The sequence below is a fragment of the Colius striatus genome, chromosome 13 (genome assembly GCF_028858725.1).
Source record: "Colius striatus isolate bColStr4 chromosome 13, bColStr4.1.hap1, whole genome shotgun sequence".
Classification (NCBI taxonomy): Eukaryota; Metazoa; Chordata; class Aves; order Coliiformes; family Coliidae; genus Colius; species Colius striatus.
The window spans coordinates 6906036-7184949 of NC_084771.1; the positions used below are offsets into that span (position 1 = coordinate 6906036).

Genomic DNA, 278914 nt, shown 5'->3' on the forward strand with positions numbered 1-278914 from the left:
TGAGTTACCTTTAAACTTGATGGCTTGGGGGCTAAAAGAGAGAAAACTCTTTGTGCATAAATGTGCTCCGCTCCTCTTCCAGTAGGAATAAAAAGGAGAAGGAAAAACAACCCAGTTGTTTTTTCAGAGATGTTTGATTAATTTCTGAATGGGGTTATATGAAAAATATTAAGAACTACAGCAAATGACTTGTGATATCTCTTGTGCCCTCTCTTCCTGGGAATTTGTACTACCAGGCTGTGCTTTTATTCTGGACTGGAAAGCCTTGAAGCAAGGACTGTCCACTTTTAAAAGGCATAAAATAATTGAGCTTCCCCAGGTCTACAAAACACCAATGTTTCTGGAGTTTCTGTTCTGTTACATACCCTGATGGGAAGAAGTGGGGTATCTGTGGGAATGGAAGCATGAGTATTTGTCTCTGCTGCTGATGTTGTGAGAGTTTTCACTTGTGTTTCTGCTTTCATCAAGAAAAAACAAACGTGCAGATATGATCCCTTCTAAGATCACCATGGCCATTGAGTCAGAAGAATTCAGTAGTCCCTCATTATCATCATCTTCCACCCTTGCAGCATTGCAAAAATATCCACCTTGTGCAAAAGCTGACAAGAATTGTAAATGGGAAGGAAATAGCTGGGGGTGCATGGAGGGGAATATGCTAGTTCTTGCTTTCAGATAGCCACGCGACCCTCTGATGTTCTCTGACATCACAGTGCATTCACAGCCAGAAGTCAGATGATATATTTTTATCTTTTAATGTGGAGAGAGGAAACAGAGGAATAGACTGGGCATGCAGATAGCATGCAGGTGGAGTTGTGTGCTTGTGTGTCTGGGGGGAGAGATGTGGTCCATTCTGATAGAAGAAGAAATTCTCGCTGCCTGAGAATGGGGAATGCTGTCTTCAGTACAAGTGATTTAGGGATCAGCTGCTGATCAGCTGTTGAGATAAGAGGACCAAAGACCAGATAGTGTCCTCCAAAAGCAGGGAACAGTGGAACTACAGAATCAGCAACACAAAGCCTGTCAGATCTGCACCCACAAAGACAGTATTATAGAAGCAAACACAGACTAGAAGGCAAAGACATGCAAGTGCAATGCAAGTCCTTTAAGGGAAGAATGAAAGGAGAAGGTAACTCCCTTCTTTCTTTCCATGTCACCTCACCCCATCCCCCAGCTACACATATCTTTGTGAAGTTTTCAGTTCATTTCCCATGCATTTGTTGCTTCTCATTCAAGACTGAACTGGTGGATATATTGTGTAGGTAGCAAAGCTGGCAGTGGATGTAGTTGGGTGGATTAGCCCTGGACACAAGCACATCTGTTAGAGGATAACTTTGAGTGCAACAATGCCAGGGAAACATGGGTAGGACAGCACTGGAGCTGTGGAAATCCTGTAGTGTGTGTAACATGCAACCGTTAAGATTGGTTTGGTACTAAGCTGCAGCTCACATCTTTGTACCAGGTGCAGTGCAGTGCAGAATTTGCCTGAAGCAGATGAAACTCATATCTCAGAAATACATCGCTGGAGAGAATCCTGGAAAGAACAGCCTGTACCATTAATTATGCCTAGTAGAGGCCTAAGAAGATGTAAGGGCTGAAAACTCAAGTTAGGAAAATGCAATTCAGGAACATGACATGGATGTTTAATAGTGGTGTAGGCAGCCATTGGAACAGGCTATCAAGGGACAGGTTGTTAATTTTTCAGCACTTCAGATAAGGAAATTGGGACTGGAAGTTTTTATAAAAGATGTCTAGTTCCATGAGCAGTTATGGAGCTTGAGGAGAGTTTATTGGCACAGCAAGGCAGATGATATCCTAATATACTTCATTGCAGGCGTCACTGGGCAGAGTTGCTACAGCTTGTGTTTCAGAGATCAAGTTAGATAATCACAGCAGCCTCCTTTAGCCTTGAAGAGTACAGGAAGGGTATGGGAGAGGCAAAATGCAAAGGTATACTTTTTGTGCAATGACCATTCTCCTACAACAGGCAGATTTTCACCACCATTACAGGACATTATTAGGGAATATGATCACTGTAGCTAGTACAGCTGTCTGAATAAATGAAGTCAGTTAACATATGCCCATGAAATGTTCACAATAGATTTTGGTTCCTGTGAAAAAAACATTAATGACTGTGTTAATTGTGCAGCACAGAAGCAGCTTACAGTGACATAGGAAGTTAGGATGGCTAGGTATTGAAATATTCCTTACCACAATGCTTGTTGTAAAAATTCCATCAATCTGATGAAATTTACCTTGGGTTTTGCTGTTTACTAAGGAGATTGACTATGGTGAGTCTCTGAGGAGCCTCAGAGGACCGTGATGACCCAGGTGACTCACATTTCTTTCTTGCTGTGTTAGAAGAAAAGAAATTGTACAACAAAACCTCTCCTTTGCGTGGTCAGGCATGGTTGGTCAGTCAACCACATACACAGGTCATTAGTGCATAGATAGAGATTGGGTATTACAGACCTCACAGTCTTAAGCTAAGAGCCTAGGGAAGAACAGAAGTCCCCCTTATCATGTGTATTAATTTGTATTTTCATGTTTTGGAGACAGTGGAAAGAGCATAATAGTTATCCTCAAAAACAATCTGATGGAAGTAGACCAGAAGTCTTTCCCAGTATTGCACTGTCTAGATCACTGCAATCATGTTTAGCCATGGTTAGAATCCATTTTTCAGTGATTTTGAAAAACTACTGCCTTGATGCATTTCCTACTTTGTTGTACTTGGAGTATGGGCAAGCTTAGGCAGAGACAGAAGCAGAATGAGAGTATTTGGAAATACAAAGAACCCATGGAGTCATCCATTCAACCATCTGTCTGTCCACAGAGAACATTATGATGTTTGCTTCTGAAGGGCTGCTGGATGGATTTTTGAACCACTTTCAGGAAGAGATTTTTTAACATGTCTTAAAAACACATTGCTGTGAAGTTTCCACATATTCAGTCTTGACAGTCTTCTCTAGAAGAAACAAAATGCACCTTCTATTCACTGTGCAAATTCAGGGCACAGTGGTTAGAAAAAGAAATCTGCCTGAGCTCTTATCCTGAGAGCCATGGAAGCAGCCCTCCGAGAGCCCTCAGGAGAGCTGTGAAGAAGTGTCAGAGAATTACAAACATGGTCCACTTTCTATGTTAGTTAGTGGGCTGAAGAATCCTTATTTCATCCCACTTCGCAGCATTTAAGTGGTAATTTAGGGAAGGTTGAAAACTGATGGATTTTCATACTGCATGTTTTTTTTAACGGTGCCAGCACATTTCCTTGAAGCCATTTGTCTAATCTGTGTGGATGTACAGCGGAGGAAGTTTTGTTTATATTTAGACTTGTTCCAGCCATGAAATTACTAAAATAAATAAAGATAGAAGCAGAAAGATTAGAGAGATTTTAATTTGGTACAGGCATCATTAATGTTTTATTTGCTTTTTGATCTTGGAACTTGTGCCATCTCTTAATAAATAAAAATGCTTCATAGCAGCTGCAAAGAACAACGGGGAGATGAAGAGAGAGCCAAAAGCAGCACAAACTAAGTAGCCTGGAACAGGTATTAAAAAAGCAATGGGCCATGTCAACATGATGTTGTTTTTGACTGATGTAGATGAGAAGTTGCAGATCATACAGAAAGGAAGTCAGCCATGAGAAGTATCAGGAGGCTGTCTGTCATTGTTTTGTCTGTTATTACCATAGTAAAATGGAATTAAACAGTGCCATGTAGTTGGTAACAGCTTCCTGAAGATGAGTGAGAAAGCACTTCCTCAAGCGTGGCAGAGGTTAAGGCAGAGTGAATTAAACATCTCTAAATGTATATATCATTGCCATGGCCTTCCCTGAGACTGAGAAGTGTTTTCATTTGCAGAAGGCCAGGTCAGTTAACCTGGGGCTGCTCCTGGGCATTCCTCCCTGAGCACAGGCTCTCAGCCTCTGCTGTTGTCAGGGGAAGCTCCAGCACCACTCTCACTGAAGGCACAGCGTTGCAGTCTGTAGCATAGCTGCAGTCACCACAGCACCTGCTGGCTTTATTTCTCAGGGACATAGGTTGAGTTAAACACAAAGTGTTACCTTTCATAACACTTGGTGATACTCATTTGTGCATTGCATCGTAACACAGGCAGAAAGCATCGTAACACTGGCAAGAATCCAGTTGTTATCTGTCATCCTTGGAGTATTTGCTGGCTACACACAGAAATGGTGTGATTCTGTGTCTTGCTCTTCTCGACCACCATAGGTGTGTCTTCTTTATCAGGTCAGAATGCATCTTTGGTCTTCTTTGGCCTTGATTCAGAACAAATGAATATTTGCAGCTTCCATTGTTGGGATAGAGGGAGCGATCCTTAGACGTTTTCACTGCTCACAGAATACACAAATATTCCCCTTTCTTGCCTCTTTCCCCGTGTGTTTCCCACAATTCACGTATGGCTTAAGCAGAGCATTAATGCAGCACTGGGGTTTTAAAAATAATCCAGGTTCATAGCACTGTGCAGTGTGTCAGTGAACCACGTGGAAGTTTTGCTCACAAGTTCTCATGTCAGTGCTTACATGTCTTTTCTAAACAGTGGTGCTGTCCTGAATGAGGCATTTTACTAAGGAAAAAATAAAAATGGTTTATCAGGATAGTCAGTGTTTGCAAATGCCTGCAGCAGATGAGAACACTGACTCACAGCTGCTTTACCTCAGTTCTGTGCCAACATATGAATGGGAAAGAGAGCAGGCTTTTCCTACCTTTGCCAGTGAATCACTCCTTCACCTCTGTTGGAGTGCCCAGGCTTTCCAAGTCGATTATCTCCATTCAAAGAGATATGTTTCCTCAAATTATCCCAAGGATGTTTGGCCAGTTTGAGCCTGTGAAGTACTTTGACATTCTTGTTGGAAAATCTGTGTAAGTGTTGATGCCATTCCTAATTGTTTTCAGCTTCATACTATGTCAACTCATGTGACTTTTGGGGTTTTTTTCCCTGTATTTACTTCTGTATTTATTGATCATATCCATCAGGCTTCACTTTAATATCATTACAACCCTGATTGCGAGCAGTTATGTTTTCCTGGTGGTTCATTGTATTATCCTTTGCACATATTGGAAGGAAATACCAATTCACTTCTAGCTTTAGAACACGTTGTGCTTTTGTTTTCAGTCAAATTAGTGTTTTCTCCCTTTTAACGTTATCTTTTCCAAGTCTCAAGATGAAATCGCTCAAGTCAGTTGTCCGGGCTTCTTTACACCCTCTAAGGAATTTCAGTAAGCTCTCCTGCAATACCTTGGGCTGCTGCAGGTGGGGGTTGTTTTCTTTCAGAAATGAAAATCTTTTCTGGCTTGACTATATGAAGGATTCTCAGAGCACAGCTTTGACTACTTGTGAAAACATATTGTCAGGTAGGAAGAGATGACTGGAAACCAGCCTAAGGCCCAGTACCTTGAGAACTGCTGTCATGTGGAATAATTGTGACACTTCCATCCATGTGTTTCAGAGTCATTGAGTAAATATTACCCCTGATTTACAGTTAGACTAAGAAACTTGACCAAGGATTGCTGTGAAGAAACTGGACTAAAAGTTTTAACTCTGGTAAGTGCTTGGAAAATAATTGCAGAGTATGCTGGGATCTTGCAGTTCCTTGCCATTTTGATTTGTGATCCATGTGAAGACATGCCCAATACTTAGTGAGCAGCACCAAAAGAAATCATGCCTTGATCTTTGAGGTCTTTGCCAGAAAAAAAAAACCCAAAAGAATCCTCTTCAGTGCTTGACAGCTGTCTGCCAAATGGATAATGTTCTCTCCATTCTTCACGGATACCCTAGAACAGTCTCAAGCTGATGATGTGGCAATGTGTAAGGTCTGAAGTTTACTTGGGCAGTTGGAGTTCTCTGCAGGTTTCAGTGGGTACCTAGAGAGTGGATATCTAGATCCTCTTCAAGGGAGCAGTTTGTCATCAGTATTTCTCCAGACAGATCACAGTTATTTTCTGATTGGTGCTTACAATCTAGAGAATAAGTATAGCTTAATATTGTGTAACAGGGTTCATTAACTTCAAAGCACAAGTTGGATGAAGCAATGCTGCACAGAATAACTCTTTCTTAATACTCAAAAGCTCTATCTATCAACATCATATGACTGAGCCCCATCCATGGAAAGCAGTACAACTGACACGCTCAGTCCAAGAGAACTCACCATTGCAGTGAATTAGCCAGGAATCTGTCATTCCAGAGGTTCAAGGAGAAGATTAATTATTGAGCCCTGCACACTTCCCTGAAGAAGAGAAACATTGTCACGTGGCCAGCTGAGGCCTGAGAACTGCTGGGGTAATGGAGTGTCTGTAGGCATGCACAGAGCTTCGATACCCACTACTAATCATGGTATTCTACTTTCAGAATTGTGAGTTTGAGAATCTGTCACGAGCACAAATGTAAAGTACAAAATGGCAAATAGGAAGAATGTGTCAATGCGTGTTATTTACCAGTAAAAGTCCCCAAACAATGGTGAGAGCTCATTATCTTTCATTATCTTTTGGGTCATATGCTCAGAGCAAGGCTTGCTGGGCTTCTTTACATTTCTGCAGAAGAGATTTCATTATTTCTCCTTCAGTCTAATTTTTGACAACTGTAACAAAAGCCATGAAGCAAGTTGTACATTGTGCCACTCACCTGACTTCCTGAAAGGCATGACTTTCAAACAGAGATACTGAAATGCCTCCAAACTCAAACAAAAAATCTAAACACACATTTATAGGAAAGGACTTTTTTTGGAAATGCATTCTTGTAGTGCCTGTGCCTGGGGGTCTGAGCAGACCAGAATGGTCCAGGAACCAGGCAGGTGACATTTCACTATCACTTTGCCCATGAACATCTATCCTGACTTGCTCTACCAGTCTGAATCTAGTCACAGACTCATAGAAATCCTCCCTTTATACCTGAAGAATATTTGAGCTTCCATATTCTAAAATACACTTAATAATAATAGTTTGTGATACTAATACTAGGTAGCTGGGTATACAAAGTTGTCAAGAGCTCTCCCATCTGTTTGCTTCCTAAGTCAGTGTGTAATGGACCCATGTCCCTGAAATTGTTCTAACACTGCCCTACTTACCTTCATGGAGATGGAAAGTCTGGAGTGTGTTTTGGATCTGTTGGTATAAATGCAGATGACATCATCTCATGCACAAGTTCATTAATGATTCAGATAGCTAGAAGCCAAGTAATTTGAACTTTTCTACTAGCTTCCATCCAAAAACCACAACATAATTCAAACAAAAAGTCCTGTAAGTAAAGACTCTCCAACACTACCAGAGCAAATGACTAAGTAATGGCTACTTGCAGATTAGAGAACAGCACATCAAAGCAATGGCATGCAGCAGTTTTTGTTTTTCACAAGTGAAGGCATACCAAAGAATCACAGAATGGTTGAGGTTTGAAGGGAACCCCTGGAGATTATCTAGGCCAAACCCCTGGCTGAAAACAGGATCAGCTAGAGCAGGATGCCCAGGACTATGTCCAGTCAGGTGTTGAGTATCTCCAAGAATGGAGACTCCACAGCTTCCCAGGGCAACTTGTTCCAGTGTTTAATATCCTTACAGTAAAAAACAATAAAAATTAAAATAATCTAGGTTTAAAGGTGTTTTAGTTTGTGTCACAAATCTGTATCAGATACAAGCACATGCCTTCATGTTCACTTGTGGAAGATAGGATGGAGACAAGTAAACAGCACATTTCCCTGACTCCTTGTCTTTTGGGCCCGGCATCAAACATCTTGTGTTTCTTATTTAACTGTCATAGAATCATAGAATGGTTTGAGTTGGAAGCAACATTAATGATCATCAAGTTCCAATTTCAGTTCCATGGGCAGGGTCACCTTCCACTAGACCAGGTTGCTCCAAGCTCCATCCAACCTGCCTTTGAACGCTTTCAGGGATGGGGCAGCCACAGCCTCTCTGGGCAACCTGTACCAGGGGCTCACCACCCTCACAGTGAAGAACTTCTTCCTAATATCTAATCTAAATCTCCACTCTTTCAATTTGAAGCTGTCACCCCTTGTCCTTTCACTAGATGCCCTTGTAAAATGTCCCTCTCCAGCTTTCTTGTAGACTCCCTTTATGTACTGGAAGAGTGTTATAAGGTGTCCCTGGAGCTTTCTCTGCTCCAGGCTGAACAATCACAACTCTTTCAACCTGTCTTCATAGGAGAGAGTCTCCACATCTTTGATCATCTTCATGACTTCCTCTGGACTCACTCTAACAGGTCCATGTCCTCATTGCTACCAATATTAGAGACAAGCTATTAGCAGACATTTCATAATACATCTTCTGAGGCAGAATGCAAGCTGAGAAATAACCAAAGTTCTCAAGTCTCTGAAATTAAGACATACAGAGGCTATATGTTGGACAATTAAAAAAGAAACAAGGGAGAGACAAATACAAAAAGAGGCATGGGCTTGCCACAGTGCTGAGACCATTTCAACAGCATTATTTATTACTAGCGTTTTGGAAGGAAGGACAAAAGCCTGAGCCAGAGGATGATTAAAGAGTGAGCTGGGGAATTTAGACTCCTTCAGAATAAATCTGACTAACGGACAGCATTTATTATGTCTGTTTAAAGGCAAAGTAATAAGGACAAAGGGAAAAACTATGCTAACAATTAACTATGAGTTCTGGTTTCTGTTTGTGACTGTGCCACCCAGCTACATCCACCTAAGATTTCTATACTTGCCTGCCAGAACAAGTGCTTTCCAAGACCACGATTTCTGCTCAAGGCAGGGGGTAGATATACCCATTAGCCATCGTCCACAGCTGTAGACAATCAATATGCAGCAGACTTGCAAACACAGATAGTTTTTCCCAAGAAAACTTACTCCAAGCTGAATTCCTTACTCTGCTGTGTTCTGCCAGCATCAAGTCTCCCAAATGCTCACCTCAACTGCCCCTCTGTCTACCTGGAAATTCAGCTGGCTGTTTATAAGCCACTGTTGTGCATTTAACCTGTTTTTCCTTGTGAACTGCAAGCCCAGACTGGGCTTAGCAGATACAGACTGGTTCCTTCTAGTCACAGTAGCCCCAGTAGCCACCATGCCTCACCATTTATAATGAGCATTCCGAACTGGGCATGTCCAGGTCAGAATGTAGTGTGGAGAGTCTCGAACATTGCTCTCCTGAAAGGCAAGGGACACAAACTAGAGGTGTGATGCTGCTCAAGATGCGTCCTTGCTATGTGGAGTACAAGCACTTGTCAATATCAAAGTAACAACCTCAACCTACTTCAATTTCCCCACTAGCTTTTTCACTAAGAGGAAAAGCTTCATGTTACGATATGTGGCCTATGGCAATAAAGCAAGCTTCCAGGTAAATATTTTTGTCATGAGATTAATGATCAGTACTGGATATACTCTGCCATTCAGAGAGATACCATGCCTGGGGGCTTGCAAAGCTACCTTAATCTGATTGCTTTTGGACAAATGCTGTCATTCACCACAGAAGTTAGTATTTTTGGTCTTAAAAACCAAAAATAAATGACATTGAGGTGCAAACTCCTCTCCAGAGCAGTCATAGCTCACTAGGTAACACACAGTAATTAACAAGGTTTCTGTAACATGCTGCTTACCTGACAGAAGTTTTCAAGATCAAACCACTTGCATCTGGCTCCAGCCATTCTGTCAGATGAAGAGGAACATCACTCGTGTCTCTGTAACGCTACACGGCTTCTTCCAGGCCCCAGTGCTGGTTAAGCTCTTGAACGAAAAACTTCAGTTCACAACGTTTTAACATCTGTGTGTAATTACCGAGCCGTGTCAGCGTTCATCAGATAATGAAGCTAACTTCAGAACAGCCTAAAGGTTGTGTTTTGTTAGAGAGCGGTCAGAGCAACCAACTCTGCAACAGAACTTCTTCAGAGTTCAAGTCAAGTGCCTACTTGGTACTTAACCCTGGTGCAGATCTGCGCGTTACACTGCGTTCAGAGGTATCCAGAACTCAGGTTTCCATTTGAGTTTCTCTCAAGCTGTTTGTCTGCAAAAAATGTCATACACAATCCTCTCCATGTGATTTATTGTACATGCTTAAGCAGAAACAAGTATTTCCCTGTTTGAATTACTGGAGTTGTTTTCCCAGTTCAGACTTTCATCCACTTTTTGACTGTGACCAGATGTTTTCTTTCTTCTCCCTGTTTTCCTCTGACTTGCACTATTACCTATTCAGTTTATGGTGATGTTGGTCAGGAGCTTCAGGAGCTATACATGGCTCCCAACCTCTAAGTACTCGGATGAATTGCTCCTCTTTCCAAGATGATACCTGTTGCCAGTGTTTCAAAATACCAACCAAACTGTAAAGTTTTACTTACCTTGTTGAATTTAGTAGTCATCTTGTAATGACTGCAACCCAGATAAATTACATTATGTGCTTATTTATTTGCTGGTACTCATCCCTGAGCTTGGGCTGGGTATTTTGCTGTTCCTTTCAGAAGTTTAACTGGGAATCCAATACCAAATTAGAAACTGGATTCCATTTACATTGTTTCCCTGAAGACAGCAGTATTTCTCATCTAAGAACAACAGCCACAAAACCCCTCTGACCAAAGGAAGAAAATGCTTCTGTCTCCCTCTGTAATTGCATATACCACACAGTGCCCACGGGATCATATTTGGAATCATGATAGGACACCATGAAGTATGTGACCTTGCTACCTTGCTTTTCTGGTCAGCATTTTAATACCAGTGCTGGGTCAGATATCTAAGGGTGGAAAACCCTTGAGAGTTCTGTCTTCAGAGCATCTCTGTAATACAAAAAAATGATGACATGCTGGGGGAGGGAAGAGAGAGGCTGTTTGATCTGCAGTGCATTGTCAATTGTGTTGTTGCTATTGTCAGCTTGTCACATGTGGGCTCTGTGAGAAGTCAAGAGCATGTCACCAACACTAAGGTCAACAAAGCTGTTGTACAGCAAACTGTTTTAGAAATGCTGTAAAGTTGAGAGAGTGTTGCAATATATGTTACACCCTCTGCAAAGGAACATACCCTTAACGAGTTATTCAAGTCATTTCATAATCAAAAAGACAGCAGAGGAAGAAGGAAAAAAAAATGGAGACACTTCTTTGTGTAGCATATGTGACCCATTGCTGCCTGGTCTAGTGGGAGAAGAGACAATGGCTGGAAGTCACTCCAAAGGCAGGGAGGCTTAAATAAGAAAAAGGGCATCATTCTAACAACAAAGGGATTAAACCCTGGAACAGACAACTTCAACAAAACCCCAAATTTTCGTTCTTGATGCCACATTCTCACTAGGTTTTTTTCTGGAGGACGGTTGAGCTTACTAAGATACGGCCTTTCAGCAAACATGAGTTGCCGAACTCAGCAGAATGGGATATACAGAATATCCCTTCTGATCTTGAAGATTAGGAATGAATGGTTTATCATTATGAGAACAGAACAGTCTGAGTTCTGGATATTTTACATCGCTGTTTCTGTCCGAATTTTTTAACAGGAGTTCCACAACAAATTAATGAAAAAAAAGTAAGGAGGATTCTTAAAACACATCTCAACCTGAGACCTTGTTTTTTAGGAAGTTATGGAGAGCCTTCTTATGCCTTCACCCAGAGGAAAAACAAGCACTTTCCTGTTTCTTTGAGGCGGACAACCAAATTTGCAGCAGCCTAGGCATAGATGAAGCAGCATGCAAGTCTGTGGAACAGGCTGGAGGCTGTTCAGATGTTTGATAAGCATTACCAAACAAAGGGTGGCAATTCTTAAAGAGCTTTGCCTGCCTGCAGGGGCTGCTGGGGCCTGCGTGAGATCCTTGTCCCTTGTTGCCCCACTTACACTGTTCTTCCCTTTATGTAGGCAGGAGAAACGATGTTTCTGGAGATGAAAGAGCATCCAGATACCATTCTGATAAACTTTTGTGTCTACTTCTGTTGCTGTCAGCCCTTGTGGTGTGCAAAAGTAGTTGCTCAGCTATTAACTTGTTTATTTCCTGTTTCTGCTGAGGGTATCTCCTGACAATCCTGTTTTCAGAAGGAACTATCATCAGTTTCACAGAAATAACTTACAGTTGACTTGAGCCATAGTAATATTGGATCTAAGGACTACATTGATCTAGGGACAGCATTAAACAAAAAAGACATTTTTGCATGAGGGTTCTGCTTTCCAAGGTACTGACTCAGAGAAGGAAATGAATCTGGATCTGTGTGTAGCCACAGGGCTGGATCCAGAAGAAGCCTTGTGTTTCAAACTATCTTACTTTATTATCCTGTGCAGAATTCTCATTGTGACTGAAAGAAGCCACCATACTAAGCTATACCTGTGGCAAATCTCTGTCTGAAACAAGGTGCTCACCTTCTACACTTTGAGTTTCATGAAGCTGAAATCCAGTTTCTTTTGAATTCATGAAGGCATGCACAATTCTGAAGGGAAATTCATTTCCTATAAGAAAATGAACATAAATAGTCTGCTGTATGTAGCAGCATTACATATGTGCAGCGTTATGTATGCAGTATGTATATAGATACTTGTGTTCCCTTCCTTCAGTTTACATCAGCTCTTTAGAACTGAAGTAGGTATTTGAGAAGGGTGTAAAGACCACTGTGTGAACCCCCCTGCTCTGGAGAGGAGCCTGGCTAGGAATAAACATCGTTGGAGTGTCTCCTTCAGACAGGGAAACAAGGCTCTTCCCCATGGCAGTGCCACACTTCTCACTACTGGGCTGCATTTTCTCTCTTGTTTGTTTCAACAAGAACGTCTTGCTTGGTGTTCCTGCTGCACGGCCTTGCTGTGACCGCACGCTGCCTTGACAGGAATCACTAGCTGGAACAATGTGCTTTGCCAAGGTTGTCTTTATTTAGACAAGGTTTCTGCTTTCTGAATTCTCTTGTAGGAATGGAGGGACCATAAATTAACTGTGCTGCACCTCAAATTGCAGAGGCTCTGTGTGTGCTCAGGGCAAAGGGCCTTTGACACTCCTGGCTTGTTTAGTTTCTTCTTTCACTTTTTTTATAGAAAAACAGGAACTTCTGAATAATTTAGCAGTGTAACGGACAATAAGGATTTTTTTTTTTTGCTTTGAATATAAGTCTGAATTGTGGACAATCATTCTTGCTACTAAGAGAGGTGGTCAGGACAGTAGTCTGAGCCCAGACTTCCTCCAGACGCTCCTTTCTGGAGGAGAGGCAAATCAGCTGTGGCATGATTCTCCCTCCCTTCACTGTATACCAGAACATGGCAGCCTGCCATACAAAGAGTGGATATGTTAAGCACACAGGCTGTAACTGTTAGTGTCCCAAGACAATCTAGAGTGTAGTACAGATCAGCCTCTTTGAGGCACTGTACCTGTGGATAGCATTTATGCTGAAGAGTTTGCCTGCAGAGACAAGAAAGTTTACAAAGTGGAGATAAAAAGAGCAACAGAAAATAGATTTTCCCAGGCCAGTGACAAAGCCAGGATAAGAGTTTTGGTTACTGTTAATCTAACAGCCTTTCCAGAATATATACATTTAGAATGTATTGTTACAGCTATAGCTCAAATGGGCTTACTAGATTGACTTGGGTTTAACATAATCCAATTCTGTACATATTGGTAGCATTTTCTGGTTAGGTGTCAATCCTAAACTAAAGAGCTGAGACATGAGACAAAATATGTATGAAAGAACTTAATTTTTTTAAACTGGGAACAGAATTCTGAGTTGTGAGCCTGATCCTCAGTGTGGGCTGTGAATGCTGATGGATCTGTGCAGAACCAACAGGGGAGGGCCTGAGCACAGCTGTGGGTTTCGTGTCCCCACACAGAGGATTTGGGATGAATATTAAATCAGTTCAGAAAGGTCTAGAGAAATATGCATGACAAAAGGTGACGGTTAGTTTGAAAGAGGTTAACATTTATTTGGAATAAATACATGTTTAATGAAAAATATTTCATGGGGCTTTCAGCCAGGTACCTTCAGGCATCTTTCCTCATTTCTCTCCTGTGAAACAGCCCACTATTGCTCACTCAGTCTTCTCTTTCACGCTGGGAAACGGAGGCCTCAGACAAAACAGATGATGTTTGGTGAGATAAGGATTTAAACTGGCCAGACAATGTTGCTGATAATGCTGCCTATTTAGGGTTTTCATATGCTGAAGAGAGATATTTTGCAGCAGACAAGTAATTCCTGCCTCTGGAGCAGAATCTGAATAATGGGACAGAATTGCTCTCTTACTGATTTCAGCCTCCTGGTGAAGTCTGCAGGCATTTGCCTGTTGGTGGAACATGTAAATGCACCTTGCAGATATAACCTTCCTGCTGTGCTTATGTGTTTATGTGACATAAATTCATACCAGGCAAGCCATAAACACCAGTGTATAGTCATCGTGGAGTGACAATGTTACAGTCACAATAAATCATAAAGCTGGGATTCCCTTAAGGATGTAATTTTCTCAGCTGCATACAAAATTCAAGGTACAAACGTTATCTTTACCCTTAGCTTTGCTGTAACTAAATGTCTGCACTGATTGTGTACATTTTGCTTTTGCATACTCCAGCGTGGAGGTTTATGACACACTGGGTCAAATATTCCCTAAGGGCTAACTAGACTTAGGGACATGACTCAGTGTCTCCTTCACTCTTATTCCACCCTAGAACTAGTCCCACTGAGTGTAACTGCCCGTGACCTTGCTTACAAACATGAAATGCTTGAATTTATAAACAATCAAACCACTCTGGTACTTGAATTCTGTAACGTAGATGCCACTGGAACATCTGTTGAAAAGCTGAAGTTTGCATTTGATGCCCTGATTTATGTGACCCTGAGGGATCATCTACATCTTATCAGATCAGCAGAGTGATTCATTCCCCCAGACTCAGGAGCAGTGGTGGCCGCTCTCCTCTAATGTGTGTGATATGGTTGAGCTTCCTAATGAGTTTGAAAGAGCTGGTGCTCTCTAAGTGAAGCACATTAAGGCAAGGACAGGAACTCTAACTGAAACTTTCCTTTCCTATGTTTAGCAAATGTGTAATACATTTCTCTTACGTGGCTTCTTCAGTATCTAAAGGGGACTGAGGTCACATTACAACTTTTCACCTCCAACGAGTTTTTAGCAGGTTCCCCAGCTGTTACAAATAGACTTTTCACTAAACTGTTAGGATTGAACTTCATGGTCCCCCTGGGAATAGTCCTTCTCTATGAAAAAAAATAGTGGAGGCAGTGAAAAAATCTCCACACTTGCACGTCTAAGGACATACACAGATGGACAGCATGACAGCAGTAACTTAATTTCCTTAGGAAAACAGACTGAAAAAGAGAAGGAAAAGGAAATACCATTTGAGCTTCCCAAGTCAGTGATTTATGAAACTAACAAACATGTATTTAATTTGTTTTGTACTCCACTACAAAACCAGAATGAAATCTATGTAGGAGTTTAGATTGAAACAGACTGAAAGCAAATGGCAAAAAACTACCCAGAAGGAGCCTTGGCTGTTTTGTAATATTCCCCAGGAGAGCAGGTTCCCCACCCAGCTGTGCTGTGCCCGGGCTCAGATGTGAGGGCTCACATAAACAAGAGAGTTTCCAAACTACTATCTCTGCTCTGCTCCTTTTCTCTGTGAGAAAAGTTGGAGTTGGGGCCAGCTGCCCTGATGCTATGCTGACAGAATGAAAACCTGAAGCAGAAAACAGGCAAGAAGCTGGCCTGCTAGGAAGCGGGAGAAGAGAGCTAACGAGATGCAGCTGATACATTTCTCAGACTCTAAATATGAAGTACACGTCATGGCTGTATCCCCCTGCTGCAATTTTCATGTGCTATTTATTCTCCTCAGCAGACATTTCAGCTGACAGGACACACATTTCCTGACACTGGTGTGTTTTGCTTTAGCTCTTTGTCTTTTAGCCTACAGACAATTTCAAACCAAAGGTGCGCGGACACTCTACATTTGTGCTACAGCCTGCCCAGCCATACCTGGACTCTAGCAGGGACATCCTTACCCATCCTTTCCTCTCCTCACCTCCAGCAGTACCACAGCACAATGTTATGGGGTGAATGCTGTTGTCTCCATCCATACCCATGTGCATCAACTCTGCCAAACCTGGATCATGTGCCAGATAGTTGAACAGGTCAGAAATGCACTAGGCAGCTCTCCTTGCCCTGAGCCACTGGTGCAGAGAAGAACCTTATGAAGGGTCACTCCAAAACCTAACAGATATCTAGGGGTCATTCAGCCTGCTGCTGAGCAGAGGGTGCTAGGCTGTGTTGGAGCTGGTACCAGTTGGTGTTACCAGTGGTGCCTTTAGGTCTGACCTTGGCTGCAGAGACACCACAAACAGGGCAGCTCTGCTGCTGCACACCTCCTGCCACCATTTCACCCAGCCAGCCAGGCAGTGCCAGTGAACTCACACTTCCTATCAGCACTCCAGAATAACCTTTTATTTGCCACTGTATTTCTTCACAAGCAACCTGGCAGCTGTTCTTCCCTGAATGCTCCTTGACACCTAAGCTCTATAGCATGACTGGTGCTTGCCAGGAAGCCTTTCTGAAAAGTCTATGTGTCATCAGTTAGTCTGAGACAGATGAGCCTGGCCCTGGTCCACCCAGCTGCCAGCCTCAGCATCAAACCTGCACCAGTCTGTGACAAAAGATTTTTCTTATTTTTGCTTCTTTTAGAGCTTATTTAAATCTTCTTGCTTTCCAGTGTAAATTGAACATCCAAACCTCTCTGGACAGCCAAATGCACAAGACACTCAGGGTTGCTGCATTTTTTTCCCCATGAAGAGCTCTTTCTGTTATTTGCAGTTTTGTACCACAGATTTTTACTTTCTGTGATATTTTCAAAGGAATTTGAATTTCAAACAAAGCTTAAGCTTGTGCCATGGAAGTAATAAATATTCTCATTAGAAAGTCTCGAAAGGCTTCTGGGATGATCAAGTACATAAAACAAAACCCCTTGCATCCAGAAATTAGTGCACACGCTGAACAGAGTGTGTGCAGGGGAAGGCACTGCAGGAACCATAGCTGCAGGCCCTGCCTCTTGCAGAAGCACTTACTGCATCACATTGGGTTGTCAGTTCTCTGTTGTAACAGCACAGCATTACAGCTAGTGACTGGTGTGTCCCTTGGTTCCAAAGGCAGATGTTTGGTGTTGATGTCGCAAAAATTTCCCGAACAAATTTGTTAGCAAAGTCCTGCAAATGCTGTGCAGATAGAGGCAGCAGGAAAAGCCTGCACAGCTGTGAGCCTCTGAGCACAGGAGAGAGGAACACCCAGTGTCCAGGCAGGGTGGTTTGAGAACATTCCTTGCTAATGAGAAGTGCCGCAAAACCCAGGAGTGGCACAGGCTTTGCAAACTCAAACTGCTTCAGCTGACTAAAAAGAAAGATGAAGGAAGAGGGAATCACAGGAGCACTCCCAGGGGTACCCTTTGTGTTTGGTGAAGGGCTCCTTTAGCCATAGGCCAAGGCAAGAGCAGCAGTGTTTGGAGCTGGAAAGGAGCTGAAGCACATTGAACATGTAATGAGACTGGGCAGGGCCAGAGCTGCAGCCAGCCCAGCACATGCTGACAGAGACTGGAGCTGACCAAGGCACTGAGGGGAGGGCTGGGATGAGCCTAAGCCTGTCTGATGAGGACACAGAGCTGACACAGCCTTTAATAAGAAATATTTTGCCTTGATGCTAGAAATACCTGGCAAAGATGTCCCATCCACCAATGACAGACCAAGAAGACCCTGATCTCAGTATAGTAAGCACTGGGGTCAGTGTGGAGCACCAGTATATGATGATTTGCTGAGACAAAAAGTCTCTGTAGAAAGTCCAGGCCTTGCAGAGGAACTTTCAAAATGCATAAAAGCTCAATATGCTGAAAATCCAACGTAGTAATTGCTAAGCACCCTCAGTTGTTACCCTCCCTTCATACAAACATGTTTCCTCTATTAAACTGGATTCTTGAGCAGGATTTCCATTGCATCTGTTCAGTTTTTTAAGCACAAAGAAATAGTTGTGAATTTTTTGTAAGTATCTGAATGGATTGTTATCTCTTACACACACACACACACACACACATACAGACCATTCCTGTATTCATACCAAAAAGAAACTAGAAGCCAGTCCAGAGAAAGGAGCTGGAATAATAACAGCTAATCTTCATGGCTAATCTTCATGTTGTCTGCTGGATGACAACTAAAAAGCCCAAAGCAGCTCATCAGACTTATCAAGTTATGAAGGGGACCTTCTGTAGCTGCATTTGGGAAGCTGAGCACACCTGAGTTCTCTCCTTGCTCTGCCTCTGACCCCATCAGTGCACCTCAGTCACTCTAAGCCCAAACAAAATACTGGCAGGCCTTGGGCACTTATTACAGATACTGCAGTGTAAGGGGAAGGGAGGGAAAGTTCCACTTCTCTCATCATCCCTCTGACTAGGAAGATGCCTCGTTAGACCTAGAAGTCTCTTTGGACATGTGTGAATCTGGCTGTGGGCAAGACAAACTGACCCAGCCCACGAAGCCTGAGCACTGAAGAATTACAAATTACATGGCATCTGTGAAGCGCTAACAAGTGGTGTTGGTTCTGCTGGCTAATGTATCACCTTAGTGAAAACACTTGTTCCAGACAGGGCAGCTATTATGCTTGCCTTATCCCACTGTTATTACCTTTGTTACTGTTATTGTAATTATTTCCTGACCTGGGGGCATCCAAACCTGTAAGAGAGGACCACATCCACACTGCTTACAGGCTAACCTTGCTAGTTACATGCAGAAAGGAACAGCTTCCACCATTCCTGTTGATTCCTCTTCTTTTCCTAGAAACGAAAGCAAGATTTGCAGAGAAAACAAAATGTGTTGATAGTCGCAAGGACAGGAAGATAACTGAGTACGTGGAGCCCTGAATTTGGCCTCAGTTCCACTGCTGCTTAGGAATTCCCCGAACTAACAACTGAATAGAGCCCAGGCTGCTCCTGTGCAGTTTGCTGCTGTTTGGGTCTACACCTGCAAAACGGTGCCATTCTCTTCCAAAGTTTTGTTGTATGCCTTTTGTTATTTTACTTTGCAACAGTTACGATCGGGGTTCTGAGCACGGAGGTGCTCTGGGAGTTGCTCACATCAGATCACAATCAGGCTCAGCGACAGCTGTCTGTCCCTGTGAACACGTGTGTCTGTGTGTTGGCTGCTGAATTCGCTTTGCTCTTCGTGTTTTGGGTACAAAAGTGTACATTTTGGGTTTCTTTTGGTGTCTTTGCTTTTTTAAATTGCTTGAAGAGCTGTAGAGTTCTAGATTGTCCATTAACTTCACAAACGTTTTTTCTAAAGAACTGCCTGAGGTATTAAAGAGAAAAACAGAAGAGCACTCTCCGTGTTTTTCCCTGAGTGGGAATGAGTCATCTGCAAAACATCAGCCACTGCACAGCACAAGAGCCCGTCTCTGAAAAGTTTCTGAAAGAATCTGAAATTTGGACAAGGATTTTCAGTGCAACAGCACTGAAATCTGAATCTCTTACTGCTAAAGGAGAGAAGGAGAAGGAAGGAAGAAAACCTACTGGAGCAACAAATTCTGTGTTTGTATTTTTGATGGCTTTCAGGCTGGTCTGGAGCTGAGGGTCAGGTGATGGCAGTGCCTGTTTGTATCCCAGCCCACAGGGCCGTGCGTGGGCAGTGCAGCCTGCTCCCGGCACCTGCCCTAAACACCAGCTCCACTGAAGAGCAGTTGCACATGGGCAGCCTGACTTTGGGATAGCTTCTGAACTGCACTTGCCTTTGAGATAAGACCACCTCTTGAAAGCCCCTTAAAATATCAGCTGTTTGCAAATTCACCTCAGTTCACCCAATTTCCTGACTTCTAGGTAGCACAATAAGACTTTAATTGGCCTCCAAAAAGTAACAGATCCAATTTAGCCTGCTCTCAGGGAAGCATCCTTGACTCGAAGTGGTGAGCAGATGAGGCAGAAATGCTGAGCTCACTGCAGCGCAGTTGTAAGCTGACTCCAGGCACTGCAGGAGCCAGAGCAGGACCACAGGGCACAGCTCTACTAGCAGAGGGATTTATGAGAGCAAAGTGATAGCTCTGTTTTAACTACAGCTGAGCATCATTCTTTACTTAAGTGTCAAATATTAGAAGTGCTCTAAAATCCTCGTGTTGACTTGGGCTGCCTTGAATCTTCTGTGCTCCTTCCGGGTGTGATGTCAGACCATGGCTCAGATACGGGTCATTTACAAGAGTTCACATGATTCAAACCCCTTAAAACAAGCTGTACCTCATCACCTCCTTCAGAGAACCCCCACGTTGCTAGGGTCTAACTCAGTATCTAATCTTCAAAAAAAACACCTGATGCAAGAAGGGAGGAACAGGAACTGAGCTCTGGAGAACAGAGGGGCCAGACAGCCCTTGGAGGGCACTGGAAGAGTCAAAGTGTCTACAGAGGGGGGTTAGAAGACAGCAGAAATGCTCCAGCAAAAGGGGAGGAGGAGGAGATTCACTTCCCTAGGGCAGATAGATACGTAGGGGCTGATGAGCAATGAGCTCACGAGAAGATAGTTACATTGGGAACTGCCAGACACCTGCTAGTGCTCAGCCATTGGACTGTGCTTGCTGTAGTGACTGGGAAGGACAGAGCACAGAGGGAGAGAGCAGTGAAAAAGCTTGTTGAGAACATGTGCTGGTGGCACAGTCTGAAATTACTCTGTTCTGGGGTTGCGTGTTCTGGTAAAGGTCTCCAGCCTTGATGGAAATGGAGAGGGAGGAGGACTACAGGGTGGGGAGAGGTAAATGAGCTGCAGAAAAAAACAGTAAGACAACTGAGGCTTCCAAGTTTGGACTGAAAGACCTAAAAAGAGCTGGAGAAGGTAGAAGGGTGGGTCTGGACATAACGCTGGGCAAGAAAGCCTGTGAAGTTTCTGCATGAGAGGCCAGCTGTCAGCAGGTGTGAGGGTCTGCTCACTCCTCTCAGGGGCCCTGCAACACTCCCAGCATTCAGCTCTTGAGTGTGGAAACTGCTGGCTCGGGCCCAGGTCCAGATGCCAAAAGACAAGCAATCATCCACTTTACCACCCTTCCTACTAACAGCTCCTCCTCAGAGTCAAAGGGAGCACCATGAGCATTTGAGGAGCCACATGCTCACTCCAGAAAATTTCCCAGTGATCTAGTCAGTGCTGCCCTGTCAGGAGATGATGCCATCAACACCTCGCCTATGCCCATGCTGAGAGCTGCCACTGGAAGAGCTCCCAGGCTCAGATCTCTCTGTTTCATCATTACATATGCGTAACCTTTTATTAAGCACAGCAGTTTTCTCCACTCTTGAGTAGGTGTTTTTGCACACAGCCAGCGCACAGCCCATCCTAGGACTCTGGGTTACCTTTATCTTCACAGCAACAGCCAGGCAGCTACTTTTGTAAAACTGAGTGAAGCATGGGAGTGCCTGTTAGAAGGAGAAACAAAATCAAGGACAAGCTGTAAAATCCTGGCCTGGACAAGAAACACACAAAGGCTTCCATGTGTTTTTTGTTTTGTTTCTTCCAGGGCAGATAAATATCTGTGACCTACACGGGATCCTGTTCATCAGCAAGTACAGCCACAGAGCCAGCACCTGGTCTTGCTGATAATTAATCCTTCGTGTAAGAAGCGTGTTCCTCCGACAATAGCTCACACACAATTGTCACTTTCTCTGTGGCAGCTTTGCAGGGCAGAGCATGCTCCTCAGATATTCCCTATGGCACTGCTATTGATCTCCATCCAAACAGTCCCAGAAGAATGAACGTAGTCACCATGATGGAATTACAGTGCAGTGCCCCAAAGCAGAGCAGTGGCAGCTTAACAGACCTGCAGTTAGTGAACAGCAAGCCACAAACAAGATCCTTTGGGAACTATACAGATGGGATTAAGTAATAACAACCAGGATTCCTGTAGTGCCAACAGCCTTCTGTCATTTCAGTTAAAAATGTTGCCATGGCCCAACTTAAGTAAATTCCCCCCGGCATATTAAACTCTTTGTTTACAGGAAGAGTAATTCTACTATCTCCCCAAAAGCAAGCGTTAGTGTTGCAGATAAGTGAGACAGGATCTTAGGGCAGAGGACTGTGATGTTTTGCTTGCTGCTGTGCTGAGGATTGGAAATGCACAGCTGTAGCTCACTGTGCCCTTCTTGCTTCATTAAATGACACACTTGGGGTGCCCAGAAGGGGAGGACTTTTGACAAGCTGTACACCCCTATCTTGTTATGAGGCATAATTGATGCAATACATACTTAAACATATAAATATGATTCTGTCAGTTGTGACCATTGCTGAAGTGACTGTGATGATTGCTTTTCTTCTGACTGAAATCTGTCATGCAAAGGAAAGTAGCTTTTATTAAGAAATGAGGAGAAAATACTCAGCTGTTGAAAAATATCTCGTTTTTCATCCCCATTGTAATCAGTACTGGCCCAGAGCTAAAAATCCCCCCAGTCCTTATTGCTTTTGGTTAACAAGTTGGTGATATAAATTCTCTTTTATATCAAACCCTGGAAGCACCTTGACATTGTTTGAAATTTTTTCTACTGGGCTGTAAATGAATTCAGTCATTATTATTTGTTAAGTGCCAGAACTACATGATGCTATTAATAGTTCTTGAGCTTGTATCCCTAGAGCCTGGAAGCCACTAACCTCAGAGAATTTCCTCTTTGTAATCACAGTCTAAACTGATTTCTCAAGACATTAGGAGCCCCATCTTGCTGCACTGTGTAAGCTGTCGTTTTCTGTTTTGCCATTAGAAGCTGGTAATCTTCAGCTGCTTGAAGTCTCTCCAGGAATTGTCTCTCCGATAGAGCAAGGAACCCTTCAGCTAGGTTATACAAACCCTTCCTGGAATTTTTCTGAAACCAGAAGTTGCTCAGATCCTGTTTAGCCTAAGCTGTGTACTTGATCCTGGATTGAGATCACAGGGTGGAGGAAATAGGGAAGTCCCGTTCTTGTCCCTTTCCAACCCACATCACACTTCAATTTCTTTTGTCCAACAATGGAGGTTGATTATGGTGGGTTGCAGCGTGCTGGCGAGTGCAGACACCCACAGACACCCTGTGGGTTGGTAGGGATGTGTCGTCATGACAGAGCTGAATGTGGCATGGCAGAGTCGTGTCCACCACACCCCCCACCTCTCACCTACGACTTGTCATTGTGTCAACACACAAGAGGGAATCAGAGACCATTTTGGTTTGCTTTGGGAGTTCTCTTTGACCTGCATGCCTTTAAAGGCATGCATTAACACCCAGCTCCTTAATTATGATTATATTTAATAAGCACTTTTGTCTTTCCCACAGAGTTGTGGCAATAGCAGACCTTTCCTCTGGAAGGCTTTATGAGATCAGTTCAAATGTGACTTTTCAACAGTTCTCTTTCAAGGAACCCAAATGGACAGGCTTTTATTGAACACAAGCTACAAAAACAGATTTCCCGATTATTTCTTCACCAAGGCTGCACACTGACTGTTGAACTGCTCCCACACGTTGTGCCTGTGAGGTGGACTCGATACCAGGCTCCAGAGATTTTGGTAACAGACCGAACGAGGAACACTGTGTAATGTTTTCCAGCTGCACCAGCAGCAGAAACAAAAGCATCTGGATGTGTAAAAGACAGCATAAACAAAAATATAAAGCAGTAGTGAACACAACTGAGACTTTGAAACACATGCACATTCTGGGCATAAGACCTCAGCACAAGGCTAAATTAAAATGAAGATTCAAGTGTAATGTGTCCATACCAGGGCTGGGGACTGTCCTGAGCCCTGGGCTGGGAACGGCAGCTCCATCACCCGGGCAGAGCTGGGGATGGACATCTGGGAAGGAGACACAGACAGGCTCTGGACACGAAGCTCTAGCAGCCACCATAATCACAGCTCAGCATTGCCTGCTTATTCCTTGGTGTAATCAGCCTACCCAGGCTGTCAGTTTATGAGGGAGTTAAAAGTCTTCCTATGTGTCCATCCTAAAATCATCATTATTTCCTGCTCTAGAGCTGTGTTCCACGTATTCATAACGTATCTTTAAACAACAGTCATGCAGAATCAACTCTGTATATATAGACTTTGAATAGTGTCAGAGAGAACTGACTTTAGATCAATGGATTTACCTGAGACAAACACCATTTCTGGTCTTTCTTTTTAAAAACTAAAAAAATCAGATTATGATGAATTCTTCCATCAGCTCTAGGCCAATAATTTCACTCGATTGGAAGTAAACTGATTTCAGGGCACATTTCATTTAAGTTCTGCAAATGTTAACGAACTCTTGTTTGTTTCATGACAAACTGCTTCTTTAGAACACTGTAATTCTGAAAATCTCAGGGAAAACAGGTCGTTATTTCCAGTACCGGGCATGCCTGGAGCCAGATGCCTAAATACACATCACAGCAGTGGCTAGAAATTTGGATAAATGGAGAAACCTCCCCTGCAGCATGTGTAGCTGCAGATCCCACACTCAGCTGCTGAAATGGAAAGAATCTCTACATCCAGGTTTCTCTGTCTGTGCCCCCCAAGTGCTTTACACAAAAGAGTGGGACAGCCCTAGGTGCTAAGATCTTATCTGGCTGTTTACCTGTCTATTTACCTGCCTACAAGCTACCTGTCTACCTGGGTGTTGGCTGGCTGCCTGTCAAAGTTTTGTATGGTTTTTAGTTAATTTATAACTACTGTTTCCACATTCTTTTAGTGAAAGTCTTAGTAGCCTCATTGGCCACCACAACATTTGAAGAAGAGCTAGTGATGGGAATCACAGGAGATGAGCCATTAGCAATCTGAAAGGTCCAAATGAACAGCAAATGAAGGAAATAGTCACAGAGACCAGATTTTTACCCTTTTTCTTCCTTCACCTTCTTAGATGCAAGCAAATACCAGTAGCACTGCCAGGACCTTTTGTAGCTGTAAAGGAAGTAAAGGAGTTGTTTCTGTCAAGAGAGGAAAGTCAGGCATCTTGGTACTGCACAAACAGTGAGTACTATTATGGACTGTCCATCTGGTGCATCACTGATGGACAATGTAGAGTGGAGTGTGCAAAATGTCAATGTTCAAACCAGAAAACTATTAATTAGATAGCCAAGACTATGGACATAAAGAGTGACTCTAGGTGGTCCTGTTCTGGCAGGGGGGTTGGACTGGATGATCTTTTGAGGTCCCTTCCAACCCTTAAGATTCTTTGATTCTGTGACTCTGGTTTTGGGGATAATTTTAGCACGTCCTTGGACTGTTGTGTTTTACATAGCAAGTGGAAGTGGGCCAGGACATGGTGCTTGGCTGTAGAAAGTGCTTGTGTCTTCCAGCTTGATGGTCGACAGAGTCTGGTTCCAGGGGAAGAGCTGTTGGCAGAGGCAGAGGGACTGGCCTTTGCAGAAGGATGGGGAAACTTTACAGAGGGAATTCTGACCTTTATGCCAGTGGCCTTGCACAGAGAAAGTGGGATTTTCTTTCTACTTGAAGACAGCTTTGTCAAGACAGCAAGATCCTAACCATTCTAAGGAAGGGCAGAACTGACATCTAAGGTCTCTCTTCTTTGGGTGCTTGTGGTTATTTCAGTACCTTTTTTTTTTTTTCTTTACTATGATATTGTTGGTCCCCCACTTTCCTCTCAAATTTTACAATTTAATCCAAAATCAATAGGGCCCCACCCTTAAAAATGACTGGAAGACTTCCCTGAAACAGATGCATGCAAAATGTTCTTGAGTGGCTAAGAAGACAGGGCTGGCTAAAGAATTGTACTTCACTTTGCCAAATTAGCCAACACAATGAAAGCAGCCGTAAGTCAGTAGTCAGTAAACAGGAGGTAGAACCTGGCACCTTATTGCAGATAGATGGATAGATAAGCAGGGTGGAGGCAACATCCCATATTACACAACAGGCAGCTAATGTGGTTTTGCAGGGTTGTTACAAGAGCAGATAGCTTGTTGAAGAGACTTTCTTTGCAGAGAGAAAGATGAGTTGGAAATACTGCATTGGCCCACTCAGTACCTTTTAGACATGCTGGGATTGTTCAATGAGACTTTAAATATTTGTTCTCACACTGATGAAAACAACTGATTCCTTTCAGATCATTGTTTTTCTGAGCCTTATAACTTTTTTTCCCCCAAGAAAATCACTGATAAGACTTCAGCCTTATCTGCAGCACTGTTACTCTCATTCCCCCTTCTTTGAATCAGATCTTTGATTCTTCAGGCTTAGTTAGACTCCAGCAGAAAGTACAGATGTCCAAAACCAAACTTCAGAATCCAAAAGATTGTGGATGCTCAAACATGTGCAGAAATCTCATGCTCAGAGTTTCTGCCTGGCCTTTGTTGCCTCTTTGTGTATCGATTACACTGGAGAGAAAAACCACCCAATTCCAATTTCCTCGTTTGTCGTGCAGCTCATTTGTCTAGTACTAGATGTATTTGTGTTTCCAGATATGACAGAATGATTTAAACATAAATCAGCCTCATTCTTAGTTGTTCAGATCAGTTTCTCATTGTACTTGAGTCCAGTTTTATGACAACTAAGGTTTAGAGCTGAAGAATCTTCCAAGCTCCATTGGATAAACATCAAGATGATGACACTTCTGTGCCCGTGAGATGAAAGCATCTGACAGATCTGAGCACAGTGCAGGGTACAAGGGCAGCAGCTGGGCTGCTTGCACCTCTGGAACTACACACAACTCTCTTGTCTTACAAAGAGCACAATGCTCCAAAGGCATTGGGGCCACTGGGGGATTGCAGTCATCTTGCAGTGCAGCAGGGAGTTAAAAGCAGGGAAAGAAAGGGCTAATCACTGCTAAGAGAAACAGAGGGAGAGCAGCTTGCTAGTTTATTGCTCAGTTCTTTGGCTGCCAAAAATTGTCCAGCCATTTACCTTTCTCTTTTGCCATGGTAAAACTATGGACATCAAGGGGGAAGATCATCTACTTGTCTTTACTGTGGCTTTTGGGACATCCACTCTGTGTTTCTTCTAAATTGGTTTCTTTTGGGCTGAAAAATATGAAAACATCTTGGGTGGCTTAGGTTTGGTTTTATCTTTTTGCTGCCATATGAAGACCAACTCTGTTGAGGTCATGTTGAGCCGACAGTACAGATTTAAGGTACTCCAAAAGGTCACTTGTGAGGCAGGACCTAAGAGTGGTGATGAGTTGGAAACAGACTATTTTATTAGCTTCTGCTTTACTAAGTTTTGTTAACATCAAACAGGATTTTGTCCAATAGAGCAGAAAAGCAGGTGCCTGTGATGAGTTGATGTGAGCAGCACTAGTATAGAAGGAAGCACTAGATAATTGGTTGAAACTCTTGGCTTCCCAGAAAATAGCATAAACCAGGTTGTCAGACCAGAGACAGATTGTGACGCAAGGGAATTCCATTTTCCTTCTAAGCAGTTTTCTGTAACATGGATGTTTTGCCTTCTGCTGCACATTTACAAACACGGGATTCATCCTCCAGCAAGACGGCTCTCTGAAATCCATGTAACTGGCTCCACATTTGTAACACCTCCAAAAGCCTCTGCTTTCAACACAACTGATGGACTCTGCAGACTATGTGCTTCAAGGGATCACAGAATGTACCAGCTTGAAAGAAATGTCGAGTGTATGTTGATATGCTGGACCAGCTTTGTTATGTGTCTGGGCTGAACTGCTGCAAGGAAAATCGTGTAACAAGGGTTTTATATTCTCTGTGGCTCAGTGACAGTTGCCTGTTTGGCACAAATAAGACCAGAAAGTTGGCACTTGAGGCTGTTTCTGTGTAGTTAGAACATGACACTGCATCAGTTTGTTTTGAAAGGTTACGGCTGTGTCTAGATGGAATAACAAAATTCATCCAAATAAGCAAAGTGTAGCTCTGTAGGAGCTAACAGAGCTGCAAAGGCAAGGCTTACCCAGCATCCATCTTCCAGCTGGCTGTGGCCAATATGGTCCCAGGCTCCAGGGAAGGAGAGGAGACCAGACACAAGGAATGGAAGCTGGTGCTTGGATTCCAGATACAAAGGAATCATAGAATCATAGAATGGTAGGGGTTGGAAGGGACCTTTAGAGATCATCTGGTCCAACCCCCCTGCAGAGGCAGGTTCACCTAGATCAGGTCACATAGAAACACGTCCAGGTGGGTCTTGAAGGCCTCCAAGGAAGGAGCCTCCACACTCTCCCTGGGCAGCCTGTGCCAGGGCTCCCTCACTCTCACCATGAAATAGTTTTTTCTTATGTTTAAGTGGAGTTTTTGTGTTGCAGCTTCATCCCATCACCCCTTGTCCTGTTGCTAGATACAATAGAAAAAAGGGATGTGCCAGCCTCCTGACACTCACCCTTTAGATATTTGTAAACGTCAATAAGATCACCCCTCAGTCTCCTCTTCTCCAGACTAAACAACCCCAGTTCCCACAGCCTTTCCTCCTATGAAAGATGTTCCAGTCCCCTGATCATCTTTATGGCCCTGTACTGGACTCTCTAATAGGAAACAGTGCATCAGGTCTCTGTTCAGTCAGTAAAAGGACAGCAGCTAGCTGCATCTACAGCAGAGAGGGATTGCAAACCAGCAGCTGGCTGGTCACATGGATGGAAGAACGCATCTGAGGATGACCTGGGGAGGGATGGGCACTGGGCTGGCAAAGTCAGCAGGGAGGGTGGGTCAGCATCTCAAACCCTAACTGGACAGGGGAGGCCTTTCTAGTCTTTGCTTTCAAAACAGAGTTTGATACCAAAAGGATGTATTCCTCCGGGGCAAAACCGAAAAACAGACAACAATGTATGCAACTGAAGACTTTTCTTGTTGAGAGCTACAGTAACAACAACAAAGTCCTTTCTCTTTTTTTTATTAGTAAAGCTGCCAGTTTCTTGATGTTTCAGAAAAAATGAGACATCTGCCAATGATTTACAAACACAAAAAGGCTCCCCAAATGAACTTGCAATGACAGCTTATGAAAGTACCTGGAACATCACAGGACGAACTATAATCAGCACTAAAAATGAGGCTTTGGACGATACAGTTCCAGATACTGTTATGTAAAGTTTAGAAGTGAATAAATGTCAGTTACTGGTTGAGCAAGACATAGCACAAACTGCTCTGCAGCATTTCTGTTCTCTGCTCAGCCCACCAAAGGGTAAGGGCAGGGCTGTAACTGTTAACAGCTTTCCTCACCTCCATTCCCAGTGTGGGACAAGGCTGAGGCCGTTCAAGTGCAAAGCTGGCACAGAAGACTTGAGTTTGGAAAGGTTGCTTCTGACTGTTAAAGCCTTTCCCAAGATTTCGCAGCATTTTAAAGCCTAGTAAGAGATTTCTAAACCCTGTATCAGAGCAAGCACTGATTGCACAGTCCTTCTAATTGTCTAGGTCTGCTCTGCCTGTTGCTGTGTGTTGGTGAGCTCTGCAGCACCTGGCATTGCAGCTTTGCTCTTGTTCAGGGCAGGAGCCTGGCAGGGATGGGACAGGGATCCTGCCTGGCTCCTGTGCCCAAGCTGCTTTTCCAGGGTAAAAAGACACTGGCAGTAACACACTGCACACATCAGCCTTGTCCTGCCGTGAGGGTCAGACATTGCTAATCTGGGCAGCTAGACCCAAGAGAAGCTGAGACCCCAAATTTAGGCATGTTCTGTACAGCCAGTGTGAGATTTACTGATAAATAGAAACCTGAAAACAAAGAGCCTTGGCTGACCCAGCTGTTTCCTGTAATGCATATGCATGCAGACACCTTCATCTTCTGTGGCTTGTCATTCACAGGGGGGCTGAAAGAACTCCACTGTGTGCTTGTGTGTCTGTGTGTGCGTGCCCATGTGCACCTATGTGTGCTGTTGGGCTGGAACTAGAGCAGCAAAGATAAAGCCTAAGAAATAAACACAACATAGTGCTCCCTGTGGGAGCAGTGCTCCAGAAATCCTGCTCAGGATGCAGAAAGCCTAGAAGTCTCTGTTGCCTCCTTATGAGGAGATTTACTGCCCTGTAACAATGTCACTCACATTTTTTTGTACTATAAGCCAAAAGTTTTCAGTAGTAACCAAAAAGCAGAAGGAGGCAATCTACATCTGTTCTAGTCACTTCAGACTCCTGCACCAGAAGACTTCTTCATTTCGATTCACAAGAGGCACTTTGGAAACACTCTGCTCCCCATTAAGTGATTTGAAGTCAGTAGTGTACTATTGGTAGTGGCACAAAATCTATCCCATCTTTTTATGGCCATCTGTCCATTCTTGCGCCTGAACCCACTGGGCTTTGTTGTCCTTAAAGTTCTTCTTTCTGTGCTGTATCACCTCAGGATACCTGTGTTGCAGACTGCACAATCTTCTGTGCAGCACGAGAAGGATTCAGCTATAGTCTCCAAGCTGTGTACCCTCAGTCCCTGAGAGCCCTGAGAATGGGTCTGTCGGCATTGCTGCCTTGGACCAGATGTCACATTGGCACTTAGATGTCACAACCCTGTGTGTTACCTCCCCAGCTCCTGAAGGAACTTCAGATTCTCCCAAAAGGTAGTTGTGTAAGACATGATAAATGGTACCAATCTGTGTTTCATTGGGAATTAAGTTTCTTAAAGTTCTCAGCACCATCAAACGGACCAAGCATTTCAGTCAGGCTGTTCTGAAATCTGTCTCCAGTTTCTAAGAGAAGGACGACATGTTAGTGTTTCTTTGAAGGTGAGAAGGATGAATTTGGGCTAAGGGAAGATTGTCATTTCAGATGATTGTAACTGTTCCAGAATTATTACCCAAGATATCTGCTAGTCCAGTATTTAAAGGAAGATTTGTTTCCAAATATGTGAAGACAGGCATTTGAAAGCCACTACTGCTGCCTTCTGTGCCAGGATGCTGCTGGTTGCTGAGCAACCTGGTGCTGGCCTGGGGCTGCTCCCAGGCAGGGATTGGCTGGTGGAGCCTGCCGCATGCCAGGGACTGATCAAACTCACCTTCTCCTGAGGGTTCTCTTCTTGAGAGGTAATGATGCTCAATCAATGACCCCCACGTTGCTGGGACAAGCCATGCAGAGCGTCTGATGGACAGAGCAGGATAGGATCCTCTCACTAATCTGTGCCTTAAGCTTGATCAAAACTCGCTGAAGGCAGTGGCAAGGGAGTCAGGGAATTCCTCTCCCAGAAGCACATGAGGTTGGGCTTTCTTGGGTAAAAGCAGTGTGAGTGCTGGACTGTGGTCCTAAATCAGAAGAATGTGACACATGGAGCACCTAGAGATGCATGATGTTCTTACCCTTCAGAATTAAAGAAGATGAAAGTAAAAACATTTTCTGCACCCATCTGCAGAGGCAATGTTTAAAGCCTCTTAACCCACCCACATGAACTCACACATCTATCTGACAAGATGAGGCAAATTCAGCAGGCCAGGACTGATATCAAAATATTTAACAGTTGAAGAGATGTGCCACTTCTGTGTAGCACCAGGCAAGGGACGAATGACTCAATCAAATACTGAGGGAGATCTGGGGGTGGTGGCAGTAATGAAGCTGGGTTTCCTACAGACTGCTGCCTTGTTAGTGGCCACGGGTGCTGGCTGGCGGGAGCTGCCGGGGCTGCCCCAGCTCACAGGAGCCTCAGAGCACATCAGCTCTTGTTGTGGCTCCCTCAGTGACCACACGCACAAGGGCTACAAAGGTCTTGCTTGCTGACTCAGGTGTCTCTTTCTCCCAAACTACAAGACATCCACTGCAGCTGAATCCTTGCTGCTCTGGCCTAATTCAGTGACAGTAACAAGTTCAAATCCAGCCACACAGCAGCACCCACACCCTGTGCTATCCGAGCTGCCCCTGCCCTGGCAGGACAGGAGGGTGTCCTTTGTGCTCCAGTCTTTTCCAATATTTGCCTTTATTCTAAACATACTGCAGGAGCAATTCTTCATTTTGCCACACAGGTTGCTCTAGTTGGAAAGGGCTTCATTGTTTCACCACTTAACAGGATTTTAATAAGGCAGGGCTTCTGCAGCTGTATCATAAACAGGTTAATCACTTCACAGCTGGGCTAGCACAAAAGCAGCAGCACCAGCAGGGTAATGCTGTGAGCAACTGGCCAGCAGGTTGTGCCTCAACTGGTCTCAAATGAGCGAATGCAAAGCTGTTGAACTATGTGCTATCAGCCTTTACTAGAGGTTAATGGCAAGAGGTGATGGATTCTGCTCCTGACAAGCTCCACAGGAGAACTCTCAATGGCTGTAGGATGTGCTCTTAAACAGCACCTAGTGCTGGGGTTTTGTTGGGAAACATCACAAACTAAGAGCTGTTAATTTTGGGACTGGAGAGAAAATTGTAAATGGACTGTTCCCATGTCTCTGAAAAATGTCTTTGCTGCAGTTACAAGCAGCCAGAGAGGATATTCTGAGCCAAAGGATTTTATCAGAAAAAGGATTTTCTTGGTGTCTGATGTATTTGACAGCACTTCATAAATAATCCTTTTGGTACTGATCCAGCAAAGCACTTAAGTGAATACTTAACGTTAAGCACAGAAGTTGTTCCTAGACTTCAGTGGGACTATTTATATAGTCATAAAGATGAAAATACACTGAAGTGTTTTGCTGGTTCAGATCTCTTCAGCATCTCCCCCTGCCCCTAATCCCATCTCATTCTGTCTGTGATGAAGTCAGACAAAATGTCTGTTCAGTAATGTAGGATCAAGTCCATCATCTTTTAGTTTTTCTCTTTGTGCATTTCAGTTTACTTTCTCTGACCTGAAAAACAAAACATCACCAGATGACATCACCTGATCAAACCTCTGCCTCTGGTGAAGGTCCCTTGTAAGTATCTGTAGGAGGCTTTAAAATTCATCCTTTAAAAAATATTTACAGATACAAGTCACCTTAATACATACTGCTGAGAGAATGGGAAAAGAAAATGCAAAGCCTTATCAGATGCAGGTTGAGAGTAGGTTATCTCTGAAACGTTGTGTGGTGCCTAAAGCAGGAAAAGGGCCAGGAGGGGAACAAGTTTGTTTTCATACTGTTCTCTTGGGGTATCTTGTTTGCCTTCTCTGCCAGGCAGCCCAGGTTTCTCCTCTGCCTTCTGGCCAACGCAGCTAGAGAAGGGCAGGCTTCTGAACTCAGCTTGCCTTCGCTCTCAGTGAGGGTGGGGAATAAGGGAGAAGAGAGAGCTGGAATGTTTTTTATCCCTCTTTGACCTGGCAGTCAGAAGAAACCTGCTTTGTTTATCAAGTAAGCTGCCTCTGGGGCTGACTGAGGGAGAGTGACTATGAAATACCCAGGTAGATGATCACTTTTCTAACTGTGACTGATCTGTAATAAGCCACATGTGGAAAAAGCTTGGAGTGAGAGCACAAGAAAGAGAAAAATCTGTGAGTGCTCTTCCCAGCCCTGTTCTCTTCTTCCTGTTCTGGGAAGTCAACACCTCCTTGATCTCCCTAGGGCAGAGAGGTTGTATAATGGCTCTGGAGATCATTTTCACCTGTTACAAAACTCTGGATCTAGTTCAGCTGCTTGCCAGGGAAAGCCTTGAAGAACTACCTCCTCTGACTTTCAAGAGGAGGTGTATGTTCCACAGGAATAAAATCAAGTATCTGCAGAGGTATTTTTGCTGTCCCACTAAAACAGAAGTGGCAGGTAAGGGCGCCCAACTGGTTTTTGTCTCCTTAGGGTGAGAAACCATGTGTCTGCTCACCTTGCTACTGGTGATTTCCCTCCACCGTCCTCTCACCCTCTTCCCCAGAGAATGACCACGAGGGGTGGGAGAGCAGCCAAAGCATTTCAAGTTAATGAGCAAAAAGCAGCATTTCAGGAACGGAATATTTTGGTAAGGATTTGGAAAGCTAAATACTAATGAGGACTGGAAGAGTCAAGCTTTTAACTTTGTGAGCCTGTAGGTATTACTGAAAGCAATGCCAGCAGTCCCTCTGGTATCAGTAATGCAGAAACAAGCTACAAAGAGGATGTAGAAAATGTCTCTGTAACTCTGTAGTGGTGTGAGCAACACAGTGATGGGGTTTGTCCTGCTGTCCATAACATGTTTTTTCTGGCCAAAACCTTACAATTTCCTTTTAAAGCCTTTTCCATGGGCAGGTGAGGTCAGTCATCAAGATGGGAGTTCGAATCTAAAGGGCAGTGCTGTGCAGTGCTTGCAGCAGTATCGTCACACTTTTGGATTTCACACAGTTTTTGAAGTTCTGTCTTCTGGAGTTTGGTGGCACTAAGTAAGAGTATGAAAACGGAAAAAGTTGTTTGTTTACTTCTTTTTCAGGAGAGAGAGGGTGCTGGGAGGAAGGGGAGTGAAGGAGGCCCTTGCTTGGGGTGGCAGGAGGGTGGAGGACACGGGGAGTGCTGGGGTGTGTTCTCAGCAGAAAGGGAGAGACCAGCAAATCTGAGTTTCAGAACAAGCCCAGTGGCTGCCCTGACTCTGCCTAGGGGCTCTGGTGTGCCCAAGGCCAATGGGCTCATATGGCACCCAGTGTTAGGAACCACCAGCACGCTGGGAGATGCAGGGGTGGCTTGGATAAAGCATCCGTAAATCTCGGAATTAAAGTAGCTATTTGATCCCTTCTGTTTGTGTCTTTATGCACAAGCAGCTCTGTGGGGAAGGAAGGCACCAGCCTCCAGGGGCTGGTGTGTGGCTGTGTCAGCCTCCTGGCAGCACCACGGCCCAGGCCGTGCCCTCGCCCTCTCCTCAGGAAGGACCAGCCTGAAGGAGATGGTGAACAAAACCCCATTGCTTCACAGATGGATGTTTTGTTCTTGCAGGACCTGTCCTTTCACCAACTGACTCCTAAGCAGGGGAGGTATCCACCGCTGGAAACCAGAGGCATCGGTGCACAGGCAGAAAGCGCAACCCCACGGCAAAGAGGCAGCAGCATCAGCGGGAAAGGTAAGACAATGAGCTAAAAACAATCCCTAAAAGCCTGGAGGGGCTTGGGTAGGGAAAATGGAGCCCTATGGTCAAATGGTAACTAAAATCTCTCATCTTGCTTTTTGGTTATTCTGAGTGATTAATAAACAATGTAGTTTCTGATAAATTACAACATTATTTGGGCTTCTGTGATGGTCATTAGAAAGCCAAGATTGACATTTTTATCGGTACACAAACTCGTGTAAGTGCCGAACCAGAAGGTACAGGAATCCAACATAGCTAACATGGGGGTAGTTTGAGAGTCCCACAGCTTTTTGTGTCAAATCTCCATGTGTTCTATTTGGGCAACTTTCTGTTGATCTGACACCAGTAACATGTAATCAATGATGTGAAATCCTTTCCAGTTTAGTACTGTAGGGGTTGTACTGCCTTGCAGCCAAGGAAACTCCAGTTATGTTCTTGGTCTCTATGGGGCAAGGTTAACAAGGTTAACAAATCCAGCAGTATGGTAACATGAAGTCAATAAAGTAACAGTTTGCTTCCATTTTCTTGGATGTCCCTAAGATGGGATTAACTGCAAAGCAAGAGGAATGCTTCTATTTAAATATTTTAATGGAGATGCTGCTGGCAAGATCCATATAGCTGAAATGAGAAAATACACACAGGCTGATGTTTTAAATACACACTGAAAAATACCTTTGAGGTTTTCTAAGTGGGTTCCTTTGTTAAGCGTCGGGTTTGCGTTGCAACTCATGCAAGTGTGGGTAGTGCATAAGCACATGGTTACCTCAGCTCGTTGCTTTTTATCTTCTATTCAGTCCACATTTGGCTCACTGGTTATCTCAATCACTTGTGTTCTGCTGCACAGGGCAGGCCAGGAGAAGGTAAATCAATACCAAAAGTTTTAACTCTCTATTCAGGTAAGAGAAACCACCCACAAACTCTGAACTGGATCTTGTTCAGCAATATTTTTTCTGGGTTTTTTAACACTTATGACATTAAAAACCAGCAAATGAAGTATTTATTGGCTACAGTGCGATTGTTCCTTCTGTGTGTGCTGCATCAAGCTGTAGTTAAAATCAGTTACAGCGTACATGCAGGATTTTAAGATCATTGTTCTAGTTAAAGAAAATGCTCTGAAACTCTGAGCAGGCAAAAGCTTTACTATGGAAATGTTCAAAAAAGTATTGCACTACATAACTGAGTGCTATCCACATGTAATGCATCGAGTACACATGATCCCTGTCCCCTTCCTGATGTTAGAGGCAGCAGATCTCTATTCACACCCTGTTTTGCCCACAGGATAGAAACAGGAGGGTTTTCCTGATGTTCCCAGCTCTGGGTGCAGGGTTACAGAGTTGCACGAACTACAGTGAGAAGGTCCCTCTGACCCTTAATAAGACTTTTGGTTTAACTTTCCCATAAACTTTACCTTTAGGTGCTACTTGGGTAGTGACTTCCATCAGGAAAATGACAAAAATTTCTTTATGATCCTTGGAGCAAATCCAGAGAAAAGTCTGATGATTTTGGGTTCCCAGGGACCCCTCACGCTGGGCCCCGTGGGCACACGGCCCCTTGCTGCCCAGCTGCCCCACACACCCCATGGGGCTGCCCGGCCCCAGGATGCTGGGAGGAACGGGCTTTGGCTCTGCCTTCCTCCTGGTCCTTTCCCCTCTCCTCCCAGCAGGAAGCTGCAGTAACCTGAAGGAACATACACTAGCCAATGTTCAGATAAGCCCACCATGCTGAGCTTTCCTTTCAGTCATTATTTTATAATAAAAGCCACACGCAGCTCAGAATGAAACTGCTCTGTGAAAAAATACTTGTTTTCACTGGCAGCCAGTTCTGCATGTAAACCATGTGTTACCCAGTCAGAACCAGTGGCCATGGGAAGATGGCAGAGAGGAGCCAGACCCCATGCCAGCAGCACCCAGGAGCTGCAGACAGAGCACTCAAAATGCACTCAAAATGCGTGAATGCCCGAGTCTCAACCACTGACAGCCACCCCTGAGGTCCAAGCAAGCAATCCAGGACAGCCAGTACATCAGCCTCGCTCTACAGGAAAGTTCAGACTCGTTTAAAAATGAGAAAGGCACTTTCTAACACATGTGCACACTCATGCTGCTGCTCTGTTTGCACTGGATTCATAAATAAAACTACAGCATAGCTTACATACAGAAAAAATACATATTTGTGCAGGTTTTGCCTGGCCTTTCCATAAATGCTGCTTATTTAACTGTGCTCAAATACAGCACTCAGAATTTCAGCTGGAGACCGAGATTGTGGCCGACTTCTGAACTGCAGAAAGTGACTTTATGGGAAGGATTTAACTTGCCTCTAATGCAACTTTGAAACACTGAAGAAAGTTATGTTTTAATATTTGTGAGACACAACTGCAAGTAAAACACTCTCTGTCCATTAACAGTACAGACTTTTTTCATCAACCAGATATAAAGATTAAAGTACACGAAGCCTTTAAGAAGCCACGTGTGTGGCCACACCCCCCCCCCCAGACAGTCCAGTAGGGTTAGTAAGTTTTAAGAGAAACATGTGAATGCCAGGAAAACAAACCCTCACAGGATGCCTTTGTGGGAAATCAGCTTTTTAAAAAGAGGAAAGAAAAGTGACCAGCTTTTTCCAGTTTATGTGAAGATCTAATCACAAACTTGCTTCTAAAATAACACATCATAACCACACAGATGATCGATCAAAACTCAGGTATCGGCTCTGTAAACTGAGAAAAACATGACCCCATTTGCAGACTGTCTGTGCATCCGCAGTGATTAGCATCTCACAGACCCTGCAGCCAGCTCCAGAGGGTGGGAAGATCATGGACCTGCAGCTGTTGAAGCCAGAGGAGAGGCCAGGAGAAGGCTGAGTGCAGTGGGACAGACACTGATTCAAGGGACAGGGACCCAGCTGCAGGCAGCAAAGGCCACTTGAACATCAAACACCAAACTTGTGCCGAGGTCCTCAGAGCTCGGGATGTTCTCAGTGCATGTGGAGTGAGGCCGTGTCTCCCTTGGTGGGAATGGTGATGGCAAAGCTCTTATTTGGCTTGTGTATGGACATATATATATACATGTGTGAATAACCCACGTCTGTTTCAAACACAAAGCCCCGCTTCTTAAGCGATACTGCCCTGCGTCTCCAGTCCTCAGAGTTTCAATACATTTCTTGATGCTAATCATGAGAATCCTCCCTTTGATGTTTTCCAGAGCCCATCTATTTGACTCCAGAGGCCTGACAACTATAGGAGCCCAAAAGAGCAAAGACAGTGGAATCTGCATCAGCTTGGCAGGTACCTGCAGCGATTAGTGACAAGTTAATTTTCATGGAGGTGGTTCAGCATTCGGAGGGGTTACCATAAGCTTCAGTTATGAATCCTGGGTTTGTGCTTCTAGGTTTTTGTCATGGCTCCTGAAGTGCAGAGCAGCTTTGCAGCATATCTTTGCTATTACTGTGCAGCTGGTAGAAGCAGTGAGTTCGTACACTTACCTGTGCTGGAGAAGGAAAAAAAATGAGGTTCCTGGAACTAATATCTTTCAGAAAATCTAGTTAAGGCTTTATATTCAAAAGCAACACCCACAACCTTACTTCTGCGGGAGAGCCTTCTCTCACAAGCCTGCCTCCTGAAAAGGTATCCTACCTACAGGGTTTTCCCCCCTGTGTGTAAATGAAGAACAGTTTGTAACGTGGTTAATGCTGGGCCATACAAACACCCTTCTTGTCCCCACGTCTTTCTTTGCAGCCCTTCAAAACACTTCTCTGCTCTTGTCCTGTCCTGTTCCCTGCCCTCACACCCGAGCTGCAGTTCATTGTCATTAAACACCACCTTGGTATTTCATCCATGCTGAAAGCCTACTGGGTCTCTCTGTAAATGCTGTTTGCCAGCAGCGGCCAGGCCCCCAGTCAGACAGACAGTCGTGGCCCCTTCACCCCCCGAGCTGCTCTGCTGGCCGGGGTTGGATCCCTGGGCAGTACAGAGGACACTGCCAGATTGTGTTTGGCTGTACTTAGTTTTTTTATCTACGGCTTGTAAAAATGCTTTTTAAAAGGCTGGACGTGATTCTTCGTGTTCCCGATTGACTCCACTTGTGCATTTGCAACAGATGATTACTTTCCCCGTCTCCAAAGGGCTTGAAATTAATGGGCTTATTCTAACCTGTCTCATCTGAGTACGATTCCATTACCCGGTTGCCTGGTAGTGGAGCCAGAAGTTACTTTTAGGACTGTTGTTACAGGACCGGTGAGCTCAAGCGTAGGGTAGGTCCTGCACTAATGAGTCTGCTACCTGGGTCTGTTTCAACCTTGTGCATGAGTGCGGCGGCTGTTCGGTACCACGGACAGTTTCTTGCTGCAAGTCGCGGGGCTGCACAGACCGCAGCGAACCCTCCTGCTCGGCACAGAGAAACAGGCTGGTCCGGGGCACGCGGGGGGAAGGGGGCGGGTGCCGGGGTGGGCGGCCCCCCCGCCGGGCGCAGACCTGGGCAGCGCTTAAGCGAGAAGGCGGATTTCGTGCCGAGTCGCGCTCAGCAGCGTGCGCTCCGCCGGCTGGCGGCGAGGGCGTCCGCACAGCGCTGCCCCGCTCCGCCCGGCCAGGGCGCAGGGAGGCGGCTCGGGCGCTCACCCAGAGGCCGCGGTGCCGGGCGGTGTCCCCGGGCGGGCCCGCCCGTCCCGTCCCGTCCCGCTCCGCCCGCGGGGGCCGGCGCCGGTAAGGCGCCGAGCCCAGAAATTGCGGCGAAAGCCGGCGGCGGCGCTGCGGCTCCGCGGGCCGCGCAGCTCCGGGGCCGCCCCCGCCGGGAAGCCGAGCCGCGGGCAGGCTGGTCGTCGCCGCTTCTCTCCGCAGCGGGTCACCGGATTAATTCTTGCAGAACTCCCGGGCCGCGCCTCCCTCCCCCGCAGCCGGTCTCCTGCTCGCCCCGCGCCGCCTCCCGCACGCAGACACAGGCGCCCGCACCTGCCCGCACGCAGCCCAGGCTCCAACTTTTGCTGCCTGTTGCGCACACCGGGAATCCCGCCCGCCCCGCGCCGCCGCTCCGGCGGGGATGGGCGCCGCGGGGCAGCGCCGCTGGTAGCCAACACGGCGAGCGGCCGGCCGGCTGGGGGGAGTCTGCCGGGGCTCGCCGCCCCCGCCTCGCCCGCCACCGCTGTTTCTGCCGCCCCGCGCTCAGCTGGCATGGAGGTGCAGCTGGGAGTCGGCCGCATGTACCCGCGGGCGGGGGGCAGGACCTTCCGCGGGGCGTTTCAGACCTTCTTCCAGAGCGTCTGCGAAGACTTCCAGGCGCGGCGTGAGAAGCCGGGCAGCAGCCCGCAGCCGCCTCCGTGCGCGCCCTGGCCGCCAAGCTCCCGGCCGCCGCCGGGCTCGCCCGCCCGCCTGCCGCTCCAGGAGCCCCGCGCCGCCGGGAAACCGCTGCCGGCGAGCGGCCCCGCCATGGGCTCGCCCTTCCCCTGCGCCGGCGAGCTGCGGGAGCTGCTGTGCGAGGCGGGCGCGCTGCCGCTGCTGCCGCCGCCCGAGGCCGAGCCCGCGCCTGAGGCAGACCCGCTGGGCGAGAGCGCCAAGCAGCTCTGCAGAGCCGTGTCTGCCTCCATGGGCCTGGCCCTGGAGGGGCTGGAGGCGCCGGGCGAGCCGCTGCCCCGCGATGACTGCATGTTCGGGCCGCCCCGCGTCCCGCGCCCGCCCGCCGCCGACCCGCCGGAACCGCCGCCCGCCCCGGCCGCCTTCGCGGGCGCCGAGGCCGCCCTGGCCGTCGAGGCTCCCGCCGGGCCGGGGCTCTACCGCGACTCGCCGTGCCCCGCCGCGCCGCAGCCCCCCGGCTTCGGCCCGCTGCCGCCGTCCGCCCGCATCAAGCTGGAGAGCCCGCCGGGGCCGGCGGCGGGGGACGGCTGGGGCACCGCGGGCATCCCCTGCCGCTACGGCGCCGAGATGGCTCCGCCGGGCTCCGCGCCCCCTTGGCCCGCCTTCTTCGCCGAGGAAGGGCAGCTGTACGGGCCCTGCGCCGAGCTGCCCGCCGGGCCCTTCCTCTGCGGGCGCGGGCCGCCCGCCGAGACCGCCGACTTTCCCGCCGACGCCTGGTACCCGGCGGGGCGGGCGCCCTTCGCCGCCCCCGCCGCCTGCATCAAGACCGAGCTGGGACCCTGGGTCGAGGGCTACGCCGGCGCCTACGGCGACGTCCGGTGAGTACCCGAGCCCCGTCGGCACCGGCGCCCCGCTCTCCGCATCCCTCCGGCGCCCTGCGCACCCCGGCTGCCTCCTGCCGCTGCCCCGGCAGACGCCGGGGGTCCAGCCCGCCGCTGTCCTCGCAGCTCCCGGCTTGCTTCACCTTTCTGATGCCGGAGCCTTCTCTTTTACCGAGCCACTGTCAGTTGTGACTGACTAGGCACGGTTATGCCAGAACTGCACCTAACACCCGGTGTTCCCCACTGTCCCCTCAGGGCTTCCATTTACGCGTTTCTCGCACCTCTTCCCTCGGCCACTGTCAGTGCAGGGGAATCGGGACACTCTGCTTGAACCACAGACTGATCTTGATCGAGTTAAAATCCTCCCCGTGCCCTACTCTGGCGTGGTCTGGAGATGAGCAGGGAATGAGCAGAGCAAGACTAAGCTGCAGTGTGTATAGGCAGAGAAATGCTGTGTATGCTCTGGAGCTGTGTTTTAAAGTAGAACTAGAAGAGTATTTAGGAATACAGTAGAGGAGGAAAGTTTTGTTTGAGAAGGATTCGATCAACAGTAATTTTTCCTGCTTCATTAACATAAAAAAGAGATTATCTGTGGCAGTAAAATAGGGATGCGCCAGCAAAAGCAATGGGCATGCTGCATCGTCGGCTCCTGTCGTGGCAATGCGTGTCACTGCCCGGGAGAATCCCTGCAGCTGATAGAAATGGGAGTGAGAATGTGCTTGCAAGGGAGGTTTTGTGCTGGCTCGGAGGCAGCCCCAGCCACAGGTAGTTGGTGTGGACTCAGCTTGGGTTTGCATCATTGGATTGTCACATCCAAATGCTCACCCTGTGACACTCTGTGTGGTGGGAGTAAAGATTAAAATCCACAGTTACTTTGAAGTAGCACAGGGCAGCTGCTTGTGCTTCTGTGCTTTTCTTTAAAATGCTCACAGCTTTATGTGGGCAGTGTAATAATTATCATCCACACAATCATTGACTTGGGAATTTTACAAGGAAGTTGAGAACTTGGCAAGAAAAGAGGTAAAAGCAAGGAAAGGTTAAAACGCTGGGTGTCATAGCGGTGGCAGGAGTTGTGTGTCCTCCCCAGTATCTTCCTCTGGAACCAGTGCAGGGCGAGCAGGGATGAGCAGTGTTGGCCACGTTCAGCTGCCCAAATGTTGTCAATGGGTGATGCAGGTTTTTGCTGGCAGAGGGCTCAGCCTCCTGATGGTCGTTTACCTGCAGAGCCCCTGACAGAGGTGCGAGCAGACAGGAATACTGCGTTGGGGAAAAGGTTTGGGCTGATGGGATGGTCAGCAGGCAGTCGTGTGGGCTGGGCCTGGGCAGCAGGTGAATTTTACCTGAGACTTGCCTTAGAGCTAAGGGAAGTCTCCCTTATTCCTGTGGGAAATGCTGTGTCCTCTTCTTCCTTACGGCTCCGTTCAGTGTGCTGCATCCCTGTCCCCGTGTCCCCTGCACAGTGGCTCTGAGGAATCCTGGGCTCTGCTGGCAGACCTCTGCAGGGTCCAGTGGAGTCAGAGCTAGTGCTAATAAGTGCCATTATCTTGTCCTCCAAGCTCCATGCTCGTACAGCCTTACCTTGCTGCAGCAAAGGTGTGGTGGACTGACAGTATTTGTACCCCTCTCTGTGTTTGGATGCAACTTTAAAATGCTGTAAAGAAACTTCAAAGAGTCCTTCACGGTCTGGGTAAAGCTGTGTGGGTTAATAACTGCCAGGTTTGTATTTCATTCTAGCAAAGTCTCCGTTACCTTAACAATGTCCTGCCCATTGTTTGTCTCTGGATTTCCTCCTGGATATGCAACAGTGCTTAGTGTGGTGAGCAGCCTCTGCTGCAACTGGAGCTGATGGCAGTGGATCCTGCACCAGCTCCCCTGACAGAGGTCCGGGGGCTAAAGTACTTTATTGTAAAGTTCCCTTTCGGAAGGATGATCTGCTTTGGACCTGCATCCCCCTGTCAGCTTCTAGTGGTGGGTTTCAGTCCCTGCCCTATGTGGTGTAGCACAGAAAGCTTTACCCCCTATGCCTTGGGAGATGTGGCCATGGCATTTTCTTTGCAAGTGGTGGAGGGTACTTCTGTGGGCTCCCTGCAGCCGTGGTGGCTGAGGGAGAGCTGTGCCTCAGGTCCCTGTGCTGTCACAGTGAGGGAAGTGGCAGCTACAGACACAGCACAGTCTTGTTTGAGGAAGAGTAATGAGCATTGTAAGGTGCATTGCTCCTAGTTCTTTCCCTGTTTGGATGGCCCCGCTTTGCACTAGCAGGATCACATCTCTTCCCTCCAAGGTGGATCTCTTCAGATCTCCCACTCTGAATGGGTGTGCTCTGGAGCAGGTATAAGCAGGCATCTCTTAAGTTAGAGTTACACAACGTGTCCCCCACACAGACACATCTGTGACAATAAAGTGTGAACAGTTTCTTAGAATGTGGGAGGAATTGTTTCCATTTTCCCTGTATATAAACTACTATCAATTTGAGGTTTGAGGATCCACCAAGCAATCCAGCCCCCCCTCTCTCAAGGCTTTAAACTCTTCTAGTAGGATCCTCAAACGGCAAATGGGGTGCTGACTTCCCTCTCAGTCTGGGATACAGCACAAACAGCTTGTGAAACAAATGCTGTCAGTTGCCTGGGCTGCCTCGAAGCCATCGGCTCCCACGGGCTGACCCCCCTCGGCAGGACCCTCCGGTGGCTGAAGACGCCCTGGGGTGCGGGGCAGGTCTGGAACCACTGCCTGCCCCTTGCTCCTGCAGAGCTGGGACTCCTCTGGGTCTGGATGCACTGAAACTGACACAGGAGACAAAGAGGCTTTAACACCGCTGGGTTTAATCTGAGGCTTTTGATACTGTGCACTTGATTGTACCAGTATTGCTTAAGTATAATTAACAAATTTGTCTGAGCTTTTGTTACACTGTGGGCTCGTAGCTGTTTATCCTTGTGCTCTGGTAATTATTGTGTTGGTTGATAATTGTTAGCAGTACTCTTTGAAGTGACTATTTAACCTATTTTAAGAGTGAGACACAGCTTTGACAGAGTAAATCCAAAATTATAGTGTCAAACTGACTTGTAAACTCACAGCACAGCAGCGGGTAAGTGGTGAAGACCTATTTAGTTAAAGTAAATTGGAATTAAAGAAGCAATGGAAACAAAGGTGGTAATTTCCAGGGGTAAATGGCTCAGAAAAATCTGCTTGTCCATGTAGCGTCAAATACCTTTTAAGCAGCATTGGCTGTTATTACTGATACCTCCTTGGCATCCCCATGGGTGCTGGTTACACCTGCCTGCAGATTCCTTTCTTTGGTTGGGTTGTCATCAGCTTGGGTGAGTGCCATGGGTTATGCATCACCTGGTGTAATGGCTCTGTAATCTTTTTTGTGGCCAGCTATGTAATTGTGATACCACTTACAGATAACACCTGTAATAATTGCTGCCTACTGAAGGAGGAGATAAGATTCTGATAAAGAGATCAAAGGCAGGTTGTTGCACTAACAGATGAGGTGAGGCAGGAGGTTGTTCACCAGGCTGCCCTGGCTCCCAGCCCACAGCCCCCTGTGCTGTCCCCATGTGCTGCTCCAGCATCCCCTTCCCCAGCACTCTGGGGGACCCTTGGGAAGGGGATAGCCCTACTGTCAGTTCTTGTCAGCATGACCCCTCTGCTCAGGTGAGGGAAGAACTCCTGAAACCTGTCCCTCTGTCTGGCTTCATGATGCATGTTCATGGCCTGCATCTGCTGGGATGGCTACGTGGATGACGAACCTTGGGTGACTGGTAAAGCCATTGATGTGCCAAAGCTTTTGATGATTCCTGATCAAAGGAGAACAGAAAGCATAAAAAAATTCTTTCTCCTCACCTTTCAGTTCCTGTCCTTACTGACAGGCAGAAGGCTGGTCTAAACACAATTGCCAGCAGCCCTGCCCCACTACTGTGTCTTGTTTATAGAGCTCAGTCCTGTACTGCTGAGGATTCAGGGCAGGAGGCTGTAAAGGATTTGCCCTCGATGGCTGTTCTCCCGCTTGTACAGCTTTAGGTTTCTCCTGCTGTTCACAGTGTTAGCTGCCAGCTGCTGTTTGTTGTGCAGATGTGGTTGCATTGCAGCACTTCTTGCAGCCAGTCTGTGGCATAGCCTGTTGGTTTCCCTGCCCTGAGAACCTCATTCCTGCCAAAGGGAGTGAGTTAAAAACCAGTGGTGATTTGGTGCTTGTGCTGAGGTCAAAAGGGCAACATATTCACAATCAGGATGTTGGAATGAGAGATAAAGCATCTGTAGGACACACAGGAACCGGTGGCTTTGGTGTTGCTGTGTCTGACAGAAAACCAGACTGGTGCACAGCTCACCTTTCCACCTATGATTCCTTCTCGGGAGACTGTGTCAGCCCTGGGGAAGGATCAGCTCCACAGGGACGGGCACCAGCCCCAGGACAGGATCAGCTCCACGGGGATAGACACCAGCCCCAGGGCAGGATCAGCGCTGCTGGCAGCATGTCTGTGGGCAGCTGGCAGTGTGGCTGTGCTGTCCTCGCTCTGTCCCCACGCTGCTGCAGCGCTGTGGGTGCCGTGGTGTGGAAGCTGTGGCCCAGGACAAGGGCCTTGTGGTGCTGAGCTCTCGAGCCCATGGAGGGTTGGTGGGAGCTCCTGTCTGCAGCTCTGGCTGCTGCCGCATGTCCCTGCAGCACAGAGACAGTGGTTCCTGGAAGTCCCTTGCTTCAAACCGAGGGAGGTGTGGGACAGTCCTGGGAAGAATTAAAGCAGATACACTGTAACAAAGAGGTGAATGCTGTGGGCTGCCTGGGCAGCCCCTCTGGACAGTGCACAACTCCCCTCATCTCAGCTCCGAGAAGTCTCCAAGGCCACGCCGAGCTCCAGGCAGGAGACAACAGTTGGCTCTGTGTCCGTGCCAGGGTGGCACCTTTCAGTTGCATCTCTCAGGAGAATGAAAGATAAAGACAGGCAGTACTTTGAGAGGAAATTTCAGATGGGCAGTTCAAGGAAAGAAATCCCAGTGAAAACCGGAGCTGATCAGAAGTCAATGTCTGTGCAGGGTAGGGGGAAAAAGCGTGCTCCTGGAGTGGGAGGAGGGCTGGAAACTGCCATTTATTGCAGGAAGAAAGTCCAGCGTGCCGTAAATCACTGGAAATTATTTTTACTCAGATGGGAACATTTTGTTTTGGTATGATGAAAGCAGTTTCATTTCACACAGTTGAAAATAATTTGTCATAGAGAGCAGCATTGTAGAATCACAGAACAATTTGGGTTGGAAGGGACCTTTAAAGATCGTCTCATCCAGGCCCCTGCAATGAGCAAGGGTGTCTTCAGCTAGTTCTTTGTATTTTTCTATTATTCATGTTAATTATGTTTCTGTCTTAGCACTGAGCTTAATTTGTATTTTATAATGTACTGATTTTAAGATGAGTGTCCTAATTGGCTGTTTCTCTATTGGCAATTGCTAATTCCAGTTGGCTTTCAGCCTGCACTTGGCATGCTTGCTGGTGGCTGTCCAGTAGGCTGTTTAGTTTGAAATGGATACTTTTGACTTGTGATTGTAGGATAAAATTACAAAGTTAAATATAAAAGAAAAAAATCTATTATTTTATCATCCCTGGAACGTTTTAAATTCATCAAATGAGCATTTACTGAGAGAAACTATTCTGTGGGAGAGTTCTTGCTCCTTCGAGTAAAAATTAGTTGTTTCCCTGAGCTGCTCTTTTCTTCCTCTGTTGCAGTTTATTTCAGTATTTTCTGCCACTGGAAGCAAATTTTCTTCTTTGGAAAGCACGGTATAGGCAGCTATAGAGTTCCAGATCTGTGCCACAGCACGTGTGTAGCAGATTCAGCATCTTCTCCGCTTCGGTATCAGCTCCATTTTGGCGGACACCACCTCTCTGAGACAAGGAGAGTGGGGGCTGAAGGCAGCAGTGCCCGTTTGCTCCTCAGATCATCTTAAGGTTTCCCACAGTGTTGCTGACAGTTTGAAGAATGTTTTCTGCAGAAGGGACATCTGCACCAGAACCTGACACAAAGCAAAGACCACAAAGTCCTCTTTGACTGACCAGCTGACTTGTGTCAGCATGGAAGGGGCTGCTCTGGCACACCATGACAAATTGGTGACATAAGGCAGGGGGCATGGGCAGCTTCCTTTGTTGTTATCGTTAGGTGAGATGTGAGCATTTGCCAGAAGTGATCTCCCCTCACCTTGGGTGAACCCTTTTCTACAACTTATAGGAATACAGCAATGGCAAAGTTTTTTTACCAGATCCTTCCCAGCTTTCTTTTCCCCAAGAGAGCCAGGGGACAGCGTGCGCAAGAGGCAAATGTCCTGTCTCCCATTTTAGTGGAGCTTTTATGCTCAGTAAATAATTGAGGCAGGTACAGGCATGTCATCTCTTCATAGCTGGCCAGCTCAGGTATGCCATCCTGTCTCTTTTGCCTGTCTTCCTCTTGTTCACCCAGCTGTTGGATTGCAAACCAAATTCCAGTATTGCAGCTTCTTGTTGCTCCCACTCTGACTTCACTGGCACAGGTCCCTGTAGGGCACAGCTACAGGGGTGGAAGATGTCTGCCAGTGCCTATTGAGGGTCTTTGCTTCAGCTGGATCTTCCTTCTGCACAGGCTGGCACGGGTACCAGCAGGGGATGCCTGGAAGATCCTCTGTGGCCACTACAGTTCTCCTGCATGGGAAGCATGCTCAGCAGCATGGACTTAAAGGGACTGGTAACGTGCTCGGAGTCATTCCTTATAGCCCAGGCTTAATGGTCTAGCAGGTGATGAGTGGGGAGGGGCCACAAGGCCACTGTCTGGATCTCATTAGTGTTCTTGGAAGAGGCTTTGAGGACAGCGGTGGATGCATTACCTTGCAGTGCCCTGGTAGGATGTGGTGGGTGCTGAGGAGTCATGCTGCTGGGTGCTGAGGATGCTGCCCCGCTGACACCAAGATCCAGCATCTACCCACGGGCAGCCCTGCCCTGCCACAGCTCAGCCCAGGTGAGAGCATTGCCATGTCTGAGTCCTGCTCCCTTGCAAGCCTGAAGGGTCAGTTGCTGGGCCGGGCACACCGCTGGCTGGGGTTTGGCCATGTGCTGCTGTACTGGTGCCGTATGGTGTGGGGCTCTGTGTGGCTCATGCACGTCCTGGTGCCACTTCGCCTCTGCAGCCCAGAACTGTGAGGGCTGTGATACCCACAGAGGCTGCACCGGGACAGACACAGGCACAAGGCATCCGCAGGGCCCAGGGTGCTCCTGAGCATTGTGTCAGCACACAAACAGGTCCTTGCAGAAGCTCATTTTTCTCTGCATAAGAGGAAACAGCCTCAAGTTGCACTAGGGGATGTTTAGATTGGAGATTAGGGAAAATGTCATCCCTGAAAGGGCTATCCAGCCCTGGCATGTCTGTGCGTGGCTGGCAGCGCTGCTCACAGCAGTGTCCTCTGACCGTGCTTCTCACAGCCTCATCTGCCAGGTTGTTCATCCTCTGCTTGCACTTCATGCAGAGGGAGCTGAGTCTGGATCTTGTGGGAGCTGAGTCTGGATCTTGTGGAAGCTGGCAGCCGGCAGTCTGGTTGGGCAGGTGAGCCTCTGCTTTGTGGCGGTGGAAAAAAGCAGTTTGGTCACTTCGGGGTTTTCGTCCTGACAGGCTGGTGGCCCTGGTGTCAGCAGCCGCTGCACACCCACACCTGGCTTTATTTTTTAACAGTAATAGTGCATGAGTGAGCTCATTAAAATAAAAAGGAACTGACCCAGTTGTCATGGCAAAGATGGAGCTTCTTCATCCATATTCCCTGTCACTGTATCCACTGCTGTCTCTAGCAGCAGCAGATATGGTGACAGTGTGTCCTCTGACAGCAGTAAAAACACTACCAGTAATAGTACTTTGTGCTTTTATGGCACTTTTCTTGTGAAGTACTTAGGAGCAGCAATTCGCTTTGCCTCCAGGAAACCACGCAGAATGGGTATTACTGCTTTCTGCAGCTGGGGCAGATGAGGACTGTCACGAGCACGGGGCTTTGGCAGGAGTCCCTCAGAACGGGCTCCTGGGGCCTGGCTGGTCTGGTGCTCAGTTTGAGCAGAATCCCGCACAAGTGCACTCGTGCGCTGGACTTTGTGCCCTGTCAATGTCACGTTTACTTTAGCAGATCTGAGCACTGTCCTTGGGGATGCCTGACCCTGCCCAGCTCCCGGGTGTCAGGATGGTGTTTTGCAGCAGAGGGGTTACGGGAGGGCAGCATCTCACCTCCGAGCACCCAGGCAGGGGCCTTGGCACTCCCCAGGTGCCTGCACAGGGCAGACGGGGTGGGCAGGGAGGGCAGGCTCTGCTCAGGCTGCTCTCTTGCTGCCGTGTTTTTCCTGTTTAATGCCATCTGAGCAGAAGCCAGAAAGAGCAAGGTCACCCATGCTCCCCTGCAGTTTGAAACTCCCCAGCCTCACCTGGGGAGGCCTTTCTCAATAATGAGAACAAAGAAAGTCACATGTTGACATGTCCCCAGAAGCAGGAAGGATGATTTGCTGAGACATGGCCCATAGGTTAAGTGCTTTTGCAGTGGCAGAAATCATCTTTAAAATATAGCCCAGCCCTACAGGTATTTTTAGCTGCTGCCCTTTGCCGAGCAGTGGGTACCCGTCCCACTGGGACAGGAATTGCATGCTACTCTGCTCCAGGGGCTCTGGTGTCTGCACAGCATGGAGGACACCCCCAGCTCTCTGCAGGTCTCCTGGTGACATTCCTATGCAATCACAGAGTGGAATGGGGCACATTGTAATAGGTAAACAGCAATCCCCAGTGAAGGACAGGGGATTAAGCTGTGTTTTTGCCAGAGGGGCTGCTTGGGTGCAGGGATGCTGAGAGGCTGTTTGATGCCATGGACTACACTGAGCTCCTTGAGATTGCAAGCAAGGTGCTCTCAAAACAGCTCTTGGAGCAAAAGATATGTCTTAAATGATGCTTAGAAAACCTGTGCAGACTCACCAATATTGGGACACAGATGGTGTTTGTATGGGGCATCCTTTGTGGTGAGGGAGCGCTGCAGGGGGCTTGTGCCTTGAGTTAGCTGGGTGCAGGATGGCGGGTGCCCTCCCCCTCTGTACCCTATGCACCTCTGTGCTCCTGCGGGGACTAAATCCCACCTCCCAGCAGCATCTTCACCTGCTGGGTGTGCCCTGGGCTTGTTGTCACCAGGAGCAGTCCCCCAAAAAAGCCAGATGGGAGGCTGCAGATGTCCTGAATATAGAGTCGCTGGGGCACGTTTGGTTCCTGCAACGAGGTGGGAATACGCTGGACTTTGCTTCCTCTCCTGCCATGTTCTCAGGGGTTGGGGAGGCCTTGGAGGGCTACTGCTTGTCTTTCCCAAGTTGATACTTCTTTTGCTGGTGTTTTCTCACCAGCCCTTCAGCAGTTTGATTGGCGTTAATGATTTTGCTGCATTAGCTTCTTTGCTGGATAGAAATGGCAGAAAGAATGCTTTGACCTTGGCCCGTGTGCAGAGAGGAACGTCTGGACATGAGTTTTGTATCAGTAGTTTCCTTGTGAAGACTCTGCCTCCTCCCTGCCCCCTCCCTCCCTGCCTGCCTGGCACAGGGTTTGGGTGGGCTGCCCTGCCCTGGCAGCACCTCTTCATCTTTCAAAGGAAAGGAGAAAAGTAATTTGTGTGCAGATCAGATTAATTGCTTTAATCACGGTGACAGTGAGGGGCACTGCATGGGAAATGAAGCACCACATGCAGATATTGCTCAGGGATGTGTTTTTCCTGGACAGAGTGTGTGTGTTTGTGGCCTGTGGCATCTCCCACCTGCAGACACAGCCCATGGGCTCGGGGTGCGTGTTCTCCTCCGTGTCAGTAGCACCTGCATCCCTTGCCCCAGCGCCTGCAGACACTGTGTGTGGAGGAGACGTGGCGGGCCAGGCAGCGCGTGGTGCTGGGTGGGAAGGAGTGTGGGTCTCTGGTGCGCTGCTGTGTGGGGATGTCGCGGGGCTGGCGTGAAACTGGCACCTCTGCTTCTTGCTGCACCGACACGAAGTTGAGGACTAACCCTCCAGGTCACTCTCTGTACCTTCTCCCTCTGCCTGTGGCTGGCAGCTCCGTTTAGCAGGGCAGGTCTGGGTGGCACGTGTCCAGCCCAGGTCTGGAGCCTGTGCCATGGGTTCTGCGGAGACCGTGTCCCCTCCTTGGCTGACTCCAGGCTCTGTAGCTGTGTGGGCTCCTACACTTCAGTGTGTGAGGTGACCCCAGTTAGCTCAGCCTGTTCACATGGATTTAGTTTTCTGGCTTTCAGATATTGGCTTGTTTTTATCTATCCCCTGAGGTTGGAAAGTCTTTCACTGGTAATACAATCTTCTTCTTGCAGAGAAATCTGTTTCTTCCTAATCTGCTCCCGAGCCCCCAGAAGCATCCTTAAACGGTTAGAAAAAGAAGTAGCACAGGGATTTTCTTTCCTTCCTTGTTAGCACAGCCTGTGCCAAATGCCAGGCCCTTGGTTTCTGGCTGTTTCGGAGGGTGACTTGGAGGAAGGAGGGCAGCAGGACAGAGCCAGGCACCAGACTGTGCTGAGGCTGGGACGGGGTGGGCTGGGGTCAGCTGAGAGGGACCTGGGGTCAGCAGCTCTCCCTTTGCACAACTCACTCTCCATTTTGCCATGTTGGTGCTTAAACCCTTGATTACAGTTGGAACAATTGCTCACGTCATTGCTGGGATGAAGTGGCACTCTAAGGTTGGCAGGGCAGTGGGCTGGTCCCTCTGTGTGCCTGTTCCCAGGTAACTGGAGGGACAGCCCATGCCTCAGGGGTTCCCTTGCTGAGAGGCTGCCTATGCCTCTGGGGATCCTCTGCTGAGGGGCACTCCCTGCTTGTTCCTGGGCTGCAGAGCAGAGCCTTGGCCTCATGGCCAGAGGAGAGGAGAGGGCTCTGCTCCTGTGCACTCTCTGGCTTTCCAAGAGCTGAGGTCATGGTGGGTGCTCAGTGGCTTCAGCAGTGTTGTCCCCAGATGACTATCTTGCTGCTGGCTTAGAAGAGAATTGAAAGAACACTCTCAAGGCTGGGAGGCCTAAAATTAGATGTGACATCTGTGTTTTGGTTTGCAGGGAGGCTTAAAAGAAAACGATTCCTGTCTGCTTTTATTCTTGTCCTGCTTGGCAGAGCAAGGCAGAGGTGAAGTGGACAGGGTGCTGGGCTCAGAAGTGATTTCAGGAGTGCCTCAATGTGTCCACAAACTTCAGTGTCTTGTGTGTGGTTACAGGCTTCCCTTAGAATCAGAATGGTAGGGGTTGGAAGGGACCTTTAGAGATCATCTGGTCCAACCCCCCTGCAGAAGCAGGTTCACCTAGATCAGGTCGCATAGGAATACGTCCAGGCGGGTCTTGAAGGCCTCCAAGGAAGGAGCCTCCACACTCTCCCTGGGCAGCCTGTGCCAGGACTCCCTCACTCTCACCGTGAAATAGTTTTTTCTTATGTTTAAGTGGAGTTTTTGTGTTGCAGCTTCATCCCATCACCCCTTGTCCTGTTGCTAGATACAATAGAAAAAAGGGATGTGCCAGCCTCCTGACACCCATCCTTTAGATATTTGTAAATGTTAATAAGATCAGCCCTCAGTCTCCTCTTCTCCAGACTAAACAGCCCCAGTTCCTGCAGCCTTTCCTCATATGAAAGATGCTCCAGTCCCCTGATCATCTTGGTGGCCCTGCGCTGGACTCTCTCCAGCACTTCCCTGTCCCTCTTGAGCTGAGGAGCCCAGAACTGGTCACAGGTCTCCAGATGAGGCCTTACCAAGGCAAAGTAGATGGGGAGAAGAACTTCCCTTGACCTGCTGGCAACACAGTTCTTGATGTCCCCAAGATGCCATTGGCCTTCTTGGCCACGAGGGCACATTGCTGGCTCATGTTTAGCTTATTATCAATCAGGACTCCCAGGTCTCTCTCTGCAGAGCTGCTCTTCAGCAGTTTGACCCCGTGTGCACACACGGATCTCTGGCAGTCAGCAGCTGTTGCTGCTGCACGGTTCTGCCCTCTCTCTTTCCCAAAAGATGCTTTCAGCCCCCTAGAAGTCCTCGTGTCAGTAGGGAGCATCACAGCATCGGGGCTCTGCTTCCCGTCTGTGCCCCGGCTCGCTGAGCGTGCTGCCAGGCTCTGCACCAGCACGGCCCAGCCCGGCCACCACAGCCGTGGGCGACTGAGCCACGGACATGCACGGCACCGGGGTGCCCACCGGGAAGGGGAGGCCAGGGAGCAGGGAGACCCACTGGGCCTGAGCCGGTGGCTGCAGATGCTGAGGAATTTGCCTCTCCGTTGCCGCTGTTGCTGAGATCAGAGCTCAGAGTGCCCAGATGACCATAAGCCTGTGGAACCTTTGTCATAGTTTGTGTGTTTACTCTGTAGGAGATGACTCCAAGCATGATCCACTCTGAGGGCATGGGGAGATGATACTATTGCATAAGTAGTGAGGTCTCCTCTAGAAAACAAGTGGTTTGCCAGCAGAGCTGAAGAGAAATTTCACAGATATGGCTTATACTTGTTTCCAGACATAATAAGGAAAAGCATTTCTATGCCTCTGCAGCTGTCTCTGCAGAGGTTTGGTCTTGGTATAAGCATGCCTAAAAATAAACCAGTTCTACTAGTGAGTCTCCTGCCTTGGCCAGCAAACCCCAGCTCAGGCTCTGGCAGCTGTGCCGGGAGTGGGGCACGGCGCAGGCCCTGGCATGGCTGCCAGCACACAGCCACAGCCCTGAGTCTGTGCACCCGGCTCCTGGGGGGCAGGTGGGGGCTGCCCCTCAGCTGGATGCTGCTGCTGCTTCCTTCCTTCCCCATCCATCCCCAAGGCTGTGCTTTGCCAGGAGAAGGGCAGTGGCATCAGCCCCCATCTCCCTCCAGCAGAGAGGCAGGACCAGCTGTTCTCCCAGGGCAGAGATGCTGCCTGTACCAGCAGGTCGCTGGGGAGCCTCCCCGGTTGGGTGCCTCTGATACAAGTGGTGTTTGTGGTCTTCTCGTTTTTCTATACTGGATCCCTCTGTTGTCTGCCATCTGCCTATTTTCAACTCCTATTTCATCCAACAGAGACGTAAAAGCGCAGAATTTGTGGCATCAGTTTCCTGGGCAGTAATTCCACTGCCAAATGGAGCAGGGGAAGTACTAATAGTTTCAAATATCTGAGTCTGGAAGAGGATGCTGACATCCCTCAGCAAACTGACTGGAGCCCTCCCCTTCTGGAGGTCGTCGAGGGCGTGTGAGGTCTGAGCGTGGCAGGGAGGGCTCTGCTCCATGGCCCCCTGCACACCGGGTGCCAGAACCAGGGAGGGGTTGTCAGTGGGGTCTCTGTGAGTTACCGTGGAACAGAGGCAGATGCTGTCTCTGGCTGCAGAGCTTCTGGGGCAGGTCCCTGTCCCGGAGTGAGAGGAATGCTGCTGAGCACGTGTTGCGAGGGGGGCAAAGGTGTGGGGCCCTGTTCCCGCTTTTTCAGCATGGCAGAGTGTGGAAGCCTGTGTATTAGAGTCTGTAAGGTCAGCACAGTGTCCTGGTTTGGACTGGATAATCTTTCAAGGTCCTTTCCAACCCTTAAGATTCTGTGATTCTGGTGGGCAGTTCACAGGTTTTGCTGGTGTCTCGGAGGAGGTCACACTCCCCGCAGCAGTCAGCACCTAGGCAGCCGGAACTGGCTGTGTTGCTAAACCAGCTCTGGGAAGTAGAGAAGATCCTATTTGTTCAGCCAGTTCCATTCAAAGGCTGGTCGTTCAAAACTGAGACCTATTCAGAGCTGAAAAAGCCAGAAAATCATAGAATCACAGAATGGTTGGGATTGGAAGGGACCCTTAAAGATCATCGATCTCCAGACCCCTGCCATGGGCAGGGACACCTTACATCAGACTGGTTTTTGTTCCAAGCTGTGTAGAGCTTGGGGCCCTTGGGGGCTGAGGGGCTCAAGGGTTGGCCACCCAGTGCCAACCGTGCCCAGGGGTCATGGGCCATGAAGTTTCCTGTTGTGTGTCAGAGCCAGGGCTGGTAGAGAGGCTGGCGGTGCTGGTCCCGCAGCCACAGGCTGCAAAGGGCCTCTCTCCCTGCCTGAGCAGCGTGCCTGCACAGGGCAGTGGCATCAGCTCCCCATCTCCCTCCAGCAGCTGCTCTTCTCCTTTTGAGACTTGAGGCACCTTGGGGACCAAACGGCCAGTTGCCATCAGGTGCTGTTGACTGTGCCCTGTGGCTGGACACAGCCCTGCTTGTGTTGGTCTCCAGGCCTCCCTTATCCCTGGATCTTGGCAGCCCAAAGAAGTGTCTCAGAGCAGGTTTTGCTCTACAAAGGCTTCATGAGCAGGGACTACTTGTCTAATTTATAAATACAGTACTGACATTAAGATCCATGTCCTATGAAAGCAAAAGGAACATTGATCTGCACACAAAGGGCATGTGGAGAGGGTAACTTTGGTCTTCTGCCCCACGCTGACCTGCGTGGTGGTCCTGGGGGAGGAGGGAGATTCCTGCAGGCAGAGCCCTTCTGCCTTGGAGCTGTTTGGGATGTGAGGAGCTGTGCTGGTGGCAGGCCCTGGCCCCCTTCCCCCAGCAAACGTAGGCTACTGAGGACTGGCCCTGGCCAGGAGAGTTGGAGCTGGTTCAGGCAAGGAGACACCATTACCTCTGGAGACTTGCACTTCAAACTGAGAGCTGTGAAAAGCCAGCAAGGAACTCGCACCATCTCTCTTTAGTGTTTAGTAACTATTGCTGTGCTTAGTTTTTGAAGAAAGCAAGCTAAATGTCTTCCTATAAAAACTGGCAGTCAGTGCATGGTGCTGCACACCTGCAGTGCCCTGCCAGGTACCACAGCAGCCAAGATGCTTCTGGGGGAGTCTGGAGCAAGGGCAGTAACTCTCTGGGGTGACAAATACATGGATCAAGGGTATCTCATTAGTCGTGATTTTCTTTATAGGCACATTTTCTTTTTGTCAGACTAGGAGCTGGATTTGAGAATGGAAGATTATAGTGTGGGTTAAACTAACTTAAAAAACATTAGTCAGAACAGACTATTTCCTTGGGAAATGAGTAGGGCTGTCTGTGCACCAAGGTCTTGTCCTTGGAGGCTGCAGGTGACTCGGCAATCACCAGGACGATGTGGTGCACAGCACTGATGACCTCGGCTGTGCTCCTCGGGGCTGAAGCCCGCTTGCCTGACTCCTGTTGTGCTTTTTGTCCCCTTCCTGCTTCATAACCAGGTAGTGATTCCCATCCTAAGTAACCTTGCAGTATGTTTATGCCATCTCCTTTTGTAGATACATTCTCTGTCTGGGGAAATCAAGTGTTTCATCTTCTCTGAGATGATTTTGGTGTGGGTGCTGTATCCAAAACGCAGGCAGCTGTGTAGTGCAGTGTGGCAGAGGCTGCAGAGTGGCTCAACCGAGGCGTTGTGTTTCAGGTGTAACCTGTCTCACTCCACCTTTTTAACCACATTTTCTGCTGCTTTCTTGGGGACGACTGGAAGGTGAGAGCTGATGATGGCCATTAAAACCAGAAGACTGCAGTGTGGTTTGGGTTGTGATGTCGCCTCACCTGTAGGTGGAGTGGCTCGGCGGGTGGGGGCTGAGGCAGCAGCCAGGGCCCTGGGCTGGGCACGGCGTGGGGAGGCAGGAGCCCAGGGCTCGCCCGGGCTGGGTGGATGGCTGTGAGGCTTCAGGTGCGGCTGGGCCACAGACCCTGAAAAATAAACTGTCAAAATGAGTAAACAGAGCTTTTGGAAACAAAAAAGATAATGTAATTTGGGACATTTGAGAATGGATTTTTACAGCTGTGCTTGCTGAAGTTCTTTGTGTGCCCTGAGCTGGGAGGCAGCCTCTGAGCTGCTGCCTGTGCGGCTGCCATCTCAGCTGGAGCTCCCCACGCTGCTGCTGGTGGGAGGACCTTCTCCTGAGGGCGTGCTGCTTCTGCCTGCTCTCACTGCCAGGGACACTGGAAAACCCGCTGTCATCTGCTAACATTCATTTAAATCCGATGGAGATCACATTCCGTGTGTGTTTATTGCGGTTTGTCCCTGTTGTTCACGCTGTGCACCACGCTCTGCTCTCAGAGATGCTGTCTGGCCTGTCTGCCTCCAGCAGTTACACATAACAGCAAGGCACGGTCAGCTTAGAAACATACCAAAGACTACTTAGAGAAGGGAAATAAATTCAGTGTACAAGATTACATGTTCATATAATGCATTTTGAAGGCATTTTGACAGTTGGGATGCTTTAAAGTTTCCGTGCAGGCCTTGTCATCTGCATCAACGTGGCTTGGTGACTGTGGGCTGGAGATTCACTTCAGCTGTGGCTGAAGGCAATGGCAGTGACATGGGAACAAGACCTGTGCCTGACATGAACAGTAGTGCTCTTGGCTACTCGTGGGTCTCGTACCTCACTGTGAGTCACAGGCCTTGTCCAAGCATGAGCCACACATCTCCACTGACAGGAGTGTCAATTGTGTTTGAGACAGTTGTGCAGAGATGATGCCATTTTAAAGGCAACATTTGCTGCTGATATCATCACGCTGTCTCTGGAAGGACAGGACTTGAAATGACCAGACAGAATTCTGTGTCATCCGAGTTTCTGTGCAAATGCTTGTTCAGTTTGTGGCTCAGCATCTTCCCAGGCACTGTGACCAGGCAGATTTTCAGATAGAGCATTGTAAAGGTGCTGAACCACTAGCCACTTTTCCCAAAGGGCAGAGGCATCTGACCAAAAGCGCTGTGCTGCGGGGCTGGCGACTGGCATGCCGGGGGCAGCTGGGAGGCTGGCAGCCGCCCTGGGGGACGAGCAGAGCTGGGGAGGTTTCTGCCAAGCCAGTCCCCGTGCTTCCAACCACCACCACACCGGGCTTTAGCAGACACACTTCTGGACAGGACAGCAAAGTCCCAGAGCAGGTTGCAAGCCCACGGGTGCAGACATGGACAGAGCAGTGCAGGCAGTGAGCTGATGCCATGGGGAGGCTGCGCCAGCCATCAGGAGCAATGCTGCAACGTTTCGCCTCGGTCTGCTGGATTGTATTGCTGCAACTGTTAGAGTAATCTTGACATGGAAAACGTAGTCAAATATAAGAGTGAAGGAGGTGGAAATTGTATTTGTTTTTCAGTTATGTCAGACTGATGGAAAAGAGGGGGAGCATAAGGAATACACACTGCATTATAGTCACATGGTGAATTGCTTAACCAATGGACCCTGCTTGAGCAGGTTGGCATGGTCTGCAGAGGCTGTGCAGATAAAGCAGCAAACATACATTTTTGTGGTCTGTCTTTGGAGTCAGCAGTTCTGGGTGCTGAGGGGGGCCGTGGTGCCTCGGATCCTTTTGGGCAGCGTGTGCCGTCTGTTGCCAAGATGGAAACTTCCTGAGAAGTGGTTGATTTTTCTTCTATCCATGATTGCCCCTGGTTTTCTGGATGTGTTGTGAAATCTGGGCTGGTGAAAGTAACTATTGAAGAAGCACTTGCATTGCAAAATTATAGTTCTTACTCTACAGAAATACTTGCATGTGTCAGGAGCTCAGTAAACTCTCCATTTCCTTACAGAATCCTTCTGAAATGGCAGTAAATTTTTTCCTGTAGCCTAAGAGAGATAGTGGGATTGTTCCCCCTGGCCCCCCACCCCGAAAAGCACCGCATTGCTTTGTGAGCAGTCCTGACCTTGGCCTTGGCGCTGTGTGCTGGGGCTGGAATCTCTGCCCGACGTCACGGCTGCAGCAGTTGTGTCTGCCCATGCCCCGCTATCTCCCTGCTTTGGGTTTCTGAGGCAGCGTGACGCTTGCCATATATTGTGCAAACCACGGTCAGGGATTCTGGAGATCTCCACAATGTGCCCAATGCTTGTTTTTGTCAGACTTCAGTATTGCTGTGGCTCTGTGAGGTGGGAGCTGTCAGCACATGCCCATAGTGTAAAACCTCTTGCTCACAGGATGGCTTTTGTGTGGCCCCATGTGAGCCAGTGCAGAGCCACCCCGTCTCCTGCCTTGGGATGGGGAGCTGCAAACGCTGCTGGTTGCTGGGACCACTGTGCAGATGGGCACCTGGGGTCTGGCCAGAAAGCTGCTGCTCCACACGCCCTGCAGCCTCCCTAAGCCATCTCTTTGGCTCTTTGCAGTGCTATTACCTACATATTTTGAGAACACCCTGAAAAGGTCTCTTGGAAAATGGGAGACAGATGATTGAGGATGCTGTTATCACAGCTCTCTCTGAGGTACCCACATTTTAAGTTACCTTTTTTTTTTTTTTTAATTTTTCCTCTAAAAAAAATAAAGCAAATTGTCATCTTCAAAATCAAGAGCACTCCTGGGCAAATGCCTCTGCTCTGTGGACAGTGGCTGCCGCTGGGAAAGGGTGAGCGAGGGGTTGTGTTGGTGCTGCAGCACTCAGCGCTGCCAAAACATCCGCCTCTGAGCAGTGGGAGCTTGGACTGGATAGAGCCTTCCCCTGGGAGGAGCCTGTCACACAGCCAGGATTAACCTTGAGTGGCTGCCAGCTCCCTCGGATTTCCATCTGTGAGCGGGGAGCTGGGACAAGACTGCCCAGCAGTGCGGGGCTGGTGGGGAGTGCCCAGCACCTCTGGGATGCTCTGCTCAGCACCCTCAGAGCTGGACACACACCTACAGCCCTACAGATGTGCAGGACACCCTGCCTGAAGGTGTGTTTGTACCTGCATTGTTTCTCTCCTGCAGAAGCAGCTATTTAAAAAGCTGTTTAAAAGGACACTCAAGTTGCAAACCTGCTTTACACCTTTAAATATTTAAGCCTCGAAAATGCTCCGGGGTCTTCTAGGGGTCCTGCTTCAGTCATTACAACAGCTGCTTCTGGAAGAGTCACTTTGCCTCATTTCCTAGCTGAAATGCATAGTAAAAAGAACAGGGAAAGCACAGGATGGAAAGCCTTACGGGAAATGTTAAATGAGCCCTTTGCAGATTTATAATTGCTTAGAGAGGAGGAAAAAAGTGAACGGTTCGTTAGAGGCAAGGTCTGGTTTTGCTGGAATCTAAAGAATTGCTGGCTAAATAAGGCATTTTTAGCAAACCTTCTATATCTGCTGCTGGTTGTTTCTCAGTAGTGTCTACTCCAGAGTAGTGGCTCAAGCAGAGTGCCAGGATTGGGGAGTGGTGGGCACTTGTGCCAACGTGGCATGAGGTGAAGCAATGCCCTGGGCCCTGCTGGGGCTGGGAGGGTGGGCAGGAGCCTGGCGGGGTTGAGACACCAAGGTGTTTGTGCATCAGGACTGAACGACAGCAGAGATGATGCAGACAACTGTACCTGCTCCATTTAATCAGTAATTCGAGAAAAGCGTTGGAAATAAAGATTGACAGGGAAGGATGAGTCACTGGTTCTGGGTGCTGCTGCTAAAAAGATTATGAACCACTCAAAATGTTTCTCGCCTTAAGAACAGAGGATAAAATTGCTGCTCCAGTTATTAACCTACAATTTAGGCAGGGTCTGCATAGCTCTTGTAGGAGGGATAGAAGGTAGCAGCGTTCTTGAAAGACTCAGCTGGCAGCAAGATCAGAGGAGAGGTGAGCCTGGGTTTTGGTCTTAGCAGCAACTGTCCCACATCACGCTCTGCTCTGAAGGTGTGAGGGCTCGGGGAAGCGGCTGTGCTGGGGCAGAGAGCAGGCAGAGCACAGCAGTGGGTAGTCTGCTCACAGGGGGGGTTTGGTTGAAACGAAGCACCTCAGTGATCTGTTCACATAACAACAGCCCCTTAAGTCTTGTCTGCACTGCAAAGTATTTTTCAGCCTGTGGTGTGATTCAAGCCAGTCAAATATTGGTTCCTCATTTGTTCTTGAGGAAACATTCTGTTTCATTTAAAACCTTTCTCTCCTCAGTTTCATATGTCTCTTGGGAAGCAGAACAAAAGGGAATGGGTATTCTGGACTAAAGAAGCTACTCTTATTACCAGAATTAAACTATCTGAGCAAAAGATTATAAGGAGGCAGCTGCCCCTGGGCCAGCACATCCTTGTCCTTGCTAGAGGTCTCATTAAGGGTGATTGCTCCTTCAGCTCTTCACACTAGAAATAGTTTTACATCCCAATGCCCCTGGTACTGTGGCTTGTGAGGGCAGGTTGCAGGATCAACCTGTGTTCTGGGAGCAGTGAAGGGCGGTGGGGGAGAGGAGCTGTGAGAGGGGCAGGGAGGGCTGGCAGAGCACGGGGCAGTGCTGCTGTGTGTTTCAGATGACCACAGGGATGGAAACCCCAGTGGAAAAGCTGGTCATGGGCACAGACAACACACTTCTCTTCCTTTAGTTAAGCCTAGATGCTGCCAACCACTCACATGGCCCCTTACCCAGAGGGGCAGAGCTGCCTGTGGAGCTCTGGGACACAGAGGGATGCTTGCCATGGGCAGCAGCTGTGGACACAGGGGCTGAGCAGCAGAACGGTGTTTCCTTGCCCAGGGGTCTGTGTTGGTGTTTGACTCCTTCTGAAAGCTGCAAGACCTTCCAGAACATTCCTGGTGTGGGTTCTGGCTGCCGTCTCTCTCCAGGGCTGGTTTCTGTCTCGGTGCCTTTGGGGTTTATTCATACAGTGGGGCTTGTCCAAGCATAAAGGTTTTTTCCAAGAAGTCCTGGCATTATCATATTTGCTCTTAATTTAATTTACTTTCTAAGAGCTCACCTACAAGTATTCAAACAATGACAGAAACTAAAAGCAGGTCTGATTTTGACCAAGAAGTTGTGGTGACCTACTGACAGAAGTTGTTTGTCTCATCTAGTGTCCTGACAAAAAGCCAGTTTTGGCAAGTAACTTCCAATGCTGTTGTTCCCCAAGAGCCATCCATGGTGCTTACTGTAGCACGTCCTCATCTCATTTACTGACCCTTTCCCTTCTGTTTCTGGGTTATGCTGCAGGTTGGAGGCTGGCCGTGAGCATGTCTTGCCCATTGACTATTATTTTCCACCTCAGAAGACTTGCTTGATCTGTGGAGACGAAGCATCTGGGTGCCACTACGGAGCCCTCACTTGTGGGAGCTGCAAAGTCTTCTTCAAACGGGCGGCTGAAGGTAATGCAGACAGAGGAGGGTAAAGCACTCTCACTCTTCACTCTCTCTGCCCCAGTAGCCTGAGAGTCAAATGCTACAGACACAAGTTCCTACACCAGCAGTCAAATGACTAACGTAGAGGTGATGGAGACGTTTGCAGCATCAGAATATGTTTTCCTCCTGGTGAAAGAGATTAAGCCTTGCTTTGGGGAGCCTGCCAAGCCAAGGGGACTGAGGGACAAAGTGTGGTGGGTTTCTAAGGTCTCTTAGACTTGTAAAGGAGAAAATTCAAGGACAGATTGACGTCTTTGTCCTACATTTGGCAGCAGAGCCTCTGTTGTGGAAGCCTCACTGCCTGGTAACGTAACGTGGCTCAGAATCACACATCTGACTTGTTTTCTGTTGTGATGAGCCAATACAAATCATCACTGTTTCTCGGTGCTAATGTGTCTGGTTTGGTGTGCCAGCACAGGGCAGTGGGTGCCACAGCCCAGGGCAGCACCACAGTTCCCAGCTGGCAGCCAGCAACAGGCATGGAAGCTTCTGCCTCTGCCTCGTCTCGCCACGACCTTCCCTTGCATCAGCCCTCTGTTGAGCAGAGGTCCTTAGCTGGTGGGTGCTCACCTGCTGCTGTCAGAGCCACACTCTCAGATTAGCTGCAGCATTATCCTGTGCGCTTTTGGAGTCGTGTTTCCCCTCATTCATCATGTATGCCAGGACAACTTGGCAGCACTGGTTGAGGGAAGAGTTGGTGCTGTGCCATAGAGGGCAACAGCAGCCTGTTGCCAGAACAGAACAGTCAAATAATATTAATAGATAATGTTTGGCCTATTTTTCCCAAGTAAATAATTTACTGATATGTGTCTCTGCTCTACACCAACTCTGTGTAAGGCCAAATGGATTGTCTTGTGCAGCCAGAGTAAATAACAGATGCTTGTTTAAATCAGTAAGTTGTTGTTGATTTATAGTAAATGGAGTTTTGGCTCCCACTGTCAGCTGAGCTGCTGCTGCAGCCCCAGGGCTGGCAGCGAGCCCTGAGCAGGGCTCCCAGGGTCCTGCCCACCCGCTGCCGACCCAGGCTGCCCGCACTGCTCTGCCTTGAGTGCCCTGCTTCTTCCCTCTCCTCATTGTGGCCTGTCATTAATTTAAATGGTATTTATGGCTCTGCTTAGCTTTTAAGCCTCAGGGTATTGCAGGGGGTTGGACCTGCCTGAGCATGAGGTTTCCTTTTATGTTACCCTGAGGGACATGGATGGACTGTGTTGGGGAGGAGGCAATAAATCAGGCTGCATTGTAAATCCTGAATGCAGGGTAGTGGTGGGTGATGATTTCTGTCTTAACTCTTGGTGATTCTCCAGCCAGACCTTTCTTTCTTGAGAAGCAAACTGAAGGCCGATATTTCAGTTTGTTCTCATGTTTTCAAGTCCACAAAATGCATCTCTGAAAACTTGACGTCAACTTTGGCGATGTTTGATGACAGATCAGCAGATCAGAAGGCTTCCCCGATGAGACAAGAAACCTTTTGTGCTGCCTCTGTTCCCTTCCTGTTCCTGGTGTAAGCCAGCAGACCCGATGGGTAGGAGTAGCAAAGGACTGGGAACTGCAGAGCAGCACAAACAGGTCACCTCAGAGGAGAGGAGAGTTACTAGATGTGTAGCTTTTGTTTTCTCACATTCTTTGGCAAATTTAATAGTTTCTTTGGCAGTAAGTTCAGACTGTATCAGAAGGTGCTACAGACACACAACTGCCTTTGGGGGGACATTGATTCCTCCTCCCTTCTGAAACAGGCTGAGGAAATTGTGAGGTTCCTAGCACAGCAGATCACTCTGGCTTTGATAAAATGTCTTAACAGATTGGAGGCTTTTGCAAACCAGTTCTTCCAGAAGGATGCTGGAAGAGTTAACTGAAAAGACATGAGTCTTTTCCTGATCTCTTTCTATCAACTCTCTCGATTTACAGACTCTCTCAAGATGTCCAGGTTATATATAGGCCAGCCCTAAAATGCAGCCTGCAGATTCTTCAGCTTTGATGTAGACTGCCTCACTTGCAAAGTGACCAGACTAATTTTTATCATCAAACTTGGCATTTCTTGCTCCCTTTCTGCCACTCTGCTCTGGTGCCCAAGTGCTGAGGCATCCAGACTGGGGCTTGCTGCCCCAGCAGCTCCTCTGCTGCCCAACGCACTTGCAGCCTGCAAAGGAGGGCTCCTCCTCCTCCTAATTCCTCTTTCTTACACAATAACAGTGATTTGGTAAACAAAAAGCGCATCCACCTCGGCACAGATTTTGTTTTCTCTCAGCACAAGTAGGAGGATGTCCCTATGCATGGCTGGGATGGGTTAAACACATTAGGTTTTTATCCTTGAGGTACCACATTTTTCCCTGAAACAGAAAAAGGCTTCAAATGTGACACACTTCTGAAACAACTGTCTCATCCCACCCAGCAAAGGGAGTAATTTTTGTGTCCCCTGCATCCATCCCTGAAGGGATCCCTCCAAGACTGCGTGAGATCCCACGGGCACCTTGGCCAGTTCAGAGCTGCCTCTGTGCAGCGCTACTGGCCACACCGGGCTGGGGTGCCTCGGGCTGGGGTGCCTCGGGCTGTGCTCCTGAGGGCTGTGCTCCTGAGGGCACTGCCTTTAAATGCAGGGAACTAAATGAGAAAAATAACACGGCGTTTAGCAAATTTCCTGGAGGGCTCAAAGCCAGACTGCTGTGCAGTCTGTTCTGATTCCCTTGCAGTCACCCTCCATATGGATGATGGTTCTGTGCTGAGGATGAGCTTTGCGCCATAGAAATGTTTCTGGGCTGGCTCAACGCCTTCTTGCCAGTTTTCCAGATGACAACAAGTTGAAGTGAACCATTTTCAAAAGCCATCACCGTGTTTTAAAATGCCTTCCTTAGCTCCTGGCTGATCTGACAGGACGCAAAAGAGTTGGGCCTGCAAAGGAGGTTGTGTGGTGCTGCAGCACCGTGCTGCTGACGCTTCAGTGGTGGGCTTCTCGCTGCCTTTTGGGCATCAGTGGCCTTAAAGACCCGTGGGAAGAGCAGAAGGTGGGATACCCAGACCTTGGGAAGCTCAGCCCCCCTGGCACAGCCTGCTGCCCACGTCCCACACTGCCTGCGGGTGGGATTGCTGTTCTCTCCCCGAGGCACCTCCAGCAGCCGCCCCCCGGCCCGGCGCAGCAGGGCTGCTCTGTGGGGCACCTGGGAGGTCAGTGCCCGCTTTGCTGGGTGCCCCAGGGCTGGCAGAGCTCTGCGTGGGGCTGCTGGTGGGGAGCTGCTGGCTGCTGCAGCCTGTGCAGAGCCGTGCCATCGGCTGAGGCGGCGGTTTGGCTGCAGACAGGCACAGGAGGTAAAACGTTATGCTTTTGTGTTGACAGAGCTGAGCAATTATAACATTTTCGCTTGCTGGATTTAAGCATCTTAAGAATAAAGCCTTTTTGGTTTGCACAGTCGCATAGTTGTTTACTTCTAGAGCTCATTGTTCTGCCTTGACTTGCTCCAGCCTTCTTGTTAGGTTGTCTCTCCCGTATGGAGCTGTGACCTGCCCATGCTGTTAGCTTGGCAACATATGTAATTTCCATGCCTGTATTTCTCTGGCCACCTAATGTGTTTGCTTGTTGGCTCCCTGGAGAGCTTCCTCCTTGCTCTCTCCCTGAGCCCGATGGCCTCCCCGGCCGTGGCAGGCGGCTGCAGTCGCTGCCCCGAGGACACGGACCGAGTGGTGCTGAGCACGTGCTGTGTCCCTGGGGCTGGATGCTTTCCTTCTGTTCTCTTCTGATAAATGCAGGTGACTATTACGGAAATGACTTTGCAAAGATAGTTTTTTTAATAGTGGCTTAGTGTTTGTTCCTGAAAGCTTCACAGCTGTGTCCTCTTAGATTATTTCTAGTGGAGGCATAAAGTGGGAACTTCCAAGTGCTCCCAGCACCAGACCCACAGGCTCAGCATTTGCCGTGGCCCAGCTGGTGATGGCCACAGGGCCAGAGGAGCACTCACTGTCACAGGTGACCCTGAGGGATTCGCTGCCTCAGAAAGCTTGGCTTCATCTCCCAGCTGTTAGAATTTGGTTTATTCCCTGAAACATGAAAAGACATTTAATGGATTTTCACATTCACGGTTGTAAATCTCACCCCAGACATTTGCACAGATTACTGTGCTTTCTGGAAGAGACAAGGATGGTAGGCACAACTCCTGGGAAACAGGCTTGTACTTAAATCCCTTCTGTGGATTGAGCAACTGATCCTTTTCCATAAATCTTTATTATGAGTTGAGACTGAGGAACTGCTCTTCCCCTCTGCTCCTGGTGTTCAGTGCAGTCCCAGGAGCAGAGCAGGAGGGCTGGGAGGTGGCAGAAGTGTGCAGCAGGCACTGGGGTGTTCCCAGCCAAGGGGCAATGGTGCAGCGGTGGATTCAGGGTGTGCAGGGAAGGAGGAAACTGCAGCAGCCTGCGAGAGCCTTGCACAGGCTGATCTCCTGGTTCCTGTGCTGGTCTGGCATAGTGAAGGGTGCCAAGTGCCCGTGACTGCACTTCTCACCTGTGCACAGGTTGGAGCTTTCCTGGGCACACATCTGCTGTGTCGGCAGCTGGGTGATTGTATCTGCAGCTGATGTCTGGACAACATCGCCACCATAGAGACAGACTGAGTGTGTGAAAATCAGGAGCAATGGGTGAAATAGGAGAGCACATTTAAAGTTTAGACCTGTACTTACAGATTTGCAAAGCAAGAGCCTGCACTTTGGAGTGGTGTGAGAAAGCTTCTCAGTTGTTACAGAGAAGAAAAATCACTTCAGTGTTAATAAAAGAACAGTGCATTTCTCTTTATTTAAAGAACAGCTGATTGTAAATGTCTCAGCTTGCTCTTAAATGAAGAGAGTAAACGATCCTTAAATTAAAAACAAGCCTGTGTGTATAGGAAGCTCCTGAAGACAGATGGAGACTGTGTCCCAGACACCTCAGTGTGCTCTGGACTTTTATAGCCAGTGGCTTCTCCTCCACGGGCTCGTGATGTGCTCAGGTGGCACAGCCATTCCTGTCCCTGTCAGGCAGATCATTCTGGCAGCTTGGAGAGAAGGGAAGGGGTGCTGGTGTGTGTCGAAGCAGAGGAGCTGCTGCTTGCTGTGGCAGCGCGTTGGTCCATGCCGGAGGTGATGAGTGTCGTGGTGCTTCAGCGCCCATGGGACGTGCACAGGGGGCTCAGGGCCTTTGGCTTTGCTGGGACAGTGATGTGGCGTGGTCCCTCTCCCACCTTGTGGGTTTGTTTCACGCACGGTACCCACAGATGGAGATAGCAGAGAGGAGGAGGCCGGGAGCTCAGGCAAGATGAGCAAGTAGCTTGTTCTCATGCTGAGCTGAAGCAGACCCATGAACAGCTATTGCATGGCCATTTATTTCCCCTTTGGTTAGCGGCTGACAGTGCCAGGCCATGCATGTGCAGTTAACAGAAAAGGGGTTCCTGTCCCATAGAGTTTGTTTTGTGAACCAGGAAGCAGGCCCTTGCTCTTTTAGCAAAGGCACTGTCCCGTGGCTGTGGGATGAGCTGTTGACTGCAAGTGAAAAGCTTGCATTCATCCCAGCCGGTTGGCCTAGGGGTGAGGCTGTCACAGACTCTCCCACGTGCCCGTGTCATGCCCAGCAGTGTGGGAGGGCGACAGGCACCGGACACCCGTCTGCTCGTGGCCGGCAGGAGATCGCGGCCTCCCATCCCACCCAGCAGTGCCCGTGGGAAACAGCGTGGCTGCCTCATGGAGCAAGGCTTGAACCCAGCTCCCCAGCCTGACTCGTGCCCCTGCTTCGCTTCCATGGGTGCCTGGGGGTCAGAGCAGTGAGGGACAGAAAGGGGCCGCGGCTGGTGCATGTTCCTCCTCTGGGCAGGGGACTTCAGACAGAGCTGTGCCTGACCCTGAGGTGTCCTTGGGGGCAGTGACTGTGCCACTTTCCCTTACTAAAGCCATTCCCAGGAGAGGCTTGACCTTTTTAAAGATTTTGAGCTATTATTGTTGCAAAAATGCTGTAGTTTAGACTAGGGAGGCAAGATAGAGCAGCAGCAGGAGCCACAGGGAGAACAGGAGGGTTGCACAGATGCTCCTGGGGCAGTGCTGCTGGCGGCAGCCCGATGGCCTCAACCAGAGACCGCGTTGGCCCTGTGGGCTGTGCTTGAGCCTTCCCAGTGGTCCCAACACAAACCATTGTGTACTGTGGCAGTCCTGACGGGCTCTAGAGCATCCCAGCATCATACATTCTCACAAGGCAGGAATCCTGCAGAGCAGCTGGAGGGAAAGGAAGGAGAGCAACTTCACCTTGCAGCTCTCCCTGCCCATGCCTGAGAAAGCAGGACAGGTGTTCTTGTTTGATGTGTGCTTGTAAAGAGGTCGAGTGGAGAGAGTGTGGCCTCAGCACTCGCTTCCCATAACACAAAAATAGCTCCAAGTAACCCAGTTTCAGCTGAAGCTGTTCATTACTCATCCTCCTCAATGAACTGTTGAAAGGGAGGCTGGTTCTTGTGTTCTCTGAGATTTGGTGTAATCACTGCCTCTGATGCTTGCCTGAGTGTCCTTAACACTCGTAATGAGCAAGGACAGTGGGGTGAGAAGAGGTGATGGTGGGGATGGCGTTAAAAGGGTTTTAGCAAGGAATCATGTGCTGCAGGTAATGCATTCTTGCCCCCTTCTGTCTCCAGACTTAACAGTTCAGGCACTGGGGGTAGTGAAATGATTAGCTAAAGCTGATGGGGTTGATTCTGGAGGCAGGAGGGTGATGGGGAAGTGACAGACAGAGACAGCGAGGTCTGTGGTAGTGGGTTGCTAAACATTTGCTGCTTTTTCTGATTGCAGTATCTTCAGAAGTTGTGGCTGTGTGTGTGGGAGGTGGGGAGTTGTTAAAGCAGTGCACCAAAATCAGAGCATCTCTTGTCATAGCTGGTGCACTAAGTGGTTAGATTCAACCTCGTCCTGTCACTGGATCTCTGATGACTCCAAAGGGCTACTGGTACAAGAATATAGAAACCAAACACTTGCAGGATGGTAAAGGTTAAGCTGGGTGCAGACTGGTTTCCCATCTAAGCTACTTACACAGAGTCTTGAGAGGTCTGTGACTGAGAATGATTTATCTTGGAAGGGTATGAAGAACATCAGATTAATCCTGATCCAGTGAGTTTAGACTTGACATGAAAACAGGCAATGAGTCAGGAAGGAAGGTTCATTCTTGGCATGTCTAGCAAATGAGGCAATGAAAATGAAGTCAGATGAAATCTGGAGCTCTCAGGGTTGCTCTCTAAACACGTGGAAAGGTGAGTCTGATACCGGTCAGTCTGACAATAAGCAGCTTCTCGATTTTCTGCTGGCCCTCCTGAGTGGTTGGACTTGATGATCTTAAAGGTCTTTTCCAACTGTAATGACTCTGACTCCACAATAAACCTGCTGCTACACAGGGTCTCCCAGGGGACGGGATGGCTGGTGCCAGCCTGGCACGAGCGGCAGGGCCAGGAGGGACAGCAGCTCCTCATGCAGTCAGCTCCTCAACCCCAGTGTCTGTAACCTGCAGACAGCAAACCCAATTAGTGTTACAGAGTGGGGTGAAAAAATAATCCAGCCCCCAAAACCCCTGTAAAGGGAGTTGTGGTTGTAGAGAGAAGGCCACGGTCTGGGGACTGTGCTCAGCAAACTGCAGGTAAGTGCCACGGCAGGAGGATCACGATGTGCTTTGAAGGCATTCTGGGAGCTCATCACAGCAGAAACCCGAGCACTAAATGTAGGACATTTGAAATGAGAACTAAACTATCCGTATTTTGCTACTTTTTAATTGCTGTCTATTGCCTACCTCTGCTGAGCTGCAGAGTGCAGAGTGATTGTTCTCCTTGGAGATCCTGGTCTGAAAGCCTCTGTGTGTGTGTGGCAGGAGGAGCAGTGCTGCCTGGCAGCGGGGAGGGCAGGCAGGGATGGTGCTGAGGTACTGTGGAACAGCACTGGCCACGTCTGTGCTTTGAGCAGCCAGCTGTCAAGCAAAGGGTGTGTGTCTGCAGTGAACCACTCCTGTGGCAGCAGAGGGGAACTGTGCTGCATTCCCAAAAGGTACCAACCTCCAACACAAACGTTCTGCTGGGGGCTGAACTGGCAAACCAGCACTGATGTGGTTCTCCTCTCCCTCTCTTCTCCTCTGCCAGTGTCAGTGACCTTGGTGATACTGAAATGAATGCATTTCTGCGCGTAAGCCTGGTCTGATCGGTACCTGCCACCCACCTGCCCTCTCCTCTGCTGTTGTAGGTAAACAGAAGTACCTCTGTGCCAGCCGCAACGACTGCACCATCGACAAGTTCAGGAGGAAAAACTGCCCGTCGTGCCGCCTGCGGAAGTGCTACGAGGCAGGGATGACCCTCGGAGGTACTGTCTGACCCTGCTCCCCGGGCCCCTGCCTGGGCTGGGGCTGCTGGGCACAGTAACAGTCAGAGACTGCCTGAATGAGGGAGCGTGGGGAGCTGTGGGCAACGTGTCAGGCTTCTAAACTAACCCAAAGGCTGCACATTTAATTGCACTTTTATTTGGGGTTTGGGAAACGTTTTTCCCCTTCATTTAAAATCTTGTTAATTTGAACAAATGTAAACAGCCACATGAGCTGAGTTCCCACTCACCCCAGGGCTGCTTTGGACAAAGCACTCCCATTGTAAGATGTTTTCCCAGGCAGAGAGGGGCATTTTTCTTTATAAAATTACAGCCCCAGTGCTTTCCTTTGCCAAGTGGAAGTTGCTCCTGCATTGCTGCTGAAGACCCTTGTCACAGTTCATCCACCTTCCAAAGCCTGGAGCTCTACCAAAACCTGACAGGCTGCCTGTATCCAAAATCTGAGCTTTTTTGCTCAAAATCTGTAAGTTACAATGTACATCACTGACTGGCTCATCTTGATAGGAGAAGGAGGAAGAAAATACCCTGTAAGTGGTGCCTCTTCACTGGCATTTGCAGCAGCACTCACAGTCTCAGCCACCTGGGCCCTGCCCCAGGTCGGATCTGGCTGGGCTGAGGGGGAGCACAGCCACAGGGGCTGGGCTGGGCTTGGGGGAGCACAGCTGCAGGAGCCTGGCCCAGTGCTGGTCCCATGGGCCTTCTGCAGAATGTCCTGATGAGAGGCAGTTCCTGGCTGCTGGTGGCCATTCATAGCTGTGGCTTCCCAGGAGGACTCCTCTGGGACCCTGCTCCTGTCCACCTGGGAGGGCTGAGGCTGGGATGCCAACACCACCCTGACCATGGGGTTGCTGGGCTCATGAGCCAGGTGGCAGGGATGATGAGCCAAACCCAGCTCTCTGGTCCACAGCCAGCAGAAGGGCTTGGCAATGCCATCCAAAACGAGCATGCTCTTGTTTTTGAGTACTTTTTTCTGGTGAGGTTTCCTTAAGTAGGAGAAGACATACATCAGCGTAACCTTCCTCTGCAGGACACGCTGACAAAAGCAATGCTAATACTGATAGCCCCCCCTTCCTTTTCTTTCCTTACACTCCTTGGGTCACCCTGACCCGTTCTGCCTGGTCTGTTTTACATTTGTTTTGAATGTCAGTTTAAAGGCAATTGTTAAAATGCTCATGCTATGGGTTTGCCCACAGTCGTTTCTCCCACAGCAGAGAGGCAGAGCATTTGAAAACCCTTCCAGCTCCAAACAGTTGTTTTAAAAAGTCTATTAATTGCCAGTCACTTGTAGGGTATAATAGAGCTGCCAGTGACCAGCAGCCCTGCAGCTCTCAGGATGCTTAATGGGAGGAGGAGGTGACACACCAAATGCCTTGTCTAGGGCTCTCTTGGCACAGAATAGCCATATGTCGAAGCACTTTGTTATTGATTGAGATCACTCTGACCTGCAAGCTGAAGTCCATTAAACAGAATCTTCTCTCCTGATCCACACTGTCAAACCAAAGGGAAAGGAGGGGGGAAAAAAAAGGGGGAAAAAAGAAAAGCTAAAGGCAGTTTTGTGTGCTCAGTTCTGCCAGTGCACTGTCGTCCCGCTCCCACGGCACCAACACCACTGCAGGCGCAGGTGCTGGAGCGCTGCAGGCCAGGGCTGGCAGCCTGCACTGCAGGGCATCCACCTTGCACCTCCAGCCTCCACCTGCATTCTGTCTTGGGGCAAAACCTCCCAAATCTGGGCACTCAGTGTGTTTCCTTGGTGGCGGGCTTGGAGAGCTGCTGCAGGAACTGCTGACAGCCTGGGAAAGCCCAAAGCATGAGTCATCCCCGTACTTAGTCCTAATTCGGATGCAGTTGCTGTGGTTAAAATAGAGCTTGGGTCTTCGCAAAGCCTTTGGTAGCAATGTCAGCATTTCCAGCAGGGGAGAATCTGACCCATTTTTGCCACTCAGTTGCAGCAGTTCATTACCTTCGGTGTTGTGATAGATGTACCTTATTTTTCATCTCTTCAGTCCTTGATTTGCAGCTGCTGCATCTTTATTTCAGCTTTGCTTTCTAGATCAGAAAGCTGACTACTTTTATTGAATAACTGTGCCTGCTGTATTTGCTGGCTGTGCCTCAACAGGGCATGTTGCTGAGTCTTTACCCTTCTCACGGCTCCTGCAGCCTCTCTCCCACAGGGAATGTCAGATCATAGAGTCAACAGCATCGGTGCTTAAAGGTGGTGGTGAGACACTCTCCAGGGCAGTGTTTTCCTGCTGCACATGGCAGAGGATCCTGTGCCAATGACCCATCCTGACAGCCCAGGCCTCTGAGGTGCGAGCTCAGGCTGCTGCAGAGGCAGCTCAGTGTTCATTGAACAGGGATCACTTTTGCAGTTGCTCAATATTTCTGCCTACAGCAAAATGTACTTTGCTTTAATAGACTGAGCTTATCAGCAGACCTTGACCAATCTATTCAGTGATCAGCCCTAAGTGTTGGTTACTGTTTTCCCATTATACCTTGTCTTACAGACATGTGTGGCAGAAGTAGTTTATTTTCTCTTTGCATTGATTATAGACATTAACTAGCAAAGGGTCCTGAACAACCCTTTATAAGAAACAAACCTGTCTGATGTTGTTTCAACACCTATAATTGCTTCTGAGGTATGTCACCTGGGTGATATAAAATCATTCAGCAGTATTGTCTGACTTTATGTCGTTGGAGGTTGTTAATTCGTGTGGGCCAGACCGACTCAGAGCTCTTAAACATGTCTGTTATACCAGTACCGTTGTAATTATCAACTAAAATTATCATGCCACACAAGAGTGATAGCTTGGCAGGATCTGGCTTTGACAAGCCACAAGTTATTGTTAATAAAAGATTTGAGGAACAGGATATAAGTCAAGTCCTGTTTCAGCTTCTCTGACACTGGCCTGCAGCCGAAGCCCGTGTGCAGTGCCTGAGGCTGGCAGGATTTCCCTGTCCTTGCTGATGCAAAAGCAATTTTCTTCCATGTGCCCAGAACTCCCCTGAGCCCAGCGCTCATGAGGAATCCGTGTGGGAGCTCAGAGGCTCCTTCACATTCCTGCAGAGCCCGAGCAGGCTCATGGCTCATAACCTGTGTCCCTGCAGTCCCCGCGCTGCTCCCACAGAGCCCTGTGCCGATGGACATCATGGTACCACAGAACCACCCCCCGGAGGTTCTGTCCTGAGCCCCCAGCAGAGCTGCAGGGGGTGACCCTGGGGCAGTGTTGGGGTTCCGAGGCAGCACTGTCCTTGCTCAGCCCGGGCTGGGCAGCTGCCTGGGCCCCATGTGCCTCCCCTTGAAGAAGCGTGTTGTACGCTTCTGCCTGGCTCAGCTCAGCCTCCAAGCAAAGGACAGCTAATGTCTTTAATTCCTATATTTTTATTTTTGCATTTGTTCCCAGTAGCTGCTGAGTAGGAGCTGCCACCAAAAAGGGGTTTTGTACACATAGCTGAATATAAGCTGCTCTTTAATTCTGGAGCTTTTCTATCTGGTCCCATGAGCATTTCATTGATCTGTGGAACAACTTCTGGAGCACAGACAAGGGCTCCTCTGAGCACAACAGTTACCATCCAGCCTCACTGCCCTCCAGCAGAGGGGGGTTTGGTTAATGGCTGGAGTCTCAGAGCCAGCGTGGTTGGTTGCTTGCTCTCTCTGACTTCACTCAATATTATTTAGTACTAGATACTTTAATTCAATTTTAAGAAAAAAGCCCCTAAACATTTAAGCCTAACCCTGTGTGTGTTTTGTACAGCATCGGTTTGGCTCCAGACCTGGTGCATGCTGATCATTGTGTCTTCAGAAGATACAGTTTGGTCTTCGTTTCTTCCGTTAAACCAAGGAGCTTTTCCTCCCCAGCAGCACTCCAGTCTCCACAGGTCCAGCGCCAAGCACGGCTCTGAGACGCAGCTTCTGCCTTGGGCTGAGTCAGCCCTGGGGCCTCCTTCTTGCATGAACACAAGGTCCTCTGAAAGCACAGGATCAGGTTCTGTGCTCCTCTCCCTCCGTGCTGCTTCCTGAGAACGCGCCTGAGTGCAGGTTCCAGGGCAGCGGGGCTGTGCCTGTCCCAGAGGCTCTCTGGGGAGGCTCAGCCTCTGGCTGCAGGTGATGGCTGAAGGTGTCAAACAGCCCTCTTTTCCCGTTACTCCCTTTATTTTTAGTTCTCTTTTCCCCTCCTTTTCCTCAGAGCAGCCTGTCTTAATTGCTCACACAGTAGATCTTCCAAACTACGTTGCTGAAAGATCAACCTTTTGAATTGATTTACAGAGCTGCACTTTCACTTGGCGTTTTTATGTCTTGCTGCTTATTTTTCTAATTACAGCTGGAAGGAAATTTGAGATAAATATCATGTAATGAAGGAGCCAAAACCCCAAGGACAATTGGTTTGATGTTATAGTCTCTGCTTGAATTAAGCAATTGGCTTTTCTTCTGTAATTAATTAGAGGGTTTGGAGTTGGTAAGGGGTGAAGGCCGTTCCCATCTGTGCAGGCTGCCAGCCTGTGTTGTGCTGAACACCAACATGCAGATACCAAACGAGGTGGCTCTGGCTTGCCGAGCAGTCTGAAGTCACCCATCTGAAGCTGCTTCCGTCTCTTGCTGGTGTCCGTGGCCACGAGCCGTGTGCCCAGGAGAGACTCTCCATGCCAGTGACACGGGCATGGCAGATGGCTGCCTGCAGTGCCAGCCCCACAGGCCCTCTCTGCTGGCATCACTCTGGAAGCTGGCTGGCAGACAAGGCCAGCACTGGCTGAGTCTTCTCCTCGCTGGTGGGCTGGCTGGGGAGACTCCAGGCAGCAGTCATGGGACTAGCTGCGAGCTTTGAAAGTGTATTTCCCATGAGGTGTTTGCAGAGCGCTGATCCAACTGGGAGAGCTTGGTTATGGGGCAGCAGGGGTTGCAGGAGCCCCAGGCAGGAAGGAGGCATTTCTCCTGATTGCAGCCCGTGTCCACTCTAGCCCTGGGATGGAACAATCCCACTTGAGCATCCGAGTGCAATGGCTTTTTCATTGCAACGTGACTGTCTACTGAGTTTATTTGCTCATGTTGCTGCACCTTTTAATTGTGTGTGAGCAGCTGTTTGAGCCGAGGCCCCTCTCCTCTCTTTGCTCCATATTCCTCTCCATTTCTAAGTGGGAGTTAAGGTGAGGTGGTCACGGTTGGGGATGTAAATGGTATGTGTTCTTTGCCATATTAGGATTAAGGAGCAAACGGATTTCCTTGTGCAGCGTGTGCTCTCTTTGGTCCTTATGTGAGGTCTGTGATCTGGGGCACTCTTTGGGTGGTGTATGCTGAGGGAGTAGCTGCTGCTGGCCATCAGTTTTCCTTTCCCCATAAACAGAGATGACCGAGCTGGAGGTTTTCTGGTTTTGAGCCTCATGCTGCAATGTGTCATTTCTGCAGCCCGCAAGCTGAAGAAGATGAGCAGCCTGAAGACACAAGATGATGAGGCAGCCAGCTCATCCAGCCCCACAGAGGAGCAAGCTCCCAAGATGGTGATGACACGCATTGATGGGTATGAGTGCCAGCCCATCTTCCTCAACGTCCTGGAAGCCATTGAGCCTGGCGTGGTGTGTGCCGGCCACGACAACAGCCAGCCGGACTCCTTCTCCAACCTGCTGACCAGCCTGAACGAGCTCGGGGAGAGGCAGCTGGTCTACGTGGTCAAATGGGCAAAGGCCCTGCCAGGTGAGGAAGAAAACTATCAGATCCTATCCCTTCCCTTTCACATCCCTAAAGCCCCTGCTCGTGTGGCCCGGGGCAGATCTGAGCCATGTCCCACCATCACACGGCGCCTCGGGCACCACCTCACAGGGCTCCTGTCCGTGTAGTATCTCCATAAAGCAGGCTGCAGCAGCATTGGGTTTGTCTCCTTTGAGTGGCTGGTTGATGGGAGAGGTGACTAGTGAGTGACAAAGTATGTAGAAACGTATGCTTTGGGGTCTGTCCCCACTGACAGTCTGTGGCACGCGGGGCTGTGGAGGCACACAGCTGTGGCTCTGCGTGGCAAGGGCTGGTGCTGGTCAGGGGTTCAAGACCTTGCTCTCTTCCCCCTCTCCCTGCTCACTTGCAGAGCTGCACCCACCAGACCTGCAGAAGCCTTCCCTAAACAAGGATTAGCCCCATCCTGTAGCCTGCACGACGTGGTGAACAGAGTCTGACCAGAATCAATTCCCCGGTGAATCGGGAATGTGACGCTCTGTGATGTGGAAGTGACCTGGGGGAAACCAGGCTGGAAGGAGCTGAGGCTTGAGAGAAGGGAAACATCCTTCCTTGCTATTTTTGTATTTCACAAGCCAATTAATTGCACAAGCAAAGGAGAGAGACAAAATCCCAAAGGGCTGCTTCTTGGCAGCCAGGTTGCTTTTGTGTGAGAGGCCGATGGAGTGTGTGTGTGATGCATCCAGAGTCGTGAGATGGGAGTGTGTCAGGGCTGGGCAACTCCAGGTGGTGATAGTTAGAGGTGCTGTAAGTGAAAACCTCCTGGTGCTGTACGTGTTCCATGAATACATCCCTTGGTTCGGAGCGTGGAGGTTGCAGTCTGTGGCATGCTGCCCAGTGCACACTGTAACCCTGCCAGCTGCATGAGTGAAACTGCAGGAGGCTGAGGCAGCTCTGGGCGCAGCAGGACCCCCTCCAGCATCCCTGAGACCAGGCTGTGTGGCTGATGCCAAGTGGCCTTCCTCACCCTGGCCCTCAGGAGATGCCACAGAAGAGAGGCATCCTGCTCTTTCTCTGTGGGGTGATAGGACCAAAGGAGAAAACTGGGGCACAATAAATTTGTCACTACTGCCCAAACCTGGTGATGACCTGTTGGTTCACTGGGTGATCACGTGGTGATCCTGAAGGTGGTGGAGCAGAGACCATGGGGTTGTGCCACGAGGGCAGAGCTGGCACCGGCGGGGAAGAGGGAAGGGGAGGAGGGCCTGGTTGTGTCCTGAGGGATGTCAGGAGGTCGATGAATCACACCCTGCTCTCTCTTCTCTGTCTGCTCCGTTGTAGAGAGATGCTTGTTCACCTCACCCAGCCCTGCCGAGCCTTCAAATGCAGCTTGTGGACATCTTTGAGCTGCTTAGGGAGAAGATTCCATTTATTACTGCTTGTTGTTGCCCTCCTTTAACACACCCTGCTGCTTGTGTTTTCCTTCATCCCCTCCCTGTGCGTGGGGACCCCCTTTCTCCCCTGCAACTGCAGAGCTGTGCCTTGCCCGTTCTGCCTGCTGACCCTGCGCTGTGGCGCTGCCCACGTGTGTGTCCCAGGCCGAGCTGAGCTGAGCTGGGCCCACCTTGTCCTAACAGGGACGCTGCAGAGAGCAGAGTTTGCACAGAAACAGGCCTGGGGGCTGCAGGAGCCTAGTGATAATTTGTAACACCCCATCTTTGTTTTTCAATAGGATTTCGCAACCTGCATGTGGATGACCAGATGTCAATAATCCAGTACTCTTGGATGGGCCTCATGGTTTTTGCCATGGGTTGGAGATCTTTCACCAATGTCAATTCCAGGATGCTTTACTTCGCTCCAGATTTGGTCTTCAATGAGTAAGTGCAAAATAATAACAATCTAATGCTGTACTTTGTCTGGGTCAGACTAGGTGAGGAATGAGAACCAGACGAGGAATTTCATCTGCTTATGAAGCGCACAGCTTGAGTAATCCTGCTCGCAGAGCTGACCAGCAAAGCAGAGCAGGGTCCTGCTGTCCCTCGCTAATGGCGCTACAGTGATCTGCAGGACCAATAAGGACAGTTGCAATTCTCTTCTGGTCTCCCTTTCCCTCAACCTTGCCTTGGGTTTGACTTCTGTCAGGGCAGTAGCAAGTGCTGATGCTGGGTATGAGGGGCTGGTCCATGTCTGCTTTCTGTTGGGTTTGAGTTCCTGATTTCAGCTTGGGTGGCCAGCTGGAGTGAGCAGAAACAGAAACAAATGTTTATTGTAAGTTGCTGATGGGTTCTCTCCAACTTACCCTCAGCTTAGAGTTGGGGGGAGTTTGTTGTCACTAAGATAGCAGAGCAAAGGGCAATAAGTAAGCACAGCAGCTAGCAAGCTCACACCTTTGAGAGCTCCGAGCTCAGCCCCATATCCCTTGTGGACAGCCACGTGTGCTGCATCACTATAGTGCTGGCACTCCCAGAGCTGTGCTGCTGCTGGCACCCCTAGAGCTGTGACTGCTGGCACCCCTAGAGCTGTGACTGCTGGCACCCCTAGAGCTGTGAATGCTGGCACCCCCAGAGCTGTGCTGCTGCTGGCACCCCCAGAGCTGTGCTGCTGCTGGCACCCCTAGAGCTGTGACTGCTGGCACCTCGAGAGCTGTGCTGCTGCCGGCACCCCCGGAGCTGTGCTGCTGCTGGCACCCCTGGAGCTGTGGCTGCTGGCACCCCCGAAGCTGTGCTGCTGGCAGCAGGCTGGCCGTGGGGCCAGGGCAGCCGTGCCGGGCAGCACACGCCAGCTGCTCGCTGGCTGACCCGCCTTGCCTCCCGCCCGCAGGTACCGGATGCACAAGTCCAGGATGTACAGCCAGTGCGTGCGCATGCGGCACCTCTCCCAGGAGTTTGGGTGGCTGCAAATCACACCCCAGGAGTTCCTCTGTATGAAGGCTCTGCTCTTCTTCAGCATTGGTATGTACTTGCGTCCGTTCCACAGCTCCCGAGTCGCTCTGTGCTGCTTCTGCTGGGCACATCTTAGGTCCTACTCGCCCTTTTGTTCTCTCCAATCTCTGGCTAGCTCTCACTGTTTCCTTCCTGTGCTCCATCTAGTTCCAGTGGATGGCCTGAAGAACCAGAAGCTCTTTGATGAACTTCGAATGAATTACATTAAGGAACTCGACCGTATCATCGCGTGCAAGAGGAAGAACCCAACCTCCTGCTCTCGGCGGTTCTACCAGCTCACCAAGGTCCTGGACTCCGTGCATCCTGTAAGAGAGGGCAGGGAAATGTCTATCTGTGCACATAAGAAATGGTATGAGAGAAACTTTTTACAGTGGGAATGACTGTTGACTGGAACAACCTCCCCAGGGTCGTGGCAGGGTCCCATTGCTGGAGGTTTTCAAGACACGATGGGGCAGGGCTCTGGATGGGCTCATCCAGGCTCCCTCAACATTTTCCAGCCTAAACAATTCAGTGGTGTGTTCCCAGATGAAGTGGCAGAGAAGACAGACACTCACTGTACTGAGGGAGTGCAGGCTGTGTCACACCCTGCAGTAACCACTCCTGTGCTTGTGTTTATGGGCCTCATTTTTCAGCAATGAAAAGCTCTTTGTAGGTGATACTTTTCCATCATCAGCCTTGCAGAACAGCTCACAATATTCCCAATGAATCTTCTCTGATTACAGCAGTGAAAACAAATTCTCCATTTGTGACTTAAAGCTGTGCTGGTGAAACATGAGCTAGACCTTTCCTGTCTGCTGGGGCTCAGCTCCATGCCTGGGCAGTTCTGTGGCTACAAGCAGAAAGTAGTTGTTAATCAGCGAAGTCAGCAGCTCCTGCACACACTCAGACAAGCTTCTGTAGGAATAAGAAGGTGCCATTTTTATAGCTCCACATTGTTGTGGGTCTCGGTGATGCCTGAGCGTGAAGGGCCGTGGCAGAGCAGTCTGTGTGCTCGGGGTCGGTGTTTGCTGTGGGGATGCAGGGCTGCTGGGGGCCGGGCAGAGCGGGTGCCGTGCCACAGGATGCAGCTGTGCCCGCTGACCTGCTCCCTCCTCCCGCCTGCTGCCCGGCGCCTGCTCCTCTGACAACCTCTCTTCCTTTCCCAGATTGCCAAGGATCTGCACCAGTTTACGTTTGACCTTTTAATTAAGGCACATATGGTGAGTGTGGACTACCCTGAAATGATGGCCGAGATCATCTCCGTGCAGGTTCCCAAGATCCTGTCTGGGAAAGTCAAGCCGATCTACTTCCACGCACAGTGACCTCCCGGAGGGGCCTCCCGGCTCTGCCACCTCCATCAGCCATCTCCTGCCCGTATTTCTGCACTACTGTACTGCAGTGCCTTGGGGGATCCCTGACACAGGCCGTGTGCCCACACACACAGCGACAAGCGGCTGCTGCCTGCTGGGATTCCCGAGATCTCTTTGTGCTGAGGTACCTCTGAGCTAGGCTGCTGCCGGTGTGGGACAGGGACCGGGCCACGGTGGCAGCGGCACCACGTCTGCGCTCTCTCCTTTGTGTGTTTTCTACAGTGACTTTTAGTGGCCCAGGGCCACGGCAGAAATGCCAGCAGCTGGTGGGCTTGGGGGTTGTTTTAGAAACAGAACAAGACAAGAAGCAGGTTGACCCTTTAAGTTTGGATGTGAGTAACTTACTGACCTCCCTCAGGACTGTGTGTTTGCATTCTGGTGCTGGGAAGCAGAGGAGGTAAAGTATTGCAGTAGAGAAACAGCGAAGCGCCGAGGGGATGAGGTGGATCGTCAGCCTGAGGAGGTCACAGGAGCTGCTGTGGCCGTGGCACAGCAAGCAGAGCACGGCCTGGGCTGAGCACGGCAGAGGGGCTGCAGGGGAGGGTGACCTTCAGAGGTGCCCTGGGGTGGGTGACAGATGGCTACTGTTTTCCACCTGGGATGTTTGTCCTACGGACAGTCAAGATGGACCTTGTTCTGCTCAGTCACGTTCCTGCTCCTGACAGCCACTGCTCCTGCCACAGCCATCCCCACCTCCGCAAGTGCCTGGTGCCCTCGGAGCTCACACTGCCCCGCTCCCATGGGCATCCAAACCCCCTGCCCAGCCCCTCACCAGCTCCGCTCCCGCGGGGTATCTGCAGGCCCTGGCTTTCCAGCTACACCAGTTGCTTTCTGTTTGTCCCAGCTGTTCTTTCTGACACCAGCAGCCGAGTGTCCCGGGAGCAGAGCCGCAGAGCCGGGGCCTGTGGGGCTCCCGGGGCCACCCCTGTGAGCCCTGTCCCGCAGGAGGTGGCCGTGGTCAACAGCTGGAGCCAGTGGCACTGCAGGGGCTGTAAGGAAACACCGAAGAGACCTTCTACCCTGGTGAGCAGCAGCACAGCTCCTGCTGCCCAGGGGGGAGGACTGCAGCCTGGCCCCAGCCCACACACACCCCTGTCCCAGCAGCCCCACGGGGCCCCGGTCCCCGCGACCGCCACACCGTCGGCATCCCCAGCTGCTGCGGCCCCAGCCGGCACAGACCACACACGTGTGGGGCAGTTTATTTGGTGGCCTCGCTTCCCCCGCTGCCCGCCGTGGCTCAGCAGCCCCTTCCCGTGCCAGAACTGCCCAGGCTGCCGGGGCCGAGTGAGCAGGGGCTCAGGGGCTCGTGCCAGTAACGGTGCTCCCGGGCTGCCCGACCTGGCCGGGATCTTGTGCTGGCGCAGGCACGCGGCGCATCCGGCCGTGCCGCGGGGTCTGGTACCGTCCCCAGCACAGAGGCGGCAGCAGTGCAAAGCACGGGCTGGCGTCTGCAGAGGTGGCCGTGGTCAGAGCTGTGGTCCCGCTGGGGGTCTGTGAGGGGGCAGGAGGGAGGCTGAGATGCAGAGGTGCCGTCACTGCAGCCGCCCTCGTGATGCATCTGGGTTCTCTGCAGACTCTCAGCAAACGTTTAGTTTTCCTGATACTTTGCAGCCACGCCGTGGGATTTTCACTGAGGGAAGGGGTGAAGGTGGGGAGAAAGCCCAAAGCTGTGGAAGGGGAGGATCTCTTGTTGCAGCTGTTTGTAGTGGGTTTTGCTCCCCTGCTGGACGTGGCTTTGATCACGCTCTTCCTCCTGGAATCCCTTCATGTAGGTGGGAACGGAACCCACCGATAACCCTCCTGAGTGCCACCAACAGGGTGGTCTCAGTTGCTGTTCCAGTTTTAGAGGGCTGCAAGCATTTGAATGTTGATATTATCTACTACTATTTGCAAAAGAACCAGCAAAAAAACCCCTCCCACTGGTGTGTTCGTCTCTGCCTGGACTTTTGTGGCTGTTGGCAGAGCACAGTGAGGAGCTGCGGGGCCAGGCCCTGGTCCCTGCCTCCCCCCAGCACGTCTGTGCAGCCCGAGAGGCTCCTGCAGAGCCTTTTGCACAAGCTCATTTCGCTGAAGGTTTCATTTGTGAGAGTGCAGGTTTCCTGCTGGCTACTTTTTCTCTGAGAGACTGGGAAGGAATGAAACCTGTTGGGGATTTGCATACACTGGTTTGGTGGTGAAAGCAGAGCGTGGGTGATGTGCCTCAGAAGGGGATCATTCCTGTGTGCCACCCTCCAGATGCCGCGGTGTGCGTGGGGACGGGAGCGAGCCCACAGCTGCTGTCTCTGGCGCCCGAGTCACCTCCAGCGGCTTATCCAGAAGTTGACTTTCCATGATTGTATTAGAGGGACAAGTGGAGGATGTGGGAACCAGGATCACTGTGTGTGTGTGCGCGTGTGTGTGCTGAGGGGAGTTCACGCTGTTCCCTTGTTTATTTTCATGGGCTGCTGCAGGAACTGGGGAAAAGAGAGGTTTCAGAAATACCAAAGCCCAGGTACTACCATATATCTTTGTACTTTGTGTTTTCTGCCACGTTTTCTTGTCTGCTTCTGCTTTAATAAAGCAAAGAGAATTTCATCCCCCTGACAGTTGTACAGAAGCGGTCCCTGAGGCTTCCCTTGGGGCGGCTGAGCCCTGGGATGGGAACCTCGGCCTCGCAGACACAGTCCCGTCACAAGCCCCGCTCTGGCTCGTCAGGAGTGAGGGGGCTTCCGTGCTGCTGCAGTCTGAGCCAGTCTTGGGCCATCAGCAGCTGAAGATGGAAGACAAGGAGGTGTTGGTGTCGGCCCAGGAGCAGTGTTCTTGCACAGAAAGGTACATTTCCAGAGATACAGGGTGTGAGAGGAGGCTGCCTTTGGCTGACATGGCACGAGCTCTGACGGGCCCTGCGAGAGGGGCAGCGTGTGCCTGGGCGGACAACCGAGATCCTGTCAGCAGCCAAAGCCCCTTCCCACAGGAGCCCCCTTGTGCTCAGCCTCAGGAGGATGGGATGAACCCACCAGCACCGCTCGGTGCCCGGCGGGTGCCTGCGGGCGCGGGGAGGGAGGGAGGGAGGCCTGATGCTGCTGCTGCAGTCTGCTGCTGCTCCCCCGGATCATCCCTCTCCCCAGATGTGCCTAGAGTGTAATACATGCCAAACGTACGTGGAAAAGCAGGCATGCCCTGGTTTATATTGCTAAAGAGACCTGTTTGATGTGATGCTCTGTGACAGTTTCTTTTTTTGATTGCGCACTGATTGCAAGTAAATATTCTTCAGGAGATGAGTCAGTATGTGCCAATGTGGATGAAAACCTCTGAGTAACGCTTTCCTGGTTAGGTACTGCCCAGCTTTCAAAGGTCCATCCCTTCATGGCATCAGTGGAGCCATATTTGCACTGTCAGAGTCTGGTGTTGGCATCAGCTTTTCCATCTTGCCTGTGGTGAATTCTGGTTGGACAGGGATGGCCTTTGCACTCGGGGGATGATGGGGATGCTCTTTAGTTCTGCCCTCTGTGACTGCACGAAGTGTCCTTGCGCTTTTGGGCAGAATCTTGGAATTCTGAAGTGCTAGCTGTCTTTTAACTGTTTAAAGCAGACTTTCACAGGCACAGAGACCCTTCCCTGCGTGGAGCAGCCCGAGTCACAGTGCCTGGGCTGCTGCAGGCACAGGCTGTGCCCCCTGCACCCAGGGGCTGCTGCTCACTCCCTTCACGACAACCAGGGTGATTCAATATCTGCACCACACATAAAACCACAGCAGATTTATGATAAGCTGCTCTCTGTGCTGGGTGTTTTGTGTTCTGTGGCAATTTAATGCTGTTTTTACTTGTTAACACGTCTCAGTAATAAAGAGAGTTCCCTATATGGAATATTTCATTTTCTCTGTAATAAACCAAAAAGCTCATTGTTGGTGCCTTTTTGCCTGGGGAGGACTCCCAGCCCACGGCCTGGGAAAGCAACATCTTGTAGTTGTGCAATGTTCCACCCAGGCTGGGGAGGGGCCGTGGAGCAAAGGGCTGGTGAAAGGCACGGAGCCGGGGCCAAGGCCAAGGTGAGGACGAAGCTTTCTGCTCTTCACTCATGAAATGGGAAGAGCCTTTGGCCTCTCACAGTGGGCCTTTGCTGCTGTGTTGGGGACCTTTGCCCTCTGCAGCCTGTGCAACGAGGATACACATGCACGTCACCATGGGTGCAACACCGCAGTCACCTTCACAACTGGCAGCCTTTTGCTCTAATTAACAGCATCTGAGGCCAAATTCTGCTTCTAGATAAGGATGTGAGCTGGATTGCTTCCACTGCCTTTTGTTTCTGTAATTGGAGCTGAATACATGGACTAAGGCAAAGGAGCCAGGTGCTGCCAGGCTACCACCAAGCCGGGCAGTGACCACCAGCACCACGAGCCCTGAGAGCAGGGCTGGGGCTGCCGGGGCTGTGGTGGAGGGTCCTGGGAGCCATTGCTGGGCAGGACACCCCTTCCCACATCCAAGCTAGGAGCCTGTCTGTTGTCTGGGGTGGAGGCCAGAGCAGCCACACTCTGTGGCAGACTCTTTGGCTGTTTCAGTGCCCATTTGGCTGCTGCCACAGGACAGAGCTTCATGCTTCGGTGTTCGGCGCTTTGTGTAACTGTAAAGCCCTGTTTCCAAGGCCTATAAAGGCAGAACCTTGTTTGCTGGAGCCCTGTTCCGTGCATGTGGCTCTTGTTGCAGTTATGTGCATGACAACCCTCATCCAGTGAGGAACATTCGCTCTGGAGATGCCAGGAATAAATGGGTCACTTTCCAGCCACGAGGCTGTGTGCCGGGTGACTCGTGGGCAGGTTGTCACGGTCAGATTTCGCTGTTACTCACGTCTGAACTGTTAATTCATTTACATATCATCTGACTAATCTTTTCATATATGCTTCTTTGGGTCTTTCCAATTGAATTTCATTTGATTAATGTATTTCTCAAAGCAAGGAGCTAATAAAGGCCAGTGTTGTCCTCATGTTGTTGTTGTCAGCATCTTTATGAGCAGTTGTAAATCCATTCTGCTGGAACTTCTTTATAACATTGACCCACGCTCTCCAAGTAATAAACAGTGCTGCTTATCAGCCTGCTTCTGGCTCAAAGGACAGATGTGAACACGGCACAGGGTCAAGATTTAGTTCACTGTGAGACAAACCAGGGAGCTCGGGGAGAATACCAGCTCATCAGCCCACAGCTGTGTAAGAGCCCGGCAGCACCAAGGTGCCAAAGCCCCACGGGCTGGAAGCTCGGTGCAGGGAGCGGTGTGAGGAGCCGAGTCCTGTATGGCCAACGGCATCCCGACAGCTCCAGGCCCAGATGGCACTGGCCTGCCATGGCTGGTGCCTCATAATGCTTCTCTGTAGAGAGAGCAGAGCAGAGCAGGACCTCCAGGGCTTTGAGCTTTCCCCAGCTCTAACACTGCCTGGGGACTGCTTAGCGAGCTGATGGGGCCCTGGGAAAGGTCCCAGCTGTGAGGAGCTGAGTGGGAGGGTGTGCCTGGGGCCACAGGGCCTGCTAGAGCAAAGTGTGTGGTATTATGTAAGTCCTTTACATTTAGTTTAGTTTCTGCAGTTTGCATAACACCAGTTTTCCCAGCTCCCTCCAGGACAGATCGTGTCCCTCTGGGCTTCACCTGCTGCCGTGGAGCCGTGGCTGCTCCCTCCCCGTGCAGTGCCCAGGCCCCTCACAGGACAGCCTACAGCTGGCATGGGAGGGGTTGGTGCAGCCTGCTCCAAACACAGGCTGCGCCTTTGCAGGTTTTGGGGTTGTTTTACATGTTAATTTTACAGCAGCTTCACAGAGAAATGCTCCTGCCAGGGAAGATGAATGGTGCTGTTGGCAGGTGTTGCTGAGCTGGGGCAAAGCCCTGGGGTCTGCCCCTGGCAGCCTCACAGAGGAGCCATCCCTGTGCCCAGCCCAGTGCCAGCAGCTCAGGGGATGTGCCCGAGCTCCAGCCTCCACTCCCTCTACCAGCTCTGTGTCGGGGCAGCTCTTGTCTGTCCCTGCAGCTCCTGCCCTGCGCTGTATGGGGAGCAGGGCAGGGAGTGGGGGAAGGAGCAGGGGAAGGAGTGGGGACGGCTTGCAGGTCCCCTTCAGGGAGTCCTGAGGGACACCTGACCCACCGGGAACCTCGTTCCTTCGCTGAGGGCTGTTGACTGTCTCCTGCGGTTGAAGCTTGTGTCCGGCACACGTGGCACCTGCGGCGTCCCACGCTGACTGCAGCTGACACGAGGGATGGCAGCCAGCTCTGGGCTTTGCTCCTCACCCCAAGCCACTGCTGCGGGCAGAGCAGAGCCCGTGTGTCCTGTGCCCGTCCCCTGGAGCAGAGCGACCGCAGGGCCCCATCAGCCCATGGCTGAGGCTCCAGGGAACTGGGACAGCAGGACACGAGCAATGGAGGGACAGCAGGAGAGAGGGGAGAAGGGGACGCTTCTCTCAGCCTCCTTGGGAATGGCAACACTTTATGTATGAGACTCTTCAGCACATGTGCCTGTGGGAGCTCTCACAGCCCACAGCGCTGCGAAAGCACCTCGTCCATCACCTCTGGAAGACGCAGTAACCAACAGCACCGCGGCCTCTGCTGGTTCAACGCATCTCTGGAGCTTTTAAGCCAACAGCAGGATTTTTTTGGTGGCCTGTCTCTTGATCTATCTCTTGGCTGCACAGGCTGAGGAACGCTGCTGACAGTTGCCAGGAAAACATCCAGTGCAGAGAGCGGGTCCTAAATCACAGCATTCAGCTGGTGAAATGTGCGGCGAGTCGGGCCAGAGAGAGTTACGGAGCTCTGAACTGAGGCTCTGGTCTTGCACAAGTCCTGTGTGGGTGGGTTCCCAAGCCCTCACAGGCCTCGGTGCAGCACAAATTAATATCAGCGCTCCACTGAGCACATTTCAATTCTAAATTTACCAGAGAGATGTGTCTACTGGAATGTGGCTTTAACCTCTCCGAGTTCTTCCTCTGGGAAGTCCCCCTGGGTCTCAGGCTGTGAAACGCCTTGTTTTGGTGTCTTTTCTCTGTACAAAAACCCACAAGATTTCACTTGTGCTGGAAAAATATTTTTTCCTTGCTCCGATGAAAACGTTTCCTGCAGAAAGGAAACCACACACCTGTGGGCTGGGCACCAGGGCTGCTGGGACAGTGCCTCGGTGCTCCTTCCAAGCTGCAGAACGAGGGCTGACAGAAAAAGGAAAGTTCCTTTCCCTGGAACGCTGCTGGTCTGCAGGCAGCCAGCCCTGCAAAAATGACAGCCCAATAGGGGACTGCAGAGAAGCGAGGAGCCAGGAAAGAAGGGAAAAAGCCCAAACCCTCTCAAGTTCCTGCTTCAACTTGGTGGCGGGACGTGTCCGGCTGGTGCCCACCTGCGATGCCGCGTGGGGCTGTGCCACCGCTGCCCACAAACACACAACCCCCCGGCAAAGCCTGGGAGGGAGCGAAGCCTGAGGCTGCGGGGCAGGGCTGGGGGTGGCTGAACCCCAGCAGCTCCTGCTGCCCACAGCTCCTGCCTCCGGGAATCCTGGCTCCAAAGCAGGTGCAAGACGCTCATTTCAGAGAGCTGTTTTCTCCTGTGACAGCTCCTCTTGCTAAATGAAGGCAAGAAGCCTGAGAAGGAAATGCCAGTGCACAACAGCACAATGTCAGAGCTGAGAGGGATGGGAAAAGAGATGTGAGGAGGGGAACAAGATACCAGAGAGAAAGCAGTCGGTGCTGTGGCTGCAGGGATCAGCAGGAACAGAAGGAGGCTGATGGTGACAGCGGCAGCTGAATGAGAACCAGGCAGCTGCAGTTACAAATGAGAACATACATAAATCCCCCACACCATCAAACAGGGCTCTCGGGAAGGAGGGGGCTTGAGCCCACCCCTGCCAACCCCCCACCCCGGCCATGCACAGGGGCCCGGCCGTGGCCCCCGCAGTGGGAGCAGCAGAGCAGAGGATGCTGCAGCCTGAGCAGCGCTGGGACAGGGCTTCCAGAGGGAAAAACACACAGCTTGACTCTTGTACTCATTGAAACTGTATAAACACTTGAAGTAACCTATGCTTTACATGACAAACCGTCTGCCGTGGGCCGTGAGGCTCCCGTGGCACCGTGCCCCACAGCCCGCGGCTGGTCCCCGCGTGCGGCCGCGCTCACAGGAGGGAAAACCAGCACAGACACACTGACAAAGGACTTGGGAAGGACACAATGAAACACGTTTCTAAGAAGCTGCTCCCCCTCGTTGTTCACAAAGATGGAATTTAAACCACACTCCCTCGGGCTTCATCCTTCCCCAGGACCCAGCTCTGGGCCGTGGGGCTGCGCTGGGCAGGGGGCTCAGCCCCGACTCTGAGGGATGGGCACTGACAATGTCATGGAACCTAAATCAACAGCCTGGAGGGATCCTCAGTGCCCAGGCCCCAGAGGCGAAGGCACCTTGGGAAGCATTGGAGCCACTGGTCTGAACTGCCTGGGACAGCCACAGAGGCGATGGCGTGGGCTCCCGGGCGCTGCGGCCGCCCTGCACCCCCTGCCTCCAGCCCCATGGCTCTGCCTGAGCTGTCCCTGGCATGGATCAAAGGCCCCTGTGCTGCCTCGGGGCCCGGCCGTGGCAGAGGGGGCTCGCTGCAGCTCTGGGGAGCCCTGAGGTGTGCAGAGCCCACTCCAGGCGTCACTGCCACTGTTCTGCTGTTTGTGGTTCAAAGGCACGTTCCCGTGTCCCTGTTCGAGCAGAAGCAGCTGCAGTGGTGCCAAAGCCCAGGGAGCAGAAGCACCAGTGACACGAGGCATGAGCCGGGGACCTGCGGGACCCCCCAGCCCAGCATGTGCTGGCAAAGCCATGGGCAGGGGCAGCCGAGGGCCGGGGCTCCTGGCAAAGCGGGACAGGGCTGTCTGGCCACTGCTTTGGGCTGCTCCCAGCAAGAGAAAATCATTCAAAACACAGAAAGCTGCCTGGTGAGAGGAAGCAGGGAAGCTGCTCGTGGCCTGTGTACAGGTAAAGGCCACAGCTCAGGAACTAAGCCCCAGTGTCAGCCGGGACCACAAAGAAGCCTCTATAGTTACAGGGTAGCAGGGGTGGCCCTGGCTAGCAGAAACCCTCCCAGGCCAAAGGGCATCATCTACTGATCCCAGGGAACGAGGCTGGACATCTCTTGGACTGGAAATTAATGCAACAAGCAAACAAGAAACTGGATGCCTCCAGCAAAACAGGGGAGTTGACCCATACTGAGCGAGTTTCAGTTCCTCACCACCGCTGCGGTGGCCACCAGAATAACTCCAGGACACAGACGTCTTGGTGGGCCTGTGGAAAGCAGATCTGGTGGGAGAATGGCTCACAAGGGAGTGGGAGGAGGAGGAGGAATGTGTGCTGCCTCCTCCCAGCTGTGCTGCCCTGGAAGCTGACCCGTGGGCTGGGGTTGGCTCTGCGCTGGCAGAGCCCCGGCACAGCCGCGGCTGCCACGCGGTTCCCCAGGCCAGGGGCACCCTGGGCCTGGGCAGGAGATGAAGGTGTCAGCAGAGCCAAGCACAGAGGTCCCCAACTCCCTCCCTGCCTGTCCCAGCAGGAATGTGTGCAGCCTCCCACAGCCAGACACACACACCAGAGCTGAGTGGGAAACATGAAGGAAGGAGCTTCTCGTGGCAAGGGGCCCAAGCCAGGCTCCGGCTGCTCTGGGGAGTCAGCCCCTGGTGCTGTCCCCAGCGTCTGCCCAAAGTCACCCTTGCCATGGCACTGACCAGAAGGTGAGCAGGTGAGTGGCTGCTCGTGTCCCCGCTGTCCCCTGCACAGCCCCACGGTGCTCACCAGCCCTGGCACGCGCCTGGCCCCTGCAGGGCCGCCCCAGCATCCTCCCTCGCCTGCAGGACAGGGAACAGGGCAGCACAAATCTCTGGACAAGCTCTTCTCTCCATCATCATCTCCCAGTCTTCTAATGTCTTGGGCCACTTAGGACAGCGTGCTGGGGAATTATGGTCCGGTAGGGAAGCTGCTCTCCAGGGCCACTGCAGCTGGGAAAGTCTCAGCTGTGACACGTCTGTCCCACGGGCACAGGAAACCTCCTGGGTCTGGCTGGGCTGAGGTGGTTACAAAGTCTGGAAGAAGAAAACAAGCAAGTCCTTTGCAGCAGGGTGAATTCACCCACGACAGCAGATCCCATCAGAGCAAGGGCAGACCTTGGCACCACGTCTGACCCCCTGCCACTGACCCCCTGCCACACCGGGCCCTGGCATCACCCACCCCTGCCACAGCTCCTCCGGGGAGCAAACCTCAACTGATGTGGCTGTTGAGCCCCCTGTTACCTCTGCTGGGCTCCCACCCCCCTGCAAATGCTGAATCTGTGTTAACATGTGCTGCTGGCTTATGATTTGTTGTTACAAACACATACCTTTAGCCTCAGCTCTCATCACCTGGGATCCTGCCTTGTGGTGATGAAGAACTGTGAATAGGGAAATAGAAGAATATAGAAAAACAAAAATGAATACAATAAAGCAGGTCCAAGGGAGCCCCCAGAGCAGACAGAGGCCAGGGCACAGCCAGGCAGGGACAGATTTTTCCACATGACAAGTGACCTGGCTGTCAGCACCAGCAGACAACGTTCTGCAGACTCACAGGCAAACCTCCTTGCCCTTCTGGCAGAGGCTGCGAGGCTGAGGCTTGTCTGAGCAGATATGACCACAAATGAGAACTGCTGCTGTGCTCTGAGCAGCCCTGCTCCTCTCTGCCCTCCCCAAAGGCTGGGCAGCGTGCACCGTGCTGGCTCAGAGCCACACCCGTGGTGCAGGGAATCCACAGGTCTGGTGATTATTTAGCTCATTTACATTTAACTGATCACGTCTGTATCTGGATTCACACGTTACACTTTGTGCTCTCTGTTTATTCCAGTCAAGCCCCAGGAAGCAGGGAAGGGGCTGGGGCTGCCCAGCTCTGCCTCAGAGGGTCACCCTGGGCAGCTGTTGTCCCGTGCCAGCTCCCCACTGCCAGGCTCACCTGCTTGTTCTCTGGGAAGCTGTCTCAAAGAACTTTGTCCTAGAGGCCACCCTGCAAAGAGAAAGAGATTGGTCACTCCAGCTACCTGATCAGGCCATTTGCTAATTGCATCTCAGCTGTGGCAGGGAACAGAGCAGTGGCATCAGCAGGCACCAATGACACCCCCTCCTAACGCCGTGTCTCGGCTCTGCTGCCCCTGCGCTGCCCAGGCAGCCCCTCAGCACTGTCACCTATTGCCTGATTGCCAGCATCTTCCCTATAACCCGATGCTGCTTTATAAACCTGCATCCAGCCCTTGTAGCTTCTCCTGCAGTATTTCTGTGCTTTGTATCTAGCTTCCAACTGTCCTCACAGGAAGAAAAGTTCTAACAAGTGATTCAGGAGAGCAAAGGCCGGGCCTGTGTGCACTCTGGCCCTCGGCTGGGCCAAGGAGTGAGCAGGCTGGACGTGCACCAGCAGCACCCAGGTCCCAGCAGCACCCAGGTCCAAGCCTCTCACCACCAGCCCTGGCTGCTGGGCTGAGAGCCCTGGGTGTTTAGTCACTATTTTTCCTTTATTAATCCCCACTGAAGACAGCAAAGTTTCTGTTTATAACCTGAATCTGAAGCTGAACTGCATCCAGTGTCCTTAAGAGAGACCCAAGCTGGATCTTGTCCCTTCCCAGGAATCACCTCATTCCAGAGGCTCACTCAGGGCCAGGCAGTGAGTAGCAGCCCAGCTTCACCAACTCAGAAACAGCAGAGAAGGTGCTGGGACAAAGCTCAGCACCAGGGCTGCACTGGGAGGGTTCAGAGCTCTGTCTTCCCTGCGTGTCCTCTCCTGTGCCGTGGCCACATTCCCCTCCCAGGCCCTGCTCAGCCTCCCCCGTGTCGCTCACACCCGCTGCCGCTGACGTACACGGACGAAGGCATCTCCTCTGCTGTTCCTGCTATCAGGTCCGGCCTCTGCTCCAGCCTGGCAGGGACAGGAGTCCTGCACGGGGGGTCCGGGGGTCGCACGGGGGGCCGCGTTATCACAGGCTTCTCCCCGTGGGCCCGGGGCTTGGGGCCGCCGTCACACTCCCCTGCAAGGTTGAGAAGTAAAAGCGCTCAGCACGAAGCTTCGCTGGAGGGACAGAGGCTGATGCACAGGTACTGAACAAGTTAACGGGCTTGGTTCTGCCTGTGCCTGCCCCAACATGCTCCTCCACAGCGGGCAGCAGCCAGACTAGAAGTGTCCCAGGGAAGGCAGCAGCCGTCCTGCCCACCCACACAGCCCTGCTGGCACTGCAGAGGGGCTGACGCTGGGCCCTGCCATCACAAACTCGGTCCAGTCGCTGACTGCAAAGATGATACTGCCTGGGAACGACAGTTCTTAAAACCTGTGCAGTGCTGCTCTTCCAAAGAGAGAGGCACAGCACAAGCTGGTGGTCCCTGCAGCCCGGGCTGCTGCCTCCAGCCCGGCACTGCCCATCCGCTCCCTCGGCTCGCTGCTCAGCTCACAGCACTCCTGCCTCAGCTGCTTTTCCTCCCCAAGACCCAGCCAAACTCCTCGCTCACTTAACCCTTGAATTGAACCAGGAAGGTGTCAGACCTCACCTGACAGCCCTGGTGACCCTCCCTCTGAGGCCCATTTCCACAGGATCCTTGGGACCTTCTCTGGCCATTGTGTGGCTCAGACCCCTCCTAAGGGCTGGGCTCCTGCCCGTCCCATTCAGACATTTCCACTGCTAGAGTCCTGTTTCTGATTAGAAATCAGTCAAGGATGTTTTTCTAGTTGGTGGGATAATTAACTGCTGCAAATATTTATCCAAGCCTTTGTCAACCCTTAGTTACTGAGCCTCCTTGTACCCTGCTGCTCCAACCCCAGCCCGTAACCAACTCATTTCCACACCTGCATTTGTAAATTCTGATCTCAGCCCTCCCCTGTGTCAGCCTGTGCAGCGTGAATTCCCCAGCTGAAGGCCTGGAGTCTGTACCTCCTCTTAGTTTCTGCAGTTTTGCAGTCTCCCCCAGGCTGTGCAGGACAGAGCACTCTGTCACTGATTTGTAACTGTCAGCACAGAGTTAATACCCTGTGATACTCATTCCTGCTCCAGCGCTGTGCTGTGCAGGGCTGAGGCTCCCCACAGGCAGCTTCCTGCAGGACACGCTGTGGGCACACTGGGGCTGAGAGGCACAGCCATAAAGCCTGGAGGCACGGAGTGCAGCTGATGATAAGCCAACTCTGACAGCTGCCTCGCTCTCCTAAAAGCACCTCTCCACCTCCCATTTATGTGATACACTCAAGTGCAGCCAGCGGCGTCAGTCAGAGGGACGTGATGTTTGCACCACGTGTTTCTCTGTGCAATCACCTTCTGTACAACGCTTCCCAGAATATAATGCATTTACATTTAATGCCAACAGATGAACTGCTGAAATAAATGGTCTCAGGCAACTCTTGGTAAGGCAGAAGCTGCCACAGGGGCCTGGCAGATGCAGTGGTCAGGAATTACAATGCCAAGGCAAATTCTGCCGTGTCCCTCGCCTCTGCTGGGGAGAGTGCTGACAATCCACAGCTTCTGGCTGGCTCGACTGGACACAAATTGCTCTGGGTTTAATGATATCAATTCATATCCCTGCTCAAGCCTGAGGTTTATGAGTCCTCCGAGCCAGGGTGAGCTCTGTGTAGGCAGAGGCTGCTCCATCCCACGCTGGGGGCACCTGCTTGGCTGGGCAGGGAGGGCAGTGCCAGCACCGGGCTCAGACCCCGCAGCTGCACCTTCAGAGCACCCATTGCCTGAAATAAACTGGCATGACTCAGGAGGCCAAGGCTGGAGCAAACCCCGGGGCCGCTCTGCTCTCCCAGGGCCTCCTGCCAGGGCTTTGAGGCGAGAGCTCAGCGCCCGCTCCCACCGCCCCAGCCCCGAGCCCACACTCACCCTCTCTGCCATGGATGCCGGGCCGGGGGGCCGGTCTCCTGGCCTGCAGCGTGGAGGTCCTGAGGGCAGGGCTGGACACCACTCCGTTGGCAGCCTTGCCGGCCGGCTTCACCCCTCCATCCTGCAGCCTGGCCACCAGCCTGCCCACATCGGCCTCGGGGCGCAGGTCGGGCCGGCCCTCGGCGGGGGGACGCCCTGGCTCGTCCCCCCCAGGCCGGGGTGCGGGCAGGCGGCTGCGCTGCAGGGGTCTGGGGGCATCCCCGCCGCTGCCGTTGGGCGTCTGGCCGTGCCGCTCGGCTGCGGAGACAGCGACAGCGCTCGTGTCAGCACAGGGACGCCTCTGCCCCAGGGCTGCACAGCTCCTGCGGCACCAGGGGGCAAACACGGGGCGTCAACACACCCTCACCCCCAGCAAAACACAGACACGAGGGGGAAACACGGACACGAGAGGGAAACATGGACACGAGAGGGAAACACGGACACGAGAGGGAAACACAGACACCAGAGGGAAACACAGACACCAGAGGGAAACACAGACACCAGAGGGAAACACAGACACAAGTGGCTCACGCAAATGCTGAAGCAATGCAGAATGTCAAAGAATATCCTTAGCAGTTTCTTTCAAGCAGCCACTACTCCTGGCCATGAGAAGCCATGCCCTGTCCCTTCCAGCCCTCCCAAAGCCCCTCGTGCCAGCCCTCTGGCTGTGCTGGAGCTGCCCTGAGACCCTGCACCCGCAGCACCGGCGCAGCTGAGGGCTAACGCTCTGCTCCCATGTCGGGGAAGCCCTGGAGGGCCAGAGCAGCTCTAACTGTGAGCAGGCTTGGGACTTTAATGAGCAATTTGCATCAAGCGTGTTCTGCCACTGCCAAAAACGTATCCTTGTAATATTAAGCCTAAAACACCATCAAAGCTCTGAAAACTGTAACAGAGACCCAGGCTTCTAATCCCTTTGGTGAGGGTGTGATGTAGGGTACAGTCTGCAGCAACAATTGGAACCAACTGGATGCAGAGAGAAACAGGATTAAATCAACATGCCCTTGGATGTGATGAAAAGGGCCTCAGCACCCCCTTACATCCAATGAATTCATCAGCAAAGTTGTACTGTGTCTGGAACACACCATCACGGGGCCATGGAAGTGTTCTCACCCTGGATGGACGACGTGGGTGGCCGAGGCACAGCCCTGCAGACCCTCTCTGACCAGACTGCAGGGGTCAGGGCTCCAGCACCCACCCGGGCTCGGCACCCTCCCTCCCGAACCTCCAGCTCTGCTCCCTGGTTCGATTCCCATCACTTCACAGTTTTGCCTCTGAACCTGCAGAACTTCCCCACTGGGCTTCTCATACACAAGAACCAGTCTTGGTGTAACTAACAGAATTCTGCAAGTAACAGAGAAAAGAAATGCCCAGAGTCTGAGCTGTGAGGGGATGCAACCCATGGGAGTGTCTTCTTGCTCTCCTTTCTCTCTGGACAACAGACCTCACTGTCTGGCGCTCTCACAGCGCACCTGGAAAGCACCATCCCACTGTTGCTGCCTCCACTGCTCCTGGAAAGGGGCTACAAGAAACAGGAGGGGCGAGAGGCAGGTAAGGCAGCAGTGAGCAGCTCCACTGACCTCCGCTGTCTTCCACAGAAGCACCAAAGAAGACGGGTCGTTCCCTCAGCGGCCGTTTGGAAATGGTGATGGGTTTGTGCCGGCGGGCAGCCACGCGCGGAGGCGGCACCGGTGGGCTCGTGGTGTCTTCTGGAGGCCCAGAGTAGATCTGTGAAGGCAGATATGTTTAAATGACTCTCCCTCCCATCTCAGCAGGTCAAACACCATCCTCAGCAGCTTGCCTCGTTAGCCTGGTGTGGTTAACGAGCACCTTGCACTGAGCATGGTGTTCAGAGGCTGAGCCATGCCAGACACACAGGTCCAGCCCTGGCACAGCACAGGGGCTGCCCCACTTCTCACTGCTCTCACAAGCAACCAGGCCTGAGGCACCTCTGATCAACCCAGGAGGGCTGAAAAGCCAGGGCTGCTCCACACAACCCTGGCAGCCGCGACCATGAGAGCCTGGCAGGGCCCTCACCAGCCCTGAGACGTGGAGAGGGACAGACGGTGTGCAGCAGCTGCCGGGCTGTGGAGGGGCTGCCAGGGCTGCAGAGGGGCTGGAGCAGGGCTGAGGCTTCAGCTGTGGCCCCAGAGATGCATCCTGCCACAGGCTTTCCTGCTCTGCACCTCACACACCCACTGCAGCCCCAACCCCCTTAACCCAGCCAAAACACAAATGTGGACAAGATGCAGAGAAGCAAACGACCCTGGAGCAGATGAAGAAGCTTTGAAGCTGACAGTTTCTGAGAAACATCCAGTTTTCCACACCAGGGAGGTGATACAATCCCCAGAAAGCATCCCAGCAAACTACCGCATTGTTTTGGACTTGAAAACCCTTCAGCTCTTGGCTTACAATGGAGTGTGTGGCTCTAATGAATGACCCTGGATGAAATACTGGCATGAGTGGGGTTTTAGAGCTGAAAAAGAATTAAGCTTCTGGGCAGTCTCTTGAAGATCTGAAACACTACATTAAGGACCAAAGCCAAAGGCTCTTGTGTTCATCTCATGGATAATAATGGCATTTGCATCCGGCCTTAAGGAGTCAGTGACAGGAGTCGCTGAGACCTGAGGGAGAACACGGGGTTTGCTGGCTGCCCAGGGAGGAGAGGGGCTGGCAGAGCCAGGGCTGAGCAGAGGCCCTGCTCCCTCCCTGCACGCTGTGTTATGGAACAGCAGTTTTACTGGGACATTTTTGAGAATCACGTTGGTGTAAATACACCAACTTTTACGATGAGGAAATGTAACATTTTGTTTGCATTAAGCACATCGTGTCTGTAATTAAAACCAAAAGCCTATCCTTGCTTTCCCCCAGGCAAAGAGCCGTTCTGGGAAACTGAGATGGGGGATAAGAGAGAAAAACAGGCCCCACTTCAGCTTTCGTGTGTGCCTGGGCTGCCCAGGCCTCTGACCACCATGAGCGCCGTGCGCGGGTGCTCGGGCCCTGCTCCTGCTCAGGCTGCCCTGCTCAGCAACAAGAGAGCAGGAACAGACCCAGACCAGCTCCAAGCCCCGACAAAGCCATTTCATCATAGAATCACAGAATGGTGGGGGCTGGAAGTGACCTTCAGAGATCAGCCAGTCCAACCCCCTGCAGAAGCAGCTCCCACCTAGGTCACACAGGAACGCATCCAGGTGGGGTTTGAAGCCCTCCAAGGAAGGAGCCTCCGCACCCTCCCTGGGCAGCCTGGGCCAGGGCTCCCTCACCTCACAGTAAAATAGTTCAGCTGCTTTTCTTTCCCTGTGTAGTGGCTGCTGCTCCTAATGCCAAGAGGGGCTCTGCCCTGGGCAGTCCCTCTGCTCCACTCCAGAACACAGATCTGGGCCCGCTCTCGTGTTCAGAGGAACCTGCTGTGACATTAACAGCCTCAATTTAAAACCAGCAGCTCCTCTATTATTAAAATAACAAAGGGTTACTTGCAGCAGGGCAATTCTGGGGACACATCCACCCTGTTCCTATATATTGACAAGAATCCAATACTGCTTTTTAAAGACAAAGAAGTGAGTTCCCCATGGATGTCTACCCAAGGGCCACAGAACACTGTTTTCCTGAGATGCTTTTCCACATCTGAAACCCATGTGAAACCCACTGCAAACTGCTCTTTTTAAGACGTGGGTGCAGCTTCTGCTTTGCTTCTGCCTCCTAAATGAAAACCCAAGTTAAACAACTTGAAGGTACAAACATATTGACAGCCTCTCATATTTAGACGGTTTGCACAGTGAAGAAGGTGTTGCCAGAGTAATCAACTCATTTAATTTAACCACGGCACTGAAATGTATGCTCTGGAAACAGTAATTATCCTCAAAGTCTTCATGAACAGTTCCTTTGTCCTCAGAGTCATTACACTGCACTAAACAAACCAAATCTCTCTCTTCCTCCAGACTCATTTCAAGTGTTTGCTCATGTGTCAGCCAAAGACACTTTCAGCTCTGATGCTGAACTTACAAGCTCAATCTAATAAGTGTTACTAACTTAACCTTATTGCTGAATAAATTAAAAGCAAGTGAAGAGACGTCTGTCTTGATTAAAGATTGAGCTGTGCTCCGAGGCAGCAGCGTAAGCGCCGGTCGCTCAGCCGGCCCCGGGCGCTGTACAGGAGGGGAGGGCAGGGCTGAGCTCTGCAGCGAGCTGTGTGAGGATCCCAACATCCAAGTGATTTGCTGGTTTGCTATGGGAACTTATCAAACGTATCCACAGAGACCTACAAAGGAACTGGCTTGTGGTTTTCATGAGCTTCTAGTGTGGGTACTCACAAGCCTCTCTGAGCTCTTTCATCCTGTTCTGGTTTCAATCCTCAGCACCACAACTGACTCCCAGCCACCCATCCTGTCCCTGCTTGGTTGCTCTGACTCCACATCCCCTTTTTTTTGCAGCTTTGGCCTTTTCTTCCATTCCAAGAGCAGAGCTTCCCTTCTGCACACACACTGCCCTGTCTGCTGGGAGCACCACCCCATCATCCCTGCAGCAAGCAACATCCCCTAAAGCCTAGCTTTAAACTTTCCCCTTCTCTAAGACATGACAGAACAGATAGTTTGGACACTGTCATGTAAAGTATTATGAAAAGCTTAAGGACCAAACTCGCTCCTTTGACCTCAGCGCTGCTATCAGGAACACACAGAATAGTGATGGTTTGTTTTTTTCAGTAAAGATTAATACAGAGTCCAGTTCTGGGCCCCTCTCTACAAGAAGGACATGGAGGTGCTGGAGAGGATCCAGAGGTGGGCTGCCTCTGGAAAGGAAAGGATTTGGAGCACGTCTCAGCTGAGGAAGTGCTGAGGGATCTGGGGCTGTTCAGCCTGGAGAAAAGAAGGCTCAGGGGAGACCTTCTCACTCTCTACAGCTACCTGAAAGGAAGCTGTAGTGAGGTGGGGTCGGTCTGTTCTACCTGGTAACCAGCAATAGAACAAGAGGAAACGGCCTCAAGTTGCACCAGGGGATGTTCAGGCTGGATGTGAGGAGGAATTTCTTTGCTGACGAGGGTTGTGAGGCATTGGAAGGGGCTGCCCAAGGAGGTGCTGGAGTCACCGTCCCTGGAGGGGTTTCAGAGCTGGGTGGATGTTGTACTGAGGGCAATGGGCTGGTGAGTGCTAGGGCTGGGACAGAGTCTGCACTCCATGAGCTTAAAGCTCTCTTCCAGCTGAAACCATCCTGTGATTCTACGCAGAGCAGCCAGAGCTCTGCACTGTTGCCACAGCAACGGTTGGCAGGAGCAGGATGGAGCAGCAGGAGCTGTGTGGAGGTGTGCCCGCGGCCGGTACCTTCCCAAAGTGCTCGATCAGGATCTCCACCACGATGTTTTGGAACTTGATGTTCATCATGGCTGCCACAGTGTCCTCCTGCGCCCGCATCAGCGTGGGCCCGAAGATCACGCCCATGTTGGACGGTGACATCAGGTTCTCCCGGCTGTGCTCACACACGCTGCGCAGAGGACGGAAACAACAATGAGGGTTTGCTCGGGTTTTTCTGAGGCAGATCTTAGGCCAAGCAATAAAAAACGATACAGTAAGAACTGGACATTCGATTTTCTTCCTTTTGTTTCAGGAGTTTGTTTCCCACCCCCCAGAGAACAGCCCGACCCTGGCCAGGGCACGTCTGGCTCACACAACTGTTTGGGACAGACGCGCTCACAGCGTTTGCATTTGGTCCCTTTCCACTTTTGCCTCCTCTTGCAACTCTAAGATCCAAGTCATCCATGCAACACACACACCAAAGGAATCATTTAGACTGGAATATCCTGTTTATCCAGAGCGGACTTTTGACTTTAATTTTCCTCTCTCTGAAGCAGGACTGAATGCAGGGAGCATCCTCTCGAGGCTTCCAGTAAATCTCTACACAGCACCTTCCTTCTGGCAGAGCCACCATTCCCAGAGAACAGAGCTCTCTGTCCAGCAGCCTCCGAGCTGTGCAGGACTGTGCAAGGCTGCAGAGCGGCACCACTGCTGACTGGAACACTGACCACACAGCTGGGCACTACCTGCTTCCAGCAGTGAGCCAGAGGACAGAGACTCTGATACCCACACGTGATGAATTCTGGGTTTGCCCTGTAGCTCTGGCATTAAAGGGGTTTCTGTCAGCATTGAAGGGAGAGGGAACAGAACTTCAGCGTAAACACTTGAAGGAATAAACACAGTGGCCACAAGTGCAGCATTAGCTTCCTCAGACTGATGCTGGACACTAACAGAAGGGTTCCTACAAACCATAGGAGTATGAGCAGGGAAGCTGGAGCTGTGGGGCAGGCAGGACCCACGCCAGCCCCCTTACCCACAGCAGGGCCATGGCACGAGGGCCAGCGCTCACCTCCCCAGGGCAGCCCTGTGTGTCTCTGAAACTGCCCAGTTTTAAAAGGGCCTCTCCAAAGGCCCTGAGCAAGCCCTGGCCCACAGAAGCAATCACTTCTATAAGCCTTGCTCCTTCCTGCCCTGCACACAAACTGCTCCCCAGCTTTTGGGAGTCAGCATGGCCACCATCACCCAGCACACAGACTGACATGCTCAGCCTGCCTGCTGCCCTAAGGGCTCACGATATTGAATCCAGAGAGTTGGACATAAAACCACAGCATGCATCATATTCAGCCCATGAGAACAGGCCCTACAGCCATTCCCAAACCACAGACCCCAACATTCCTGTCAGCTGCAGTGAGAGGTGCTAATGTATAGCTCTGCTGTCAGAGAGTATTTTCATTTTATGATGATTTCTTTTTTGTTACTTGTCAGAAAGGGGATGAAAGTGGTACTTAGAAAGAGCAGCTCCATTAATACAGTGGGGGGCAAGGAAATAGCCTCAAGTTGCACCATGGGAGGTTTAGATTGGAGATTAGGAGGAACTTTAGACTAGACGTTAGGAAGAGTTTTTTCCCTGAGAGGGTTGTCAGCCCCTGTGCCAGGCTGCCCAGGGAGCTGGAGGAGTGCCCAGCCCTGCAGGGATCCCAAAGCCGTTGGGCTGAGGTGCTGAGGGCCAGGGGTTAGTGGTGGGCTGGGCAGGGTGAGGGGAGGGCTGGGACTGCAGGAGCTCCAAGGGCTTTTCCAACTGAACCGATCCTATGATAACCATGTGCAGCCTAAACATAAATTCCTAGGGGGACTGTGGTGGGTACAATTTTGCAAACCTGCCACAAAAAGGCTAGTGCTGCTGATTCCATTACTCCCCTGAATTTGGCCTTAGAGAAAAAACGTCTCCTTACTTGACAAGGTGTTGTATGAGGAGCTCTAACATCTCTCTGTTCTTGTCAGGTAGTTTATAGACCAGGGCATGAATGGCTCCCAGCCTGTAATCCAGGTTCTCAGACTCTGGAAAGAAGTAACACAAAGAAAAGTTTGTGCCCATCACTTTACAAGTAAATACAAAAGAGAAAGATAAAGCCAAAGAAATTGTGTGGGAGTTGCAAGGCAGGGCTGGCCAAACTCAGCGATGGGAAGCAGAAGGAAAGAGAGATTACATAGCAACAGGGTAATCATTGTGAGAAACAAAGTGGGGTGGAAAGAGGGAGAAATGAGGCTTGAAAGGGAGCTCAGGGTTGTACTCTGTCTCTGAGCACAGCTGGGTACTCCCCCTGGCACCCTGGCCCAGCACACCAGCACACCTGGGCAGCACACAGCCTCTCTGCTGGGTGTCTTATCAGCCCAGATAGCTGCAACGCTGAGCAACTCAGTAAATGTCCTGCAGGGAAAAAAAATGAGTCCCTGACCCAAAGAGGTGACCCTTAGCAGCATAAATAATCAAGAAACAATAAAATACTTGTTGTAAAAAGAATAGTGTCAGATCTTGGTAGCTGGGAAGCTTAATGATGCAAGTTTCTGAGAGGGTAGGGAAGGGATTATGGTTTTGCACCTACCCAGTCATCATTGCTTTAACTAGTTCTGAGACTAATAAATCTTGGGCTTGAGCACAATCAGTAGGTGGTGCAAAAATTTCCTTTCCCAGAAAGAACAAGAGTTGTTCATTTTCCAGAGGTCCAAAGTGAGGAGAGGCACTCTTCCACCTTCCCATTCCCTTCAAGGAGGCAGGGGGTGTGGGGGATGCCTTCATCCAAAGTGGCTCAGTGCACCATGACATTCCAAATGCCAGTATGCTCACACTGAAGAAGCTGACCAGCTCCCTGTAGCCCTCTACTGTCCATGCTCCACATGCTTCGAGGATGCAGCCAGCTCATAGTTATTATGGCTCATTTGAACTGGCCATGACAAGAGAACGTGGAGCACTGGCTGGTTCAGCACAGGCCATGCCCTCTCAGCATGCCCATGGCACACGGCTAGGCCTTAACACTGGCCATGCCTCAGGCCCAGGAGCTGCACAGAGAAATGGCTTTCATGTACTGGTACACACTTTGGATTCAACGTCCCAGGACAGATTTCATGACCTAAAGGGAGCACTTATCTCTCTGTGTGGCAAGCACACATCCCATTCCCTCACAGGCTTTATCATAAATACATCCATGCTACCAAGGAACAGCTCTTCTGGGACACTCGTGCTGATTTCAGGTTAGCTGACATGCCCTGGTTCCTCAGACCCTCTGAGAGCATGAAATCAGTTTGAGGGGACAGCACTGCAGTAGCACAGTGAATAAGGAAAGAAATGCCACCACCTCCCTTGCACCACTGAACACTCAGAGAGGGGTCACTGCTCTTTCCAGAGGGGAAGCGGCCGGACACCGCGGTGCTGGGCTGGCACAGCTCCCACCAGTGCTTCTGGTGGATGCTGGGTGGGGAGGGCAGGGCAGCTCTGGGACTTACTGGCAGCCAGGACCAACTCTTTGTGGAGCTTGTAGGTCATGACGGGTTCAGACAGGTTCCTGCAACAACCAGAGAGAAAACAGCTGTGTCAGGGCAGTGTGACCCACTCGGACTGACCTTGAAGGGCAGAGCTGCCCCCAGCCCCACCAGTCCCCAGGGCCACCTCCCTGACAGACCAGGGTATTTGAAGAGCCTTCCCCAGAGGAACTGGAAGTTCTACAACAGGCTTATTCCTCAAAAGGAAAAAACCCAAACCCCACAATCCATTCCTCGTCCCAAAGCCTTTGTCACTTTGCCTTTTCCAAGTAGATGCTGACATCTGGCAGCTCACTCTGCGCTTTGGCTGGACAAGCCCTGCGCTCCTTTGCACACCCTGGGCAGGTCTGACCTGCAGCCCTACCTGAGATAAAACTTCAGTGAGCTGGTGATTGTCTTGATGTCCCAGTCGCCGCTTTGGAGATCCACATCCCCTGGACATTTCGGGTCTGGAGGAAGAACAAAATAGCTTTAAAGTAAGGTCCATTTTGAGGCTGCTAGTAAATTGCACACTCTCAGGGAGGGGATGCTCTGGACACAAACTACAGTAGTACATGGAGCAAGCTGCTGATTATCACAGCTGGGAAAAGCTGAACAGCACCAGCTAACTAGAAACAAGGGGAGAGGCAGATAGCGACATTTAAGCAGTGGAAAAAGTTGGTGAGGGCATATTCTCCACAGTTTGTGTTTTCCCAGCACAGCCAAGACTGGCAGAAACAACACATTTCAGCAGATCCAAGACAAGTCTTCTCTTATCCAAAGTGTCCAGCTCCATCCCTGTTCTGCAGCTGCTCTCCTGAAGACTGTTCTGCGAATGTTCCCTCTGGAGGGAGGAGGAGCTCAGAGGAGGCACAGCAGTGCAGAGGCACACGTGGCTCCTGCTCACCCTCACCGAGCAACCGCGTCGCTTCTGAGGTACGAGGAAGTAAAGGATGAGGTCCAAGGGGGAAGGGGCAGCTGCACTAAACAAATAAAGTGCATGACTTATTTTAAAAAAGAACTGGGACTCGAGAAAAAAATAATCAGTCTCCTCAGTGAAGCTCAGGATGAAATCCTGCAGCAGCTATTCCCGTGCCGTTGGACGTTCCATTCTGAGCTCACACACAGGGGGGTGGCAAGTGGTCAAACAGACCAATGCACATGAATAAAAGCCACTCACTGGTGGGCTTCAGAAGAGAAAACCACAGCTACTCACAGGGAGGGTGAGAATCAAGAAGCAATAAAAACTTAGGCTAAGCCATTAGTCATGAAGCCAGCGTTAACGGGAGAGCTGTCTAACGTCACGGCTCCGTGGGAACTGGGCACAGCCATCCGTCACCACACTGAGTGACACACACTGCACACAGTCCCATCGGGTGAAAGCCTTCAGCCGGGGTGATTCCTTCCCTGAACAGGCCAGTACAGCTCTCCAGGACAGCTCACCAAGGAAGGTCCCTCAAGCTCATCTGCGGGGGCTGGTTTAGGAGGCAGCCATGCTGGATCCATGGGACAAGGCATCTCCCAGCGAGCGGCACCAGCAGGAGAGTTCCCTGGCAGCAGGGCTGCAGGAGGGGCTGCAGGCAGCAGCGGGGAGGGCAAGGGCTCATCTCTCCTTGGCCAACATCCTGGGGCAGGATCATGTTCCCAGCACATGACTCCCAAATGCCGGAATACTTTTAGCACTCGAGGGGAGAAGGCTTGTCCCCACTGCTCCAGGGTCACTGCCTCCCTTTGTCTCACTGCTGCTCACTTCAAATGCAGGCTACACACAAATGCAGTGTAAGGGGAGAGGCACTGGAGCAGGCTGAAGGAAAAAAGAGCTCAGAAAAAGAGAGGAAGATGTGCCTTGGAGAGGCCAAGCGACCAAAACCCACACCAGGTATTTCCCACTGTGAAACTCAGTCCTCTCTCTGCCCCTGTTCAACAGAACAAAATCCAGACTATCTAGATTCACAGAATCATTAACTTACCGAAAAAGGCATTCAGCAACTTCTGCACCTGAATGTTGCTGCCAACCGTGCGGTACACGCCCTCGGCGGTGATCCCTGCGGGACAGGCACAGGCTGAGCGCTGGAAGAGCACAAGCCCCATCTAGCGGGACTCCTGCTCCCGGCGCTCTGCGGAGATGCCCCTGCCCGAGGAACCCCCAGCGCTGCTCCACAGCCCGGCGAGGGCCGCTGCTGCTGGCACAGGGCAGGGGGCTGCGGGCAGGAGCTGCGCTCGCCCATGGCCACCGCAGCCACCGGCCACCCCCGGGCACGGCCACTGGCACGGGCACGACGCGACCCTGCCGCCCGGGCTGTGCCACGGCCACGGCGGCCAAGGCTGGCGAGTCCCACCTGCCCTAACAGCCCATTTCTGGAGAGTGCTGCCCCAACACGGGCCTGTTTGGATGGGCACAGACGGCAAACACCCGGCAGCAGATTGCCTGAAAACACGAGGCGGCGCTGGGGAAGGCAGAGCTGCGGCGTTTGGGTCTCATTCCCTGCACTGTGGAGGGCTCAGCGGGCCTCAGGCTCCAGATGCTCTGGAAACGAAACTGCCCTCCCCTGCAGCAGCTGAGGGGCTGTTCCACAGAAACTTATCTCCATCCTACAGCCCACCCTGGTGACGTGCACTGGAACAGGCTGGGGGCAGCTGCCATCCACCAGCACTGCTCACAGCACAGGTCTGGATAACGCTGCACCCAGCTAACTCCTGCCTGTGCCCGCCACCACAGACTTCCAGGGCCCTCCTCCTCCTGCCTCGCCATGAGCTTCCTCAGAGCCAGAGGAGAAACTGGTGAATGAAAACAGCATAAAGCTGGATGTTCAGTCCTAACCCGACGGGGTGTCACAGCCCCCGGACCACGGCGATTCTTGCTCACAGCAGCACACAGCAGCCCCCGCAGCAGCCCCTCACCTTTTGTTTCCACTGCATTGATGCACTTCCGTACAAACTTGAAGCCGACCTCGTTCAGCTCCACTGTGTGGGAGGAGAGGAGCAGGGTTAGCTGTGTGAGCAGCAGCACGCCATCCCCCGAGGAGCGCCGCACGGGCTCGAGCCCAGTGCCTGCTGCTGCTGCGGCACTCGCGCGGCTCCGCACGCCCGCGCACAGGCTGTGTGCTGCCATAACCAAAGCACACGCCAGTGTCCTGACACACGTGAATTCACATCTGATCAGCAGCTGATTGTTTCCAGAAGGAGCTGATTAATTGTTTCCAGAGCACTGCCAAATCCGTCGTTAAAGCTCTCCCACACCATGGCATCGTGTAATTTCTGCTTATCTGCTGCGCTAGATTAAAAAGCACAACTGACACAGCTTGATGTGCTGAGTAGAACTGAACATGGGCTTTTGTTCCAGCCCATTAACCACAGACTACCTCGGTGCCTGACTTGCAGGTAGAAAGGACTTTTTCCTACACACAGACTTCAGCCTCTGTAGCTCTGTAACTCTGTAACTCTGCAGCACTGCTACTGCTGCTGTGACATTCCCAAGACACCTGGAAGGATTGCCCCAGTTATAACGTGAAATATCTCTCTGTTCAGTGCATTTATGTTGAATTTACCCTAAATGACCATTTGCTGTGCTCGGTTTGGAATTTTGGGGGCTTGGGTTACTGGGGGCAGGGGGGTGTTTGCTTTTTTTGCTCATCTTTTTAACGTAAAACAACATTTTACCAGAAAAACAGCCACAGGACACACCTGAACCAACCCCAGTCACTGCACAAGCCTCGGAATCCTATGGGATCCTGTGGAGTCACTGTGTGTTCAGCAAGTCATTTGGAACAATTCTCTTTTCTCTGAGCTCCAACACAGGAATGAGTAAAGACACCACTATGCACAGACCTACCTGGTACTTCGTACTGAGCAGTATAATACGACCTTTCCAGCTCTAATCTATTAGAAAGAGAGTGTGTTTACCTTTGTAGAACACTGAGTCACCTTCTTTCCAGGTGTGTAACACAAACAAACAAGAGCTTTCATGCTCATGCCACTGAAAACACCACCTCTGCGCTCATTACAGCCAGCCAATTAAAGTGCTGGTGAAAGTCAGCTCTAAGATACAAAATGCAAGCTCTCCCCCAGCTAAGGCAGCCCCAGAGCCCTACAAGGCAGCACGCTGGGGACACGGGATGGAACCTCCAGGGCACTGAATGCCACTGTTATTTTCATATTACACTCTTTGCTTAGAGATATGTCCTCAAAAGCTATCACTGATCTTTCTTCCCCTCAGTCACTTTGCAGTTTCAAGGTACAGTTTGAACTCTGTGTCCCGCTTGTCCTGGCTAAATAAGAACCCCACGCTGCAACTGGCAACTTTTATCATTTGCAACTTGCTCTTATCTGGCCTCAGTACCAAACACTGTGAAGAAAAGGAAAGAAGGGAGGGAAGAGACAGCCTATTCAGCAGAAAGGGAGGACGAGTGCATCTGCAGGGAAATGCATTGCCCAACCTCCAGACAGCTTCAACAGCTCAGAGGAACGGCAACAGAAGCAACTCACTTTCTTCCTGTTTCGTGATGGGACTGTGATAGATCTGAAAGAGAGGAGGGAGAAACAAACACATAATGGAAGTGATGTGATATTTGTTTTTGAAAGGGAATGCAGCACCCCATCAATCACCCAAAGCCCATCACCAACAGTGACCCAGCGCCCCACCGAAATGTCATTTGATAACTAAGCAAGATGCCATTATCTGTACAACAAATGAGTTTTCACTGATTTCTTACATTTCACTGGAGCACTTGTTTCTAGGAAAGAGGTCTCCCAACAACTGAACAGGACACTGTGTCCTCCAGGTGCCCTGTGAAGAGGGCAGCTGGGCAGTCTGGCACACAGGGGCTGTGGTTGTGATCTTGGTTTGTTCATTTGCTTTTAAAAATTCCGGCATCAACACATTCCTTCATCCCATACAAAAATACATTCTGTCTTTTTGTATCAATAACAAACAGTGGGTGTCACTCTCCACAGCAAATCTCAAGTCCTCTGTTTCCACTGACACGTCACGCACACGCTGTTAGCTCCAGCCCTCTCCCAAGCAACCGGCTGCCCAGCGTGAGCACGCTGACCCTCCCCACCCCCCCATGTCCTTTCCCGTTCAAGGGCACAGAAGTGTGCTGCAGAGAGTGCCCGTGTCCCATCTCCCTGCTCCCACCAGCAGCCGCAGCCCTGCGCTGCCCACCCAGGCAACAGCAGCTCCAAACGCACAGGGAGCTGCCACAAATGGGTTTTCCCACACTGCACATCACATCGTGTGTTTGCAGGAAATCTGGTCAAATGCTGCAGCCTGTGCTTTGCTCAGATTGATGGAAGAAAACACCAGCAGGCACAGAAAGGCAGGTTAAGTGGCCACGGGCCAGACTGCCCAAATACTGCTCAGTGGGGACAAATAATCCTGTCCCACAGGGTGGAGTGTGAGTCATGAGGAACAGACATATGAGCATTACAGACCCTGCAAGGCCACAGCCCTCAGGCAGCCTGGCACAAGCAGGGAACATCCCTGAGCTGCACAGAGGGAAAAGCAAAGCACCCACTGCCAGCTGTACCATCAGCAGAATGGCACGAGCCCCGTCCTGGCTGCGCAGGGCTGAGCTGGTGCCAGAGCCACAGGCAGGCACGGGTAGAGGTGACTGCTGCAGACAGGGGCTGTGGTACCCCCCATCCCTGGGACCCTGGCAGGGGACACTGCCGGAGCCCCCACAGCACCCACCGGCTCCTTCCCGTCCATGGCTTCCATCCACAGCCTGCGGTTGGCTTCCGACAGTGCCTGCAGCGTGATGGTCCCAGACCTGGCGGAGTGCACCGGGGACAGGCAGCAAGAGGCAGGAAAAGGCAGGAAAAGTTGGTTTTAACAGACAGCAAAGAGCGATTTCATCCAGGTTTACAGCGTTTATGTGCCTGGAGCCCATTTCAATACCAAGCATCTCACCTTTCGTTTGTCTCAATGTCAAAACAAAACCTTTTATCTATGGAGTCTGTCTTTCTCCTTACACAGGACTTCAGTGTCAGGTCTAAGGTGCCCTAGGAGAGAAAATGAAAGTCAAGCTTAGAGAAAAGAAACACAGCAGAAGATTTTTGTGTTCTCCTGCAGGAGCTGTGGCAGAGGAGGGTCCCACAGAGCCAGGACAGCCCAGCAGCAGGGATGGCCTCCTCTAAGGCAATGTCCCACCCTGATGATAATCTCCTGGCTGGGATGTGCTGGTTGTTTGAGGTTTTTAAGGGCACTGCCTTTAACTGTGGCATTTGAAGCTGTGAGCTGAAGGTGTAGTCTACCAGACTGCAGGAGTTCAGGAAGGGGACTAATTTGCACTTCTACAAGCCCCTACCTGCATTAACTGGCCTTACTAGACACGTTCATGACACAGATGACAACAGATCTCTCCAGTCAATAGCTTGGACCTTTCGTTGCCAAGAGCTTCCATAAAAACCCCATGTTATTGCTGCAGTGTGCAGAAGGCTGCCAATGAACAGAACATGAGATCACGGACTGGAGAGCAGCACGCCTGACTGGGAAGCCCTGGGGGATGTCACTCCATGGCAGAGGAGGGTGGGTAGGCTCAGCTGGATGTACTTGCTCTACTCTGAGCCACAGTCTGTCATCCACGTCTGCATCCTGCCCCTCCTCTGTCATGACAAGGAATTGCAGGGAACCTCCAGACACGTCACCCACTGGTGAAAACCAAAGCATCTTGTGAAACAAGCCGCTCCCCAGATTTTTGCCCTATTGCAGGGTTTTGAGCTGCAACCACTGCCCTCTCCTCCTGGCCTGACACCAGTTCTGAGAACAGAAATCAAAAGCAGGGATTCTGTAAACACGTAAAGCCAGAGAAATAATGCTTTTGGAAGTGCTCATCTCACAACTCAAGTAGCTCAAGTACTTGCAATCACTGCCAAAGGGCTATGTGCAAACTGGGCTGCAGGTTCACCTCCCATTTGCATGGACAGATATAAAAACTACCTTGTCCAGAAAGGCAGAAACTTCACACTAGATCAAACTTCTAAGTCACCACTGTCCAGATAATACCCAGGTTACATGAACCCATGTCTCTGCTGCGAGACTCTGCAGGGCTTCAGCTAATTTAGCAGAGAGGGAGCTGAAACTTCTCTTTGCAGAGGTGCTTCTTTCAGCTCCCACCGAACCAGGCAGGGAGGGCACACGAAGCCCAGCCCTCTGCCCTGTGGCCAGGAGCCCTGCCACAGACCCAGCCCGGGCCCCAGCCCACTGCTGGCATGGCAGGGCTGCCCCAGCCCCGGCCCTGGCACAGCTGTTTGATGTGAGGGGACTGACGGGGAAATCTGACGGCTGGGTCAGCGTTTGCACACATGAAACCAACTCACTTGCTTCGCTCCAGGCTTCTGGTCCATGGGTGTCATCCGCAAGGTTTTTGCCTCTTTTTCGTACTGGCAGTAATATTTCACCCAGGAGATGCCCAGAGCCCCTGCAGAGAGACACGGGAAGTTGGGCTCAGAGACAGCACCTGCACGGGGAGCTGGGAGCAGCAGGAGGAGCAGAGCAGGAGTCGAGCAGAGGGCGGGTGCTGTGTCCAGTGCCCTCCCAAAACACTGCTGGTGAAAGGGCGTTTGTGGGACTCTGGTCACAAGCCAAGCTGGTTTGCCCAAGTCCAGCCAAGCCCTACGCTGGCAGGATCCCATGTGCTGTGAATGCTTGTTTCACATAGACACCACTATTTTTTCCTGTTAATGAAAACTTGGCAGTAAAGACAACAGCATCTTTAAACCACTCTGAAGCTCCTATCTGTATCACACTAGATTTATGGTCACTTTTCTTGGTTGTTTTACCTGAACTCTTACTCCAACTGATATTTTTTCTGTAATTTTGTGTTAAGTGGCAGTGTCAGGAGGAAGAATTCCCTTCACACTGGGTTTACAGGGGAAACAGGGGCAGCAAACATCCATGGCCATGCAGGAAGATGCATTTGTTTGCAGTCTGAAATGGCCATCTATGTGTTTTCTTTTAAGAGTGGGATAAACACACACACAAATACATGTTTATGTACAATCCAACAATTCACTGCTCCTAAAGTGAGAAGTCTGCAGACTCACAGGCCCCAGCTCTGCACACAGGCTTTTGGCCCCTGGTGCTCAGCTTGTGTGGCCACGGAAAGCTACAGCGAGCCTCAGTAAAACACTGGATTTGGTTGGATTTGACTCCACACAGAATCACAGTGAGCTTTTCCCTCAGTGGCTTAACTCTCAGGAGCAATAACCACTTCAGCTGTCCTCAGATGCCCTCGGAGATGCTGTGAGAGGAAAGCTGGGCAAGACACCAGATTTGTTCTGAAAAAACACAGCCAGGGTGCAATCTGCCAGAGCTGCAGTCTCCCCAGTGCTACCCTCAAGTGACACATCTCAGCTAATCTGAGCTCAGGGAAATTAGCTGCTTGCTTACATGGCTCATGTCACCCAGAGAAAGCCCTGTGCCACTGCTGTGGAAGCTGGCAGCTAAACCTGCTGGTGTTGCCCCAGGCACTGGTGGGCAGTGACACTCCCTGCAGCACAGCATGGCACAGCGTGGCACAGCCCAGCCCAGCCCAGTTGACCGTGGCACCAGCCGGCCTGGCATAGCAGCAGTGTGGCTATGGGCACAGCAGCTGAGGTTCACATGTTCTTTAAGGCATTCAGGTGTGTATAAAAGCCATTACATTTCTCCTGAGTGTACAGATAGCCCTCGATGGTTGGCTGTCCAGGCAGCTTGCAGGTTAGGGGCGCTTCCTTCATTCTCTTCTTCAGGTCTTCCAGTTCCTCCCGTGTGCTGGAAAAATGGTTCCTTGTCTGGCGAGAGAAAACAAAAGGCAGCGTATTTGAACATGAGCAAAGAGCGAGCTTCAGGGATTCCTGGTCACATTTGAGGTGTGCTGCCAGAAATGAATCGGCCCCCAAGGCACAAAATGTGGAATCTACTCTGCAAATCCACGTGAGAACTCCAGCTGTAAGAACATCTGGGCTCTTCAAGATGATTAAGTGACACAGGTTGAACATACCATGCACAGAAACAGTGTTGAGGAGTCATGGCTGGGAGACACTTGTTCTCTCAGTAAAGAAACTTAGCACATTTAAGGCTAGGAGGAGCAGAAGGAAGCACCCAAACTTCTCTTTGCGCCACTGTTTAGGAAACAGGTGTATTCTCCTACAAAACTAAGGCGCTGATTCTCCAAAGATCACGCTACACAGCTTGGCGTGAAACTGTGTCAAAAGCCCAGGGAGTTTTAATGGAACACCACTCACACCAACTAACAAGCCAGCAGCAAATTCATCTTGGCACAGATTTATGGCTGTTGTTCCACAGGAATGAGGGCTAGCCCTGACAGACTGCGGAGCAATGAACCAAGAAACAGGTATTGTGCCCTGTGCATATCCTGAGCCAGCGCAATTTCAGTCTCGTGAAATGGTAAGAAATTATCTGGCTTGTTTATGCACCAGGTTAAAGGATAGAAATGCAACAGCCCCTTCTAGGCAGAGAAAAACACTGTAACAGCACCTGCAGGCACTTGTTCCGGAGAGGAGAAAACACCCCTGACTGGAGAAGGAAACAACTTTATCTCCACCTCCCACAATGCAAACAGGGACAAGTCTGTTTTGCACAAGTCTGTTCTGCCTTGCCACCAGAGGCGTTTAAATACAAATGAGAATGGAAGTCACATGTGAAAAATACTTTAGCTGGGCAGGAACTCACATTCTGCAGGCTGAGCTGGAGCTGCTGTTTATAAGGGAGAAAATCCTGCGTGAGCTCAACTGTCAAGTTGTTGTAAGTAAAGAGGCTGTGGAGAAAAGCCAGCACCTGTAAAGGAGGGAAAAGAGAGATTAATCTCTTGAATTTCTAATCAGAGGAGAGATAGGCAGGAAGCAAGCTTTCAAAATCACATACACACTTTTCTTCTTCCAACTTCGGAGTGATGGCAGGCTCAGCATGACCTATCCACCACAGTGTCCCTAAAGCCCTACCACCCCACACATCTGTGTAACAAAACACACCTGAAATGAGAGACCCTCCTGGGAGAAGAGCAGACCTGCAGCCTGCTTGTCCCTGAGACCAGACCTCTGCGATCCCAGGCTCGGCTGTGCCTCGCCAGGGTAGGGCCCTGCACACAGCTTGAGCTGGTGCCTCTGCAGCCTGTGCTGTGACAGGTAAGGGGACCACATAACAACTCCCTCCCTCTGAAGGCAACTAATGCCTACCAGAGAATCATTTTGGTTGAAGACCTTTAAGAATATTGAGTCCAACCACTAACTTCACACTGCCAAGCCCACCATTAAACCACATCCCTCAAACACAGGCATCCAGGATAGTTCATCACAAGCTCTCTAGCTACCCACAGCGTCCAGCCTGCTCCTCAGGATCAACTTGCAGACACGAGAAACAAGCCAGTGGCTTCATGCTGCTCCAGCAAATACCACTAAGGCTGTTAAGCTGCTGCAATCCAAGCGTGCAGGGTTAGCTCCTGCTCCACCACAAGACTCCTCAGCCTGAATCCAACCTGATAACTCATTCCTTCCTGTGACTGCCAGCAACTCAGTGTATCTGAGCATCAAAGAAGGCCTGAAAGCAAAGGAAGCTCCTACCGGTTCCACAATACTGAACTTCTTGCTCTCTTGTACTTCCTGAATCTGGTACACATACTCCAGGGAGGACTCAAAGAAATTGTGTCTCTCTTTGTCAACTTGCAGATCAGCCTGGAAAAGAGGGAGTGGTGAAAAAAGAACATTCATCACATTGAGCCCACAAGGTTTTGCCCTTACTTAAGGAACAGCCTGGCAAAGACCAATCAGTCAGATTGTTTCCCAAGCCAGGTGAAAGCGTGGCAACTCCACAGCTGTCTCAGTGCAACTGGTCACTGTCCTACACTCCAAGGGTGAGAACAAGCAATGACACTCCATAAAGTCTCTGTGACCATTCCACATACTGAGAATTACAACCTCCATTTCCCCAGCCTCATCCAGAGAATCTAGGCTTTAGGTCACTTTAATTCCTTATCAGTTTTAACTGGTTACTGAAAGGGATGATTCCCTCCACCCCCTTTTTCAAGGTCTAGAGCAGCTGGTGGTGTTGCTTCTGGACCCAGCTCTGAAGAAAACTCTATACACACCTCCTGTAACTGGGACTCCTTCTTCTTGGAAGACAGATGCAAATGACGATCCAGCATAGAATAAAACTTCTCACCATCCTTCTCAAACTTTTTCTTTCTTTCCTGTAGATACCAGAGTCAAAGCACAACCAGTTACTGGTGTTTTCCAGATAAGAACATGCACCAAGGTCAGGATCTTTTGTGCAATTCAGTGCTCCCATGGAAAAACACAAAGAGCTGTTTGCACTGGCAAACCTGAAAGGGTAAATGCCTGGAGAGTAAAAAGAGACATTTAAGAACAAAACCCAGAAGGAACTTGGGGAGGAGCTGAGGGCTGTTTGATTATGCCTTACAATGACTGTGAAACCACAGAGGACTGTAGCAATCAAGAAACAACCATGAGCAGAAGCCAGGTTAACAAATACCCAGATCCAATGGCAAGTGAGCCAGTAGTGACTGCTGAGAGGCACTGAAATTGCTAAAATAAGGAAATTCCAGCCTGGCAGCAGCCTCAATGCTGGGTCCAAGCAGCAGAAGGCTACTGTATGCATACTATGGGGCATGTATAGGATGCCCACATCTTCTGTCTAGCTTTGGAAAGGACATAAGAGCAGAGTTAGGAAATCCCAGTCTCCCGTGAAATTACCGTGTCTCTCAACTACCTCCCAAAAGCCCTCAATATTGTTCTCTTGCCCCCATTCATAAATAAGCAAATGCACATCAATTGCCACCACAAAACAGAGCAGTTGACGCTGTGAGACTGGTGGAGTTTAGGTTTTTTTCCCCATGGATTCAGTAGGAACCACAAAGGTTGAAGCTGCATTTCTTAAACAAACTCCTTTCTCTTCCTTTAGTTGGTCCACCTGCCATCAAGTTTTGCTTCCCCTTCCTCTTGCACAGACTATTCAGTCAGTCTAACTGTGTGTCCTACACAGCAGGATGCCTGGGGGTTCCCAAAACGGGGACTTGGGGTCAGCACAGTCAGCCCTCACCTCACCATCTCCTTCCTTCTCAGCCCCTGGCTCATAGCAGCTACTGCTGTATCGTCTCTGGAAGAAGACAGGTTATTTTCTGGTGGATACACACAGGGAAACAGTCACAGGCTGTTTACTGGAGTGTGTGAAGTTGACACACCTTCCCACGTCACCCATCATGGGGGGCATCTGTCAGAGAGGGCAAAGGCACTCATAGCCAACAGCTAGGTCAGATCTCCTGGTGACAGCCACCTTGGCCCTGGCTGGAGAAGCAGCTTGCCACCAGCACCCAGGCTCGTGTCACTGAACACCAGTTCCATACAGGCACCTCAGACAAAGGGCAGACAAGTGTTACTGCCATCTGCCTTCCTAGGAAAAGGATTTCACACCCCACGAATATCCTGTTTCTCTCATCCTTGCACAAAGCTATTGTGAAAGCACAATTACCATGGAAAGATGCAGAGGCACCAACCCAAATATCCCTGCTTCTATTGAACTGTCTGGAGCAGGGTTTACACCAGCAAACGCTGTTACCCCAGTAATTACACCTGCTGCCCTGTAATTACAAGGCCCCTGAAGGGAAGTGTATCTCCTGGTCTCATCCTGCGCAGTCTCAGGGATGCTGTAACCCGTGTTGGCTGTGGACGAAAAGATCTGTATCAAATCCAGAGGAGCAGAGAGTGCTCCGAGGACGAAACTGAGCTGGAGCAGGGCTGCAGCTGCGGAGCTGATGCCAGGAAGGGCTGTCAAAACAAAGCACCACCCTCGTGACTAACGCCCTGATGAGCAAACCCCAGCCCTGTGGGATCAGCAGAAGCGTCTGCGAAGCAGCAACCACCACGTCTGTAGGGTCACACTCCCGGGTCGGCCGGCTGTGCCATGGGGTGCCAGGGCTAACGCAGCCAGGAACCCACTCGCTGTGCTCTCAGCTCTGTGGTGAGGCCTTGGCGAGCCCCGAGGCCAGAGCAGTGCAGGGAAGGGCGGCTGCACGCCGAGGGCTGCTCACACGGCTGCCGCTGTGCTGGGCACGGGGCTCCCTGGGGATGGGCATGGCCATGGCCGAGGGACACGGGCGTGCGGGGCCACCGCTCGCTGCCGCGGCACGGGACGGCGGCTTTGGCCAGTGCCAGGGGCTTGCCAATCATTTCCCACTCTGCCTAATTAACATATAACTGAAAAGCAGAAGGATGAACTACAAATCTCTCCTGATTGTCAAGCCAAAGCTTCTAAGAGCTTGTTGGCTGCTGAACAGAGGAAGCCAAGACAAAGAACAACACAGAAAACCACCCAGACTGAAGCACAATCTGGAAACACGAGCACAAATTAGTTCCTCATGAATATTCAGCAAAGGACAGCATTACCTTCCCATTAAAATTTGCCAAGTCCAAGAAGCCACCCAGCTTTAATTTATTTGCTCACCAAGACAAACCGAGCTGATTTCACCTGAGTGTGGGCAGCCAGGCGGCAGGCAGGAGGGGGCTCTTCCCAACTCCCTCCTGAGCTCCAGTAGATGCTGCTTTAACCAGCAAGGATCAGGAGCTCTCAGAGCAGCAGCTGCCCAGCCCAGCAGTGTATGCGGCGGCAGCTCCGGCTGCCTCTGCCCGCACAGGCTCTGTGGCTGAACACGGGGGCAAAGGGGCAAATGGACTTGCCAAAGCTCTGCCTTAACCATTAGCCACCCTGTAACGAGGGCAAAGGACACTCGTGTTCACCATCACTCCATAACGAAGGCAGCACTGTATAAATTCAGCCCTGAATCAGTCTGGGGAAATGGTGAGCTGCTGCTGGAGAGGCACGAGATGGGCGGCAGGTTCTGCTCTGGCCTGCAGCCTCATCTGGCAAACAGCAGAGGGAAGAGAGGGGAGAAAAAAGAGAAATATGTTCATCTGGAAAAAAATGCTTCATGCCTGAGTTTAGTTTTTATGATGCATCAGCAGTTAGTACAAAAAAAGACAGTTTCTGTGAAGTAAAGTGCGGCTGAGGGGTGCAGAAAGGCCACTTCCAGAAAACCACGCTCAGTTTAACCTGTCCTTCCCTCGCCCATTGCCTTCTCTCAGCGCTCCTCAGATCCTGCTCCCACAGAGAGGAAAGCCAGTGCAAGTTACTGTCTTCTCTTTCAATTAACATTATTATTAATGAAATACTAATGACAGAACTAACAAGTGCTTTAGGAACAGGTTACCTCCCACTGGAGAACTGCTGGAAAACGTTGCATTTGTTCAGAGTCCCAGGCGTAGTAAACGTTCCTCCACAGCTTACAATGACTCCAAACAAGTTGTTCCCTTGCACTTTCTTGGTTTGCTTTGTGTTTTCACTTTTGACCAATTTTGTTAAAAAGCTGTCTGCTTCCAAGTGGAGTCAGAATGAAACTTCCTCTATTCAAACCCTCCCAAACTGAACTGCAGCAAGGCCCTGAGCCCGGCACAGAGCTGCAGGCGAGGGCTCTGCTGGGAGGCTGCGGGTGGGCAGGGAGGGCTGGGGACCCTCCAGGCACAGGGCTGCCCTGCCATCGTGCTTCAGAGCCAGCCCTATCATCCTGCTTCAGAGCCAGCCCTGCCATCCTGCTTTGCAGCCCCCTGGCAGTGAGCACATCCCTCTAATTACCCCTCCCTTCCCATGCTAATCAGGAACTCCACCACCCCATGTGCCTCTCTGGGCATGGCTTCACCAGGCATGCCTGAGACTCAGCCTCTGCCCAGAGGTGGCACATGGCACACAACCCACACAGTCTGTAGCCCACACAGACTGAGCACAGTCCACCCTCCGTGAGTATGACCCAGAATGAAATGACGGAGCAGAGCAGCCCACACGCTCTGTGTCTCATGCAACACCTGCGCTCCCTGATGCACAGCACTCATAGCAATCTCGGTGCTGCTCCCCAGATCAGGGCTGCACTTCCAGCCATGAACCCACACCATCTCCTCAGCTTTCCAGCAGAGCAAGGTGCCAGGGCTGAGCAATGGGTCACCTCAGGGGATCCCGAATCCTCCGCTGTTACTCTTGCTGTTGACATGTGCAAACATTTATCAACAAGTCCCAGAAGAGCCAGGGCCTGTGGCCAGCTGGGGAAGGTGGCTGGAGGGGTGGCTGTGGCGGGTCCCAGTGCCACCCCGGGGGCTCCCTGTGCGGGAGCAGCCTGTCTGACCAAGGAGACTCCATTCATCCCCGGGAAAATGGGTTAATGCAGACTCAGATGTCTTAGTCAGACTGACTGGCTGCTCTCCAGCCAGAGTCATCACAAAGACCCAATTCAAAGGCCCTTCCTATCTGGCTTCAGCATCTTGCAGAGAGAACAGAAAACATCTCACAGAAGGCGACTCTGCCAAAATATGGGAAATGAAGCAGAGGGCACAAATTCTCTGTGTCATGTCTCCGGTCTGCTCCACAGCCCGGCCCCGGCCTCTCTCGCCCTGGTGTGAATCAGGAAGGACCCGCTCGGGTGATGCCAACCAGCAGAGCCACAGCAGAAATGGACAGGGACCCTTTGCTGACAGAGCATCATTGTAAGGAGTCCTCATTTGTATTTCACGCCTTTGGCTGAGGGATGGGAGTGATCCGGAGGAGCTCTGCAGGCTGTGCTGAAGGAAGGCTTTGTGCCCAGAGCACAGCTCACCATGGCTCCTGTCAGGACAGCGTCAGAGGTGAGGGCAGGGTGTGCAGCAGGCTGGGGCTCCCTCTGACCCCCCCAGGGCTGCAGGGCAGTGTTGGAGCAGCATAGTGTTCCTGAGCATCCCATCAGCGCAGGAGCAGTCGCAATAGGATGCAAAGCACTGCCCCACGAGCTCCCCCGTGTCAGCACTGTGCCGAGCACTCGCTGCCCATCCCGGTGCCCCGGCACCTCTGCGGGTCATGTTCCTCATAACAAACAAAACCAAAGCCACATCACAAAGACCTCCAGGCCACTTGCAATGAATCCCTACCCTCCACCACCTCTCTGCACTGCATCCTGCCAGGGCCACTGCCTGACACCTCCATGGGGAGGACGTGGCCCCATCAGCAGGGACTGAGGAAGGGCTGTACGTGGGGAGTGAAGTTGTGTCAGTGCTCGCAGCCCTCACTGCCAGGGCCACAGCACCAACCGTGCTGAGACATGGTGCAGGAGGCCCCGCACGTGGCCCACAGGTGAGAGGTGGCACAGCTCTCGGAGAGCACTCCAGGCTGCAGACAGTGATCCTTATACACCTTAAGGGACACCCAAGGAGAGAACAGTCTGAAGGACACTTTAATACCGTCATCTTAACACTTGCAGACCAGTGCCCTCTTAAGCGTTCCATAAACACAGAGAGGGAAATGAGCTTGACCTTGTCCCTGTGAGTCCCTCCCACAGCTCTTTTGGAGGTACATGCTCATCCTGTCACGAATGCAGACAGGTCGATTGGAGGGAGTTTCCTCTCAGCCCTGGGCATGTCCATGTGCTCGTAACACAGCACCTGGCTGCAAAACCCACCAGCAAGGAGGCTCTGCCCCATGCCCGGCGGGAAGCGCTGAATGCTCCTGCTCAGCTCTTGCAGCCTCTGAGAGAGGCACCCCACACACACAGGGGCTCTGAAAGGCAGGACGGTGATCAAGTGTCGTTTCTCAAATCCCGTATTTATTAATGTCAAAGCCTCCAGATGGGCTGGGCTGAATCCAAGCCCCAAAACATCTCCATTTCTGAGCTGGTCCAGAGCCAGACCCATTTCAAGATGCCGTTGGGTAATGTGGAGCCAGGATTTGCTTTCTATGGTCTGTTTCTTTAAAAGTTTGGTCCATCTGAAAGACTCATTAGATGCTTTATTTAAATATTTCATAACAAAAGCCCTATGACTCTAATCAAGCTCTGACTGCTGGCCCCTGCTGCTCTCTCTCCCTCCCACTCTAACACATGCTTACCCAAAGGTGTTTTGCTCTCAGTAGCACTGAATGAACCAAGGGGAGAAGAGAGGAAGAAGGAAGAGTAAGTCCTGATCACGGGTCGAAACAAGTACTCCTGTCTTAGGGCAGGACAGTGCTGGAGTTAGGCCAGAGAGGACCCAGAGAATTCAGGAAAAAGTTTTGGAGCCTCCTCTGATTGAAAAATCAGACTAAAAGTCACAGCACTCTGTCATGCCAGCAGCTGCATTAAACAGGGAAGCTTCTGAAGGCACGAAGTTGAAACACAGTACAACTGTCTCCTTTTTAAACACAACAACAAGATAAAAAATGGAATTCAAATACACTAATGGAAAACAGATCTGTTCAGATTTGAAACACAGAAAGAGTGAAGCCTTACCTTGGTGAACCCTATCTGCTCCTTCCGAAAGTTCTCCAAAGGTTTGATCAGCAAATCACTGGCATTTTGTACCTACAGAGCACAGAAAGAAACGGTTCAACTACAGGACAGACATTAATTTCCTCATAAATAAAGGCTGAACGGGGCTAACAGCCAAGATCTCTTAGACTCTAATGCCCCTGAATACAAACGTTCTCTGGCTGCAGGTGAAGTCACTTAACCCCACATTTCCCCATCTGTCATACACTGAAACCCCAGCCAGGGCACGGGAGGCTCTGGGGACAGCCTGTCACTGCCAGCTGGGTCTGCCCCAGCTCCACCAGCCGGGTGCTGCTGGCTGTGCTGGGCAGGACCACCCTGTCAGAGAGGGCTCCTCCTGCCCGCCCCGCCGCGAGGGAACCGCCGGCCCCGCAGCACCAGCAGGGCTGGGGACCCGGCATGGGATGCTGGCTGCAGCGTGAGCCCTCGCGGGAGCAGCCCCAGCAGGCAAGGCTCTTTTTATCTCTCTGGGAAGCACAAACGAGAACCAAATACATTCTCAAAGCACACTGGGGACTGCTACCAGCCAGCTCAGCTGGGGCCCTGCCTGCTCCCCTGGCAGGGACAGGAGCAGAGCAGACGTGCTGCTGCAGCCACTTCCCCTCTGCTGCCGGCTCCTGTGGCCCCTCCTGCCCCCGGGCACACCACTGCACTGGCCACACAGCACCCACCCCTCTCTAAGGCAAAGCCACGATGGGAGGCAGGGACCCATCAAGTCACCAGCATCTCCTGGTGAGCGCAGCCGCAGCTCCTGACCGTGTGAGCTGCCAGCAAGTGGCTGATGCTGCCCTGCAACCAGCTCTTCTCTTCTAAACAGTCCATAAGAGCTCAGCAAGGGTGAGATGGGCAAGAGCTGCCTCTCAGAGGAGCAATGAAGGTCCCAAGCTCACGTGAGCAGTCAGCAGGGCTGGGGCAGGCTGGGCCTTGCCCTGCCTTTCTCATGGTCTGGCATTTCCCACCACAGACAGCACTGGGCCTGATGGCTCTAACAATGCAGCTCTCAAACAAATGAGGGACTTTCCTTCTCTTGAGATCCAGTCAGAAGAGGGATGACAGCAGGTTACCTGTCGCAGCCAGAGAAAAGGGAAAGCCTGCCTTTGCCTCTTCCACTCCAGTCAGATACCTGGGACATGCTCTGTGCTTCCTCTCCATGACTCCACAGGCAAACTCTCCCAGGTTTGTACCACTGGCTCCAGCTCCATCCTGGCACTGAGGCACAACCTGCTGTCTCCTCCCATCCCCACTTCTACAGTGACAGGCTCCCCCACAAGCTTCAGAGAAGGGAGAGGGAAGAGAAGGGGGATAGGACACTGCACTGCCACAGCCCCTTCAGCCCATTTAAACCTGATGAATGTCATGAGAGTATAAAACCTTCTGAGTGAGATGCTGCAAAGGACAGATCACAGAATCATAGAATGGTAGGGGTTGGAAGGGACCTGTAAAGATCACCTAGTGCAACCCCTCTGCTCAAGCAGGTCCCACCTAGATCAAGTCACACAGCTGGAGGGCAAAACTACAACAAAAAGACTTGGAAAAGGTGGACATGACAGGATAGTATCCCTAAAGGCATCCAGGATCCTGGGAATGTTCCCTTCCACTCATCTGCCCGCTGCCAAAGCAGCCACTGTCCCAGGGATGGAATGAACACACAAGTATCTCAGGGCTTTGCTCCAGCTCTGGCTGGTTTCCTCCCGCAGCCCTGCAGAGCCACCCCTGCGGCACCAGCCCAGTCGTGGTCTGGCATGAGCTCCCGGTGCTGCACGAGGCAGGGGAAGGCAGAGCCAAGCAGCACATTCCTGGCATGCTGCAAAAGCTCTCTACCAAGCCTAACCTTCGTGTTTTTCCTGGAATTAGGAGTGAGGTGGGAAGCCAATGCTGGCTCTGGAGGAGCTGTGGGGAGGAGGCAGAGGGCACAGGGAGTGCATCGCCCCGTGGGGGCTGTGCTGGAAGAGGCAGGGGCACAAAATACATCTTGCTCCTTGTTCTTTAACACTTTGTTTCACCAGAAAACCAGCCTGTTACCAGCTCAGACACACACAGTCCTGCAGAGGAACCTGCTGCAGATGGCAGGGACCTGGGGCTCTGTGACTGCCTGGCATGCAAGAGAGGCTCTGGACCCTGTGTGGACAACCTGGCCCAGCACCTCCCCTTTGCTGCTCGGGGCCCACTGTGAAGGCAGCACAGACCAGACGTGGTACAAAGTCCAACATTCCCAGTGCTCCCAGCTCCCCTCTGATGGAAGCTTCACACCAGAGCACATAGTGCCATTTGGCTGCCATTTAGCACTGAAACACTGCCACTGCAGCAGAGCTCAGATCAGCTTACCATCATGGACCTCTCCAGTTCTACCTCGTGCAGCAACTCTGCAAACTCCTTGAAGGACTCAGCTGTAACAAAAAGAAGAGGCTGGTCAGTGAAGCTGGGACATGGCATATGCTGGGGTCCCCAAATCTGGCTGCACTCCCAGCTGCCTGGCCAAGGTTCCTACCGTGCCCCCTCTCAGGCTTTCCGCTGTGGGTGACAGGCGTGGTGGCCCTGAGCTGCTGGTGATGCTCACAAGGGCTTCCTTGGTAAAACCCACAGCAGCTCTTGTGCTTGCAGCCCAGCCCCTGCACTCACTGCAAAGCACACAGGGGCACTGAGCACTGCTCAGCGAGTTCAGAACTGTCTGAGAATGAAGCAAAGAGCCTCGGGAGCTCCTGGGCTGGCACCAGGGCACTGGCAGCTGGGCTTGGAGGGAAACACCCACAGGACAGACCGTGTGGCCAGGTATGGGCAGCAATGGCTCAGCCCATGGGAAGGGCACAGCAGGCTCTGGCACTGCAAGCTGAGGGCTCTCTCCCCTCACACACAGGCGGTACCTTGGGGCAAGTATCTGTCCTCCTGACAAAAAGCAGCCATAACACTGCTGCAGGGCCAGTGAGTACGAGCTTCCAGTGCTAGAGGCCTCGCTCAGCAGTTGCTGAGACAGACGTGAAAGGGGAAAAACCACAGCCTTGTGACACAGTTCCTCAGCTGGCATCATCAAAACATAACCCTCTTGACAAACCAGTAACTTCTGAGTTCTCCTCCTGAGTGAGGGCTTCAGAGCATGGCACATGCAATGTCCTAGTGGTTAATTATGCTCGACCACAGAGCCAACATGCTGACTTCCAATGCAGTTGTTCGGGATGACGTGAAACCTGCACTGTGCACAGACACCAGGAGCTGGAGCCAGGAAAGGAATTATCATGGAGAGATGGAGAATCCAGCCCTGAACTTACAGGGAAAATGTCAGTGGCGAAAATTTTCACTAGATGTTTTCTTTCCTTGCTTTATGGGAAGAGTCCAGGCATACATTTCCTGGCTGAAGTCACAGAGCAACCCACTGAATCTGTCCTTGCACCACAAATTCGTGGCTCAGGCTACACCCTGCTGCCAGGCCAGCAGTGCCCAGAAGCCTGGGTCAATGCTTGAGAACCCCTGCCGAGTTGAGCAGGGCAGGGGGAGGCTGCCAGGCTATGCCATGGCCGGGAGCTGCCCGGCAGGGACTCAGCTGGCCATGGCCAGGAGCATGCCAGGAACATCAGCTCCTGTGCCAGGGAGGCAGGGACGTCAAATTGCATTACTCTGGACATCTCTGAGGGAGCTGCTGATTTGGTCCTGTGCACGTGCTCAGGGGAGGCACCACAGTGGTCACCAGCAACATCCCTGGGGTGAGCACTGCTCAGGGACACCACCAACCCAGCCTCTGTCCTGATGCACACCTGCAGTGTTTGAAGCCATCCCTGAGGTGCAGGCTGTCAGCCTGCTGCTGGCCCACAGGAAAAGCAAGAAGTGCACCATTAGCTGTATTTGCAGATCAAACACATTCCCCAAAGTGCTTGTGAATGTTTAGCTTTATTCCCATATCCTGCACATCAAATGAGCTGCTGAGCTCCCACACAGATCTCTGGCAACAGAGATATCAACGCCCTGCTGCTGGTTTGGGAATCAGGGAGCCTGGAAGGGCTCAGCCCCAGCAGGCCCTGCAGGCTTTGGTGTAGGAGGAACACAGCATTGGATTTTTCAGAGTGGAAACCAGAGACCTCTGCTTTAAAAACAAATATTCCCCAACAAATAACAGGAGCAGAGAAACACACTCATTTCACCACAGCTCCATCACAGCCCTGCCGCACTTCATCAGCCCAGTGCAGACTTGCTGCACCACAGCCCCAGCTCAGCCCCACCACACTGCACTGGCTCCCAGCACTAGCTCAGACTGGTGGGCTCTGCTCCCCTGCCCCCCAGGCAGAGAGGTGGTGCAGGACACTGGAGCTTCATCCCTTCCAGCCCACGGGAGCACTACTCCTTTCCTTGGATGGTCATTTGCTGCAGATCATTCTGCTCCCAGGAGGTATGTTAATAATGCAATGTTCCTCCCTCCTCTAGTCAGACACATTGGGAAGTTCAGCACCTCTCTTGCTGTTAGATTGGATGTTGACACATTTCCAGTGGGTTTCACCTAGAGACTTTGCATAAAGGAAATGGGATTTTGAAGGACAAGCTGCAGTCTGCTTTAAATTGCTTTAAATAAACTAACTTGAAGAACAGGCTTTACTTCCTTCCCCTTTCAGCAGTGGCCAAGAGACCTGACATCAGCAATGTCATACTTGCAGCCACTCTTCAACAACTTCCTGAGAAAAATTTGAGTTTTTTGCTCATTTTTCCTATGCTCAGCCCCCAGGAGCAGCCTGGCTAGCGCACTGTGCCCCCACCATGGGCAGCCTCAGGATTTTGTCCCATGGGCCAGGCTCAGACCCTTGTGGCTGGAGGCTCTCCTGTTGTCCCTCCTGCTGGCTACCACCACCCTGTCACCACTGCAGCATCTGGGACCCTGCACCAGCCACTCAACAGTGACAGATAGGCCAAACCCAGCATCCATTTGAAAAGCACTGGGTTTGGGACTTTGAGGTCATTGGGTTTAGCTCCATGGGTGCAGCTGTGTAACCTGCACAGTTGCACCGGGCTGGCAGGGACATAGAACAGTTTCAGGACTGCTCATCCCAAAGAGCTCTGTAGGGAGCGGTACAACACCAGTGCCACAGGCTGCCCTGCCATGAGGACAGAGACTGGTGATCCTCTTCCAGACTCCAAACACTCAACAATAATTTTTCCCAGCAGTTTGCAGCCCAGGTCCCTTCTTCAGGGCAGCGTGGGGCAGCCTTGTTTGTGTCAGGCATTTTCAGTGGACCAGAGGCAGCTCCAGGAGAAGCAGCCGCCTGGATCGGGAGCCATGGGCGATGCTCAGCACCATGTTGCTCCCCCTACTCCTGTGGCACAGGGCAGCAGGACGTGTTGGAAGGCCAGAGCTGGGCCACAACCCTGCCAGCATGGAGCAGGGCTGGAGACAAGGAAAATCTCTGCAAATGGTCTGTGGAATGATTGGGAATGTGACACTGTACCTGTGAGAGCTGAGCTCTGTAAAACATACCATGGAACAGCAGCTGGCGCTCGGAACTGGCTCCCAGGGCTGTCTGGAACCATCAGCACAGGCAAATTCCCAAGGGAGACACTTGCTCAGTTACCGAAAGTTTGCATAAAAAAGAAGAAAACTTACCAATGTTAATCTCATCATCTGTTAGTGTGTCACCAATAAAGTCGAACTGAAAGGACTGCAACGTCTGGGAGAACTTCTGTACTGCCGACGAGTAACCTGGAAAAGGACAGAGCAATGAGGCTGTGCCTGTTTGCAGCTGTTGTACAGAGACAGCAATCATCAATCTCAGCACTTCAGACACTGCTGCAATGTTAATAACCATCACAGGCTGCAAACACCATTTAGTTTGTTTTCTTTTCCTTTCTCAGTGTTGCTGAGAATGCTTCTGCAACACTAAGGATGCAAACAGACCATCAATAGCCTCACATCCTGCTAAGGACAGGAAGTCACCAACACATTTCCCCTGCGGAAAACACGCAGCTGCAAAGGCAGCATCCCGCAGTGCCACAGGAGCAGACACGCTGGGTGCCATGGCAGCCTCAGCACGGCCCTCGGAGCACCCAGCCCCTCCACTGGCCTCCTCACTGCTCAGAGACAGCTTGTCGTTACGTGGGACAAAAATCTGTAGGGTCAGAAACCTACAGGACTCAAACTGACTGTCCCTCTCCAGGGGTGCTGGAGGGAGTCAGGGCACTCGGGGTGTGCTCTCAGAGTGTTTGCAGATGGCCCAGGGACCTGCTCCCGGACCTCTGGCAAAGAAACGCTCAGTCTGGAAGCAAAGACACTTCCTGATGGTGGTTGGTTGCTCAGCCTGAATTATTTTTGGACTTTCCAGAGAAATTTCTAGCCAAAAAGATCCTCTGTGTCCTTGCATCCTGTGTGGCCACTTCACAGCTCTGGCAGCGGCTGCGTTGTCGCGAAGGCGGCTGCTGCCCGGCCCAACGCCACAACCACCCCCAGTGACAGCCCCGACAGCCACAGGCAACGCTTCCCACAGCAGAAACCACCTCCCTCTCCAGCATGAGGGGGAGATGTGGTGCATCTGAGAGCCTTGCATTAACCACACCTTCCTGCACTAAATCACACACTTTATTTGGGGGGAAGTTATTCTGTTTTCAACAGCAAATACCCAAGAGACAAACAGGAGGCTGAACTTCCCTGAGCTTATAGACCAGGATGTAGCCAACAAAACAACAGCAAAGGAGTCATTTTAGATTTGTATCTACCTCTCTGTTTTCCCTGATTTTGGATCCCTTTGTGGGGGTGCACACGGTGCTTTCTGAAATTCAGGGAGCTGCAAGTGTGGAAGATGTGACACAGATGTTAACATGCAGCAGCTCACACACCCCTGCTCTGCCAAACCAGGCCAAGACTGCTCCAACCAGCAACCTGGGTACTTGGCTGATTTATTTTGTCTGTTAGTTTAAAAAATAACACATGCACAATAATTTTGGCATCTGTTGTTAAAATCTGGGGGGAAATAATGGCGAGAACTGAGGTGTGAATTGCTGAGGAATTGCATCTGCTCAGTATAGGCTACTCCTTACATTTTTAGCCTGAGGAAAAGGGTGATCTGGGTGGACTTTTCTTTGTTATTTTCTATTGCAGACTCAGTGACAGAAGAACTAATCACCACAGTGGCAAACATGGGGTTTGCTGAAACACTGATACAAAAGAGAGAAAAACTCTCAACGATGCTGAATTGGGCATTGGGAAAAGAAATCAAGTGCCCAAGTGGGATCCTGGCAGGTCCCTGGGCTGCTCTGCCTCCTCCATCCCTATGCTTGGAGCACCCAGGGCTTCCCAGTCCTCCCCAAGGTCAGGGCCCTTCCTGGGGAGGAGCATGGCCCCGAAGTGCACAGTCCCCACTTTGCCTTCAAAAGCCTCGTTCAGCAGTTTCCTCTGATGGGTCAAACCCTTGCTCCTGAATGGGCAGATTCAGGCCTGAATGTCTCCTTTTAAGCACAGCTGCTGGGGGGCTGAGCGCGCGAAAGTGGCTGAGCTCCAGCACAGAATGATGTCAATGATTTGATGGAAAACCTCAGCAAATAATTCACTCTCAGTCCCTGCAGCGTTTGCTTCAGGCTGGGCCGGAGGCGCCCATTCAGCTGTTCTTCAGCAGAATCTTTGTTCACCCCCCTGCAAGCCCTCATCTTCCCAGGACACTGCCATGGCCCCTGTCCGACTACGGTTACTAGTGCATGAACTGCCAGCTCTCCATTTGAACATCCACCTCAACCCAGCAACGGGCCCGTGAGCAGCCCCCAAAAGCCAGCGGCCAGCATGTCCAGCTCCTCACATGCATCGGCTTGGGGCAAAGAGACACAACAGTAGACAGCCCGAGTGGCATGTCCCCTGAGCCAGGGGCACAGCCACACAGCCAGCCTCGTGTCCCCTGAGCCAGGGGCACAGCCACACAGCCAGCCTCGTGCCCCCCGAGCCAGGGGCATGGCCACACACCCCCAGCTGCCAAGGACACCCCGGGGGCCGGGCAGTGGCCTGGCATTGTGTTCAGACCCCATCATAACAAAAAACCAACGTGGAAGACGTGGGGTTGGGAAAGGCGAGCACAAGCTGTAGCGAGAGCCAGCACTGAGAATGCCTGGCGCAGCTCCTGAGGAGCATTTAATGGAAACCAGACTCCTAGGGCTCAGCGTGACTCGTCCTCACACACGTACAGAGCCTTGGCTGAACAGCGGCGCCTGCCACGGCCGGTGTGCACACGCAGGACGGGCTGTGGCACCGCGCTGATCGCAATGGCAGGGTGACTCTGGGACATGAGCTGCCCATGGCACTGGCTACTGAGGGAGCAGAAGAGGCTCACACTTGGGGGTTGTGTCCCTGTGGGGTCCAGCAGCCAGGACAGCACCAGGGTCCGGCACAGGGCATTGCCATGAGCTGCCTGGAGACACCCGGGGAGAAGTTTCCTCCCTTGGCAGCACCTGCACGGCGAGGCGGTGACAGCAGGGCATGGGGCAGGACAGGGGAGGCTGGGGAGAAGGGGATGAGTCTCAGCCACAGGAAAGCAGCTCAACAGCAGGAACAGGTCAAAAAACAGCTACTGATAAAACTGGGCTACCTCTCCACACTGGGAGAGACGAACCCATGTTCTCCCCAGTTTCAACAGAGATTCAGTAATCTTTCCCTCCTGACACAGGGCTGCCCAACACCCCCGCTCCGCACACCCAAAGCCCAGCAGGACGAGGGGGCTGGCGACAGGCAGTTGTGGGGCCTTCTCCATTTCCATGGCACCAGGAGCACAGGGCCACAGTGCCTCCCAGCCAGGCTGGCACTGCCAACAGCAGCCCAGGGGGACGCTGCCTGCTCTTGCAGCCCAGCCTGTTTCCATGGAAACACATCAAAATGGATTGTATTGGGAATCCCGGAGGACTCCTCCTCCCGACCGCCTGCAGTGAGCCATGCCAGCTCGCACAATTTGCGGTCACAGTAATTCACTCTTCTAGTAAACATCAAATCCTTGCTCCCTGACAGAACCAGCCCTGCCGGGCTGCACGCAGCAAGAGGGCCCGCACGGCCCTTAGTGGGCACACAACGAGCTCTCTGGCTGTTTATGCACGTAAAACACCTCCAGAGACTGCAGCTGTGCACAGATGTGCCCCACAGCCTGCTCAGCGGAGGCCTGTTGGGGATTCTCCTTCCAACCTTCCACAGCAACCCGAGAGAACTAAAGACCGCAAACAAAACAATGGCCCTACGTTTGCAAAAGCCACAGGCCTCTGAAAAAGCTCAGATTGCAACCAGGAGCCTCAGAACAGCCTGTGGTTCTGCTTTTTCCCCCTAGTGCTTAGAATTGAAAATAGAAGGAAACCGTTGTCACAGAAAAGACGCCGTGGGGATACAGCCCCGCCACTGTCTCACACTGCCATGGGGACGAGTCCACGCGCCTGCAGGACAGGGCACGGAGTGGCTGTGGTGCCAGAGATGTCACAGGCACACATCTGTGAAATAAGAAACAAAACAAAGCCCCTCACTCCCCATCGCCACAGCAATCGTCAGCCAGTGATGTTTCCAGAGCACATGTCCTTCATCCAACCTGACTCCAAGGGACAATGGAGTGAGGTGTGAGCAGTTGAACTGAGATGGGGCTACAGTATCCCCATTCTGTGCCTGGGAAGGGGACGGAATTTCCCTCCCACGTTGCAAGGCGAGAAGCAACTTTAATTGCCCTCCCTGCCTGCAGCTGCACTCTGGCAGTTCAGGGCAGAGCAGCCAGCAGAGACAGCCACTGGGGAACAGCCTCTCCTGAGCCTCTGTCCGCCACAGCGCAGAGAGCCCTGCACGGAGCAACTCAGCAACAGCTTCACCAGCCCGTAAGGAAAACCCCAAACGATCCTGAGCTGCTGCAGTGTAAATAAGCAGATAGAATGTAAGAAGGAGCTCCATTTTTGTGTTTTGTTTTCTTCTTCTACAGCTTGAAAGCAGAAATATCAAAACCAGCCACATATTTCTTCTTTCCTTTCAAAGAAACAGTCAAAAGGCAATAAAAGTTAAAATGTACTTAAATAGCAGCACTTCAAGCCAAGGACAAGTTTTATGGTTAGAATCTGAACTCTGGAAATCCATTTTTTTCAGGGAAACATTTCAAGACTCTGAGGTACAGCAGCTGAGGAGGCACCTTAATTTCTTCCCAATGCTTGGTCACTGGGGAACATTTTCTGCTTCCTTGTGGAGAGCTGTGCAACGGGACATGCAGAACATGAGAAACACCATTTTTCCTCCAGCGTGCAGAGGAGAGGGCTGTGATCCCTGAAGGGAAAAGAATGGGCCCATTGTTACCAACTCCCACTGAAGAATTTTCCAGGGAGTTGCATCATGAAGGAGAGAGAGCTCATCCACGTTGCCACCCAGGAGATGTGGACCTGGAGACAGCACCTGACTCACGGCTCCCAGGGGATGCTCTGCACTTGCAGCAAAGCTTTAACAACCAACACACAAACGGTTTGGCCAAGGGGACAGATTCTGCTCCAAGCCATTGATTTTACGTAGCACATACTAACTGCACGAAGCCCCTAAACATCGTCCCACCAAAATATCTCAACTCTGAAATCCAGGCAGTTCCTTCCCCTGAGCCCAGCTGTACCATCAGGAACGTGACTAATGAGTCCTGACTCAGCAAACCCTCCTAAACACTCTACAGCTGCTCAAACACAAAAACACGGTGATTTTTTCACACAAAGGAAAAAATTAACCTCCTAGTCAGCCTTCTAGGTAGTTGCAAATCCACACAAGCATCCCTGGAGGCCAGCAGCACTGCTGTTACTCCGTAAACGAGAGGTGCTTACCATTAGGTAATTAACAGAGCCAGAGCTCCGTGCTCACCCTTGGCAGGCTGTGTGTGGGGGCCCACGAAGGCCTTTGCATGCTGTGGGGATGCAGGAATATTGACACGTCTTACAAAGGCTGTTTTTCACACACTGACATGGGTTTTCCACTTCCCAGAAGTAAATGGCTAGCACGAGCTTCTAAAAATAACTCACTATATCTAGCTGCACTTCACAAATCTCTTGCAGAGGAATTTACTGACTGTCCAATACTTCTGGTTTATATTTATCTTTTCTAATCAGTCCTTTATTGCCCAAATGTTCTATGAATTGCCATTTCAGTATCTCAATCGCTGTAGCACAGGCTCCAGGGAGAAGAGCAGGGCTGTGCTTCAGGTACAAATACACTTTTCAGCAGCCCTCCCTACCTCATGGCCTTTTGCTCTGTGAGCTGCACTGGTACCTACATTTACCCATCACTTTCCCACTTTCCCCCCACTTAGCTTCTGTCTCCCCTCCTACACCTAATATTTTATACTCATAAATTCTCCACCTTGCCCAGGCAACCTTGTGGTAAGTGCACAAACTTGCTGGACAGGCTTATCTTCTTTATTGACTGCGTAATTAAAGAAAGAAACCCAGACAGCAGTTCTTCCCATGTATCATATATTCCTCCTGCTTGTCTTCTCTCCCTTACTGCCTGAAGGAAACCTGCTATTCTGTACCTGCTGCACATCACAAAAGCCAGCAAGCCTTACCGCGCTGAAGGAGGGAGTTGGACAGAATGATCTCTGGAGGTCTCTTCCAACCCCCACTATACTGTGATTCTGTAAAGTTAAATGCACAGAGAGACTTCTCTGGTTGCCATAAGCAGAAGGAGCCCATGGGTCTGCTCACCAATAGCTCAAAAAAAACAACCAAAACAAAAAAGCAAAAGGCTGGAAGGACAACAGAGTTTTGGGGTATATTGGTCTGGTTTGGAGAAAGCTGGAAGCGAGTGATGCAGGTTACGGCTGCTGGGGAGAATGAGGCATCCTTCCCCTACCTCTGATTAAGTGAACACTAATTGTCCAGGGCAACTTTTCTTCCCCAGACCTTCACAGCAACAGATACCATTGCCCAGGGGGACAAGCACACAGCAAACCAACCTGTCTCCCAGTGACACTCACTGCCTTGTCCTAGTTTCCTGGAGAGTGGCACTGGAGGCCATAGTTTTAATGCTTTTACAAAAGACAGTGCACAGATTGGATTTTTTAATGATTTTTGCTTCAGAAATACCAGGACAGCCACAATTCAAAGTTCCAGCAAAGCACCGGAGCCTCCAGCACAGCCTCTCCCTGGCCCAGCCCATGGGGAGTATCCCAGCACATGGGGATACTCAAACTCTCCCCATGAACAGCAGTACAGCAAAACTACCCCTGGCACCAGCACTTCACTTACTGCTTCTCATGACCAGCAAGAGGAGAAACTTCACTTTGAATGCCTAAACATATCAAAGGACTTCTGGCATCTTTCTGGCCTTTCAAACCAACCTCACAGCCCTGCAAAGCTGGAGGAGTTCCTTCAGTGAAACTGCCCAGAACAGACAGCCCAGAACATGTGAGTAACTGAAATGGAAGCTAAAAAAAGATTAGCAGCCTTACAAATCAGCACAAGTGTTGAAATGTGCATTAAGAAATCCTACAGGTATCATTTATCTTATCATATTTGTCACGACCCCCATGCAGTATGTCAGAAGGGAAACAATCATGCTTTCTCCATTCATTTGGAGCCCAGGTTTGCAGCCAAGCTGCCCGTGAGAGCTCCCACTGCCCCCAACCAAAGCAGCTGGCCAAGACTCCTCTGCCAGCAGCATGGCTGTGTGAGGCCCAGCCCCTGCCCGCTGTGGAGGTGGCAGTGCCAGGGCAGCCACGGCAGCTGCATGGCACTGCGGGCGCCGGCGCTGCAATTCAAGCAGGCGGATGGATGTGGGGTGAGGCTGGCTGGTGGCTCTGCCTGCTGCACTTATTTATGCACCTATTGGTGTCACCACCCCATGGAGGCCAGTTGCCTTTTCTAACAGCCCTCCCCAACCCTGGGGACAGGGCTGAGTGACATCGAGTAAAGGACAGGCTCTTTGAAAAATAAAACCCCCCAAAAAGAGGAGCCATGGGCAGTAAAGGAATCTTCTTCTCTCTAGGGAGGAGTGAGCTGTCAAGGAGAGGCTGAGCAGCCCACCTCCTGCAGGCATCAGGAGAACCTCTGCAAGGCAGCTGGTGGGTAAGGCCAGGGCAGAGCTACACAGATGTTCCAGGCCACCCGGACCTCCCCAGCTCCCAGCACAGCCAAGCGAGCTTCTGGCACAGCTGCTTAGGCGTAAGGGGCAGGAGAGGGTGTGCTCCAAGAGCCGCGGCTCCCTGCTGTACAAGCAGTACGAACACAGGGAAAACAAACACGAAAACAACAGACTCTTATCCGGGGCAGAGCATTAGCAATCCCCACAGAGATATCTTATGATCTGCAGAGCCATCAGATGCATCTCATTTCAGCTTTCGAGCAGCCACCCTTCCCAGGCAGAGGCAAGCAGGGAAAACCCAGCACTTTTGCAGGCAGCTTTGGTGAGTGAGCAGAGCCAGGAGCTTGCTCCCCAGCACACCAGGATTTCAGAGTTCCCTTCACTACGGGCACAGAGGGGGCCAGGCAGGAGCCAGATGAGTCACATGCAGCGCAAGAGGAGGACTTGCAAGCAGCTACGAGCTATGTGAAGCAGTTCAGCATGGGGAGGAACACACATCCCTCCTGCTCCAAGGCTGGGAGCCACTGTCAGCACGGACACAGCTCACCCTATGCCAGCTGGCACCACTTGGCAGCTCCCTGGGCAGCTTCACTCCACCAGCACCAGCAGAGCCCAGACACATTTGCCCCGGGTTTTGCAGAGAGCCACCCCACCTCTGCAGCCCCCACATCCCACAAGGACTCAGGGGTCCAGCTCTGTGCCTCTGCCACAGAGGGTTCCCTGATGCCGTGCAGGTCCCTAGCTGATCCTTTAATGGCACAGGATAGGTCATGTCCCTTCTTCTCCACTTGCACAGCTACAAGGTTTAGTTAGAGAAATAAATTACTCTTGCTTTAAAAACATCTTGCCTCAGTACTTCATAATTGGTCTTGGCTAGAGGAACAGGATAAAATAAAGGAGAGAGAACAGACTGCAGAGAGCCGCCTGAATTCTGGGCTTTACTGATATTTATAAACTTTATCTCAGGCTATTCAGCTGCTCTTATCATCATTTGACCAACTCGTGGTGTGGAGAACACAGCGATAGAAAAGGACACCAGCAACAGAGGCAATGCTGGAATATGTCTGCAAGGCCAAACGAGTGCCAGTGCGGAAAGGCCCCCATCACCAGAACAAAACCAAGATGCTTCCAAAAGCTTTTGCCTTCATCTGCACCACAAACTGAAATAGAAGGTTCACACATTTAGAAGATTCATTGAATGCTTAGTAAGAAAATTGCCCTCTTAGTACTTCAGCTCCTCCTTGCAGCCCAGCCCCAGAGCTGAGATCAGTCATGCTCTGCAGCAGCGCGCCGCGGGACCGTGTGGTGCGAGCAGCGTGGTGTGCTGTGGCATGGCGTGGCATGGTGTGCTGTGGCATGGCGTGGTGCAGCGTGGTGTGCTGTGGCATGGCGTGGTGCAGCGTGGTGTGCTGTGGCATGGCGTGGTGCAGCATGGTGTGCTGTGGTGTAGCACGGTGAGGTGCAGCATGGCAGGACCATACCACATGCAGGTTTCCAGCTGTGTACGGTGGCACAAACAAGCAGGGCCACCTGTAGCTGCTGCTCCACGAAGCCAGGCTGGGACACAGCAGGACAGAAGCCACCCATGACAAGGCAGTGTGCCACATCTGTGGCTACCAGCCTGCTACCAACTGAATGAATAAATAAAATATCCCAAAAATGTCTCAAGGAAAGAGCCAGAAAAGCTGAGTCTTCACGTGGTGACTCAAGAGGAAACTCTTTGGTCAGCAGCAGTGCTGCTGCGAGCCCATGGGCTGTCGGACACGTTCCAAAGCATGGATAACACCCACATCCTCTCAGGGAAGAGCCAGGAAAGGCAACAGAAGATGGATGAAAAGCTCTCTGCATGTCTCATGCATGTCAGAAGAAAAAGTACACTTAAACACATGAAAATGTCTTAACTTCTTGTCCCAGCCTTTTGTGCCCACATACTCAGGCACATTCTCGGGAAGCACATCAGGGCACTGATGGCAGCCAGAACACAATCCTGAGCATTGGCTGCTTTTAGGCTGGACCAGGGCTGGTCCGCAGCCCATGCCCCAGCCTGCTGGCACACGGGGCTGCCACAGTGGGGGCTGGTGAGTGGCACGAGGTGACTCCAGACCACAGTCCTGCCCTGGGCTTCCCATCAGCAAACCAGCCCCGGGCACCACTCCTGCAGGCAACAAGGGCACAGATGGAGCAGCATCCTACTGCCCTGCTCCTGTGTCCCCTCACAGCAAGGCAAACACGGCAGCAGCAGCAAGTTGCTCCAGCCTGGGGTAAAACCTAACAAACACACATCAACAAGCCCTGAACACAAGGGGTAAGACAGGCCTCAGGCTGGGGTGGGCAGATACCATGTGTGCTCCTCACCTTCCCTGCCTGCATCTGCAGATTGGGCTGTGATGGCTGGGACAGGGCTGGCTTTTGGGAAGGGTTTTTGTAGGGGTTTCTTTTGCTATTGTTTCTTAGTTTCTGGTTAAAGCATGTCTGGTTTAGATCTGCACCAACCTAGGGCCCTAGATTCTACGCACACTAATGAAAATGAGCTACTTTGTTGTCTGTCAGCTGAAAACACACTCTCCCCATCCCAAGTATGCCCGCAGAGCATCCAGAGATGCTGCACAAGAGCTGCAATCCACTGCCTTGATGTGCACACACAGAAACTGGTTTTTCAAGTTGCACATCGCTTTGGAGCTGCTGCAGGGGAAATTGAACTCCCACTCCACTCAACAGTTTCCTCCACAGAGGAAAAAAAGTGATGTGATTTTTATTAGTGGAAAGAAATCCAGTTGGTGGATATTGTTGTGCACATCCTACTAGGTCAACAAGGTCAGAGTATTCCCAGTATCACTGAAGTAACTAGATGAAACCTCCATCAAGAATAGAGAGGACCAGCAAGGAGCAGACAAGTACAAGGAGAACACATTATTGCTAGAGGGGAGTGATGTATTTTCCACCAAGTCATTTTTCCCCTGCTAAAAGTCCAGAAACAGCTTAGCACATGCTGCCATAGTGTAATGTGCTCCAGCAGAAAGGGGGAAGGTGTCCCAGGAGCAGTGAGCCAGACCCTTCTGGAAAGCCAGCCCAAGGCAGCTCCTCCCACTGCCACCAGCACAGGAGGAAAACCAGGTCCAGTGTAACAAAAGACTTAGTGACACTTCAGTGGGAAGGCATCAGGGGACAACCAATAGATCTGTGTCTGTTTCCCCTCTGTGATGCTTTCATTGGGAAGGTGATGTGAGGCAAAGGGGCCAACACCCAATGGAGCTCAGCCCTGAGCTGGGCTGAAGCATCAGCCTGCAGCTCTGGGCTGAGGTTCCCCAGCCTGCTGCAGTGACAAATGCCAACTGCAGGTTGGCTGAGCCAATGACGCCATCAAGACCTTGTTCAGTGATTGTACCCAGCCAGGACCAACTCTCTGTTCTGAGAATAGTGCCTAACTGGCACATCGTCTGATCCTGCATCCATTCCAGTCAAGGCTCGGGTACTGACTGTTGCTGGTGGAGTGGCATCAGCAGAGTGCAAGGGCACAACTGGAGGAGAAAGAAGAGGACAGACCAATTTTTAAGCAGCCAGATCCATTTGGCAGCAATGGCATCACTGACCTGGGCACACTCGCCTCACCAGTGGCATCAGAGAAGCTGCTTATACAAGTCTTGCTTGGAGACCAGATGCCCCTGCTCATCCTGGGCAGCTTCATGAGAGGCTGTCCATGAGACAGAAGGTCTCTGTGCATCCACATGGACGATTTCTATTCAAATCATCATTCATGTGCCATATGCTGGCTCACAACTGAGCTGTCTTTGTGGGACAGGATATTTTTAATGCATGCACCGCGATGCCAAGCCCAGCCGGCAGTGCAGAGCTAATGTTTGCCTGGAGAGCTGCAGCCTTTCCTGTGCCAGCAGAAGGGCAGGCTTGGGACAGACTCCTTCCTCTTCCCCCTTTTCCAGAGAAGCTTTAGGTTTGTTCAGACATAAGCAAAACCCAGTATCTGACTAGACTCAAGCCTTTGTCTCTACAGGCTTCACATGAACCAGCACAGGAGTTTCTGCGGAAACCAGGCACACAGGCTATGCTGGGGCTGCCTGAATCCCATTACAATACTGTGCTCTGTCGACACTGCTTCCTACACTCCCAAGCATTAAACCCTCAAGCACTATCTCCAACAATAGCAAAGAAACCTGTTGAGAACAGGTCTGCTGTGCTGAGGGCTGCAGAGCCTCCAGAGCGAGAAGAGCCAGCTTATACACACACAGTGTGAGCTGCCAGGCCTGCAGGGAAGGCAATGGCAGGACCCTCCATGGGTCCCCCATTCAGCCCTAATCTCAGGGAAAAGCATACCCAGTCTCTTTTGTTAGAGATTGCCATGTGCTTTGAAGGCACAGACACCTCTACATGTTCCTTTTTGTTCTCCCTCCAAGGAAGAACCACTTGCACTGCCTGGGGAGGCTGGTTAGCTGACATGCAAAGTCAGACTGCAAAGCTTTACACAGGAATCATATTCAAAACCACACAGGCAACATTTGCATGAGAACTCAGAGCTCTTCCAGCTTCAAAGCACAGTTTACACCATTGCAGCACTTGTACATTAATAAAAAGAGTCTCAACTTGACATTTCTCAAACTCCATTTGATCTATAATTACTAGAGAAGATGAAAGCCCAGGGAGACATGGATGGTTTTGCATTACCACACACACAGCCGAGTGCAGCAAGCAGGAGAGACTCCAAAAACCCAACATATTGAGCCACAGAAAGAAATTGCTGTGAACAAGTAATTCTTGCAACAGCTCTGATGGCACACAGTCACCAACCCTGACACCCTTGCCTGTGGCCTTGAGCATGCAGCCTGCAGTGAGTCCAGTGCTGCCCACCATGGCACAGGGCTGCAGGCTCCGGGACACAAACAACCTGCTGCCAGGGACAGGTTCCCACTGCCCTTGCCAGGCCCTGGCCAGCTCTGGAGGATGGATGCCAGCCCCAAGGCACAGACAGATGCCAGTCTGGCATGCTCCAAGCAAGACAGACCTTGCAGTGTCTGTGGGGGCCATGTGGAGTGCTGAGCTTGGCTCTTGAGCAGTACTGGCATACAAAAGCCATGCCAGCCCCGGGCAGGAAGGCCATCCTCCCAGCTCCTCTCTCCCCTGGCCAGGGCCAGGCCACAGAGGGCTTCAGCACTGCCAGCACAAGGTATGGGACCAGCACCACCCCTTGGCACTGCCAGCAACCCTGCTTGCTCCTGGAATGAAAAAGAAGGGATGCAGCCAACTTTACAACAAAAATCTCTCACATTTCTGTCTCAGAGTAACTTGTTTGCTATCACTGACTTGTGGGCACAAGATTATTACAAATGAATCATATTTTTCTCTGCTTTAGCCAGTTAATTTCCCATTTGGCACAACCTTATACTCAGTTATCTCGTGGCATCCCATCTGCTGTCAGGGGCTTTTCAGTCCATTTCAGCCACTTCCAGAGGCAGCAACACGACTGCAGGAGGACCCGCACGAGGGTGCAGGAGCTGCACAGCACTCAGGAGGCCTTTAGCCACTTACTTCAGCTGGTTACATGTCAAATAGGTGGGGTGGAATCAGTGTCTCTTAGTCCCTCAAGAGGCAAGAGTTGTTTATGGCACCGAGATGCATCCCTCATTGGGGTAACAGCCCCCTGCTTCAGACAAAGCCCTGAAGCATTACCTGCTCTGCAGAAAGGGAGAACGAGGCCTGCAGCAGGCTGAGGGGAGATGAAGTTCCTCCTCACTGCCTCCCTCCTCCCTGGAGCTGCACAGCATGACAAACCACAAGCACATGCCTTCCCATTTGTGTGGGTAGGTGCAGCAAGGGCTTTTTGCAGCCCCCTGACAAGCCTCCTCTGACAGACGTGCTTTGGAGCAGCACAAGCCATGGCTGCTGCTGCAAAGCCTCCTTCAGCCCACTCCCCACCACCTCGGGCATTCCATGCAGGGGCTGCTCTGCCCCACGGCAAACCCAACAGAGGCAGGGCTTGCCAGGGACAGCTTCCAGCACTGGGCACTGCACTCCCTCCTGCTTCTCCCTGCAGCGGGGCAGAGGTGGGGAAGCACTCATCCTGCAGCTCCAGCCTCTCCCTGGGATGGGGAAGGGAATGAGAAGCTCAGCTTTTCACTAGCACGGCAAAGGGCAGCTGAGGCTCCTGCAGACAAGTGGCAGCTCAGGAACAGATTAATTTCTTCACCAAGGCCCACGTTTGCCGTCACAGTTCCCTGCTGACTTTGTCTCTCCATCTGGGAGCTCAGGAGCAGCAGCTTTGGCCCAGCAGCTCCCGAGCTGTGTCCACAGACAGCTGGCAGATCTCTACACCCTGCCCCTGTCACAGGAGGGTGAGTCTCACTCTTCTCCTCTCCAGGACAGCAGGCTGGGCACCCACCAGCAGGGCCCCTTGAGCCACAGAATCACTCTGGTCAGAAAAGATCTTTAAGATCATCAACTCCAACCACTCACTTCACACTGCAAAGCCCAGCACTAACCCCTGTCCCTCAGCACCTCATCTGTGTGTCTTTTAAACACATCCCGGGATGGTGACTCCACCATCTCCCTGGGCAGTCTGTTCCAATGCTCAACAACCCTCTCTGTGAAGTTCTTCCTAATGTCCAATCTAAATCTCCCCTGGCAGAACTTGAAGCCATTTCCTTGTGTCCTGTCATTCATTACTGGAGAGAAGAGACTAATCCCTACCTTTCAGGTACTGTAGAGAGCAAGCCTTCACTCCTGTCATTGAAAAGCACTGCTCCTGTGTGCCAGACGTGGGAATCACTTATGGAAGGGGATTAAATGACATTTCATCCAGATCAACAGGAATTTTCCTCTGTGGAAGGGCCTGGTCTCAGCAAGCCTCGAGATCACTGAGTATAGCACCAGCAAATGAGTCCTGAGTAAAGATGCGGCTGCCTTAGAAGTGCCTTCAGCACAGCACAGCCCGGTCACACTCAGTGATTCACTCCTCACCAGCACTGACCAGCACCACAGATGAGCTTCAAACCAGGAAAGGGGAGGCTGTGCATGTGGAAAACAATCCATTGCATCAAAACAACACACCGACCAGCCAGCTGCATACCACTGCAAGCACTGAACAGTGCACATCTGTAATTCCATGCCACTGGAATGACTTGTTTAAAATATTTGCACTCAAGTTCACATGTTAATTTTGCTACAGATCTGATATGGGTGAATTAATCTGCTAGTGAAAGGGCTACAAAAGAGTAAAAAGACATCCAAAATCTCAACTAGAAGTCATTGAAATGACAGTTACTAGGTGTTGTACATCTAGTGCAAAGTGCTACCAAGTGAGGCGTTTTGGTTTTAGCCTCTGGAGACTGTTGGAACACTACCCAGCAGGCAGGCTGGGACAACGTAACACAGCCAGATGCTTTCAGCAGGAACACTGCCAGCAACCAGGAACAGAACATCTGTGCTCCCTGTACCACAGGCGACTCAAAGCCTCGCAGCTCGCCCAGCGTGTGAGCAGAAGGTCCTGCACAACTCCACCTCAAGCCACACTCACTTCTTTCCCGTTACTTGGCAAACAGACTTTGAGCAGACTCAGCTTTAAGTCTGTGGGCTGTGTTTACAGCAGATCACGTAGAGCCCAGCAGACCCGAGTTCCCCGCAGTGGGAGCTGTGCTGCTTTTCCTGGCGGCCTGTGTGAGCTCTGCTGCGCTGGCACAACACGCAGATGCAGACAGACCGTGCTGCTCCCAGGCCTTTGTTCAGCAGCTCCCATCACCATGTCAGGCACAGAGCCTGCCAGCTGGAGGCAGCAGGGGCCTGACGTCTCTGCAGCTCTGAGAAAAAACGGGGGATTGATCTGCTCCAAATCTGACATTGGAGTTTATTCACTAATTCATCAGCAAGCACTCAGACAACACAGACATCTGTAAAATCACCTGAGGTCCATGCTCAGTGCAGTGAGTCAATACCTTGGCAGGCTGGCCAAAGGTTTAACCAAGAGGGTGCCTCACCCACTGAAAGGGTTAGGCTAGGAGATGACAGACAGGTCTGATCAGAATAATCACTGTCATCAACCCTCTATCCTTGACAAAGATCTCACTCATTCACTTAGTGAGACTCCCATCCTCTTTGCTCCCCAGCTGAGAGAGGCAGATCCACAGCACTGCTGAGGGGCAGAAATGACCCATCAGTTGTTGCTGACACTGACTGTGCCACGGCACTGGCCGACTGCCAGCCCAAGGGCTTCAGGCCATGGGCAGTGGGCAGCCCCAAATTCCCATCCACAGTCCCACACTGACAAGGTTCACAGAGGAATTGTTTTACCGTTACCTGTTAACTAACAGGGAGCCAAGGGAAGCCCAGGCAGATCCCAGCCCCAGCACCCTTCCCTGCTGTTTCAGCTGCACTCTTAAAATGGAAAACAGCACAAAAACAAGCCAACATCACTTCAGACAAGATGTCAGGGGTTTCCTCAGTCCTGGGGGGTTATCTCTGCTGTCCCAGTGTACTTGGTTTCCTTCTACTTTTTCCCTTCCTCCTTGGCTGGTCTCACTGGAACGGGTCTGCTGACCCAGCAGTTCTCTCACATCCCTGCTCTGAGTGCAGCATTAGGCATCACAAACATTAAAAAGGGAACTGGTTTTGACCAAAGTGACTAAGAAAAAGCAAAGTATTTATTTTAACAAGCAGGCTTGTTAAAACTCCTTTGGTTTTCATTCTGGGTTTACGTTTTTTTCCGTGTACTAAGCAGAGATTTGAGGGTGTTTGTAGTATGTTTTAGGTTCCTATATCCCTGTGACTGCTGTTTCAGTCATACTCGCTTTTGTCTTCACTGTTTTCCAGATGGGCAAACACAGGCTATTCCTGCTACGGCCTTGATAACGAGGAAGCTCTTAACAAAAGCGCAGCAGCTAAACCAATTAATATCAACTGAAAACCAACCAGCTGGCAAGCAAAACAGCACATAATCAGAGCCTGCCCCGCTGATTTTGATATTTGTCTTCCCCTGGCCCAACACAAGCACAGCACTCACTGCTGCTGTGCTGTCACTTCGGTCCACATTTTAATGCACGTTTATAAAAGCAGAGAAAACGTGAGAGACAACATGAGGAAAGGTATCTACAGCTCTGGAAGGGAAAAACAATTCCAAGCAGATGCAGAGGTCAGTAGAGCATTACACAGGCAGGGGTGTGTGGCCCCTGATGACACCACCTGCCCCAGGTACCTCCCATGGTCTGTCAGTACCTCTGAACAAGAGACTCCCTTAAAGCCAACAATGAAACAGATGTTTATTTAGAAAAGAAAATCCTCATTGTTATTAAAGAATAAACCACCCACAACAAAAGGAGGACTAAAGACTATTTCTGGACAGAGCCCTCTCATTCTCACAGCAGTCCACTCCACGGAAACAGGGATGGGTGATGAGGTGACCTGGCGTTGCCCCGGCCACACTCCACCTTGCTGAAGCAAAATAATCGACCACCTTCCCCAAAGAGGAGATTATTCCCCTTAAACAAAGGCGGTGCCTGGGAGAGCCCAGCCGGCTCCGCGGCCGGTGGCCCGCGCCACGGCGCTGCCAGCGCAGCTCGCCCGGGCGATGAGATCCGAGCCCCCGCGCAGGGCCGGCCCCGGGCCCGGGTCCGGACGGACGCTCAGACGGGGGCAGAGCGCGCTGCCCGCGGCCAGCGAGCCCTCGCTCCCCAGCGATGCTGGCGGCGGAAGCAGCGGTCGAGCACCGGGCTGCGGGGGCAGGAGGCTCCGCCGGTGGTGGGCTCCAGGAGCACGTCTGCACGGTCAAGAGGGAGAAACCCCTCTCGGCCCGGGGGGGGGGGGAGCCGCCGGCTGCTCCGCTGCCTTCGGGAGGCCCCATCCCCGGGCCCCAGCCAGCACCGGCTGCGAAGGGCGTGACGCGACCCCCGGCCCCCTCCCGCTCCCCCAGCGCTGGGGCCGCCGGGCCCCCGCCCCGCCGCCGCTCCCCGCTCACCCCGGATGGCCGCGATGAGCGCGTTGCCGTCCTTGATCACCTCCTTGATGAACTTGTTGGTCCGCTCCAGCTCCTGCTCGTAGCACTTGAGCCGCTCTCGGAAGTCGGGGCTGTCCAGGTAGCAGTCGCTGAACTCCAGCGGCGGGTGCCCCATGGCTCCGCGGCGGCCGCTCCTCCCGCCGCCGGCACCGCCGCGTTGCGGGGCGGGCGCGGCTACGACGCCGTCCCTCCGCCCCAGGCACCCCGCACCGCGGCCATGCCGCCGCCCCGGCGGGCGCCGCCCCCGGCCCTGCCCCGGGAGGCTCGGCTGGGCGCGGCTCGCCCCGCCCCGCCGGTCACTTGCCCGCGCGGGGCTCCGGGCCGTGCCGGGCACGCGGCTGAGGCTACCCCCGCGCGTCCCCGCTTCCAGCCGCCCCGCCGCTGCCGGGACTTGTAGTTCGGTGTGGCCGCAGCTGCTCAGGCTGCGCTGCCGGGGTGTACCGTTATCTCTCCGGGGGCCGCGTCGTTCACAGTAACGAACGTCTGCGGCGGGCGCTGCCAGGCGTGACCGGGCACGGGCAGCGGCCGTCGCCGCGGGAGGGATGGGCTCGGCACGCCCTCAGCGCTCGGTAAAGCCCGGCTGTTCTCTCATCTCCAGCACCGGAGCTGTCGCTCTTTGGGCTGGGTAACGCCCCGAGTCTCAGTCCCATCGCAGCCCCGGGGGACGGGCCGGGGCCGGGGCCGGGGCCGGGGCCGGAGCTGGGCGCGCAAGGACGGGGGCCGCGCCGAGACGGACCGGACACGGCCTGCGAGAGCGCCCCCCGCGGGCGGGACGGAGCAGTGTGGGGCGGGGAAGGGGCGGGGAAATGAGCGGGGAGGAGGCCGGAGGGGGCGGGGAAACGGCGGGGAGGGGCGGAGCGAGAGCGGGGATTGGTGTGCAGCAAGCGGGAGCGGGGAAAGGGGCGGAGCAAGGCACGGGGCGGGGAGATGGGCGTAATCTGTTGCGGAAGGGGCGGGGCTTTAGTGGCGCTCCGCCCCCTGTTGCCATGGACGCCGGGCGGCGCGCGCCGCATGCGCCGCGCCCGTTGATGACGTAGCACGGTCTCCACGTCGGCCGAGCGGCCAAGATGGCGGCGGCGGAGGGGAGCGGTGTCGGGGCGCCGCTGGTGAGCGCGGCGGCGGCAGCGGGCGGGGCGGCCCCGGCTACCCCCGGCGGGCCGCGGCCGGGCTCGGCTGCGAGTGGGGGCCGCGGTCGCGGCGGGGGGAGCGGACCGCCCGGGGCGTGGCGTGGCGAGGCAGGAGCGGGCCCAGCAGCGCTGCCGGAGCTGCAGGTGCTGTGGGCTCCGGGCGCGGAGGGCGCTGGGGGCCGCGCTGACTATCGCTCCCGCTCGGGGGGGTGCTGTCTGCCCCAGAGTTCGCTGGTCGGGCTGCTCCTCGTTTGCTCCCATCCCTGGCAGTGGAGCGCTTTCGCCTTCCGCCCGAGCGGAGGAAATCAGCGTCGTTACCGCTGGCGCGTAGCGGCTTTGCCGGGCTGCGGGTGCCTGTACAGCTCCTCACGAGTGGCATCCCCACGGGGTCCCTGCAGCACAGCGTGCTCGGGTGTGTCAGTGCGGCTCTACAGCGGTCGGGCGTTACCTCACTTCAAAACATAAAGGAGCTTTTAGTTCCTGTAGTTATCGCTCCAGAGGGACAGGGGGCGGCTGCAGAGAGGCCAGCCCAGAGCTACCAGGATGATCAGGGGGACTGGAGCAGCTTCCTTATGAGGAAAGGCTGCGGGACCTGGGACTGTTTAGTCTGGAGAAGAGGAGACTGAGGGGGGGAATCTCATTAATATCTACAAATATCTAAATGGTGGGTGTCAGGAGGTTGGGACAGCACTTTTTTTCCTGTTGTATCCAGTGACAGGACAAGGGGTGATGCGATGAAGCTGGAACACAAAAAGTTCCACTGAAACATAAGGAAAAACTATTTCACTGTTGAGGTGAGGGAGCCCTGGCACAGGCTGCCCAGGGAGGGTGTGGAGGCTCCTTCTCGGGAGGTTTCCACACTGCCTGGACATGTTCCTGTGCCCCCTGATCAAGGGAAACCTACTTTAGCAGAGGGTTGGACTAGATATCTCTAAAGGTCCCTTCCAACCCTACCATTCTGTGAGTCTATGAATGCTGTTTAAATAGAGCACAGCAAGTGGGTTGCTGGGAGTTACTGAGAAGACCCAGACCTGCTTTACCTGTACTTGTCTGTTCAGCTCTTTCTCCTGTGAGCTGTTTGAATGGGGCAGACAACAGCAGGGCCCTGATGTTGGCAATGTTGTACCTTTTAATTGTGAGCACTTGTTCGGTTGTTTTCATCCTAAACACATCTGGAAGACACATCAGGTGACTGTGAGCTGGCTTGTATCTCTGTCTTTCTAAAGGCTTTTTAAACCATGCAGTTTGCAGGTCTTACGGATGTGTCGATCGCTGAAGATATTCCCGTGGAAGGGGAGATCACTGTTCCTGTGGGACCCCACTCTCCTGAGGAAGACTACTCCACGCTGGATGAGCCTGTTAAAGATACTATTGTGAGTCTGTGCTTCTCTGTCTCTGGTAAAACATGTATTTTGCTGATATTGTGGCCGTTATGCAAGAACTGTATTTTTGCAGAGCTCTTTTTTCTCTGTACTTCCCCGTGAGTTTGGGGGTTTACTTGTTTTTTTTAAGAACTAGGCACGTGTAATGAGTTCTTGTGGGTCAAAGAGTACCTCTGCAAAGGCAAACTCTTCTGTCAAGTAGGATTTGCCTTGACTTTTCCAAGAGGAGCAAACAAATGCTGGTACTGAATTGGCTGTTATTAAAGGAAATCACGTTGTGGGTGTCAGGGATGTGGACAAGTTAGGCATTGTTTGTTGCAGAGGAGGCTGTAGAAATGTTTTGATAGGATCCTTTCTTGATTTACTATCAATATGCCTATATTTCTGTCTCTCTGCTTGTAGTTATGAGCTGTGATTTTTATGAAGGGATAAATCAAAGTGTTACTGGTTCATTGCAGATGAGAGATCTGAAGGCTGTTGGGAAGAAGTTTGTCCACGTCATGTATCCGAAGAAGAGCAGCACGCTCCTCAGAGACTGTACGTGTCAGGGGAGTTTCAAACCCTTCAAAGGTTGTTGTGCCAACAGGGGAAGAGTTCAGTGGAGCAGAGATTCAGAAGCATCTGCTGGTGTTCTTTTTGTTGCTGTAGGATGCTGGGTACAAATGTGACCAATCAGAGTGTTACTAAAGCTCTTACCAGTGGCACAGGTGTCGGTGTGGGGGGAACAGGGAGCTGTGGCAGGTTTGGAATGACATGTGCTATACACCAGGTGAGATGCTAAATAAGAAAATTATGAGGAAGGGTACTATGTAAAATCGTCCATGGGGAGATGGAAAAGGGACTTTATTACTCACAAGGAACTGAAACTGAGCATCTTTCTGTGGTATTTATGACTTTACCTTTTCCTTTGCTGACAGGGGATCTTTGGGGCCCTTTGGTGCTTTGTGTCTCACTTGCACTGTAAGTACTTACCGTGGGCAGGTTTGGGTTTGTGTAAAGCTGCAGTGTACGTGCTACACATCCTGCAGAAGTGATGGAGAAAGAGAGGCTGCTGTAGTCATTGGGGGATGGGAGAGGACGGTGGCTCTCGCGAGTTTCTGATCCTGCTCTGGGACATGTGCGTGCAGATCTGCCTGAGGCAGGATGGAAATGGTGCTGAGATCTGTCAGCTGAGGCACAGCTGTATCCTCTGTGCAGAAACCATTCAGTGAAGAATTAGTAAAGCTTTAGCAGAAGTACGCAGTGTAACTTAGACACTGAAATCAATGCACACTCACCGTCCCAGGTTTTGGTTTGCTCATATCCTAGAGCTATAATAAGCTTTCCTTAAGGCTTATGTGTTTTGTCATGTGCTATGCTGTCTGCTTTGAGAGGTTGCAAACTTTTGATGCCTTAATTTTCATTTTTTAGCCTGTTGTCTGTGGTTTTATTCTCCTCTGTGCTTACACAGTCTCCAAAACAAGTAAATAAGTGGGCTGAAACGTGCTCAGTTGGACCGCAGCCATTTTCCTTTCCTATTCAAAACTGGGGTTACTACTAAAAATAAGAATAGGGATGAAAAGTAATCAGTCTGCAGCCTAAGTGGGAGTCTCTTTTTTGGAGCTTCTGTTCTGTCATCTACTTCAAGTGTATGAAAACTCAGTCATCAATTGCCAATGACACCCGTTGTCTGATTCCTACCACAGGATGCTTCAGGGTGGATCAGCAGATAGTAAAGATGATGGAGGGCCCCAGTTTGCTGAAGTCTTTGTCATCATCTGGTTTGGTGCAGTTGTCATCACACTGAACTCAAAGCTTCTGGGAGGAACTATGTGAGTGTTGGCTTATTTAGTAGAAGCTAAGTTCCCCCCCATGGGTGGAGTTTCTGCAGTGCTCTTGTTTTGACCACTTTTCTGCCAATTCTGTGTCTTCAGATCCTTTTTCCAGAGCCTATGTGTGCTGGGTTACTGTGTGCTGCCCCTGACAGTAGCAATGCTGGTGTGCAGGCTGGTGCTGCTGGCGGGCTCTGGGACTGTCAGCTTCATCATACGCCTCCTTGTCGTGCTGGCGATGTTTGGGTGGTCAACGTTAGGTGAGTCCTGCTGTGCACCGCAGCACTGGGGTGTAGTGCGGTGCTGAAGGAAGGGAAGGGACCTGCACATGTTCTATTGGGCACAGCCAATGGCTATTGTAGGTTAAAGTGTTTCCTGGGCTGCTGAAGTGGTGCAGAAATAGTTCTTCCAATGCTTGTGTTGGCAGAGGTTCAGCCTCTGCCTAAACTGCTGTTGATTTTCATGGTCATATGCAAATTGCTATCACCAGAGGGATGATACTTTAATGTTAAAGCCCATGTGAGACTGCTGGATATTTTATTCTGTGATCTGTGTTATAAATACTATTAGAAAGTGGTAGTTTCAAAGAGATGCATTGGCATTGTTTCTCCAGTTCTTAATCTGTAAGTCTGACTCTTGTTACAGGACATTAATCAGCGTTTCTCTTTCTGTATGATGAAGTTTTTATTGCTGGTGATAGACCACTGGTACTGAGCAATGGGTTACTCTGTTTTCTCTTTCAGTGTAATTGTAATGCAGATCTTAATTCAAAACAGGTAACAACTCTGCAGTGGATCTCAGCCTTTTAGTTTGATGCTGCTCATGTTTCTAGTATTTTTCTTTTCCACCAGCATCTACAGCTTTCCTGGCAGACAGTCAGCCTCCCAACCGCAAAGCTCTTGTCGTCTACCCCATCTTCCTCTTCTACTTTGTCATCAGCTGGATGATTCTCACCTTTACACCTCAGTGATCTTTGTTCAGAAGAGACTGTGTAGTACAGACTGGAGTTTGTCATGAACGCTGCAGTTAATCATTGGCTTTATCTCTTTCTAATTTATATATATAGAGGCATTGTAAAAAGGCAGGTTATGGGATAAAGCCAGACAACTGCAAAAATTGGTCATTTGTGTGTCCCTCTTTTTGAAAGATACAGAGGTCCAGCTGCTGAGGGGTTTTTGTTTAGCCCTGCTCTTTAGTTAAATAAGAAATGCCTGCTGTGAGAGGGATTCTTCTGCCTGAGGAGCGGAGCGGGAGATGCTGGAATTGAAGGCGTTGGGTAGATGAAGATGAAGTGACAGGACTGCACACCGTGGCAGGAGTCCTGCTTGTGCTTGGATTCTCACTGAAGACAAATATGCCTTATGAAATAGTAGAACTTTGTTGCTGTTATGTGTTGGGTAGGGAAGAAATGTGTTTGACTCCCTTTTTGTTGACTTACAGAGTGGTGAAATGTGTATGACGTGTTTTGTAGGACCGTGAGCTTTCACTTTGGAACTTCAGCAAAAAATAAGTTGCGTCCATTCCACAGTTAACTGAAGCTGGGCAGCGGGGAACTGCCTTTGTTCAAATCCATGTACTGTGTATTTGTTTCATCCCTTCATATGTAAAGAAAGAGTGTTTCAGCCAGATGCCTTCAACACCATAGTGACACTGATGAATCTGGGTGTCTCCGCAGAGGGAGCGTATTTACACTGGATAGTTACAGATATTCTCATGTGACAATAGATTAGAGAGTTAAAAGCCCTGGAGAAAGTGTCAAAACTGGTTTGCAACAGGGACTTGGCTGTTACTCTGCATCTTGGGAATAGGAAATTGTCAGGAGAGCACCCAGTAAAGTGAATATGGATGTTAAAGAAGAGAGTAAGTTTGAGATAAGTGGAAGTGTCGGTACCTGGGGTGTTTGGGTGCTAACATGCCAGGGCTGATGCCCACGACTTATGGGTTGGAGGAAGGAAAGTAAATAATGCTGAAGGCAGTGTCTGCTGTGAAGGAGGATGTGAATTCTCAACTGCTCATGGGTGACTTTGCCTTTGGTTGTTTCAGCATAAATGCCTGCAGGTTTGCATACTGTTTCATTGTTGTTACCATGAGATATGAGAAACTTTTCTGTGGGTTTGGGATGGGGTTTTTTTGCTTGATACCTTTTATAAGAGGGGAGGTGGCTTTATTCTCCTGTTCTCTTGAGGCGCACAGACGTACCCCTGCCTGGAGAACAACACGTGGATGTACAAGCGTGTCCTTTATATTTCAGCGTAGGGACTGAGACCTGGAGAACTGCTTAGTGAAGACTGTACAGGAAATATTTGTGTTGTCTGTTATTTTCAGTAAGCAATGCAAAAGGAGGGCTTTGAAAGAGCTGGGTGGGGAAAGCTGCTCTTAAAATGTTACTTTTCCTGAAAAGGAACATTTTGTTCCCTTTTTCCTATAGTAATGCAACCAGGCCTGGAATTGGTGGCTGTGGGTCCTGCTGAGGTGTAAATATGCATAACTTATATTTGTATATATTAAAAATTGCAATTTCTGCTATAAACACTTTGAGTATTTGGTAGTTGGGAAGGAAATTCCTGAACATGCACATTGGAAGCATATGTTGGCACTTCTGGGAGCGTGGAGAGGAGGAAGGAAGAATCAGGTGCTCTCGGCCAGGCTGATGGCAGCATCCATGGACAGGGGTGCACAATGGAAACAGGGACATTTCAGTCCTCCAGTAAGTTATTACTGGTATGGAATGCAATGTTCTTCTTTTAAGTGTGCAGCTTTCCATTGCTTTAAGCCTCAGTTTAGCTTTGTAAAGCTGAAATATTCAAGGGAAGTAGACAGTAAAGCTGTTGATGGCTACAGTGGGGTTCAGAGCCACGTCTGTCTGTCCTGTCACAGCTCAAGAATTTAACCATAATCCTTGGAATTCTGTCTCTAACAGTGTCTTGTGACTTCAGCTGATAGTATATCTGGAAGTTAACTGATGCAGCATTTAAGTGATCCACTGTCTTTTCAAAAAGAAGGAAAATGATTTTGGGAAGGAATTAAAATGCCAGCTTTTTCCTTGCTTGTTTTTCACTTGGATACAAATCTCGTGGTGGTGGTCTGTCCTGTGACATTTCTCTTGTGTAAGCCAAGAGCAAAGGAAATTGTTTTTTATAGTCATCAGTCTTACTTCTCAGGTGGTCACCAAAGTGTTTAGTTGAGAAGTGTTTCTAACTGGAAAGAATAGGCAGAAAAACACTGGTTATACAGTGAAGGTGGGGTTTCTTTTGGTTGGTTGGTGTTAGACTCATGGCAGCCATCGTCTTCAAAAGCTGTAAAGTCTTTAAGTGGGTTTCTATCACTAAAGATGTAACTTGCCCTGAGGTTTTAGGCTGCAGGATGCAGGGAGGAAACTACATTTTCTGAGTGTTCATGCTTCCAGTTGAATAAAGCTAGATGTCCTGTGGTGCGGGGGTTAATAATTGTTTCCTTTGGCAGAGAGTAGAGGATGCTCATGTGCTTGGCCAGGAGTTGCTGTAGCTCATTGCCTGACTCCCCTTGCTTGCCTCAGCTTTCTGTGGGGTGAGATCTGCTGGACACCAATATGCTTAAAATATCTTGTCAAAAATAATTTCCCCACCACAATGTTGTGATTGGTTCTGGAAGAGCTTCACCCAGAGTGGCTTGGCAGTTCAGCTTTAGATGATAATCCATTGGAAAATGTAGCCCTCAGAAAGTGGAGCGTAGTTGCTGGGAAAGGCAGAGAGAGCAGACGATGAGCGCCCGTGAAAACGAGCATCGGATCGATGGGCTGAAGACTGTGATGTGGCTGCAGAAAAATGAAGAAGCCCCAGCTGGAGTTTATTGCTCGGCTGAACTTTGGTTTTGTAGAGGCACCACTTTGAGAGAATAGTCTTGCCCCTCAGCAAGCGGGTGGTTCCGAAATGAAGTAGATATGGGCACATAAAGGCATGGCTGAAAAACTCCTGGTTTAGGCAGGTGAAATACCTCGAGCTTGTTTGGCATTTTAGACTGACCAGAGCTTCTGTCCATGATAGTCCTGTAACAGAGTGGTGTTACATGGGAGTGCTGAGCCTGCTCGCTCATCGAGGGCTTTTTCACCTTGTTCAGCCAGTTGTGAGACTCATTCCTCCAACAATGTGTGCAGGTAAGTAATCCTTATCCACAACGTGGGTTTTTAATTTGCTCTGAAAGTGTATGTGGTAACTCAGCATCGTGCTCCCCAAGGGGGAAACGTCTCTTCTTTAAAGCTGACTGAGAGAAGGGTAGCAAGGAGAAATGCAGATGTCTTTAATGAAATGTTTACCTCTTCTGTAACATGGATGATTTTTTGATGCATAAATCAGGCTTTCTTTCCTACTAAGATTATTTTTAAACTGTTTACCAATGGAAGTTGTGTTTGAGTTTCATTTTCATCTATTTAATACCAATGAGAAGAATTCATTTGTTTTAACTTTATAAATTAAAACACACTTGAAAGGTGCGTGGGCTGTCATGTGTGTGGAGTCAGGGTTCTGTGGCCGCTGTACCTGTGGTTGGTGGTGAGGAGTGGGCTGTCCCACGGGACGGGAGGGGAGCTGCAGGGCTGGTGGTCGGTGGGTGGGTGGGCAGGAGGCAGCCCCGCCTGGCACAGCCTCTCCTGAGGCACAGGGGCAGGGGTTCTGCTTGGACAAAGAAAGGTATTTTACACAGCCTGGGAGTTAAGGTGGAGCAGAACCCAGCTGAGTTCTCTACTGCTGTGTCTGTGCAATGCTGTGGCACTTCTGGTTCCTGTGTTGGCTTCAGTGAGCAAACAGAAGCTGGCGGGAGTGCCAGGCTGAGGTACAAATCCCCAATCCCTTTTCTCCGGGAGCGTTGCTGGTGTTGGGGGTTGGTGTTGGGGGTTGGTGTGGGGGTTGGTGGTGTGTCCTGGCTGGTCTTGGCTGTTTTCTTGGAGCGAGGACCAGAGAGAGCGTTTGGTCTGGATCAGCGCTTCTGTGTTCCGTCAGGGGACAAAGCCCAGCAGCTCCTGTCGCAGACCCCCAGTGCCAGGGAGACCCAGACTCCGCAAGACCTTGGGGCCTTGGCTGTGCCCCTCGGTGTGTGCTCATCGAAGCTGAGCCAGGACATGTTTGCTGGTGCTTAGATCTCGCCTGTACTGCTGTGTGGTGTCGGACTGTGCTGGGCAAGGAGCGCTGTGCTGCCTCACCCTCAGGCAGGTGTTCAAGCAGGGGACCCCAGCCTCAGGGGAGGGACTGAAAGGTGAGGGGCCTAAATGAGGCACATGTGGAGAGGAAACCGGGTAGGAAGGCAGCCTCATAAATGAATAGCAACTAAAAACCTTCCCTGAGCAGTACTGGAGCTTGAGACAACCACCAGACGCGTGCCCGTGCTCCTGCAGCGTGTGCGGGGCTGCCAGCGGGGTCTCTGCCAGGCCTGACCCTGGCCTCAGCAGCTTCCCACGGCAGCAGCGCTGGGCTGCCCACAGCCTAGGGCCCTCCGTTGTTCCCCGGGAGAGGCCAAAGCTTCCCGTGCTCACAAGAGGGCAGCAGGTCTGCAGGCCCTCAGAGCTTGGCCCTTCCTCTGCCTTGGCCTTTTGTGTTCCCAGCGCTGCAGGTTTGTGGCCTCTGTTGAGGGAAAGGTCTCGGAGGTGAGTCCTGGGCATCCTGCCTCTCTTCCTCCCAAGGTGTTCCTGGATGGTAGTAACTACACTTTATTTGGATAAAGCTCACACTTCGCCTTTTTTCACCCCAAAGATACTATTTTAAGGCAAATACTCTGTGTGCTGGATTGTAGATTAGCGCAAATGACGGGTGTCAGTGGCAGCTGGGGAAATGACTTCCCCAGTAAAGTCAGGGAGTCGCTCATCCAGTGAAACTGTTGGCTACTGGCCCAGCGAACACACACAATTCCTGACCTTTGCTTTTCTTGACAGGTGACTGATGAAAGGACTGCAGAGGCTGGAAGTCAAGCCTGAGACTGCTAAATCTTCACACCATTTGCACCCAGCCCAGAGGCAAGGCTGGGAGTGTGCGTGCTGGGAGTGTGCATGCTGAGAGTGTGCGTGCAGAGGTGCAGCTCTCTGGGGTGCTGCCTTCCCTGGGAGTGTGGCAGGAGCAGCAAGGGGAGCTGGTGGAGCACTCAGCACCAAGCAGAGCAGCGAGGGGAGCTGGAGGAGCACTCAGCACCGAGCAGAGCACCGACGGGAGCTGGTGGAGCACTCAGCACCAAGCAGAGCAGTGAAGAGAGCTGGAGGAGCACTCAGCACCGAGCATAGCAGTGAGGGGAGCTGACTGGCATGCTGATCTGAGCAAAGGGAGCTGGCCAGGCACGTTGCCTTGAGCAGAGCAGGTATCTCCAGAGATAACAGCCCAAGGGCTGAGTGTGGCTGGGAGCTTGTACACGTGAGGCTACTGGTGTTGGCAGAATGATGCATTGACCCTTAGGTCTGCCATCTGCTTGTCTAGAGGCAGTGCACCCGCTGCATGGGGAGGGAGTGATGGGGGTAAGGAAAGCCTTGTTTCCAGGATTTGCTCAAGATTTTGTTGTCAGTCCCAGTGAGAATAAAAAGCTATGAAAAATGCACCTGCCCATTGGGGAAGGATAACTTCCTGATTTACATCCTGGTTGTTTTCCTTGAACCTTGTCACCCTCTGGCTGTGTTTCAGAGTTCAATGCTATTTGCACATAGAGGAAAGTGAACAGGGATGGGTTTGTTCAGTGTGTTACAGCCTCCCTGTGCCTGGCACCTTGGCACATGTGCCTCTCTAAGCCTCCTGTGTCTGACAAGCTGCTGTTTGTGCAGGCTGGGAGCTGACTGTCAACACCAGCCTTAGGGACAGTGAGGCAGATGTGGACAGGCAGCAGCTGGGCAAAGTCCTGCCACTCTGATGCTCCCTCCTCACCACAGCATTGGCAGCAGGGGCTGAGCTCTGCCAGTGCTGCTGCCAGGCCTGTGCTTATGCCAGTCCATGGAGAGATGGAGCAATCATTGTCTGTCTTGGCTGAACCCTGCCAAGGGGTTCAAAGCCCATCTCTTCCCCTGTGCTGCATTGCTAGCAGTATGAAGAACATAACATGAACACAAGTCCCTACTAAAAGCTTAAAGAGACCTCTCTATTTTGAGAGAAGTGAGAACTACAAAATGAATGTTGGGGAAAGACTGTGCAGCAGCCCCAGTGTGATTGTGAGGGTAAGGCCCCTTGCAGTGGTGTGCTAGCAGACAAAATCTAGGGAACTGATGCAAAATGGACAGCTGTTGTCAGCTGCTGCTGTTCCAATGTGCACAAGGTGTTTTAAAGGCCCTGTTGGCCTGACTGGAGATGAGGCTAGTAGAGCTGTGCAGGGTGCTGCCACCTCAGAAGGAAATGGTGCAGGGTCTGCATGCTCCAGGTCCTTGCCTGGAGTAAGGGCCATTGCATCCCTTTCTAATCAAATGCAATGGGAAAGAAAATGAGGAAAAGCCAAATAAATGTCATCTGCTGAGTGATTCATGCTAAGAAATCATGTTTTCCCATTGCCAGCCTTCCCATTACCCAGCGGTGGGTTCTGTCCATGGGCAATGAAGGCGAGGAGTGCCAAAAGCCAGGCAAAGCCCTTTGCAGCTCCAGGCCCGTGGGATGGGCGGCTCCCTTTGCACTCTTCGGTCAGTGAGGAAGATGAAGAAGGTGTCTATGGCTTCTTCTGCTGGAGGAGCAGCGAGCGCAGTCCTGAGGCTGAGCCTGCCTGTGTGTCAACAGGGGACAGCCCCTTGCCCTCGCCGGGTGGGCCTTTCGTCAGGATAACCTGGGGGCTCCAGCCAAGGTTCAGCAGCCTCACAGAGTGTGGTGCAGGGCATGGAGGGGATGCTGCAAGCCAGAATATATTTTTTGACAGTGGTGAGATGTCGGCTTTTGAACTTTCTCAGACAAAGCATAAGCATGTGCTCAAGCAGAGTGAAGCACATCCAGTGCAGCAGTTCAGTCTGCTCCATGCAGACCTTGGGACAGACCACAGCATCCCAGGCTGGAAGGATGATGAGGATAATGCCTTCTTTCTGTCTTCTGGGGAAGCAAAGATGTGGCCCAGCTGGCTGGTAAGTGCATCTGTCTTTCAGGCATATTTGCAACCAGAATTGAGTGTGGTGACAAGTGAGGCACCCAACTGGTCCTGACGCTGGGGAGCTCCTGGCAGGTGTCAAGCACCTTTGCCTTCTCTCTACACTTAACTCCTGTTTCAGGCCAGTGAAGTGCAGTTCAAATCCAGTGCTTGGGGCTGACTTCACACCTTTAACAGTCTTATGCCTTGTGAGATTTCTGTTCAATTAGGAACCAAATTCCTGCTCACCCTGGGGCAGTGGTTGAGGGGAGCAGGGAGAGAATCAAGGGACTGAGGGCAAAAAGCATTCCCTGAGGGCTTGCAGGAAAGGCTGTTGGGACAAGCAGCTCTGGCCTGAAAAATCACTGCTGACTGGTTTCCACTGTGTTTGGGTTTGGTTGCTCCAGGCTTCTGCAGTTGTGGACCAGTGGGCTCCTGAGTGGGATCCCCTGCCTCTTGTATCTGTGCTCCTTGTGCATTGCTTCTGTCTGTTGGGGTCCCAGGAAGATTTCTTCCCCTCCTTTTAAGTCCCCTTGTTTAACAAGAAACTTGTACAAGCACATGTACCCTGGAGGGCTCCAGCACCCGGGCCAGGTGGCTCCTGGGGCTGAACTGCCTTCTTGCAGGAGCCAGCAGAGCTCACAAGACTTGTGCCAGGGCTCCTCCTGGGCAGTCTGCAGGAGCAGTCCCTGCTCCTTCCCTGGCAGGACAATGTCCCTTGTTTGGGTTTTTCCGCTGCCACCCCAGAGATGGGAAATCCCTCCCTTGGTCTGTGCCCCGTGTGTGACTCCCTGGCAGGTGCTGCTCCTGCCTGGTGGTGGCTCTGCCCAGCACACTTTGCTCCATGTGAAGGAAGGAAGGAGAGGAGCTGCTGCTGGGCTCCTCTGTGCTGCTCCCGCCGGCGCCAGCGCTGCCTGACGTGAGCCGGGAGCCTGTGATGAACTCAGTGGTTTCTACAAGAAAAAGGCAGAGGCTGCATTTTCAGAGCTCAGCAAGAGCCGCTGGGTTTCACTTGTGTTGTGTTTCCTGGTTCTTTTCTAGTCTCGTTCTGGTGTTTTGTGCTGCTGTCTCAGGATCATAAACAGATGGTGCAATTATTTATACCAGGCACTTATTTAAAACCTGCCTCTCCCCATAATTCAGTCTTCCTTTGGCAAAACAAACGCAGCTGAGAGCTGGGATGGGGTCATTGCCTCTTTCTTTCTAAGGGTTTCTGAATCCTTCACAGCAGCGGCAACAGAAGCCTGAGGCAGCACAGCCCTGTCTGGCACCCAGCCCATGGGCAGGATGAGGCCTGGGGAAAGGAGCACAGGGACAGGGGTGAGAGTGGAGATGGGGCAGAGGCTGCTGGCTCCTTGGAGGTGGCTCAGGCTCAACAGACCCAAAGAATCGTTGTCATTTGGAAAGTAAAGGTGGTTTTGTTCGTGATGTGCTTTGTTAAGGGCCTTGGGACCTGACTCTGGGTGTTTGGGCTTGGCTGTTTCCAGGCTGGTGTGTCTGAGCCCAGGGAAGCAGCACCTGTCTGTGTGCCCCCGTGCCTGGCCCTGGCTGGCACAAGGCTGTGCAGGCAGGCTGCGTGGCTCGGCGTGGTCTCAGCCCTCAGGACAGACATCCCACTCCTTTAATCTTTGCTTCCTTTGCTTTTCCTCTTCTGCCTCTCAATTAGCTTTGGAGCGAGGAACCAGAGCATCCAGCTCAGCCCTCCAGCACGGGGCTGAGAGCAGGACACTTGTGCTGGGAGGAGCCTGGTGGCTCCAGCAGCTGGGGGTCTGGGACAAGAAAAGAGTTTGCTGTGAAATAATAAAGCTTTTGTGTGTGTGAGGCTTTGCATAAAGGGTTTTCTGAAGCTGCCTCTGAGTTTTTCTGGCGTCCCCAAAGGTTGGCAGCAGCGAGTGTGGCTCCTGTCCAGCCCTGGAAATACCCCTGGGCTGTGATGCCAGTGGTCATGGGATGGGCACTTGCTGTTTCTGAGCAAGAAACATCTCCCTTTACTCATGCAGTCAATGGCCTGAAGAAGGGGCATCCATGTGACAGTGGCTTTGACTGAAATGATGCCCAGAGAAGCTGTGCTTGATGCTGGTTCGTTTTAAATGGCTTCTGTGATGCTCCTGAGTGGGCAGAGCACTGTGCCTTCACCATGCTGGCCCCAGCTGCCTCTGCCCAGGGCTCCCTCTCAGCTTTGGTGTGTTTGTTGTCTGGGTACCTGCAAGGCTGACCCCTTAGCAAGGAGGGTGCCCTGGCCAGGCAGAGGATTGGGCACAGCCCTTGGTTTGTGGTGGCATTCCTCTGGAGACCTCAGAGTGCTGGGGTGTGGCAGCAGAACCTGGTAGTCATACTGGGCACAGGATGGCTTGCAGAAACCTTTGAGTCTCATCACCTTTGTGCTTCCACCTGCCCCAGGGATGAACATCCTGCTGCTTGGGGCCATCGGGGAATTTGACTTCTGGCTCTGCACGATCGGCTGTGCTGGACAGGATTTGCCTCCAAGTTTGGGTGTGGGAAACTTGGTGCATGGATGGTCCAACCCTGCGTGAATGAGAAGAGGCTGGATGTGAATTTGTCACGGAGGGTTAAGCTTGCAAAGACCTGCCCTTGCTTGCAGAGCACTGCACCTGACAGAGATGCCTCTGCCCTGTTAATGAATGCCAAACCTCAGCCAGGCTTTGGGCTGGGCTCTGACCCAGACAACAGCTGTCCTTAGAACTATATGCAAAAATATACGAGCAGGTCAAGTGTAGTTTATTAAATGGTGTTTGATTGTGCAAGCCTGAAAGACAGATGTGTCTGTGTTGCCTGGGATTACTTATTTTAGCTGCCGAGCATGCTGTGTAGCAGAGGCAGGTGGCCAGGCAGGGGCAGGAGCCTGCCAGCCCCCCTGGGAAGCCCTGCCACAGGGCAGTTTGGGTTTGGCTTTGGCAGGAGGGTGTTGCTTTGTGTGCTGTGGCTGCTGCTCTGCTGACCAGGGGAAGGGCTCCTGGGCAGCCCCCAGTGATAACACCTGCCTGGGCCTGAGCTCCTGCAGACAGCCCTGGTGCTCCTGCCTGTCCCTGCCAGCCAGCCTGGGGCAGACTCAGGCAGTTCCCTGGGGCTGGCCTCTGGCTGGCCCAGCCCCTTGCTTTCTCTCCATGGCCGTAGGAGCCTCCCTGCTCTTGCTAACAAGAAGAGATGCTCCCGATTCCTGGTGCTGGGCTGGCGCCTGCCTGCTGGAGCAGAGGATTAATGTCCCCGCCAGGCTCCAGCAGCTCAGTAACATTCCCATGGGCAGGGGAAGCTGCCTTGGGAGAATTCTGCTTATGCCACATAAAAATGCAGCCTGTATTATATTTCTTTTTATCTCCAAGGTGCCTATAGGAAAACTATGGCATAGCAGCAGATTTTGGCTGGAGCCCTGTCTTGAGTGGGAGCCATTGTAGGCTCTACCCAGACACTCTTTAGGTGCTTGAATACAGAGTTAAAAGTGGTCAGGTCTCAAAAAAAGCCATTTTCCTTCTGTGTCACTTGGGTCCATTTGTAATTTGTGTGACTTGTCTGTAGTCCCAGAATCCCAGAGTGACAGGGTGGGAAGGGCCTTGCAGAGCTCATCCAGCCCAGCCCCTTGCTAAAGCAGATTCCCCTCGGCCGGGGGGCACAAGGCCTCATGCTGTCCTGGCCCCAGCAGCCAGGCAATGTATTCATAGCTTGTCTGTCACTCCTCAAAGTAGAAGCAGCAACTGCCCTGCTGGAAATAACTTTCCTTTATCCATAAGTGGGCTCCTGGTTTGCACAAGTGTATGTGTTGAGGCTGATCGTGTTGGGTGGTGCACTTGAGCCTGACTTGAGTCAAAACTACTCCTTGGAAGATCCCCCTCCCTTGGCATCCCTCCTGGTGCTGTGTGTCCCTAGGAGTGTGGGGCCAACCCGCTCCCCAGGCCCATGGCTCCCGTGTAGTCTCTTGTGTGGCTGGGGCCACTACTAGTGGGATGTTTGGCAAGGTCTGGCTGAGCTACAAAGGGCAGGAGCCCTGTTACGAGCAACAGACTGAGGTACCTGTTCCAAGGGATGACCTGTCATCTGTTTCAGTGGTTTGTTTCAGAATCAAAGGCAGCCATGGGGCAGCGGGAGGCTGGGGAACTTCTACTGCTCTTCAGGATATCTCAGTGGGCTTCCCATGGTCCAGCCCTTGTGGTGCCTGGTGCCCCTTTAGTAGCAGGACACCAAACCCAGCAGGGCTGTTGGCCTCTTGGCTGGAGCCCAGCTCTGATCTCCATGCTGGGGGTGGCATTGTGGCCCCAGCCCCGGCCGTGGGGACCGTGTGCTGCACCGTCCTGAGCAGAGCCCTCGCAGCCCCTCGTCTTTGGACACGGGGGATGGTCTGTTGCAAGAGGGATCTGGCCCCATCCTTGGTGTGGCCTGGTCTCTGCAGCCTCCCTGGTGATGCTTTTCACAGGCAGCAGTTTTAGGTCTCCTCCATCCCTCCTTCTCCCCCGTTGCAGTGGCTGCCCCTGCTGCCAGCGCCGCCACGGCCATTCCACCGTGTTAAAAGAAAAGGGTTTCTGTTCCCACTATGCTAATAGGGCAAATGCCTGCTCTGCAGCAGCTGCTCCCTTCCTGACCTCGGGGAAATGCCTGCACACAGCAGCCAGTGGAAAATCACGGCGTGGGAGCAGCTGGCGGGGTGCAGCGTGGCCCCTGCTCACACCCCTGCAGATGTCCTGTGTGTCCCCAGGAGCTGGGCTGCTCCTCGGGAGCAGAACCAGCAGTGCTGCTGCTTCTCTTGCCAGTGAGGCTGCTGCCTGGCAGGCTGCTGGCCTCTTGCTGCTGCTGATACTGTGCCCAGGTGCTGCTGAGCAGCTCCTGAGGCAGCAACAGCTCCTCAGTGGGACAGGGTTGGCTCCGGGCTGCAGGTGCTGGGCCAAGGGGATCCTCAGGGATGAGCTGTTATGAGAAGCTGCTGTACCCATCCTCCAAAACACCATCCCTGGCCCATGACTCAGGGACAGAGGTCTGATCAGTGAGCATCTCAGTGCCTGCCCCAGCTCTGGGCAGGGCAGGCACCTGCCCTGTGGGCAGCTCTTAGTGAGCCTGTGCAGTGTGGGATTTGCCTTTGAACCAGCCTGTCAAAATTAACTTGAGCTTTGAAATGGGCTCTCGTGTAAGAAGGAAGGTTGTAGTGATGCATATGCATATGCATATACATATAGAGAGAGAATTGATAGGAATGGCTTTTGTTCTTCCTGTGGGTGCCTGTGGAGTGGGTACATTAGAGACATTGGAGCCATGTCCTGGTGTCACTTGGCAAAGACACCCGCTTCAGAGTGTCCAGCCCCAGCCCCTTTGCAGGGGATCCAGTCCCCAGGACCTGCTCTCACTGAGGGTGGAAACCTGGTGTGCTAAAGAAGGACCCCAGATGTAAAATTACTTGGATGTTTTTAGGATGACTGGATAGGAAGGAAGAAGCTGCACAAGTATGCAGAAGCCTCTGGTTTGTCTCCCAGGCCCTGGGAAGGAGATGACTCTCTTCTCTTTGCGTTGACCTGGGATGTTTTGCTCTGGGAGGAAGCAGGAGAAGGACAATACAGCCAGAGTGGGCAGGGTTGTGTCTCTGGTGGGCTGGTTAGGGTTAGAGCTGCGGGGCTGCCCCTCTTTCCATGAGGCTTTCCCTGGGCCTGGCAGGGCAGAGCCGTGGGTGCCACCAGGCCATGGCTACGGCACAGGTGGCTGTTCGGTGCCTGAGGTGCCTGTGCCAGCCAGGACGGGCAGGCACTGTCCTCCCCCAGCAGCACCGTGAGCCTCAGCCGGGGAGAGGAGCCCAGCGGGGCAGAGCCCGGCAGTGCCACAGTCCCTGCAGGGTCACACTCTGAGAGCTGCCTTCAGCCCCCACCCTGGCAGAGACTGAAGGGCAGGAACGTGTCTCCCACACTGAAACTGTGCCGAGGGCCCGAGTGCTGGTACCCGCCAGCCTGTGCCCCTGCCCGCTCCCTGCTGCCGTGGCACCGGGCACTGCAGCGCTGTGTCAGCAGTACCCAGGGAGCTGGCTGGTGATGTCTGGAAGTGGGCACTCATCCCAGCTGCCTTCATCGACCACGGGGCAGCATGTGAAAGTCCTTAGAATGAAACCTGTGGCCCTTGAGACAGCAGTGAGGGTGGCTGGCTCACAGGCAGCAGCAGCTGTTTTTAACTTCACTCTCCAGTCTGCTGTGGGTAACGTGACCCCAGGCAAGCATCTTGTAGAGGTGAGACTCTTCCCAGCCCCAGGCATTTAAAGGAGGAGAAAAGAGGCTGATGCCCAAAGCTTCCACTATGCCTCAGTGCCCCCAGCCCCACTGCACTGGCCAAGGACTGCAGGGGACACAGGCAGAGGAGCTGCAGCCGTGCCAGGCCTGGGAGCTCTGCCAAAATGCTGCTGAGGAATGAGCGAGGGAGAGATGGAAGGGGGCAGCTGGAGCCAGCCTGGGACTGATGCCGCCTGCCTGCTGCTGCCAGGGGTGTGCCGGTACTGCCAGGACTGTGTCAGTACTGCCAGGGCTGTGCTGGTGCTGGGGCTGTGTCAGTATTGCCGGGATTGTGCTGGTGCTGGGGCTATGTCAGTACCACTGGGGCTGTGTCAGTACTGCCAGGGCTGTGCTGGTGCTGGGGCTGTGTCAGTATTGCCAGGGCTGTGCTGGTGCTGGGGCTGTGTCAGTACCACTGGGGCTGTGTCAGTATTGCCAGGGCTGTGCTGGTGCTGGGGCTGTGTCAGTATTGCCAGGGCTGTACTGGTGCTGGGGCTGTGTCAGTACCACTGGGGCTGTGTCAGTATTGCCAGGGCTGTGCTGGTGCTGGGGCTGTGTCAGTATTGCCAGGGCTGTGCTGGTGCCGTGTCAGTACCACTGGGGCTGTGTCAGTATTGCCAGGGCTGTGCTGGTGCTGGGGCTGTGTCAGTATTGCCAGGGCTGTGCTGGTGCCGTGTCAGTACCACTGGGGCTGTGTCAGTATTGCCGGGGTTGTGCTGGTGCTGGGGCTGTGTCAGTACCACTGGGGCTGTGTCAGTATTGCCAGGGCTGTGCTGGTGCCGGGGCTGTGTCAGTATTGCCAGGGCTGTGCTGGTGCTGGGGCTGTGTCAGTACCACTGGGGCTGTGTCAGTATTGCCAGGGCTGTGCTGGTGCTGGGGCTGTGTCAGTATTGCCAGGGCTGTGCTGGTGCCGTGTCAGTACCACTGGGGCTGTGTCAGTATTGCCGGGGTTGTGCTGGTGCTGGGGCTGTGTCAGTACCACTGGGGCTGTGTCAGTATTGCCAGGGCTGTGCTGGTGCTGGGGCTGTGTCAGTACCACTGGGGCTGTGTCAGTATTGCCAGGGCTGTGCTGGTGCTGGGGCTGTGTCAGTACCACTGGGCCACGCCAGTACTGCTGAGGATATGGGGGGCTGGGAGCAGCTTGGGTTTGTGGGCTGCTTTGGGTACCCGGTGCTGTGTTCTCCAGGTGGGTGCAGCTTTTCCAGCTCTGCTGTGTCATGGTGTCCTGTGCTCCTGTCCCTGCATTGTCTCCTTGCTGCTGCTTCCCAGGAGCTGGAACTGCTGTCTGCTTCACCATGGAGGGCAGCAGTGAGGCTGGCCCCGATGTTGCTGGAACTGTGATTTGGGATCTAAGCAGGCCCCTTTGGCTCAGCACTTGTGGTGGCCATGGCCAGGAGCTGCCACACACCATGGCACATCCTGTGCTTGCACTGCCACTGACCTGGGTCCTGCCAGCCATGGCCTGCTGGTACTGTGCTCACTCTATTTCTGTCCCTGATGTCTTCCTGTCTTCCAGCATCTTGGGGTCCCTTGTGCACAAAGCCAGGCAATCTGAAGGGGGCTGTGACAGGCGGGAGCAGCAGTGGAGGCCCCAGGTCAGGCAGGAGTGTTCTGCTGCAGTGCTGGTGCTTCTGGGGGCCCAACGCTGTGTCCCCAGCTGCCAGCACTGAGGTTTGGCAGTAAGCTGGTGCTTGTTCTGAAATAACCTTGTAAATCACCAGCTGGGGAGGGTTCTTATGTGCCTGCAGGAAGACTCCTCACCTGGGGCCTCTGCACCAGCTGGTGTGCACAAGTTTGTGGCATTCACTTTTCAAATGGTCCTTCTTGTGAACAAATACAAAGCTCTCTCCAGTGTTTGTGGAAGGAAGGAGCTGTGAATAGAATCAGAGGGAATGGCCAGGCCTCAGCTGATGCCTGTGTGGTGGATTTCCTGCTGTTTTTGTCCGTGCTGGGGTCCCACCTGCAGGCTTGCCGCAGGTGCCTGCGGCCCTGGCTGCAGCGGTGTGCCTACGGTGACCCTGGCTGCAGTGGTGTGCCTGCAGTGAGCCCGGCTGCAGTGGTGTGCCTGCGGTGAGCCTGGCTGCAGCGGTGTGCCTGAGGTGACCCTGGCTGCAGTGGTGTGCCTGCAGTGAGCCCGGCTGCAGTGGTGTGCCTGCGGTGAGCCTGGCTGCAGCGGTGTGCCTACGGTGACCCTGGCTGCAGTGGTGTGCCTGCAGTGAGCCCGGCTGCAGTGGTGTGCCTGCGGTGAGCCTGGCTGCAGCGGTGTGCCTGAGGTGAGCCTGGCTGCAGTGGTGTGCCTGCAGTGAGCCCGGCTGCAGTGGTGTGCCTGCGGTGAGCCTGGCTGCAGCAGTGTGCCTGCGGTGAGCCTGGCTGCAGCAGTGTGCCTGCGGTGACCCTGGCTGCAGCGGTGTGCCTGCAGTGACCCTGGCTGCAGCGGTGTGCCTGCAGTGACCCTGGCTGCAGCGGTGTGCCTGCGGTGACCCTGGCTGCAGCGGTGTGCCTGCATTGAGCCCGGCTGCAGCGGTGTGCCTGCATTGAGCCCGGCTGCAGCGGTGTGCCTGCGGTGACCCTGGCTGCAGCGATGTGCCTGCGGTGACCCTGGCTGCAGCGATGTGCCTGCGGTGACCCTGGCTGCAGCGGTGTGCCTGCGGTGACCCTGGCTGCAGCGGTGTGCCTGAGGTGAGCCTGGCTGCAGCGGTGTGCCTGTGGTGAGCCTGACTGCAGCGGTGTGTGCAGAGGCCGTGGGCTGCAGCGGGGCCATCCAGGGACAACGTGACCACACGGGTACGGCTCGTCCCTCGGAGGGGACGGCATTGGGAGCCCTCTCGAGTGCATCTGTGACCGCTACTGGTGAGCTGGAGCAGGGGCTGGAGTGAAAACCTAAACCATCTGGGGTTTGGGTTTCCAACGTCCTACATGTGCCTTTGACAGCGAAAATCCCATTTCTTCGTCTCGGAGGGTGTTCCTTTTCCCTCGCTCCTTCCCTCTGCCTGGGAGCAGGAGCGCTGCTGGGGCAGGAAGCGAAGCCTGGAGCTGTTTAAAACTCGCAATCTTGAGGGAATTTCAGTCTCCGTGCAAGCCTGTTCACAACCAACTGAATAACGGTGCAGGGTTTGAATCGCCGGCCCGCCTCCGCCCTCCCTGCCTCCTCCCTCCCTGCCTGCCTCCCTGCCTGCCTGCCTCCCTGCCTGCCTCCCTGCCTGCGGAGCTCCCTGTGCCGAGCTCCCGCCGCCCGCTCTGCCCCGTCCCGTGCTGTGCAGCAGCCATGGGGGTACTGCGGGGGGCCCTCCCCGGCAGTGCCGCCGATTAGGGGGCCCTGTGCCCGCCCTCCACCATGCCACTGCTGGATTTTTTCTGGGCTTGCTTCAAACGAGCCAAGGTAAGGAGCCGGCTGTTTAAACGGTGCTTGTCTCTTGACACCCTCCTCGTCTGAGGAGAAGCTGCCGGAAGGGCCAGTGGGGGAGGCGTCGGTGGGGCTGAGGCTGTGCACGGCGCCTGGCCTCTGCTCCGGGGGTGGCATGCTCACACCCCACCTACACGTGAGAGGTTAAATGGATGGGCTGCATGAAAGGGTAAATTTTGGATGGGCTGCATGTGGACATGTTGGTCAGCGTGCCCTGCGCTGGTCAGCGTGCCCTGTGCTCGCTGCCTGACAGCAATGGAGCTGACAGCCCAGGGCCAGCGGCCCTGAGGGCAGCAGGGTGCTGCGCCCCTTGAGAGCATGGATGGGGCTGCCCCACAAACTGAGGACACCCCTGAGAACCGGGGACATCCCTGAGAACTGGGTCTTGCCTGGAGGCTGGGGCCGCTCCTGGCACACAGCGGGGCCACGTTTGGCTTTGCCCACCCGGAGGGATGGGGCTGTAGCAGGATGACAAAGGAGCAGGGAGACGGGAGGCCCCAGGTTTTTAATTTCCTGCAGCAGTGGTTCTCGTGGCATCTGGTATTTTTCATTTGGGTTTAATTCCTCATCTGCCGCCTTAATAATGTGCACCTCTCCCTCTCTAGCTGCCCTCTGCTGTGCAGGGTTTGTTGTATCGCAGTGTGCTGGTAGGTGTGCGTGGCAGGTTTGGAGGTATGGTTAGTATGGATTTTAGGAGCTTCAGATTGGGAAGAGTAGTGAAATCCCTTTCCAGTGGGTGCTGCACACCGGCTGTGTCAAGCGAGTGGCTCTGCCGTGCTGAAATGGCTGTGGAATGCACACTGTTCCCCGGGGCTTTCAGTGCAAAGCTTAAAATAGTTGAGCCTAAAAATGACATTTGTGAAATTCATTAATAATATTAGTAGCTGTCTTGTCCCTGCTGTCTCCAGAGAGCTTAGCGAGTCCTGTTAACCCTCCTGCTCCCTGACAGCTGCATGTCATCATTGCCATTGTGCTCACAGTGCCAGGGAACCAGGGACCAGCCCCTGGATCCCCCCAGGACAGGTACAGCTCAGAGGGAAGGGCAGGGGTGCAAGTGCCTCGGCTCACCACCTCCAGCTGCCTGCCATGGGGAAGGAACCTGCTTCTACACATGTAAGCAGAGTGGTGCTTCCCTCGGAGAAGGGCCCACAAGGAAGGATGGGGGACTTTGCCTGAACGAGACCTTCCCCATGCTCAGAGACAAGGGCCAAAAGCAGGTTTCTGCATTTTGTGCTTGCTCATTTAGCTCAGCCCATGAGGCTCGTGTTGAATTTGGCCCTGCAAAGCCCCAGAATGGCAATAAGGGTCCCCATGGTGTGTGTTAGAGCTGCTTCCCTCCCAGGTTCAGGAGTGCTTATGCTCTTTGCAGAGCTCCCTTCACTGGGTTGAAGTTTCTAGACACTCTGCTTGCAGCAGCACGGGGTGTTTTGGCAGACATGTCATTTCTGTCTCTCTTATTGGTAGTCTGCTGTTCCAGTATTTCCACCTCACTTCCCAGCAGCAAACAGACCTGCCTGATCCCCACCTGGGTCCCACAAGTACCTGGGGAGTGCAAGGCTTCATGAGAGGGGCTGCCAGGGAGCAGCTTTGGGGGAAGACCCATGAGACGAAGGCCACCACCCTCTTGCTTTCCTTTGGTGGGCACCGATGGCCTTGTGTGGGGCTGAGGCTTCTGCTTCAGCCTGGTCTCCCATGTCCCTCCCCATGGCAGTGTTGCTCAGCTACTTGCCATGAACAGTGGAGGAATTTCCCAAGGAGGGAGAAATGTGCAGGGCTCTTTCTGGGGGATTAAAGCTTTTGAGGTTAAATGACGTGGAGCTGTGGCTGGTGGAAGATTTTGTGGGAAAAAGAAGGGCCAGGACACGATGACAGGGGAGAGGAGGCTTCCTAAAGCTGCCTTGGCACATGGACCAGCCTTCCCTGCCCTGCTATGTCCTGGGAGACCAGCCCCAGCTCGTCAGTGCCGGACCTTGCCCCGCTCCGTGGGCACCAGCCGTGTGTGCCAGTGGAACGGCTGATGTCTCTAGAGCTTGTGGGAGCAGCTGTGACAGGGCCCAGCCATCGTCTCCCTGTACAAACATTTTCATCTCTGGTGCTCTCCAGTTGTCTCCACGCTCCCTGTGCTTCAGCAATGCCAAAGGAGCCGGAGGAGGCTGCTGAGTTCCCTGCTGCAGCCCTGGCATGCTGTGGGTTGGCAGCGGTAACCCCAGCCCTGCCATGGGCACCTCTCAGCAGCCACTGCTGCAGGAGGCTGTCAGTGGGGAGATGGTTAAGCCCATCTGCCCCCAGCGATCCCCGGCAGGAAGAGGGATCCCAGGTGGCCGTGGGAAAGGCTGCTCTGCAGCGCTGCATTCCTGCAGCCATGCGGCCACCCTGTGTGGGGGGCTGCAGCTGCTGCACAGGGCCTCGGGCGGGACTGGGGGGGAGCCTGGGTAGTGCCAGGACCTGCCCCTCCTGCTGCCCCAGCTCTGGGCCAGTTGCCCTGTGCTGATGAGGCTCCAGCAGCTGTAAATCCCGTCTCCCTTGGCTTTGTCCCTGGGAAGTCGAACCCCAGACAATCGCAGCCCCTGTGTGTGGTGCTGGTGGCCCCTTTCCCGCCCCGCGTGCTGTGCCCGTGGGGAGGCTCAGGGAACCAGGGCCTGGACTGCTTTCAGCTCCTCTTTCTGTTTTCTCCTTTCCTTTGCTGTTGACTCCCTGTGTCTGCAGACATACACTCTGCTCCCAGAGCAGTTAATGCCACTGAGATGGGGACATGTTTGGCCCTGATGTTTTAAAGCCAGTGTGGCTGATGCCCTTGGGACAAGCCTTTTCTAGAGCTTTGCTTGTCCTCAGAGCCGGACCAGGCACCACTGACCCCATCTCCAGTCCTGGCAGAGAGGAGGCTGGAGTGTGAACTAAGCCCAAGTACAAGTGTAGAAGTCCATAAGTGTGAAAATCAACAAGACAATGAAATGATTTCTGTTCTTTTTTCTTTCTTCTCACAGTGTTTCACGTTGCTAGAAGATAGAAAAGATGCAGGTAAGGTGTGATAATGTTTTTCGGGGCAGGAATGCCAGCACTGTAGGGTGGGCAAGGGTTACAAGAGCAGGACTATCCCCTTGCTGGGTGTCTTTTCTGCCAGCACTATGTTTTTTTCCCCCAAACTGTTGTTCTTCAAAGGGGCAGCAAAAGCACTTGGTGCGAGGCAGTGCCAGCCCTGTGTGACTGAGATGTCTCACCACCGGCAGCCTGGCGGGAGGGGCTTGTGGTGCAGCTCTGGCTGATCTGTGGTCACTGTGTCCATGGGCTGCATCAGCACTAAATGTCCCTCTGCAAAGGTAGGGGGTAGGTTGGGGATCAGGACCACCCCACCATGGGGGCTCCTGTGTGCTGGGGAAGCTGGAGGCTGGCAGTGGTCTGTGGGAGGTGGAGAAGGTGTGCGCCTGCGGGGCTGGGGACGGCTCGTGGGCTCCCCGACAGGACAGAGACAGCCACTCATTTTAAGAACTTCAGGGTCCCACTGCCAAACTTATCTGCAAGGGCACTGCCAGCCCAGCTGCTGCTCTGCCAGCTGCCAAGGAGTGCTCTGCATCTGGCTTTGTCCTTGTGTCCCACCTTGGAGAAACAGCCCCACTGCCAAGCCCGGCCCAGCTCAAAGGCAGGATGGGCAGAGGTGCTGCAATGCATCCTTTTAGCAGTTGGTCTAACAGAGGCACTTTGCTCAGAGACACCTCCAGAAGTAAACCTTGCCCAGTCCTTCAGTCAGCCTGTGGTCTCAAGCTGTCAGGAGCTCTGGAAGCAGAGGGACCCTGGAGCTCTCCTCTGCACAGGGCCCAGAACAGGTCCCACCGAGGCCGGCTCTCGGGGACAAGCAGGGCTACCCATGCTGGCAGTGCAGCCTCTGGCGCTGGGGAATGGGAGATGCTGCCCTGCAGGGAGCCTGTGAGACGAGCCCAGGGATCTCTGAGCAGTTCCCATAACTGGGGGCAGTGCTCCAGCCTCTTGTTTGTCATCCATGTAAGGGTTAGGTGAGCACTGAGCTTGGCTGGCACAAGAGCCCAGGAAGGCTCTGGGCCACAAAAGGAGCTTTGTGAAGGGAGCTCCAGAGGTAATCCTGGGTGGTCTCTCTTGCCCTTTCATGGGAGAGATTGACAGCATGAATATCAAGAGCTTGTCAAAAAGGGTTAAAGAGCCCTGTGCAGGCCAAGAGCAGGGAAGGCGCCTACAGATCACATCCATGGCAGTCTGCAGCAGCCTGGAGCCTGCAGCGTGGAGCCCAGTGGAGCATGGCTGAGGCTCTCCCTCCCATGGGGATCATGCTGGGCTTGCGGCAAGCCTGCCATCAGTTATATCCTCTGCTGGGCTTTTTAAAGCTCTGAGGCCAGGGCAGTCACCTGCTGTCCTTTTAGCTGACCATCCTCAGAAGATGCTCTGGTAGATGAGTCACTTAAGGAAACACCCAGACATCCAGGCCCTGTCCCTGCCTGCGAGCAGCCCCTGCCCTGCACTCCGGCTGCACCGCTCTGCTGCTGCCCACCACCCTCAGCACTGCCGGGTCCACCGTGCTCAGCCCTCCCAGCAGGAACAGGGGAAACAACTTGGATCTCGTCTCTGTTCTTGGAGGACACGTTTCAGTGGGAGGAGGCGGGGATCAGCCTCCCCCTGGGACGGGCAGCCCCAGGCTGTGGGACACGGTGCTGACGGCATGGCCCCACCATCCTGTCCTGTTCTACTGGAGCAGTCCCAGCTGGGACCGCGTTTCCATGGACTTCCCAGCCCTCTGCTTCCTCTCTGACATTTGCTTCCCATGTATTGTTCTGCACAAAGCAGAGGAAAGGCTCACACACCGGCCGTGTTCGCCAAACCTGTGTCCTCCAAATAAACTCCTGCGGGCAGCAGCAGCAGCAGGGGCAGAAGGAGCAGCAGCAGCAGAGGCAGGGACAGGGGCAGCAGCAGGCCTCTCCCGAGGCAGGGACAGAGCACGCCTGCCTGTCCTTAAGCACCAGCATCCTCTCCCTGCCATGGGACGGGACAGAGCTGGCGGCTGCCGTCAGCACGGCTGGGCAGTGGTGGTAGCACAGTGCTGCAAACGTGGCTGCTGCGCTGGATGTGGCGGAATGATAGAGAAAACGAAGCATGAGGGCCTCTGCTGAACTTTTGCCCCTGCATGAAATAATAAGGTTGTATTTACCCAGCATCTGGATCTCCAAAAATAACCTGCTAAATTTAGCTGTTGTTGATACGTTGTCACAGCTGAGTTGTTCTCTCTTTACACGAAAATCTCTTAGGCTGGTTCTGGGGGTTTGTAGCACAAGTCTGGCCTGAGCCTCGCCTGGCGTGTGCCTGCATGTTCACAGCTCTGGGTTTTGGGGAGAGAAGGCAGGGATTTGGATCTGTTTTTCTGTTATTGCCTGACCAGGTTGAAAGGGAGAGAGACTGGAGGGCTGGCAGGGTGGTCACCATGAGGCTGTGTAGCCATGCTGGGACTTGCACCACCTTGGCACCAGGGCAGTGCTGGGGCTACAGTATCCATGCAAGGGTGGGATGCTGGCTGTGGTGTCAGGGACCTGTTTCTGGGGAGTGGGAGGGATGCTGGGATGCTGTATGTGGTGTCAGGGACCCATTTCTAGGGACTCCTGAGCTCCCTGAGACATGGCTGCCTGTTGTGCGGTGGAAAAGGTAGTCATGGATTGTGGTTGAAGAGGTTGGAATGAACTGAATGTGATGATCAATGGTTTCAGTGTGACGTGATGAGAGGGACCCTGTGTTGTTCCTTCCTCTCCCCTTTCCACCACAGGGTCAGTCTCAGGCTCGGCTGGTGAATGACACCGGAGCACCAGCTTCTGTCCCAAGCCACCTTCAGGTCTGTCCCGGAGCCGTGCTGATGCTGCCCCAGGGACTATGGCTGCAGGGCAGGGGCTCCAGTGCAGATGCTGGGAGCTGCTTGCAGGGCAGGGGCTCCAGTGCAGATGCTGGGAGCTGCTTGCAGGGCAAGGGCTCCAGTGCAGATGCTGGGAGCTGCTTCTGCAGTGGCACCCTTGGGTGACTGCGGGAAGCGCCGTGGCAGTGATGCAGTGTGCACAGCACTCCTGCTAGTCTCTTGGCCTGCTGCAATCTTAAACTTTTGGGTTGTTCTCGTGTCACCTTTTTGCTATTGAGGGGCAAATGCAGAGAGCCTGAGCAAATTCCCTTTCCACCTGGCTTCCACAGAGAGACAACTCATGCCACCGTGGCTGGCTCCTGAGATGAGCTGAGAACGGGACATAAGAGAATATATGTTCAACAAAAGGGAACCCCCACATGGCAACACTTTGGGTGTTCCAATAAATGATTGCGGGGAAACTATTTGTTGGAGGCCTCTCCAGCCCACAACATGAGGCCTTTTCTTGTCCTTGTTTCCCTTCTGCCTGTAAACATTTCTCTTAACTACAAGCTGGCGCCTGCTGCTGATCCCCTTCCCCCAGCCCATCTCCTCTGTCCTTCTGGGACTTTAATTTCAAGGTCTGGAAGATTTTCTGTTTCCTGGAGCTAGCAAAATGCAGATAACCCCCATCTGAACAGCAGGATCCTGTCACACCTCGGGTGATTCTCTTTGAGGGCCGGGAAGGAAGAGCCTTGGCTCAGGAGAGGGTTTTCCCTGGCGTGAGGGCTGCAGCACTGTGGCAGTGCAGGGTGAGAAGAGACCAGGAGCCTTCGGCTGCCTCCTGCCCAGGACAGCACCACGTTTTTCCCATGGCAGCGAGAAGTGATCGAGATGGGCTGGAAGGAAATTGTGGGCAAGAAAGTACATTTATATGTGCATCCTCTGGGTAGTTTGCGTGGGACCAATAGGCTGAAGAGGGAAGTGTTGAGTGTGGTTGCTTCCTTGAAGTCACAATGAGAAAACACATCGAGAACTGACAGAAACACAGTGCCATCTCCTCTGCCAGGCTGCTCTTGCATCTGTCTGCTAGAGCAAAGCCCTTGTCTGGACTGGGGGACCTGCTTCTGTTTGTAGGGAGCTGTAACAGCAGCTGTAACACCTCCCCCTGATGTAACTGGAGGAGGCTCTGGCGCGGGTGGGTGAAGCAGGAACAGTTGGGGTAACTGAGCTGGTTGCTGCTTCTCATTGCTCACCAACGTGTTTACCTTCCAGGAGCTGGGGGCTTTTTGCTCTGGTTCAGCAGTGGCCACATAATCCAGATTCCTCAGATAAATTCCTCCTGTTTCTCTGAGATCCTGGCTGCTGTTTTAATTGCCTGGAGCTCTGGGCCAGACACAGGACCCTTGTTGCACAAAATGAGCTCCCATGAATGATGCTGTTGTGCATATGTCTCTGAGTTTCTCTTTTCCTCCCTCTTGCCCTCCTCCCCTGGAAGCTGGGGAATTCAGTATTGGTGAAATCCTGCCTGCTGTACTGATGCAGCTGGCGACACAGGCTCCAGCTGCTGCTTTGTGTGTGCCAGTTCACTCCTTTCCCCTGATTTTCGTCTCATAAACAGAGATATTGAAGCCATCCTCCTCCTCTCACTCGCTTCCTGTTGGTGCTGAGGCCCTGGGCCGAGCCCAGCGCTGGAGCATCCCAGTGGCCCAGGAGCTGTTCTGTGAGGGGCCAGGGATGGCTGTGGGGCTGTGCCTCCCCTTCTCCCTCAGGGCTGCCTGACGCCCAGCGTGACCTGCCTGCAGGCGATGCTGTGCCGTGAGCTGGGGGCCAGGTGGTCGGAGTGACAGTGGTTGCCAGGTTCCGTGTGCCGCAGAGGGTGTGTTGGGCGTTTGCAGGGGTGTTGGGGATTCTCTGCTGGGCCTGGGGCTCACGGGGGGCTTTGCTGGGGACCAGGTGGGCTGAAGGGCTGCGGTGGCAGCGGGGCAGGGGCTGCTTCTACAGCTGAGGTCTGAGCAAAGCAAACAGGCGCTCTGCAGCATGCAGCTGGAGAGCGGGACAAATGGGCACTGCGAGGTGGGAGAGGGGCAGGTGCTCAGGTGTGGGGTCAGACCTGGATGAAGCTGGTTCGTGTGACAATGTCTCAGGCTCCTGCTGTTCCCACTCTGCGGCCGTGGGAAAACAGGGAACGTGAGTAACATTTGCCGCGGGCACGGGGCTGTGGGTGAGCTGACCCCGGGACGCTCCCTTCCGCCTTGTTCCTTTCTGGGCTCGGTTTTTATTTACACACCTGAAAGAAAACGGTCACTTGTTTGTTTGTTTGTTTGTTTTGCTGTTTATTTTGTTTGCTGGAGAAAGAGAAGCAGGTCAGGGCCCGCCGGGGATGCTGGGGGAGGTGTCGTGGGTTTTGTTTCGCGGGGGGGGAGCAAATGGGGCAGAGGCGCGTCTCTCGCGTGGGCTCCCGGCACCTTGCCCCGAGCGCAGCCGCGGCGGCTCGGCTGCTGCCTCTGGGGCGCGGGGCCAGCAGGGGGCGCCCTTCCCGCGCCGCCGCCGGAGGTCCCGGGGGGTGTCCGTGGGGAGGGTCCCGTGGGGGTAGTGCCGCGGGGGCGCGCGGGGGCTCGGGACGCTGTAGCCCAAACTGCTGCTGCCCCGGGACGGGGCCCGGGACCCCCCGGACTCTGCGGGCCGGCGGTGGCCGAGGCGGCGGGGAGGGGGCTGTGCGCGTCCTGTCGTCCCCGCGTGTGTGGGATGAGCCGCGCGTGTCCGTGCGCACGCCCGCGGGGGCTGCGCCGCTGCCGTCTGTCCCCAGAACGAGCCTCTGCGGCTGCCGTGTGGCACGGCCCGTTCTGCTGCCGGAGCCTGTCCGGGTGGGCAGGGCTTTGGGCGCTGGCAGGCGCGGGGGCTGCACGGGCAGCGGGACTCAGGCTGCAGCACCCGAACTGACGCTGCCCGCACGTCTGTGTCTCGGGCCGGGCTGTGTCTACACACTGCCCTTGATCCGTGGGGTCAGAGTCCCACATGGAGTCCCCTGGCTCAGCCCCGTGCACCCGGCCAGCGCTGGGCTGCCTGCAGCTCCTCTGACCCCCCATTTATGGTCCCCTCAAATGTTATTCCTTTAGAGCCCGTTACCGAAGCTTTCCCCGGTTTGGGTCTTCCCACCCTCCCTGCTGGGAGGAGAAAAGCGGAGGAGGCAGCTCCCCAGCCTGGTCACCCTTCCTGACATTTTTTCCCAGTCTCCAGCCAGCCCCAAAGGGCTTTCGTTGGCTTCTTTTCCTCCTCTTTCTCAGCGACGCCCCGAACAGCCGCTCTCCCCTGGGCAGGGCTCCTCCAGCCCCCCGGGACGTGCTCTGGCCGCGGCCACGCTTCCTCCCTGCGCGGCCCGGGAGCGCAGCCGGCTCCGGGCTGCCCCGTCCCCTTCCCTGTGCTCTGCAGCTCCCCTGCAGCGCTCCGGGTCCCAGTCCCTCGGCAGCGGGCGGGCCGCAGGCAGCGTTAACCCTTTGCTGGGTGCCCTGCGGGGGCCCGCGGGCGCCGCGCCAGTCCCGGCACTGCGCTGGCAGCTATTAATATCTCCGGGCATGAATGCGGCCCATTCATGGGGGCTGGGGGGAGCGTGCGGTGGGACTGAGTTCTGCTCCTCCCAGCGCCCGCCCCAGCTTTCCCGGTACGAGGGGGGTAAACGTGTGCCCGCGGGGCCCGGCTGCCACTGCACACTTCGGTCCTGCCCTCTCTGCCGCCTGTTTATAGCCGTCTCCGGGAGATTTCCTGCCTCTGCCCCCACACCCTCTCCGTTCCCGCTTTGCAGGAGGAAATGAGTGGAAAATGCTTGAAATCATCCTCTGAGCCAAATGCTTTTTTCCACTGGCCGTCACCGTGCTGCTGGGCTGCCCGGGAGCCGGTGCTGGGCTCTGAGCTGCCGCAGTGCCAGGCGAGCCCCCGTGAGCCCGTGGCAGCGCACAGGGCTGTGAGCTCTGCCCTTTCCCAGCTGTGCTCCCCATGCTGGGAGCAGTGCTGTGGGGCTGTGCCACAGCTTTCTACCCCTTTCCCAGCGATATGGCTGCAATACACTGTCCTCCCTCTATCCCCGGGGTGCTGTCTTGGCAGCTCCTTGGACCGACCTTCTGCTGCTCTACGCCAGCGCGGCTCCCTGGGGCTGGCCATGAGGGTGGCACGGGCTGCTTGCCCTCCAGCAGCAGGAGCCCTTGGCCCCCCTGCCTACCCCCAGCCCCTGGCTGGCCAGAGGCTCCCTCACACAAAGCTGTATGAAGACTTTCAAGTCAACAACAGCCTCATTGAGAGGCCTCTGTTGCTGCGAGCCCCTTCCCTCCAGAGGAGAGGCCGCGGCGTCTCGGGCTGCGGCGGGGAGCAGAGGCGGTTGGGAGGTGGTGGGAAGGAAGGAAGGAGATGTGCATCAAAAGCCTCTCAGCCTGTGAAAACAATAGAAATAACACTGTCCTTTTCCCCTCATCCTCACATGTCAGGGTGCTTGGGCAACCCTCCAATCCCTGACAGTAATTTCAAAAGAAAAGTGGTTTTGTGGTCTCTGCTGTGTTTCTGCCTGTCCCCACACCCAGTCACAGCACTGCCTGTCCCTCCTCGAGCTGGATCTCTGCTCTGGGTTTGCTGACAAGCCTTTTGCCCAGTGTTCTTCTGTTCCCTCTCATGCTCTGCCTCCACGCTTCTCCCATGCTCAGGCTGGTGCTTCCTGACCTCCAGCCGTTTTGCTCTCCACCTGAAGCACTGTTTTTAGCTCTAAGACCCTCTGTTCCTGACCCTCTCCCCTGTTTTATTCTCCCCTCTCTTGCAAATAGTCTGCAGCTAGTCACATTACCCATGACACAGGTCTGGGACCCAGCAATCGGGTCGTGAGAAGGGTGTGTGCTGTGTGGAGGGTCTTGCTCCCTGGATGCTGTTGAAGCAGTAACTACCGAGCAAGAAAATCCCCTGCAGCGTGAGGGAGATTTTTGGGAAAGGAGTCCCGCGGGAGCAGCCTCTCCATGTCTCGCAGCCTCTCTGTGTCTCGCAGCTCTGCTCCTGCCACCGGCTCGGTTTGATGGCCAGCTGAGGTTCCGTACAGAAACCGTCCTGGGGCTCGGCTTTAGGGTGGAAACTCTCCGAGGGACCCCCCTTTTCCCCCGCCGGGTGCTGAGCCCGGCGGGAAGGTCGCAGCTGTTCGGGGTCCTGGTCCTGTGGCAACCAGCCCTGGGTCCAGCGTGCCCGCAGCCAAGCTGCAGCTGCCGGTGTGGAAGCGGCGGGAGGGAGGGAGGCGGCTGTGCGGGGCGGAGCACGGCCGGGGCGGGATGGGGCCGGGTCCCGCAGGTGCGGTGGCAGCCCCTTGCCCGGGGGCGGCGGGTGGGAGCTGCCGGGCCGGGCCGCCCCGGGGGGCGGGTTGCGGGGGCGGGCGGGGCTTGGCGCTGCAGCCCCGCACCTGCCGCGCTCAAACCGACAACGGCCGCAGCGGCGGCACCGCCACTCTCCCCCCTCCCCGATTCCCCCCAATCCCCCACATCCCCCCTCCTCCGCTCGCCCAGACTCGGCCGTTCGCCCCCGGCCCCAGGGCACGGCACAGCCAAAGGTAACGCGCGGTTTCGCGGGAGGGCGGGTGTGTGGCGTACGGACAGCAGCTGTGTTTCTGTTGGGGAGGGGGCGCGGACGGGGGCAGGGGCGTGCGGCACCCCCGGGCCCGCTCCTGGCGGAGCCGCTGCCGCCGCGGGCCGGGGCCGTCGGGCGGTACCGGCTGCTCGCACCGGGTCTCTGCGGGCGCACGGACGCGGTGCCGCGGTGAGATGGCCGTGGCTGTGGCTGCTGCCGGGGAGGAGGAGGAGGAGGAGGAGGAGAAGCTCGGGGCTGATGCGCGTTTCCCGACATGGTGGGGCTGTGACCGGATCCCGTCACTCCCGGCTGAGTCACAGCAGCGCGGGGGGCAGAAGCCATTCCCATGCCGTTGCGGCGGACGGCGTGCGGGGCTGCCGGGCTCCTGGGCGACCCCCGCGCTGCCGGCAGGGATGCGGACGGGCCGCCTGCGGGGTTCGGGCCGCACAGGTTTTCCCAGGGCTCCTGGCCCCTCCTTGAGCTGTGATTACTGACAATTAAGCGGCGCTGGAAAAGCGCAGGTTTGCCGTTCGATCGAGTCAGTGAGTTCGTGGGAAAACTGCGCTGACGTCGGGAGGCTTCGGATCGGGCCCTTTGCGCGGGGGCGGGGGGGCTGCACTCCGCATTCTCGGCGCCGTGGGCACGTGTTTCCAGGCGCTGGTCGCTTTTGAAGATCTTTGTCTTTGATGGAAATGAATGGGTTTGCCGTGTGTGCACAGTGTGTCACGTTGTGCCCTCGCACTGATCTGTCAGAGCGCGCTGCCAAGGTGAGAGGCGTTTCTTTCAGGGGCTGTTTGATCCCGGCTGACTTAAACACCAGCTCTTTGTGCGTTTGCCTTTGTGATTTGTGTTTCGGAACGGCTCCTTGGTGCACAGGGCAGGGGAGCCTCTTCTTTGAAAGACCCTCGTGCAGTTGCAGGATGTCAGAGCACATACCGTGATGTTGTTGGCAGAAGTCTGCGTTCTTTTCCATGGGCATACTCGCATTGTTATCAATGGATGGGCTTTTTTTCCATATGCATTTTAGCTGCAGGGGGGTTAAGGCAGGAGGCAGCGCTGCTGGAGCAGGCACTGCAGCCCCTCGCTGCCCTTGGCATGTGGCTGCCAGGGGGCCTGGTCCTCACCATGAGCTGGGCAGGGGACAGGGCTCAGCTCAAACTCCCTCAGCCTCTCCCTGTTCCTGGAGGGACAAAATTAGCTCTCATCCTTACGCCAAAAGCTCGTCAGTGATTTCCTTATGTGACAAACCACTGAGTCCCGTCACAGAGCAGGTTTCAGACCTTGCTTCTGAGGAAGTGCTTCCTTGGAGAAATACTTTTCCAATAACAGACCAAATAATAAATCCAGTCGTGCTTCTGCTCAGCATTCTTTGTCTGCATTGTCTCAGATGTCCACATATGAGTGTATGTGTGGGACAGGCTGCCAGCGATTCGGTTTCGCAAGAGAAGAAAATATGGTTGTGCCTAAGGGGACTTCAGCACTTCCCCTTGGCTTTTGTACTGGTTTCAAAAAGACTCGAGGGTTCTCAAAGTCAATGGAAGTGGAGTAGGGCAAAGAAAGGTTGCCCTTTCCCTGAGGGTGTAGCAGAGGTTGCTTCATGACTTTGCAGTGGTGGAACAAGCCGACCTGACAAGTGGATCAGCACCAAGCCTGCGGGCACTGCGGGGGGTGCCCAGGGTGGGGAAGCAGGAGGGGAGGTGCTGGAAAGCAAGTGCTGCCCCAGCTGCACCATCCCAAGGAATAGGGTAAATCACCCCCAGGAGAGAGGAGAACTGAATCTCCTTTCTTGGCTGTTTGTTCCTTAAAGAGCCTGAGACAGTTTGCTCATTGCAGGGATTTGCAGAGCTGCATTTGCACTTGGAGTGCTTTCGGAGGGCATTTGCATTCAGATGTATGTGGGAGTTTAATCCTCCTAATACAGGCAACTGTGGCAGTGAGGCTTGGGGGCAGGAAATGCCTCCTGGCACAGCTGGGTGGCCTTGGCTGTGTGGGCAGCTGGAGAGGGTCCTGCGGGGCAGCGGGACCTCAGCCCTGCTCCGGGGCTTGTCAGCCCAGGGTGCCTCTGGGACCATGGGTATCTCCTTCCATCCTGAGAACGGAGATGTTGCTCCATCCCTCTGCCCACCCCATTTGGTGAAACGTGTTGCTGGAGCCCGGGGAGGAAAGCCTAGTTGGTTTTGTGGGTGTGAAAGGCTTTCAGGGGCAGACTGTGGGCTGCAGAGGCCGAGGTGCCACTGAGGCCTCCTGTCTCATGCTGTGATGATGCTGCTGCAGCAGCAGCACCTGGAGAAGCAGCACCTGAACCGTGGGCACTGCCAGCACTGCCCAGGGACAGCTGGGACCGGAGCTGAGGCACGAGTGGCGGCTGCTGCATGGAAGTGGGTCTTCTTCAGCTTTCCTTCATCTGCACGGAGCGTGAGGGAGGGGTCTGGTTGCATTTAGCGCTGTAAGAAAGGCAGCTTGGGAAGCAGCCGGAGCCATGGTGGAGGAGCCGGGCACTCACCTTTGTGCCGAGCTCCCTGCTCCGCAGGGCACCGGCAGCGCAGCGCGGCCGCATTCCAGCAAGGCCGGGGGTCTCCGGCGGGTTAATGATTGAGCCGCAATAACCCTTGTTGTGTGAGACTTGCTGAAAGTCACCTCTGCGTGGTTACATTAACTTGTGCGGCCGCTGGGGCTGGCTGCCGGCCTTTAAAGAGACAGAGCCTTTTCCTGCGTCCTGAGCAAGTTCATTTTTAGGCGCGGGGAGCGATGGCTTGTGGCTTCTCGCTGTCTGTTTGCTCTCTGATGAGCGTGGCAGAGCCCTCGCAGGGTCCTGCAAGCAGCATTGTCAGTGCTGTGGAGCCCCCCTGCCCGCGGCTGGCCCTGGATGCCGACCCCACGCTCATGGAACGCGCTGCCCGCAGTCCCCCGGCCCTGGGCCGTGCAGCCCCCGGCTCTGGTCGCTCGGCTGTGGCAGCGCAGCGGGTGTCTCGCCAGCCCTCTGCTCTTCCTGTGCCACTCAGTTAATGATCGACAGGGTGCCCGTGCCACGTGGGCACCCAGCGCGCGGCGGTTTGCCAAGGCGGTTGAGGGATCCCTTATCAGAACAGCACACCCGTCACCCGGTGCCAGTTACAGGCAGAGCAAACGTTAACGGCTGGTGCCACGAATGGGCAGCACCAAGCGCAGCAGCTTCGGGCCTCTGGGAGTCTCGGCCTTTTGTCTCCCGCTTCACAGAGGCACGTGTCCAGCTCCAGTTCCTTGTGCTGTCCCATGGCCCAGCTCAGCCGTCCCCTTCTGTGCCTTCCCCAGTGTCCCACTCACAGGTCCCATGAAATGCCCTGCTCTGTGTCACAGGTTGCTGCTGTTGGTCACAGGCAGCTTGTGGCTACCAAAACCTGCTGACCAGGTAGGGCCAGACTGGGATCTGGTGTCATATCTCACGTACATGAGATGCCAAGGTGCAGGTGGTTCCTTGGCAGAGTCTCCTTGAGCTGGGTCTGGAGGTTATGTGGGGTTTGGGAGCTCAGCCAGTGGGCAAACGCTCACTACTGTGACTGTGACTGTTGTGCTCAGTGCAGGGACAGCAGTGGGAGCTGTCACTGGGACTCCAGGCTGATGTTACACCCATCCATGACCTGTGTGTGGGGTGAGAAGGGAGGTGGCTGAGTGGGGGTCCTGACTCAGCCTGGTCCAGCACTGGCTCTGCCCCTGCCAGGCTGCCAGCCTGGGGAGGATGCAGGGGGAGCGATGCAGTGTCACAGCCTGGGGTGCTGCAGGAGGGACAAGCCTTCTGTGGGGTCTACTCCTGCTCTGCCATTTTTTTCCCCTGTCTGTCCAATGTGGCAGGAGTGCCCAGGCTGCTGAGGTGCCCAGGCTGCTGAGGTGCCCAGGCTGCTGAGGTGCCCAGGCTGCTGGGGTGCCCAGGGGGACTCCCAGGAAGGCAGCACAGGCATGGGGCGAACATCTGGATTTCCATGGACCCTGCGGCCAGGGCCTGGGCCTCTTGTTGCTTAATTGGGAGCAGGAGCTGGGCGGCTCCTCCTGGGACAGCACACTGCTGAACCCAAGGGGCCCAGCACAGCGCTGGGGCCGGGTGTGCCGGGGGATTTCCTGCCCTTTATCTGGGAGGGAAAAGCATCTGAGTGCAACATGTGCACGCAAGGCCTGCAGAAAGCCTGTGCCTGCTGGGCTCACCATGCCTGCTGGCAGCAGCCAGGGATGCCCCTGCTCACAGCTCACTGCAGCAGCAGGGACCAGCGCCACTGTTGAAGGACTCAGCACTGCTTGTGGGTGGCAGGGGGAGAGGAGTGGCCCTGCAGGCCATCACTGCTCAAGGGCCAGTCATTTGCAAAGGTACATGATGGGGTTTCTGATCTCTCTTTCCTCTCCACCATGAATTTTACTAGAATATTTTTGCTGCTGTCAAGGGCACAAGTTCAGCCTCTCAAAGCCCTTTTGTCTGGGGCTGCTCAAGGAGTCACGCTCTCTCCCATTCCTTCTGGGAACAGCAATAAGTGGCTTCTGCCACAGCCCATGCTGGGTCTCACTGCTGTGCTGATGAGTGTTTTGGGGAGAGGAGGTGGAAGTGGCGGCCCCGTGGCAGGCAGCTGCCTGGGACCAGATATTTGTGGAGCCAGGGCAGCAACTCTTCAGGCCTGGAGGGATCTGGCCCCAAGCTGTGAGCCTCCCACATGACTGCAAGCTGTGCAGGGGTAAAGCAGAGGGGCTCTGGGGCTTGTCCCCCTTCCTCCTGTCTTCCCACCAGAAGCCTGTGTCTGCAGGGTGGGTGGCTGACAGGCAGCAGCTCAGCTGGGGGCTGGGGAAGGAAGTGTGGGCAGAGAGCACCAGAAAGCAAGTATTTAAAGGAAAAAGGAAGGAAAACCAGAAAAAGATTGAAGAGGATGAGGCTTGGCTGCAAGCTCTGGGCTAAAGGCTGAGTTAGGCTGGGGAGGGAGGTGGAGAAGTCTCTAGGGCTGCAGGTGAGCCTTGCTCAGGGGGGCTGGTGAGGGCTGGATGGGGGTCAGTTCCTTCTGCTACTCCCGGAGAAACTGGCAAGGCCACGGGCAGTGACAGAGGTGTCATGAGGCTGTGGGATGGTGACGCTCAGCAGTGAGTCCAAGCACACTTGACCTTGTTTCATCAATGTCATTGGGCAAGAGCCGTACGTCTGGGCAGCCAGGGCTGGTGTTTCGGCTTCACTTTCCCAGGCAGAGACCTGCCTCAGGGCTGCTGCACGGCCTCCTGAGCAGAGCTCCAGGGAGGCTGTTCCCTGGCGAGGGCTCAGCAGAGCCTCCTGGCCGTGGCACACACCAGCCTGGCTGCCCAGGGCTGCAGGATTTCTGCTGGGGTGAAGCCCTGGGAGCTGTGGTGCTGCAATGTAAGGAGCAATGGTTGTCCTCCAGCTAAAAACAACAGGCTTTTTAAAAAAGGATTTGAAGGACTTAAGTGCCCTCGGCTGCCTCCGTTCCCCCAGCCCCAGGAGCACTCCGAGGGCAGCCTGAGCGTTGGGCTGACGGCATGGCAGAGCTGACGTGTCCTGGCAGCAGTTCAGCCTCTCCTTTCTTTCATTCACCAGCCTTGTGCCCATCTCCACATCTCTTTATCTTCACTTGCAAGTGCTCCTCGTTGTTTTGCTGCTGCTTTGGAGCAGAGAATGTTTCTTGTGGGACGGTTGGTGGTTTCCGTGGTGCCTCAGTCTCTGCCCGCGGGGCAGCTGGCAGCTGCCTGGGAGCCACCGCAGAGGGACCTGTGCCTTTGCAGTTTGGCTTCCCGAGGCCTCATCCTGCCAGGAGGACAGATGAGTGCTGTGTGTGACCCTCCTGTAACGGGGCTGGCCATGTGACAAGCAGATGGAGGCTAAGCTGAAGTCCACATAGATGATTTGCCCGTGTGATTTGCTGTAGGACATCGTGGTGTTTCCTCCCTGTCTGTCTCATGGCAGAGGAGCGAGTGCAGCATGGTGCCCATGGATGGCCGTGGGGTGCCCGGGGCAGGGCTGGGAGTGCTCAGGGCTGCCCCAGTTCACCTGGCCCCAGGTCCCAGCACACACCTCTGTGCTTCACATGGGTCAGGCTGCAGCGGCTGGAGACCTCCCTCCTGCACACTGCCTGTGGCCACAGGACCTCTGCTGCCTGACTTGTTCTTCCTCAACACCTTCCATGTGGGTGTCTCCAGAGGCTTTATGTACAGAATGCATACTCCATCACTGGGTGTCCTTGCACAGCTTGTCTCAGCTGAGCCAGGACAACCCTGCTCTCTTGCACTCTGCTTGGCTGTTGCAGAAGTGTCTCTCCCCTAGAGAGCTCTCCAGGGTGACTGCCAGCTCCTGAAGCTGTCTGCCCTTAGGGATCAGGGCTGCTCACACTGGGTACCTCCATCTGTGAGGCAAAAGATCCCTGCCTGAGCAGAAGTGGCCTCTCTTCTCACTTGGCAGGCAGCATCTTCTGCTGAACCTTTGACTTGTGCTCCGGACAGACATTTGCTTTGCAGCCAAGTGGAAGCTGACCCCGCTGCTTCCCTTTCCCACGCCCAGGTCCTGCACACACCTCTGCAGCATGAATTTGCCAGTGCTGCTGCTGTTCAGAAAAACAAAAAGCAACAAGTATTTTAGGCATTTTGCAGCAGCAGCTGAATTGTATCAAGCCACTCTGTGCATCTGAGACTTAAAGCCCTGAGTATACATTTTTTAAGGGGCACGTTTAGGGAGGAGCTGCAGTCTGGGGACAAGGGAAGTGCTTTAGGGAATGCAGGGAGCTGGGCCATGCTCTTGGCTGAGCTTCTGGCTCGACTTTGCCTCAGCTTCCTCCTCTGTAGAAGACCAATAGCCGAATTGCCTTCTGTGTAGGTTGTGAGCTGTGAATGCCTGGGCAATGCTCCCGAATCCTGTCCTTTGGTTTACTGCTCCCAATCCATCACCGTTCCTCTCCAGCAGTACCCGTGCCCATGGCAGTGCCTGTGCCTCGGTGCCAGTGTTGGCCAAGGGCTCTCCTGGGGTGCCAGATGGTCTGTCTGCTGCCCTGGGTCCCCAGGGGGGCTGGGGGGTGAGCTCTGTACTCCCTGTGCTGGGCTGTTTGCTCTGGAGCCACCTTGACTGTTCAGAGGCAGCTGTCTCTCCCTGTCCTGCCTCCCTGGGTTTCTTCTCTCTTTCCTTTCCTGTGTGCTAGGCCAGGCTGTTGATGTGAGAGCAGCGTTTGTACCTGCTGAGGCTCTGTCAGTGGCTTTGCTGGGCCCTCGCAGGGAGCCCCATGGGCAACCTGGGCAAGCGTGTCCTGTGGGAGGGCTGGTGGAACAGGGCTGGGCTGGGGAGGTGCAGGTGCAGCCCCAGCCCCCTGCTGCATGGGGCAATGGGGCCCTGGGAACACCAGCAACCATGTGAGCTCCTCATCTGCCCAGCGGTGCTGGGAACGGGGCCGGCGCTTGTGCAAGATCCAGAGCGGGTCCCAGTGAGTCTGCTTTAAGGACCAGGCACTCTCCTTGTCAGAAAGAGAGTTTGCATTTGGATTATGGAGTTTTGGACCATTTTTGCTCAAGGCTTGATGATGCTGGAGGAACATGGGGACCTCTGGCATGAGGCTTCTCCGGCATCGCTGGTCCAGAGCACAGACACCTTGAAGTCCCTTGAGGTAGACGAGTGGCAGCATTTGCAGCAGGGAATGAAAGGGTTAAAGCTGCCTTGCAGGGGGAGGTGTTTTTTTTTTGAAAAAAAAGCTATTTCCTTCGAGTTGAGAGTTGGTTTATTTTCTGGGCATTCTCCGGGACTCAGGGAGGTGCCTTTTCTTTAAGGCATTTCCTGTAAGCAAGTTTATATTTGGACTGGGGAGGGTGGGGAGAGGAGGTGGGTGCTGGGGAGGGGTCCCGTGGCCACAGCCCAGTGATCTCACTTCTGGCTCCTTCTCCTAAGTTGTTGGAGCTGGCAGGGGCAGTGCAGTGGCCGTGGGACAGGGCAGTGGCAGGGGATCGGGGCCCAAAGCAGCCATTTGCACTGGGAGCTCAGAGCCAACAGGACAGTGTGAAGTTGCAGGGCACGGCCAGCCCTGCTTCACCTTTAAAATAGGAACAAAATCCCATTACCAAGCTCTGTCTCCACAACCCCCCCTCCCCCTGCCTTCTCATGGGTCGTTGCCCCCTTGGCACGTGTTAGAAATGGGGGCTGATGCCCAGCGCAGGGGCCTGCACAGAGCTGGGGGCCCAACGAGTGCCCTGGGTTCCTCTGCAAACAGAGTTACTGGGCAGTTTCCTGCTTCAGGCTGCTCTTGTGGCACTGCTCTGCCTTGCTGTGCCCTGCCATGCCGTGCCACACCACACCACACCATGCCAGCCACAGAACCATGGGACAACCTTCCCATTCTGGGCTGGTCGCTGCCCTCTGCTTGTGGCTGATGGAGGGTGAGGGCTGCTCATTCCTTGTCTGCAGGAAGCCCCAGCAGGGAGGAGCTGTGCTCTGGGAAATGCAGCTGCTGCTGGCTGCACGTGATCTGGGGTGAGGGCTCGTGATCTGGGGTGAGGGCTCGTGGTCTGGGGTGAGGGCTGGCGTCAGCCCCGCTGTGTGGGTAGCAGCTCTGCTGGGGATTCCTGTTGTGCTGGGCCAGAGAGCAGCTGCCTTGGGCTTGGAGCTGAGGAGCTCTTGTGTTTCTCTTCCCTCTCCTTGCCAAGTAGTGACCTGCTAAGACACCATCAAGTCCTTTCCTAGTGTCTGTAGATTAGCATTTGGAATTTACGGGGCAGACGGGTTTGTCTTCATCTGACTGAGCACTGCTAACACCACGCTGAGCACTGCTGTCTGTCTGGGTCCCAGAAGCGGTCAATGCCAAGAAAAGCTGACCTGTCATCCCCTTCCACCCTTGAAGGCCATTTTCCTTCCCTTACCTTTAAGATGATGAAGATAAGTGCTGTTGGACCCCAAAGTTTGACCTCTATCTGACTCTATTCCCTCCCCCAAGATGGCTTTGATTTCCATTGAAAGCAAAACCGACCCAGCAGGTGTGGTAATGTGTGAGACCATCAACATGTGCTGTGCTCTGGGTGTCTGTGGTGCAGACTGAACTGTTTTCCCACTGATGTTTGATCAGAGCTGGATCCCTGTGCAGGGTCCCTGTGCCTGCAGCCGGAGCCCCGCTGCCCCGGGCTCCCATTGTTCCCCATGCCAAGTTTCTTCTCTCCCGTGTTGTTTTCTTTTTATTACTGTGATTTCCTAAGATCGGAAGAGGCGAGTTATGAAACTGGAGTTATCCAAACACGTCTTGTTTGAAGATAGCGTTTCATCCAGCAGATGCAGCTTCCTGCTCTGTAAATGGTTCTCATTGTTTCGGGTTGGCTCCTGGCCCCGTCTCTGCTGGGGCCACTGGCAGCATCCCCCAGCTCTGGCAACCTGAGGCGTGGTGGTCCCAGCCACCAAACGCTGCTGGCTGTGAGGTGGGGTGGGAAGAGTGAGCTGGGAGCACTGGTATTGTGTAGACAGCCTCTGAGAGCATTTGGGAGGCTCATTGGGTGCTGCCCTTTTGCACAGGTGCCCACTGCCAGGCTGCTGCTGGGGGACTGGTCTGGGTGGCCACTGCTCCAGCCAGGGCTGCCCAGGGTTTCCAATATATGCCTGCTCTTCCAACAAGACTCTGCCTGGGGAGGCCAATTTGTGGTTGTTGTTTCACACCTCAGGTGTGTGCTCCAAAGATCTGCCTTGCTGACAGTTGCTGGTGGGCTCCCGCACGTTGGAACAGGATTCAGCCCGTGCTCGGGTGCCCACAGTTGAAGGGGAGATGAACCACGGCCCAGAGAGCAGTTAGAAAGCACAGTGCTGGGACCATCACCACTCTGACAGCTTTGGGCTGCAGACTGGCATCGTCCTGTGCTGGGCCATGGACCACGGCAGCCACTGGCCTGATGGTTGGCATCCAGATTGCAAAAGAGGAAAAAGCCTGGGAAGAGTGGGTGAATAAATCGAGATGGTGCAGGTCACTGTGATGAGGATCATTCCCAGCACAAAAGGAGCTGCATAGTTTTGAACTCTGCCCTGGGCCCTGTAGGGGGTTGGGAGATGCCCCTGGGTGCCTGCCGGCGGGCGCTGCAAGGGACGGTGCTGGCGAGGCAGCTCAGGCAGGGCTCACGCTGGTGGCCACGGCTATTCCCCACGCTGCCGGGGCTGTTTCTGCCCAACGGGACGTGGGAAGCGTTGGGATGACCTGAACTGATTTTCTTTCAAGTAGTTTTGTCGTCACTGGGAATGGGAGAGCGGGGCCTGTGTTGCTGGGCAGCCACTGAGCCCTCGGGCAGATGTGCTGGCCCTGAAGGAGCAGGAGGAGGAGCGTTTGCTCAGCCAGCAGAACTGCCTCAGCCGGGGCAGTCAAAACCTTCCCTGCATCAGGGTCAGGGGCATTTGGTATTGGCTGTGTCTGTGCCCTGCCCTCCTTTCCTCTTGGGTTTTGCCTCTGTAGAGCTTCTCTGGCTGTAAAACCTGCCCACAGTCCTCAGGTTTGTAGCCACGCAGCTACAAAGAGACACCAAACCCGCCTCTGCTGGGTAGCTGGAGCAATGCCAGCTGGCTGATAGCTTATGAGCGTTCGATACAGAAAGCAAAACAAGTGTGCATTGATTTGTCATGGACTGGTTAAACAGGAGATGTTTCTGAAGGAAATGGGGCTGTGCTCCTTGAACAGCTGCTCCAGATACAACAAACATGTGCATGAGTGGAAGAGGCGGCTGGCCTTCCTGCCCACTGCCGCCTGCGACCATGGGGGGTGGGTGGGGTCTGTGTTTTGATGGTGAAAAGCTGGAAATCCCACTTTGCAGCACTGATGTGGCTACTGGGGGTGCAGCGTTGCCCCCTCCCCGCTGCTGGGCCGGCCATGGTGTTTGGTGCCCTCGCGTTATGGAAACAAACCTGCACTGTTGGCTTTGTGAATTCTCTAAAGGATGCTTTCAGGTCTGCCTTTTAGAGAAGCTGTGAGATGTGGTCCCCAGAGCAAGGACAGCTGCTGTGAGAGGGGCACATGTCCCTGCATCCTCCCTGGTTTAGGCTCCCTGGCTGTGAGTGGGTGACTGAGGGGTCTCTGCAGACTGTCGGTTCCTCCACGGGCTGCCAGGGCCCCAGCAGCACCATCCCACAGAGCCCCAGGATGGCTTTTGGGGAAGAAGAGCTACAGGCCTTGGTTTGGAGCTCCTTCCTGGCTGTCTGCTTCTGGCCACGGGTAGGAGTGGATCCTGATCTGTGTGATCCTCTGCTCTTCCCCTGCTCTCCCCCTGCCTCCGCAGTGTGAGTGACGCTGCAGTGAAATGGGGTGGTTCCTGGGGTGGGGATGTGCCCCAGCAACTGGAGGGCTGGATGGGGATGTGTGTGTGTCTGGTGGAAGGCACACTCTTGCTCTGGCATGTAGATTTGAAGAGATGGGTGAGATGCCCATGTAATTCCCTGACCTATCCTTCCTGATCAGTCCCCAGACACTGGGAGAGGTCCCCAAGGTATCAGCAGGATGTGTAGTGTGGTATGGAAGAAGTGGTCAAGAGAGAGGAATGTTGGAGCTTGCTGGTGAGCCAAAGCTTCTGTGCCCTGTGCTCCATTCTCTGGGCACACAGATGCTGTTGGCCTTGACCTTGGACTTGCAAGTAAATGTTAGGCAACCTGTAGCTTGGGCAGGCTGCGAGTGGCTGAAGGATTCTGGGCAGCAGGGAGGTGGAGGAAGACTGGGACTTGACTGAAGGTGAATCTTTGTTGGGTTCACTTTCTGCATCAGTAAAGCCCTGTCTTCAGAGGAGCTGCCTGTGCCCTGGAGTGCTCCTTCCAGCACAGGGAGCTGTGCGGGGGTCCCACTGCCCTTGCAGCTTGTGCTGTGATGGCCCCTCTCCTGCTCCACAGTTTCCCCACCTGCTCCACCAGCGCCGATCTGTAACAATTAAGTATGCATGGGGTTTTTGCATGAGCAGAGTGTGTTTTTGTGAACGTTCCTTACGGGATGTGAAGCTGCAGATGTTTGCTCATTAATTAAGCTCTGCAAAACTGCTGCCGGAAGCAGCGCCAGGCACTTGGCAGAGCTCTGTGGTTTGACGTTTTTCCTTCCTGCCCCCTTCTCAGCCACATGCAAACTCTCAGCGAGCCCTTTGCTCTGCGATGGCAGCCTCTGCCCCTGTCCTTTCTGCCCTCCTCTGCCAGAGCCGTGCTTTGGCTGGCACCTCTCATTTTGAGGTACTGGATTGAGGTCCTGCAGGCAGAGTCCTGGGAAGGGAGCCTGTGTCTCTCTGCAGCCATCAGAGAGGGCAGAGGAGGATGAAGTTAGAAGTCTCAGATATTAGTTTTTTATAAAGTTCATTGGCATTTTATCTTTTGTCTCCGTAGAGAGGAGGAAAACATGGTGAATTAACATCTGTCTTGACAGGGTCAGCCCTCCCTGAGTGCCTGGCTTGGGCTTGGGGTGGGGTACTGCCTCATGGGACCCAAAACCTCCAAGATCCCCATCTTCTCACTGCAAATGAACACAGGGATCTCAGGTGGCCTGGGGCTTCTCTCTGGCTGCACTGGCCTGCCTGACTGCTCACCTGGGGAAGCTGCATGCTCATGGGTGGTACGTGCCACTCCTCAAACAGGAGCTGTGCTCGTAAGTGGCTCCTGGCAGCAGGGAGATAGGACGGGTAAATATAACCTGGTGCTGTGTAAGTCCGTGGTGTGTGGGTTATTGAGGCCCTCGTGTTCCCTGGCCAGGCTCCCAAGCCCACTGAGTGATGTGCTGCTGCCTGTGGCACTGCTCTCCCCGTTTGCTGTTGCTAATCCCCTTTTGCCCATCTCCAGCAGAGACTGGAGGAGCTGCAGGTGCCCAGTGAGCTGGTGGCTGCTGTGGCCGCTGCCCTGCCTGGTCAGTGCCCTGGGCATGTCCTGCTTGCTGCCAGTGCCTCCTGCTCACTGCCTGCTTATCTCTTTGGCCCACCCTGTGGGCACCAGTAGTTTATCCAGTAATGGCTCCTTGTCTGGAGGGGAGGCTTGGAAAAGAGGGTACAGAAGGGAAAATGAGCGTGGCAAGCATGGCTCGACCTTCCTGATGGCATAACTTATCAGCCAAAGCTGTGTCAGAAAGCGAGAGACCAAGCACCAATTCCAGCAGCTGGCTTTGTGAGGAGCAGGAGCCGCGGGGCCAGCGGTGGCGGGTGGCTCTCGCCCTGCACAGGCTGTGAGGCTGTGCCTGGCTGGCTGCCTGCAGCTCAACAGCACAGCAGGACTGCCTCACAGAATCACACTGGGACTTGGGTTTGCTGGGATGAAAGCGAGCTGCAGGCTGTCTCAGACGGGGCCAGCGGCCGTGGTGACTGGGGGACTGGCGCTGCTGCCCCTCAGGGTGCTGAGGTTGGCCAGGGCTGCTGGCACGCGGGGCCAGCCCTTGGCAAAGGGCAGGGAACAGGGACTGTCACAATCTGCCGGTTCAGGGCAGCTCAGCACTCCATTTTGCTAACCTCTTGCAGAAGCTGAGCGTTAATTGAGTGTCTGAGTCCCTCTCAGGAAACATGAGAGTGCGAGTCAAAAATCAGCGACTCACAAGAACAGACACGGGTGAGTTTCAGAAGGACGTGAGCTGACTGATTTACCACAGATGGTGTTAGCCTGCAGTTCTGAGGTAGAAGTTCTCTGAGGCAAAGGTTTCCTCAGAAACATCAACTGGAGATCTGCCACACGCAAGTGAGACTGAGAAGTAACGCTTGCATGAGAAGGGCTGAACGTTGTAAAGCGTTCTGAAGGGTGCAAAGGTGACTGCAGGGGAAGTTTACACGTGTCAGATACCTCTGTGCAAAGGGGGTCTCCCTGGCTGGTCTCCTGCTACCCAGGGAGGCCCAAGCAAGCACTGTGACAGCCTTTGCTCTGCTCCTCCTGTCCTGAAAGGTTGTGTTGGAGAGCTTCCTCTGTATTTGATTGCAGGTGGATATTCCAATATCACTGCCTTTAGGACAAAGTTTTCCTGCTGTAACCCCTAGAACACACCAGACATGGGCTGGAGCCATCACCAGCCCTGCACTAAGCCCATTAGCAGGAGGGGAACTGATCTCCTGTTAGCAGCAGACCCCAGACCCCTCCTCTCTGTGTCTTGACTGCAAGCACCAGTGAGACCATTGTGCTATTGGGGCAGTACTCGGCCAGGCAAGAAGCCCCCCGATCAAGTCTGCTGTGACAAACGTTTTACTTACACAGGGCTTTTACATGGAAGGGAAGCTGGAAAAAAACCTGCCTGTTCATGCCAAAAGGTACTGCTTTGCCAGTAACTGGCCTCTGCTTTTCAGTGCTGCTGCAAACGATTGGCGTGTTGAGTCGGAGCTTCCTGCTGTCTTCCAGCCCCTCGGTTTCTCCCTGGCCTGACCCTGGGGAGGTTTTCCTCTGCTGCTGACCTTGCTGTCTGCAGCCACAGCACTGACTCCGATGTGTTCACTGTCATAACTTCCCTTTAGCTGGAATAGCTGTGTTGAGGGGGCGTGAGCTCATGTGCCTGTAAATCGCTTGGAAGGCCGGGAAGTACTTGGTTAATTGATAAAACTGAAAAAGAGAGTAGTTTTAACCACCTCTGAGAAGCATTTCCTGTTGCTCACAGCAAAGGTCTGGGCTTCAGGACTGTCCTTCGGCTACAGACCAGTCTGGTTCCCTCAGTGCATCCTAAGATCCTCTCCCTGCTGTAACATGAACAGGCTCTTTGGCTGAGTTCTATGAGGCTTTGCTTGCTTCAGCTCCTCAGAACACACCATGAAAGGCTCCACTTACACTGTCTGGGTCGTGGGCAGGCCTGTTTGTGGACAGTAGCACAGGGGTGGCTGGAAGACATGGCTTCTCTGGTGGGGGACCAAGCCCAGTAAACCGAGTCTGCCATTCCCGTGGTTCATGTTCCGTCAGGATTCAGCATCTCAGCATATGAGCCTATAACATCACTTGAGGCCAGCTTTTCCATCCTGTTTTGTAATATTCCCTGACATTCCCCACATTCCTGGCAAGGAGACTTCTCTGGTTTTTGAAATGTTCCTTTGTTTCTTTGCAGAACTGTGACATCCTTCCAAGCTGCTTCTCTAAAGGTCTGTTGGCCCACTCCCTCCAGCAGCTCCTGTTAGCTTCATAAAGAGAATGAAGCCTTGAGCTTTGACTCCAGCCCCAACCCCGTCTCCTTCCAGTGGGGAGAAAGGGGGGAAAAAAGAGAGGAAGGGTTTTGGGCTTCCGTTTGACTCGGATGAGCTCCGTGCTGTCTGGTTCCACCCTTGTCCTAAGGATTTGCTCTGGCCACCTCCTTTTTGTGGCGATTAGGGGCTCGTTAGTGGTGCTTCCGTTGCTGCTGCAACCTGTCTGGGACAGCGTGGTCTGGGAGGGCCCTGGCTTTGGATGAGAACTAGGGAGGAGGCAGAAGCCACCACAGTGGTCCTCGGGCTGGTGTCCTACCTCTAGCACTGGCCTCTTTTTTCTTACCTACCAGGGTGGAGGAAGCAAGCTGAGGGGCTGGTGGGATGTTTTGCAGTGCTGTATCCCATGACAGGGGATGAGAGACCCACCAGGAGTCAGAAACAGGGCAAGAAAGAAAGAACCTGGTGTTGAAGCCCTCGATGTGACCTAGTGGAGAGTCTGGTTTGAGTTAGAACTGCTTGTTACTGGGGTATGTGTGGTAAACATGTCCTCCCTCCTTCAGTCACCCACAGCCAGCCTTCAGAGACCAGGATAGGAGCAATGGGAGAAGGAGAGGTGTGAGCTGGCAGGCTAGCCCACAGGTCCCTGTGCCGGGCATCCTCCCCTTCCCTCGCTTTGCTGGGCAGCAGCCCCCCAGGACACACAGGGAGCCCCTTGGAAGGGCTGTGCCAGCTCCCCCTTTCCCACAGGTGAAGGGGATGGTGACACTGGGAGCTTCCCTGTGCCCCACAAGGTTCAAGGGCTCTCTCAGCCTCCTCTCCTGAGCAGCATGTCAGTTTGCTCTGGATGAAGGGATGCGTGGCTGCCTCTCCCATCACTTTGGAGCCAGCAAATGCTCTCTGCTCTCTTCTCTCCCACCTACAGATTTTGGCTGACTGGAGACTCAGGAGGCAGCTGCTGCTCTTTTGCTGCAGCTGGAAATTACGGTCTGGTTTCCTTCAGTGGCGCCACAGTAGTGTTAATGACAGGAAGGTCCAGCCAGGGACAGCAGTTCCTGAGGAGAATTGGAACAAAATCCCCTTGTCGAGGGGGAGGGTGTTGAAACGAGCAGGACGTGTGCCTGCCTGTGCCTTCCCGCAGAGCCCCAGCCCGCCCTGGCCAGGGCCTGGTGCCGGTGCTGCCGTGGGTGGGTGCGTGGGGCCCTGGGGAGCCAGCCTGGGCTGCCATCAGCCCTGGGGAGCCCCCTCCAGCTTGCATCTCCAGCCTGCACCTGCGGCGTCAGCTGGGCCCTGCTGCTGGTCAGCTGTTGTGTGTGCACAGAAAGGTCTTTTTCACTGTAAAACAGGGTTATTATTCGTTGCTGCTTGGCCAAATCCCCTGCTGGCTTTTAGCAAGACTCCCTTCTCAAGGGCAGTGCGTGCTCTCAGTCCCAGGAGGATCGAGGCCTCTGTGTTCAGGGACTGCGGGCAGAGCAGCTCTGTGGGATGGGAGGCTGTGCTGTGAGAGGGCCGGGCAGCAGCCCAGGCACCCTGTGCTAAAGCTGAAGGGCAGCAGCACTGCTGTCGCTGAGGCCCGGTACTTCCCTGCATCGCTGGGCTGTGAGATCACATTTGGAAGCGGCTTTTGACTCCTCCTGTGTCAGTGAAGGTTTTGCAGATGGTGGCTGGTGCCTGGGGTGAGACGTTTCCCCCGCCACTGCCAGCTGGGCCCCGCGCTGCCCACAGCTGCTCACCCATGAATTTACCACCCTGCTTGGGGCCTTGGATCTGCTCTGCCAGGTCCTGCTCAGCTGCGGGCATCCCTCAGCTCATTCTGGAAGCTGCTCATTGCCAAAAGCACCAACTCAGGGAAGTGCTGTTGCAGAGAATGGGGTGTTCGTTACAGAGACTAATCCCATGTCAACCAGAGCCTGTCCCTGGGACCGTGCTGGTTCCCTCAGCTTTGGGTCAGCCCCCAGAGCCTGGATGAGTTTTGTGCTTGTGTGGAGAGAGAGAGTGCTCCCAGGGCAGGGTGAAATGCCTGTGGGCTGAGTGCAGACCATGGATTTGTGGACAATTAGGCAGTTTAGTCTAGATATCTTGGGTAGCAGGTGCTGCTGTTCTTGTCGCTGAACCATCTGCTTCCAAAACTCTTTGGTATCCTGAGGGACTGGGAAGTTTGTGGTGTATCAGCCTTTGCTTTTGGCATTCCCTGCGAGAGGCTGTGTTCCAGGCACTGCCCTGCCTGCCAGCACAGCAGCTCCTGCCCTTTGCGGACACCTGACTTGAGGGGCCCTTGACTGAACCCTGCACTCAGTAGTCAGTGGCTGATGGAGTGGGAAAGGAGGTTTTGGTGGTCACCATCGCTGTCCTCCATCCTGGCTCAGTGCGGGGCAGTTCCGCGTGCTCCCGGTCACTCCTGGTGCCACCAAAATGCGGCCCTGGGGAAGTTCCACACTTGGGCATCATCTCAGTACTTGACTTTTCCAGCTGCAATTGGAAGCTGCAGCGCACATGGCTGGGACAGGCATCCCATGCCTGGCTGGCCATGCCAGGACCAGCCACCTGCGTGTTCCCCCGGGGCTGGACGTGCTGCGGGGGAAGTGAGCCCATCCTGCCAGCCGGCAGGGCTTGGGGGGCTGGAGGCAGCTGAGCCATGTCTCTGTGTGTGTGTCTCTGTGTGTGTGTGTGCGCTCTGGCTGCGACTCCCTCACGCTCCTGCTCCCACCCCCGTGCTGCGGAACAGCTCAGCCCTTTGCTGAGGGGATGTCCTGTTTGCTTCTAACGGCAAATGAGACGGTGCCCGGGCAGGCGGGGGCACTGAGGGCAGGTTTTATTAGCTCGGAGCTGTCGCCCTGCGTGGAAGACCTGGAGCTGTGCCGTGGAGTGCCTGCAGGAAGGTCTTTGGGCAGGAGTGTCCTGCCGTGGCTGGTGCTGGGTGGCTGCCTTGGGGACCGGGGAGGCCAGTGGTCATGCTGATCTATTTTTCTGCATTTAATCCACGGTTTCCAATGCACAAAGCCCGGATTAACAGCTTCTGCCATGGTGAGTCTGCTCGTGTCCCAGCTTTATGTTTGTATTAGGAGGTTTCAGCCAGCAAACACGCTCTTGGGGGAAGATGAGAAAGTCTGTAAAATGACCTTCTCTCTTGTCAGAGATTTCATGAAAACGGTGTTTTCCTTTGCACTGAGTCAGGGTTTTTTGGCTTTCATGCAGCTGGGTGAGGGAAAGGTTAGGAGGTATGATTTGTTTTGTTTTTAAGCTTTTTTTCCCCCTGTTCTTGAAAACCAGACCAGATTTTCCTTTACCTTTTTTTCTTTTTTCCTTGAGATGATCCGTAGCTTCTGCCCCGAGGGACACTTGCCCATGGAGAGAGGGGCTGCGGGGAGAGCCCTGAGCTCCGTGGGGCAGGGCACTGCTGCTGAAGGTGCGGCTGCGGGGGATGAGAGGGGAAATGGATGCGACGCAGCACGGCCTGCTGTCGGCAGCGTGGTGTGTGGCTTTTCTTTCGACCCCTCTGCTCCCTGCTGAACATGCGGGAGGCATAACACATGTGGCCCGGTGTAATGTTTGGGCTTACGTCTCACAGGGCCAGCCAAGCTGGTGAGAGCACGGTGGCTGCACGGTGCCAGCTCCTCCCAACCTGCCCTTGTTTCCTGAGCCACAGCCAAAGTGCCTGTTGGTGGGCCTGACCCCCGACGTTGGCTGGGAGCGTGGCGGTGCCGGTGCGAGCTGTGCCGCAGGATGCCAGCGCTCAGCTACTTAAAAGCAGTTCTAAGCAAGAGGAGAGGGGGGCAGCAGGGGGAGTGGGGAGAAGAGGGTGTCAGGGCTGCAGAGGGCAAGCTGCAGGGTTGCTGCTGGCAGCCATACAGTGAGAGTTGCCAGGCTGTGCCAGTGGGCACCGCCTGCAGCTGAGGGGCTCTGGCTTCTCCCTGAGCCCGTGCCACAAGCCCCGTGGGCAAGGGGAAAGTCCTGTCCCAGTGAGAAATGTTGCTTGGTTGCTTTTTGAAGCTGAGGTTTGGGTTTTGGTGTTACTCCTGGGTCTGTAGCTGCCTTGGGCAGGACTGTGGGACACGTCCCTGGCCGGGAGCAGATGCTTCAGTGCTCTGTGGAGGAACCTGGCGCGTACCCTTGGCAGGCTGGGGGCTGGTGTTGGCAGAGCTTCCTGCTCTTAACAACCTGAATTCTGCAGAGGCCTTTCTGACGTGGGGTGGGATTTTCAGGCGTTTCACGATGAGCATCTGCAGGTGCCGGTGCAGAAGCGCCGTCGCTCACATGGCTCCCGCAGCCTGGCCCGACACATGCGGCAGCTGCTGGCGCTCAGAACCTGACCAGAGCCAGGGGATGTGGAGCCATGCTGCCAGAATGGCCATAGGGGGTTGGCGAGGCAGAAGGGGGAGGCAGATGATTGTGCAGAGCTGCGGATGTACTTGACTCTGGGTTATTCTTTTATTGTAGCCTTTAAAAAGGGAAGAAAGGAGCCCTAAAGCAACCCGTGGTGCCTTTGCTGGGAAACCAGTGCCCATTTCCTGCTCTGAGGATGCATTTCTACACCAGGGCTGTGCCAATGCCAGGCTGTTGGCTCAAGCAGCCGTTCTGTGACAGCTCTGGCTCTGGGCTCACCATTCCCAGGGGCTTGCAGGACTCCCACTGAGGGCCAGAGAGGCCTGTGCGTGCCTTGGTGTGGAACTGGACGGGTCTGCAATGCTGTACAACATGGAAAAGGCTGCAGAAAGACTGCGGGGGAGCGGTGCTCCTTGGGGTTCCTCTGGTAACTCACTGGCGTGTGTTCTAAATAACTGCATAAAAAGTAGAGGGAAATTCCCTTCTGTATTAAGCAAGTAGTTATTTTTAATGCCTAGATGTAGAAGTGGGAGCTGAGGATAGCTGACAGGACAGAAGCTGCAGCAAGTTGCACACACTGCAGACGTGGCTCAGTGCAGGCACTGTGTACGGGGTTGAGCGCTCTCTGCCAATGTGAGAGCTGCTCCTGCTTATGGCTTTTTAGCAAAAGTGGTGTTGTTTTCCTTTGCCTTGACCTTCCTGGGCCTTCGGTGATGGCTTGTGCTGGGCCTGGCACTGCGTGTGGTGTAAGTGTGATGGTGCAAGCAGCAGCGGGATGCAGCTCGCCAGCCTGGAGCCTCGGAGCGTGCTGGAGGTTTCAGTGGCTACGGGTGCATCGCTTTGCTGCCGCTGCTCCAACGCTTGTCCAGACAGCAGAAAAATGTACTTGTGGTGTTGCTGGTGTAAAGAATGGCATGATGCCATCGCTCCTTGTCGGGGCAGTGTGCGCCCGGGCCATGCCCGGGGCATCTGGTGGAGGCTGTGCCACAGCACTGCCAGAGCCTGAGGCGGGAGAGCCGTGGGGCCAGGCAGAGCGCCTGCGGCCCGTGGGACCATCCGCAGGAAAACAGCTCTGCAGCTTCAGAAAGGGTGGGATACAGGATGGGCGAGGCAGCTTGGTTTTCTTCAGCATCTGAGTGGCTGTTTTGATCTTGCTTCTCGTCTGGATTTGCAGGAGCAGAAGTGAGAGCAGCTACCGCCATGGCCCCTGCCAGGCAGAAACGTGTGTGCATGTGCCAACGTGCACTCAGGGCTCTCCCTGGGCAGGGGTCCCTGAGAGCACCGAGCAGCTGCTTGCTGGCTGCAGGCACAGGGGGCTTGGAGCAGGAATGTGTGGAAGGGGGAACATGAGTAGACCTGCAAAGCTCTGTCTTTCCAGTCCACTGCTGGATGCCATCTTTTCCTTTCAGCTGCTGAGGGTTGTGCTGCAGTGTCCTGGTGCTCTTGGCTCGGATGAGGGCAGTGACCTGCAGTTCCTGCTGGGCTCCAGCCACGCCAGTGCCTGCTGGGCAGCTTCCCCCTGTCCCCTGCACACAGATGTGCATTTGCAGAGCTGCAAGGCAGCTCAGCAGGGTGATACCAGCCTGGAAACCAGGAAGGGATAACCTGACTGCGCCAAAGAGAGGGCAGCAGCTTCACCCCAAGCTGAGGTCTGGGTGAGCAGTTGGTCGTTCTGGCCCTGATAGGCCTTCTCAGGGTGGTGTATGGGGAGGGCTGGAGCTGGAGGCTCCTTCTCCCCCATTGCTTGTTCCTGCTGGGCTGTGCTGCGCTGGGGCTGTTCCTGCCCCTGCTGCTCCTCTGGGCTCGGAGCAGCTGCGAGAATGCAGGTGGGGGAGGCAAGGAGGATGGATCAGGGTCTTCACCTTCCTGGCCCTTTGTTTCTGTTCCTATCCCTGCTCTTTCCATCCCCTTGTTCCCAGCAGACATCTGCTGTACAGCTGCAGCACTCAAATGAGGGATGTTTAACCCCTGAGCTACCGCAGCACTTGTGGGGGGCCAGGAGGATGCATCCTGAGGTGGCCAAAGGGGCTACAAAAGTGTGGGGAGCAGGGATCTGTGATGCCCTGTGGGACAGCCCTGTGGGGAACGTCTCGGAAGTCTGCCTCTGAGCTAAAGCTACAGAGAGGAGCAGCCACCAGCCCCAAGGGACTGACCACATCCTCCTCCCTCTGCCTGTGGGCACGGGCAGGGAGCGGGGCAGGCTGGCAGAGGAGAACTGTCCCGGTGGTGCTGGCGATGCCGACTTGCTCCCCTGTGCAGCCGGTGTGTGCTCTGCTCTGAGCACATGTCACTCACTCACTGGTGCATTAAATAGCACCCCAGGAGAGGGAGAGACCCTTGCTGCTGCAGAGGGATGTTGGCTTCTCTGGAGGTGACAGTGTGGCTTTGTGGTTGCAGAGGAGTGAATGCTGAAAGCAGAGCTATTCTCTGGCCTTTCTAAAGTAGGTAACACACGTTTGTGTGTGAAAGGCATGACGAGGCCTCATTTGGTTGGGGCTCACGGGGCTACTTTAGTGCTGCCTTGCAATCTGTAATAAAGACAGCAAAGGCTGCAAATGTGAATTTCAGTTGTTGAAGCTGGTGTTTGAGGAAGCAGTGGTGTTCCCCGTGCAGGCCAGCCACAGCTCCTACCTCGGGTGTCAGCCTGTAAGAGGAGAAGCTGCTGTGTGCTGGGCACAGTGTGGAGCTGAGCTGGCATTGCCCAGGGTGTGCTCCTGGCCATGCCCTTAGCACTGCAAAGCACAAGGTTGTACTCACTTCAGCTGCCAGGGGCTGGCTCTGTTTTCACTTCCTCTAGGACAGAATAAACCAGACTTGAGTCTACTGTTAGGCTGGTTTGCAGGAGAGGAAATCAAAGCTGATGGATCCAGTTGTTAATGGTGGCTGCAGGCAGCCCTTGGGCTGAGCCACAGCACGAGCAGGCAGAGATGAGGGGAGACACTTCAAAAGACCCCCTCTTGTCCCAGGCCAGGGGCACCCACTGGGACAGGGCCTCTTTTCATACCTGGAAACTTTTCTTTGACAATAGAGCAGCAGCTTGCCTGATGTCCCAGGGCCCTTCCTTTTGCTGTCCTAGCTAAGGAGCTGCTGCCCAGCTGAGCTACAGCCTTGTCTGGGCATGTGGCTCAGGGCAGGACAGCCTGAGTGCTGCCCAGGGGCAGGGGAAGGAAGGGAGAGCCCTGGCTGGAGGGCAGCTGGGAGCAGAGGAGCTCAGAGTGATGTTGAGTGGAGTGCACAAGGTGACCCAGAAAGCCCATGGCTCGGGTCTCCCTGCCCCATGGATGGGCAGAGGGCTTCTTGCTCAGCTTGTACTGGCCAGTGCTCGGGTACTGCCACCCACACAGACACTGGCCAGCAGTTTCGGTGCTACCTCTGGGATGGTTGTTACCCCCAGATTTCCCTCGTGTTTGTCTGTGCCATGCAGGGCTGTCGGGGACGTGCCCAGGGCGGTGTGGGCCTCGGTACCCGCCACGGCCCCGCAGTGCCATGCCCAGGGGAGTGATGCCCTTGGGAGCTGACAGGGCGTTTTGGGGCCGGAGGCGGGAGAGGCATTTCAACAATTCCTCGTTGGCAGCACAGCAAGGAGCAGTTCCCAAAACTTGTGAGGCCTATTACTGTGTGAAAGTTAATTATGGAAACCCATCTGGGAGAGCGTCCAGCTGCGCTTCTCGTTCCTGTCCATGTGCCCTCTCTGCGTTGGCAGCTTGGTTTGCTGGATGGTGCTGTGAGCTGGCCGGACTGGAAGCAGATACCTGCTGTTTATTGGTGCTGAGTGCCAAGCTGCATGGCTGGGGGATGCCCGTGGCTGCGGAAAACTCATCGTGCCGGTCCTGCTCCAGGTCAGCATGGGCAGTGAGTCCTGGCAGAGCACGGGGCATCCCCGGGGACACTGCTGGGCACTGGAAGGACAGAGGTGCGTGTGCTCAGCATGGAGGCGTCTGGGCTCAGCCCTCAGGTGTGTTTGGGTCATGCCCTGTTACAAGAGGTGACACTGATGCCGGTGAGAGCAGCGTCTCAGCCAGACTCAGCTCCTCTGTAACCTGGCAGGCACAGGCAAGGCCCCGGCCCCAGAGCCTCCGGCAGCAGCGGGAGATGTGTCAGGCACTGGGGGCACGTTCCCTGCGCTGGGAGATGTCTTGGGATTTTCTGCTCTCTCTGTCGAAAGCAGGCAAGTCCTTCTGTTTGCAGACTGGGAAGGGAAGCTGAGCTCTGCTTCTGCTCAGTCCCTGTTGTAGGCAACGGTTATTTCAAGGTGGGATGGGAGGAAAAGACACCAAAAGGAAAAGCTCTCACCCCGGTAGCCATGCCGGTGCCAGCAGAGGCTCGCAGTGCCCACAGCCGCTCCCACAGCCTGGCAGGAGGGAGCCCACGGGCAGTGCTGTGGTGTGGTTTCCCTTTCACACACTAATTGGCTGTGTGGGACTTTCTGTGGGGAATTTGGGTCCTTGCTTTGCGAAGCTGTGACACTGGGTGTGACCTCCCAAGGTTTGATTTTTAAAGTGAAAGTGCAGAGCTGGGGTTCTGGGAAGCTGCTTTGGGTCTGGAATTACATTTGCCTTTGGTGTTCCAGCTCACTCATGTTAGAGCTTTTATTGCATCTCCTGGGCCTTTCCCCCTCCAGGCCTGTGCCAGGTCAGGCCTAGGGTAGCTTTAGCCCTGGAAACACTCAAGGGAGAGACATTGGGCTCCAGACATCCCAGATAGGAGCCGTTCCTGTTGGAGCTGCTGCTTTGGCTACAAGAGATAGAGAGAAGAGTGGCTGTGGGTGCCTTTTCCTTTGCTGCTGATTTCTCCCCATGGCGGCTGTCCAGGTGCTTACTGAGGGCTCATCTTGCATGGAGAGCTTTCCCTGAAGCAGGAGAGATGAGGGAGTCTCTCCTCTACCTTCCCTGTCTGCAGCAACTCTGTGTGCTTCACTGCTCTGTCAGAGGGAGGTGAAGGGGCTGGCAGGTTGGAGGTGGTGCTGATGGCAGGTTGGAGGTGGTGCTGATGGCAGGTTGGAAGTGGTGCTGATGGCACGTGCTGATGGCAGAGTAGTGCAGATGCATGACAGAGAAGGGTTGTGAAGTCTCCTTAGGAGCCCCAGCTGAAAGCTGCAGGAGCCCAGCAGCCGCTGTCCCCTGCTCTATGAAAGCCAGATGAGGACAGCACCTTCCCCAGCCACCCGTCCCTTGCTGGGGAGCTGTGTGTGACACTGCTACTCGTGCCACTGAGCCCGGCTCTGCTGCAGTGGGTGCCCATGTGAGGGGTGTCTGTGGGCTCCTCCAAGGCTGGGTTTAGTCTGTGGTGGGAAGGTGGCTCTGTGGGATTCATCCCCTTGTTTCTTAGGGCAGTACAGGCTCTGTGTGTGCTTTGTGCCCGTCTGCTGGTGTCTGCATGCCTGCCCCTCCTGCAGCTCAGTTCCCCGGGGATCAGTTACAACACATTTAAAGAGCAGATCACAACAATATTAAGTTGCTACAGGCTTGTGAAAAACGTTTCACAAGAGCAGAAGAGGCAATGAGACCCAGGTCCCGGCCCTGCTGAGGGTGCAGCGTGCAATCAGCCTTTGTTAGACATCAGAAAATCCACATCTAGAGAGGCAGCCCCGCTGGAAACCCGCCTGTGTGGCTGCTGCTGGCAGGTCCCTGCCCCGGGCTGTGCTGGTGGGGGGCAGCAGGGGGCTGCAGGCCTCGGGCTCCGGCTGCATTTCCAGCAGAGGCTGCAGCCAGGCGCTGCTGCTGCCGGCTCTCTGCTTCGGGCCTTGGATTACCCGGGCAGGGAGGCTCCGGGGGGTGTCGGGGAACGGTGGGAACAGGACTTGCAGCGGGTGTCCCTGCAGAGCGTGTGGCGAGGCGCTGGGCAGGGGTGCCCGGCCTTTCCTGGCTGCCCTGGGAACGCGTTCTGCGGGAAGGGCTGGAGGAGGAAGCTGTCTGCTGGCTCCGGCCGCCACGAAGGACACTCAGAACCCTTTTCCGTGCCAGCGCTCGGACACGGGGAGGGCTGCAGCCCAGCATGGGCACAATCCCCTGCCCTCAGTGGGCTTGCTCCTGCGGTGGGGGGCTGCAGGGACGGCGGGCAAAGCCCGGGACCCGGGTCCCAAATGGGGCGAGGAGGGATGCGCTGCCCCTTGCCCCCCCGCCAGCCCCTGCCTGGGAGGAGGCGGCGGAGGGGAAGGAAGTGGCTGCTCTGACTCCTCGTTTCCAGGGGCGATGGGCGGCCCAGCTCAGTGCTGTGCTGAGCATCCCGCGGCCCCGCTCCCCACGCGGGGTGGGCTCCGCCAGGCTGCCTGTGCACCAGCTCCTGCACAGCCCCGCTGCTCCTCGGACATGCTCTACTACCGCTTCGGCCCCTGTGCCCTCAGGGGTAAGCTCGGCTCCGTGTCTGCTCCTGGCTGCCCTTCCCTCTGCCGTCCTCTCCAGGGGAACCCGCCCCTCGCTGGGCAGGGGGGTCGGGACATCACGGGGCAGTGGTGGGTGGGAGGTTGGGGTTCGCTTTTGGCTGGGGACACGCTGAGCTGCAGCCTTGGACTGCTATGGCCCCGTGGCCAGTGACTGTGTTGTGAAGGAGGGAAGAGCAGGACAGGGGTCTGGCAGGTCAGTGGGCTGGGGGGCTGTGGGAAATGCCCGTCCTTGGCTGCTGCCTGCCCTGTGCACAGAGGAGGGATCTGCCCTCTCTCATGGACCACCCTGGCCAGAGAGCCACAGGGAGCTGTGCCCTCCCTGCTGAGGTGCTGGGCTCGGGAGGGCTGTGGAGCTCCAGGGTTGAGGTCTGCACTGGGATCACTGTGTGAGGGCAGGGGGGCTGAGCCCCAGGGTGTCAGCTGGGCTCACGGCGTGGTTGCAGACAGCTGCGTGCTTTGGACTCAGATGCACATGCTTATTCCAAACCTGCTGAAGTATTTGGGTCCAGAGGTTTGGCTTGGTCCCGTCCTTAACTGAACTGCTGTTTGGGGCTTTTTTTTTTTCCCCTGCTGTAACTTAGTAATTGGAAATGTGTCGAGAGCTCTCAGCTGAGGCTGATGATGGATGGTGATGAAACTGGGGTGTTTTGCTGCAACCCACTCTGGGTGGGTCCAGCCTCACTCCAGTCGGTGCTGGGTGGTGCCTTTGGGAGGGACAGGCAGGACCCTGAGACTGCCGTCACGTTTTCTACACTTGAGGTCAAACCCTCAGAAGTACAAGTCTCAGCAGAGCAACATGCTGACACCAGGCAGCCGCTTGCTTTGGCTGCCTGAGCTTTGGGCTGTTTCCTTCAAGCTCTAGATTTGAGAAATTTCCCAGAAAATAGTGCTGGCTGTTGGAGGGGCTCATCAGGCACCAGCTGAGCCATGTGTGAGGGTGGAAAACCAGCTGGGGTTTGGTGCCTGCCAGGACGGACGCCGAGCTTGGAAGAAGAGGTGGAGTGGTGCAGTGCGGGGCAGTGGGCAGGAGGAAGGAGTAGGAAAGGTTTCTTTGTCAGACTCTTCGGGAGGATGTTTGCAAAAGTGACCAGCTGTAAGCTTTGATGAGCTCTGAACTAATTATTAAAGACCTTCCTCTCTTGCCTGGCAAAGTACTCTGTTTGGTTTGGTGGGTTCAGAAATGTCATTGGGAGGTTAAAGTTGTGTCAGTCTTGTGTTGCCTCCTCTTCTTTGCCTGGTGCCGTGGAGTTCATGCTGCCCTGGGCATCGCTGCCCGCCAGCACCCCCTGGGCTCCTCGCTCCCACCTCTGCAGCCAGTCACTTCCTCTGCTTCGTGCATGTAAAACGCAGGCTGGGGGGAGCTGGGGGCATCGCCGTGCCGGGCAGGAGGCTCAGGCTGGGTCTTTGCTTTCTTTCAGAAGTGGAAGCCAAGAGAGCGTGCGCCTGGCTGCGAGCAGCGGGGTTCCCGCAGTATGCACAGCTGTACGAAGGTGAGAGCTGCCTCCCGCCTGCCCCAGCCCCTGCCCCAGCCCCTGCTCCTGGCCCTCCACCAAGCCCCAGCGGAGGCTGCGGGGACAGCCCGCAAAGCTCTGGGCAGCAGAGAGGACGGAGAGGATCGTTTACTGACGATATGACCATCTGTTAAAGCTTGAAGCCCTTGGAGTTGGCTGTGGCCTGGAGAGCCAGCCGTACCAGTAACTTGTGCATCCAGGAGCTTTTCCCCCTCAGGCAGGGCTGTGAGGAGTCCCCAGGGTGACTGCACCCGTGGGTGCTCTGCAGGGTGACGGGTGCTGGCTGTTACCTGCCTCAGGCTGGGGGCCGGGGCTGTGGTGGCCCCACCGGCGGGACAATAGCGGGAAGCTGGGCCCCGGCGACTGCAGCCACGGCCATTGTTCAGCTGGGCACGTCCACTGCCCCCCGCAACACGTGTGTGGGAGCCACGCTCTTGCCCCCAGATGATGGCTTTACAGGCTGTCTGTTTGCCTCTGGTTTCTATTTTCGGGGCAGGCTCCTGGCACGGACACGTGCACAGCCCGGCCGAGTTCCTCAGGGGAGCCCCAGCCCCAGCTGTCAGCCCCCCGAAGTGCTGACAGCCAGGGGCAGTGAGGAGCGGGTGCTGGGTGCTGAGTCTGTGAATAAACTGACCCTTTTTCAGCCTCTCTGAGCAAAACTTTCCACATCCTCCAAGTGTTTCATTCTGCTTTTCTCCCCAGCTGTCAGGGCTCAGCATCCCTTTGGCAATTGCACTCGATAGCTTCCTTACTCGCTGGGCTTAGACATGTGTTCTTAACAGCCCGTCCCAGCAGCGCTGCCTCAGTGCACAGATGAGCAGGGAGCTCAGCAGGACTGTCCCTCTGTGTAGGTTCCCCTCAACCTTCCCAGTCTCTTCCGACTGGTATCACAGCCCAGGAGACTCCCACGCCTTCCCCCTCCGCTGCTCTCCCTCGTGCCAAGCTCTCCTTCCTTGGCGTCTCTCTCCTCTTGCCCCTTGCAGCATCTCCCTCCTCCCACGCTCATGGCTGACCCTTGTGCCTGATGGAGTGGCTGGTTCTGCAACAGACACTGATTTTCCTCTTGCTTTTGTCGCCAGACTCATTGTTCCCTCTTGACATCAGTGCTGTGAAGAAGGACCACAGCTTCCTGGACCAGGACTCCCTCAAATCCCTGTGCAGGTAATGCTCCCTCACACCCCTTCATGCTGCTGGCATTTCTGGTTTGAACACATTGAGCTCCTGGAGGACAGAAACATTTCCCAGGAGCAATTCTCTTTGTATAACTTTCAGGTCCATAGAGCTCACTTAGAAATGGATTGGTCAGAGCTGAACTGTCAAACTGTGCAAAGAGAGACCCAGTGCTGCTGTCCCTGCAGCCCACACTGCCCCGCGTGGTGCCCAGGGCCTGGGGCTGTGTCTGCCCAGGGTGTAGCTCCTCTTGCTTCGTTTTGCAAGGGTGCTTCATATCTCAGAGTAAAACAGGGTTTTGAAACCGTGTCTCTGTGTCCTGCTTGGTTGTTGGCATAAGGCAGATTCAGGATAAAATGCCTGTGGATGAAGCTGTATCTGTGGGCAGTTTCCCTCAGGCATCAGGCCCGTGCTGTGAGCGGTGCTGTGCCTGGGGTGCTGGCGAGGCTGCTGCTGAGTGGATGCGGGTCCTGTGTGGCAGTGGGTGCCCACAGTGGGGTCTGGGGGCTGTGGGTTCACACTGGGATCTGCTTTGTGCAGGTGAAGTCGGTGCTGGAAGGTCCCTCCTGCTGCCCGGAGCAGCCGCCCTGACCAGGGCTGGTGTGTTCCTGGGTGCTCACTGGCTGCTGCCGGGGCCCTCCCAGCCTGGCAATGCCAACACATGCTGCTACTCGCAGCCATGGGGCTGGAAATAGCTCTGGAGGAAACTGCCAGGGATGTAGCTGCAGGGGAGCAGAGTGTTTTTCAGGGAGAGTAACTGTCCCAGTGCTGCGAGAGTGAGCAAGGACTAACACCCAAGAGGGACTCCATCTGAGCTTTTGGGTCTTTCTGTTGTCACCTGGCCACAGGAGCCTCTGAGATTGTTTTGCTGTGATAACCAGGAGCAGGTCACTGCTGCCCACTCACAAGGCCATCCTGGCCAGGTGAGACATGCAGGGCGGGAGGGTCCCCAGCCCCCTCAGCTGTGTCTGAGGCCCCTGAGGTGGCCCCATGCAGTGTTTGCCTAAACAAAAGGGTCTACAAGGACCCTGGAAAATACAGTTCCTCCAAGAAAATGATCCTCTGGAGGTGTTCTCTTCCTCCCTAGCACACATGTGCTCCCAGCTCACTCCCTCTGCCACCCTTCCTGCATTTAACCCTGCTGCAGGATGCACTGCAGGACCACACTCTTGCTCAGGAGGTTCAGTGGGGCTGCATTAGTCAAGTTTTCAGTGAGATGTCCTGGAGGCTTGTTTTGGGCTGTGCAGATGTGGTACTACAACAAAAGCACACAGAGTAGCGTTCATGAAGGTGCTGATGAAAGTGAATCGATTGGAGATTCATTCACTTGTGTAAAGGTGAAGGGAGGGAGCTGAGGGGGGCTGTGGGCAGCAGCCCTGTGGCCTCAGAGCTGGCCTGGAGCTGTGCCTGGCTCTGTGTGTCCCTGCTCCAGGAGCCACAGCTGCTGCTGGCAGGTGACAGCAACCAGGGGCTGTGAGGCAGGAAAAAAAAAGGGACAAGCAAGCACTGGGGCCTCAGCAGGTGCTGGGAGCAGGTAAAGCCTCTCTTGGCTTCTTGCAGGAGGCTGATGACCCTGAACACATGTGCGTCCATGAAGCTGGAGGTCCACTTTCAGCGTAAACAGGTACGTTGTGGGCAGATTTGGGGCTGGGGGAGCGTGTGCGTGCTTGTGGGGCAGCACTCCTGTGTTCAGAACCGGCAGTGGGGTGCTCCAGGAGTGCCCAGCGCTGCCAGCTTATTTATTTCACTGTCTCCTGAGACAGTTACAGCCCTTGAGGTGCCCACGTTTGACCTGTGTCCCTGCACCTCGCTGGGGCTCGGGAGGAGCCACAGGAGCTGTGACCCCCATGTGGGACGGGACAGACGTGGTTTAAGGGTGTTTGTGCTGCTTTCCTGCCCCGTGCTGGTTCCCGAGCTGGTGGCTGAGCCTTCAGAGGTGCCGGTCCCAGGGAGCGGGGTGGGGAGTGCCTCCCTCCGTGGCTACAACACATTGATCGGCCCCTGTTCCCAACATCCCACAGAATGAAGACTCAGAGGAGGATGACCTGTGTGCCATCAGCGACCGGTGGGCTTTCCAGAGGGACAGCAAGAGGTGGTCCCGCGTGGGGTCCATCGATGCCCTCTCCCAGGGCTCCGAGGTCCTGAGCTCCACCATGCGACCGACGTCCAGCCGCGAGAGCGTCCTCACAGACCTCAGCACCACGGCAGAGGCCCTATCCCTGCACAGCAATGGCAGCGGGGCTGGGCTGGGGAGCGGGGCCAGGCTGGGGAGTGGGGCCGTGCTACCTGACCCCCCATCCCCGCTCCGTGCCGCCAGCGCCTCCAGCCGCAGCCCGAGCGAGCGCTCCTCGCCGGAGCAGCCCCTGCGCCGTGGAGACGGCTGCAAGGAGAAGCTGAAGAAGCGCCGGTCTCGCAGCTTCCTGAAGAGGATCGAGTCCCTGCGGAGGAAGGACAAAGAGAAAGCTGGCCCAGACGAGAGGGTGGCCCCGCATGGCGGCATCACGGACACACCGGGATGGGGCTCCCTGAAGCACAATGGCGACCTTGCAGCACCCAAGGCCAACCCCTCCAAAAGAGGCATCTCCTCCTCTTTCCATGGCAAAAAGCACTTCTTCTCGGTATCGTACAGGACTAACCGCCTGCTGGGCTCAGGTGGGGACAAGGGGAGCTCTGACCCGAGGCGCGGCGGAGTCTACCTGGAGGACTATGAGACAGCAGTGGCAGCCAGCGGCACCTGGGCTGCCGGGGAGGGCCCGGCGCGCCGCAGGGACTGCTTGGTCTACGTCCCCCGCGACCACAAGCCGGGCACCTTCCCCAAATCCCTCTCCATCGAGAGCCTGTGTCCCTTGGGCGGCAGCTCCCTGGACCGCTGGAACTCGGGTCCGGGGCCGCGGGGGCTGGGGGCAGGCGGCAGCAGCAGCAGCGTGGAGGGCTCGTCCTCACCGCGGGGCTCCGGCTGCCGCCAGCGCCGCGGCTCCTGCAGCTCCCTGGGCAGCCGTGCCAGCCTCTACGACAACGTGCCGGAGTTCGGCAGCAGCGAGGACTTCTGCAAGGAGGACGGGGAGGTGACCTATGAGAACCTCGACGACATACTGCAGCACATGTGGGGGCTGCAGCAGAAAGTGGAGCTCTGGTATAAAGCCATCTCCCCCGACCTGGCTGGGGAGGAGGGCGCAGAGGAGGAGGACGAGGACGAGTCAGACTCAGGAGGAGAACCCTCCAACCTGCACTTCGAAGAGCGGTCCATGTCAGATGTGGGCACCTCTGCCAGTGACTTTGACAGCACAGGCAACTCCCTCAACGAGGCTGAAGAGATTGAGACACGGGAGCGCCGGGACTCGGGGGTGGGAGCGTCGCTCACCAGGCCCTGCAGGTGAGCACCAGCAGGAGGGGCTGGGCCCCGAGCCCCTGTCCCAGGGGTGCACCTGCAGCCTCGCTGGAGGGCTGCTGGCTGCCTGCTTCGGTGATGGCCCTGTCCCTGGCAGCAGAAGCAGGTGCAGGGAGGGAGATGGTGCCAGAGCAGCGTGCAGGTGGCGGGTGCGATGCGTGGCTGCCAGCGCTGCTGCCTGCAGCTGCTGTGTGCAGCCTGCGACCTCTCCCTGCGCAGACCTGCAATTAAATAGTTCTTCATTTGCTAATAACAGGCCTAAGTGAAGGAGGCGCTTGCTTCCAGTGTGCTAGTGCTCCCTGGTGCACCTCTAAGGAAACACCAGCCCTTGCTGAACTCTGACTTTTCCAACCTGTACTAGAGGGTGATGTGCCTGCAGGCAGGCAGGGAGGGGTAAAGAGGGGTAGACTGTTTTGTTACTTAGGAATATCCCTTGTGCCTTTTTGGGCTTGCACCGGGACAGCTGAGCAGGAGCCTAGCCAAAATGCAGTTGTAGTGAGGTGAGATTCGGTCTCTTCTCTCCTATAATGAATGATAGGACACGAGGAAATGGCCTCCAGTTGTGCCAGGGAAGGTTTAGATTGGACATTAGGAAGAACTTCTTCACTAAGAGCACTATTAAGCATTGGAATGGGCTGCCCAGGGAGGTGGTGGAGTCACCATCCCTGGATGTGTTTAAAAGACACACTGATGAGCTGGTGAGGGACAGGGCAGATGATGATCTTAAAGGTCTTTTCCAACCATAATGAGTCTGTGATTCTATGATTCCCAGAGCAGCACAGGCTTGGAAAGGGTTTTAGCAGACTCTCAAGAGAACATTTACCTTGTTGGAGTGTCCTTGAGAATCCAGGTGTTGGAGATGTCCCCCGTTATGTAGTGTTGCTCTGTGTGGTGGCCCATGCACGCAAGCGTAACCCTCAGCAGCTGAGCTCTCCCCACGTCTCCTGGCCTGTGGGTGCTGGTGCAGTGAGCCTGAAGTGCAAGAGAGAAGATGCTGGTTGTGTCAGGGAGGGAGGGAGCCGTCCTTTGAGGCAAGAGAAAGCATACCTTGTGCTCTTGTTGGCACCTCTGCCACTGGGTTTGTGAGCACCCAGGGGGAGGAAGCAGCCTTGTTGCACAGGGGTCCTTGGGCTCAGCCTGGCTGCTTCTGTGCCTTTCCCCAGAGCAGTGGGTGCTATGGGGCAAAGACAGGCTCTTCCTGGGGGCAGCCATCCCTCACTGACAGCCTTTCTCCACAGAAAGCTACGCTGGCACAGCTTCCAGAACTCACACCGACCCAGCCTGAACTCTGCCTCCCTGGAGATCAACCGCCAGTCCTCTGCCCAGCTCAACCTGCTCCAGAAGTGCTCCCTGCTCCGTCTCACAGCCATCATGGAGAAGTATTCAGTGCCCCATAAGCAAGCCTGGACGTGGTGAGCTGGTGGGGAGGGGGCTGGGACGTGGTGAGGGGTGGGGGCTGCAGCTGGGCTGGGCACTGCCTCCCAGCCTGGGGCCTCCAGCCTGGGGCAGCTTCAGCTTGTGGAGGTGCTGGAGGAAACACAAGCTGGGTTTGCTTTGCATGGCTTTGGGCATCTCACAAGCGTGAGCTGGGACCTGGGAGCTGGGCTCCAGCATCACCTGCATCCAGGAGGGCTACAGGCAGTTGTGGGGCATTAATGATTCTGCAGCAGCTTAAGAGAGGGGGACAGTGGGTTCCTTTTGTAGCCAAGTATTGAAGTCTTTTGGCTCAGTAAAATGTGCTGTGGCTTCTGCTCACAAGCTGCCTTGCCCACGTTCAAACCCTCTCAGGAGTGTGTGTGCATTACCCGGATCCTGCTCCCCTCTGCGAGGTGGTGCTGAGCCGCCGGGGCACTGACGCGTCTGTGTGTCTGTCCCACAGGACTGTGCCCAAGTTCATGAAGCGGAGTAAAGTCCCTGACTACAGGGACAAGACGGTGTTCGGGGTCCCTCCCGTGGTGAATGTGCAGCGCACGGGGCAGCCGCTGCCGCAGAGCATCCAGCAGGCCATGCGCTACCTGCGCGGCCAGTGCCTGGACCAGGTGAGTGCCGGCCAGGCTGGGGGCAGCCACCCCGCACCAGCGCTGGGATCTGGGGCAAAACCCTGCCCTCCAGGGTCCCTTCCCTTCACCTCCTGCAGTGCTTAGCTGTGCCGAAGCAGGAGGGAAAGGTTGTGGGACATCCACACACACCAATGTCTCCTGGGCCGTCCCTCATGCAGGATTCATAGAATCCCCTATTGGTGGGGTTGGAAGGGCCCTGCAGAGCTCACCCAGCCCCTGCTAAAGCAGGTTCCCCTCGCTCAGGGGGCACAGGAACGTGTCCAGGTGGGTTTGGAAACCTCCCAAGAAGGAGCCTCCACACCCTCCCTGGGCAGCCTGGGCCAGGGCTCCCTCACCTCAGCACCAAAGGACTTTCTCCTGGTGTTTCAGTGGCGCTTTCTGTGTTCCAGCTTGTGTGTGTCACCCTTTGTCCTGTCGCTGGGCACCACAGAAAGAAGCAAAGTTCTCCTCTGGGAGGCTGGGGATTGAGGCCTTTGGGGAAGGGGCTTCCTGGCCTGCCCCATGGGAGCGTGCTGGCCCCGTGCTCCAGCACCAACCCCTCTGTTCCCGGCAGGTCGGCATCTTCCGCAAGTCAGGGGTGAAGTCGCGGATCCAGGCGCTGCGGCACATGAATGAGACCAGCCCCGACAACGTCAGCTACGTGGGGCAGTCAGCGTACGACGTGGCTGACCTGCTCAAGCAGTACTTCCGCGACCTGCCGGAGCCCATCTTCACCAGCAAGCTCACGGACACCTTCCTGCAGATCTACCAGTGTGAGTGCTGGGCTGGGGCCCGTGCTCCCGGGCTGTTGGTGCCCTCGGGCTGTTGGTACCCCTGGGCTGGGGCTGGTGCCCCTGGGCTGTTGATGCCTCTGGGCTGTTGGTGCCCCTGGGCTGGGGCTGGTGCCCCCGGGCTGTTGGTGCCCCCGGGCTGTTGGTGCCCCTGGGTTGTTGGTGCCGCCAGGTGTGGGCAGGGAGGATGGTGTCTGTGTGAGCTGTGGTGTTGGGGCTGCCCCTGAGCGCCAGCCTGTGCCCGCAGTCGTGTCCAAGGAGCAGCGGCTGCAGGCGGTGCAGGCTGCCGTTATCCTCATGCCTGATGAGAACCGGGAGGTGCTGCAGACCCTCCTCTACTTCCTGAGCGACATCGCCTCTGCCGAGGAGAACCAGATGACGGCCGGGAACCTGGCCGTGTGCCTGGCCCCCTCCATCTTCCACCTCAATGTCTCCAAGAAGGAAAGCACCTCACCCAGGTAAGGGCTGGGCTGGCTCTGGCCTCCCTGGCCTTCCTGCAGCCCCCCATCCCCACCGCCCTTCCCTGTCGTCCCAGGAGCAGCCAGCGCAGGGGGTGAGGCATGGGGGGAAGGGGTGTGCTCTGACACAGCCCCCAGTGCTCTGCTCAGCAAACTGGGGTCCCAGTGGGGCTGGGAGAGGGCAGGACGCCCCCTCAGTCTCAGACCCACCTGCTTCCCACAGGGTGATACACAAGAGGGGCACTATGGGGAAGCCTGACCAGAAGGACCTCAACGAGAACATGGCTGCAACACAGGGGCTGTCCCACATGATCACTGACTGCAAGAAGCTGTTCCAGGTGGGTGGCTGCAGCGTGCCCAGCTTGCTGCTGCCCTCCTGGGGTGCTGCCAGTGGGGGATGTGGCTGTGCTGGTGGGGGCTGGTCCTGCTGGTCAGCATGGGCTGAGGTCAGGGCACCCATCCTGCAGGTGCTGGGCCAGGCCCGGCTGCATCTTGGTGGGGGTGCCAAGCTGCGGGGTGTTTGCCCTGGGAAGCTGTGTCCATCCTCCCCACTCCTTGGTGGGATGTTAATGTTTTTCACAAAGTGCCCAGAGGATCTCTCTGGCTTTCTGAAGTGCCTCCTGCTCTTGGCTTGTAGGTCTCCCACGACATCTTGCTCCAGCTGAGCAACTCCTATATGGCAGCAGATGCTTACCCCCATCCCCTGGCTGACTTCATCCGTCAGGGGGAAAGTAAGGATTTACGCTCCTACTTTGAGCAGAGTGTCCAGAACCTCCTCAGAGAGTCATCAGAGAAATTCAAAGGGTGGCTGAGCACCCCAGGGCCTGCAAACACAGAGCTCTCCTGCAAGAAGGTAAGTGCTGCTGTGGGGAGTGGAGTGGGGTGACCCCCAGGAGCCATGGGCTCCCAGCCACCATTGTGCTTGTTCCCCTTGGTGAGGAGGGAGGGATCAGCAGCCCCTGTCCTGGGATGGCCAGATCAGGGCTGGAGGGTGCCCAGGGGAGCACCCACCATGTTGTCGTTGTCAGAGGAGCTGTCTGCCTGTGCTCTCCAGCCCAGCCCAGCCCAAAGCTGTACCTGTGCTGCTCTGTGGCTGCTGAGGTGGGTGCTGGGGAGTCCCAGGGGACAGCACACCTGACCCTGCCTGTGGCCCCACAGGTAGGGGACGGGCACCCGCTGCGCTTGTGGAAGGTCTCCACGGACGTGGAAGCTCCTCCTGCCACAGTGCTGCACAGGGTGCTCCGGGAGCGTCACCTCTGGGACGAGGACCTGCTGCAGAGCACAGTGGTGGAGGCCCTGGACAAGGACATGGAGGTGTACCACTATGTGACGGACAGCATGGCGCCCCACCCACGCAGGGACTGCGTCGTGCTCCGGTGAGGCCAAGAGGGGCCGGGGGGCTGGTCCTGGGGTGGTGGGTCCCATCTGTCCCAGCCCTGGCTGCTCCTCCCAGGCTGCGCAGCCCCCTGCAGACCCCGAGGTGGGGGCAGGGGCTGCCCGTGGGCAGGAGCTGAGGGGCTGCTGTGTCCCGCAGGCACTGGCGCAGGGACTTGCCGCGGGGCACCTGCCTGCTCATCTCCCTCTCGGTGGAGCACGACAAGCTGCCGGTGCAGGGGGGGGTCAAGGCCATTGTGCTGACCTCCCAGTACCTCATGGAGCCCAGCACCATGGGCCGCTCCAGGGTCACCCACATCTGCAGAGCTGACCTCAGGTAACGGGCCCTGGCTGCTGCTGCAGGGGAGGGGAGCAGCAGGGTGAGGGGGATGCAGGAGCTGCTGGCCCCTCTGCAGCAGCCACAGGGGAGGTGGGGAGCAGCAGGGTGAGGGGGATGCTGGGCCTGGCAGCATGGGCAGGGGTGCAGCTTGTGCAGGGTGGTACCTCTGTGCCTAGAGGGAAGGGGATCTGGTTTGGGGCCAGAGTTTAGCTGCCAGAGTGTTACTGGGAAAGGTGGCACCAGCTCAGTCCTGCAGTGCTGGTGCATCCTCCGTGGCCCTGGGGATGGCAGGTTCTGTTTTGTGCCAGGCAGGGCTCATTCATTGCGGCATCGTCCATGGCAGCTGCAGCTGAGGGGACGCTGAGTGCCCATCCCTGAGCTGCTCCTGCTGCTCACTGGGCTCTCCTCTGCCCCCTCACCCTCCTCCTTCTTCCCTTCTCCAGGGGCCGCTCACCTGAGTGGTACAACAAGGTCTTTGGCCACCTCTGTGCCATGGAGCTGGCGAGGATTCGAGACTCTTTCCCAGCCCTGAGTCCCAACGGCCCAGAGACGAAGATCTGAGGCAGCAGGAGGATGCTCTGTGCTGTGGATTTGCTGGCAGGTCCAGGCTGGGGATCCCAGGGGGCCACAGACAGCAGCTGAGGAGAAGGAGGCCGAGGCTGCCCCGCTCACAGGCGCAGATCTATGAGTGTCCCTTTGCCCTGGGCCAGGGCTGCCCTGACCCACTGTCCTGGCTGCTGCTTCAGCTGCCCCGTGCTCCAGCAGCAGGATGGCTGCAGAGGTGAAGCTGTGCAGCCTGTGGTCTCTGCAGGAGGGGTGGGAGCAGAGGGGCTGTGGGGAGCCCCTGGGCAGAGCAGGCAGGGCAGCAGCAGGCCTGGGCTTAACCCCTGTCCCCGTGCTGTGGGGGCAGAGGTGTGTGGAGCAAGCGGGGAGCAGAGGCCACGTCCGTAGGTCGCAGGGCTGTGGTGGGAAGTGAAGGGTGGGCAGTGAGGGGGAATCGTGTGTGTGGTGTCACTCCTGGGGACAGCCAGGGAGTCACTGTGGGGGTGGAAGAGGCTGCTGTTCTCGGGGAAGGAGAGTAGGTGCAGATACCCAGGTGTCCCTTGGGCAGTGGCAGGAGGAGCCTGATGCACCTTTGGTGCTGAATTTCATAGGAGAGGAAAAAGCCCTTTAGTCTGTGCCTTGCTCTGACTCCATAGAAGCCTTCTTTTGTGCACCAGGGTTCAAGAGGGGTGGATGGACAGTGTCCTAAGCCCAGCCCACCCCTAGACCAGCCTGCTTGTCATTGGGAGGGGGCACAACAAGCCAAGAGCCCCTGAGCAGCTGCCTGGGTAGTTGGCTGCAGGCTGGGAAGCGGCAACGTCCCCCTGGAGTGGTTATGAGGAGCTGCCCGTGGGAGGGAGGAAGGTCCGTGCTACCACCGGGGCTCCTTCTGCAGTGCCTGGCAGAGGGGAGGGCACAGCAGCCTCGGGGGCAGCCCTCAGGGACAGGGCAGCGTGGGCACAGCTAACAAGGGGTTGACTGGATGCCAGGTAGCCCAGGCTGAGACAAGCATGCGCCCACTGTTTGTGGCCTCAGCAGTATGGGGGGTGGCAGGGAGTGTCTTGGCTTCACCCCATTCACCCCTCTTTGGGCAGAACTCGTGCCCCTCCCTGCAGAGACATCCCTTCCCCTTCCCCTGCCTCCCGCCCTCCCTGGGAGCTGATGTGGTTCCTTCCCGCGGCTGGGAGGGACCCAGCACACCAGCCATGACCCAGCACCAGTCCTGCCCTGGCCGTGGCAGACACCCCAGGCAGCTCAGCCTGTCCTCCGTGGTTTTATATATATATTTTTAATATATATATATAAAAATAGAACCAACAGTGGGGAGTGATGTTCCTCCTCATGTTTGTCAGAAACGTTTGTTTTTTCTATCTATAAATACTTGTACAGTTGGAATATTAATATATAACCGTGGTGCCGAGCTCAGCACCGCGTGGTGCTGGCTGGAAAGACGTGCATTTGCTATTTCAGGGACTCTGGCTCGTGTCACAGGCCACTGCAGCAGATGGTTTGACTGGGATCGGGGCTGCTCTTCCCATCCGTGTAATTAATAAAGTACTAACGATACCTGCTGGCTGGTGACCAGACCTTCGTGAGCAGCGGCTCTGGGAGGCAGGAGGGGCTGTGGTGGGTGGAGCAGGGCTGGGGCTGTGCCTGGGGGCTGGGGCCGTGGCTGGAGCCCCCCCGTGCCACCGGGTCAGGCGCTTTCGCTGTGCAGCGTCACCAGCGTGAAGCTCCGTCCGGACTCGCGCTGCTCCGGCTGCTGCCCCCGCAAGCAGCCCTTCAGCTTCTCCTGGAAGGAGGCAGTGGTGATGGTGTAGAGGATGGGGTTCAGGGCGCTGTTGATGGGCAGGATAAAGATGACCACCCAAGAGGTGACGGTGCCTGTGCCAACAACGATGTGATGTTAGGCAGGTGAGGGAGGCTGTCCCCCTGCCCGGGGTAGCCCAGGGTAGCCCACCCATGCAGCCAAGGGAGTGATGCTGTTGTGGCTTCCCAGAGCAGGGCCATGGCTGCTGCTCCCCAGGAGAGGCAGAGGCCCAGGGAACTGCCACCCACCTCCCCTGGCACTCAGTGTGTGGGGAAGGAGAGCTCCAAACTCAGCAGTTCCCCAGCCCTGGGACTCATGGGCAGGAGCCGGGCTGGGCTCTGCTTCGGGGCCTTGTGGGGAACAGGGCTTCACCTGGGATTTCCACCTGCAGCAGAGAGAGCAGCTTGAGGAGGAAGATGGGTATCCAGCAGAGAGCATCGGTGAAGACGATGAAGAAGAAGCGCTTGGCGATGGCGACGTGGCAGGAGCAGACGCCGCTGGCGGCCGTGCGGGACGCGCTCACACGGATGGAGTAGAACATACCCGAGTAGGCGAAAACGATGGTGATGAAGGCTGCGAGGTTCAAGCCTGGAGAGGAGGAAACATTGCTCTGAGCATCTCCCAAGTGCAAAACTCGCATGGCCGGCGGCAGCGGGACAACTCCGGCTTTTAGCACTAGAGGGGGCAGAGACATCGTGCTGAGTCCAGCCTTAGCCCAGCGGTGCCTGTGCCCACGGCCAGCTCCAGGCTGCAACAGGAACCCTCATCCCATCAGCAGTGTGGGCTCATGGCACTCTGGAGGAGACGGGGGGCTCGAGCCCCACTCCCCCCAGGGAAGCTCATCCTGCCCTGACCACCCCCAGGTCCCGAGTCAGCCTTACCCAGGTAGATGGTGGCAGAGTAGCCCCGGGCACCGGGCCGCTCGCCCAGGTCGGACTGCAGCGGGAAGCACACCCCGTTCCTCCCGTAGTAGTTCCCAAAGGCCTCCTTCCAGCACAGGGGGATGATGCTGAGGGAGAAGCCCAGGAGCCAGATGGCTACCAGGACCGCCACAGTCTGCTTGCGGCTGCTGCCGCGGTGCCTGAACGGGAACACGATGGAGAAGTATTTCTCCAGGGTGATGTAGGTGAGCAGCAGCACTGACACCTCTGAGGAGAGCAGGGCCAGGCTGCCTGCCAGCTGGCACGGCACGCTGCCCATCCAGCCCTGCGCGTGCTGCTTGTACTCGCCCGAGTACTTGAGGTCGAAGGCACCGATGATGAAGAGGTAGATGCCCATCAGGCCGTCTGCACCTGGGCATGGAGGTGGGACAGTGAGAACAAAGCACCAGTGGGCACTAATGCCACGGCCATAAAGCCAAGGCTGAGCTGCTGTGAAGCCCTGGGCATCCCTTGGGCCTCCTGAGTGCAGATGGAGAGATCTACATACAGATATCAATGCTTAGATTTATATCTTGCAACTTAAACATATAAACCCCAGTACATAAATAACACCAAGATAAAGGAGTAAATCCACACAAGAGCTGTGTGCTGGTGTTTGTGAGCAGGGCCTGAGGTGCCCCAAGCACCGAGGGATGCCTAGAAACCCATCTACATCGGTGCAAAGGGAAGGATGGCAGCAGCTGAGCCCCCAGCTCCCTCTGCCCCCTGCTGCCCCCCATCCCTGCCCCTGGGCGGGCTCACAGCAGAGGGCCTGGATGGCCATGGCGTGCTGGCTGTTCTCTGTGCCCAGCAGCGAGCGCATGCACACGACCAGGAGGTTGCCGAAGCAGGTGAGGCAGGCGATCACCCAGACGCAGATGCGCAGGACGACGTTGGCCAGGAGGTGCTCGAGGGAGGAGATGCCGTCGGTGTTGGGCTTGCAGCTGCGCACATGGGGCACGTGGCTGCAGTACTGGAACCTCTTGAAGTAGCTGGGGGAGAGGGGAGGGAGGGTTCCCGACTGCCACTGGGACTAGCCCCAAGCATGGTGCGAGGGGCACAGCTCCCCTGCCCCACACTCTGCTGCCCACCAGGTCTCTCCAGCCTCTCACCCACGTTTTTCCCTGTCTAGGAGCTCCCACCTCTCCTTATTAGCCAAGAGCCTAGAGGAGAAGGGAGGTGAGGAGTCAGGTCGCAGGGAAGGCGGCAGCAGCCAGGCAGGGTGCAATGGGACAGGGGCTGTCAGCACACAGCCCTCCCTGGGGCAGCCCCCAGGGTCTGCAGGGCAGAGCTCAGCCAGGGGCTCCCTGTTTGCAGAACTGAGCTGATTTGGACACTCAATAGGCAACACCCCAAAGCCTTTGCAAAACTGGCAGGAGGCACTCCTGTACTCTTGGACTGTGTACCACAGCCATGCTCTGAGATCTGCTGCTCTTCTGCACTGCCAGCTGATAAACACGAGGGTGTTTCCTCCAACCCTCGATTCTCACTAATGTTTAAAACCCAAATCCCTTATTCAAATCCTTCAAGGCCACTAACAGGGATTCGCATTTCCCCCCTGCATCTTATTTCGGATTAATCTTTTCAAGTCCTGTAAAAGCCAACCCCCAAAAGCTCAGCAAAAGGCTGCGTCAGAAAATGACTGCAAACCTGCAATATGAGGCTCATTGCTGCTTAATTATAGATAAAAGGAGAGAGAATCATTGCTTATTAGCAAGTCAGGTAGAAAATGTACCATATTTATGGTGCAAAACGACCAATTATGGGAGGGAAGATGTGCAGTTGTCTTTCATTACAGGTCCTTTGAAATGTGCATCTGGAGAAAGTGAATGCTTTTTTTTCCCTCCTCCTCCCAAAGAGAAGCTGAAGCCGAAGTGCTGGCAGCGGCTGAGCTGTCCCACTGCCCCTGCACACGCTGCCCCTGCACATGCTCCCCCTGGCCAGGCTGCCCCTGCATGCCCTGCTCCTGCACACTCTGCCTGGCCAGGCTGCCCCTGCCCATGCTGCCCCCCCTGCATGGGGGGTCCAGACAGGCCCTGTGGCTCTGCAAGCTGCCCCTTCACAGGGCCAAATTCTGCCCTTGCCATCAGCGAGCCCCAGCCAGGACAGACCCTCCCTCCCTGGGGCATTCAGACAGTATCATTGTGCTGGGGGGCTCCAGTGGGCTGCAATAACTTGCTCCCAGGGACAGGAACCAACCCCTTTCCCTCCCTGTGCACCGGGCAGCAGCAGCTGCTCACTCCCCTCACTCACATGTGGGAGAGGTTGGTCAGCTTCTGGAAGGTCAGGTTGTGGATGTTGGGGATCTCCAGCCCCTCCAAGCTCCTGCCAGAGGAAGCTGCGGTGAGTGGCCCTGGGCTGGGTTTGGGGCAGCGCTGGGGGGTCGGGTTGGGGGACTCACAGCGACTGGAGCTGGGGCAGGCTCTCAAACTGGCCGGGTTGGAGCTCTTGCAAGGGGTTGTATGAAATGTTCCTGAAAAGAGAGGAGCCTTCAGTATTTTTTCCCACCTGGAAGTCATCAGAGGAGTCAGAAGCAAGGCAAAGGGGAGTCATTCCATGGCTTTTCCCAGCACTGTCCACATCCCCAGGACGGTTCCTCAGCCCCAGAGCAGGTCTGTGAGGGCACAGTGCTCTGAGGACACCCATGGAGGGGTCCCATCCTGCTGGGGCCTCCACGGCTCTGGTGCCTGCAGGACATCTGCCTGAAGGGATGCAGGAGGGCAGGGGCATCATAGACCCAGTACTCACAGCTGCTGCAGCTCAGCCAGGCCGTTAAAGAGAGAGGAAGGGAGGTGCTCCAGTCTGTTGGATGACAGGTCGCTGTGTGAAGGGGAACAGCATTTGAGGAGTGGTTGAGGGCACCAAGCAGGGTCCCCCCTCCTGCCCCAAGCACAGCCCCTGCCTGTGGGAGCCAGCGGATCAGGGCAGGCGATGGCTGGAAACTTACAGCTCCACCAGCCTGTGCAGCCTGGAAAACGTCCCATCTTGGATCCACCTGAGCTTGTTGCTGCGCAGGATCCTGCAGGAGAAGGAGCGGGACAGAGCACAAGGGTATGGCACAGCCCCGAGTACAGCACAGCTCCAGGTATGGCACAGCCCACGCACCCTTTGGGAGCATCACCTGGCCTCGGGACTGGCCATGAGCAGCTGTGGGTGCTCATGGGGCTCTGCTGTGTCCCTCCCAAACACACAGAGCCACAGCCATCACCTCCAGCAGCTGCTGTGGGGAAGGGCTAAGCCAGAGCCCGCTGGCAGGTGCCAAACTCCACCTTGCACCAGCTCACAGCTCAGGGAAGAACCCGTCAGATGGCAGAGGAGGAGCAGAGCTGCTTGAAGGGCTCAGACGTAAAAACCCAGGCTGCTGCTCTGTGGTTGCAGAGCAGCTGGAGCAGAGCCCTGCAGCATGGACTAGGGGTGATGGACAAAAGCTGCCACTTAAGGAAAAACACTGCTGAGGTGAGGGAGCCCTGGCCCAGGCTGCCCAGGGAGGTTGTGGAGGCTCCTCCTCAGGAGGTTCCCAAACCCACCTGGACACGTTCCTGTGCCCCCTGAGTGAGGGGAACCTGCACTAGCAGGGGCTGGGGCAGCTCTGCAGGGCCCTTCCAGCCCCCACCATGCTGGGGTGATGTGATATGGACAGCCTGAGGGCAATGGGAGGCCCCTGGATGCCCGTTCCAAGGCTGGTGCTCCTCTGTGGAGCTGAGCTCAGCCCCTGCCAGGGGCAGCCGTGCTGATGTGCCCCGTGGTGCTGCTGGGCAGGATGGGGGTGCTGGGGCGCTGGGGGATGGATGAGGCAGCAGCACCTCATCTGTGCCAGGACTGCGGGAAATAGGGAGTCCAGTGGCATGCTTGGCTGACCCCCTCCTCCCTCCGTGTGCCCGCGGTGGGACGGGGGCTGCAGCAGCAGGAGGAGGCTGCAGCAGCAGGAGGAGGCTGCAGCCAGGCCACAGGTACTCACAGCACCGTGAAGTCGCGGCACTCCTGGAAGCCAGCACTGTGCAGCACCTCAATCCTGTTCCCTTCCAGCTCCCTGCAGAAAGGCAACCGGCACTGACACTTCCCCACGCTCACCCCCACATCCCCACCGTGTTTGGGGGCTGCCCAGCGTTATCCTTCCCCTCCTGCTTTTGCCCTGGCCCCAGCAGGATGCTCTCAGCCCTTTCTGCCCCATCTCTGCCCTGGGAGGCTGCAGCAGCCCCTGCCCACCCTGCAGGGACTCACAGCCAGCTGAGCTTCGGCATCTCCAGGCACAGGGAGCCGTTGGGTATCTGAGACACAGAGTTGTTCAGCAGGTACCTGGTTGAGAGGGAATAAGTTCCAACAGGGTAACGGCGCCATACGTCTGCCCAGGACACAACCTATGCCCGGCTCCAGCCCATCATGCTTCACCAGGGCTTTCTGTGGGCTGGGGCTTCTCCTGGGGACGTCTGCCCTGCCCACACTGTGGTGTGAGCACCCAGGGCTGGCCGTGCAGCTGCCCCAGAGCTCCCACAGCCGTTACCCCTCATGCCCTGGGGAAGGTGAGGAAGACAGAGCATCCTTTACATGTCCCCCCAAAAAGGCTAGAAGGTGCCAGAAGGGCTGCAGAAGGTACCAGGCAGCCAGGGCTCTCCAAACTCCCCCCAGCAGAGTCCCCCCAAACCCCAAGGGAGGGCTGCTCTCACCCCCACTTACAGGAAATACACCGACTTCAGCCCTGCAAACGTGGAAGGGACAATCTGGACAATTCTGTTATTGTCCAGCATCCTGGAAGGAGAAGGGGAGAGGTAAGAGCAGGGGACCCGTAAGGGCACAGAGGCAGCATGACTCTCTCATTAGGGGAAGCCCCTTGTTTGGCCCCTGTGCTGCCCACCCAGGATGGGGCTCTGTCACTTCTCCCTGGCAAACTTCCCTGGACACCCATCCCCGGGGGTCCATCCCCACTGCAGCCCATTCCCCCCTTTGAATCCTGCCCAGGCAGCCCTGGCTGAGGCCATAGGTCTAGCTGCGGCGTCTGGACTACTTCATGCTTGGGTCTGTTGGATTTTTCCTCTCTTCTGCTGTGAAATAAAGATAAATTAGGAACCATTTAGGGAATTCAGGGTCGTGCTTGGCTTCTCAAAAGTCCTCTGGCTTGTTTGCAGCACAGACCACCCTCTGTGAGCTGCTCGTCCTCTGTCTTCCTTTGATTTAAGGAATAACTGAGCTGGTCCCATGGCAAGTCAGAGAGGAGCAGGCTGGGGGCAGTGCCCACTGACACCCGAAGCCACAGTGCCCACTCTGCCCCCTCCTGAGAGATCCAAGTCGGTAAATCCCAGGAAGAGCCAGGATCAGTCACATTTCCTGGGAGCAGGGAAGGAGCTCACAGCCACTCCAGGCGATGCAGGTCCTCAAACACCCCAGGCTGCAGCTGCCTGATCCTGTTGTGGCTCAGGAACCTGGAACCCAAGCAGAGGAGAGTGATCCTCAGGCACCACTGATAGTCAAACCTGCTGCTGCTAAAGCTGTTCATCCTGAGCTGCCCATGGTCCCTGGCTTTAGGGGCCCCAGTATCAGCTCCCCTCATGCTCCAAGGCAGGGTCCCAGCTCAGGTTGGATAGTGGAGATGGAAGAGGTGTGTTTGTAGGAGGAGAAATTCCTCTTCTCTGCCCTGTATTCACCCAAAATACATGCAACTCCAGCTTAAAGTGCCAGATACCACCTCCTAAATGTGCAAGGGAGGAGGCTTGAACACAGGGCATGGAGCTGGCTGTGCTCTGAGCCTTCAGGCCACGAGGGCCTGAGGGCTGTGTGGGTCCCAGGGCTCCCCCCCACAGAGCCCCGTATCACAGATGCCTTCACTCACAACATTTTAAGCTGAGAAAGTCCAGCAAAGGCTTTGGGTGAGACCAGATGGATCCTGTTGTTTTGCAGAAACCTATTAAAACAGAAAAGCCCTACCAGAAAGGAGGCTGAAGCAGCAACGTGTGCTGAGGGAACCTCGGGCTCCGTGGGATGCACCCACATCTGCAGGACACCAGCAGGTCCTGGCAGCGCTTAGTGGGGGGTCCAGGCTCAACCCCTGCTCCACAGCAGGCTCCTGGTCACAAGGAAAGGCTTGGAGAGTCTGTTTTCCCCTCTCTGCCTCAATTTCTCCATCCCAAGAGAAGGAAGCTGAAGGTACAGATGCCTGTTGGGCACCGCGGTTCAGGGTACAAAGCTGCCATCCCCCTGTGAGGGCAAAGCCCCCTCCCCTCTGCAGGGTCTCTATGTGACCCCCCTGCTGCAGCGTCCTGGAAAGGTGACAGGCTGAGTGACCAAAGGCTTTGAGCTCTCCTGAGCAGGACAGCTCTTGTGAGGCATCTCGCAGCTCTGTGCATGCAGGTGGCTGCTGCCCATGGCAGCTGCTGCTCCCTGACCTGCTCACCCGCAGCTGGCAACGGGCACCACGGGCTCCAGGGGCTGGAAAAAGGTGCTGTCTGGACAAATGTAGTGCCCTGTACCAAGCAAAGCTGTCCCCACAAGTGCAGATACTTGTTCCTCTCCATGTGCCCCTCCCCAGCTGCTGACCTGTGTATCCACTGCTCCTGCCTTTCGTCACAAACATGCCAGAGAGTGGAGTAAAGGAGGAGATACTCACAGCTTCCTCAGGCTCCTGTACCTGGAAAACTGATTGTCCAGCAGAGAATGGATTTTGTTTTTCTTCAGGTCCCTAGCAGGAAAAGAGAAGGAAAAAAGATGAAAGGCCATTGGACTGGGACAGTCCTGACCTGTGGCCCTCGGCAGTGAGGGAGAGCTCCCTGGTCCCCATGCAGGATCAAACTGCTTCTACCCCCAGCTCTGTGCTGGGCAGCTGGAGCTCAGCAGGGAGGGGTCTGTTGGCACAGAAAGGGCCTTCTGCTTCTTTAGATCCATGGACAACAAGTAAAATGGAGCAATTTTCTTTCCTTCCCTCTAATCTTGTTTTCCTGCCGAGTGGCAGCATGTGCCCTGCTCCTGCACCCGCTGCTACTCACAGCCTGGTGACGTTGGAGGAGACCCAGGGCACTGTGGTGAGGCCCTGCTCAGTGCAGTCCACAGTCCTTCCCCAGCACCGGCATCGCTCTGGGACGAGCTCCAGCCCTGCAGCACAGAGGAGAGGCTGGGAAGGGCATGGGGGCTGTGTGGGCTGCGGGCAGCCACGGTGTGGGGAGGGATGGCTCACAGCAGGCATCGCCCTCGTCTTCCAGCGTCATCCTACCGCTCCTGGCAGCCAGCATCTTGCCCAAGATCTGCAGCCAGCCACTGTCATCCACTGCAGGGCAGAGAAGGGACCACTGTCAGAGGCACTGGCTCCCTCACACTCACACTGCTGTGGAGCAGAACCCCAGCAGCCTCGGGACGGGGTGCTGGGTCACAGGAAACTGGGATGGGGCTCCATCCCCACAGCTGTATCAGGTCAGAACAGAAACTCATCCAGCCCTGTGGCCTCTCTCCACAGTCACAGTCTCCAATAGTCACAACATTTTCTTTCCCCTGTTTCTAGCACCCCACCCAGCCAGCTTTGAGACTCTCCTCAGCCAGATGCTGCCTCAGAGCTGCTCAGTTCTCAGCTCCCAGCAGGTATGAATTTGTCCAGTGTCTGACTCTTTTACAGTCCTGGGCTAAGCAGCTCTGAGCAAAGAGCTCCACGATGGCACATGGATTGTACAAAAGAAGGAACTCATTTTGTGTTTAAAACGTTCTGAACCTGCATGTCCTGACTGACAACACCAGCCCCTCCACTCTTCTGCCTTCCCACCACAGCCCAGAAATGACTGCCCCAGCCTTGGGCAGTGAGGGCTTCCTGCACCCACGCTGGGGAACCCCTGAGCATGAGCTGCTCCCTGGGGGCACACACAGCCACTGCGCTAGCGGGGCCTGAAAATGCAAGAGCTGGGGAAGCAGCTGGATGCTGCAGCAGATCCAGGATTCCTCACACTGACGCTGAGCCCAGGGGAAGAGGAAGCTCAGCTCTGCTGCACTCAGTCTCAGACCCTGGTGCTCCCGGGTGTGGGTGGCTCCCTGAGGGCAACCCCGGTGTCGAGGGACGTGCTGCTCACCACAGTTCTCCTCGTCAGCTCCGTTGTCGCAGTCCTCCTCCCCGTTGCAGTGCAGGGCCTGGGGCAGGCAGACTGAGAGGTTGCCACAGGGAAACTGCCCCAATGGACACGTGTGGCCGTGCTGCTGGCAGTTCATCAGGGGAGGCTCTGCACAGGGAAGAGAATGCTCAGTGCTGGGGCTGTACCTCCCATCCCTGGACCCCTTGCTGTCATCTTTGTGGCTCCTGGGGCCACATCCTGCTTTGTGCCCAGTGCTGGTGAGCTGCAGGGCAGTGCAAGGCCAGGGGGGAGGGATGCCCATGATCCTGCCAAGGACTGGCACTGCCACACCAGTGCCCTGAGGACTGTGCTCAGACTGGGGCCAGCCTGAGCTGGCGGTGCCAGAGACCACCGAGGAGGCACCAAGGGACAACATGAACCAGGAACCTGGCCTTGGAGCCAGGAGAGCTGAGCAGAGGCAGTTCTGCTGAGGACTGTGGGGAAATGGAAGGCCCCAAAAACCAGGCTCCCCCATCCCTTTTCCCCAGCCACCACTGACCACCCTGTCCCTGAAGCAGAGCCTCGTTCCCAGTGCAAAGCTGTCTGTGTGGCTCTGCTCTTGCTGAGCCCCTTTCATCAGAGCGATCACAGCCAGCCAGCTCCAGGGCCCTGTTCATTAATATCCTGCAATTATCCACAGCAGAGGCATGCTTCAGATCCAGCTAAACGTTTCTACAGGCTGCTTTGATCAGGAAGTGGCAGCCGTTAGGCACTGGGGAACACGGCTGCAGGGGGGACCCAGCTCCTCGCTCAGGAGTTTCTCCAACTGCCAGCTGGCTGATGGCTAATGGTGCATGAGATAATTAAAAGCACTTTGCCTCACACATGGAAGGGGAATTGATTTTGCAAGGTTTGGTTTGATACACTAAAACCAGCACCACAGCAGCATATGGAAAAGGCCTGTCCAGGCGTGGGGTTGGTGCCCAGGGAGCTGCTCTCTGCCAGCGGGCTGAGAACAGTCACTGGGGGCCCAGGAGGGTGTCAGCAAGGACACCAAGGGGGGAACAAAGACCTGTGGAAAGCTCTGTTAGGTGTAGGATCTGGTAGAAGGCATGAACAAGCAATAGCTCTAACAAACTCATGTGTTTTAAGGTGCAAACTCCCATGGGAGTGCTGCTGCTCCTGTGGGGCAGCGAATACAGTCCAAATTCCAGCCATTTATTTTGGGTGTTAATGCTTCAATTAAAGAGTAGATCATGGTTAGTAAGAATGTCTTGTATTGGCAGATCACACCCAAGAATAAAAGCATGTGTGGAAAACTAAATAAAGTGCTGTTTGTGCCAAACCAGTTGAAATTGGTTCAGGTCTGCAGTGGGAGCTGCCCACAGGAAGCTGGAGGCTGCTCCTCACCAAGAGACCTCCCTCCCCATGGGTGCCTGCAAGGGCTCCTGCTAGTTCAAGGAGAGCTGCTATCTGCTTGGGACACCCGTGATCATGTGTGTTGGGGCCTTCACCTCAGCCCCCCACGTCATACGTGCTGCAATGGTTCATGTTACATGCAGGGGCAGCTCCTGCCCAAGCACTCCTGGAGACAGCCTGGAGGAGCACACACAGGGGTCCAGCCAAACGGCCAAGCAGCAGGGTTGCTGATCTGTTTAATGTGCTGCTTTCTTGCCTGTGTTGAAGCATGTCCATGGGGTTCTGCTGCAGCCTCAGCTGCCCCATCCTCGCTCATGCTGTTGGGGAGCTGCAGTTAGCACAGCCCTGCAGGATCCCTGTGAGATAAACATCTACCCAGGGGCTTAAAGCCTAGACAACCAGTAAGGGCACTTAAGAGAATTTCACAGTAAATCTGTCGAATGAGGAACCTCCTAAAAGAGGCTGGAGTGGTGGCAGGAGAAGGGAGATTTTGGAGATGCCATCAGGTCCTGCCCTTGCAGGCAGCAGCTGGTGAGGGGCTGGGCTTGTAAGGAAAAACCTGTCTCCTTATGACAATGATACAGGTGGTGAGAGAGTAAGAAAACACAAACCAAGGGGGATGAGGACAATTCAAGACCCCAGGCTCTAACTCTCTTGCAGCCTCACCAAGGGAAGCATGTCCCTTACCCACTCCACATCCTATGAGTGGAAACAGATCTCACCCCAGCCCTCAGACCTGAGCTCAAGACCCTCCAGAGGGAATTTTTCCCATCTTAGCTCCATTCCGAGTTTAATCAGGGAGCTCTCTGTTGCATACTGTTATGCCATACAGGTTTGTGGCTGTTTTCTTAGTCTGAGATTATGTAGGACCCACAGAAGGCCACAGGAACCTCTCTGGGGCCTCCAGGCTCCTGTTGCAGAGCGTATCTGCATACGGAGCTGCGTAAATATTGAGAGGAGAGTTTATACACGTATGTATTTATATATGTAAACACAGATAGCTTCTATTTTTTTAGGAATGATGCTCAAACTCCAGATTCCCAGACAAACAGATACTTTCCAGCCCCTTCGGCCTCAGGGGTGGAGAAACGAGGGGTTGGGCAGGACAGAAATCACAGCAACGATCCAGGACAAGACAGGAGAAGGTGAAAAAGGAAAGCTAAGGAACCAAATCTGAGGAAAAGTATGCGTTTCAGGCAAGGTAAAAGTCTGAGAACATAGGTGATTTTGGGAAGATGCAGCCTTTTAGACCAAGAGAGCTTTCGTAGCAGAGGTGGGACGGGGTGGGCACGGTGCGGCGGGACCCTGCTGCCCCGGCCCCGCGGGGTGACCGCAGGGAGCACGGCCAGAGGAATGCAGCCGGGATTAACCTCAGCATCTGACGCGGCTTTTTTACGAGGGCCACCCAGGATTGTAAACGAAGCCCACGCGTCGCCAAGAATCCGCACTGCCTCTGGCTGCAGAGAAACGGCGGCGGTTCTGCCAGCGAGGTGCCGGAGCCGCTGCATCGCCTGTCCCGAGCATCTCCCCGCTGCCCCCACCCAGGGCTGCAACCCCCTTTGCACACAGTTGCCCTGGCATTTCCCGTGCCGAGGTGGGCTGAGCTTCACCTACAGCAAACCACTCTAAAGGATGCACAAAACTGTTTGGAAGGAGAAAAAAGGTTTAACCCCCTGTTCCTCACGAGAAGGGCACAGTTTGCGTTACCGTCCGCAAAGTACATCACAACAGATCAGGCTGTTTTAGGAACTGGCACAGAGCTCCTGCCTTTCCGCTGTCTCCCGAAGTTCCAGCAAAACCCGTCGCTTTTCGACCTCTTGTTTGTCCACCGCTCCCTCCCCGTCCAGGCCGAAACGTCGGCTCTGCTGCCTCTTGAATCAAAGGCACGATCGCAACCTGCAGCTCTCCCCGGCTTTACGGGTAACGCGGATGACCAGAAAAGCCGACAGTAAGCAGTAGGGAGGGCAGTGTTCCCAGGCACACAAAGCCTCCTCACAGGACAGCCCTTTGTCGGCGGAGCATCAGCATCCCGGCGCCACCCGCCCCATTGAAATCCCACAGTAACGTTCTCCACAATCTCCTCCCGCCCCCGAGTCAAACGGCCCGATTCCCTCCCCGCTTTGCATGACAAAGCCACTCACTTGTAGCAGTCTCCCCTTATGCATGACAAAGCCACTTACTTGTAGCAGCGTAGAAGAGCGATGACAGGAGCAGGAACAGCCTCATGCCAGCAGCTCCCGGCGGGGCAGCCCCGGCCCCGAGCCCGCGGGGATGCTGCAGGTGCTCTCCGGGGCACCCACACGGGCACACAGCCGGCTGCCGGGCGCGCACACAGCGGGGACGCCGCGGGCTGTCAGCGGTGCCCGGGGCTGGGGCTGAGCGGCCATCGCCGGGACGGGGCCGGTGCGGCGGCCGTCGGGCACATCGCAGCCTGCGCGGGGCCCTGCACGGGGACGTGCGCTGCAAGGAAAGGAGAAGGAAAAGAACCTGCCGTCTGAACAGGAGGGTGCAGCCCTGTGCCCCTCACCCTGGGGGCAGCCGGGGCTGCGCTGTCCCACCGGCCCCGCGGAGCACAAGGGCCGGCCCGCGGAGGAGGAGAAGGAGGAGGAGGAGGAGGGCGAGGGCTGCCTCCTCCCTGAGAGGGCCCTCTGCTGGGTTTGCAGTCAGTACCTGTGCTCACCCGTGTCGGAGCCACGACAGGGCCTCGGTGTCGGGATACAAACCCACTTTTCTGCTCTAACGTTCAACCTTTGTCATTTGCTGCTGGATACCCAGGTGCCAGACAGCAGCGACTGCAGAGCTCCCAACCTGCAGCCAGGGAGAGAGAAATGGAATAAATCAAAGCTCTACAATTCAAGTGTGTTTCAGGGACTGGCTTTCTGGGAGCCTCTGTCCCAGGATGCTGTGAGGAGCTGTGTGTGCACCACGGAACAGAAAGTTATAACTCCAAGGCCAAACGTTGGGCCTGAGGAACCTGCCATCAGGAACCTTCTCACAGCACAAGTGTCTGGGCTGGGATTGTAGGTGGCTTGTGGGCACAACAAAGAGGTCTGAGCAGCAAAGATGTGAAGGTGCAGGGTCCAGGTTTTGCTCTGAAGCTGGACCTGTCTGGAGATGCTCCATCAGGAATGAGAAGGAGGAAGCACCTCATTGGTTTCCAGCTGGTAAAGGGATGTCCTCCTCTTCCCACCCCCCTCTGCTTCCAACCCAACAGCAGAGCCTCTTCCCCTCAGGAAGTTCATCAGAAGCCAAGGGAACTCCTCCTCTGTTATATACGACCCACATTTCACTGCTCTTCATCCAACTTGCTGTTCTTGCACCTCTCTGGCATACTTCCATGGCCTATTCTCTGCTCTGGCCCTTGACCAACCTTCTGTGCTCTCTAAGCCTTTCAGCTTTCCCTCCTGTGTTCCCATAGGCTGTCAGCATCCTTACACCAAGTTTGCATTTCTTAACATGAGCTTTGTTAATGGGCCAAAAAGTTCTCCACCCTTTGGCAGAGATCTGTGTCCAGCTCTCAGGGACAAGCCTCCCCCCACGTGCCCAGATGATGTATGGGCGTTGGACACCTCCCCACAAGCTGCATTATGCTGCAGAGCCCAGAGGGACCTGGGGAGGGCTTGTGCAATTGCACAGAATAGATTTATGTCCTGGGATTTTAAAAGCTTCAGCTCCTGCAGAGCTTTGCACTCATCCTCTGGGCAGCCTCAGCTCCAGCAGACAAACACAGCACCTTCCCCACAACCTCCCTGGATAACAGTTCTGAGCAAATCAGGCTTTTCCCTTTTACTTTGTTTTCCATTGGGATAATTCCTCATGCCAAATATCTCAGTTCTCACTCAGGTCTGACTTCTCTGGTGCTTTTTTCCCCCCTCCATTTGAGGTGAGTCCCTGCCTGCATCCAAGGCCAACAGATGCAGGTCACAAGCCAGCTCTTCTCTCCTGGGCATGGGGCAATGCCCTACACACCCAGGCATGCAGCACCTGCCTTTGTCAAGGCAGCTGATCTGTCAGCTGTGGGACTGCAGGGCTGGGATGGAGTTGTTTGCCTGGGGCCATTACTGGGTTTGTTCAGGCATCTAACAACAGTCACACTCTTGCTCCCAGCCTGGGAACCAGGATGCTGAGCTCAGCAGAACAGCTGTGTTTCAGTGTTATAACACAGAAATATGCTCATCAGCTGGAGAAATCACCTCCAGAGGAGCAGTCTGAGACAGATGTGAAGCTGATCTCTCTTTCCCTAAGTCAGCAAACTCTTCCACTCCATTGCCCATCCTCACTCTCCTGCCAAAGGGGCCAGCAGGTTTCCCCTCCCATCCCAACCTGGGCACACCAAAGCCAGGAGCAGCCTTGTGCCCAGACTGCAGGCAGTTCCTGGGAAAGCTCTGACTCTCCAGAGCTGAACTCTGAGTAGCCTTCGAAACAACCCTGGCTTGCGTGTGAAGTCTCTGGTACTGCCCAGCATCTCTTTCCCTCCTCTACCAGCCCCTCAGCAGCCAGGCACAGGCATGGGCTTTGCTCCCATCTTTGGAGATGGTGAAGGATGGACCCTGTGCTGACAGCCCTTCTGCACGTCTGCCTTCAGAAAGGCTAAAAAGCCCTGCAGAAAGGGGCAGTGCTGATGAGCCATGAAGGGTTAATCAGACCAGGACAGCATATGCAGCCAGACAAGATACTAGAAACGCACATTTCAGCCCTGACCAAATCCCCTCTGCACTTCTCTGGGCAGAGCCTGTGCCACCTGCCCAGTGCAGCAGTCACATCATCAGGGACAATGGCTTCAGCATCCCTGCTGAGTAAATGTCATCTGGTTCAAGGACAGGAGATTTGAGCATCTTTACTGTCTGGCCTAGGGGTGGCAGGACTTTTTTGGTAAATGGAGAAAATGCTGTGAAGTTGTGCACAGGGGGTGAGCCCACTTACACACACGGATCCTCCCCCTGCAGCTCCCAGCCTCAGCAGGTCTCTGCATTCCTCTCCTGTCCTTGGATCTAACCCTCCAGACAGAAAGGAGATGGAGAAGAGGGCAAATTGGAGAGAAAACAACCTTGATTGGTGCTTTGAAAGGTAAACCTGGGCAAGGTTCAGTCCCATTATCAGTCGTATTAATGGCAAAGAGGAGCCAGAGGCACGAGCTTGAAAATACCTTCCTCCAAAAAATTCATTTATTAGCTGGCAGGAGAGGACAGGGAGGAAGGTCACAGGTTTTAGAGTCTGCCAAGTAACAAGTTAATGGACAGGAGAAGCCCTTCCTTGTTGAACTATAAGAAAACACAGTAATAACTAAGACTGCACATGTTTGTACACAACCTTCCCCCTGGACAGTCCATCTACACACATGTCCCCACGTCCACTTCTAATATGGACCAGCTCACTGCTCCCAGAAACAACGTTGTGACAGATAAGTGGGAATGAATGACTTCATATGAAGCTGCAAAGGGGTAGTCAGAGGCAGCATCCTATTTCTCCTGGGAAGAGGGAAAAAGCAGGAGATCACTGCTCCTTAAAGCCTCATTTTTCCATGGCTGCATAAGAGGCAATTGCTGTCCCCCAGTTTGCAGGTGAGGAGAATGAAGCCTGGAGGAAAAAGGCTCATAGATGACACTAAGACAGAGATAGAGCAGAGGTCTCCAGTCCCAGCAAACTTCCCAAGTGCACCCAGGAGCTCAAGTTGGTCTCCTGGAGAGGGCTGGCTTCATTCCAGACCTGAGGGGCTGTGTTGGAGTGTACCAAAGTCTCTGAAGGAGGCAGGCAGGGCAGGGCTGCATTTTGGGAAGGAGGGCTCTGCTGCAAACAGCAGCACTGAACTTTGTGCTGCTGCTGTGCCTGCTGTTTCTCCACAAAGCTGTGATGCTGCAGAGAAGGGGCATCTGGTCTGGACTTCCACAGCACAGGGGCTGCTGGAGCTAAGCCCAGCCCTGGCGATAGCCCTCTGCCAGCACTGGGGTTGTGCTTCACCCTGGGAAGCCAATTTCCACATCAGAAGTGCTTTTCCCTACCACACTACTTCACAGATAAGGGACAGAAACATCTCCTTAACAAACACCATGAGGATTGCACCTGTGCCACAGTGCTTGCAGAGAAATCAGCCTGGACTGAGTGACAATGCCCTAAGCCACAGCATGAGCCAAACCCTGCTCATGCCATCTTTACCTGACTGTCCCTGCTGTCACAACAGGGCTATGTCCTGCTGTCACTGGGGATGGAGCGGGGCCAGCAGGAAGCTGGTGACCTCCACGTGTGAATCCCCACAGAGTTTCATGTTGTTCTGCTCTTCTCCTGCACATTATCACTTTGTATCACACTAGAAAAAGAGATTGCACAAATCTGACCAAAACCTGGGGGTAACTGAGGTCAGACTGGAAGGGGAAGGACTCAGGAACTGGAAAACAGAGGAGACAAAGTCCTTCTTCAGAGTAAGGGCATGTTAGTGCTCTGCTGCTTAACGAGATTCATAGTCAAGGCTTGGCTGACTCATGGTCCTTAATAAGCTCCAACACTGGTGGCATAAAGAGGTTAGTGGGGTGTGAGCTCCAGCCTGGGAGAAGGGCTCTGCCTGCTTGTTCCCCTCTGTGGTCTCATCTGAGCGTTTCCTCCTCCCCATGGTTTCTGTCCTTGCTACAGATGTGGCCAAGCTTTGCTGCTGCCAATTTCATTCTGTGGGATGCGAAGCCATTTGAGATCAAAACCGCCAACACTGATGGAAGTTTTGGCTAGGAGCGAAGAACATTCCCTTGGTGCACAAAGGCTGTTGTCTACACCCACTCTGTGGAGCAGGGGAAATGCTGGCACATGGTAGCCCAGCGCCCCTCTTACTGTGCAGTTCTTTAGCAATGTGCTGACATGCTGTCCCTGCCCCTTGTGCTGGGAAGCATCAGTGAAAGTGCAGACACCCAGCCCCGAGGGTGACCCATCAGGATGGCAGCCAGCTGGAGCTCAATCAGTGCTGCTGAGACTGTCCCCACCATGGGGCAGTGCCTGTGGAAGCACAACCCTGCCCCAGTCACAGAACCATTATCAGATGTGAACTTCTCAAGGAAATAAGGATCCATAAAGGGAAATGCATGATTGAAGCTGAAGGGAAACATTAGCTTTGCTTGGGTTACTATTTGCATTGTAAAGCAGCTCTGGCCCCTGACCCTCCGTGAGCTTTCACCAACATTACATCCGCTGCATGAACCCACCACCCTCGGGCCAGTGCCACCATTCCTAGAGCTGGGCAGAAACATGGCTCCAGGCAACAAAGCTATAAATATTGAGGTGAAATAATTACCCCACTTATTTATAGTTTAAACTCCAGCTCCATCAGCGACCAGCCAGGGCAGGGGGGAGCAGTCAGTGTTCTGGGCATGCAGCTGTCTGGAAGGAGCAGAACAAATGGCTAAAGCTGTTTAAGCTGGCACACTCTGCAGCTTCCTCCATGTTCTGCAAACTTACATGCTTCTTACTTCTGCAGATCACTGCAGAATAAGTCACAGCAAAATATTTGGGCCTTTGGTTTCCAATTCTCATGCTGAAATAGCAGGAAACTGCCAACCCTGAAGCAGGCAAGAAGTTTGATCACAACACATTGCTCTGATGTTGTGTTTTAGACACAAACACTGAGCTGTGCTGCAGTTTAGGATACGTACCCTCCACTGTTTAGGAATCTCAAGAGGTGCAGCCTGGTAAGTACCTTGCAGGAGGATGTTTGGGAGCCACTGCAGCAGGAAAATCCAGATTTTCAGGCCCAGGAGAACTGGCTCCCTGAAGGCCACTGGGTCTGGACAAGGATTAAGCCACTTCTGGGGGGCCAGCATGACTTTCTTCTTGGTACCCGCTGGTCCTTTAGACACTGCAAAGCCATCCTTCCCACCCCAATAGCTTCACTCATGCAGGTCTGGATTGCCTTGCAAAGCTTGGGATTCACCTTACAATTCTTGGGCTCTGATGCATACTGTACTAAAGAGCACCCTTGGACATCTGTGCCTTTGGCTGCTTTGGGCAGCCTGAGCCTTGACATCACATATGAATGCCATAGCAGAGAGGGACAGGGAGAATGGCCCTCAGGAAGAACCCCAGGCAATTGGGTCGCCTTTAATGGAAAGATCTAAAGTGCTGTGCAAATCCCCCCATCCCTGTCCTGTGCACATTACACCTCTTCTGCAGCATTGCAAGAAGGTGCCAGAGCTTCCCATGGGAAATGTCACTGGAGGGGGGGCAGAGAACCCATCTCAGCAGGAGCCCTGGGACTGCGACCAAAGGAGGCTGCAGGATGCATGAAAGAAGTGAAATGACTCCACACTGAATATTGAGAGAATACAGGGAGGAGCTACAGCAATGACTTTTGGATTATGTCCCTATTTTCCAGACACATTGCAAACACTTCATGCATCAGCCACATGGCATCAGAGAAAGCAACAGCATGCCAGTTGAGCAAAGGTGCTCAGAGGATGCTCCAGCTGCCTTCAGTGACAACCAACACATCATTAGCCCTATGTTTTCTTAAATAGGAGGAGAAAGTCCTGCAGATCCCATGCTATCACTGCAGAAGGCATAAAAAAAGACTCACAGCCTCCCAGTAACCTCAGCCAGCCCACTCCATTTGTGGATGTGTCCTCTGCAGCCAGAGCTGGGACTGCTTCCCAGGAGCTCCCAGACCACATCTGTAATCATGACAGACATTACCTTGCTCACAATTATGGTTCATTTTCATGGCATCCTATTTCTGCTGATAAATGCAACTCATTCCCTTCTTCAGGGCAGGAACATCATCAGCTCACCTCATAAGGTAATGGCTGCTGCCATAACAACACCAGCACGCTCCTAACACACTGCTGGTGCACACCTGGGCTTTATCTCTGGCACAGGCAGCTTTATTGTACTGAAAGAAGAGGCCCAGTTTCCACAGTGCTGCCAGAAGAGGCAATTCCTGCTCCCCAGAGGAGTGCTGCTGCCTCTGGGAGTGTTTGGCATTTGCAATTCCTTCCATTCCAATGCCCCTCCATCACACCCTGTAAAACCTCTGCAGCCAGTGCATTATGTTTTCAGCTGCTAAAAGCTTCTTTCATTTTGCCCACATCACTTTCTTCCTCTCCACTGCTCCTGTAATGGTTCAACCTTTTTTTATCCTGCTCTCTCTCTTTGGGCCTCTTTCTTTGTATAGTATTTGAATTGCAAGAGCCTCTTCTGCTTCACCAGCACCTGGACTGGTACTGAAAATCCCTTGGCTCTCCCAGCACCCTAGAGCTTCATTGCTTCCTTGCTACTAAGGCTTTATTCCCAGCAAATTTGTGGGGAAGGAGAAATGCCAGATGATGCAGGAGTGGGCTCTATCTGCCAGCCAAAGAACTGATGTCCCTTGGGTACCATGTGCCTCTTACCAGCACTACTTCTTTCCCTGAAGGCTGAAGGGATGCAGCTCTCCAGATTTCTCTGGTATTTTCAGCAAATGCCCCGGGGTTTTACACTCTGACCCACTCTACTATGTCTCCTGGGCACGTCTCACCATCACAGCTCCTGTGGTAAGAGGGAAAAGCATGAGAAAAGCTTTTATGCCCTTCAGCCAGCTGAGAGCAATGGACAAATCCTCTTCAGGACAGCACTGAGTGCCCTGGGGATGATCCTTCTCCTCTGATGCTGAGTATAAGGCCCTGATTACAGAAAATCATCCAGAAAGGCCTTTAATAGCACTTCACAAGCACCACAGGATGGTCTCCAGGGCTTGAAAAAAGACTGCTGTGGCAGAAGGGGAATCAGTCACTTCTAAGACACATTCAAAACTGCTGACTAAGGCACCCAGGGCTGCTCTGAGTTGCTCCAGGTGAGATGCTGGGCTGGATGAGCCTCTCTGTGCTTCTTCCCAAACTGCCCAAGATTTTTACTGTCTAATTCTATCAATCATTAAACCCCTGTTTGCTGCCCAATGTGAGCTCATCCTGTAATTATTTTACCTGTACTAACCAGAAAGCCCTGACAGCATCACAACCTGTGGCTCTGGCCGTGGTATCTCTATAAAGCACAGCACCTGCCTGCAGAAGCCACCGCTCCCCAAAGCCACCTCCATCAATCACAGACCCTGCAAAAGCAGTGTTTGCAATAATAATTGAATGTTTAGCAAACATCATTAGAACTAACTTGCCAATGAGCAGAAATAATTATCAGATAATTACTTTACGGACAGCCAAGCAGGGAAATGAGGAATGGCGTTTTCTCCATATTAAACAGGGAGACACGAGTAGCAAAACAGAATCACCAAGGCACAGAAAGAGCTGCCTAAGGCCACAAAACGGAGAGAAGTGCCCAGTCTGATCTTACACCAACCTGCCGCTTAGTTGTCCTTGTGCTGGGGACTGAGCTCCAGCTCTGGGATCCTTCTCAAGACCAGGGATCTGGAGTCATGGCCCACTCCATGTGCCTTGCTGACAAGTCACTATCCCCCTGCTCCCGACGTCGCTTTGCAGGGCTCCAGCCACCGTGCTGGGCTGCTCCCAGGAGCTGTAGAGCACTGACCCTCAGCAAGCCCAGAAACAGGAACACCCCCGATGTTGGCACTTTAAAGGCTTAGCCCAGCTGTTGGCATTTTGACCACTTAACCCAGGTGTTGGTATTTTAACCACTTCTTCTCCAGTCCCCAGTTTGTTTTTCCCTTCCCCATTGATCCCCTCCCCACCTTCCCTTTCCCCTGCTTTTCCCCAGCCCCCCGTGCCTTGCCAGGCCCTCTGTAGTCAAAATCCCATGGTGGAAGTTTTGGGCACTGTGAGTGATGATGCAAATGAGGACATCCACTTTAACACTCCCTTTAACAGCATTCCAAGATTTTCAGTTGAATTTAATTACCTTCCTTCTTCCCCCCTTTGCCTGTCCCTGATCAAATTAAAACAACCCCCAGCAGAACGTTTGTGACAGGAATCGTGTTTGAGACTAATTAAAACCTGATGATCATCACAGAGATGAGTCTGGCAGAGACCTGTGGCAGAGACTCATGGCAGGGCCCGTGGCAGGCGGTGTGGAGGAGGACACGTGTCCTGCTCTGCACTGATCCTGTGTAATGCTGCATCATCCTGCCCAAGCTGCTGCCTAGGAGGGTGGGAGCTGGAGGGGAAACGTGTGGGTATCAATTAGCTCCAGCAATAACTTAATGGACCAATTAAACAAACCCATGTGGCATCTTCTCTCAGATGCTGCTGAGCCAGACAGGGTGAGGAGCCAGTGGGTCCTGTCACCTGCCCTTGAGCAGGAAGGGCTGAGGAGGAGGAGGAGGAGGGGGCAGTTTGCTTCACCATCCTGACTGCATGGCTGTGAGCAGGTGCCTCTCTGTCCCCAGAGCCAAGTGGTCCTCAGCACATGGCTGCTTGGGCTGGCACTGGGCATCTCCCTCTGCCTCAGCCCAGTGCCGGCTCCTCAGCCCTGCCCCTGCTTCCCCTCTCCTGCAAACCTCCAGGTTTGACCTTGGTGAGGAACAACTCTGAGGGTGATTATGTGCATCCCTGGCAAAGCCCCTGCCCTGCCTGCAGCCTCCCCGCAGCCCCAGCAGCCAGACACAGCTCCCATCCCTGGGTACAAACTGCTGCAGGGCCGTGCACAGAGCTGCTCAGGGTTCTGAGCCCTGGATAATGATGCCTCAGCAACCTGCCCGGTGAGGAGTGGCCCGGGGAGCTCTTAACATCTGCCTGGCATTGCATTTGCTAATGGAGAATTAGGGCAGAAGATTCAGGGATGGATTTCTTAAAGGCTGCTCGGGAGCCTCTGCAGGTCAGACATCTGCCAGTGCAAAAGCACAGGGCCAGAACCCCTCCTGCCCCCGTTTCCTCACCCTCCCCCCTGCCAAGTCGCTCGCTGGGGTTGGGCAGCGCCATCTCCATCAGCCCCGTCCCGCCAGCTCCCGCTGCCTCCGCCCGACCTGCGGCTCGCTGCCGTGCCCGTCTCGGCGTCTTCTGCTCACCCTGGGCTCTCCCCTTCGGGGAAGATTTCCTCCGTGGCATACAACAAGCACACACGTGAGACGAGAGAGCTCCGGGCTGGACTAGCCACGGTCCCCTGCAGGCACTGCGGTGGGGCTGGGGCTGCCCCGCCTCGGTTCCCTTTCCCGGGCAGCCGCACGCTGCTGGGTTTGCACACGCGGCTCTGCAGCCCCCTCCTGGCACAGCCGGCTCTGCACAGCCCGCCAGCGCTCCTGCCCTCCCTCACCCCCTGCCCTCGCCCCCTGCCCTCGCCCCTGCCCTCGCCCCCTGCCCTCGCCCCGCTGTCCTCACCCTGCTGCATCACCCCTGCCTTTGCACCCTGCTTTTTCCCGGGGTAGTTTTGGATGGACTGTGACCCTCGCTCCACTGTATCTCCCCTGGCTTCCAGCAATGTCTTTCACACAGTACCCCTGCCCTGCCTGATCCCCCAAACCACTGTTGATTGTGGAGGGAAGCACTTATCCCCTTCTGAGCTGCAGCAGATTGGTGTTTCCCTTGGAGGACTGTTGATCTTTGCCAGTGTTTCTATGCTGTGTGCCCTTGGTGCCCGTCAGGGGCCGGGCAGGTCTCGCAGGGAGGGCAGGAGGGGGCTGAGGGTGAGGAGAAGGGGTCTCAGGTGAGGGGGGAGCCCCGCGGGAGCCTCTGCAGCCTGTCCCCGCCTCGGGGATGTCCTCACAGCCCCAGTGCAGTTACTGAATTAATCCTCTTTCACACTGCTGCAAATCAATGTGTCCTGGCGCTGTCACACAAAAGGCTGGGTTCAGTGTTTTAGTTGGGAGTGTCCTCAAGGGGCGCCGGGCTCATTAATTAAATACATTTAATCAATGTGGCCTACAAGGGCGCTGGTTATTTATTCATCAGAGGCTGCACAGTGCAGCCCGGGTGATCTAAAAGGCAGTAAATAAACATGTAAATGAAAAGCTGAGACAGCAGAGCTTACTTGTGCCCGGGAGATTTCAGAGCTGGGTCAGATAATATGGGATCATACGTTTAATTTAACAAAATCTAACACAAAGTGTGTCTGCAATGAGCCCCCCAGGGCTGGGGGCAGGGGTCTGTCTGGGGCTGCTGGGGACGTGACCCCCTGGGCTCTGGGGTCTGGGCATCGCTGCACCGTGATGCTTCCGTGAGGTTAGGAACAATCAGACCTGCCAGGAATTAGAGAGGAGGAAGACTATAGCTGATGGAAGAGAAAACAAAAGAGAGTGATTACACTGCTTCTCAGTTGACTCTGCAGAGTTGTTCTGTGCTCTTCTGGAAGGGCCGGCAGATGAGCTGCCTCCAGGGCTGCCTCAGCACTGGTTTTACCATTGCAGGAAATTGGAGGAATTTCAACATCATCTTGAAAGCAAAGACTTGCAAATTAACACTGAATAAAACATCGATGGTCCGAGTGGGGCACTTCTGAATCTCGATCCCATGGGCTTGCCGTGTGTCACAGCTTGGAAGAGCCTCTGTATTCCTTCTCCTGTTTCAGTTTCCACCTCCAAGAAGATGCATTAACCTCCACTTCTCTGGGATTACCAGAAAGCACATCTGAGGCAGAGATGTGGGGTTCCCAGGGCTTGAGGGCAGCAGGGCAATGCCTTTCCAGCAATCTTTGTGAGCTTTTCCCAGCTGCTTGGGACGCTGCTGGCCTCAGGCTCTGCTGGCTCAGGACAATGCCTGTGGGGTTCGTGGTTGCCACCCATGGCACAAACACATACACGGAGGGGATGGCCACAGACCACTATGGAGTAAATGAAGATGTGAAGTAAGACAAGCAGCTTATATTTAGAGCTTGTGGCAGTGCTGGTACAGGGAGCAAAGAAAGGGGGTTGGTGCAGGAGAAGGTCAGGAACCCACACATGCCCTTGGCATGAACAGAGCTTAGTACCAGTGCCATGGGGTGAGAGGCAGCTCCTCTCAGGGAGGACAGAAGGAAGATGAGGTGACACCTTGTTTGGTGTTCCCAGGCAAACAGAGATGCTCTTGCATGTCTTCAGGGGCTGAGGAGGACAGTTACAGGCTAGTTGGACAAGGAAGATGAGGAAAACCTGCCATAAAGTGAGGACGGGAAGAACTGAGGAAGAGTGGCAGGGACACAGATGTGTGGGGACAGAAAAGCAGTGAGAAGCTTAGGCTGGGCTGTCTGGATTTGAGGGTGAGCTCCTGCAGAGCATGGAGGTTTTTGGAGCTGGGGTTTTGCTTCCAGATGAATTTGGCAGCTCTGAGTGCTAGGTGAAGGGAGAGGGCTCCCCAGAGACAGGGAGGGCAGGGCAGTAAGGAGGAGGTTGGCAGGACTGTGGGTGGTCTGAAGAGCCAGACTTTGCAGGGAAAAAAAGGTAATTCAAAGTGCAGATGGGTATTGAGGCTGTCAGAGTGCAGGGAGGGGCACTGGATTAGCCTGCTAATCATAATACATGAATATGCAAAACTGGGGAGAAGGGATTTTCCCCCTGCAGCTCCCTTTCTCTGTGAGAACTTGCCTGACTCAGGTGTCACCCCACCAGTGAGCTGCTTCCCTAGAGCCCCCAGACACCTGTAACCTGCAAAACTTCTACAAATGGAGTTTTTCTCCACATTTTCCCCCTCTGCTCAGCGAGTGCCCCTTGAGGAGCAACAAGCCTTTGGGAATTGCTGCTGTAAGGCTGAGCCGCCGGCGAGGTGGGGAAGGTGAGTAGGAGGATCACCACCAGCCCTGGCTCAGCCTGTGTGTGGACAGGTCCCTGCAGAGCTGAGGGGCTGTGCTGGGGGGACAGAGGCCAGACGTGCCTCAGCCCCTGCATCCCCCCTGGGCTGGGGTGGTTTCTGTGGTATCTGAGGTTTCCCCATCCGTCTTCTTGGAAGTTTGAAATGGAAAACTAATGTGAGAAATAGAAACTGTTCAATAGCTTCAACCCTAAAGAGAGAAAAAAAAGTTCAGTTCCAGGTTCTGGCCTAATCTAAGCATTTTTCCAAGCTGGTTTCTACCCCCACATCCCAGACTCCCAGTGATCCACAACGACCTCATTACTTTTGAGTTAACACAACAAACTTGGCTGCTAGTTGCTGTTTTATTAGCACCAGCCTCGTTCCCATGAAGATGTGTCCATTTGAGAAAGAAAATGCTTTTATCATATGTCCCAAGTTTCTGACCAGCCCACTCTGTCTCCAGGCTGGTGTAAAGGCGAGAGCAGGAGGAACAGTAAATGCAATCTTTTACATATTTCTCCTCTGAGGATCTCAAAGCACAAATGCATCTCCCTGAAAGATGCCCTGGGCAGGGGATGTGGAGGGGTGGGTCCAGCCTCCTCTGACCTGCACTGAAGCACAAGCACTGGCTCAGTGTGACACCCACTACAACAGCCACATGCAGCAGCTATGGCCCATTAGGGACACAACAAAACACATTTCCCCAGTGCAGCACATTCCTAAAATACCTGAGCAGAAAATCCATCACCTGGAAATGAAAGTGTTTGTCCTTCCGCTGTCTTGGCTCTTGGCTGAAGCAGCCAGTGTCTTCTCCAGGGGCTGCATGTGGGAAGACAGATGGCAAGAGTAACTCTGGTTGTCAGTCCCTGGGGATGTGCAGAGGAATCAGTGTTTGGCATCTGATTTAGCTCTGCTGCGGGCTTCTGAGACAGGTAAATTAAACTGAGGGGTGCAGGGTGACCCCCTGCAGCACATCAGCTGCAGCTCCTGATGCAGCCCCACTGGGTCTGTGCTCTCTGCCTTGAATCCGAATGTCTTCCTCCCTCCCCTCTGCAGGTCACAATTGAGCAAAGGAGAGGGCAAAGGCTCTGAATCCCTCAGGAGAACCTGTGCAGGCAGAGCTGTGGCCAGCAGGCAGCAGCGGCCCTGAGAGGTCTTTGTGGCTCCCCAGACCCCAGGGAGCCCCCACGCTGCAGGAGGCTGGGGGGCTTTGCTGGCAGACCGATGGCCATGGAGGGTCTTGGCAAGGAGGGGGGTTTCCTGGTCACCTCATGCACCTGAGCATCACACCTGCTACCAAAACTTCTCTTGCCTTTCATGGTTGTGATGATTGAGGTTTGTCACATCCCAGGTTGTCTCCTGGCTGCTTCTCACTCTTGCCAGGGTGGTTTGGCTTCCTACTCCAGCTCTGCTGTTCATGGGATGAATACCCACTCCCAGATATGGCCACGACCTTTCTCTTTGCAGGATCAGTCTCCAGGAGGGCTGACAGTGTGGCCCACTGTTCCCACCCACCCTTCCCCTGTGGGAGCTCAGGCTGAGGGAGACTCCCAAGGGGATAACCAAGGAAGGGACACAGAACCAGCAGCCTGAGCAGCAGGGCCAGAGTGGCCCCGGGACAGAGGGGGCTCCTGGGAGCCCAGCCTCTGTTAGCTGGGCAGGGGGACACCTGAGAAGCAGAAACACTAGAGAGGAGGAGGAGGAGGCAGACATTCCAGGAGAATCCACATCTGTAAGGAAACGGAGTGGGGTCCAACGCTGTAATACATCCCAGATGGGATGGGGAAAGGGCTCTAGCAGAGTATGAGTCACTGCAAGCAGAGGGGAGGGCAGTGACTCTTTGATAAGAGGCAAAGCAACTTTCCTTGGCTGTTTAATCTTCACTCACTGACTATGCCGGCCAAGAGCCTTCACGAGGTCCCTTGAGGACCCCAGGATTCAAACCCCTCCCTTGGCTGTGGGTCCTTCAGGCTTTGTGTCCTTCCTGGGAGCATGGCAGGGAGGCTCTGATGCCCACAGGCTTCTCAGAGTGTGGGGCAGAGGGAGATGTCAAGTGTCTGCAGGACCAGGCTTGGCTGAGGGCAGCTCTGGAGGCAGGTAGGACCCATCTCATCCACACTGGCACTAGTAGCTGAAGTACCTGAATTGATTGATGTCAGGTTGGTATGAGCCCCAAATCTTGTGTCTTTGAAGATGATTATGTTCCCTCTCCAGTCTCCACTCTTGAATAAATCTCCTCTGAAGGTTCAGCATTTCCTTCTGGTCCTTCTCATCCTCTTTGTCTGTCCTTCTTCATATTGCTCAAACTGCTGTGCCCTGAGCTGCTCCTCCAGACACTCCTCCAGGGCAGAGGACAGCCCATACTCTCTGTCCCAAAATGCTGCTGCTGTCAATGCACCTCAGGCACCTCAGGCAACATTTGAGCTTCTCTCTCAGGGTGGCACAGTGGGCTCATTCTCAGCCTGAGGTCCACTGCAACCCTCAGAGCCTGCCTGGCCAGTCAGTGTCCCCCCCTGCTTCTATGCACATGAGTATCCCTAAGGGCAGAACTCCATCTGCTCCTGATGAACTGTGTGTCACTGCTCTCCCAACACCACGTCTCCTGTTTCTCAAGATCAGTTCAAATCCAAACCCTATCCCCGTGTCCTTCTCGCTCCATCACATCTGCAAACCATGTAGGCTGTCAGCCACACTGCTGAGTGCAGGAGCCCAGAGGCAGCCCCTGGGAGACCCCACTCCTTCTGCAGCCCCAGCCCCACGCGCTGGCAGCTCCTCTGGCAGTGCAGGTCTCAGGAGGGGAGCACCCAGTGCAGAGCTGCTGCAGTTCTCCTCTCCCCTGCTCCTCAGAGTGCCAGGAGGGACAACATCAAAAGGCACTAAAGACAAAATGTAGGACAACTCCTGCTTCTCTGTCCTCGAGGCCGTTACTCTGCCAGGAAAATAAAATACTCAATTGGTTTTGACAGGATTTGTTCTTGAGGAAACCATGGGCTGCTGTCCCTGCCTGCTCCTGCTGCTCACAAGCTGCTGGGAGAACCTGTGTGTTCCCCCGCATGGGGTGACACTGAGCAGAGGGGAGCTGCCACTCCTGGCCCCTCGCTGGGGCAGCCATGGGCCCCTGGGAGAGATGGTCAGGGCCAGGGCTGGGGATGCAGCCTGGGATTAGCACAGGGCCAGGGCACTGGATCTGCTGCCCACCCGAGGGTCGGGGTCACTCAGATAAGTGGCTGATGAACCCTGACCCGCCTCGGCCCCAGCGTGGGACCCGGGGCTGTGCCCCAGCGCTGCCCTGGCAGTGGTCACCAGTGCGTGTGGGGTCCGTGCAGGGGTCTGTGGGTGCGTGTGGGGGGTGGGTGCGTGTGCGGGGTCCGTGCGGGGTCCGTGCGGGGATCTGTGGGTGCGTGTAGGGAGTGGGTGCGTGTGCGGGGTCCGTGCGGGGTCCGTGCGGGGGTCTGTGGGCGCGTGTGGGGGGTGGGTGCGTGTGCAGGGTCCGTGCGGGGGTCTGTGGGCGCGTGTCGGGGGTGGGTGCGCGTGCGGGGTCCGTGCGGGGTCCGTGCGGGGGTCTGTGGGTGCGTGTCGGGGGTGGGTGCGTGTGCGGGGTCCGTGCGGGGGTCTGTGGGTGCGTGTGGGGGGTGGGTGCGTGTGCGGAGTCCGTGCGGGGGTCTGTGGGTGCGTGTGGGGGGTGGGTGCGTGTGCGGGGTCCGTGCGGGGTCCGTGCGGGGGTCTGTGGGTGCGTGTGGGGGGTGGGTGCGTGTGCAGGGTCCGTGCGGGGGTCTGTGGGCGCGTGCGGGGGGTGGGTGCGTGTGCGGGGTCCGTGCGGGGGTCTGTGGGCGCGTGCGGGGGGTGGGTGCGTGTGCGGGGTCCGTGCGGGGGTCTGTGGGCGCGTGCGGGGGGTGGGTGCGTGTGCGGGGTCCGTGCGGGGGTCTGTGGGTGCGTGTCGGGGGTGGGTGCGTGTGCGGGGTCCGTGCGGGGGTCTGTGGGTGCGTGTGGGGAGTGGGTGCGTGTGCAGGGTCCGTGCGGGGGTCTGTGGGTGCGTGTGGGGGGTGGGTGTGTGTGCGGGGTCCGTGCGGGGGTCTGTGGGCGCGTGCGGGGGGTGGGTGCGCGTGCGGGGTCCGTGCGGGGGTCTGTGGGCGCGTGTGGGGGGTGGGTGCGCGTGCGGGGTCCGTGCGGGGGTCCATGGGTGCGCGTGCGGGCCGCTGCCACGCGAGGGCAGACGCGGATCGCGGACTCGCGGGTGGGAGCCGGACGGGCTCGGAGAAGGGGATGGGGGAAAGGGAGACCCTCGGGCTGTGCCATGGGGCTAGCGGGAGGGTCTGAGGACTCACCAGAGAGCAAGGACCTTGTTTGAAAAGTGAGCTCTGGTACGAAATCGATGCGGGGTTAAAAAGGGGAAGAGCACGCACTGACGATGGAAAACCCCGCTGACTCCTGCTGTGGTTTCGAAGGGATTGGCTCGGGACTTGGCGGGCTGAGAGGAGGAACAGGGACAGGGAGGGCCACAGCAGGGCAAGGGGGCAGGAGGGGGTACAGAAATGAACCTGCACTGAGCCCAGGTCACCCAAACGCACCCAAAGTCCCTCCCTGCCGAGCTGGGCTTTCAGCTCGGCTCCATCCCGTCCCGGGCGGGGCTGAGGGTGGCCACGGGGCAAACCCCTGGAGCTCAAGGTCCGAGGTGCTGCCCGGGGTCGGTGCCCGTTGCTGCCGTGAGCATCCCCTGCAGAGGCCGCGGTGTTCTCACCCCGCGTTTCCCTCTCGCCCGGAGACACCCGTGGAACGTGGGATCTGTGTTCCGGGGCGCGGAGCCGGCGCTCGCCCCACCTGCAGCCGACATCCCGGTGCGCTGCGGTTGCCAGGGCGATGGTTAAACGTGATAAACAGCGAAATGGTGATGACGCCAGCTGGGAAAGGGCAGGATGAATTTTATTTCATGTTTATCGAAGCACAAATTACCATAAGAAACAGCTTCCCCGTGTGCAAACGAGGGAAACTGAGACCCTGTGGGCTGCACGGGCTCTCCGAGGGCTCAGAAAACAGGCTTTCAGCAGAGATCGCTGACCCCCTGCTTGAGCTGAGCTGCGGGTTTTCCGTGGAAATGTCTGTTTACGTTAGGGGACAGATATCAGGGTGTTTGGGAAGGCTCTTTTGGCAAGCGTGGTGCGGGGATGGGCGCAGCAGGATGCTCGGGCTCTGAAGAGAGATGCTCCCTCTGCGGGCAGCGGGGCTGGGGACCCGCGGCGGGATACGAAAGGTCTGCCTCCTCCTGCCCCTCCTCCTCCTCCTCCGACCCAACGGGGAGGAGGCTCCCAGCAGAGGTTATGACCGATCTTACAGCAGATAAGGAAAACCAAATCCTAGACTTTGCAGCTAGTGCTACATTTGTACAAGCTCTGTCTGTTGAAGTCTTTTCACCTTCTTCCACTTTCCCAGGCTGCAGTACGTAGGACAGACAGAGGCTCTGTTCTGCTCCTGCTTGCTGACTTGTTGCCCAGCTCGCAGGAGCATCTGGGCTGGCTTCAGAGATGCTGCCTGACTTGCTGAGGGTGGGATGATGAGCTGTCAGCCATCAGCCGAGATGTGAGCCTCTAACCTCAGCCCCAGGCCCCTGGGATGGGGTCAGACATGGGAGAGAGCAGCAGCCAGCTCTGCAAGGGACAGCTTTGACTGGTGGCAAGTGCCTGGTGGGGAGCACTCAGGGGTCTGAGGGAACCTGTGCTGGAGAAACAGCTTGCTGGCATCTCCCCAAGGCACTGCGCTGTGTGTGGGGCTTGTGCAAGAGAGGTGGGTGTTGTGTGACAGGCTGACATCAGCTCTGGGCAATCTCCCAACACAGGAGTTTAAATACATCTTAAAAGTTTTGCTAATGCCCGAGGAGCCAAGGCCATGGCTGCTCCTCAGGGTGCTGAAACCAAAGGGCGTGTGTTTTACAGCAGATCAAGGCTGGACTCGGGCTCCTCTGCCTTCATTTCCCAACTGGCAATGCCAGTCTCCAAATCTGGCTCTAGCATCATCCCTTCTCCTCCTCACCACCAGTACCTGGCAGGGAGGGTGCATGGCAGCTGCCAGGCCCTTGGAGGATGCTGTGGGCCTGATCAGGATGCCCTGGCTTCCCTCAGCTCTGCCGTGGGCCCTGTGGGAGTGGAGAGCAGCTCGGCTGCTCCTGTGGGGCAGGGGCAGCTTAGGTGGGTGTTCCCCCACCTCTTCCATGTGCTGCTGCAAAGGCAAACTCCAGTGAAGTCTTTGGAGGAGCTGTGGTAGGTACCTCAGCAACGAACTTCTATCCATAGGTAAAAGCATCCGCCCCTGCTCCTTCCCCCCGCGCGTCCCGGCGAAGCCCCAGCAGCAGCTGCGCGGGACGGACGGTCTCTGGCAGGAGCTGCAGGCCAGCAGAGGGGAAGATCTGACAGTGGTAACATTAGACTCACTCGCAGATGGAATTGCATTCACTGATTTTCAAAACCAGGAGGGACCATATATAATTATCTAGTCTGATCTGCAGGGAGAGGGGGGCTGCTCGGGCTGGAAAGGCCAGTGGAAAAATTAGCCAAGGAATGCTGATTAGTACAAAGTCTTCCTGCGTACCCATTCTGCACGACTCCTACTGTCCTGCTTTCAGGTCATTCCACTGAGGATGAAATGAAGAAACCCTCGAGGAGATTTAAAGTGTCTACAGGAAATACCTGGAACTTTCTGCAGCAGGAAATGAAAGTGGAGACGGCTGAGGGGCAGCGAGGGGCCAGGACACTCACCCGGGGAGCATCCTCAGTCTGCAGGGGCTCGTAGCTGAGGACATGAAGAAAAGGAGATCATCCACGGCTGGTGAGAGAAGGGAAAAAGTTTTCTTTTTAAAAGAATGAGAATGATCCTTTACACTCACTCACAAAATCCCTGTTCAGATAACTCTCTGATGAGAGGAGGAATTTGCTGTTTGCCATTTACAGATGAAATGATCAGCCCTTTGTGTTTCCCCATCCACTGAGAGACTGAGGCAGAGTCCAGAAAACAGGGCCTTGCACTCTTTCCCTGTGCTCCACTTTGCAAGTGTTTCTCCCCAATATCCCCCACTCAGCCGCTCTCTCCTTTCCCCGTCCTCCTGCCATCCCAGTGGGTGCATGAGATTGGAAGCTGCAGCCCCAGGGTATGCCCCCAGGCACCCGGCTCCAGAGACATCAGCTCCTCTGGGCCCCCTGACCCCACAGAGACCTTCTAGGGAGAAGAGCCTGGAGTGCCCTGGAAGGTTCCTGGAGAGGAGAAGGAGGAGGAGGAGGAGGCAGAGGAGGAGAAGGGCAGCTGCCCACCAGGCTGGGGAGGACATGGCCATCCGGAGCTGCACGTTGCCCGCTCTCCCCTCTGCTCTCCCCATCAGTGCTGAACACATGCACAAAGGGCCACTGCAATGAAATAGATATTTATAACAATCATAATTATTATTCTTTCACCAATTTTCTCTTCCGTGGATGGAGCCTGGCAGAGACTACAGAGCAGGCAAAACTGCTAAAGCAGAAAGTAATGGTGCCCCCAGGACAAATAAAAGTGTACTTCAAACCTGCAGATGCTGCTGAGAGCCCCAGCGCAGGAAATATCTGCAGAATGAATCGGGAGGTTTATGGAGCTCAGGCTGCAGGTTTTATAAGCAGCCCAGGAAGGGAAGCAAGAGGGGGACCAGGGGCTGGCACCTGGCGGTATGGGGGTGGTACCCTGGGGCGTGGGTGCTGGTGCAGGGTGGCTCCTGCTCCTGATTGATGGGTCTGGCAGGAGCACAGAGTGTTCCTTGCTGCCAGTGAAGCAGCTGTGCAGGAGCCAGAGCCCTGGGGAAAGCCCAGAGAGGCCCGGGGCTCGCATGGCACCGAGGGGCTCCATGCCAACAGCTCGCGGTGGATGCACGGAGGCTCAGCCCTGGGGAGGAGGTAGAAGGCCCTTACAGCAGGAAGGGATGAGATCTAAGGAGCAATAAATGTAGGCAACATCCTCGGTGGGAAACAAGAGGTTGCTGCCCTCCACCCCTCCCCACACCTTTGGGCTCAGTTTGTACCCATGCACACAGGTTGGGGGAGTCCTGGGCAGTGATCCAGGAGTGGGGCACACGCAGGCTGTAAGGCACAGATGGTATCAGGGCTGGGTATGGCTGTGGCTGCTGCCCGCTGCCAGCAAAATGAACCTGAAAAAAAATCAAGAGAACAAGGTTGCTGTCCTGAAAAGCCTTCAAAGTGTGCTGGGATGAGCTCAGGCAGCCAGCCCCAGCTGGAACAAAGGCATTCCTGCGTGTGCTGCTGAGGTTTGGCACGTGGCGGGCAGTCCCAGGCTTTGGCTTTTTTTAATAGTACGTCATAAAATAATGTTCTATATTCTATATATTTTCATGGCCGTCAGGAGAGCAGTAGAGGGCAGGGAATGGTGGAGGGCTGGCCAGCAGAAGGAAAGCTGAAGGAGTCTCTAGAGGAGCAGTCTGAAGAGGGCAGGTATCCCAGTCAGGGGTCTGGTCCAGCACAGAGCGGGGCAGGAATGGGGCAGTGATAGGGTGAAGCTCCCAGACGTCTGCAGGGGGATGAGTCAGGGTGCAGCTTGCCAAAAAGTGTCTGGTGGGGGAAGGAGGGGGAGCTGGAGTGGAGGTACTGCCCCAGTTAGTGAGGGAAATCCGCCTGCTGCAGGGTGGGAAGAGGCTGTTCCCTCCTGCCGCAAGAGCAAGCGCATCCGAGGCCTTGCTGGTCCACTCTCTGGCTGTTGCCTTGTTAATAGCCAGAAGAGCACAGAGGTCTGAAGGGTTGTGACAAATTGCCTCCAGCCTGGCTCTTGGGTTCCCTCTGAGCTGCCTGTAGGTTTCACTGCTCTGCCTTTGTGAAAAGGGCTGGCCTGGCTCTGTGGCAGTGAGGATGCCCGACAAAGGTGATTGCAATGTGGAAAAGCCCTTGGCTTTAGCCTGAGGGCACAGGTGAACATCCTTGTCCAGAGAACTATTCCTTCTCAGGGGCAACGAGGTGAGGGAACAGAAGCCATAGATAGCACAAGACCTGAAAATGGATCTTCAGGGAGGAAAATGTTCCAGGGAGTCAAAGAGCAAGGAAGGGACTCTGCTGAGATAACTCAGAGTGTGAGGACTCAGGTCATGCCTTCCCCACTTCGTCCTCATGCCTTCATTTGCTATCTGACAATGGCAATGTCCCTGGATCAGCTCTGCCCTCCCAGCCCCGCTTAGCAAAGAAGGCACCGGCAGCTCTGGGATCCGGCAGATGAGCCGTTATGGGAAGGGCACAGCAGGGAGCCAGTGCCAAACTGGAGCCAAGCCCTTGGCTGCAGGATGGGGCTCATTAGGTGCTTAATTTTTAAGATGTTCACTAACTTTATGGATTCTTTTCTGGCCAAGTGTGGAAATTTGCCTGTGGTCTGTGCTGGCGTCTGCGGGCCGGGGCTGCTGGGGTGGGGGTGGCACACGGCATGCCAGGGCCTGTGCCAGCCTGGGTGGCTGGCTGGGATGCAGCATGCCAGGGCCTGTGCCAGCCTGGGTGGCTGGCTGGGTCGGGGCCGTGGCTGCGGGCTGCATGGCTGGGAACCCACATGCCTGCCCACGCCGGGCGTGTTCCAGCCCTTGCCAGGCCATCCCGCCGGGAGCACAGCTGATGGTTTCTCTTTGGTCCCTGCCCCTGGAGCAGCTCCAAGCCTTTGATTTCAGAGGCTTGTCAGGACACTTTAGCAGCCTCCAGAAAGTGCATGTAAACACTGTGATTAAAAAAAGAAATGCTTCCAGGGGATGGGCTGAGACTAAAACTGTCACTGAGGTAGCCCAGACAGACACAGAGGTGTCACATCAGCAGGTATTTTTGGTTTTAATCCCCTAGAAGCTACCAGCAGTGGGGAAGGGGTCACAGCTTGCAAAGTGGGAGGGGGTGGGGGCCAGGGAAGGACTCACCCTCAGAAGGCGGCAGGAGAGGAGAATGTATCGCTTTAGGCTCCGTGGAAGATGCTTCGACTGTTCAGCAGGGAAGGAAGGAGCAATTTTTAGATAAAGCGATAGGACTGCCGAGACAACCACAGTGTTTATTAGTGGGAAAGCTGGAGAAGGTTAGCAGGAAGGTGTTCTGAAGGTCATTTGTTATGGCTGGCTCTGCAGAGCTGCCCTCCGGGTCTCCACCATTGCAACCGCGGCAGCACCGGGACTCAGCTCCTGCGGTCGTGTAACTGCTCATGGACGTTCTCCCTGTGAAACACACCTGAGCAAGAAAGGTCACTTCTTCCCTCATTTCTTTCCTTTTTCTCATGTTTTTCCCTCTGCTCAGATGTGCCTTTCATTTTGTAACACATTGACGGGTGCTAAAGTTGAGCCACAACCAGGTGAGCTTGGCAGGGGCCAGCAGGGAGAGGAAAGTACCTGTAGCTGCTAAGCTGAGCCAGGCCCAGGGTGGGTGGCTGCTGAGCTGGCAGCCCTGCAGCAGCTGCCCCAGGTGATGCTGACCTGGTCACTCGGTTGTATGGTGGTAGAGGGACCCACCAAAGCTGCTAAGTAAAGCTCTGGTTAACACACTCCTTCCACCAGACTAGGGCTCATCAGCCTCATGTAAATATCCTGAATATCCTACATCTTTAGACCCTGCTCTGGCCCCTTCTCAGACCCAGTCTTCCTTGCTTGTCTCCCTTTCTAGGGCTGTACTTTTCTTCCTGCCTTCGAGGAGGAGCAGGGAGCGGTGGTAGCAGCAGCACAGAGCCAGCAAAAGCCCTTCCAAAGTCGGCTGGAGGAGAAAGAGCTCTTTCTCTGAATGCTCGAGATATTCCTCTCCCTTCCCTGAACAGATAGGCTGTGGCCAGAAGTTAATATTCCTCTGGCGTGGTGCCCTGCCCGGGGAGGGTGGCAGGCTCTTGCATTTAATAACTTATTTATCTTTCCTTATTGCAGGAATAATGACAGTTTTCATTATTAAGCTGCTAGGTAATAGTCTAGCCTTTGGTGGGAGCTGAATCATCATCCCCTCTTTGCTGACAATTTGATTCAATTACCCGGGAGAGGTGTGACAGAGGAGGACAAGCAGCGGCCCAGCGCTGCCGCAGCGGCTGCCCCGGCTCTCTGCTGATGGCCAAGCTGGTGGCTGTCCCCCAGCCATGCTCTCTGCTGTCTGCCTGTGCTCCTCCTTCCTCTGTCAATGAGACAGACTCCCATCTCAAGAAGCCAGTGTGTCCCTGGTTGTGGGGCTTGCAGGAGGAGGGAAACATGCAGGGCATCAAGCACAGGGTGATGGGAGTGCAGACAGCAACCAGTGCAGATGTGGTGGCAGGGACATGGGAGAGGGCTCTCCAGCTTCTGCCTTGCCTTGCAAAAGTCTTTCTCCTCCCCAAAACCAAGGGATTTGGAAACCATCAGACCAGAGTGATATTTTGTGTGTGCATTATCATACCGGTGCAGTGGCTGTGGTGGGAGCTCGGGGCAGCACTGGGCAGCAGCAGGCAACAGTGGGCAACAGCGGGCAGCAACAGGCAGCTCACAGCTCTGCTAACAGAACAAGAGTAAACCAGAGAGAAGCCGACTGGGACTTGGCAGTGTCTCTGTGTGCGGGGCAGCAGCACTGTGGCTGCTGCCAGACTGTACTCGTGGATGCAATGAGGCAGTGGTAATGATATATGCAGTCAATTAAATACAACCAATTTTTAATTAGATGTATAAACACGCCTAAAGTTAAATGAGGTCTCTTTATGGAGAAGGAATGCAGCACGGTACCATATTAAATGAGAAACTCATGCATTTCCCAAATGGGAGCTTCCCAGATTCACACGTAGAGCTGCCTTTGGAAACCATCCCCTCTCCTCTCAGTGGCAGAGGCAGCTTCCAGCAGTCAGAGGAGCCTGGGCACGGGCACTGTCAGGGCTTGGGGAGAGTGGCCACATCCTGCTCCTCTGAGAGCCTCAGCAGCTGGGATGGGTCCCAGTGCTTGCCCAGCTCCCCACTCACCCTGCTCCCGCTGCAGACAGTGCCTGCAGCCTCTCTCCATCCCTCTCCTCCTTGTCAGCCTCAGGCCAGGCCCCCCTAGATGAGCATGCTGTGGGCTGGGAGCGGATTTCCCTTCCCTCACAGATGAGCACCTTGTTATAGTGCTGCTGTACTGAGGAAAAGGAACAGAAGAAACAAAGTGAACCAGTTTCTAATTATGCCTTGTTTGCTTTCATTCAGAGCTAATTCAACCCACACAAAAGTTATTCTCCATATTAGAAGAAATATATATTTAAAAAAACACAGATGCATGGCTTCATTAAAAAATTAAACTGTAGAAACTAAGCAGTGTCTGTTTCCACCTTTCCCCTTCTGATTAAAAACGATTTGCATTTCAAAACAAACCAGCATTAATTTGGACCAAATGTTACCAGGGCTCTTCTCTCCAGCCAGGATAATTAAGCATGTGGCAGGCAGTGAATGGCTCCATCTCGTACAAGGACTCAGATGAGCTTCTTCCTTTGGGCTGCAGTGGTGACTCAGAGGGATGTGGAGCCCGAGTTTTTTAGCAGCTCATTGCACTGATGCCTCGTAGCCCAGAGACTTAAAATGGAGTGGTGCAACTCCTCTTTCCTGCTTGCACCAGGGCTCGCTGCTGTTATGGGGTACTCAGAAAAACTTCTTCCTGAAGTGAAGCCTATGCTGAGTGTGCACATCAAAAACTGAGGGCAAGAAATCCTCCAAGGAAGCTTTTAGACCCAGACATGTAAAGATTCCTGAACAGCCTGGGAGATCTGGCTGACAGCAGTGGTGTTTTGTGCAGGCACCAGAATCTGCCAGCACAAGCTGGAGGCAACAGTAGTTTGAGAAGAATAAAAAAACCCCAGGAAATCCAGAGCTTCTTTGTGGGAAACCCAAGAGCTTGAGGGAATGGAAAGTCACCACCAAAGGTGAGGGATCTGCCTCCAACCCACCACTGCTTGCACACCACTCCATCCCTCTCTGCTTTGCCAAAGCCTGGAGACAGGGCTTGAGGAATGCTGGTTGCCCTCATACCTGCCCTGAGAGCAGCTCTAGCCTCAGGCCCAGCTTTGCTTCTGCCCCTCCCCTGTGCTGTCCCCATTCTGCTGTGCCCATGGACACAGATGGTCCTAAGCATCCTGCATTCTCCAGTCCCAGGCCAGGATCATGGATAGGCATGTCTGAGAAGCAAAGAGCCACCAAGAGCTGAACCCGCTGAGATGGTGAGTGCCTCTGAATGGAGGGTGTCTGATGCAGGAGAGGGAGGAGAGAGGGAGCGTTTCCCCAGCCCCCGTGCTGGGAGCTACAGGGGTGCAGACAGAGAGCTCTGCAGGGCCCCTCTGCTCCTGTCATGGCTGCAGTTGGGCTTCTTGTCCCCTGCAGTGGAGTTGCAAGCGTGGGTGCCCGTTCCACAGCGGAGGACAGGTGTGGGACGAAGCCCCTGGCTGCTCTCTCCAGCAGGGTCAGCAGGGCTGGAAAAGCGAGAAAGACACTCTTAGGTTCAGGAGCACTTCAACCCTCAGGTATTTGCTCCCTTCTGTGGCCAGCCACAGCCATGAGAGCACAGGAGCTGGGCTGAGACAGACCATAAGGCTCTTTGCTCGAGAGCTGCTGGGCGCTGGGCTGGAGGGGCCGGGTGGGAGCTGGGCAGATGCTCTGCCAAGCAACCACCTCCTCTTACCTGTGCTTTGGCTCCTCAAGCATTCCTGTGGGCACATCCACGTAGTGATCATGAATGGAAATGATTCACCAGGACTTTTCCTTGCCTCCTGTGTATGTTTGCTACTGGTTTTAAGGCTTGGCCAGCACCTCTGAGCACCCAGCACCCCCGAGGCACCCAGGCCTGCCCTGCTAACAAACCCCACAGCAGCTCTGGCGTCTGTTTGCCAATTGGCCAACATTCCTCTGGAATAACATTCCAGTGATATTTACAAGATATGTACAGAAAATAAATACACAAAAAGAGAACTTATTAAAGACAATAAACCCGAGGAGCTGAGGAAGGCCTCGCCTGCCCCACTGACCCTGCGCAGCCACCCACAGGTGCTGCCCATGGGCTGAGGCTGGGCCAGAGCAGGAGCAGCCTGGGGAGCAGAATGGAGACATCAGCTTTCACTGCTCCTCATGCACAGCTTCAGCATCACCCTTCAGCAGGGCATGGAACTCAGAGAGGTCATCCCTCTGGGGCAAACTGCCTGTCCAGAGCCCCAGACCTCCTCTGCCAGGGATGCTGCGTCCTGAGCTGAGCACCAAACAGCTTGGAAGTGCCTTGCCTGAGAGGAAGAAAAAAGCAGACTATTAATTAGCAGCAAATGTACAGTTAATGGGGCTTTTTTCCCTTCCTAAACAATTCATCAAAATGATTCCATTGAAATTTAGCTGATGGGGCGCTAAATGCAGCTGGGCTGTCCTGCTCTGGGTTTTTTCTGCCCTGGCTAGAACAGAAAGCTGATATTGCAGCCTTGGATTCGGGATTAACTGCACACTTTGGGGATGGAGACAGTGGGAGTGAGCAAGTTAGTGCTTCTGCCCCTGCCAGAATTTAGAAGATATAGGGGCTGTAAGTAAAGAGGTTACAATGCTCAAAACTGACATAATCCTCACCCCTTTCTTTATACACGCTCCTTTACTGCCTGCAAGTTCATTTAAATAGAGAGCAGAAATTCCTATTGGGCCAGTTTAGGGACTGTAATAAAGCCGAGCCAGGGAGGAAGGCCAAGCTGGTTATTGGTGATGCCGTTACTGGGTATGTCATGCTGTTACCAAGTATGCTTGACAGAGCCCTGAAATGGCCTTGCTTCATGAAAAACTTGGGAACAAAATAAGGCTATTAAATTTTTTAGTGTTTTTTAAGATTGCTCTTGTATGGAAGAAGAGAAAACAGCTGTTTACTGCTTTAAAAGGCTTGTTTTTTTCCTCAGAAGTCACATTGCTTTTGGAATTTAAAGGTACAGAGGAAGGCTAAATGTAACCCAGAAAGCTGATGTTGCCAAGCACTCGGCTGTCCCTGCGCTGCCTTGGAGCACAGGCTCAGCTTTCAGCATCCCTTTTGTGTCCCTGTCCAAGGCATTCACTGAGGTGCTTTGCTGAGCCTGAGCCAGGGGCTGCTCCTGCCACAAGCATCCCAAGCAGGGGGGCAGCTGCCTGTCCCCGAGCTCACAGCAGAGTCCAGACCCAAGTCCAGCCCTCTCCTGCATTTCTAGCCCAAGTGCCTGCAGGATGTGCCCTCCTCGGAAGCAGGCAGGGGCAGAGGATGTACTAATGCTCTCTCTGGGTCATCAAGACGCCCTGAGAGGATGATGAACCACAAGTCAGAGGGTCTCTGCAGCTCTAGAAGCCCAGTTCCCCCTGGAAACCCTCTCATCCATCCAACCAGCCTGTGTTTCCAAAGGCTTAGGAAGCTGCTAATCAGCAAAACCATTCGTCTCTTAGACCAGCCTGTTATTTTCTGTTTTCCACTTGTCTCACCTCTCCAGAGGAGACTGGGGAGCTCTGGGCATCCTGGGTGCTGTGGCAGGTGCCATGCTCCAACCAACATGACAACTGGAATGGAATAGAAGAGAATATTTCAGTTGGAAGTGACCTACAACCAACTGCTAACTCCTTCAGGGCTGACCAAAAGCTGAAGCATGTTGTCATGGGCATTGTCCAAATGCCTCTAAACCACTGACAGACTTGGGGCATCTACAACCTCTCCAGGAAGCCTGTTCCCGAGGAGCAGCGCGGGAGCTGCAAGTCCAGGGAAATGGCAATGGACAAACAGGATCCAGCTGCCAGAGGAGTAAATCCCGGAGCCTCACAACTTTCCCATCCAGCCATGAAACAATCTGCTGATTTTATTGAAACCAGATCGCCGGCTTCATCCCACAGTGGCTGCTTCAGCCGCTTCGGCACGTCCAGCGGCCCCCGGGAGCTGCCCGGCACTGCGAGGGGAGCAGCAGAAGATGACAGCAGAGATGCAGGCTGGCTGTGTTCCCCCACCACAGCCTTGCCCATGCTCACAACACATACACATATGTTTCCCAAAAAGGTAGATCGAAGCATTGCCAAGACCTGGAGGGTCTGGCTCAGGGCCTCTGGATGCCTCCCGTGAAGTCCTGCCCACCACACTTTTCCTCTGTGGCTTGTCCTTCTCCCTACTGTAACATTCCAGTTGGTCCTTTCTTCTTACACCCTCCAGCTGCATCATTTGCAGAGAATGGGGCTGTCATCTCCTTTCCCTGCTGGGAAAAGCCAGCACACCCAGGGTTCAGCCCCAGCCCAATGGCCACACAATGGTGTGTGCTAGCCCAGCTCCCCCAGCCCCTGGGCAGGAAGGGCTTCAGCCTGCCAATTCAGATCTGTCCCAAATCCAGGCTTGGCTGGCAGCTGTGGTCCAGGAATCAAGAACAGCTCAGAGTCACAGTAAATCAGCCAGACACTGTCCATGCCACACCACAGCCTGCATCCTCCATGGAAGGAAAGATTATCTCTAGTTTAGCCCAGGTTTATCCCATACATCACAGCTGAAACAGGTCCACAATGAGTTCATGAGCAAAAGGAATCAAACTTACTGTATTAAGCCCCAAAAGTACTCATCTCCTTTGCAGTGGCACCGGAGAGCCCCTGGGCTGAGGGAGCATAAAGAGGCAGATATGGATTTCCACAGTGATGCTGCAGAGCCTGGAGATTTCAGGTCCTTTGAAACCTGTGGAGTGAGTGAGTGCTAGGGAGCTAAAGAGGGACTGTGGTGGCTCATCACGGAGCCTTAATAACTTCCACCAGATCACAGATGCTGCATCTCACTTGGTGGTGTTGCTGGAAAGCCTTAAAGGAAAAGGCATGATTTGTTCTCAGGTTTCACAAGTGTGACCTTGAGACTGAGCCTCGGTGAGGGTGTCTGGAGTGCCAGGGGGCTGTGCTGGGGACCCTGTGGTGGCTCCTCTGTCCCTGGAATGAGGGAGGTGGGTGCCTGGACAACACTACCTAGCTATGCCAGAGCCCAATGCCATGCCCAGGGCAGACTTCGGTGAAGAGTGAGATTCCCCTTGCTTTAAAGATCATCTCTTGGTGCTCATTTTGCAGAGATCTGAATGACCTAAGTAGAAGGGAGAAATGAACAATAAAAATAATAGAAGCTGGAATGTGAAACCAGCTGACCTGGAGTCACTGTCCTAAAGGGGAGCTGAGCGAAGCCCTGACCATCTGAGGTGGCAGAGCAAGATCAAACAATACATATCTGCTTTTATTTCAGACTGCTACTTGAAAGGCAGTGCTTTTGTTTCATGACATTACTTAAAGGCTGTTACATTACACAAAGGCAACATGTGGTTTTCTATAAAGCCTCTGAAGTCCAGAGCTGCACCAAGATGAGCACGGCCCGTCCTTTATAATCTCAGTGATTCCTTTAATTGGCTCAATTTACAGTCCTTCACTGACAGTCTTTTCCTGCCCCACCGTGGTGTAAAAACCACTGAGCTGCTTTAGGGGACTGCTGAGCTGCCCTTCCTTGCTGCAAAGGAATACGAGCAGCAGCAAATGTAGCTTTGACTGATAAGATTTAAATGAAGAAATATCAGAAATAAAGCATGTCTCTGCCTGGTTGCCCTTGCTCCTGAGAGGCCAAGCTGGGAGCTGGCAGGAGGAGCAGAAACTGCTGTGGGGGATTGCAGCGGGACCCTACGAGTCACTGCTGAGGAAGCTTGGTGTTTCTGCCCCCATGCAGGGAAATGGGGGTTCCCACATCATCTTGAGCACACACTGTGGCACAGCAGGAGCTGCCCTGCTCCCCTGCCCGGGTGGGTGGGCAAAGGGCTGTCTGACAGAGAAATGGAGGCTTCATTTGCCGTGTGTGGTTCTGGGAGTGCAGAGCAGCAGCCATTAGGGTTGCTAAGAGACACCAGCCAGAGCCTGACTTACCCCAACAAACCTGTCACTGAGACTTGAAAACCAAGGGTGCCTTCAGGCATTGCTGGTGTTCTTCTGCCCTCTGCTTGCACCCCTAAATGTCCAAGAGAGGCTGTGGAGGTGCAAGGGGGACCCATAGCGCAGAGAAGATCTCACCAGTAAGGGGTTTCCACCAAAGACAAGTCAGAGTGCACAGACAACTGGGCTTTAGCTCTTTGGGTTTGGATGTTCATTTCTCTCCAGCAGCTTCATGGCACGGGGAGGGGAGAGGGAGGAGCGGGGAGGGACGCCCCCACCCCCCCTGCTCCTACGGGACACATCCATCGTCTCTGTCCCTGCAAAGAATTTGCCCAGGCACATTGTAATAACACTCCTCATGGGATAAGGGCTTAATCCTGGCTGCTTCTTGCCATCCAGGAAAGCATCCCGAATATTTTAACAAGGCAGTGTGTTATCTGCCTGCTCCCTCGCCTCTCCTCTTGGCTCAGAGAAACCCTTCCCGAATTATCACGGGGATATGAGTGAAGCACTAACCCGGGATGACAGGCGGATCTCAGCGACCCTTTGGCTGCAGCCAGTTAAATATCCTTTTTTGGCACTTTTTTCCCCAAAGTCTGATTTTTTTGAAACAGAGAAAATTAACAAAAACACGGAGCTAGCTGATTTCAACAAAGTGTTCTGATGAATAATAAGCCATAATGGGCCAAAACAAGATAGGGAGTTTATCTCATCCCACTGCACATCACATTTCATGCTCGCATCCGCTTGTTTCCAGCCTTCCTGCCTGGGCCGTGATTGGAGAGTCTGTTTTCTTTCATAATTTGCTTCAACTGCTCCAAAATGGGACATTTCGAGGGTTCTAGAGAAAAAGATTGGGTTTTTTTCTTCTATCAGTGCCATTCTGTGAAGACACTTCTGCAGGAAGCTGAGGACAATCAACTTGTGGAGTTGGGAAATTTCCTCACTGTGCCGATCTCGTGCCCGTGCCGCCTGATTTCAGAGGTCGCAGAGGTGCGGAGGCAAACATGGCCCCATGTGTCCACACCTTCCTAAACACCTCAGCTGCTTTGGGAGCAGGCTGGTCACTTTGTTATGTGTTTATTGAGATCATCTCTCCTTAGCGTGACTGCAAAGTGAATGGTTTGATCATTAAAACCACGTGCCCATTTACCCTTTGCTTTGTATTCTCAGATGTGGAAAACCTCTGCAAGCCCTTAAACCCATCTTCTCTCTGATGTCTAGGAAAAACAATTAAACTCAGAGAGAGGGTCACTTGCAGCTCTGTCTGTGGGACAGGTCCCTGCTCCCCAGGGCTGATCCTGCGCTGGGATGCTGGGCCCTCCTGAGGACATCCTGGGGTAGGCACGGAGCAGTGGCCTGGGAGCTTGGATCAGCTGCAGACCTCTGCTCCCTCAGGCAGTGCTGCCATGTGTTTCCATTTATAAATTAATTAAATCTCATATTAGATCCACTTGAGGATTTTGTGCACTCGCTGCCTCTCCGGGGAAGCTGTCCCGAGGCACCGGCTGGTTAGAAACATCCAGCTTCTCACCCGCAGCAACACAGGAGTGCATATGGGGCAAAAAACCCAGCTCAGACCTGGAGTCAGCACTGCCCTTTAGCTAATGCATCTTTCTGCTGATCGGATTAAGAGAAGCTGCTACTTGAAGGCGACCTGGAGCGTGAGATAGGAAGCACAGCCCCTCTCCAAAGCAGCCTGTTGTGGAGCATGGGGCTGTCCTTGGGGCAGCCTGGGTCAGGCCGTGCCTCGCCGCAGCAGCTGCCAGATGAGCTGCTGCAGACCTTGACCTTTCTGGTTTGGTGCAATAACATCCTCATGCAATCAGCTAAGCGGCTTCTCCAGGGCAACAGCACGAGTCTCCGGCGGGGAGCAGCCGTCTTGCTGGCAGCTGCTGCTCGGGCAGAGCTGCCCTGGCAGGCAGGGCCAGGGCCATGCGAGGACAAGCGGTCAGAGCAAAGGGGAGTGGGCAGGCTGGGCAGGATGGGCAGGGGAGCAGCAGGGCAGGACAGAGTGGTGAGGCAGCTGTATCTCTGTCCCACGCCCAGCAGTGTGGAAGGGTGCTGCTGCACTTTGGGGTCTCCCAGCACCCTGGGCTGCAGAGAGAAGAGTTGGCTGCACTGCATGGTTTACTGACTGTGCAAGGGAGGTTGTTGCTGGCAGGGCTGCAGGACTGGTTACAAGCATGTTGTGGATTGATCCCTTGTGCACAGTAATATTGGAGGTGACTGAGGTGCTTGTCAGGCTGACAGACTGTGGAGAGCTGCAGGAAAAGCTCCTCTGCTCCAGTGCCCAGGGAAATGAGGTTGGCTCCCTGGTCCTAGCTGGAGCAGGACTCAGCACAGCCTGGCCTTGGAGCACGCTCCAGCCCATACATCTTGTGTTGCCATGTTGTTTGGGCAATGATCACAGTAATCGTCAAGCAGCATCAGGCAGGAGAGTGATGCTTGGAAGGGCTCCGGTGCCTCAGCTCAGCTGCAACATGTGAATGATGTAGGGGGTGTGGAGGATCTGCTGCCTTTCCAGGCAAGTCCAACAGACTGCTTGTCTTGGGACAAAACACAGTACTGTACTGGCTTTTGCTTGCACATCTCTTCCTGGGAGCTAGAGGGTGACAAGGAAGGTGGAAATGAGGATGTGAAGTGGGGTGCTTTCATGTGAGAGGCCTGTAAGGCTGACAGTGCAGGTGCTGGACACTCAGCACCTAGCCATACCTCTCCAGGAAGAGTGAGTGAGGGGAAAAGAGTACATAAAATATAATCCCCAATGAATTAAGCAGCCAGACACACTTGCTCCAGGAGCATTTGTTCAAAAGCCATAAGTAATGTACTTTCCTTGACTTAGTGATCAATGCTTCTTACCCACATACACTCCAATTAATAAAACCTTTGTACTCTTGGCCCTGGTCCATGATGGCTTTTAGCACTGTTCATCCCCTGGAGCAGCTCAGACCTCCCCCAGCAACCTCTGCCAGTGCAGACTGCACACTTGGCAGGTCCTCTCTCAGGTCTGAGGGGATGGAGAGAGACTTTTCTCTGCCCCTGCTTGGCCCCAGGGCAGCCCAAAAGCCTGGACAGAGTGGGTCCAGGAGATGCCACACTGGAAGAGCACCCAAAAAGGCAGCTGGCCAAGCCCAGGAGGGGGTTAACAGAGCTGGCTCCTCTGCCGTGGAGACAGAGCCTGGTGTGTTGGCTTTTTGGGTGGGAAGGCATGAGCAGTCTGGGGCAGCAGCACAGAGACCCACATGCCATGAGAGCCTGAGCCAGGTGCTCAGCACGGGCAGCATGGACCCCGTGGCTTCCACTTGGGTGGGTTCTGTGGTCCCTGGAGTGGAAGCACCATGGGAAGTGCTGGTGGAGGATGGTTTGAGTCCCTGGTCTGGCTGGGGGGACCCCAGAGCCAGAGCTGTGCCAGTCCTGCAGCAAGCTGCCCACAACCAGACCAAGATGGGCTGTCCCAGTCCCCACACAGCATCCCACACCTGCTTCTCAGAGCAGACATTGTGCTCAGAATGCTTTTACTCTTGGAAATGCCTGTTTTTGTGCAGACTTGGGGACGTTCCCACCTGGAAAAGTACTGTGTGTAAATGACTATCAAAGAGAGAAATAGCTCCCAGTCACTTCATATTTGCAGGCAATTACAGTGTGAGAGCACAAACGGGATCTACCCTCTAGTAGACAGCCAACATGTTTGATTCCCCCTCTGCTTCAAGAAGAGAACCAGCCTGGGTATCTGAGTATAGTGCCATTTCTACTTGTTTTCCTTCATGCAGCCTCTAGACCTCAGAGGCTTATTTCATCTCAGTGCCAGGATCGCTCCCCTGCTGACGAAGGACAGCCTGAGCATTTCAGGGCTCCACCAGCTCCTTCTCCTCTGTGTCAGTGTTTTCCCAGCATCTGCCCAACAGCAGCATCTGCATTCCTGGCCACACCACCCCAACATCCACTGCTCCAAGGCCACCCCTGGCAGAGCCTTCCAGCCCTGGGAGTTCTGAATGGCTGCAGAACTAGTCACACACTGGTGAAAACTGCTGTGGGGTCACAAGCAATTTGTCAACAGGAGAGATCTGAGCGGTAATTCACATCTCAAGTGGTGGCCGAGGGGTGAGGAGCTCTTAATCTCCATCCCAGTGTCTGGAGCCTCTCTGTTGCCCATTTCTCTAATCTGTGGACAAAGGATCAGAAGCAGCAACATTGCCCAGGGAATAAGAGAGATTTATTTCAAGTGAACATGAATTCTGTTTTGCAGCACTGGGATGTTTAACCTTGGCCAGCAGGAATGATCTTTTTGTTGTACAGCAGATAATGAATTGTTGCAACCCCCTCCCAAGAGACTGGGCAAATGGAGGGCAGCTGGGGGCAAACTCCCAGAGCTACACTGTGCCTCGAGCCCCTTCCACTACCCATGGCCATGGGAGCCACATCCTGCTCCTGGGTGCTGAGTGGGCAATTTAAAGCAAATCACAGTCCAAGGGCCAGCCCCAAACCAGTACATCAAAGATGCCTGTGTGGGTTACTGTGTGGGTCCTTACATGGAGGTTAAAGACTCATCTTCCCCCTCTCTACTGAGCTCTCTCCTGTCCCTAGCGAATGCATCAGAGCTCAACACCACAAGTCCTGCAGCCTTTGTGGGGCAGAAACTTGCCTCCCATTCCCTGGGGTGCCCAGTGCGGGAGTGGTGGGTGCCCGGGCCAGCGTGTCTGCTGGGTGAGGATGTGGGATGGAGCGGGCAGTGGGATGCAGTGCCTGCTGCTGGGTGTCTCTGCTGGGTGAGGATGTGCGATGGAGCGGGCAGTGGGACGCAGTGCCTGCTGCTGGGTGTCCCTGGTGGGTGAGGATGTGGGATGGAGCGGGCAGTGGGACGCAGTGCCTGCTGCTGGGTGTCCCTGGTGGGTGAGGATGTGGGATGGAGCGGGCAGTGGGACGCAGTGCCTGCTGCCCGGCTGCCTGCTCCCCTTGCCTGCCTCAATCCCCACCTTCCCGGCTGTCATGGGACAGACCAGATGCTTGTGTAAGTCTGTAGCAAGCAGCCAGTGGGTTTCCCTGAGTGTGTTTTCGTGTATTTTTATTAAAGGTCACTCTGTGTTTACTGGCAAAGGCGATCAATAGCGGTTCATTATTTATAAAGGATCCCACCGGTCTGTAACGACCTGTGGTCAGAGCACACAGCAAGTTTCATTCGCAGCCTCTTCCATCTGTTGGAGGGTCCAACTGCCCAGCCTGAGGTTTGCTTGATTTTAGGCTGTTTCCTCCCCCGTTGCAGCCTGGGATGGGGCTGGCAGGAGCCTACGGCACTGCCAAGGGCCCAAGCTGCTCGCAGCATGGCTGCTTTGGCCAGATGCTGGCTGCTCGAGGGACCCCAGCCGTTTCCATCCATCCCCTCTTCTACAGGTCAGGCCCTGCAGCCTTTGCTCAGCTGCACTGAGTGGTTCTGCCACAAAGCCTTCAACAGTGCCCATGTGTACTCCTGCTCCCTTTGTGCTGGCTTTAGCCTGGTGCTCACCTTCTGCTCAGAGCATGGTGGCAAACATGACTGAGTGAAAACTGAGGCTTATTGTGATGAGGGGAGAGAAGGGAAAGAGAAAAGGAGACTAATGCCTTAATAAATGATGCTGTTCCATGGCGTGCCTACGTTAACCTGGTTTTGCATCATTGGCTGGGGTGGGAAGCATGGCTGGTATTAGGTTCTCAATGGAAGAAAAGAAAAAGAAGGAAAAGAAAGAAGAAGGAAGTATAAACCCTGCATTAAATAACTGGGCCTGGGTGGGACTGGAGTGAGCTGTGAGGGCACATCTGGACCTGCTCTCCCAGGTGAACTCTCATCAGATGTGCAGCCATGGGCTTCTGGGTGCCTCTCTTGCCTCTGGCAGGGGAGGCCTTGGGGTATGTCTTGGGACACTGAGTGCCAGGAGGTCTCCAGCCTGTCAGAGTGCACGAGGGTCATGCAGGGGCTGAAGCTCGGGGAAGGCCAGGAGATTCGTCCTGCTGCAGCATCCCCATCCCTGTGCACACAGAGGATGTGTGGATACCACATCCTGCCCTTTCTCTGCTGCCCTCCTACTGCCCAGGTCCCGCCTCACAGCCGCTGTGGGCCTGTCCTGCTCCTCTGTCCCTCCTGCTCTGCACCTCCATGGCAAAGAGCTGCTGTCGCAGAAGGGGCACAGTGATGCCCAGAGAGGCACAGCTCAGGAAGGATGCGGGATGTCTGGGGAGGCAAAGCCTCGCAGGGAGCTCCTGATGCAGCACCATTTGCTGGAGAAACCCCCCTGCCTTTGCCCTAGTGTTAATGAGCCGGAGATAATTAGAGCAGATTCACATCTGGCCGCAGTGTGTGGTTACCTCCTGCTCTAACAGCCCCTGTGACACGGCAGGTCCCAGCCCAGGTGCTCTGGTCCTGGCAGACTCTGAAGGCGAGATTTTTTTTCACTGACACTGAGACTCTTCATGCCAGGGCTAGCTCATCCCTGCTTTTGGCACATCCTCAGCTCTGCCGAACTGTGGGACCTTTGAGTAGCTCTCTCCTGTCCAGGCCAGCCCCTGTTTTGGGGTGCACAGAGAGCCGAGAGCTGTTCCCTCCTGCTGCCGCTGTGGCTCTGCTGCCGCTGTGGCTCTGCTGCCACTGCCCCGTGGCAATGAACGCCTTCCTGCCTGGGTCTTCTCCAAGCAGCTATTGAGGGGGCAGTGGCTATGGAGAGGTTTGTGCTGTGTGTTTTTTGGGCACAACTGGAATGTTGTTCCTGCAGCAAGCAAGCAGTTCCATCTGAATGTTGTTATTATTGTTATAACTTGAAGGATAAAATAAAATACAGGAGAGAACAAAAGGCATGGCCGTTTCAAGGGGAAAAAAATGAATTGATTCCCTTAAAAACATGGGGAAAGAGTGCTTCATCTCCCTCACTTTCCCATGAAGAATGAGGGAAGTAAATCTCACAGGTATGTTGAGGTTGCTGGATTGACTTTATCCTCCGGATAAGCTTGTGCAAGGAGAGGAGGTGAGCTGCAGCGGAGCAGAGTTGGGCACAGCGGCTGCACTCGCCGGTGCTGCAGGTCGGGGGCTGCCGGGTGCCTGTGGCCAATTTACTTAGAGTTCATTGACCTGAAATTGGGAATCAAAAAGGAAGAGAAATTTTAAATAGATGTTCCAGCCAGCTTCATTTGTACCGTGGGGAGCTGCACAAGATCGCGAAGGGTAGGAATAAACTATCTGATGATGTCAAAGCTCTAAACACGAGCCCATCCTGCTGATGGGGCTTGTGATCACGGAGTGAGCAGCGAGCTGGCTGGAGTTACTGTCTGTGGGAAGCGGCTCAGCTGATGACCCTGAACATCAATTTGAAATAATCAGCTCGCTTCCCCTTCAGAAAACAAAGTCCTGGGCGGTTTGCAATGGGGAGACAGATTAATAGCCCAGAACTACGTGTCGGGCCAAGCATGCAGCTATGTCTGAGGAAAAGGCCTAGCTCACAAGCAGTGATTGAAGCTGGGCTTCCCAAAGACCCCCAGCTCTGCTGGGGATGAGCAGGGCTGTATTTTGGGTCCCTGCAAGCTCTGCAGGCAGCTGGGGCTGCAGCTGGGTGGGACCACCCGCTATCCCCTGCAGAGGAGGGAATGCTTTTGGCCCCTCAGGACCCCATGGGCCATTTCCATCACTGTGGGTTTTATTCCAATTTGGTTTGAGATAAAAAACATCAGTACAAGCCTGGGAAATGCTTCTGGTGCCTGGCATTGGCCTCTGATGCACTGCCCGCTCACAGAGGGCTGGAAGGCCACAGCCACAGGGTCAGTCAGACAGGCGTTGCAGAGACAGACAACCTTTGATAAAATATTCAGCCCAAGCTGCCTTTGAACCTGCTGTTAATTCCTCCTTGGCCAGGTCTGTGATTGCATTTCCCAAACAGCAATGTAAGAATATATTTGCACAGCACAAATCTGATCTGTATCAACATTTTCCCCTTTGCACTTTGGTCCCACTTCCCCAGGACTTGAGGTCTGAAAAGTTCACACTTGTGAAGGATTTGCCATCGTGCCAGGCAAAATCTGCCTCTCTTTGTCTGCTGATCCTTGCTGTTAGCTGTTAGCCTCCAGGCTCCCTGCTCCTCAGTGAGACCTTCTCCCTCCCCGGCCTCTTCCTCCAAGTGAGGGATTTTTACAAAGGCACGAACAAGCTTTTTACAGCTCTGTTACATACAGACTTTTTCCACTGCAAAACACTCCTCTCGGCCCAGGTCCATGGGATATCACTTCCCCTTCACCGCTGGGCTGCGAGACACCAGCCAATTCCAGTAACGCCTGCGACAAAGCTGCTTTAATCCTTCTTTCTGCCTTGCTCCTGCTTGTCTGTCTCAAGCATGCTTCATTAATTAGGAGAGAAAAATAGCAATCATTAAAACCTGTTCTTCATTAAAGTGTGCTCTATTTCTCCTGTCCTTCTCATCTGTTGGTACTCCATCTAGTTATTTTGTCCTGTGTGAAGAGCCCCGTGAGGTCCCTCTTTGCTCATACCTCCTGGCTGGGTCCTGTCCCCGCAGCAGAGCAAGTGGGAGACACCATGGACTTGTTCAGCTCCAAACACCACCACCAAAACAGGGTGAAAGGAAGGATGGGCAGCCTGGAATAATGAGGGGAGCTGAGACTGGCCTTGCTGAGGGCTGATGCTGTCCATTCTGGTCCCAGTGTAACACCAAGAGTGTGTGCCTTTGGCACCAGAGTGTGATCCATGCATTCTTGGCTGCAAAGCAAAGCCTGTACTGGAAAGGTGGGTTGGAAGGATGGCAATAGAACAAGGAAAAGATGTATACCTGTCACCTGTGGCCTGGAAATTCTGCCCAAGCTGGGAAGGGGCAGATTCCCAGTCTAGTGTCTCTCTCAGTGCTCACACACCCCGGAGCTGGCACTGCTGGCACCGTGCCGCCCTCAGCCAGCTCGTCCTTTGAGATGAATGAGCGCAGCTCTTGCCAGTGACACTCACCCATGAGACTATGTTACAAAACAATAATAATAATAATAGAAATAGTACAATAGACCTTCCCTAATTTACACTAAATGACTGGGAGACTCATTGGGAGTTAATGAAATCTACGGCTTAGCGACCGAGGGAGCAGGCAGGCTCCTGTGCAGGCAGGGTAATTCATCACCAGCTGCACTCTGGTCGCCCCTTTTGACAATTGTAGTTTATTTTTAATTATTGATGTAATCTCATAATGTCCCAGTAAATATATGGAGGTGTGCTTTGCAGGAGAGATGAGGTCTCTGTAATCTAAAGCTGGAGAAGTGCTCAAAAGCCTTTCAAGGCTGTTCAGGCTGTTCTCCCCACTGGGGCTTGGGGACGCTGCTGGCCATAAGCACTGTGGAAGCAGAGGCCAGCCTCGCCTCTAAAAGCCTGGGCTGAGCACAGGGCACCCCAATGCCAGGGACCTCAGTGATGGGCATGTCCATGCTGAGTAGGAGCTGCTATCTGCTCTCATTTACCTCTGCAATATCGAGCAGGGCTTTTACGAGCAAACCTTTGTCCTACCAGACACAAATTGCCTTTGTCCTCTCCCGGGCCTCCCTCTCCTCCTGTGCACGCTGCACCCGGCATCCCTCTGACCTGCGGCGCAGCCCTCCCTCTCCTGCTCCTGAGACAGAGGTATTTTGCAAACACGAATGCATTAACAAGCTGGCAAGAGCCCCCATGAATATTTCATGTTTAACATGCCCTCGTTTCCTTCTGTTTAATGGATGCTCTTCCCATTATGTCTCTGCTTGTTTGAGCAGGATACCTTTCCAGTGGAACATAAAAGCCGCTCCCCGGTGAGGTGGAGAGGAAACCACTTAGCTCCGTGATTCAATAGCCCCAGATGCAGCCGGGTCCAGCCGCCCGCCCTGGTGCAGTCGGCAGATTGGGTTTCCTTTAGCAGCTCCTCTTTCCCTCTCTCAGCCCTTCTTTTTTTCTTTACACTGAATTTTGCTGGCATGTGCATCTGGAAAGCCTCCACCTCCCCCCAAGCCCCCCACCTCCCCCCAAAGCCCCCCACCTCCCCCAAAATCCCCCACCTCCCCCCAAAAGACCCCTACCACCCCCAAAATCCCCCATCTCCTCCCAAAAGACCCCCACCACCCCCAGCTGCTTCCAGGCAGTGATTTGCTGTGGGACAGCAGATGAGACCAGAAACCAGACACCAGAAATGCCCCTGGCAACGTGGGAGAAGGGAAGGTGCCAGGATAGTGGTACCGATCCCTGCTTCCCTCCAGCTGGTGCCTGGCTGTGGGAGACGGGGCGAGGGACAGCAGCACCGAATGGAAATCCAGAGTTGTGGAGTTGTTCTCTGCCCTGCCAGAACGGAGGGGACAGCAATGCCCAGGGCATGGGCAGCTTTCCCTCTGTGGACTGACACAGACAGACCTGCAACTCTCACAGTCTTCTTACACTGACAGGAGATGAGGCAGACCTGGAGGGTGACTGCAGAGAGGAACAGCAACAGGGGCTCAACAAGATGGAAATCATGGATGGAGTGACTTGAGTGGTGGAGGAGAAAGGTCAGTCCCTAAACAAAGACTCTGCTCTTCAGTTTTTGGGAGGCATTGCTCCCTTGCCCTCCTTTCCCCAAGGAACATCTTTTTGGCTCAGCTCGTGCTGGGAAGATGTTGCCATCAGTGAGAGCCTCTGCTGACCCGCTCGGACGTGATGTTGTGGCAGAAAAATCATCCCCTGAGCAACCCTGGGCTCTGCAAAATTGATGAGAGAGGATGCATTGGCTGCAGTAACGGCCAGAGAGCGAGGCAAAAAAATGAATCCTTGTGACAGGAGGTTTAAAACTTTAAACACAGGTGGCCTGTGCGGTGAGCAGAAGGTCCCAGCAGGTCCCAGCTCCTCTCAGATCTGTGCCTGCACAGTCACCCAACTGAGCCATCCCCTGGGGCTTGCCGTGTGCTGATGCATCAGGAAACCTGAGCTGGGGTCCTGCTTCAATCACACCAGCACAATTTGGTGACTTTGTCTTTCAACAGCAATCTGAGATGCTTGGGGTTGGCTTCCCAGAGTGCATCCAGGCTCTTTCATAGGAAACCCTGTTCCCTGAGATGCCCAAATACCTTCTGCTCTCTGGAGCTTCCCCACGCTGGGGTGCTTCAGGCACAGTGGAGGGGCCTCATGGAGAGCTGCCACTAGAAAAGACTGACTTAAGGAACCAAAAAGGGAAAAAGGAATTGATCCAGGTTTAATGAAATGTTACATTTCACTTACAGGGAAATATTTGTTTTGTTCTGGAGCATTAGTTTTAAAAAGTAGGATTGAGGGGCATTTCAAAAGAGATAAAACTTGACATGTTTCCCTGTTGAAACGTCAAAGGGAGGTTCTGTATCTGGAACACAGAAAGTTTAATTCCAAGATCTCAGTGTGACAAAAAAGAATGCAGAAAGTGCAGAACTGGTGTAGCTGGCTGAGAAAAACTTGTACTCAGAATAATTTCCCATCCCAGAGGCTTCATTAGCAGCTCGAGTGCTGTGTGACACCCAGATCCAGGCACACGTCTGACCCTGGCGGGCAGGAGAGCCCCGGAGCCCCCAGTCCTGCCCTGGCTGTGATGCTCTGCCCCACAGCCCATCACGGGACCCTCCTGGGGTCTGGGGTCTGGGCTGGGCGGTGTGTGGGCACACGCAGGACAGTGACTGCAATTAGCAGTTCAGCTTTGATACAATTATAATTTACATGGAGTAGTAATGAAAACAAGGTCCCGGCCAACAGCGTGTTCCTGCCAAGCTGCCATCAAGGGACTCTGCCTCGAATTAGATTTCCTCTGGTGACGGGGTGTTGATAGAGCCCATTTGTGTGTGTACACGACGGGAGGGCTGTGGACAACCCGCACGAGCCGGGGCCGTCAGGGGATCCCGCCGGGGTCTGCCCACTTCACCCTGGCGCGAGAATCCGGCAGCACTGGGGAGTTCCAAGGTGCAGATTTGTGCTGCAGAGACTGGAACAGCAGCAGTGGCTGCTGCCGGGGGAGAGAATTCGCCTGCACGGGCCAGGGTTGTCCCAGCTCGCTGGCAGATGAATGCTGCCCCAGCACCTACAACCTCCTCATCCTCTGAGCCTCACAGATGTTGGGGTCCCTGAAATGCGGGACCTAACACCCCCCAGCACTGGCTACCAGCCAGGATAGGGAGTGTCCTGGCTGTACTCACAGCAGCTCCAAAATGTCACTGCTGCAAGTCAGGGCTTATCATCTGTGGGAAAACTCTGATAAAATGCCTGTGAGGACTCTGTGAGTAACCAGCATCAAACCCTTTGTGCAGTGATCCACACATGGGACCTTTCCAGGCTGGGGACAGTGCAGAGTCCCATGCGCCCTCTCAGAGTGGGTGTGGGGGGTTGTGGTGGAGGAGCCAGAGAGCAGACACCCATGTCCTGCAGAAGTTTAGGGCATTGCAGAGAGGTGGGGAGGTAACACCTCCCGTCTCTGGTTGTCCTCACTGATGTACGTGTGTTTCCCCACACCCAAAGCACTAGTATGATGCCAGTGGAGACATTGCACTGTCACCCATCCCAAAATAAACCGCTTGCCTGCAAGAAGCTTGGGGTGTGAGGAACCCAATCCAGAGGCCCTGTCAGATGTGGGGTGGTGCAGTGGGTGAGGTGCCAGCCCAGCCCTGGTCTTTGCGCGCTGAGGAGGGAAGGGAGCTTCTGTCTCATCCCATAGTTAGTCACCTCTTGACTCAACCTACTGACAGACAGGCTTTGGGGCCCCTCTTTGTCTCCCTCCTCCTTCCCCAATTCCCCTCCACGCCTGTTCCTTCCCCTCCCCAACCCTTTCCCTTTGCATACAGGATTTTAATCTAATTTTCTCAATGCAAATCTTAACAGGGAAAACCTTGAAATCGAATCTACAGAAGTCTCCTTTCACAGTTCAGAGATTTGATTAAATTGCAAGCTTTGTTAATATTTGGTGCTACGACAGAGAGAGAGGGGAAGTGGGGAGGAAAGAGAGGAGAGGAGCAAGTGGATCTGTCGGAGGGGCGGCCGGGGCCTTTTCCAATAATCTGTTTACCCCTGCAGCTAAGGAGCCCATTAGCAAGCGTTCTCATTTCTAATTTCCCATCGTGCCGTGTCCCGCAGACCTCGCCGTGTTTATTTGGAGAAGCAGAACAAAATTGTTTGTATAATTAGATCTGCTACAAGGGCTGCCCTTGAAGGGTCCCCAGCAGGAAGCATTCGATTGCAGAGGGCCCCGCCAGCGCGGACCCCCGGCCCTGGCCTGAGCCAACAACAACACGGTCCCAGCGGGCCGGGCTATGGGGCCTCCATGTGGCCCAGAGCCATTCCCTGCCGGCCCACAGATCTGCCGTGTTCTGACTGTCCCCAGCCATGCAGCCTGCAGACCGGGCTTGTCCCAGGACATGAGGCACAGGGCCAGGCCATGCAGCCTGCAGACCGGGCTTGTCCCAGGACATGAGGCACAGGGCCAGGCCATGCAGCCTGCAGACCGGGCTTGTCCCAGGACATGAGGCACAGGGCCAGGCCATGCAGCCTGCAGACCGGGCTTGTCCCAGGACATGAGGCACAGGGCCAGGCCATGCAGCCTGCAGACCGGGCTTGTCCCAGGACATGAGGCACAGGGCCAGGCCATGCAGCCTGCAGACCGGGCTTGTCCCAGGACATGAGGCACAGGGCCAGGCCATGCAGCCTGCAGACCAGGCTTATCCTAGGACATGAGGCACAGGGCCAGGTTGGCTCCCACTGCCAGGAGGCTGCCAGCAGTGCCCAGGGCAGGACTGGGCCACCAGCTGCCCATCTCCAGCATCCCAGGGGCCAACTTCCCCTGCATCCCTCTTGGCTGGCAGGCAGCTTCTCACCCCAAAACAGGACTTTTTCCATCTGTGGTGGTGTGGGGAACCTTCCTTCCTCCCTCCTTGCCCAGCTGCTTTGCTGTGGCAGGGATCTGGGTAGAGCTCCCCTGCTCCCACCGAACTACCACGGAGCTCTTGCTGCTTCCTGGGTGCTGGGAAGTGAGAATGGCTGTGAGGTGCTCCCAGCAGCACAGGGATGGCCGACAGACTCCTCACGTTCCTCCCATGAGCCCATCACAGGTATGAACAAAATGGTTATTGTTGTTGGAGTCGTGAGCAGTGAGGAGGTAAATCAGGTCTCAAGGAGGCAGGCTCAGGGCCAGACATACCAAGCAGACACCTGAGATCTACCTACACTTCTGTATTCCAAAGGTATTTTACTGAATAAAGACTGGGGTTTTTTTGTTCCCAACATTTTCAGCCAGTACAGCACTGCTGACTCCCCTCCTCTTTGAGGGATGCTGCAAACACAGGAGAGAAGCATGGGCAGGATTTCCCCTCCAGTAAGTTATCTCCCTGGAAATGTCGCTGGCTGCCCAGCTACAGGCTGATGAAAAAAAGAGGCTCTTATGAATATTGCTGCAGAAATGCAAAATGCAGTGTGGGTTTGAGAACTGGTTCTCTCTGTGTTTGTAACAAGGTGGTTGACCCCAACAGGGAGCTACAACAGATGGACACATAGGGAAATGTGGTTGAGGTGTCCAGGAGATGCTCTGCCTCTGTTTGGCACATTTAACCACATCATCTCAGAGCCCCAGACTTCAAATGCTTCCTAAACAGCCCAAATAAACAAAAAGGATTGCTGGGCTCAGTGTGGATGATAAACAGCGGCTTTATCACCACCCAGACACTCAAACCACACTGTTTCCCACATGAGCTTCCCCGCTGATGTGGCAGGGAGCTGCCAGGCTCTCAGCAGATGCAGGCTCTGCCTCTCAGAGCTGATCCTGCCTGAGACCATCACCCGTTGCCAGGGGTGCCCCCAGGGACTGCTGGCAGGGCTGGAGCTGCTGGGGACTTTGGAGCACCCAGCACCTGGAGGGCAGGAGACATGAAACATGAGTGACATGAAAGAACAAGAGCCCTTCGTGAGCAAACCTCCTTCCCATTTTCTCTCTTCCTCCCTTGAGGTGGGTGGAAAGCAGAGGCCACGTGAGCAATTTAATGGAGCAGAACTTGGCTTTAATCTGTTCCCATAAATGTTTACGATCCCCTAATTATTAACATTTAATGCCATATTAATTCATTGATGGGCTTTCATTTTTGTTTTTAATGGCTCGGCAATTTCTGCTCTCTCCTTTTTGCTCTTTTGTTCTTGAAAGGAAGAAGAAGAGGCGGCAGCACGCAGCAGAGTGTGACGGGAAGGCTCTGCCCCCTCCTCTCCTCTTCCAGGGATGAAGGCCCTGGGGAGCCACAGTAGCTCTTCTCTAGAGAGGGGAGTGGGGCTGGGAGAGCGGAGGGACCCTGCAACCATGGTGAGGGTCCCTCTGCCCTGGGAGCCCCCTCGCTGAGGAGGCTAATTGAGACTGGAAATGCTTTCAAGCTTGGGGCTGAGCTGGAGACATGGTGGGAATTGTAGAGGGAGAATTTTGGGGGAAACCCCTGGAAGAGAGAGCACACACCTTTTCTTTTTGAAGTGCTGTTTATTTGAAGTGTCCTGCTGAAATGCTTCCAGCGTTGCCCAGCTCACACACCGTCCCCCACCCGTTGCTCCGCTGGCTGAGATGTTTATTTAAGTGTCCTGAAAACTTTATCTGGAAATCAGTTCCCTTCTCTTCCCCTTGTCCGCCTTTCCACTTTCTTTTCTTCCCATTCATCACTTTGAATAATGACCCGTCCCCTCTCCCTGGCGGGATGCCTCCTCCTCATCCCCACACTGCCCATGGATGCTGTGGGCAGCTCCCTGACAGCCAGGGAAATTAATGAGGCTTCCCTGGGGAAGCCACAACGCCATCCCGAGGGCAGATGGTCCTTCTCACACCAGGACACGCCGTGGTCACTGAGGCATCGCTGCAGTGTGGGCAGAGCGGGGCAGCTGGGCAGGACAGAGGGTCCTGCCTCGTCCTGCCCATCCCACAGGGACCACAGCCATGGAGGGGAAACACAAGAGGGGCAGAGGGTCCCACCGTGGGAGTTCCCCCACCCTGGCCTGGGGTGCTGGTCTTTGCTGAGCAGCCTCTCACCTGCCCGACTGCTCCACCGTCCCACACTGTGAGAATTTGCCAGAAAGAAAACCCCAAATCAATTAACTAAACCCAAACCCTGAAACAATTATTCGTCCACTTCCCAACCTCATTTGGGAAACATAAAACCACACACTTATTCCAGGCTGACGTGCGAATGCACATGCTGTTTGCGTTTCCATGACTAATTTCATCTGCACACAGAAGCCCCCTCCTCTTTACCCTTTCCCACCTACATCTGCTCCCCACACTCCTGGCCTCGCCAGCAAAAGCAGGGAAAAGCAGCAAAAAAAAAAAATAGAGAAAGATGAGAAAATGCACAAAAGCTGTGGAAAAAATGTGTGGTGGGAGCTGGAAATTTATATTTTCTATCTAGGGCTCTGTCACCTTGGTGTGTGAGCTCAGCTCTGTAAAGCTGAGATTAACAGCTCCGGTGTGCCATGGGCTGCCCCACCTTCCAGATGGGTTTTCCAAGCCCTGATCAGAAATTCCCCGTGTGGGTCTGTGCTTGTGCCCTGGTCCTGGGGGATGATGGAGCACAGTGATGCCCTGGCAGCCCCCTGTGCCCAGACAAATCTTCACCCGCTTGTCTTTTGCAGCTGGCCCCAAAAGCAAGACATCTACCTGCTCACATCCCTGCCCTTCCACAAAGAGCCCAGCTAGTAATTTTCACAGTGAAGGTCAAAGGTCTTTCGCCCTAGCCCTGGCTGTGCTCCTGTCTCTGCGCTCCCCAGGCTGCTCCTGGGAGCCACCTGCACCTCTCCAGCAAGCCTCTCCTCCAGGCTGTATGGGCTGTGGCATCGGCTGTGAGCCCCTCTTGCAGAGTCGTCTGCCTGCCATGATGCTTGGGGATGATGGGGACCAGGGCCCTTTCAGTCCCATGGTTGGACTCCTGAACAGTATGAAATAATAGAGACCAAAGAAGCTATTTTTCAAAAGCTATGAAAATCGCCCTGTGAATTGTTTCTGCACTTGAACAGGAGCAGAGCTGGAGCATGGGGGTACGGGACTGGGAATGGGGACCAGGGACCGAAGCAAGGTGGGAGAACAGCTCCTGCAGCACAGCAGCTTGTAGGCACAGACAGTTGTGGCCAGCCCAGGGGTCGTGGCAGGGTGAGCTATCCTCTCCCTGCTCCCTGCCAGCCAGCAGCTCCTCATCCATCAGCAGCCCTTTCTGGAAAAGGGCCTCCCTGAGGCAGCCGCTCTGGGACTGTTGGTAAACAGAAGCACAGGAACAGCCTTCACCATGAGGGACAGTGTCAGATCCCTGACACAGATACCCTGTGGCTGGAAATGGTTTCCTTTCCCTTGATCATACTTTGGTTCTTTAACTGCATTTTTCCTGCAGTTTTTCTTAATGTCAGCAATTAATGCAATGTCCCTCACAAGGAGAACCTCCTTCCCAGATTTGATTACTGTTATTTCTGCCTGGTTTGTTTCCCTTGGGATACCTTGGATTTCCAGCTCTATGGACTCCCCTATCTAGAGCTGCACAGCCTGGATCTGAGACTCTACCTTCCTCCTGATGGCTCCCAGAGAGGTAAATTTGTCCAGTGCAGCCCTGAGAGCCCAGCCTGGGACGAGCACTGCCATTGTGCTGCCTTGTGTGGAAAGGAAAGCTCAGATGAGAGTGTGGCACTTAGAGACTTGGTGCTTGAAGAAAATAAGCTCCATTACATAGAAGCTCTGGAAGTTAGAGCTCAGCCTTTGCTTAAGCAGTGAGCAGAACAATCTCCTCACAAGGGCCTCCTAGTAAAAGACACCCACCTGCCCTACGCTGGGGAAAATCCCCTGGCATGTGATAGGCACTCAGTGAGGGCTGCACTCCCTCCCCAGAGAGGGAGCAGGTTACAGTTCCAAGGTCTCAAGGAGGGCTCGAGCCACAGGAAAGTGTCAGAAGGAAAGCGAGCGCTGCTGTGGGGCTCTCGTGCCAGCTCCAGCTCCCAGCGTCCTGCCAGCCTGGGCAGCGCCAAGCAGTGCCGGGCTCTGCGGCACAGATGCAGCCACTCCACGCCTGACGCCCATCTCCTCCAGCCCACGCACACGCCCTTGCTGGAAAAATGCTGATACCAAGTTTGATACCAAGTCAGCATTAATGGGAAGATTATTTGCAAGTCTTTTCCTGGCAGCAGTGGCAGCAGCAGCAGCAGCAACAACAACGGCCTCTCTGCAAAGAGCTGAAAAGCTGCCAGGCAGATTTTCAAGTGAAAAGATGGCAATAAAAGGAAATTTGCCATTGCACGGCCCCCCTCCACATCTCAGCAAGCAGCTGCAGCAAATCCTGGCTCTTTTGTTTTTATCTTTGCAGAGCTCTGTGCCCATTGCTTGTATCCTGAGTCCACCACCCCTCCATTCCCTCTCAGAGCCTTGGCAGTGGGAAGCAGGACAGGTGGGATCCTTCCTTTGTATCCCTCTCCAGCATGTGGCTGGGGAGCAGGGCTGGACAGCACGAGAGACACAGAGAGCCGAGCAGCCGGAAGCACACTCATCCCCCATGGGACTTACACCCCTTCCCAGGTGCACAGAACACTCCGCCTTTCCTTTATTGTCAGAGCAAACCTCATCTCTCTAGCACTCTGCTTCCATTGAACATAAAGATCTCTGTGACGGTTAAATCATGAAAACTAACAAGCCCTCCCACTAAAGTGAGAGGGCAGCGGTTCATAAATTAGATGTGCTTAAGCACAGTGTGGGGGCCAGGAACACAGCTGTACCTGGATCCCTTATGGGGAGGCTGATGGGAAAGCAGAGGGATGCTATTGTCTCTTGCAGACAGCCTGAAGAAGCATCCGATGGGGAGGGCACATCCTGGGGAGGGAGGAACAGGAAGAAATGGGTCTTGCGAGGTGCCACTCAGTCTGTTCCCTGTCTTGGGACAGGGATAAAATGACAGGTTTGCTCAAGTAACGATGTGCTGAGACCCCCAGTACTTGGCTGGGACAGTGGTGCCAGCACAGCAGTGGAACAGGGCAGCTGGGCAACTCCCTCTGGTTTTCAGGAGGATGTTTATCAGCTTGGGATTGCCCTTAGCTATGCCTGGGCATGAGCTGATCCGCCCTCCCGAGCTGCAGTTGGCACCAAGAGCCATTCCTGGGTGGCTATATGCAAGCTGCCCACGTGGCATGGGCACAAGCACACCAGCACCAGGCTGCTGCAGAAAACAGACACATTTGAATTAGGCCTGCCAGTCCCTATCTCTTCTTGTGGTATAAAAACAAGGGAAAGCTCAGCAGAAGCTGTGGGGTAACTCAGGGCTCGCAGGGGTGACAGGGACACCTGATGTCATCAAGGGGCACTGCCATGCCGAGTGTGCCGAGGGGGAAACCGGCATTTCCCAGGCAGGGGAAGCTCCAGTATTTTGCCTTCTGTTTCTTCCTGGAATATGGTGTGTTGGGAATTTGCTTTTCAGAAATGCTAAAGGACACATTTCCACATTCCCCTAGCAAAATGTTTCGGTTTGCTCAGCTTTGCTCTGGCTGTTTGGCCAGCACTGCCCCCTGAGCCCATCCTTGCTGCCTGGCACAGCTGAGGAGCCGGCGATGCTGGTGGTGCTGGGCGGCAGAGCCTGAGCCTTGGGCACGGACCCACTGTGTCCTCGGTGCTGCACCTGGCAGCGAGTGCTGCAAAGACTGACCCTGCTCTCTGCCAAGGGGCTGGCGGGGGTCTCTGGACCTGTCATCGCTCTGCTGGGGGAGGTTCTCAGGGAAAAGGCACCCACTGCCCTTCCACAGCATCACACAGCTGCTGTCAGCAGAGGGAGGCCTGAGCTCCTTCCCCTGAACCTGGGCTGCTTTCAGGCAGATCCCTTGCTATGCTGGTTGGGATTCCCAGCCTGAAATCAGGGTGATCCTCTAAAGTAGGACAGAGTGTTAACCCGGTTCAAACGAAAGCACTATAGCCATGAACCTGGCAAACAGCATTTGGAGCTCTGTAGCAAAACCAAAACAGACCCAGACGGCACATATTTTCTTTCCTTTGAAAGGGAAAACACAAAGTTAAGGGATTTAAACCCCCTCCTTTTTTTTTAGAGGAATTAAAACAAAAATTCACATCTGGAATGACAACTCCTAACCCTACTCTGTACCCCCCAAATTAATCAGGCCCTGTAATGGAAATGCTGACAGACTCATAACTCCAACCTTTCAAACATGGAGCTCTTATTAAGCTGCCCCTGCAGCCCCCTGAGGAGTGACAGCGTTCTGTGAGCACTGAAGGTGATGCAGGCAGAGCAGCCTGGCAGCTGGGGACAGGGGCTTGTGTCCTCCAGCCCCTTCAAGGCCACTCTCTGCTCCTTCCTCAGCATGAGCAGCTTCCCTGCATGTCCTGCATGATGCAAGGAGC

At 53.7% G+C, this 278914-nt stretch overlaps 5 protein-coding genes across 13 annotated transcripts; 3 read left to right on the forward strand and 2 right to left on the reverse strand.

Moving 5' to 3' along the window:
* Positions 1 to 39434: 39434 nt before the first annotated feature.
* Positions 39435 to 85080, forward strand: AR (androgen receptor). The gene is made up of 8 exons (XM_062006499.1): positions 39435 to 40851; positions 61659 to 61810; positions 70054 to 70170; positions 75587 to 75871; positions 77577 to 77721; positions 78665 to 78795; positions 78934 to 79091; positions 79932 to 85080. The coding sequence occupies exons 1-8, from the start codon at positions 39854 to 39856 to the stop codon at positions 80085 to 80087; spliced, it is 2142 nt and encodes a 713-aa protein (XP_061862483.1). The 5' UTR covers positions 39435 to 39853; the 3' UTR covers positions 80088 to 85080.
* Positions 85081 to 88089: 3009 nt separating this feature from the next.
* OPHN1 (oligophrenin 1) lies at positions 88090 to 143362 on the reverse strand. 2 transcript variants are annotated; one of them, XM_062006345.1, is made up of 24 exons: positions 143107 to 143362; positions 125718 to 125813; positions 122465 to 122526; positions 120101 to 120172; positions 113897 to 113998; positions 113373 to 113483; positions 112486 to 112590; positions 111455 to 111584; positions 110130 to 110230; positions 108721 to 108812; positions 108502 to 108580; positions 107295 to 107328; positions 105711 to 105773; positions 104780 to 104854; positions 103195 to 103279; positions 102795 to 102853; positions 101246 to 101351; positions 99324 to 99483; positions 95589 to 95736; positions 93973 to 94269; positions 91971 to 92136; positions 91074 to 91124; positions 90472 to 90522; positions 90091 to 90178 (listed from the first exon to the last, which is right to left on the reverse strand). In XM_062006345.1, exons 1-23 carry the CDS (start codon positions 143258 to 143260, stop codon positions 90480 to 90482), a joined length of 2391 nt encoding a protein of 796 aa, XP_061862329.1. In that variant the 5' UTR covers positions 143261 to 143362; the 3' UTR covers positions 90091 to 90178; positions 90472 to 90479. The 2 variants fall into 2 exon arrangements, with proteins under 2 accessions (XP_061862330.1, XP_061862329.1); XM_062006346.1 differs by lacking the exon at positions 91971 to 92136 and having other exon boundaries at positions 88090 to 90178.
* Positions 143363 to 143634: 272 nt separating this feature from the next.
* YIPF6 (Yip1 domain family member 6) lies at positions 143635 to 150507 on the forward strand. 4 transcript variants are annotated; one of them, XM_062006348.1, is made up of 7 exons: positions 143635 to 143714; positions 145517 to 145645; positions 146113 to 146191; positions 146572 to 146614; positions 147340 to 147465; positions 147568 to 147725; positions 148317 to 150507. In XM_062006348.1, exons 1-7 carry the CDS (start codon positions 143688 to 143690, stop codon positions 148433 to 148435), a joined length of 681 nt encoding a protein of 226 aa, XP_061862332.1. In that variant the 5' UTR covers positions 143635 to 143687; the 3' UTR covers positions 148436 to 150507. The 4 variants fall into 4 exon arrangements, with proteins under 4 accessions (XP_061862332.1, XP_061862331.1, XP_061862333.1 ...); XM_062006347.1 differs by lacking the exon at positions 143635 to 143714 and adding an exon at positions 144172 to 144251; XM_062006349.1 differs by lacking the exon at positions 143635 to 143714 and adding an exon at positions 144337 to 144416.
* A 2858-nt stretch (positions 150508 to 153365) lies between these two features.
* STARD8 (StAR related lipid transfer domain containing 8) lies at positions 153366 to 215517 on the forward strand. Of its 5 annotated transcripts, XM_062006294.1 has the most exons (16): positions 153366 to 153780; positions 154953 to 155503; positions 168144 to 168177; positions 203756 to 203827; positions 204928 to 205009; positions 206579 to 206642; positions 207040 to 208391; positions 209645 to 209818; positions 210286 to 210445; positions 211020 to 211218; positions 211484 to 211694; positions 211918 to 212032; positions 212332 to 212547; positions 212853 to 213070; positions 213229 to 213405; positions 213852 to 215517. In XM_062006294.1, exons 2-16 carry the CDS (start codon positions 154991 to 154993, stop codon positions 213967 to 213969), a joined length of 3705 nt encoding a protein of 1234 aa, XP_061862278.1. In that variant the 5' UTR covers positions 153366 to 153780; positions 154953 to 154990; the 3' UTR covers positions 213970 to 215517. The 5 variants fall into 5 exon arrangements, with proteins under 5 accessions (XP_061862278.1, XP_061862282.1, XP_061862280.1 ...); XM_062006298.1 differs by lacking the exons at positions 153366 to 153780; positions 154953 to 155503; positions 168144 to 168177 and adding an exon at positions 176377 to 176570; XM_062006296.1 differs by lacking the exons at positions 153366 to 153780; positions 154953 to 155503; positions 168144 to 168177 and adding an exon at positions 194469 to 194656.
* A 130-nt stretch (positions 215518 to 215647) lies between these two features.
* Positions 215648 to 228344, reverse strand: LOC104559838 (relaxin receptor 1). Its single transcript, XM_062006995.1, has 18 exons — positions 228299 to 228344; positions 224721 to 224867; positions 223844 to 223933; positions 223656 to 223761; positions 223280 to 223351; positions 222506 to 222577; positions 222027 to 222098; positions 221356 to 221427; positions 220903 to 220977; positions 220640 to 220711; positions 219629 to 219700; positions 219430 to 219501; positions 219083 to 219154; positions 218935 to 219006; positions 217444 to 217673; positions 216643 to 217053; positions 216134 to 216349; positions 215648 to 215835 (listed from the first exon to the last, which is right to left on the reverse strand). Exons 1-18 carry the CDS (start codon positions 228342 to 228344, stop codon positions 215648 to 215650), a joined length of 2157 nt encoding a protein of 718 aa, XP_061862979.1.
* Between the last annotated feature and the right edge of the window lie 50570 nt (positions 228345 to 278914).

What these genes read in the sequence shown, in the direction of transcription:
- AR (XM_062006499.1), top strand. Translation starts at nt 39,854, where the DNA reads ATGGAGGTGCAGCTGGGAGTCGGCCGCATGTACCCGCGGGCGGGGGGC. An exon ending in CTTCAAACGGGCGGCTGAAG is followed by an intron (nt 61,811 to 70,053) that starts GTAATGCAGACA and finishes CTGCTGTTGTAG; the next exon opens with GTAAACAGAAGTACCTCTGT. An exon ending in GGCAGGGATGACCCTCGGAG is followed by an intron (nt 70,171 to 75,586) that starts GTACTGTCTGAC and finishes TCATTTCTGCAG; the next exon opens with CCCGCAAGCTGAAGAAGATG.
- OPHN1 (XM_062006345.1), bottom strand. Translation starts at nt 143,260, where the DNA reads ATGGGGCACCCGCCGCTGGAGTTCAGCGACTGCTACCTGGACAGCCCC. An exon ending in CCATGGACGGGAAGGAGCCG is followed by an intron (nt 107,329 to 108,501) that starts GTGGGTGCTGTG and finishes CCTCTCTTTCAG; the next exon opens with ATCTATCACAGTCCCATCAC. An exon ending in TCACTGAAGTTTTATCTCAG is followed by an intron (nt 102,854 to 103,194) that starts GTAGGGCTGCAG and finishes TGGTTGTTGCAG; the next exon opens with GAACCTGTCTGAACCCGTCA.
- YIPF6 (XM_062006347.1), top strand. Translation starts at nt 144,213, where the DNA reads ATGGCGGCGGCGGAGGGGAGCGGTGTCGGGGCGCCGCTG. An exon ending in GCGGTGTCGGGGCGCCGCTG is followed by an intron (nt 144,252 to 145,516) that starts GTGAGCGCGGCG and finishes TAAACCATGCAG; the next exon opens with TTTGCAGGTCTTACGGATGT. An exon ending in AAGCTTCTGGGAGGAACTAT is followed by an intron (nt 147,466 to 147,567) that starts GTGAGTGTTGGC and finishes CTGTGTCTTCAG; the next exon opens with ATCCTTTTTCCAGAGCCTAT.
- STARD8 (XM_062006294.1), top strand. Translation starts at nt 154,991, where the DNA reads ATGAAGGCGAGGAGTGCCAAAAGCCAGGCAAAGCCCTTTGCAGCTCCA. An exon ending in CAGAGCTCTCCTGCAAGAAG is followed by an intron (nt 212,548 to 212,852) that starts GTAAGTGCTGCT and finishes GTGGCCCCACAG; the next exon opens with GTAGGGGACGGGCACCCGCT. An exon ending in ATCTGCAGAGCTGACCTCAG is followed by an intron (nt 213,406 to 213,851) that starts GTAACGGGCCCT and finishes TCCCTTCTCCAG; the next exon opens with GGGCCGCTCACCTGAGTGGT.
- LOC104559838 (XM_062006995.1), bottom strand. Translation starts at nt 228,344, where the DNA reads ATGAGGCTGTTCCTGCTCCTGTCATCGCTCTTCTACGCTGCTACAA. An exon ending in ATGCCGAAGCTCAGCTGGCT is followed by an intron (nt 220,712 to 220,902) that starts GTGAGTCCCTGC and finishes GCCTTTCTGCAG; the next exon opens with GGAGCTGGAAGGGAACAGGA. An exon ending in CTCTGCCACCATCTACCTGG is followed by an intron (nt 216,350 to 216,642) that starts GTAAGGCTGACT and finishes CCTCCTCTCCAG; the next exon opens with GCTTGAACCTCGCAGCCTTC.